The 276,355-nt window shown below is 42.4% G+C and overlaps 3 protein-coding genes, 2 long non-coding RNA genes and 2 other non-coding genes across 28 annotated transcripts; all 7 read left to right on the top strand.

The window, feature by feature from the left end:
• Nucleotides 1-8,113: 8,113 nt before the first annotated feature.
• SMO (smoothened, frizzled class receptor) lies at nt 8,114-36,606 on the top strand. 2 transcript variants are annotated; one of them, XM_085005477.1, is made up of 13 exons: nt 8,634-8,963; nt 25,287-25,401; nt 26,198-26,403; nt 27,116-27,325; nt 27,568-27,740; nt 28,334-28,553; nt 28,650-28,773; nt 30,521-30,613; nt 31,074-31,182; nt 33,518-33,703; nt 34,133-34,281; nt 34,732-34,866; nt 35,078-36,606. In XM_085005477.1, exons 3-13 carry the CDS (start codon nt 26,257-26,259, stop codon nt 35,488-35,490), a joined length of 1,959 nt encoding a protein of 652 aa, XP_084861603.1. In that variant the 5' UTR covers nt 8,634-8,963; nt 25,287-25,401; nt 26,198-26,256; the 3' UTR covers nt 35,491-36,606. The 2 variants fall into 2 exon arrangements, with proteins under 2 accessions (XP_003134728.1, XP_084861603.1); XM_003134680.6 differs by lacking the exon at nt 25,287-25,401 and having other exon boundaries at nt 8,114-8,963.
• LOC146394957 (U6 spliceosomal RNA) lies at nt 10,839-10,945 on the top strand. The gene has a single exon (XR_014834466.1). It is a non-coding gene; the product is annotated as a U6 spliceosomal RNA (small nuclear RNA).
• A 9,770-nt stretch (nt 36,607-46,376) lies between the features above and the next one.
• On the top strand, nt 46,377-218,458 carry AHCYL2 (adenosylhomocysteinase like 2). 15 transcript variants are annotated; one of them, XM_085005480.1, is made up of 18 exons: nt 88,848-88,994; nt 156,705-156,786; nt 167,790-167,898; nt 175,679-175,822; nt 176,229-176,329; nt 183,858-183,960; nt 187,010-187,104; nt 191,072-191,178; nt 193,479-193,595; nt 196,583-196,646; nt 197,126-197,214; nt 200,365-200,435; nt 202,800-202,894; nt 210,474-210,572; nt 212,514-212,582; nt 212,703-212,781; nt 214,948-215,068; nt 215,471-218,458. In XM_085005480.1, exons 2-18 carry the CDS (start codon nt 156,730-156,732, stop codon nt 215,475-215,477), a joined length of 1,527 nt encoding a protein of 508 aa, XP_084861606.1. In that variant the 5' UTR covers nt 88,848-88,994; nt 156,705-156,729; the 3' UTR covers nt 215,478-218,458. The 15 variants fall into 15 exon arrangements, 13 of the variants coding, with proteins under 13 accessions (XP_005657815.2, XP_003134727.3, XP_084861606.1 ...); XM_021078829.2 differs by having other exon boundaries at nt 167,787-167,898; XM_085005479.1 differs by lacking the exon at nt 88,848-88,994 and adding an exon at nt 148,666-148,743.
• On the top strand, nt 109,051-112,923 carry LOC146394956 (uncharacterized). Its single transcript, XR_014833915.1, has 2 exons — nt 109,051-112,394; nt 112,700-112,923. It is a non-coding gene; the product is annotated as an uncharacterized LOC146394956 (long non-coding RNA).
• LOC146394955 (uncharacterized) lies at nt 134,328-137,741 on the top strand. The gene is made up of 2 exons (XR_014833917.1): nt 134,328-135,300; nt 136,012-137,741. It is a non-coding gene; the product is annotated as an uncharacterized LOC146394955 (long non-coding RNA).
• Nucleotides 185,529-185,636, top strand: LOC146394954 (U6 spliceosomal RNA). The gene has a single exon (XR_014834475.1). It is a non-coding gene; the product is annotated as a U6 spliceosomal RNA (small nuclear RNA).
• Nucleotides 218,459-223,036: 4,578 nt separating the features above from the next.
• On the top strand, nt 223,037-269,633 carry STRIP2 (striatin interacting protein 2). Of its 7 annotated transcripts, none has more exons than XR_014833905.1 (21): nt 223,037-223,214; nt 229,691-229,760; nt 233,597-233,671; nt 234,669-234,803; nt 236,332-236,452; nt 237,184-237,252; nt 237,442-237,548; nt 238,532-238,659; nt 242,230-242,433; nt 243,676-243,911; nt 244,441-244,502; nt 245,195-245,258; nt 246,344-246,415; nt 249,619-249,693; nt 250,640-250,737; nt 251,185-251,311; nt 254,144-254,244; nt 258,052-258,118; nt 263,402-263,506; nt 264,337-264,541; nt 267,197-269,633. XR_014833905.1 is itself a non-coding variant. In XM_085005473.1 (21 exons), exons 2-21 carry the CDS (start codon nt 229,725-229,727, stop codon nt 267,445-267,447), a joined length of 2,337 nt encoding a protein of 778 aa, XP_084861599.1. In that variant the 5' UTR covers nt 223,037-223,214; nt 229,691-229,724; the 3' UTR covers nt 267,448-269,633. The 7 variants fall into 7 exon arrangements, 6 of the variants coding, with proteins under 6 accessions (XP_084861599.1, XP_003134742.3, XP_084861600.1 ...); XM_085005473.1 differs by having other exon boundaries at nt 234,674-234,803; nt 244,437-244,502; XM_003134694.7 differs by having other exon boundaries at nt 244,437-244,502.
• The last annotated feature ends 6,722 nt before the right edge of the window (nt 269,634-276,355 follow it).

Raw genomic sequence — 276,355 nt, 5'->3', positions numbered from 1 at the left:
GCTGTCTTCTCATAGCTGCAGGTTTAGCTGTCACAGAAAGACTCTAAATGAGAACATATTCCCAAAGGCTTGGTTGGAGCAGGAAAGGAATGAGTAGAATGGGATCAGATGCTTATTCCCCACTAGAGGATTGCATGTAGTAAAGTGTTATTACTGAAAAAAGGCAATTGAAATTCCTCTGAATGGAGCGTCTGGGTGGATACCTTGATGAAGGTGCTTTCTGGCCGGAGACTGTAGGGGCCAATTTATGTATAGACACAATAAACAAAATGTAAATCTACAGGAAGGCAGGCAAACTCATCATTCATTCAACAAAGATAATGTGCCAGGTGCCATTTTACTTTATTTTACCTTATTTGTCTTTTTAGGGCCACACCTGCAGCATATGGAGGTTTCTAGGCTAGGGGTCTAATCAGAGCTGTGGCCGCTGGCCTACGCCACAGCAACTGGGGATCCAAGCCTTGTCTGCGACCTACAGCATAGTTCACGGCAACGCCGGATCCTTAACCCACTGAGCAAGGTCAGGGATTGAACCCGAAACCTCATGGTTCCTAATTGGATTCATTAACCACTGAGCTACGATGGGAACTTCCAGATTTCACCAGTTATAATGCAGTCATTGGATATGTGGGCATAGTTCCGTGTAATTTTATCATATGTGTAGCCTTGAGTAATCATCATTGCAATCAAAGTACTGAACTGCATATATGAATTATATCTCAATAAAGCTGTTACAAAAAAAGCCCCGAAACCCTCAGTTTTGCCATCATCACAAGACACTGTGTCGGTGTTACCTCTTTATGGCCTTGTCCATCCCTCTCCACCATCACTAACCCCTGGCAACGCTAATCCATTCTCCATCTCTATAATTATGTTATTTCATGAATATTACATATACAGAATCATGCAGTAGGTATCTTTTTGAGATTGGCTTTTTTCATTCAGCATAATTCCCTTGAGATCTAAATTGTTTTGTGTATTAGTAGTGCATTCCTTTTTATTTTTGAGTAGTATTCCATGGTATGGATGTACCACAGTTAAACCATTCACCATTAAAAGACATTTGCTTAGTTTCTGGAGTTCCCTCATGGATCAGCAGAAACGAAACTGACTAGCATCCATGAGGACGCAGGTTCGATCCCTGACCTCTCTCAGTGGGTTAAGGATCTGGCATTGCTGTGAGCTGTGGTGTAGGTCACAGTCGTGGCTTGGATCTGGTGTTGCTAAGGCTGTGGCGTAGGCCAGCAGCTACAGCTCCAATTGGACCTCTAGCCTGGGAATCTCCATATATCGCAGGTGCGGCCCTAAAAGACAAAACAAAACAAAACAACAGATATGTAGATAGTTTCCAATTTTGAGCTATTACAATAAAACTGCTATTAACATTGATGTACAAGTTCCTGCTTAGAAATGTCTTAATTTCTTTTAGCTGAATGTCCAGAAGTGTGATTATTTGGGTTGTATGATAAGTATATTATGCTTTTTTCAGAAACTGACAAACTTCCAGAGGGGCTGTATCATTTTGCATTCCCCAGCAATGTATGAGTAATCCAGTTTCTCTCCAATCTTGCCAACATTTGGTGTTAATCACTGTTTTTTATTTTAGCCATTTTGATAACTATGTTGTTATTATCTCATTGTGCTTTAGTTTTCATTTCTCTAATGACTAGTAATAATGAATATCCTTTCATGTACTATTTGCCACTATATATTCTCTTTGGTGAGATTTTTTTGTTTTGTTTTGTTTTGTTTTTTTTTGTCTTTTTGCCATTTCTTGGGTCGCTCCTGCGGCATATGGAGGTTCCCAGGCTAGGGGTCCAATCGGAGCTGCAGCCGCCAGCCTACACCAGAGCCACAGCAACTCGGGATCCAAGCCGCGACTGCTATCTACACCACAGCTCACGGCAACGCCGGATCCTTAACCCACTGAGCAAGGCCAGGGATTGAAGCTGCAGCCTCATGGTTCCTAGTCGGATTCGTTAACCACTGAGCCACAACGGGAACTCCCACACTATCTGGATTACTGTAACTTTATAGCAAGCTTTAATATCTAGAAAATATTATTCCTCCCACTTTATTCTTCTTTTCCAGAAACTGTTTTGACTACACTAGATCCTTTCACTTTCCATGTAAATTTTAGAATAAACTTGTGTCTGTCTACAGAGCAACTTGCTGAGATTTAGATAGGAATTATGTTAAACTTAGACATTTAGGAAATCAATTTAGGGAAAATTGACATCTTTATTATATTGAATCTTCCAATTCATGAACACAACGTGTCTCCCTGAGGATTTAGTTTGTCTTTCATTCTTTCATCAGCAATGAATAATTTTCACCATACAGATCTTGTACATATTTTTGGTAGATTTATACTTAAGTATTTCATTTTCCCTGGAGCCATTGTAAGGAATGTGTTCTTGAGGAGGGCTATCTGAACAGAGACCCGAGTGAAGTGAGATGTGAGCTTGCTATAAAACTACAAGAGTATAAAGGTCCTGAGACAGGCATTTGCTTGGTGTGTGTTAAGGACCAGCAAAAAGAACACGTCTGAGATGAAGTGAGCTAGAAAAAGAATAGCACCAAATGAGATCCAGGAGGTTGCCAGGGGTCGACAGGGCCTCGGTGATGTCACCATGAGATCTTGGAATTTATCCCCGAGTGTGATGAGATTTCATTAAAGGGCTCTGAGCACAGGAATGATAGGATCTGACTTTTATTTTAGAAGGATCACCCTGGCACCTGGCTGGAGGATGGGCTGTAGGGGGACACAGGGAAACAGAGGACTCAGGTAGGAAGCTCTTGGAGTGGCCCCGGGAGACAGATGATGGGAGCTCCAACCACGCTGGCAGCTGCGGAGGTGATGAGGAGTCGTTGGAATCTAGACATATTTTGAAGGTGTAGCTGACAGGATATGCTGATGGATTGGGTGTGGGATGTTAGAAAAAGAGAGGAGTCAGGATGACTCAAAGGTTCTTGGCCTGGTGCAGCTGGGTAAATGGTGGTGCTGTTTATTAAGAAAAGAAAAACTATGCCCTTTAGTATAAAAAAAGAGAATTGTCACCACCAGTGACAGTGTCACCCATTATTATTTTTTGGCTGTGCCCAAAGCATATGGAAGTTCCCCAGCCAGGGACTGAACCCACACCACAGCAGTGACCTGAGCTGCTGTGGTGACAGCTGGGTAAATGGTGGTGCTATTTATTGAGAAAAGAAAAACAATATCCTTAGACTTAATTTTTGTTTTTTGTATAAGTTAAGGGTACAATTCCTTCTTTTACATATAAATATCCAGTTTTCCCAACACTTCTTGTTGAAAAGACAGTCATTTCCCCATTGAATGGTGTTGGCACCTTTCTAGAAAATCAGTTGGCATATAGGGAGGGTTTATGTTTGAGCGTTGTATTCTATTCTATTGGCCTATATGTCTATCTTTATGTCCATATCACAGTACTTTAATCACTGCAGTTTATAGTAAGTTTTGAAATCGTGATGTGTAAGTCCTCTACTTTTATTCATCTTTATCAAGATTGCTTTGGCTATTCAGAGCCCAGTATTTGAGGACAAACTTTTCCATTTATGTGAAAAATGCTGTTGTCATATTGATAGGGATTGTGTTATATAGCTTTGGGGAGTATTGCTATCTTAACCTTCTTAAGTCTTCTTATCCGTGAACACAGAATATCTTTCCATTTATTTAGGTCTTCTTTAATTTCTTGCAGCAACATTTTGTAGTTTTCAGTGTACATGTCTTTTACCTCCTAGGTTAGATTTATTCTTAAGTATTTAATTCTTTAGATGCTTTGTAAATGGAATTGCTATCTTAATTTCCTTTTCAGAATGTTCACTTTTGGTGTGTTGAAGCACAACTGATAATATCTCATTTTTATAAAGAAAGAAATAGAGACTTAGACAAAGGTGTTCAAAGGTTCTTGGCTAGTAAGTCCCAACTCAGGTCTCTAACTCCAATCTATTGTCCTGCCTCGGAGGAGGTACCTTATTTAGCTCCTTTCCCTCTGACTTGATGTTCTTAATTGTAAAATAAGAAATACTGGAAGAAAGAACGAACAGGATCACTGCCACAATCATGCTCCAAATTCTGGCCAGTGTGACAACTGAAGTCCATAAGGAGACAAACAAGATCTCAAGGATACCCATGGATGGCTCAGAGATACTTTCAGGTTCATTACTCCCTCCCTGCCCCCCACCCCCACCCCCGATCCAGCTATGGTGTGCAGCAGCTTTCTGTGGGATCTTAATTCCCAGACCAGGGAATGACCCCGGGCAGCAGGTGTGGAATCCTAACCACTAGACCACCAGGGAACTCCCTCGTGTTCATTCTTTTCAAGTGGAAGGCCAAGAGGCAAAAAAACAAAAAGTCACCATTGAATTGTGACTTCAAAATGCCAAAATATTTGGTGAGAATGACTCAGAAATCAAGAAGTTACTTGTAGCCAATCGAGCACTGTAACACATTGTCACATAGGATAGCTTCTCTTGGATCTGACAAAAGGACTGTGTTATGACATGTGAATGGAGTTAAGACTCTGGAGGAACTGGGTGGGGGGTGGCTCAGGAGAGGAGCACTTCACGCCCTGCTACCATGAAGTTGGAGCTCAGGAGCGCATCAGATCACTGTGAGGAGTCTCTAAAAGACACTGGCCGTCTTGGTGAGCCTGAAGAAGGGGATGGGTGAGCCCAAAGAAGGGGATGGGGGAGCCTTCTCCCAGACCCTGAATGCCATTCAGGAACCACCAGGAAATTGTGTCTTCCCCAGTGCTCACTGAACACCTTCCTTCCTCTCCCGGACTTCCTGTTTGTCACAATTCCCGAATCTCTACTTCTTAGACGGTGAGTCTGAGAGTTGAGAAATTAACCCATTTCCCTCCTCCTGAAAGGAAGAACATTCTGGATGGAAGACAGCCCTGTAGGATCATCTCAGTTTACCCTCTCCTATATCTAGGATTAAGGTACTATATTACAGTGATGTGATTCGTTTGCTTGCTTCCCAAGAAATCTTGGACAAGGAATGCTAGCGCCTTCGTACCTGAAGAATTGCTAACATTTGTAGGCAGAGAGGTAAGGGGCTGCCTGAGCACATGCATAGGTTTCCGCCTAATGCATGGAATGCTGAGAACTCCCCATAGCCCTTCAAATCTGGCTCCTTCACAACTAGATAGAAAATTGGAGTTTTCTTGTGGCCCAACAGGTTAAGGGTCCAGCACGGTCCCTGCTGCGGCATGGGTTCAACCCCTGGCCCTGGAACATCTGCATCCCACAGGCAGAGCAAAACAACAAAAACAAAAACCAAAACCAAACAAACAAAAACCACCAAAACCCAAAAAGCAAAGGATCACTGTGATATCAGGCGACCATCTCTGTGTCTCAGACTTTAGACGTAAGAGCCATTTCATTTACAGCACAGAAAAAATTACTGAGGCAGGTCATAATATTTTAAATTATTTTTCCATTGGGAATATTATACCCTGATGACATAGATTATCCAACTTCTTCCTTTAATCACCGGTGCCTTCCCCCAATTCCCTTGCCTCCAGCTTCTTGCCCTTCACAGCATCCTCACATTGACTGATTAATGTTCTCTTTAAAAATTTTTTTTTGTTGTTGTTGTTGTTGTTGTTGTTGTTGTTGCTATTTCTTGGGCCGCTCCCGCGGCACTCTTTTAAAATTAAAGGATAGTTGATTTACAATATTGTGCCAATTTCTGTTGTACAGCAAAGTGACTCAGTCATACATATACATATATATGTATGTTTCTTTTTTCTTTTTTTTTTTGTCTTTTTAGGGCCACACCCGCAGCATTTGGAGGTTCCCAGGCTAGGAGTCTAATCAGAGCTGTTGCTGCCAGCCTACACCACAGCCACAGCAACGCCAGATCCTTAACCCACTGAGTGAGGCCAGGGATCAAACCCCCAACCTCATGGTTCCTAGTCGAATTCATTTCCACTGCACCACGACGGGAATTCAGAAAATAACATTTAAAAAAAAAGAAATGGGAGTTCCCATTGTGGTGCAGTGGAAATGAATCCAAAAGATTAATGCATGGATTCATTGTGGGTTAAGGATCTGGCATTGCCATGAGCTGTGTGGTGTAGATCACAGACGAGGCTTGGATCTGATGTGGCTGTGGCTGTGGCATAGGCCGGCAGCTGTAGCTCCGACTGGACCCCTAGCCTGGGAGTTTCCATATGCTGTGGAGCAAAAGAAAAAAAAAATTATTTTCCATCATGGTTTAGTCTAGGAGATTGGATATAGTTCCCTGTGCTATACATTAGGACCTTGTTTATTGATTAATGTTCTTAAACATATCAGTCTTCTGATCAGAAATCTGCACTGTTCCCTGTTGCCAAGAGAATGAAACCTTATTTCCTCTGTTTGTCATTTGAGGCTTCTTACCCATTAGTTTCTCTACTCATCTCCTACTAGGTCCTGGTTGCCAGGCCAGTCACGCTCTGAGCTATAGTCAGTTTCCTCCACTTGTAATGTCAGCTGTGTTCCTCTCTACTTTTCTAACGTCTCCTACTCACACTTTGGGGCTAGATTCGCATTCTACCTCCTCCATTTCTACCCACACTGACCTTTCCCCACTATAAATTCCTATCGTACATTCACTGTACACCTCATTTGGGCAGTTAATTTATCAAGTGATGAATATGCATGTCTGACAGCACTGGATGCTGTGTGGATCCAGAGAATAGAATAAGGTCCTTGCCCTGGAGGAAGGAGATTTTGCTACTTTGTCATAATACATTCCTGTTTCTTGAGGGCAAGAATCTTACTGCCACAGTAAAAATCCAAATTCTCACATTCTTCAGGGATGCTATGCCTATCACAGTGCTACACACATCCCAGAATTTCAGAAAGACTTGCTAAATAGAATTAAATCCTCTCTCTCTGTGCTTTATGTACTGCTTGAGGATGGTAGCTGAAGGGCAACAGCTCATTTGCTCTAAAATGGCCAAGGAGTTCCTGCTGTGGCACAGTGGGATAAGAATCTGGCTGCAAGAGCTTGGGTAGCTGGGGAGGCCTGGGTTCCATCCAGCAGTGAATTAAAGGATCCAGAGTCGCCACAGCTGCAGGGCGGGCAGCTTGGATCAGTCCCTGGCCCAGGAACTTCCATAGGCTGCAGGTGCAGCCATAAAATTAAAATATTAATAAAATAAAATGGCCAAACCGAACAGAACTAGTCACTTGGGCTAGGCTGAAGGGATAGAGGAAAACCACCCTTGTGTGCTGCCCCATCAGCAACATGGAAAATTTGCTCAATGCAAGCTCACTCTCCTGGCTGGACCCCTGCTAATTAAAAGGTGTAAACTCCTACAAAGTGAAATCAGACTCGGTGACTGAAAGCAAAGGAGTGAGAAAAAGTAAAATAAGCAGGGTAGGGAAGGAAAGCAGCATAAATTTCCTCCGCCAGGCCAGCATATGAGCGTCATCAGAGAGGGACTGCCTTCTTTTGGACATAACCAAAGACACTCCAGGGCCAGCTGTGGGCAACCACAGTTCAGAGCATCACACACTTGTAGCAATAAAGACTTGATGCCCCACTTTTGGTTTCCTGACACCTGCTCTCACAGCAGCAGGGGCAGCTGTCCTGAGGGAATCTGAGGTCATCTCTCACACAGGTCCCGAGCTGGAAGGACTTGGACAAGCGGGAACCGCAAACCCTTGGTCTTCTCCATGGGGCCCAGGACAAGTTGAAAGGTCTAACCAAAAGCAGAAAAGATTGGCGGACTGGGGAGCAGGGCGGGACGTAGTAGAGGCTTCAGCTGACTTCAGACACCCCTCTGTCTCCACCACCGTAAACCAGAAGAGTCCACTCCCTGCAGACGACCAAGCTGAACCATCCTCAGGCCAGTCAAGGGGGCTGCTGAGCCTTTGACAGCTACTGGCCGTGATTTCCACCCATCTCTTGCCCCGGGGCGGCGGCGGGGTCACCAGAGCCCCCTGGCCCGGGCCTCTCGGGGCGCCCGGGACGCTGAAGCTCGAGCTCCTCCTCTCTCGCATCCCTCCCCTCCTCTTCCCTCCCTCGGCCAGTCCCTCCCCCAGCCGTGGCGGAGGGGGGGCCGGGCTTGGCTCGGCGAGGGCCGTGCATTCCAGAGAGCCGAGCGAGCTAGAGCAACAAAGGAGCCGGGTAGTTGGCGGGGAGAAGTCGGGGGGCTGCGGCGCGCTCTGGTGAAGGGGGCAGCTGGGCCGCGGGCTGGCGCGGGGGCGCAGCCGAGGACCGAGTCCCGCCTCTCCGGCCCGCGCCTGGCCTCCTTCGCGACGCCAGGAGGTGATTTTAACGGTGGGAGAAGGAATGGGGCTGGAGATTGGGGGCCCGGGGGGCTCCCGGGGCTGAAGATAACTGGGATTACCAGAGGAAGGGGTAGGAAGTTGCGCATCCCGGGCCGGGCCTCCGCCGCCCAACATGGGCCCCGGGTTCCAAAGTTTGCGAAGTTGGGCGCCGAGGGCCCGCAGCGCGCGGCGCGTCGAGGGGGGCCCGGCACCAGACTCGCGGGGCGCCCGGGTCGCCTGAGCTGGCCCCGCGGTCCCACGGGTTGCGCGTGTGGCCGGGGGGCTGCGGGGAGCGGGCGGGGGCGCCGGGGCTTCTGCTGAGTTGGCGGGTTTGGCCATGGCCGCTGCCCGCCTCGCACGGGGGCCGGAGCTCCTGCTCCTGGGGCTGCTGCTGCTGCTGGTGCTGCTGGGGGACCCGGGCTGGGGGGCGGCCTTGAGCGGGAACGCGACCTGGCCTGGGCCGCGGAGCGCGGGCGGGAGCGCGAGACGGAGCGCGGCGGTGACCGGCCCTCCGCCGCCGCTGAGCCACTGCGGCCGGGCCGCCCCCTGCGAGCCGCTGCGCTACAACGTGTGCCTGGGCTCGGCGCTGCCCTACGGGGCCACCTCCACGCTGCTGGCCGGGGACTCGGACTCCCAGGAGGAAGCGCACGGCAAGCTGGTGCTCTGGTCGGGTAAGTGCGCGGGAGCCGGAGCCCGAGGCTGAGGTGGTGGGATGCGGGGGTTCTTGGAAAGAATAGGCTCAGGCCTGAACTTTTGAGAGGGCGGGAGCCGCTCCCTGGAGAGGTGGAGGAACAGAGTCTGAAACTCTGGGAAGAGGCTGTGTACAGACTGGGACCCTCGGTGACGAGGAGGGAGGGCGAGGAAGTTGAGGAAGCGGGTCACAAAGGGCCTGGGCAGGGCGGGTTAGCAAAGGATGCGGGGGAATGAGGGGCCCGCGAGCGGGGAGCTCTGAGACACAGGAAAGGACGTTTTTTAAAAGAGCAGATGCTCCACCTAAGAGCCACTTGGGAAGCAGGGCCCTTGGGATTTCAAGGAGGTGTTTAGCCGTTGAAGAGACCGCTGGGAAATCGAAGTGGAGAGGGAAGAGCGAAAGATGGGGGTAGAAGATTTAGGCTTTGAGGGAGAGGGTGGGGAGAAGAATTGAGTGAAATTTGCGAAGGAGAAGAAACCTCTGGTGATGAGTAATTAAAAGATAACTGGAAAGTGTCAGAAATTTTATTTTGGGAGACAGGAAGTCCAGAGAACTGTCACCTTAACCTTGCTGTCACCAGAGAGTTCACAGTTTCCCCATCTGGAAAATGGGATCTTGGTTCCTTGTCTGAGTTGTGAGGGAATGAGACTCTCCGAACGATTATTCGTGGATTTTTTTGAAATTTGGATCTTCAGACTGGTCAGGGCTGCGGAAGGATACTTAGCTCTGGGATGTGGGAAGCGTGTGGATACTTCCATGGTGATCTGAAGTCCCAGAACCCTCACCTGGCCGGGCCTGAAAAACCAGACTGAACCCAAGCAGATCCTTCCTAGCAGTGTGGAGTGGGTTAGCCCCCCACCTGTCACTCTTCTGGGCTGGGGACCTGAGTAAGGCTTGGGAAGGGAACTGGCCTTGCCATCTCTTGCTCGTAGTGAGTATGATTGCAAAATTGTCCTTGAAGAAGGAAATAAAAGCAAAAGCCATGGCGTCCGGAAGACTCACTCCCTGGTGCCGAAGTGGGGGGCCCAAGTCCTTCTGATCGAGGCCCCCAAAAAAAAGAAAAAAAAAAAAAAAGCAAAATCTGGTGAGAGACCTGACAACTTCCTTTTTTCGATAGGCCCTGGATGCCCCATATCTCAGTTCTGCTCCAAGGGCTAGTAAGGATCCTGATGGGGGAGGCTGCCTGTCATTGTCAGCTTGGCCACTAGAGTTCCCAGAGCCTTTGCCCGATATCGGACAAAGTTATGCCATTCTTGGCTTGTACAGATGCCAGAGGAAGAACTTAGGAGATGGCACTCATGGTGGAGCCACATCCGATGTTGGCATGAATTTCTAAAGTCAGCCTGTAGGGGAGTTCCCGTTGTGGCTCAGCGGAAACAAATCTGACTAGTATCCATGAGAGTGTAGGTTTGATCCCTGGCCTCACTCAGTGGGTTAAGGATCCGGCATTGCCGTGAGCTGTGGTGTAGGTTGCAGACGAGGCTTGGATTTGAACGTTGCTGTGGTGTAGGCCAGTGGCTACAGCTCCAGTTTGACCCCTAGCCTGGGAACCTCCATGTGCCGCCAGTGTGTCCCTAAAAAGACACACACACACACACACACACACACACACAAAGGCTGTAGGCAGAAACCATGTGTAATCAACAGTAGCTGTGAAAAAATCCACATATGACCACAACATAAGATCTATGTGATTTTTGCATACATTTACTCTTTTATGGTAATATATATAAATATGCAACATCTAGTAATATACAGTATATAAGAAGGGGCATACAGAAAATATCATTTTAGACTTTAAAGTTACATAAGTGCAGAAGAGCAGAAGAGTGAATAACAATAATAATAATATAAGATCCTTGCTTCAGCAGAACATATACTAAAATTGGAACGATACAGAAAAGATTAGCATGGCCCCTGCACAAGCATGACATGCAAATTCATGAAGTATTCCACATTTTTAGGACATGATGGAAGATAATACGAGAAAAAGAATGGTGTATGTATGCATGACCGGGTCACTTTGCTGTATGGAAGAAATTGACAGAATATTGTAAATCAATTATACTTTAATTTTAAAAATTAAAAAATAAATAAAAGAACACAGGCATTCCCATGTGGCTAATTGGGTTAAGCATCCAGTGTTGTTACTACGCTGACTCAGGTTGCTGCTATGGCACAGGTTCGATCCCTGGCCTTAGGACTTCTGCATGCTGGGGATGTGGCCAAAAAAGAAAAGAAAAGAGCAGAAAGAAAGGTATCAACAAGGTGCCTTTGAGTTTAGGAGCCAGCTATATGGAAAAATCTAAATGTCTCAGCACGAGGAGTTCCTGTTGTGGTGCATCGGAAATGAATCTGACTGGTAACTGTGAGGTTGCGGGTTCGATCCCTGGCCTCGCTCAGTGGATTAAGGAGCGTTGCTGTAAGCTGTGGTGTAGGTTGCAGACATGGCTCAGATTCTTCATTGCTGTGGCTGTGGTGTGGGCTGGCAGCTGTAGCTCTAATTTGACCCTTAGCCTGGCTACCTCCACGTGCCGAGGGTGTGGCCCTAAATAAAAAAAAAAAAAAAAAAAGAAAGAAAGAAAGGAAGAAAGAAAAAAAGAAAAAAGTCTCAGCACTAGAATCTCACCTAGTTCTCAGTTGCTCACACTATGAGAGGCTATTCTTTCTCTCTCTGTCTCTCTCATTTATTTTCCAGTAGCCCACAGTTAAGTCCTTTCAAGTTAAATGTGTGTGTGATGCTGCCCTTCTGTAGTTACTGTCAAGTCAGGGAGGAGGAAGGGTATGAACCTCTTTCTAGCCCTGAGAGCAGCTGCTGAGCAGGCAGGAGTGGTTTTGGCAGGAAAGTTTAGGAGTTAGAACCATCCTCTAGGTGTGTAGGTTTGAACCTCACTAGCTGTGGCTCTGGTGGGGCAGGGGCCTGCAGGGGTGCCAGCACTGAGCCCCGGTCCTTAGTTCACTCTGAGCTCTCCTCAGCTGTCACCCTTCACCCCTCAGCCCATTCCCATTTGTGCTTGTGTTCTGGCTGTTCTCTTTCTGCATCTGGCCCTTGTGTTGGACTGTATATGAAGTAGGGCCAGAAGCAAGTGTTGATTTGAGCTGGATCATTGGGTAGAGTGAAGCCAAGCCAAGTCTGAGAACCTCAGATAAACCTTCAGCTGGGAGTTCTGGCTGGCGATTCACCCTGTCCTGAGCTGGTGGTCTTGCTTTGGCATCGACATGGTCAGTAGCATCGGGCTGTTGGGGGTGTTTTTGTGGGTGAAGGATGGAGATGTTTCAGGTTGTCTTCATCTGTAAGCTTGTGAAGGTAGAGGCCTGTTTTTTTTTTTTTTTTTCACTTTTTTAAAAGTTTCAGTTCTGGGCATTCCCAATGTGGCTCAGCGGTTAATGAACCCAACTAGCATCCATGAGGACTCGGGTTCAATCCCTGGCCTCGCTCAGTGGGTTAAGGATCCGGTGTTGCTGTGAGCTGTGGTATAGGTCGCAGACACGGCTTGGATCTGGTGCTGCTGTGGCTCTGACATAGGCTGGCGGCTGCAGCTCCAATTCGATCCCTGGCCTGGGAACTTACATATGCCACGTTTGTGGTCCTAAAAAGAAAAAAAAAATCTCAGTTCTGAGGTCACTCATTCATTCAGTTAGGTATTGGGTGCTTGTTACATGTCATCCTGGATCAGGTTCTGGGCAGATAAAGATGAAGTTTTCAGGCAGGATCCCTGCTGTCAAGGGGAAGGCAGACAAGTAAATAGGCTTTAGTGATATCTATGAGAGGTATTGTGATCAGGTATGATGCTGAAGGAACACAAATGACTTTGGGAAGCAACGGAAGACCCCTCCAGAAGAACTGACATTTAACCCACCACTTGAGAAATAAGTAGGAATTACTGGGACCAAGGAAAGTTCGTCGGCGGGGAGGGATAAGAGGATTTAGGATACACAAAAGTGTAAAAGTGGGAGGACTTGGTACTTATTAGGAAATACAAGAATTTCAGGAGTTCCCTGGCGGCTCAGCAGGTTAAGGGTCCAGTGTTACCACTGCTGTGGCTTGGATTCGATCCCTGACCCTGGAATGCTGTGGGCATGCTGTGGGCACTGCCAAAAAAAAAAAAAAAAAAAAAATTAGTAGAGCTGGATCAAAGCATGTGAAGGTTAGAATTATAAGAGATTAGACCCAGAGAATTAGAAAATAAAGGCATTCAGGAGTTCCCGCCGTGGCGCAGTGGTTAACGAATCCGACTGGGAACCATGAGGTTGCGGGTTCGGTCCCTGCCCTTGCTCAGTGGGTTGATGATCCGGCGTTGCCATGAGCTGTGGTGTAGGTTACAGACGCGGCTCGGATCCCGCGTTGCTGTGGCTCTGGCGTAGGCTGGTGGCTACAGCTCCAATTCGACCCCTAGCCTGGGAACCTCCATATGCCGCGGGAGCAGCCCAAGAAATGGCAAAAAGACAAAAAAAAAAAAAAAGAAAGAAAATAAAGGCATTCATACCCCAGGGTAGGAAGTTTGGTTGTTATCCAGAAGGTAAGGAGCCACTGCAGGCTTTTAAGTAAGAGAGAGATGACATCATATTTGCATTTTAGAAGGGTCTCTGAGTTCTGTGTGAAGAAGCGACAGAAGGAGGGAAACCTGGAGGCTTGCTTGTTTGTTTATTTATTTATTTATTTATTTATTTATTTTTTTGTCTTTTGTTGTTGTTGCAATTTCTTGGGCCGCTCCCGCGGCATATGGAGGTTCCCAGGCTAGGGGTTGAATCAGAGCTGTAGCCACCGGCCTACGCCAGAGCCACAGCAACGCGGGATCCGAGCCACGTCTGCAACCTACACCACAGCTCACGGCAACGCCGGATCCTTAACCCACTGAGCAAGGGCAGGGACCGAACCCGCAACCTCATGGTTCCTAGTCGGATTCGTTAACCACTGCGCCACGACGGGAACTCCCGAGGCTTGTTTGTTTAAAGGATGACTGCAGTAAGTGGTCCAAGTGAGAGGTGATGGTGGTCAGGACCCGGGTAACAATCTGGAGGAAGTGGACAGATTCTCAGGTTTCAGAAGTAGAACCAGTGGGACTTGCTGATGAGCGAGGAGGAGGAGGATCCAGGTTTCAGGCTTGGATGGAAGATACCATTCCCTTTCACTAAGCTGGAGATTGCAAGAGGAAGAGGTTTAGGAAGAAAGTATGGGTGAGGAGTTCCCTGGTGACCTGGTGGTTAAGGATCTGGTGTTGTCACTGTTGTGGCTCTAGTCACTGCTGTGGTATGGGTTCGATACCTGGCCTGGGAACTTCTGCATGCTGCAGGTGCAGCCAAAAAAAGAGAGACAAGTATGGGTTTGTTCTGGCCATGTGAATTAGAGGCGCTCATTGCACATCTATGTGGAGGTTCCCGGCAGATCTGGAATAGGAGTTGCTGAAGAAAGGTGGCCAGGAGTTCCTGTTGTGGCTCAGTGGTTAATGAACCCGACTAGTATCCATGAGGACATGGGTTTGATCCCTGGCGTTGCCGTGAGCTGTGGCTGTGGCATAGGCCAGCAGCTACAGCTCCAATTCGACCCCTAGCATGGGAACTTCCATATGCCACGAGTGGTGCAGCCTTAAAAAAAAAGAAAAAGAAAAGAAAGGTGGGAGTTCCCTTCGTGGCTCAGTAGTTAACGAATCCGACTAGGAACCATGAGGTTGAGGCTTCGATCCCTGGGCTTGCTCAGTGGATTAAGGATCCGGCGTTGCTGTGAGCTGTGGTGTAGGCTGGCAGCTGTAGCTCCGATTAGACCCCTAGCCTGGGAACCTCCATATGCCGTGGGTGCAGCCCTAGAAAAGACAAAAGACAAAAAAAAAAAAAAAGAAAGAAAAGAAAGGTGGCCAGTATGTGCTTCCTCAGCTTAGATAGCTGAGCCTTTGGAAGCATGGCCATCAAGTGAGGAAGTCGATAGCTCAGTTTCTAGGTTGATGTAGAACTCAGGTCGGTCCCTCCTCTATCTTTTTTTTGTCTTTTTTTGTCTTTTCAGGGCCTCACCCACAGCATATGGAGGTTCCCAGGCAAGGGGTTGAATTGGAGCTGTAGCCGCCGGCCTACACCACAGCCACAGCAATGCCAGATCCAAGCCACATCTGCAATCTACACCACAGCTCATGGCAACACCGGATCCTTAACCCACTGAGCAAGGTCAGGGATCGAACCCGTGTCCTCTTGGATACTAGTTGGGTTCATTAACCACCGAGCCACAGTGGGAACTCCTGACTTGGAACTCTCTGGACTTGGGCTTCTTCAGGCATTCAGCATCTTTCTTCAGGATAGCTGGAAATGTCTCCTCTCAGGCATTCCAAGCTTACCAGACAAACATACTATCTGGGCCATGGTCCACCTTTGGCCAGATCTGGTTGGTTTGGTAAATGAGGTAAGAAAGCAGAGAGACCTGTGGCTGGCGAGGGAAATATGTCCCTGAGAGCCAGCACGTAGCTTCTTTGACCACTGCTGTGCTCTGTGTGCACACAGGGCTGTGTGGCTGGTCCTCCAGCCAGGGATAGCCCATGGGAAAGAGCAGGAGAAGCGGGAAGGAATTTCTCATGTGCCTTGAGCTCAGACATGCAGTTGAGAGATTAAGAGGGGGGTCTCTTGTTGGTGAACATGGGTTATTTGCAAGGGCAGATCTGGAAGCATTTCCTTAGAGCTGTTCCCAGACCTGGCTGATGATTAGAATCAGTTTAAAAAATATATTTTGGAAAGTATAAAAATACAGAAAAACACCCATGGGCCTAAGTTTTCATTTTTGCTTCAAATTTTTTACTTTTTAAACTTTTTAATTGTGAAAGGTAGCATGTATAAATAAAGTGCGCAAGACCCAGAGGTGCTAAATAAACAACTATAAAGTGACCCCTGAGTTAAGAACAAGCTGATGGTGCCTCCCACCCCCCAGGAGCTCCATTTTTTTCTTTTCCAATCACATCCCCCTTCTTCCTCTTCTAGAATTAACTATTACCCTGATGTTTTTATAATCACTTCCTCTTTCCTCTATGGTTTTCTGTCTAGTTTTAGAATCCCTAAACAGTATATTTCAGTTTTGCATGTTTTTGAACTTGATACAAATGGAGTCATGCTGTGTCTATTCTGTTATGGCTGGTTTCTTTGGCTCTACATATTTTGTAAGATTCATTCATGTCGTTGCAGTTCTTTTTCATTGCTGAATAGTATTCCACTGTAGAATATATCACAATTTATTTATCCATTTTGTTGTTAAACATTTCAGTTGTCTCCAGTTTTTTGCTACTGTGAATAACATTGCTGTGAGCATTCTTTTCTGTACATCCTGGTGCACCCAGGACCGGTTTCTCTAGGTACCTACTGAGAGGAATGGAATTGCTAGGGGATAGGGTATACATACCCAGCTTTGCTAAATAATGCCAGACAGTATTTCAAAGTAGTTGTACCAGCTTCTACCCCTCACTGTTCCTGTAGAAGAGTTACCATTGCTCCATGTGATTCCCAACACTTGGTATTGTCAGCCTTTTACATTTTTAGCGGTCTAGTAAATATATTGCAATGTGTATTTGTGGTTTTAATTTGCATTCCCCTGATTACTAGTGAGGTTAAGCCCCATTTCAAGTGTTTACTGTCCTTTGGGATTTCTTCTTTTGGGAAGCGTCTGGTCAGATCTTTGGTCCATTTTTCTATAGGGCTACTGTCATTTTTGTAAGATTTGTAGTTCTTTATATCTGCTAGATATGAGTCCCTTATTGGTTGATACATATTAAAATGTTTTCTATTCTCTTGCTTGCCTTTTCATTTCTCTTAGCATCTTCTGTTGAAGAGAAGTTCTGAACTTTATGGTAGTAATTTATCAATCTTTTTATGTTTAGTGCTTATTGTGTCTTATTTTGAAAAGTCCTTTCATACATAATTTTTTTTTTTTTTTTTGTCTTTTTGCTATTTCTTTGGGCCGCTCCCGTGGCATATGGAGGTTCCCAGGCTAGGGGTCGAATCGGAGCTGTAGCCACTGGCCTATGCCAGAGCCACAGCAACGCCAGATCCAAGCCGCGTCTGCAACCTACACCACAGCTCATGGCAACGCCTGATCGTTAACCCACTGAGCAAGGTCAGGGACTGAACCCGCAACCTCATGGTTCCTAGTCAGATTCGTTAACCATTGCGCCACGACGGGAACTCCCTTACACAAATTTATGAATTTATTCTCTTGTGTTATATTCCCCCAAATGTAGACTCTTCTTTCACATTAGGTATATAATTCACCTGGACTTTATTTTTTAAAACTCCAGTTTCATATATATTGTCTCAATATCATTTGTTAAAAAGAATATCGTTTCTCCACTGCTCCACCGTAAGTCAAGTGTGCAAATATATTTTTGTTGCTGGGATCTTTATTCTGTAGTATAGGTCTATTTGTCTATGTCTTGCCAAGATTATACCGTCTTAATTATCATATCTTTGTAGTGTGATTCTTTACCTTCTTTGAGTTATGAACCTTTTTGGCAGTCTGGTAAAACCTATGGGCCCCTTCTCTGTATAACAGTTTTTTTTTGGGGGGTGGGGGGGCCACACCTATGGCATATGGAAGTTCCTGGGCCAGAGACCAAACCTGAGCTACAGCAATGAACTGAGCTGCTGCAGTGACCGTGCTAGATCCTTCACCAGCTGAGCCACCCAGGAACTTCCCAGTTTAATATTTTTTAATTGATTAAGTAAAACACATAAGATTGAAAGGAAGCATATAAGATTACAAAGGAAATGAATTATATTGAAATGTGGCTATCAAATATTAAAAAATCAAGTTTTGATCTAATATATATGTGCTTCTTTATCAGTACACTAAATAAGATATAGTCTGGTTTTAATAGCCGCAATAATATCGAGGCTGTAATAATATTTTGGGATATCTAACAAAAATATCTGATTGCCGTCAAAGCCGCAGGCAATGCTAACATTACTGTGGTTTGTTACATTCATAATTGAAGAAAGACTAAATTTCAGTCAGATATTTTTTTCCCATCTGAGTTCATAGACCCCTAAATTCTCTCCAAGAATCCTTTGTGAACTTTAGGCTAACCTCTACCTTATATTATGGCAATATCTAATAGACATTCTGGGCTATTCTTGACCCTTTGTCTTTTTTTTTTTTTTTTTTTTGTCTTTTTGTCTTTGTTGTTGTTGTTGTTGTTGTTGCTATTTCTTGGGCCGCTCCCGCGGCATATGGAGGTTCCCAGGCTAGGGGTTGAATCGGAGCTGTAGCCACCGGCCTACGCCAGAGCCACAGCAACACAGGATCCGAGCCGCATCTGCAACCTACACCACAGCTCACGGCAACGCCAGATCGTTAACCCACTGAGCAAGGGCAGGGACCGAACCCTCAACCTCATGGTTCCTAGTCGGATTCGTTAACCACTGCGCCACGACGGGAACTCCCCTGTCTTTTAATATGAAAATATTTATTGGTGGTTTCAATTGGAATTACATTGAGTATACAGATTGATTTGAAAAAAGACATCTTTACAATATTGAGTCTTCTAATGATTTTATTATTTATTTCTGTCTATTTAGATCTTCAATTTACTCAATATTACAGTTTTCTGCTAACAGTTCTTAAATATTATTTGGTAGATTTATTCCGATACTTGATGTATTTTATGCTGTTATAAAATGGCGCCTTTGCATTTCATTTTCTGTTTGTCGATGGTGTATAGAAATATGATTGGTTCTGAGTCCAGTAAACTAGCTAAATTTATACTGCAGACCTAGTCATCTCATTTGGTAATAAGGATTTTCGTTTCTCCCTTTTCAAGCCATGTATCTTCATCTTTATTGCCTTACTGCCCTGCTTAAGGCCTCCAGTACATTGTTAAATGGAAGTGATAATAGTGGCAGCATCCTTCATCCTTGACTTTTTTTCGCATCCTAAAGAGAAAGCTTTTCACTTGTTGCATAGCACAGGGAACTCTCCCTCATATTATGTGATAATCTGTATGGGAAGAGAATCTGAAAAAGGGTAGGGGTGTGTGTGTGTGTGTGTGTGTGTGTGTGTGTGTATAACTGGACCACTTTGTTGTACAACAGAAATTATCACGACATCCTTTTTTTTTAATTAAAAAAAATTTTTTTTGTCGTTTAGGGCCACACCCATGGCATATGGAGGTTCCCAGGCTAAGGGTTCAATCAGAGCTGTAGCCGCTGGCCTGTGCCAGAGCCACAGCAACACCAGATCCGAGCCACATCTGCGACCTACACCACAGCTCACGGCAATGCTGGATCCTTAACCCACTGAGCGAGGCCAGGGATCAAACCCACGTCCTCATGGATGCTAGTCAGGTTCGCTAACCACTTAGCCATGGTGGGAACTCCTATCACAGCATTCTACATCAAATATACTTCAATAAAATTTTAACAAATGAAAAAAATAGAGAAAGCTTTTCTTGCTTTCGCCATTTAATATGATGTTTAGTGTAGATTTCTTGTAGTTATGTTTTATCAGATTAAGGAAGTTTTCTTCTATTCCTAATTTTCCAATAATTATTATTTTTCCAATTGTTATTATTCTTGGAGGTCCCGTTGTGGCTCAGCAGTAACGAAACCAACTAGCATCCATGAGGACTGGGTTCCATCCTGGGCTCGCTCAGTGGGTTAAGGATCCGGCCTTGCCAGGAGCTGTAGTGTAGGTTGCAGATTTGGCTCAGATCTGGTGCTGCTGTGGCTGTGGTGTAGGCCAGCAACTGCAGTTCCAATTCTACCCCTAGCCTGGGAACCTCCATATGCAGAGGGTCTGGCCCTAAAAAGACACACAAAAATCCCCCCAAACCCAAGTTATTATTATTTCTTTTTAGGGTCACACCTAAAAAGAATTTTAACATATGGAATTTCCCGGGCTAGGGGTTGAATTGGAGCTGCAGCTGCCGGCTTCGCCACAGCCATGGCAACATTGGATCTGAGCCCCATTTGCGACTTTACGATGCAGCTTATGGCAACATCAGAACCTTAACCCACTGAGCAAGGCCAGGGATGGAACCTGCGACACTGAGCCACAATGAGAACTCCCCAGTTATTATTTTTATCATGGATGGATGTTGAAATTTTTCTTGGTGGTGTCCACATTATGTGGAAGTTCAGGCTCAGGGATCAAACCGTACCACAGCAGCCGCTGCAATGACAACGCTAGATACTTAACTTACTGCACCACAGTGGGAACCTCTCCCCAAGTCCTTCTCCCCCACCCCCACCTTTTAAAAAGTTTTATTGGGAGTTCCTGTCTTGGCTCAGTGGAAACAAATCTGACTAGTATCCACGAGGACGCAGGTTCCATCCCTGGCCTCTCTCGGTGGGTTAAGGATCTGGCACTGCTGTGAGCTGTGGTGTAGATCAAAGATACTGCTCAGATCTGGCATTGCTGTGGTGTGGGCCGGCAGCTGCAGTTCCAACTCGACCCTTAACTTGGGAACCTCCATATACTGGCAGGTGCAGCCCTGAAAAGACAAAAAAAATAAAAATAAAAATAAATAAAATAAAAAGTTTTATTGACGTATAGTTGATTTATGTGTTGTGAAATTCCTTTTTAAGTTTAAAATGTCGTGAATTTTTTTTTGTCCTTTGTCTTTTTAGGGCCACACCTGAGGCACACGGAGGTCTCCAGGCTAGAGGTCTAATCAGAGCTACAGCTGCCAACCTATGCCCCAGCCACAGCAACGCCAGATCCTAGCTGCATCTGAGACCTACACCACAGCTTAGGGCAATGCCGGATCTTTAATCCACTGAGCAAGGCCAGTGATCAAACCTACATCCTTATGGATGCTCCTTGGGTTCATAACCTTCCAAGCCACAGCGGAAACTCCCAATGTGTGGTAGTTTATTAAGTAGGTCTCTTATTGATGGGGTATACATTAAGGATGTTTCTACGCTTTCTATTGCAACAATGCTGCAATGAATAATCTTACATACAATCTTTGTGAATGATTAGGTGGAATTGCTAGTATAATATTTGACAGCTAAAGTCAAATGATCTCCAGGAGTGTTTACTGATTTTTATTTCTACTGAAAACATTCAAAAATACAAGTTTCCCCCACACTTGCCGGTATAGTATTCTCAAATGTTTTGGTCTTTATCCCTCTAAAGGTTAAAACATATATGTCGTTATAGTTTTTTTTTTTTTTTTCGGTCTTTTTTTTTTAGGGTGCACCTGCAGCAGCATATGGAGGTTCCCAAGTTAGGGGTTGAATCAGCACTGTAGCTGCTGGCGTACACCACAGCCACAGCATTGTGGGATCCAAATCGAGTCTGTGACCTACACCATAGCTCATGGCAATTCTGAATCCTTAACCCACTGAGCCAGGCCAGGGATTGAACCTGTGTCCTCATGGATGCTAGTCAGATTCGTTTCTCTGAGCCATGATGGGAACTCCTGTCATTGTAGTTTTATTTCACTTTTTTTTTTTTTTTTTTGTCTTTTGTTTTTTTAGAGCCACACCCACGCATGCAGAGGTTCCCAGGCTAAAGGTTGAATCGGAGCTGCCTATACCAGAGCCACAGCAATGCCAGACCTGAGCCGTGTCCGCTACCCACACCACAGCTCAAATAAATCGAATAAATCCTTATTTCGCATTTATTAAGAGTGGGACTGAGTATCTCTTCATGGTTTTACTTTTTTTGGCTGTACCTGTGGCTTGTGGAAGTTCCCGGACCAGGGATTGAACCTATGCCACAGCAGCAACCCAAACCGCTGCAGTGACAATGCTGTATCCTTAACCTACCATACCTCAAGAGAACTCCTCTTTATGTTTTTTTTTTTTTTTTGCCCCCCGCCCTTTATGTTTTTAAAGGTCATTTGTATTTTCTGTGTGTACTCTGTTGTTTGTCATTGCCTAATTTTCTATAGGACTATGGATTTCTTATTGATTTGGGAGAACTTTATGTGTATAAAGAAATTAATTCTTTACCTGTGATATGTATTGGAAATAAATTTTCTCAGGGTAGTGTTTTTCTTACAATCCTGTTTGTTTTTTACCCTACTAAATTTGTCTATTTTTTCTGAAGTCTTTTCTGTAAATCTTCTACTTCATAACTTCTAGGTTTTGTGCCATACTTCAGAAAGCTTTCTCCATTCTAAGGGTTTGTTTTTTTTTTTTTTTTTAATTTTTTAAGAAACATTTTCCACTTTTTCTTCTAGCACTCTAGTTTTAAAAAATAATGTAGGAGTTCCCGTCGTGGCGCAGTGGTTAACGAATCCGACTAGGAACCATGAGGTTGCGGGTTCGGTCCCTGCCCTTGCTCAGTGGGTTAACGATCCGGCGTTGCCGTGAGCTGTGGTGTAGGTTGCAGACGCGGCTCGGATCCCGTGTTGCTGTGGCTCTGGCGTAGGCCGGTGGCTACAGCTCCGATTCAACCCCTAGCCTGGGAACCTCCATATGCCGCGGGAGCGGCCCAAGAAATAGCAACAACAACAACAACAACAACAACAACAAAAATAATGTAGTTATTGTTTGGAGTTCCCTCGTGATGCAGTGGGTTAAGGATCCAGTGTTGTCACTGCAGCAGCTCAGGTCACTGATATGGTGTAGATTCGGTCCCTGGCCCAGGAACTTCCATATGCCATGGATGTGGCCAAAAAAAATAATAATGTAGTTATTTTTGATTCTTCTGGAATTTATTTTTATGTAAGCTATGGGGTAAGGAGCCAACTTAGTTTTTCCTAGATGCCTCCTCAATTGTCTTTTATGATTCATTTATTTATTTATGATTTTTATTTTTTTCCGTTATAGCTGGTTTACAGTGTTCTGTCCATTTTCTACTATACAGCAAGGTGACCCAGTCACATATACACCTATGCATTCCTTTTTCTCACATTTTCGTGCTCTGTCATAAGGGACTAGATATAGTTCCCAGTGCTGTAGACCAGGATCTCATTGCTTATCCATCCCAAAGGCAGTAGTTTGCAGGATTTCTTCAAGAGTCTATCTTTTCCCTGAGGAATTTTTATTTTTATTTTTTTATTGTTATTATTATTTTTTTGTCTTTTCCAGGGCCACACCCATGGCATATGGAGGTTCCCAGGCTAGGGGTCTAATTGGAGCCTACGCCACAGCCACAGCCACACAGCGTGGGATCTGAGTCGCATCTGCAACCTACGCTACAGCTCACAGCAACGCCGGATCCTTAACCCACTGGGTGAGGCCAAGGATCGAACCCGCAACCTCATGGTTCCTAGTCGGATTCGTTAACTACTGAGCCATGAAGGGAACTCCCTTGAGGAGTTTTTAAAGTACAAAACAATATTTAAAATGAGAAAAAAAGAAAAACAATTTACACATTTTAAAAAGCTGGTCATTGCCACAAACATCACAAAATCCAGAAAAATAACACAATATCGTGTGTGTGTTCTAGTTATTATTGTTATATTGCAAACCACTCTGAAATTTGGTGGCTTAAAACAAGAACCATTCTTTTGTTCATGAATCTGCAGTCTGGGTAGCGCTTGGCAGAGATGGCTTGTTTCTGTTCCCTGATATCTGTGGCTTTCACTGGGATAACTGGAAAAACCCAGCATCTCTTTCTCTTTCTTCTTCTGGTCCCAGAGCCTCCCTAGCAGGACAGCCTCTGGATAGTTGGTTTTATTACATGGCCACTGGTGTTCGAAGAACGAGTTTTCCAAGAGACCAGGCAAAAGCCAAACGGCTTCTTCTACTCTCCAGGCTCGAGGGTCTGGGAACATCATTTGTACCACGTGTTAGTGATGGAGCAAGTCTCGAAGGCCAGCCCGTATTCCACGACATCGACCACCTGCCTATTGCCCTTCTAAAATACATTTTACTCTGGGGCGCTCCTTCCCATTTAAAATGTATTTACATCTGGTAAAATCCACCTTTTCGTTGCTGTCACAGTTCTGAGTTCAGACAAACGCATGGAGTTGTGGATCCAGCAAACCGTATGCAAGGTAGCGAGCAGTCCCATCACCCCGAATGTTCCCTTGTGCTGGCCCTTGGTAGGCAAACTCCTCTCCTGCCCCACCCCTGGCAGCCACGGCTGTGTTCTCCGTTCACACCCTGTCAGACTTTTGGGGTTCTCCATCCAGAGTGATAAGGGTCCCCCAGGTGATTCTGATGTGAGTCAGGTCTGGGACTCCTCCCCCGAGGACATTGCTTCTTCAAGTGACAGGAACTTGGTCTGCACTCCGGGATGGGCTTCGTCTGGTGAGAGCTGGCAGTGGCCAGAGGCCTCAGTGAAGCAGAGCAGCAAGGACTATTTCTTCCTCCCCCCTCCTCCCTGCCCCATTCGTTGTTTGTTCGTTCTTTCCTTCTTTCTCTGTCTTTTTAGGGCCGCACCCACAGCATATGGAAGTTCCCCGGCTGGCGTTCAAATCTACCTCTAGCCACCAGCCTACACCACAGCCACCGCAACGTAGGATCCGAGCTGTGTCTGCAACCCACACCACAGCTCATGGCAACACTGGATCCCCAACCCACTGAGTGAGGCCAGGGATCGAACCCGAGTCCTCATGGATAACTAGTTGAGTTCGTTACCACTGAGCCATAATGGGAACTCCAACAACGACTATTTCTTGAGCCCTTACTGTATGACATATGCTGTGCTAAGCACACTTGACCTGTTATCTCACTCTGCACCACAGTTCCACGGGGGTAAATCTGTTATCCTCATTTCACAGATGAGAAAACTGAGGCTAGAGAGAGATAAAGTAATTTTTTTTTTTAGGACCACACCCATGGCACATGGAAGCTTCCAGGCTAGGGGTCAAATCGGAGGTACAGCTGCAGGCCTTCACCACAGCCACAGCAACATGGGATCGGAGCTATGTCTGCGACCTATACCACCGGATCCCCGACCCACTGACTGAGGCCAGGGATCTGACCCGCACCCTCATGGATACTAGTCAGATGCGTCTACGCTTCGCCACAACAGGAGCTCCCCAAAGTAATTTGCCCAAGATCACACAGCCAGGAAAGGGCAGAGCCAAGATCTGGACTCAGGCAGGCTAATGGCAGTGTCCCTGCTCCTAATCCCTCTGCTATATTGCCTCCCTCCCCTAAAGGGCAGGTACCTGCCCGCACCACTCCCAGCCTGGACGGTCACCCATGCTGGCCTCACACGCCCTCAGAAGCTTCTCCTAATACAACTTCTTGTTTGGGAACTAGGTGTTCCGGAAGCAGGGATTCAGGCAGGGCAAAGGGGGCAGAGTGCTGAGTGAGCCCAGCCAGGGGAAGCAGAGTAGAGGCTGGGGGTGGGGGCAGGCAGGGTGCTGGGAGACCTCCATCTGTTTTCATCTTGCTGACAACGCCTTTCCTCCCCCTGCGCTGGACACAGCCTCCTCTGTTTCTCTCCATCTGATTTCCTGCTTCCTCCTCTGGCTTTGGAGGACCTGGCTCCCCCGACTACCTCTTCTTAAGCTCCTACCTGTTCTCTATCTCACCTCGGCTTGGTAAGAGGAACAGGGTCCTGGGGTCTGGGCAGAGGGAGACACCTCCTGGTTCTGATGTGTGGGTCCTGTGGGGGTGGAGCCCCCAGCCCTCCTTCCCGTGGACTGTAAAGATTTTAAGACTCCCCCCAAAAAGCTAAAAGGTCCATCCACCTGGGGTCCTCAGCCACGGGGGCTAACATTCTCTAGCAGGGCATTTGGAAAGGGCAGTTTTTAGAAAACCCTAATGGAACTGTAATAGACATCCAAAAAGTGTATATTTTCACAAGGTAAATACACCCACGTGACCAGTATCAGATCAAGAAATAGATTGTCACTAGCACCCCAGCCGCTCCTCTTCAAGTCTCTTCTAATCCCCACCCCGGAGTCGGAGGGGTAGGGGAGCATTTTTGGGTTGTCACCAGGACTTAGGAGTTCTGTTGGCATTTAATGGGCAGGGACTAGGGATGCTAAATGTCCTGCAGTACATGGGACAGTCCTGCAGCATAAAGAATCTTTTGCTGAAAGTTCTCTTATGGCTCAGCTGGTTAAGGATCTGGTGGCTCTGGTTTACAGCTGTGGCATGGGTTCCATCCCTGGCCTGGAAACCTCTGCATGCTGCAGGCACTGCCAAAAAAAAAAAAAAAAAAATGTCCTGCCCAAATGCCCTGCTGAGAAATTCTGTGCCTCGCAGTTCTGAGCAGTCATGGCCTGCAGCGTGGCAAAAAGAGGCGCCTTAGGCCTGGGGAATAGCTGTGTCTGTGGCCCGGCGTGAGGAAGGGACTTGGCTGTAACGTGTCCCCACTGTTGCTACCCCCAGGCCTCCGGAACGCCCCCCGCTGCTGGGCAGTGATCCAGCCTCTGCTGTGTGCCGTGTACATGCCCAAGTGCGAGAACGACCGGGTGGAGCTGCCCAGCCGCACCCTCTGCCAGGCCACCCGAGGCCCCTGTGCCATCGTGGAGAGGGAGCGGGGCTGGCCCGACTTCCTGCGCTGCACCCCCGACCACTTCCCTGAGGGCTGCCCGGTGAGTGCTCTGTGGGGCAGGACCAGGTACAGGAGAGGGCCCAGCAGGAGGCAGGGCTGGGGCAGGGAGCCCAGAGTCTACAGGGAGATCCTGAGTCTACAGCCACAGCGTCAGCAGGTCACGGACCCCAACTGAAGCTCGCTGACGGCGCCAGTCCATCAGGGATTATTTATCTATTTATAAAAGATTTTCGAGCACCCGCTCTGCTAGATGTTGGGGGGTTCCAGGCGTCATGGATCACAGGACCCCATCCACAGGAAGTTCATCGTGTATTTCGGGAGTCAAGGGGTTCGCTGTAAAACAGCTGGAGAACCCAAGACAGAGATGTGATCTAGTTCTGGGTGGTGAAAGAGAGAGCATTAATGATAACAGCAATGATGCCATAACCCTAATTATTATTATCTGCTACCTTCCAAATGCCATTATAGGCATCTTACACCTTATATTTATTTAACCCTTAGACCACACCATGAGGTAGGTATTGCTAGCTCATACAGCAGGAAACTGAGCTAACAGAGAGGTCAGATAATTTGCCCGGGGCTGCAGAGTCATTGGGAAGACGGAGATTCAGATCCTGGCAGGTCGTCTGCAGCGCCTGTGTTCTCAGCCTCTCAGCCACGCGCCCCCCGCCCCCCATGCCTCTTATTAAACCAAAGGTGGCCCCGAGCCTACTGCCTCCCTTGGCACGCTCCTCTCCCCCTCTCCTTGCCAGAATGAGGTGCAGAACATCAAGTTCAACAGTTCAGGTCAATGCGAGGCCCCCTTGGTTCGGACCGACAACCCCAAGAGCTGGTACGAGGACGTGGAGGGCTGCGGGATCCAGTGCCAGAACCCGCTCTTCACCGAGGCCGAGCACCAGGACATGCACAGCTACATCGCGGCCTTCGGGGCCGTCACGGGCCTCTGCACGCTCTTCACCCTGGTCAGCCGAGGGCAGGCCCGGGGGCGGCAGGGTCGGGGTAGTGGCGGGGCCCAGGACCCTCAGCCAGCCTGTCAAGTAGGAAGGGGGGCGATGGTCAGTGAGCGAGGCTGGGCTCTGGGAGTGGGGCGAGGAGGCCTTGGCAGGGTCTCCGGGGAAGGGTGGGGATAAGATGGGTTGGGGTTCAGATAAGAGCAGCAGAATAACCCTAACCTCACAGAACGGGCCCCACTTCTGTCTTCCAGGCCACCTTTGTGGCTGACTGGCGGAATTCCAATCGCTACCCTGCTGTCATTCTCTTCTACGTCAATGCCTGTTTCTTCGTGGGCAGCATTGGCTGGCTGGCCCAGTTCATGGACGGTGCCCGCCGGGAGATCGTCTGCCGCGCTGATGGCACCATGAGGCTTGGGGAGCCCACGTAGGTGCCTTGGGGACCCCGAGGGGTGAGCGAAGGGAGGAGGCTGACATGTCTTTTCCATAAAAGGGGCAGGTTGGATTTGAAATGGAGATTTCAATGTAGGATTCAGCGCTGCCTCGTTGCACCCAAGGTCTCCAGCGTTAGCTCCTGGATTGTGACCGTTCAAAGGGGCATCTTCCACCTCCTCTTCACTCCTGGCCCGAGTCCAGTCTGCAAGCCCTGACTCCTAGGGGAACTCCAGACCTTAGAAGTCAAGGACGGGGGTGGGAGCTCCCGTCATGGCTCAGAAGTTAACAAACCCGACTAGGATCCATAAGGATGTGGGTTTGATCCCTGGCCTTGCTCAGTGGGTTAAGGATCCAGCGTTGCCGTGAGCTGTGGTATAGGTCGAAGATGTGGCTCGGATCCCGTGTTGCTGTGGCTGTGGTGTAGGCCGATGGCTACAGCTCCGATTTGATCCCTAGCCTGGGAACCTTCATAAGCTGCAAGTGCAGCCCTAAAATAGCAAAAAAGAAAAAAAAAAAAAGAAGTCAAGGGCTGGTGTCAGGCTGGCACAATGACCACCCCAAGTGACACCTCACATGTCTGCGCAGCTCTAACGAGACACTGTCCTGCGTCATCATCTTTGTCATCGTGTACTACGCCCTGATGGCTGGTGTCGTCTGGTTTGTGGTCCTCACTTATGCTTGGCACACCTCCTTCAAAGCCCTGGGGACCACCTACCAGCCTCTCTCGGGCAAGACCTCCTACTTCCACCTGCTCACGTGGTCGCTCCCCTTTGTCCTCACTGTGGCCATCCTTGCTGTGGCCCAGGTATAGTGACTGGTGGAGGGGGACTGAGTGGGGTGGGCTTGGGAGAGGGGAGCAGTGACAGATTCTACCCCCCACCCCCACCCCTTCCTGTCACAGGTGGATGGGGACTCCGTGAGTGGCATCTGTTTTGTGGGCTATAAGAACTACCGATACCGTGCCGGCTTTGTGCTGGCCCCAATCGGCCTGGTGCTGGTTGTGGGCGGTTACTTCCTCATCCGAGGTGAGTCAGGACCAGGACTGGTGGGGCAGCAGGATGTGCTGAGCACCTGCTCTGTGTAAGTAGGAGCCAGGACCTGCCGGCCCTGCTGCCCTTGCCCAGGGCTTTGGGGCAAAGTGGAAGGTAGGCAGACACAGCATCATAGCCCTTGGTGTGGGGCAGCACCTTTGTGTGGGCCAGAAAAATACTCTCCTGACTCTGGACCTTGTGCCAGGGCTCACGGCTTGAGCAGAGCTTGTGCTGGGTTCCAGCCCCTGCCCAGCACTGGCCAGATGCCCTTGTGTGATGAACACTCCGAGGAACCTACCCTGTCCACGTGGGCCAACTGGGGGGCCTTTGCTCACATGTGCACCCCAAATCTATATACCCGCTCAGTCTTTGGAGCTTGGCTTCTCGTCCTTTCTGCCCACAGTGTACGCGTGCAAACACACACACACACACACACACACACACACACACACACAGTTTACACAACATGCACAGATTCTGTTCCCTCATTTCCCTGTCTCAATCTGCCACCTCCACAATAAGCCTCTGTATCTCAGCTCATTTTTGTTGAGTTTTCTTTGTAAACTTCCTCAGCACTGTCAGCCATCTGTTCAGCCCACCTCTTCTCCCTCTTTTTGGCAGTGGCCAAGCCTCTGATTTATGTTTTCTATCCGTGCTGTCCTGTATGGTAGCCACTGGCCTCGTGTGTTGAAACTAGTCCAGACTGAGATGTGTCATGAGTATAAAATACACACCACACTTCAAAGACTCAGCGCTCACAAAAGTAAACTATCTCATTAACAACTTGTACAGATTGCATGTTGAAATGATAGTGTCATAAACAATGATATATATTGTTTAGACATTCCTGCTGTGGCCCAGTGGGATCAGCTGTGTCTCTGCAGTGCTGGGACACAGGTTCGACCCCCAGCACCATGGATTAAGGATCCTGCGCTACCACAGCTTCGGCATGCATAGGTTGCAACTATGGCTCAGCTTGGATCTGATCCCTGGCCTGGGAACTCCATAGGCTGCCAGTGGCCATAAAAAACATACACAGGAGTTCCGGTTGTGGCTCAGCAGAAACAAACCCAACTAGGATTCATGAGGATATGGTTCGATCCCTGGCCTCACTCAGTGGGTTAAGGATCCAGTGTTGCCATGAGCTGCGGCATAGGTGGCAGACATAGCTTGGATCTGGCGTTGCCGTGGCTGTGGCATAGGCCAGCAGCTGTAGCTCCGATTAGATCTCTAGCCTGGGAACTTCCATATGCTGTGAGTGCGGCCCTAAAAAGCAAAAAATAAATAAATAAAATAAAACGCACACACAAAACCAATGATATATTGTTTATAAAATACATTAGTTTCATTTGCGTCTTTTTAAGGTGGCTTCTAGAAAATTTGAGGTTATGCACATGGCTCATATTGTATTTCTCTTGGCCAGCGCTGTCCTGGAGTTTCTTATGCCTCTTCCATCATAAGAGCTTTCACCTGGCTGCCTTACTTGGTCGGGGGGGGAGGGTGTCGCACTAGGACTGAGGCATCTTTTGTCTCAACTGTCCATCTGTGCTGTGCCCCAGGCTTTCCATGGCACGTCTGCCATCGGCTGTGTTCCAGTGTCTCCGGTTCCTAAGCTTTAAATTAGCACAGGAGTCACCAGTCCCGGGATGCCAGGGCCATGGCACCCTCCCCTGCCACACACCCATCCCTCCCAGGAGAGGGGCCTGGCCCTCGCTAATGTCTGCCATCTCCCTCTGTTCAGGGGTCATGACCCTGTTCTCCATCAAGAGCAACCACCCTGGGCTGCTGAGCGAGAAGGCAGCCAGCAAGATCAACGAGACCATGCTGCGCCTGGGTGAGAGGGCCGGCCCCGCACCGCACCCCCGAGGGAGGGTCTTGGGGGCCGCAGTACACTGTGCGGCAAGTTAGCAGCGAGGAAGGCAAGACAGGGCTGTGTGTGTGTGTGTGTGTGTGTGTGTGTGTGTGTGTGTGTGTGTGTGTGTGTGGTGGTGGTGGTGGTAACAACAGCTCAAAAGAGAAGGTAGCATCCTTCTCAAGTGGAAGAATTCAAGTTCATGTCAACAAGGCTTCCTCATACCCGCTTCCCTCCCACTGCCCCCGCCCCGAGTGGCCTCAAGTGCCCCCAAATCTTGCCTTATTTTGGAGAATACAGCTCTTGAACTGAGCCCAGCTTGAGTTCACCCCAGACTCAGCCGTCTTTCAGGCCCTGGGGGGGGTGAGTACCACCCTCTCCACTGCTGCTTCCACACCTGGGATTGGTGACACCCCATCTCCTCCCGCCCGTCCCTCCACAGGCATTTTTGGCTTCCTGGCCTTTGGCTTTGTGCTCATCACTTTCAGCTGCCACTTCTATGACTTCTTCAACCAGGCTGAGTGGGAGCGCAGCTTCCGGGACTACGTGCTGTGAGTGGGGGCCTGGGGGCTTGGGGCCCACAGTGGTGGGAGCTGGAGACGACCCTCCTCTGCTGTCCAGCAGGGGTCTGCCAGGTCCCTGCCTCAGCGGCAGGAGGCACAGCCCAACTGCAGGTTGCTCTGGGTGCTTAAGCTGTTAGTTGCTCTGTAATTTGCAAACAGCCCTCAGTCGCTCCTTAACTCCGCCCTTCCCTCTGCTCCCCAAAGCTGTCTGACTGGCGCATTTGTAACTGTTAGGCCATCATGTTTTGGCTTCTCTGACCGACCCTGTGTTGGCCACAGAAGTTGCTCTCTGCTTCTCATGTAGTCTTTTTTTTTTTTTTAGGGCCGCACCAGAGGCATATGGAGATTCCCAGGCTAGGAGTCCAATTGGAGCTACAGCTGCCAGCCTACGCCACAGCCACAGCCACGCGGGATCTGAACCACATCTGCGACCTACACCACAGCTCACAGCAACAGCAACGCCAGATCCTTAACCCACTGAGTGATACCAGGGATTGAACCCGCAACCTCATGGTTCCTAGTCAGATTCATTTCTGCTGTGCCATGACGGGAACTCCATCATGTACTCTTTTTTAAAAAAAATTTTTTTATTATAGTTGATTTATAGTGTTCTGTCAATTTCTGCTGTACAGCAAAGTGACCCAGTTATACATTTATATACATTCTTTTTTTCACATTATCTTCCATCATGTTCCATTACAAGTGATTGGATATAGTTCCCGGTGCTATGCAGCAGAATCTCATTGCTTATGGACTCCAGATGCAGGAGTTTGCTGCATGTTTACTCATGTACTCTTAGAGAGCTTATTGCAAATCTCTGCACAGAAGTAGTTACCCCTTGGAGTTTCTGCCATGGCTCAGTGGTTAAAGAATCCCACTAGTATCCATGAGCACGCAGGTTTGATCCCTGGCCTTGCTCAGTGGGTCAAGGATCCATCATTGCCCTGAGCTGTGGTGTGGGTCGAAGACGCAGTTTGGATCCCGAGTTGCTGTGGCTGTGGCGTAGGCCAGGAGCTATAGCTCCGATTGGACCCCTAGACTGGGAACCTCCATATGTTGCAAGTGTGGCCCTTAAAAAAAAAAAAAAAAAAAAAAAGGAAGACGTAGTTACCCCTCTGCAATAGGTCAACAACCCACTAATGCTTTCTAGTTTTGCCTGTGCTCTTTTTCTGTCAGAATGAGGATGAATCTGAGAGGGTAAGGTATCTCAGCTGCTTAAAGAAGTGTAGCATCTACCCATACCAGGAATAGTAGTTAAAATGCTCATTAAAATCCTGACTGCTTGGAGTTCCTGTCGTGGCACAGTGGTTAACGAATCCAACTAGGAACCATGCGGTTGCGAGTTCGATCCCTGGCCTTGCTCAGTGGGTTAAGGATCCGGCTTTGCTGTGAGCTGTGGTGTAGGTTGCAGATGCGGCTTGGATCCCGAGTTACTGTGGCTCTGGTGTAGGCCGGTGGCTACAGCTCCAATTCGACCCCTAGTCTGGGAATCTCCATATGCTGCAGGAGCGGCCCTAGAAAAGGCAAAAAGACAAAAAAAAAAAAAAAAAAAAGTCCTGACTGCTTCAGATTCTTTCTTTTTTTTTTTTTCTTTGTTTTTTAGGGCCTCACCCGTGGCATATGGAAGTTCCCAGGCTAGGGGGTGAATCAGAACTACAGCTGCTGGCCTACACCACAGCTCACAGCAGTGCAGGATCCTTAACCCACTGAGCGAGGCCAGGGATCGAACCCTCATCCACATGGATCCTAGTTGTGTTTATTAACTGCTGAGCCATGCAGGGAACTCACCAGATTCTTTCTTTTTTTTTTTTTTTTGTCATTTCTTGGGCCGCTCCTGCGGCATATGGAGGTTCCCAGGTTAGGGGTCGAATCAGAGCTGTAGCTGCCAGCCTACACCAGGGCCACAGCAATGAGGGATCCAAGCCGTGTCTGCGACCTACACCACAGTTCAAGGCAATGCTGGATTCTTAACCCACTGAGCAAGGCCAGGGATCAAACCCGAAGCCTCATGGTTCCTAGTCGGATTCCTTAACCACTGAGCCACAATGGGAACTCCCAGATTCTTTCTTAAAGCCTCCAGCTTTTCTTGCGAGAAGCTTTAAACCACACTGATGCCTGGGTTCCTCCCCCAGAGATTTGACGTACCCGTCTCGGGTGCGGCCCAGACAGGAGTCATTAAAGGCACCCAGGTGACTCTAATGATCACCCAGGATTGCAAGTCTGTGCAGTGGGCTTCGCTCTTTCTAAAGCCTTTGGATTTTCTGTCTGGCACCCACCCAGGAGACCCAAGAAAGCCTCACCTGTCTACTACCCTTCGCCTCAGGTGCCAGGCCAATGTGACCATCGGGCTGCCCACCAAGAAGCCCATCCCTGACTGTGAGATCAAGAATCGCCCTAGCCTCCTGGTGGAGAAGATCAACCTATTTGCCATGTTTGGAACCGGCATTGCCATGAGCACCTGGGTCTGGACCAAGGCCACACTGCTCATCTGGAGACGCACCTGGTGCAGGTGGGGTCAGCATGAACCCATCCTGACCCTGCTTCCTTGCTCTGTCAGCCTAGGCATCCTTTAGGCTGTGTCTGGACTCACCTGTCCAGCACAGCCTTGGCCTGCCCTGAGCCCAGGAAAGCACCTTTTTCTGCGGCTCACCACTGCCCCCTGGTGGCACCTCCTGTCTTTGGGCGGATGGGCCCAGGGCTGAGCCAGTGAGTGGAGTGATTGGAGAATTCGGCTCTGGAGTCTGGCAATCTAGCCCCCGCCCCCGCCCTTTTTTTTTTTTTTTTTTTTTTTTGCAGCGAGGCCTTCTACCCTTCAGGGTCCTTGGGGCCTTGAGGCCCTCTGCAGGCTGCTTCCCTGGATGCAGCGGATTCGCTGGTCTTTTGCAAGATTTGAGGGGAAGCAGCGGCTCCCCCACGCCTCCACCCTTTCTGTCCTCAGGTTGACCGGGCAGAGTGATGACGAGCCCAAACGGATAAAGAAGAGCAAGATGATTGCCAAGGCCTTCTCCAAGCGGCGCGAGCTGCTGCAGAACCCAGGCCAGGAGCTCTCCTTCAGCATGCACACCGTCTCCCACGACGGGCCTGTGGGTGAGCTTCCGGCCTCGCCTTCTCTGGAGCCTCTTCCCTCCCTGGGCTGTTTCGAGGGCTGTGAGGCTTGGCGCTCCCTCCTCTCGCTCATGTCGTCGGTTCTCCTCTCGTGCCCCCTCGTCCCGGCCACTCTCCCCTCTCTGTTCCCGCCCTCCGGTCCGCTTGCTGGTGCTTTGGTTTCAAAGAACTCATCTCCCTCGTCAGCATCCTTCTTCTCCAGCTGTTCTCCTTGGGCTGGAGGAATTCCAGGCTGGATTTCTGGCTTCTGGGAGCCCCTCTCTTTAGGGTGGGGACGGGGAGAGATTGCTGTGATCGGCGGGGCGGTTTTTCTGTGCCAAGTCCAGTGGGAGCCGTGGGCGGGGGGAGGCGAACGGTACAGGACGCGGGAGGAGCGGCCCCAAGAGGCACTAAGCCGTCAGGGTACCTGATCCTTTCCTTCCAACCCCACAGCGGGTTTGGCCTTTGACCTCAACGAGCCCTCGGCCGATGTGTCTTCTGCCTGGGCCCAGCATGTCACCAAGATGGTGGCCCGGAGAGGAGCCATCCTGCCCCAGGATGTGTCTGTCACCCCCGTGGCAACTCCAGGTATGGAGTTCCTGCGCCGGTAGGAAGATGGGGGACACGGAGCCTAGAGGTTTCTGGCACTGGAGCACGAGGGGGTGCCAGCGGGGGAGGGGGAGGCCCTGGAGGACCTAAAGTCTGGGTTCCGGAGCTCAAAGAGTAGGGATCCCAGGAGAAAAGGGGTGCTGTAGACAGAGTGAGGGTCCCAGGCTCATGCTCTCTCTCTCACTGCCAGTGCCCCCGGAGGAAAAAGCCAACCTCTGGCTGGTTGAGGCAGAGATCTCCCCGGAGCTGGAGAAGCGCCTGGGCCGGAGGAAGAAGCGGAGGAAGAGGAAGAAGGAGGTGTGCCCGCTGGTGCCGCCTCCCGAGCCCCACCACCCGGCCCCGGGCCCCGCGCCCACCTCCAGCGCTGTCCCTCGACTGCCGCAGCTGCCCCGGCAGAAGTGCCTGGTGGCCGCAGCGGCCTGGGGAGCTGGGGAATCCTGCCGACAGGGAACCTGGACCCTGGTCTCCCACCCCTTCTGCCCAGAGCCCAGCGCCCCAGCTCCCATGGCCTGGGTGCAGGGCCGCCGGCCGGGGCTGGGGCCCATTCACTCCCGCACCAACCTGATGGAGGCAGAACTCATGGACGCAGACTCGGACTTCTGAGCCTGGAGAGCAGGACCTGGGACAAGAAGGAGGAACAAATACGTTCCGAGGCTCATCTTCCTCCCTGAGGGTGCTTCCCCAGGGTCTGCTCTTCCAGAGAACCCGAGGGCCCAGCGGCGCCCCCAGGAGAGTTCCTCGTGTCTGGCTCTCGCAGCAGGACTGTGGGAAAGAGCCCTGCCGTTGCCACCCATAGGCCTCACCCCTGGCCAGGCCCTGGAGCTCAGGGTCCTTGTTTCTGCCCCAGCAGCTGGAGCCTGGCTGGCAGCATCTATCTCCAACAGGAGTCATGGGGTATGTAGAGCTTCTGGTGGGCCAGAAAAGGTGGAAGCAGTGGTGGCGGTACAGGGATTTGGCGGTGGTGGCCAGGGAGGCAGCCAAGCCCATGTCTGGCAGGTAAGGGCTGGCTGCCCTTTTCTGTGCCGGGGGTGCCCTTCCCTGGCACTCGCAGACCCAAAGTGTTGATTGTGCCATTAGCCCTTTGTCCAAGTGAGGATGGAGCTCCCTCCTCCCTTTCCGGGGTGCTTGTGGGGTGGGTATGCCCATGCCCACGGGGCTGTAACCTCTCAGTGTCCAGCCGGATCCACCCCAGGCCAGTAACCCACCCTGTGTTTTCCTGCACCCCCTTTCCCCATTTCAGTTCAACCAGGCCACCCTCTCCTGTTTCCTGTTTGTTGATGATGACCCAGAATTACAGCATTTTCTGTCTCCCACCCCGCCCCTTTACTGCTGGCCTCCCCTCTCCAGGCGGGAGACAGGTTCAGCTAAAGCTATAGCACCGGGTGTGGTATAGAAGCCGTGAGTCCCGGGGAGCCTCTGGGCCACCAAGAGATACGTGCTCGCTCTTCCTCTTTCTCTGTCCAGTGGGGGGTGGCTCCTCTGACTTGAGGGGCTACCCTGGGAAGCTGCTAACGCTTCAGCCAAGCAGGAGAGCTTCCTTCAACTTCCACAACCAGTGGGTGAAGGGATTCCCACCTCCCATAACCCCCACCCAAGTTCCCAAGGCCCCAGTTTCAAGCACCAGACAGCAAGAAGCCTTAGCAGCTGGCCGGGTTCCAGATCAGTGGGTAGGGATAGGGAGACGAAGCATACACAGTAAATAAAAGGTTTTTGTATAAACTCTGAGTCTGCTGCTTTCCATAGGCCCCCATCTTGACTTCACTATCTGCTTGGTCCTGATCTCATTTTTCTCCCACATCCTCCTCGGGCTGTTCTGGAAGGCCACAAGCTTGGTGCTGATGAGGTCACCACTGACAGATGTTAAGCTGATGTCAGCTTGATGTGCTGGCCGTCCTTCCTGGCCAGTTGGCTCTATTTATGGACAGAAGCTCCGGCCACAGCTGCCTCATTGCACATTGATCATGAATGGGCAAGAACACACAGCTTGTTCCTGAGGTGATGACTGGAAGCGAGTGTCCCCTGCCGGGGAGTGTAGATGGGCAATCCTGGGCCCCTCTCTGGGACCTCTTGCCTCTACAAGAGATGTCTGTGAAACCAGGTGCATTCTTTTTTTTTTTTTTTTTTTTTTTGCTTTTTAGGGCTGCACCCATGGCATATGGAGGTTCCCAGGCTAGGGGTCTAATCAGAGCTACAGCAGCAGCCGTGGCATCCGAGCTGTGTCGTCGACCTACACCACAGCTCACGGCAACGCCGGATCCTTAACCCCCTGAGTGAGGCCAGGGATCGAACCCGCACGTTCATGATTCCTAGTTGGATTCATTTCCGCTGCACCACAACGGGAACTCCGGACCAGGTGCATTCTGATCCTTGGCTTCCTCCCCTGGGCAGTCAAAGGAATTCCGGCTTCACGGAGGGAAGCTTGTCAGCCCCACTTCCTCCAAAAAGATGTCCGTAGAAGACTGGGAACTAGGCTCAGGATGCTGCGGAACAGATCTGTGGAGGGAAGGGGGCAGTTCCTCCAGACAACTCGGAGGGTATCGTGGGGTATTAGCAGTGTTCAGGAGGGGAGCTCAAGTGATCGGGGCACAAGCGATTTGCCCAGAGCCAAGTTCCAGGGAAAGAGGAAGAGGAACTGACTGATCATATTCTAAGTACTTTACATGTGTATAATAATAAATACAATAGCAGCTAATTCTTATTAAATGCTCGCTAGCTCTCTTCTAAGCATTTTATATGTACAAACCTGTTGAATCTCATAACAGACCTATGAGGCATCCTTACCACCCCCAAGACGCTGAGGCACAGAAAGGCTCGACAGTTTGCCTGAAGCCACGGAGTAAGTGACAACACTGGGATTGCCTCAGGGCCCTCTGGCTCCAGAGTCACCTGGCTCTCGGCCACTGCACTCTACTGCCTCTTGTTTCAGTCAGAAGGATCGGAGGAGCTAGTTTGCAAAATGACTTGCCCACAACCTGGTCGCTAGTGACAGCCACTGGGCGCAGGGTCTTCCTGACTATGCCACCCAGACTCCTTCCACTGTCATTTCTGACCTTTGGATTGTCCTCCTCTCCAGGCTTCCCTGGTGCTGTGTTCCCTCTGGCCACCCCCTTTGCCTTGTGCTTGCCTGCCTTGCTTATTCTTGCCATCACCGCCCCACTCAACAGTAGCAGAGCTATTTTTTTAAGTTCAAATATAGTGTTTACAATATTGTGTTAGTTTCAGGTGTACAGCAAAGTGGTTCAGATAGATAGATAATTTTTCAGATTCTTTTCCATTTATAGGTTATTATAAGATGTTGAATATAGTTCCCTGTGCTCTACAAGCAGGTCTTTGTTATTTATCTTTTTTATCTTTTTAATCTATTTTATATACAGTAGTGTGTACCTGTTAGTCCCAGACTCCTAATTTATCCCTCCCTCCCTCCCCCCTTTCCCCTTTGGTAACTCTAAGTTTGTTTTCTTTGTTTGTGGGTCTATTTCAGTTTTGTAAATAAGTTAATTTGTATCATTTTTAAAGATTCTACATATAAGTAATATCATATATTTGTCTTTCTTTGTCTGACTTACCTCACTTAGTATGATAGTCTCTCTGTCCATCCATGTTGCTGCAAATGCCGTTATTTCACTCTTTTTTATGGCTGAGTAATATTTCATTGTATATGTATACCACAACTTTATCCATTCATCTGTTGATGGACATTTAGTTTGCTGCCATGTCTTGGCTATTGTCAATAGTGTTGCTGTGAACTCTGGGGTGCATTTATATTTTTGAGTTAGAATTGTCATCTTTTACAGATATATGCTCAGGAGTAGAATTGCAGGGTCATACGGTAACTCTATTTTTAGTTTTTAAGGAACATCCATACTGTTCTCTGTGGCTGCACCAATTTACACTCCCACCCACAGTGTAGGAGGGTTCCCCTTTCTCCATACCCTCTCTAGCATTTATTTTTTGCAGACTTTTTTTTTTTTTTTTTTTTTTTTTTTTTTTACTGCACCAGAGGCATGTGGAAGTAAGTTCCTGGGAAAGAACCTGTGCCATAGTAGCAACCCGTGTGACTGCAGTGACAACACTGGATCCTTAACCCACTGAGCCGCATGGGAACTCCTATAGATTTTTTTATAATGGCCATTCTGACTGCTGTGAGGTGATACCTCACTGTAGGTTTGATTTTGTATTTCTCTAATTATTAGTCATGTTGAACATATTTCCTTGCGCATATTGGCCATTGTCTATCTTCAGTAGTGGAGCTGTTTTAAAGTCTTTATCAATAGCAATCCAAAACAATAAACAGGATCAGTGTTGGAGCTCCCACTGGGCTGCAGTGGGTTAGGAATCTGATTGCAGCAGATCCAGTTGCAGCAGAGGCAAGGGTTCCATCTCCAGCCCAGTGGATTGGGGATCCAGCATTGCCACAGCTGTGGTGTAGGTCGTAGCTTCAAGTCCTGGCCCTAGGAACTTCAAGTGCTGCTGGTGTGGCCAGAAAAAAAAAAAAAAAAAAAGGTCAGTGCTGTCTAAAGATCTTTTCTGAAATAAGGCGAAATGTTAACGATTTTCTTTCTTATTTGTTTCTTCATGGACATTTCCTCCATCTCTTCTTTCTTTAGTAGTGTTACTTACATAAAGGATGGGGAATGGGGTTGTTTATTTTGGGCTTGAAAAGCTGAGAAAGCCTGTCTGGCTGTGGAGGCTGAGAGGCTCTGTGACCACTAGAGGGCACTGTGAGGCCACCTTTCGTGAATGCAGACAGGCAGCTGTTGGAAACTGGAAACCCTGGAGTTCCCCAAACCAACTGTGGATTGCAGTATTTTTATAGGCGCGCCAGATCTCTGGACTGAGCCACAGTGGCCACTTTCCTACAAGACTCCTGAATTAGATGCCTGAAAGAAACATGTCAGGGTCCAAAAGGAGTTTCGTTTGGGGGACACCTTGTGGCTGTGCAGTTGCGCTGAGGTCTCCGTGCTCTCACCCCTCCAGCTGGCTCTTTTAAGTAGTAAGTTCACTGCCCCTATACTTCCTCTGCCAGCATGAGTCTTTTTTTTCAATCTAAGAAATTTAAAAGACATAGAAAAGCACAAAGAAGAGTTCCCATCTTGGCGCAGCGGAAACAAATCCGTCTAGGAACCATGAGGTTGCGGGTTTGATCCCTGGCCTTGCTCAGTGGGTTAAGGATCCAGTGTTGCCCTGAGCTGTGGTGTAGGTTGCAGATGCAGCTCGGATCCCGCATTACTGTGGCTCCGGCGTAGGCCGGTGGTTACAGCTCTGATTAGACCCCTAGCCTGGGAACCTCCATATGCCACGGGTGCGGCCCTAGAAAGACAAAAGACAAAAAAGAAAAGCACAAAGAACAACTTAATAAACACACCTATTTCCCACTACTCAGAAATAACTTTTTTTTTTGTCTTTTCCAGGGCCGCACCTGAGGTACATGGAGGTTCCCAGGCTAGGGGTCAAATAGGATCTGTAGCCGCTGGCCTACACCAGAGCCACAGCAACGCGGGATCCGAGCTGCGTCTGCGACCTACACCACAGCTCACGGCAACGCCAGATCCTTAACCCACTGAGAGAGGCCAGGGATTGAACCTGAACCTCATGGTTCCTAGGTGGATTCGTTTCCACTGCGCCATGACGGAAAGGCCTCATCCTACTTTTTAAAAAGAAATAATGTGTGACAGATTTAGCTAAAGTTCCTTTTGACCAGCACTGCTGTCCCACTTTTCCTCCCACTTTCCCCTTCCTCAACAGAAAAATAGCTGTCTGAATACAGTGGGTTTCCTTCTAACCCATTTTTATATTTTTGTATGTGCACATGAAAGAGGGTATGAAAGCTATGCATACATAAGGTATTTATATCTTGCTTTTGCCTGCTTTAATTTTTTCTTTATATACATATTTTTTTGCTTTTTAGGGCTGCATCGTGGCATATGGAGGTTCCCAGGCTAGGAGTAGAAGTGGAGCTACAGCTGCTGGCCACAGCCACAGCAATGCAGGATCCAAGCTGTGTCTGCAACCTACACCATAGCTCACTGCAACACCAGATCTTCAACCCACTGAGTGAGCCAGGGATCAAACCCGAAACCTCATGGTTACTAGTTGGATTCATTTCTGCTGTGCCACAATGGGAACTCCTATATGTGTATTTTGTTAATGGCTGTACCTGTGGCATATGTAAGTTCCCGGGCCAGGGACTGAATCTGAGTTGCAGCTGTGACCCACACCATAGCTGCAGCAACATCGGATCCTTAACCTGTTGTGCTGGGCTGCAGATGGAATCCTTGCCTCTGTAGCTACCTGAGCTTCTGTGGTCAAATTTTTTTTTTTTTTTTAATCTTTTCTAGGGCTGCACCCGCGGCATATGGAGGTTCTCAGGCTAGGGGTCTAATCGGAGCTGTAGCTGCTGGCCTACGCCACAGCCACAGCAACGTGGGATCCGAGCCCCGTCTGCCACCTACACCACAGCTCACGGCAATGCCGGATTGTTAACCCACTGAGCAAGGGCGGGGACCGAACCCACAACTTCATGGTTCCTCGTCGGATTCGTTAACCACTGCGCCACGACGGGAACTCCCTTTTTTTGAATTCTTTCCTTGATGAATTTCCCCCTCTTCATTTTCTTTGTTATCTCTCTCCGGCACTCGTGTTATTCAGATGTTGATCTGTCTGGACTGACCCGCTGATTATTTCCTTTTCTATTTTTTTTCAATTAGAGAAAAAAATGTATTGAAGGTCTGAAAAACAATTCCTAAGAAATTGATATTCCAGAAAACTGTAGCTACACAATGCATTGCACCTATCAAGTTAAAAATCTGCATTAGACACAAATATAAAAACCATGACTGACACAACATTGTAAATCAACTTAAAAAAATTAAAATAAAACCCACGAAAGAAGTCACCATTCTTCAACAATTGGTGCAAAGATAAATTATATTTTTCCTATTTTTAATTTCTTACTTCTTAATTTATTGAGTTTAAAAAATTCTGCCAGTATGCTTTCATTTTTAAAGTATCATGTTTTTGGAATGTTCACTTTTTTTTTTTTTTTTTTTTTTTGTCTTTTTAGGGCCACACCTGCAGCATATGGAGGTTCCCAGGCTAGGGGTCTAATCAGAGCTGTAGTCACTGGCCTATACCACAGCCACAGCAATGTGGGATCCAAGCCACGTCTGCGACCTACACCACAGCTCATGACAACGCCAGATCCTTAACCCACTGAGCAAGGCCAGGGATGGAACTTGTGTCCTCAGGGATACTAGTCAGATCCTTTTCTGCTGAGACACGATAGGAACTCCTTGATTTCTTCTTGATGTACAGCCTCTGCTTCCTCCCAGTTGTTCTCTTCTGTTTGCTCATGTTGGTCCCCATCTCCCACATCACAACTTTTCTCATGTAACTGGGGACTTTGTGTCTATCTGCTCATACTTAAGAGTGTGGCGCTAAGTAGCTCTCTGGAAGCTCTGTGAACATGGGTACGATCTTCACCAAAGGCGATCCGGCTGGCCCATTTCCTTGGGGAAACCTCGATGACAGAACTGCAAATTTTTTGCTCTTGGACGGGTCAGATACTTAGAGAAGTTCTTCCAATCTCCTGGAAGATACATTTCTGCCTGCCAGAGTCTGGAAGCTGAATGAGCCAGGAGAAGGAAGAAGCCTTGCAATCTAAATATTTCATAAACTGGAGTTCCCGTCGTGGCGCAGTGGTTAACGAATCCGACTAGGAACCATGAGGTTGCGGGTTCGGTCCCTGCCCTTGCTCAGTGGGTTGGCGATCCGGCGTTGCTGTGAGCTGTGGTGTAGGTTGCAGACGAGGCTCGGATCCCGCATTGCTGTGGCTCTGGCGTAGGCCGGTGGCTACAGCTCCAATTCAACCCCTAGCCTGGGAACCTCCATATGCCACAGGAGTGGCCCAAGAAATAGCAAAAAGACATAAATATTTCATAAACTACGTAATTCACAAACTTGGGCTTAATCATCCTGTTTCTTTTTCTTTTTGTCTTTCTTAGTGCCACAGCTGTGGCATATGGAGGTTCCCAGGCTAGGGGTCAAATTGGAGCTGTAGCCTCTGGCCTACGCCACAGCCACAGCAACGCCAGATCCAAGCCTCATCTGTGACCTACACCACAGCCCACGGCTACGCTGGATCCTTAACCCACTGAGTAAGGACAGGGATCGAACCTGCTTCCTCATAGATGCTAGTCAGATTCGTTTCTGCTGAGCCACGATGGGAACTACATCATCCTGTTTCCATTACAGTGTTTTCATTTTTGGCCGTGCCTGCTGTTCCTCAGTAACAAAGATGGCAGAAGCAGCAGGTGTGTAGGATGGACCTGACAATGGGCAAGAATGTGCCCTGATGTTTGGCCTCAACCAGAGGATGGTGCCTGGATAAATAAAGGATGAATATCAGTTACTTTCCAGCACTTCAACTCCTTATGTTTTGTAACCACATCCCATTGAAGAATGAGTTCACCCCGTTGGTAATCAAGTCTAGCGGCCGTCCAGGTAGGCAGCTGCTGCCTATGAGCTTCGACACATGCCAGGTGGCTGTACCGCAGCTCCCTTGTGCATTAGGGGGAAGAATGAAATCAGTTATAGAGCTGCTAATCTCTTCTCCGACAGCTGGAGGATGAAGCTCTGAGCTGGTTCTTTGTAACAGGAAGGAAATTCTGAAAGCCAGACTGTGAAGAGAAAGCTTAAGAAGTTCTTGCGTCTGGTGGACTTGAGGGCTTTGTGGAAATGGCAGTGTTCAGATGCCTTCCAACTCATAGTGTGAGGCACAAATTTCGAAGGCAAGATAGAAAAGACTCCATTCAGGATAGTATACTCCACGAATGAACAAATTTCCTTTTTCTTTTCTTTCTTTTTTTTTTCTTTTTAGGGCTGCATCCACAGCATGTAGAGGTTCCCAGGCTAGGGGTCACATTGGAGCTACAGCTGCCGGCCTACACCACAGCCACAGCAACACAGGATCCAAGCCACGTCTGCGACCCCCACCACAGCTCATGGTAACACCAGATCTTTAACCCACTGAGCAAGGCCAGTGATCGAACTTGCAACCTCATGGTTCCTAGTCGGATTCGTTTCTGCTGAGCCATGAAGGGAACTCCGAACAAATTTCCAAGACAGCAGTAGCTCAGGGAAGGAGACCAAGGCAGGTGGTTTCTCCCTTTCCTTCTTACCAGGGAAAAAATATTCCAAAGACTAGATGTTCAGTGGCCTTCTGGGCTTGTCAGGGCCATCACTTACTTTATGAACAACCAGAAACTCTAAGGTCCTCTTTGCCTCAGTTTCTCTGAGAATAAAGAAGAAATGACCTAGCCCATAATCTGTCACCCAGAGGCAATTGCATTTTAATGTACTGTTTTTATTCAAGTATTATTTACATAGCTAAAATCTAATAGGAGTTCCCATGGTGGCTCAGTGGGTTACGACCCCGACTAGTATCCATGAAGACAAAGGTTCAATCCCTGGCCCTACTCAGTGGGTTAAGTTGATTGCTGTGAGCTGTGGTATACAGGTCACAGATGTGGCTCAGATCTGGTGTGGCTGTGGCTGTGGTGTAGGCCGGGAGCTGTAGTTCCAATGTGACTCTTACCCTGGGAATTTTCAGATGCTTCAGGCATGCCCTAAAAAAGAAAGAAAACAAAATCAAATAAAATATGCTAATTTATTTAGCTCACTATTTTATCATAAGTATTTATTTCCCTTCATCACTGAAAAAAAGTTCTTAGCAAACTTAATTTTAAAGGCTATATAATCATTCCTCTGTTGTTGGACATTAGTTTCAGATACCTTTTCATTATTCAAAATAAATCTGCCATACAAGTCTTTGGGTTTACATCTTCAAAAAGAAATTAAAATAAATAAGTTTTAAGTTTTAAAATAATACAGAAAAGTACAAGGTAAAAAAAAAACACTTCACATCCCATCGCTTAAAACAATTGCTATTTATATTTTAGTTAATATTCTTCTCTGTTGATATATTTAATCCGAATTTCAATTATCTCCCTGGAACCCAGCAAGACTCTGCAAGGCCCTCCCTGTCTGCTGTTTGTATATATATATAAAAAAAAAAAAAAGGCTTTAGGAGTTCCCTTGTGGCACAATGTTAAGTACCTGATGGTGTCACTGCAGTGGCCAGGGTCACTGCTCTGGCCCACTTTGAACTCTGGCCCAGGAACTAACCACCACATGCCTCAGGCATGGCAAAAAAAAAAAAAAAAAAAAAAAAAAAAACCAAAACAAACTAACAAAAAACCCAAAGGGCTTTAGTTTCCCAGGCCTTCCCCAAGTTCCAAAGAGCAAGCTGAAGATGTCAGCAGGACAATAGCATCACAGGACTCCTTGTTCCTCCTGAAGGGATATAGATAACAATCTGATGTGTGTCTGAGTTCTACTAAAACTAAGACCCCTACCCAGGAGGAAAATGGTGACCACATGTTGACCACAAGCAATAGGCCGGTTGGAACCAGAAGGCTGAGATCCCAGAGATATATCACCTGGTTATGGCACCACCAACCCATTAGAATAAGATCACACACCCTGGAGCCCTCAACCCCAATTCTGCCTTAAAAACTTTTCCCTGAAAACTATGGGGGAGTTAGGGTTTTTTGAACTCCAGCTGCTGTTCTTCCTGGCACGCTGCAATAAACTTTCCTCTGCTCCAAACTCTGATGTTTCGATTTGTTTGGCCTCACCGTGCCACAGGCATACAAACTTGGGTTCTACAATATCCCTAGTAGAATTAATAGGGCAAAAGAATTGGCTTTGTTTAAGGCAATGGTTTTCATTCCTTAGTCTTGAAATTTTGACCTAGTGATACCTAACTTCTTTTTTAGACTGATACTAAACTCCAAGCCCAGAATGTGCCAGAAATTGCCACAACAGGCAATTAAAAACAGGACCATGTTATTCCTTCTAAAAACAAAGCCAGTAAAGGTGTGAGGTCCTAATTTCACGGACGCAGAAAAATTAAGTCACTTGATTAAGCCTGAGGCCAGCTCTCTCCCCACCGCTTTTCCTTTAAATGCCTGCTCACGTGATAGCAGAGGTGCACCCTAGGAAGAAATTTACACTGTCGGGGTAGAGTCAATCTTCCTCCACCTTCCCAAACTTAGGGTTTCTAGAGCTAGCTCCTCGGAAGCCGCAACTCCTCTGGAGACCTTCTCTTCCTCATGTTCTTCTTCATGTCACCTATCCTCACTTCTTTCTTTTAGTCGCCGGCGCTAAAGCTCCATCTCTGCTACAGAATCCCGCTTGCCGGAGGAAGGGCGACCGGGACTACAACCCCCAGGGGGCTTCGCGGGCCCCGCCCCCGGCGGCGCGCAGGGGTGGTCGGGGGCTGAGGTCCCACCGTCTCTTCGCCGCCTTCGGCCCAGAGCAAGCGCACTACAGGTTCCGTGGCACCACACGCGCGGGCAAGCCGGACGGAGCGGTCTGGGGCGGGGCGGGGCGGGGCGGGGCGAGGCGGGGCGGGGCGGGGCAGAGAGGGGAGGGAGAGGCCGGGGCCGGCGGGCGGGTGGGCAGGCGGAGGAAGTGGGTGGGAGCGGAGGCGATGGAGGGGAGGAGTGGGGGAATGGGGGAGGGAAGGGGAAGGGAGGCGGGAGGCGGGGCCGAGCTGGAGCTGGAGTCTGAGCCGGCGGTTGCAGTGGAGGCGGTGATGTCGGTGCAGGTCGTGTCGGCAGCGGCTGCCTCGAAGGTGCCTGAGGTGGAGCTGAAGGACCTGAGCCCTTCCGAGGCGGAGGCGCAGCTGGGACTGAGCACGGCGGCTGTGAGCGCCATGGCCCCTCCAGCAGGCGGTGGGGACCCTGAGGCTCCAGCTCCCGCGGCGGAGCGGCCCCCGGCCCCTGGCCCGGGATCGGGGCCCGCCGCGGCTCTCAGCCCCGCCGCTGGGAAAGTGCCTCAGGCGTCGGCCATGAAGCGGAGCGACCCTCATCACCAGCATCAGAGACACCGCGACGGCGGCGAGGCCCTGGTCAGCCCCGACGGCACCGTCACCGAGGCGCCGCGTACAGTCAAGAAGGTATTGGGGCCGGGCTGCCTCTGTCGGAGAGGGAGGGTAGGAGGGGGAACCGCAGATCCTCGCGGCGCGGCGCCACCCTCCACGCCCTCTCTTGTCATCGTAGAAGCCGAGAGATCCCTTTCGCCCTTAAATCCGCTCTCTCGGAGATGCCCCCTTCCTGGCCCCATGCTGAGGAGTGAAGACTCCAGGGGGTACGGCCGTACTTCGCTGGGAATAACATGGAGGTAGCGCTCTCGCCTACTACTTGGAATAGTAGGCTGGGAGAGGAGAGCCACCTAATCTTAGCCCTCGCTGAACTCCCCGACATGCTCCGTGTGTATGTTCCAGACTGTCGGGGAGAAGACCCCGATGGTGTAGAAAAACCTCACTGCTTATGAGAGTTCACTCAGCAGTAAGGGTTCTCTCTTGGAAGAACGAGTAAGGAGTAGTTACCTCGCTCTGAGATCCTCAGTTGTGTGGTTTCTGTGCAGATGATGACTTTCTGCCGTTCTTGTCCAACCACTTCCATCGAGCAGTACTGATGCTGTGCCCTTCATTCCAGATTCTGCGATCTCCTTACATCCTCTCTGAATGTAGAAGGGTAATGGACTCTCTTCACTCTTTTCTCTTCAGAGGTTTGTTCTCTCTGCCCAGTAGTTGGTCGCCACCAAGATTATTGTACTGTGTATGAAGAGGTGATTGTTTTATTAGGTCTTTCATTATGATCTGAAAGTGTTAGGAAGTGTTAGGAATGCTTCTCTTTTTGGGAAAAGCGATCACAGTGGGGTTTTCTGTCTCAGCTGTCAGTTTCTTCCAGACAGAGTTTTGAAGAAGAGCACCAAGGAGTAGGTGTGCCTAGATGTGTGATTTTAATACCCATCCCAGTATTATTTTTAGGATGGCTCTATCTATGGTGTGTTTCTCCTCTCATAAAGCTAAGTCAGTACAGGAAAAAAAAAGGGGGAAATATTGCAAAAACAGCAATGTGGATCACATCAAAAGGGATGATTGCTCTAATTTCTGAGGCATGATGTGAACATGGTGATTTATGGTTTTTTTGTTTTGTGAATGATTTTTAATTGCTTTATCAGAACATTGAGAAAATGATAACAGTCTGCATTGGTTTCACTGTGTGGGACTCAGCTGAAGTGGAACCTTGGATCCAGCCTAACTTTTCTTATAACTGCCTCATTATTAAGGTATAGAGCAGAGAACCCTTTCATTCGAATTACCCAAATATAGATGATCAGACAGTGTCAGAGGCAAGAGTGAAAGCTGTGTTTAATGATGCTTTAGGACATTGTCTTCACATTTGCATTATGAATCTCCCATGGGAGGAGCTATAGGAGGAAAGAGGGGCAGCACAGGCACCAGTGCTGGTAGTACCTAGATTCGAGTCTGGAAATCTGAAACACGTTTGTAAACCAGTCAAGCTGCTTTATAACTTTGGCCAGATCCTGTGATTAAGGGTCTTTTTGTGTAAACTCTGTATTTTGGTAAGAGTGTTTGACAAATTGCCTTTAGAACATGGGATTTACAGTCAGGCAGACCTGAGTTCGAATCCTAGTACCCCCACTAACTAGGTTTTGGGTAATTTCCAAATTCTCTAAATCTTAGTTTTCTCTTTTATAAAATGAAGTTACTAGTACGAGTGAAGATTAGAAGTATTTGTAGAGGGCTTTGGCATTGAACTTGGCACATACTGTGAGGGCTTCAGAAATAATAGCTATTATGGAGAATTGATTTTGTTTTTTCCCTCCTCTCATCATGTTAAATGCATGCCATCATGGCTTCCTTTGAAAGGTACACACAATTCAATAGATTCTACATAAAGAAGTGAAAAAAATCACAGGCCAGCGTGTCAGTCTGTTTTTCCTAATTCAGGTTGTGTTTCTTAACCATTTTCCTTGTTGCTGAACCACCTTCCTGTTTTTCCAGCATCAAAATGTAGGTTCCATGATTCTAGATTTACTCAGCAGCCCCAAGGCTGTGGAAGACAGGGCTGAGCTTGCCTTACAATGTTAATTGCAACCAAAAAACAGTTTCTCTATTGGAAGTTAAGCAGGCTAAGCTCTGGGGAAGGATGCAGCTGTGTGACACAACTAATAAAAGGCATTACTGAGCTGCTTTTAGGGGGCAGAATCTTTAACTTTCTTGGTATTGAATAAGTTATATTAAAACAAGTGCATGAGACTGACCTTTCTCCAAGTTGAAAGTCACCTCCCCAAGGGACTGCAGTGTGACATTTCGATTTGTTGAAACTTTCCTGGCTTTTAGTTTATTTAAATAATCATTCTGACCTTGACTTCCTTCTCCTTTTATTTTAGTGTAGGGAAGGACTGTAGGTACTTAGACTTGAAATAGCTGCCTTTGGCTATGTAATTGGTGACTGTTGCTTTTATTTTTAACTGTCACATACAAGCTTATTTATCTTAAGTTTATTTCCATTGATGGTGTCTGTAACTCCATTTGTGTATCTGTGATCAGTTTTCTTCGCACTGTTACTCTGCTCAGTCACACAAGGGAAATAAACTTTTTACAAGAGCCAGAATTCCCAAGTGCAACGGTTAATAAGAGTGAACATATGGTATGCAGGTTACTCAGTCCCATCTTATCTTTGGCATCTACCTCCGCCCTGTAACTTGTGGTGCTCTGGGCACCAGATCTTGTCATTGTGACTGTCATATATTTGTATATATATTATTTCTTCATAAGTGAACTCAGCAAACCAAAATCTCTGAGAAGTGATTTGTGAACTAGGAAGGTAAGTTCGACAGTGAATGTAATAGCAATAGTTTGAGGATTTCTTCCTTGTTTTTGAAAATCGGGTACTAGGATTGTCATAGCATAGCAGGGAAAACAAGGCAGGAGAGGGTTTATTTCAGAAAAGTTAAAACTTTCTGATAATAAGGCTTGGAGCCCAGGAACCACAAGGAGTTTGTGCTTACGTCAATATCAGTAATGACCATGTTCAAGCAGATTTTTTTTTTTTTTGGCAGACAAATCCACATTTCGCTGGCTTTGTTATCGTCAGCAGAGAATGAGTTGAGCCAGGCTAGCACTTTCTTGCCCTGAATTCTTTAAGCTCTTGATTTGTTTAATTATGGATTACTAAAATGGAACCTTTTGGATTTGGTCATGGGAATGTGGGAGCAGAGTTACTCCTTTTGCCAGTTAGGAAAGTACAGCCTTGCAAAATATTCAGTAAGGCAGTTGGCAGATTGACCCTAATAACAGTTACCATTAATTGGCCTTTTACATGCCAGGAATTGTTATAGGCATCCTTCTTCCTTTCCTCCTTCCTCCCTCCTTCCCTCCCTCCCTTCCTCTCTTTCTCTCTCTTCCTCTCTCTCTCTTTTTTTTTCCTTCCTTCCTCCCTATACCCATGACATAGGGAAGTTCCTGGGCCAGGGATCAAACCCAAGCCCTAGCAGTGACAATGCCAAGTCTTTAACCACTAGGTCACCAAGGAGCTCTAATGGCCCAGGCCTGGGATCAAACCCGAGCCTCCACAGGGACCTGAGCCACTACAGTCAGATTTTTAACCCACTGCATCACAGTGGGAACTTCAGTAGGCACTTTTCTAATCCTGACAGCTACAAAATGAGATATAGGTGGCGTTATCTCCATTTCACTGATAAGGAAATGAGGTCCAGAGAGGTAAAGTGCTTTGACCAAAGTTTTAGATCTAGAAAGTGGCAGAGGTAGGACTTAAAACTGATTTTTTTAAAAAAGTCTTTTTAGGACCACACCTGTGGTATATGGAAGTTCCCAGGCTAGGGGTCAAATCAGACCTGCAGCTTCTGGCCTACACCATAGCCACAGCAACGCCGCATCTGAGCCGAGTCTGCAACCTACACCACAGCTCAAGGCAGTGCCGGATCCTTAACCTACTGAGCAAGGCCAGGGATCAAACCCGTGTCCTCATGGATACTAATCGGGTTCGTTATGGCTGAGGCACGATGTGAATTCGTGATTTTTTTTTTTAACCTCTGTTTTAAACCTTAGTCTGTTTCCAAAGCCCATGTCCTTTTCATTATGCTGCACTGATTCTGACTTCTTAGTTGCTGGGTTCTGGTTTTCTCCTGGAAGGCTTTCAACATACTCAGTGAACTCTAAGGTGTGTCTGTCTGGTTTAAGACTTAGGTCATCCAAGAAGTTCCTGTTGTGGTGCAGCAGAAATGAATCCAACTAGAAACCATGACGTTTCAGGTTCGATCCCTGGCCTCTCTCAGTGGGTTAAGGATCTCGTGTTGCCATGAGTTGTGGTGTAGGTCGTAGACTCGGCTCGGATCTGATGTTGCTGTGGCTGTTTCTGTGGCCAGCAGCTGTAGCTCGGATTGGACCTCTAGCCTGGGAACCTCCATGTGCCATGGGTGCGGCCCTAAAAAGCAAAAAAAAAAAAAAAAAAACTTAGGTCATCCAAAACCAAACTAAGAAGAGTCTGAGTCAAGACTTTAGGAAGAGGATAGGAAAAAATTGTACAAATGTAGAATCTCAACAAATTGTAAAATTATGAGAGAGGGAGAAGAGGATCTTATGTGTATATAAAAAAGCATTTCAAGATCAATGGTGCGTTTTTACCTTAGTAATTTAGCGATAATCTGAGAAGTGTGTTCTTATATTTTTAAAATTACAAATAAATCTGCAATATCTGAAGACTATGTGCCTCCTTCCTGTCCAGTTAAGAGTTGTCCTTGTTTTTTAAGTCTTGCCTCTAAGAATCAATCTCTAATTAAACATTTTGGAAATAAGAAGGGGAGCATACTGTTAGCCTTTCCGCTGTGTCCCAGGCATTGTATTAAAGCTTTAAATATATTATTTTACTTAAGCTCTCAGAAATAGGTGGTGTTATCCTTGTTTTATTGAGGAAACTGGAGGGTGGAGAGATTAAGGAATTTATCTCAAGGTTACATGGTTAGTAACCGTGATCTGTATGACTCTCATGCCCAAACTCTGTTGCTTTTCCTTTGAGGTATTTCTCTGCTCAAAGCTTAGATTGAACCTTTAATTTATATTGTTTGTGGATGTTTGTTACTTCACTAATATGCAGTTTCTTTTTATTTATTGAGCTTGTTTGATGGCCTTACTGTATTTATGTGAACATTTATGAATTTTCTGAGAAGGCAGCCCTTATTTTGTATTAGTATAATTTCTGAATTCTTTTCTCCTTCCTGGGGAAGATTGACCATTAAGAACTGTTTTAGGAGCTTGCTCAGAGCTGAAGTTGCAGTTGTGTATTTAATGTCTTAGGTACTTAGTGTCTAGTTAATAAGAGAAATGGATAGTTCCTGAAAAGGGAAAGTGAATTTCTTTATAGATCATTCCTTTCAAGTGTTCCCCTCCCCCCTAGTAAAAGGGGTGAAGAGGAAGAGATTTGTTGGAATCTTCATTCAGACTTCATTCTTTCTTGGTAGTTCTTTTTTTTTTTTTTTTTCCTTTTTTGTCTTTTTGCCATTTCTTGGGCTGCTCCCGCAGCACATGGAGGTTCCCAGGCCAGGGGTCTAATCGGAGCTGTAGCCACCGGCCTACGCCAGAGCCACAGCTACTCGGGATCCAAGCCGAGTCTGCGATCTACACCACAGCTCACGGCAACACCGGATCCTTAACCCACTGAGCAAGGACAGGGATGGAACCCGCAACTTCATGGTTCCTGGTCGGATTCATTAACCACTGCGCCACGACAGGAACTCCAGGTAGTTCTTATTTAAATGATTCAGAGGGGTACAGATGAGGTAGGTGGGAGAAGAATGGTAAATCTTGGCAGCTGCTCTGATCCATCCCCCTGCCATCATGTTCAGGTGAAATTCCACTCCCCCGATAAAAGTTTTATTACTTAGATTGATCAGGTTTCTCTGGAATTTGTAGGAGCTTTTTTCCAGTCTGAATGCCCTATAGCCGGTAATTTGGTGAGAGCTGAGAGAGGAGAAAGCAACAGAGTGAACTTTCTTCTGTGATAGTTCTTAAGTGAAACTGCTTTGATTAAATTCAATGATTTAAACCATATGATTTCAGTCCCCTCTTCCCCAGCTGTATTCTGCCACAGTTCTCTTAGCCATTCTCCCTCTTGGACGTTGCCTCGATAGCTGATGGTTTCCCACAAGAGTCCATCAATAGAAATGTATTCGTTTGGGACATTTGGTTGTTCTTAGCTCAGAACTTGTATTAAGGAAGGGTATAGAGGTTCTAGAGCTGCTAGATGAGTTTCCGTGAGTATAAATCAGGCTTTTCCTTAGAGCCTTACTGAATACTGCAGAGCTGTCATTGCTTAAGCAAGCTGAGGAGTTCCCATTGTGGTTCATCGGTAATGAACCCGACTAGTATCCGTGAAGACACGGGTTTGATCCCTGGCCTTGCTCAGTAGGTTAAGGATCTGGTGTCACCGTGAGCTGTGGTGTAGGTCGCAGTTGAGGCTCAGATCCAGAGTTGCTGGGGCTGTGGTATAGGCCAGCAGCTGCAGTTCCCATTTGACCCCTAGCCTGGGAACCTCCATATACAGCAGGTGTGGCCACCAACCCCCCCCCCAAAAAAAAAAAGTTAAGGAAGCTGATAGAGACCCGGACTGGCTTCATCTTCCCTACAGATTTTATCTCCTGCAATGTTCTGATATGAACCCTTCTTCTTCTTCTTCTTTTTTTTTTTTTGTCTTTTGTCTTTTTAGGGCCACTCCCGCTACATATGGAGGTTCCCAGGCTAGGGGTCTAATCGGAGCTGTTGCCGCCAGCCTACACCACAGCCACAGCAATGCCAGATCCCAGCCGTGTCTGAGACCTACACCACAGCTCACAGCAATGCCGGATCCTTAACCTACTGAGTGAGGCCAGGGATCGAACCCGCAACCTCATGATTTCTAGTCAGATTCGTTAACCACTGAGCCACGACGGGAACTCCAAAAACAACTTTTAAAAAAAGGGAAAAATACGTAAATAACCATTTTACTGATATGAACAAAACAAGAAGAACGTATTTTGAGGATTAGAGAAAAGATAAATTCTGTTTGGGACACTAGTTCAACTGCAAGTAGGTGTTGTATATACACACAAGACTGGCATTCAGAAGAGGGGTCTTAGTTAAAGAAATAATTTGGGGAGTTGTTGGCATGCAGATGATATTCAAAGGTACAGGAATGCTGTGGATGACCTCGGGGAAAAAACAATGGAAAGAGCAGAGCACCTAGGATCAAGGAGAAAGAGCCCATAAAGAAGACAGAGAAAGAGCAGCCAGAGAAATAAGAAAACTAGTAAAGAGCAGTGTCATAGAAGCCAAGAGAGGAGGTGTTTTGGTAAGAAGTTGGTGTCAAATGCTGCCAAGGGGTCTGATACGATGAGGGACGAAAAAACAGCCGTATTTTCCAATCTGATCGACATCAGCAACTTTAGCAAGAGCGTCGTGTGGTTAAGGATTTTAGTAGTAGAAGTGCATTAAAGAGTCTGTGGGAAGAAAAAAAGTGTAGATAGCATGCATTGAAAACTTCAAGAAACTTAGCTGTGAGAGGGAATAAAAAAGATAGGATGGTAGCAGAAAGGAGATAATGGGGGTCAGAGGAAATCTGTAGGAAAGGCTCTAACAGAAAGAGGAAATAAGCAAGGGAAGAAGTTGAGAAGGCAGAAGAGCACCCGTGGAGAGGCTGACTTTGACGGAATGAAGGACATGTCTTCCCTTTTGGTGGTTTTCGTTTTTATAACAAGTATAAGGCATTTAATATCACTGGTTTAAAAAGAAGAATGCGTGTGAGATTAGAAGTAAACAGAAACAGTATGAAATAATCATCTGCAGTCAGGGGAAAGTGAACTTACTAGAGAAATTGCTAGGCAACCATGATCACGCATATGAGGTTGACAACTATGAATTTATAGTGACATCAACCTGCCAGGTTTTCTGATTTTCTCTAGCAACTCTCAGCTCCATGGATTCAGGCAACTAAAAAGGAAAATGGTTAGGTTCAAACAGTGCATCACTCAGAGTTCCATAAACAGCAGAAGTCAACTCTGGCTGAATTGGACATATTATAAAAAGGACATGAGGTAGCTTTCAGAGCAGAGAACTTGCTTCATGGCTACACAGCTAAAAAGCAACACCCAAAATCATGCATGTGTGTGCACAGACACACACACAATCATACACAGAATGAGTTTGGGAAAGATGCCACGTTTGCCAGTGCCAGGTAGGAGAGATGCTGCAGCTTGGGTTGCACTATTGTAGTTCCGGATACCAGGTGCCAGGTGCTACTGCTGCCCCTGTAACTTGATCTTCCTGCTGGAGGCTGATGCCACAGGAGAATTTGCTCCTAATGGAGGAGCAGATTGGAGAGAACACAGTGGAAAGGTCTGGGATGACTGGACTGGCTGAGAGGATGAAAAGAGTGGGAAGGGAATGAATGAAAGGAACACAAAGCCTCCCCTTGAAAAAGGATAGATCCTGGGATCCAGAAGGTTGCAGAGTGGACTCAGCAGCCTAGGTTCAATAGCTTAAGCAGATTTCACATGGGAGTTTAGTCAGAAAAGTAAGGGGCTGGCAGTGTGGCAAAGCCTACTCTTACTGCTGTGGGCAGTGTTTCATCTTACTAATCTCCAAAACATCAAAGATTGGCCAAGCCTTGAGCAACTTAATTACTCTCTTTGGGCCCATATTTTCTAATCTGTAAAATAAAGATACTAATACTCATCTGATAAAATTGTTATGAGGATTACATGAGATAAGATAGAAAGATAGATAAATGCCAGAACAGAATAAGTGTTCAGTAAATGGTAGCCATCAGTGAAGAAAAGTTTCCAAGAAAAGGTAGCCAGCAATACCATATCTTTTAGAGTGATCCGAAGGGTTTCAGGGAGTTGCCGTTCTGGCGCAGTGGAAACGAATCCGACTGGGTTGGACCCCTAGCCTGGGAACAAAAAAAAAAAAAAAAAAAAAAAAGTTGTTTTTAATTACATGAGGAATGCTTGAATATATTCTTATACTTCAGTCTAATGAAGCAGACATCTTCCTTGGCCCTCAGCCAGTCTTATTCTCCTCTCCAGAGGTGACTTTTCCTATCAACCTATCTTTTTCAACTTTACACTCATATCGTACACAGAGAAATTGGTAGTTTTATAATCACTTGTACATAAATAAAAGCACATTATATATATATTGTTTTGCAGGTTGTTTTTTCCACCTAATGGCATGTCTTGGAGCTTTTTACGTATCAGTACATTTATATATCTCATTCTTTTTAACTGCTGAATTAATTTCCAAAGTCTATACCACTATTGATTATTATATTAAACCATTCTTTTGTTGATGCACATTTAGGTTAATTTTTATATGCTGTAGTAACTATCTGTTTGCATTTTCTTTGGCTATGTTTAAGTGTTTCTCTAGAATAGATACTTAAAAGTAGAATTTCTAATTTGAAAGATAGTCACTTTTTTTTTTTTGCCACACCTAAGGCATGTGGAAATTTCTGGACCAGAAATCGAACCTGTGCCACAGCAGTGACCCAAACTGCTGTTGTGACAATGCCAGATACTTAAACCTCTTGGGCTGTAGGAGAACTCTGATAGCCATAATTTAAACTTAATACATCTTGTCATGTTGCCTTAAAAAATATAGTACTACTTTACATATCAATTAATTATATACATGACAACGCTTTTACTACACCTTCACCAATACTGGATATTTTTTACACCTTTTATGAGAAAAGTAATTTACTATTTTTTCATTAGTATTTTTTCCTGCTAATGGTGAGGCTGAGAATATTTTCCTGCATATATTGGCAGTTTATATTCTTTTTTTGTAGTTGGCTATTGATATTTATTCATTAACAAATATTTACTGAGGGACTACTAGTATGTGCCAGGTGCTGGGGATGTGGTAAAATAGCGCTCTGCCCTCCTATTGACTTGTCTTTTTCGTCTTGGCTTATAGGAATTCTTTATATTTTCTGGATATTCTTTGTGTATATATTGCAATTTTTTTTCAAAGTTTTTATATAGTCAGATAGGCCAGTTTTTTCTTTTATGACTTAAACGTTTTGTCTCAAAACGGCCTTTCCTACCCGAGGTTTATAAGCCAGTTATTTTATACTTTCTTTAGCGTTTCATGGTCGTATTTATTATCTTTTGGTTTTCAATCCATCTGGAATTTATTTTTGTTTGTAATGTAAGATGGGGACTATTTGGAATATAAGATAGCTCTATTTGTCCCCAAATGAATTTTAATATTTTACTTGCTCGAGTTTGTTCTTTTTTTTGGGGGGGGTGTCTTTTTGCCATTTCTTGGGCTGCTCCTGCGGCATGTGGAGGTTCCCAGGCTAGGGGTCTAATCGGAGCCGAGCTGCCAGCCTACTCCAGAGCCACAGCAACGCGGGATCCGAGCCACGTCTGCAACCCACACCACAGCTCACGGCAACGCCGGATCGTTAACCCACTGAGCAAGGGCAGGGATCGAACCCGCAACCCCATGGTTCCTAGTCGAATTTGTTAACCACTGTGCCACGACGGGAACTCTGAGTTTGTTCTTTTTTCCCCCTCTTTATCTTGTCCTTATTAACAGTTTTTTTCTCTTAACATGTAGCTGGACATGAAGAAGTAATTTTTGAGTGAACACTCTATTTAACTTAAGAATGATTCTAGGAGTTCCCTAGTGGCTCCATGGGTTGAGGACCTGGCATTGTCACTGCTGTGGCTCAGGTCACTGCTGTGGCACAGGTTTGACTCCTGCCACCCCCTTCCCCCCAAAAAAGATTCTAAAAAGGCCATCCTGGTAATACCAACTTTTCCAAAATAACGCCTGATTTTCTTTTTAAGGCATTGCCAAGAATTACATGAGATGTGACTGTAGGAAGAACATTTTTTTACCCCAGGTAGATAGTTGTGTGCATTTGCCTTTCAAGTTGACATTACCTGCTCCAGGTTAAAGAAGGACTTCTTTTCCTGACAGGTAAAGTGTCTTCTTCAACAAAGCTTTTGTTGGGTAAAGCTTGACTGGGTCTAGTTCTTGGGTCACTCTGCTTTGGGAGGCAGAAGTAGAATAGGAATTTTTACTACATTTACTACCTGTCTGTTTCTATAACAGAGAAAAGATGATTGGCCTAATGCTAGTTCCTTTTTAGGGCCTATGCTAGACTGTACTGTAGAAGCAGAGAAGCAGTTTTACTGCTGGTGGATACTTGTACATTCTGAGCTTCTTTTGTGCAAAAACCACTTAAACGATGCTAAGTGGTAGATTTATTAAATCAAAATACTGTTTTTGCACTCAAGGAGAGAGTAGGGAATGTAGATAGGAAAATAAATAAATACAGTCTAGTTAGTATGAGCAATTATTAGAAACAAGGAATTGGTGCAGTTTGAGGAAGTCAGCACTGAAACCAAGTTGCATCACCTTAGGAAAACTAGTTGGTTGTCCACTAGGGTGGCTTCACAGTAGAGCAGAAACTTTATGAGGTTTCCATGTTCCAGTTTTACAAATCCAGAAATTCATGTTTTTAGTACACTTAGGGATTATTTACCTCTTAGGACTGGTCCATTCAAACCAAACTCACAAGAGATTATATTTAAAACAAAGTGATAACTTCTAATTTATACTCAGAAGATAACATTCAAGCTGTTCTGAAATATGTGTCAGTTAGAGGGGCCACTAGAAAGTCTACATGGGAAGTTTAATTATAGTTAAAGACATTTATTTTTTTAAATTTATTTTTATTTTATTTTATTTTTTGTGTTTTTAGGGCCCACCTGCTAACTGGTTAGCTAGTTAAATTATAACTGCTTAAAAATAGTTCCAAAATCTTTTTGTTAACTTGAAACCTTAAAGCTATACTAAGTTAAATGATTAATAATCACTAAATGGTTAGGTCCAGCACCAATGAAGATAAGATGCTGAAATACTGACTGCTAAATACAAGTTTATCTACTTCTGGTTTAATTTTTATGGAAAGATTAAACCCTAATTTGACCCCTATCCTGGGAACCTCCATATGGAAGTTCTCAGGTTATAGTTAAAGGTGGTTTATTTTTTTAAATTTATTTTTATTTTATTTTTTTATTTTTGTCTTTTTAGGGCCCCATCCTCAGTATACAGAAGTTCCCAGGCTAGAGGTTCAATCAGAGCTGTAGCTGCTGGCCTACACAGTGGCTGATGGCAACGCCAGATCCTTAACCCACTGAGTGAGGCCAGGGATTGAACCTGCAACGTCATGGTTCCTAGTCAGATTCGTTTCCACTGCACCACAATGGGAACGCCCTAAATTTTATTTTTTTCTCATTAGAGTACAGTCGATTTACAGCGTTGTGTCAATTTCTGCAGTACAGCATAGTGACCCAGTCATAATATCTATATACATTCTTTTTCTCATATTATCTTCCTAAAGGCAGTTTATTAAGTTTGGAATCTCTTGGGTCTTTGCTACTCAAACTGGTCTATGACCAGAAGCATGGGCATCACCTGAGAGCTTGTTACAAGTGCACAATCTGTCTAAGAAGACCCCCCCCCCAAATTATTTATTTTTTGTCTTTTTTTTAGGGCTGCACCTATGGCATATAGAGGTTCCCAGGCCAGGGGTCGAATCAGGGTTTAATCTTTCTGTAAAGATTATGCCATAAGTAGATAAACTTGTATTTAGCAATTAATTTCAGTATCTTGGAGTTCCCGTCGTGGCTCAGTGGTTAACGAATCCGACTAGGAACCATGAGGTTGCGGGTTTGATCCCTGGCCTTGCTCAGTGGGTTAAGGATCCGGCTTTGCCGTGAGCTGTGGTGTAGGTTGCAGATGTGGCTCGGATCCCGCGTTGCTGTGGCTCTGGCGTAGGCCGGCGGGTACAGCTTTGATTCGACCCCTAGTCTGGGAACTTCCATATGTGGCGGGAGCGGCCCAAGAAATGGCAAAAAAAAAAGACAAAAAAAAAAAAAAATTTCAGTATCTTATCTTAATTGATGCCTGACCTAAATATTCAATGATCATAAATCATTTAACTTAGTATAGTTTTAAGGTTTCAAGTTACCAAAAAAGATTTTGGAACTATTTTTAAGTAGTTATAAATTGACTAGCTAACTAGTTATAACTATTACTAAACATATTTAGGAGTTCCCATCATGGCTTAGCGGGTTAAGACTACAGCTAGTATCCATAGGACTTGGGTTCAATCCCTGGCCTTGCTCAGTAGGTTAAGGATCTGGTGTTGCCGTGAGCTGTGGTGTAGGTCAAAGATGCGGCTCGGATCTGGCATTGCTGTGGCTGTGGCTGTGGTGTAGGCCAGTATCTACAGCTTCGATTTGACCCCCAGCCTGGGAACTGCCATATGCTTCGGGTGGGGCCCTAAAAGACAAACAAAAAAAAAAGTAAACTTTCATTCCTCTTACATCTAATTAATTTACTTGTTTTTAACAATTATGCTTACTTATTTTATTTTTCTTACTATTGAATTATCTTCTATTATTTTGTTCTGTATACTTATTTTAAAAATAATTTTTAAGTTATGAGTTTTTAAAACAAAATTTCATGAGATGTTAAAGCTAGTCATCATTATAAGTTATTTTTTTCTTTTTGACAAATCAGGCAAATATAGGAAATCTCTTGTGGTACAGCAGGTTAAGGATCTGGCATTGCTGCTGTGGTGCAGGTTTGATCCCTGGCCTGGGGACTTCCATATGCCGTAAGTGCGGACAAAAAAGAAAGAAAGCAATTAGGCAAATATTTTTTAAAAACCATAGAAGCAAGGAATCTAAACAGTAAAATGTAGGAGTTCTCTTGTGGTGCAGTGGGTTAAGGATCCCAAGTTTTCACTGCAGCAGCTTGGATCACTGCTTTTGGCACTCACACTGCTGCTGTGACAACTCAGGATCCCTGGCCTAGCAACTTCCATGTGCTGTAGGCATGGCCAAAAACAAAAAAAAAAAAAACAGCAAAATTTTTTTAGTTCTGCTGTGCTTGACATTTATCAAGAAATTCATTTTTATTGTACATTTTGTTCTTAGGTTGGATTTACAGTTCTATAATCCTAAACATCTAGTAGGGATAAAATAAGATTGTTGACTAGTAAATCTAGGTAGAAAAAATTGTACATCTATCTGTGTTTTACTATTGACAACTCTGAAGTTTTACTTTGTTTTTACTAAACCTCAATTTATTTTTAAAAATTTTTTGGCCATGCGCATGGCATGTGGAGGTTCCTGGGCCAAGGATCAAATCCACACCACAGTTCAGAGCCACAGCAGTGACAATGCCAGATCCTTAATCCACTGGGCCACCAGGGAACTCCCAACCCCCGATTTTAAATTAGCCTTTTTTTTTTTTTAAACAAAAAGCATCCCAGATCACATGAATTTGAAAAGAACATTTGGATTAGTTTCTATTTTTTGAGAGTTTTGGAATACTTAACTTATAGAAGCACTCATTTATCTCTAGGCAAATTGGAATAGAACAACTTTAGATTTTATAAATTGATTTGGTAATATCATCTGGAGGCAGAAAAATATGTATGTGTAACACACATGTAAATATACAAAAACAAAGGCAAATGTAAACAAATCTTATAGCTTTTTTTTTTTTTTGGTCTTTTGTCTCTTTTTTTAGGGCTGCACCTGCAGTATATGGAGGTTCCCAGGCTAGGGTTTAAACCAGAGCTGTAGCTGCCGGCCTACGCCACACAGCATCTGAGTGGTATTCTGAGCTGCATCTTCAACCTATACCACAGCTCATGGCAATGCCAGATCCTTAACCCACTGACCAGGGCCAGGGACTGAACCCCAGTCCTTATGGATACCAGTCGGGTTCGTTAACCACCGAGCCGTGACAGGAACTCCATAGCTTTCATTCTGAAGCTTAGCCATGTGTTAAGTATAAATACATAAACACACAATCCACTAATTTAAGAGTTAATTCTCATCTTTACCTTATTATTTTTTCTAATCCAAGTATGTTTTTTCTTTCTTTATTTTTTGCCTGTGGCGTAAAGCAGCTTAATGAGGGTTCTCAGTTCCCAGACAGGGATTGAACCCAGGTCACAGCTGTGAAAGTGCTGAATCTTAACCACTAGATCACCAGGAAACTCCCTAAAGCTTTTTTTTTTTTTTTTTTTTTTAAGAAAATCAGTATTTGTGGAGTAGACTTTTAGGATTTTCCTTTTTCCTCAAAAAGTAATCTTGGAGACTGTGGACCAAATTTTGGGCAAGGGACCCTGTGGAACAAGTCAGGTAGCAGTTTGTTTCCATAAAGGCTTAATTTTTTTTTTTTCCTTTGGGTTGGGAGGTTAAAAATTATTTCCTTGGAAGTTTGCATTTTAAAGAGATGGCTTTCAGGTCCCAGAGAAGATAAAGTAAAAAATTTATATATATATATATATTTTTTTTTTTTTCCTAGGGACACACACCTGTGGCATATGGAAGTTCCCAGGCTAGGGCAGAAACAGCTGCAGCTGCTGGTCTATACCATAGCCACAGCAATCCTAGATCTGAGCCTCGTCTCATAGGTCGTCTGTGACCTATGCTGCATCTTGCAGCAGTGCCAGATCCTTAACCTACTGAGTGAGACCAGGGATCAAACCTGCATCCTCATGGATACTGGTTGGATTCTTAACCTGCTGAGCCAAATGGGAACTCCTGAAAATTTACATCTTGAAGGCACAGAGAAAAGGATATAAATTTCCTCTAATAAGGATTTCGGGGGCATATTTGCATGTTGTCAAAATTCTTGGGTAATTACTACTTGTTTCTTTCTCTTTTAAAAAAGTCCAGGGAGTCCCCATCGTGGCTTAGTGGAAACGAACCCGACTAGTATCCATGAGGGCTAGGGTTCCATCCCTGGCCCCACTCAGTGTTTTAAGAATCTGGCGTTGCTGTGAGCTGCAGTGTAGGTCGCAGACATGGCTTGAATCCTGCTTTGCTGTGGCTGTGGCATAGCTGGGAGCTGCAGCTCCGAATAAACCCCTAGCCTGGGAACTTCTATATGCTACAGGTGTGGCCCTAAAAAGAAAAAAAAGAGAAGAAAAAAAAAGTCGAATGAATTCTTTGCAGTAGGAGTCCAAAATATATTTGTAAGGGGCTTAGCATGGCAAGGCCTGTACATTTTTGGGGCCTTTGCCAAAACTGTTTCCTGGCTATCAGTGTTAACATAAATCTCAAGCCTGGTCTAAGCCTGATCTTGCTGCCTAATCTTAAGGGAATTTTTTCACCTCCAGACAAGCCAAGGCATTCTCTTGTGTGTTTTTTCTTTTTCCCAATCTAATCTTCCCATAGATACTAATAGGACATTTGTTTAAGGTGAATGCTCTCTAAAAGTCCTTTTAGATATAAAAGTCCAAATTGTTATTGGTATAGCTATTTTGTTGTGACTCTAAGCCAAATAAGCCTTTTTATGACTTAAAAGTGGATGCAAGAGCCATCCCCAAAGAAGGTGCTGCAGATGCAGAACGCTTCCTCCCCATCCCCTCCAAAATCCAGAGTTTCTCCCAAAGATAGTCTAAGAAAGGAAAGACCTGTATTTGTAGGTGGTATAAAGAACCTCCTTATAGGGAGTTCTCTTGTGGTCTAGTAGTCAGGACTTGGCACTTTCACCACTGCTGCCTGGGGTCAATCCCTGGTCGGAGGACTGAGATCCTGCGTCAAGCCACTGTACTCCATGGCATAAGAACCTCCTTATGACAAAGGACGCAAAAGACAGAGATACAGGAAAACAGTGACTCTTTCTGGTATCAATAACCAATGTGCAGAACCAAATTCCTAGGAGTCACAATCCATAAAACTAATTCTTAGAAATGTTTTTCTCCTGCTAATCTGACAAAGAGAAATTTACCTTCACTGGACCAGACACTGCAGACCTGGGAGGCTGACTTTGGTAAGGAGTCTTTCCTTTCACTGGCTTGTCAGTTGTCCCTGGATTTTTAGCTATATTTTGCGTGGCGAGTGGGGTGTTCTGGCTGTCTCTTCATGATTGTCAGAGCATGAATTCTGGTTTCTACTACCCTCATTGGCTCTTTGGCTGGGACTTTGTAAAGTGCACTGAAAACAGATTAACAAGAGAAAGGCATACAAAGTTATTTAATGTTTTACGTGAGACAGAGCCTTCATCAGAAATGAAAACCCAGGAGTTCCTGTCATGGCACAGCAGAAACGAATCCAACCAGGAACCATGAGGTTGCGGGTTCAGTTCCTGGCCTCACTTAGTGGGTTAAGGATTCCGTGTCACTGTGAGCTGTGGTATAGGTCGCAGACGCGGCTCAGATCTGGTGTGGCTCTGGCGTAGGCTGGCGACTGCAGCTCCGATTTGACCCCTAGCCTGGGAACCTCCATATTCCATGGGTGTGGCCCTAAAAAGACAAAAGACAACAACAACAACAAAAAAGAAATGAAAACCCAGGAGTTCCCATTGTGGCTCAGCGGTAACCAACCCGACTAGTATTCATGAGGATGTGAGTTCGATCCCTGGCCTCGCTCAGTGGGTTAAGGATCTGGCATTGCCGTGAGTTGTGGTGTAGGTCGCAGTCAGTTCACATCCCATGTTGCTGTGACTGTGGCTTTCGCTGGCAGCTGCAACTCTGATTTGACCCCCTAGCCCGGGAACTTCCATATGCCCTGGTGCGGCCCTAAAAAGAAAAGGGAAAAAAAAAAAAAAGAAAAGAAAGGTTTGAGCTAAGGATAGTAAACTACGGGGAAGTTAGCAAGGCTTCAGATATTCAATATGCCAAGGTGCCATATTTGGGGGTAGCATGTTCTGAACCCCACTAATGATGATATCCAAAAATAATTATTTCCAGTTTGAATATACCCATTAATTTGCTTGGCTAGTCCTAAATTCTTTTTCTGCCACTGTCTTCTGAGTTATCTTAGTGGCTTATAAATTTTTATGGTGTTTAGGATCTTTTGAGTATCCCAGAAATCACTGAGATTTTTTCCCTTTACCTTGGGGAAGTAGTGTCTTTTAATCTCTTCTGTTTGGTTAGCTGATCCACTTTTTGTTCATTGGTATTTGGCTTGCTGTTGGTGGATTTTTCACAATTTAATGCTAACATATAATAGCTGCTTAATAAATGTTTGTGATTTTAGGGCTGAGCCCCGATTGTGAACCGTTGATTTATAACATACTTCTCTCCCCTTACCAGTTCACTACTTGTGTCCCTTGAATGAATTTAATCCCTGATGCAGTCACACACATGAAAACTTAAGTATTAAAACTTAAGTATTAACTTTTCAGCTCTTGTATGGAACCTTCTTGGTTAGATGCTCTCTCAGATGGCACTAATAATTAAGCCTTTGGGAAGAGCCCAAGGGTTTTCAGGCTCTCTGACTAGACAGTAACAACAAGAACAGTGTGTAGTACATATTGGCATGATGAAACTTGATGGCTCTAAAGCACCTCTGGTTTTATTCAAGAGCATCACATTAAACCAGTTGACTTGGAGTTACCACTGTGGCCCAGTGGATTAATGATCCACCTTACCTCTGTGAAGCGGCAAGTTTGGTCCTTGGCCCAGTACAGTGGCTTAAAGATCCAGCATTGATGCAGCTGTGGTGTAGGTTGAAGCTCGGATTCGATCCCAGGCCAAAGAACTTCCATATGCCAAGGGTGTGGCCAGAAAAGAAACAAAAAGCAAAGAACAACAAAAAAAGCAGTTGACTCCTTTGGGTTAAAGCCTACTTTGTAGATCTTACAGTTTTATCTACTCTTTTTCTCCAAAACTGTTCCTTGACTATGTAGCAGAGATCATGGTAGATTTATATTCCACTTGAAGACTGAGAGGCTCGGCAGGAGGGCTGTTGGCTTAAAGGGAGCAAAGGCAATAGGTATTTTGGGACTTAGAGTTGGACTCCTGAAGCCTTTGTCCCAGTCTTGGGAAGAAAAGGAAGGGCACCCTAGGAAGGTTGGGACCCTGCCAAGATGTAGCAGAGTATCAAATAATACTCTCTTTGGAGCACTTATAAATATGAATTAGTTGCTACAATAGCACTGTGGTAAGCAATTACAGCTTACTAATAGGGATGCTGAATAAAATAAAATTAATGTTTGTTAAATGCTATTAAGCACTCTACTTAGTGTTTATCCAAGGCTTCAGAGCAGACAACTGTAAATGCAAAAAACAAATGCTACGTTTTGCCAAGGAAGCAGCTCAGTTTCCATATCTGTAAATATAAATAATTTAAGAGTTACAAGATAGTAAATATTCTTGAGCAGATATTAGAGTGTGTTTCAAAACATTTGTTTAGATTTTTGTTTCATGAATTTTCAGAGGGGTAAAAAGGGGTAAAAACAAACAAACATAGTTGTGTCTTTTGTGCTTAAATATTATGATGTTAGTCAAATACAATGTAAAAAACTGAACTTGAGTTCTTACTATATTCAACCAAATGCTTATTTGGCTAAATCATAATATGAGTACTTAGTTAAGGTACTATAGAATAAGAACTCAAGTTCAGCTTATTACCTTGTGTTTGAAATATTAGTGTAACATCTAAAGGAAAATGTCTTGAACTGGATTCAGAGTGGAAATGGGAGGGAGGGAGTCAAGAAATAGCTTTAAAAGTTATCATACCAGGTCCTTATCATGATAGTAACTATATTTAGAAGGATTATAGGGAGGACAGAGATGGCTAATGGGAGAACCTTGGGTACAGAGCACTATTAAATTGACAGGAAGAAGAATAAATATTGACAAAATTACATTATCCTACAGTAACAATTTTACCATTTATAGCTCTTTATACTTTTTAAATCAGTTAAATCCTTTGCTTTTTTTTTTTTTTTTTTTTTTTTCTGTCTTTTTAGGGCCACACTCACAGCATATGGTTGTTCCCAGGCTAGGGGTTGAATCAGAGCTCTAGATGCTGACCACAGCCACAGCAACACCAGATCTGAGCTGCATCTGGGACTTACACCACACCTCATGGCAACACTGTGTCCTTTAACCTACTGAGTGAGGCCAAGGATCAAACCTGCATCCTCATGGATACTAGTCTGGTTCATTACTGCTGAGCCACAAAGGGAACTTCCATCATGTTTTTTATTTTTTTGATGGAGTTTCAAATAAAGTAAGTCACTCCTTAATATAACATGTTAATTTCAGGGAAGCTATTTTTTTTTCCTAAAAATTAGGATTGAAAAACTAAATTTTTTAGGGAGTTTCCTGGTTGTCTAGTGGTTAAAGTCTCAGCACTGTCACTGCTGTGGCTCAGGTTCAAGCCCTGGCCTGAGAATTTGTATATGCCACAGCGCAGCCGAAAAAAAAAAAAAAAATTTTTATTGAAACTAGAGTCCAGAGTCCAGGTGTCTTAATTTTCCATCTGGGGCTCTTTGTTGCACCACACTATTGTAAAACCATCAGTGTTCCTTAAGCCCTGGATCACTTTTTATTTAACCTGGCCAAAACAATGTTATCTGCAAGCTTTATTTCAAAGAAAATACAATTTTGTAAATAGACCTAAAGGCAGCATTATAGTTTACCCTTCTATTTTCTCTGAGGCTGAAAGGGGAAAAGGAAAAAGTGTTTAGAAATTTAACTAAAATGGTAAAATTTTGAAATAGTTTTTTGTGACATGTGAACAAGTGAATTAATCAGAAATGTACCAGGGTCTCTGAGTTAATCAGAAAGTATAGTAGAAGTAATTTTTAATTATAGGTTACATTTAATCCTGTAAATTTAGAATGTTACAATTTCAACATGTAATCCATATAAAAGTTGAGATAGTTTACCTTTTTTTGTACTAAGTCTGAAATCTGGTGTATATTATATATTGACAGCACGTTTCAATTTGGGCTAGCCACATTTCAAGTGTTCACTAGCCACATGTGGCTAGTGGTTATATATTGAACAGCACAGTTCAAAAGTAATTTTGAGGAGTTCTGTTGTGGCTCACCAGGTTAAGAACATGACATAGTGTCCATAAGGATGTGGGTTCGATCCCTGGCCTCACCCCAGTAGGTTAAGGGTCCGGCATTGCTATGGCTGTGGTATAGGCCACAGCTGCAACTCCAATTCAACCTCTAGCCTGGGAACTTCCATATGCTGCACTTGTAGCCATAAAAAGAGAAAAAAAAAAAGGAATTTTAAGCTTCATGACACTGCCATCTGTTATTTACATGGATATATTATTTCTTTCTAGCTGTTCTTAGGGACAAGGTAATTCATTTGATAGATCTGGCTTGATGAACTCAAGGGAAGTTGATACGAATAAAAAATAAGGTGAGATCCAGGGAGTTTCCTCATAGCACAGTGGGTTAAGAATCCAGTGTTGTCACTGCTATGGCTCTGGCCCAAGAATTTTCAAATGCTGTGTGTGTGGCCAAAAAAAAAAAAAAAAATAGATCCAGTTAGAAGGAAATTCATTCTAAAGGAGGAGGCAGTGCCAGGATTAAATTTAGTACTATCCTGTATAGACACATTCACCTTGCCAAACGAAAGCTGGCTTCTTGTTATCTTTCAACTGCTTTCTTTTTCCGATTATTTGAAAAAAAATACTATTTGATTGGAAGTCAGTATGTTAAAATCAGAATGTGAGGGCTAGAAGTAACTTTAGAAGAGAATACAGGTTATTAGAATGATATATTAAAAACATTATATAGCAAAAAAATGTGAAGTTCCTGTTGTGGCTCAGCAGGTTAAGAACCCGACAGTGTCCCTGAGGATATGGGTTCCGTCCCTGGCCTTGCTCAGTGGGTTAAGGACCTGGCGTTGCCTCAAAGGTCACAGATGCAGCTGGGATCTGGCATTGCTGGGGCCATGATGTAGGCTGGCAGCTGCAGCTCTGATTCGACCTCTAGCCTGGGAACTTCCAGATGCCACAGTTGTGGCCCTAAAAAGGAAAAAAAAAAAAAGAGTATATAGCAAAAATCCTCTTGTCATCTAGCCACTTGATTGCTCTCCTTAGAGGCAACCAGAATGTTTTTTTATATGTCCTTCAGGAATTGTTTTCAATATATTTTGCCTTTATAAACAAAGCTATAATGAATATATTTCTATATATGTGTTGAACATCTGTAGAATAAATTCTTACAAGTGAAATTTTTGGTTCAATGGGTATGTATTTTTTTTAATTTTATGAGTATTGCCTACACAATAGAGGTAATACCAATTAATACTCCCAACTAGTTATGAGTGAATAAACCTTTTCTTTTCCTTCTTTTTTGGCCATGCCCGCAGCATGTGGAAGTTCCCAGGCCAGGGGTCACACCTGTGCTACAGCTTATAGGCAGAGCCATAATAGTGACAGTGCTGTATTCTTAACCCACTAGGCCATCAAGGAACTTCTGAATAAACCTTTATTACTGAACCAGTTCTCCAGACTGAATCTTAGAAGGAAACAAAATTTATAGATTAAGAAAATTTTATTGTGCTGTTCTAATTGAAGAGGCATAAGTAACCCCCTTTTGTCTTGACACGATCCCTTTGAGTCCTCAGATTTTCAGAGTATAGATGGAAACACTGATTGTAATCCAGCTCCTGGATTGAAGAGTTCCAAAGAAACAGAGATATTCCTCCAAGGCCTCCCAAAAAGGACTAAGAAGATGGACTATAGAATCCTCAGAGAAAAATAGGAGTGTCTCTGAAATGTATATATACAAAAGGAATTTCTTAGTCTTCTGTGTAACAAGTAAACTTCAGTTAATGACTTTTTCAGAATTAAACCTTTTTAAAATAACATTTACTGGAGTTTCCGTCGTGGCGCAGTGGTTAACGAATCCGACTAGGAACCATGAGGTTGCCGGTTCGGTCCCTGCCCTTGCTCAGTGGGTTAACGATCCGGCGTTGCCGTGAGCTGTGGTGTAGGTTGCAGACGCGGCTCGGATCCCGTGTTGCTGTGGCTCTGGCGTAGGCCGGTGGCTACAGCTCTGATTGGACCCCTAGCCTGGGAACCTCCATATGCCGCAGGGAGCGGCCCAAGAAATAGCAACAACAACAACAACAACAACAACAACAAGACAAAAGACAAAGAAATAAAATAAAATAACATTTACTTTTTTTTTTTTTCCTCATAAGTTTCGTGGTTAGTGGAGGCCTTGGGAACCTGAAGCATCGTTGAATTAGAATAGGGAACTTAATGATCAGGGGAAAAGCAAGGGTGGAAATCCTTGCCTTCTTAGTTCTGATGTGGTAACACTGATATGAAAAGCAAAAAGGGCAGAGACTAGCAGAAGAGGATGAGATATTATAGGAGAAAAAGGATTTGGAGGGCCAAATCCAGTGCCTGTAAGTAGTGGCTCAGTTACTCTGGCCCCTTGTTGGTGGAGGTGTAGACTGGTCTAGCCATTTTGGAGGGTAGTACTTAATCAGAATATGCATTACCTATTCCCTATGACCCAGCACTTCTTTTCCTAGGTATATATCCGAAAGTTTCTCCCACAGGTCCACAAGTGGTCATTCATTACATTGTTATTTGTGCCTTGGAAAACAATCTTGTTTTCCATACTTTTTTCCCAATGTTGAGTAAACAGTGATAGTACTGTCTGGCAGTTTGAAGCAGTGAACTACATGTGCACATGGCAGCATGAGGGATCTGAAAAACGTAGTGCTGAATGAAAACAAATAAACTGAGATATGTAACACAATAGCATATATATAAATTTTAAAAATATAAGTAAAACACATCACACAGTTTATAAGAAAACATCTAAACACATTAAATACGTTACAATGATTGCCTCAGTTGAAGGGTGATGAGAGTGGGGTTAAAAGAGAATAAACAATAAAAATATGTAAATGTGAAACTTCCGTTCTCCTCTGGGTGAAACTTTGAAGCTTCTGATGGCTAATTAGGATATCTGCAGATACTACCCCTGAGTCTTTCACTGTTACTATCTTTGGGAGTCATATTTCTCATAACAAATTATCATTGAAACATTTTTTGTTAATCTAACTGTACTTAAAGATAATGTTTGGAGTTGTGTTTATGAAAATTTGCTGGTTTTTTTTTGGTTTTTTTTTTTTGGTCTTTACTTCCCCTTTCACTTTTTCTCTTACTATATGTTCTGTTTGGCTGTTGCTTTAATACAAAATATACTGGCTTCATTGTTTATGTCTAGTTTAGGTACTACTTATATAGCCAGGACCATATGTTGTCATTCTTAGAAGATAATAGTGGTGAGCCATATGAGAGACTTTTCACTGTCTTTTCAGATAATGGCCTTGTTTTGATTAAAGAAAAGGGAAAAATACTGGCATTAAAGCAATCACTGCTTTGATCTGTTACTCTTTTTTTGCTATTTCTTTGGGCCGCTCCCACGGCATATGGAGGTTCCCAGGCTAGGGGAGGGGTCTAATCGGAGCTGTAGCCCCTGGCCTACGCCAGAGCCACAGCAACTCGGGATCCCAGCCTCGTCTGCAACCTACACCACAGCTCACGGCAACGCCGGATCCTTAATCCACTGAGCAAGGGCAGGGATCGAACCCGTAACCTCATGGTTCCTAGTCGGATTCGTTAACCACTGCCCATGACGGGAACTCCCGATCTGTTACTCTTTATAAAATTTATGTTATTTGTCTGGATTTTCCTACCAGAATCTTTGGTTAGGGCAGGTGAAAATACTGACTTCTAGAGAGTTCCCTGAGGTAGCAGTAAGAATCATGGGTTGACTAGGCATAGGCGTTTTTGGTTGCTGGAATTCTCCTTTTGTGGGTCATGAACTTTTGAGTAGCCTGAGTTTTGAGTTAGCCTCAATTGTTAATGCGTACCACCCAGGCCAGAGCTCCAGATTAGCCACTGGAGAAAGGAGCTGTGGCGGAATTAAAGTAACCTTGGCAACCATTATGATGTAAATGAGCCTTCTTGGGGAGGAAGCTGAGAGTGTGGGCACTTGTTAGGGCATTCCTTTAGAGATTTTACTACTAGAGCTGACTAGCATTTTGTTGTTTAAAAATCCTGGTGTAACTCCTCCTTGGACACCATCCAGTTCTGTGCCCCTCCAGCCTTCTTTCACGTTTCTGAGTTTCATGTTTTTAATATGTATATAAAACAAAATGAATCTCAGATGTGCTTATCTTCATACACATGACCTCTTTTTCCTCTACTAAAGTTTTTCTCACTGCCTTCTGGCACTAACACTGCTGCAGCTCTGCACCAGATCTCTGGTGTACAAAGGAAGCCACTTAGGTTTCCGGAGAAACTGTGGTGTGTGCCTGGCATACCCTGTTGGCCAAGATTTGCTTATGATAGAACCGATGGTGCCATAGCTATGCCTTAAGCAGCCAAATCTTTGGTTTCAAATCTCAGTTTTTTGTTTTAGCATTTAAGCTTTAAGAAATAAAAATTTCTATATGTTTTACAGTTTTAATCCAGGCTTACTCTGGATTTAGAGATTGGATGACTGCGGGAGTGATAAAAGTGAAACCAAAGTATTACCAAATTGGGGTTGAGTTACTAAATTAAGTACTATACTTGTTTACTGCATCCCTACTGAGTCCAGTGGTTTTAATCAAAGAGGTTATGCGTAAAAAGCTTAAGAGTTCTGATTCAGGGTTAACCACTGTCACACAGCTTGGTGCCAAATAGCTTCTGTTAGCTTCAGTTTGCTCTTTGTAAAGGAAGAGTGAAAAAAAAATGATTAGTGTAGGGAAATATTTACAAAAAGAACTGAGATATAACTGTTGGTATGGTCAAGAATATCATCTAAAACAAGAGAGAAATTCTAACTTTCAGAGTAATGTGCCTCAGATATCCTGTGTAGCTTGCTTGCTTCAGTTAGGGTCTTTACGTGTTTTTGCTTTAGTTTCTAAGTTTCCTTCCTTTAGCCTTATCCCTTTGTTAAGTTGTAGTTCACATCAGATACTTCTGTATTAACAACTGTCTTCGTTGGCTTGGCCATCAACAGGTGAGTTGATTTTGAACTTCAAATATTTGAGCATTTGTTGGAGTTCTTATTGTGGCACCGTGGGTTAAGAACTCAAAACCCGACTAATATCCATGAGGATGCTGGTTGGATCCCTGGCCTCTCTCAGTGGGTTAAGGATCTGGCATTGCTGCAAGCTGCTGTGTAGGTCATGGATGTGGCTCAGATCTGTCCTTGCTGTGGTGTAGGATGGCAGTTGTAGTTCCAATTCGACCCCTAGCCTGGGAACTTCCATATGCCATGGGTGCAGCCCTAAAGAGAAAGAAAAAAATTTTTTTGAGCATTTGTTATATGCAAAGTTTGGAACTGTGTGCATAGGGAATAAGCACAAAATGTATAAAGCATAATTCCTGCCATTCAATCTAACAGCCATCAAAAAATTTGGAAACAGCTCTGATACTACTTTTTCTACCTCAGATCTTCTCTTCTCTGTGGAAATCATTCCTGATTCTCTTAGTTCTTCTTCATGTAATATAATTTGCCAGTCCCATTACCACCTCCTGGTTATCCTCTTTTGAATCTATTATATGTGGTTAGTATCACTTGTAAAAGGTCATATTTTAAATTATAATTCTCAGGAAGTTGCCTGACCTGTAGTGATTTTCTTCTCAGTTCAGGTCACTGTACTGTTATTTTATTCACTGAATTTGTGTAAGCTGTTTTTTTCAAGCTGACACTTCATACTGAAGGTTCATTTTAAGCTTAGAGTCAACTAAACTCTCAATCATCAATTAATATTAAAATTGATTTCTTACTAGTAGCATACTTTTTTTCCCCTTGCTTTTTAGGGCTGCACCTGCAGCACATGGAAGTTCCCAAGCTAGGGGTCGAATTGGTGCTACAGCTGCCAGCCTACATCACAGCCAAAGCCACAGCAACACAAGATCTGAGCCGAGTCTGCCACCTACACTGTAGCTCACGGCAACACCAGATCCTTAACCCATTGAGCCAGGCAGGGATGGAACCTGCATCTTCATGGATCCTAGTTGGGTTCGTTAAACGCTGAACCATGAAGAAACTCCCTTACACTTTTCTTTAGATAAGTGCATTTACCTCCTTGCTAAATTTCATTTTGCATTTTTGGCCCATTTTTTCTATCTGTTTAGATGTTTTTGACTTTCGATTATGTCTTTCGTGGTATTATCTTCCCAGGTTTATATCACTAGGAAAATTTATAAGCTACCACTTAATCTTCAGGGTATTAATAAACATTGACTAAAGTAAGCCCAAATATAGAACCCAGTGACAGCATGAGAGCCCACCGTCCAGACTGATATCAAGTCACTGGCTAATAATCTCAGGAAGGTGCAGCCGGTTCCCAGTCACCTAACGTAATCATTTTTTGTTTCAATGAGATGTATTTGACCTGTTCTTTGTTATTTCTCTGGTCTGGCAGTCTAGTAGTTTTAAAATTAGGTTAGAATGATTTTTTTCTTATTAAACCCATTCTGGCTTCTGGTGCTCTCTTTACCTTCTATGTTCTATGTCAACTGACAGGATATTGCTGGGAATCCTTCTCAAACTCTTCCCCCCGCTCTAGTTTTATTGAGCTATAACTGACATATAGCATTGTTCAAGTTTTAGGTGTAGAGCATAATGATTTGACTTACGTATATCATGAAATGATTTCCACAATAAGTTGAGTGAACATCTATTATCTCATATAGATGCAAAATTAAAGATATAGAAAAAAACCTTTTGCTTGTGATGAGAACTCTTAGGATTTATTCTTTTGACAACTTTTCATACATAACGTTCAGCAGCGTTAATTATATTTACCATGCTGTACTTTGCATCCCTAGTACTTATTTATCTTATAACTGGAAGTTTGTAGCTTTTGACTCCATTTATCCAATTGCCCTGCTCCACTCCCTGCCTCTGGTAAGTACAAACTCAATCTCTTCTTCCATGAATTTGCTTGTTTGCTCATTTTTCTGTTTTTGAAATGTAATTAATCCATTGATTTTTGGTACACAACAAATTTGTTATTTGAAATTTGTATTTGATATTTTTATGTATTTCAAAATGATCGCCATGCTAAGTCCAGTTAATGTCTGTCACTTTACAAAGACTTTACATAATTATTGACTTTATTCCCCACACTGTACATTTCATACCTGTGGCTCATTTATTTTGTTACTGAAAGTTTGTATCTCTTAATCTCCCCCACCTATTTCTCTCCTTCCCCCAACTCTAGCCCCTCTGGCCACCATCTCTCTGTTCTCTGTATCTATGACCATTTCTGTTTAGTTATGTTTGTTTGTTTTGTTTTTTATATTCCATATATAAGTGAAATTATATGGTATTTGTCTTTCTCTGTCTTATTTAACTTAGTGCAATAGCCTCTAGGTGCATCTATGTTGTCACAAATGGCAAGATTTCATCCTTTTTTATGGATGAGAAATATTCTACTGTGTGTGTATGTGTGTGTCTATATATCTATATATCCCACATCTTTTTTATCCTTTCATCTATTGATGGACATTTAGGTTGCTCCCATATTTTGGCTGTTGTAAGAAAAGTTGCACTGAACATAGGAGTATATATATCTTTTCAAAATAATGTTTTGTTTTCTTCGGATAAATACCCAGGAATGGAATTGCTGAATGGTATAGTAGTTTTATTTTTTAATTTTTTTATGTTATTTTATTTTTTGTCTTTTCTAGGGCCATACCCACTGCATATGGAGGTTCCCGGGCTAGGAGTCCAATCAGAGCTGTAGCTGCCGGCCTATGCTAGAGTCACAGCAACGCGGGATCCGAGCTGCGTCTGCAACCTATACCACAGCTCACAGCAAGGTTGGATCCTTAATCCACTGAGCAAGGCCAGGGATTGAACCCGAAACCTCATGGTTCCTAGTCGGATTCATTAACCACTGAGCCATGACAGGAACTCTGAGTAGTGTTATTTTTAGTTTTTATTTTTTGTCTTTTTAGGGCCACACCTGCAGCACATGGAGGTTCCCAGGCTAGGGGTCGAATTGGAGTTGTAGCCGCTGGCCTACGCCAGAGCCACAGCAACACCAGGTCCAAGTCGTGTCTGCGACCTGCACCACAGCTCGGGGCAATGCCGGATCCTTAACCCACTGAGCAAGGCCAGGGATTGAACCTGTGTCCTCATGGATGCTAGTCAGATTCGTTTCCGCTGAGTCATGACAGGAACTCCTGTTTTTAATTTTTTGAGGAATATCCATACTGTTTTCCATAGTGGTTGCACCAATTTACATTCCCACCAACTATACATGAGAGTTCCCTTTTCTCTACCTCCTCACTAACACTTATTATTTCTTGTCTTTTTGATGAGAGCCATTCTGACAGGTGTGAGATGGTATCTCACTGTGGTTTTGATTTGCATTTCCCTGATGATTAGTGATGCTGAACATCTTTTCATGTGCCTGTTAGCTATCTTTATGTCTTTGTAAAAATGTCATTGAGATCCTCTGCCCATTTTTAAATTGGGTTGTTTTGATTTTTTTTTAATTAACTTATATGAGTTCTTTATGTATTTTGGATATTAGCCCCTTATCAAATATATCATTTGCGAATATCTTCTTGTATTCAGTATGTGGTCTTTTTGTTTTGTTGACAGTTTCCTTTGCTCTGCAAAATCTTTTTAGTTTGATGTAGTTCTATTTGTTTATTTTTGCTCGTTTCCCTTGCCTGAGGGGTCATACCAAAAAATACTGCTAAAACCAGTGTCAGAGTGTACTGCCTATGTATTCTAGAAGTTGTATGGTTTCAGGTCTTATATTTAAATCTTTAGTCCATTTTGAGGTTATATTTATATATAGTATAAGAAACCTTGTTAAACTCTTATAGTTTCTAAGATCTAGTCTTTTGTTTATCATTTGAAATTGAGAGAATTGAAATAGAATTTTCTTGTTTCTAGTTTTCTAGCTTCTCTTTTTGTTTTTCATGAGGTATCATGGAGATCTCAATGTCTTAGGCTATAACTTATCTGGTCCTAGAGATTTGAACACTAAAAAAGCTACTATATGCTCTTTTATTATCTTTTCTTCTATCCCAGGCTTTGGTTTCCTCTTAAACAAGTGTGTTCTGCTCTTTCCAATCTGGAAGATTATTCTTTTTTTTGGCCTTGTCCATAGTGTAGTTGGAAAGATAAATATAAATTTTTATAGACTAGCAGGATGAAGGCTGCCAGAGGATATTCAAAATCCTGTGGTGGAACTGAGGAAAGAGCAACCAATTGTGCTTAATTGAGGTAGGTTTATATGAGCCTCTACAGAGGAAGTTCTGTTTAAGTGGATTCTTTTTTTTTTTTTTTTTTTGTCTTTTTGCTATTTCTTGGGCTGCTCCCGCGGCATATGGAGGTTCCCAGGCTAGGGGTCGAATCGGAGCTATAGCCGCCAGCCTACGCCAAAGCCACAGCAACGTGGGATCCCAGCCGCGTCTGCAACCTACACCACAGCTCACGGCAACACCGGATCCTTAATCCACTGAGTGAGGCCAGGGATTGAACCGCAGCCTCATGGTTCCTAGTCAGATTCGTTAACCACTTCGCCATGACGGGAACTCCTTAAGTGGATTCTTAAAGGAATTACAGGCATTTGGGGTTGATTGGGCTGGGATAGGAGGAATAACATTCCTTTAATAAAGAGCAGAATGTACCAAAAAATGGAAGTTAAAAACCACATTATCTGTTGAAAGCTCTCTAAACAGGGCAGTATTGTTAGAATATGAAATATAAATGGGAGTCCCAGGAAATGAGGATGGGAGAGGTAAGCAGGACCAAATCAGAAGGTCTTTATAACTCTGCTGGAATTTGGACTCCTGTAGTAAGCACGTTAAGGTCCTTGAAGGGTTTTAAGCAGAGCATGTCATCAAAACCAGGCCAGATGCCTTCCTTATGATATACTATAGAAATCAGCTTAGGCTAGGTTATGTTGTGGTAACAAACAGTTCCCCAATTTTAGTGGGTTATAGTAACAAGAGTTGGCGTTGTTGTTGTTTTTGCTTTTTAGGGCTGTCCCTGCAGCGTATGGAAGGCTAGGGGTCAAATCAGAGCTATAGCTGCTGGCCTAAGCCACAACAAAGTGGGATCTGAGCTGCATCTGCGACCTACACCACAGCTCACAGCATCACCAGATCCATAACCCACTGAGCGAGGCCACGGATCAAACCCGCATCCTCATGGATGCTAGTCAGATTCATTGCTGCTGAGCCACGATGGAAACTCCCAAGAGTTTATTTTTTGCTCATATGGTGTATCTGTCATGGGCTGTGTTCCAGGGCCCGGGCTAGAGATGCTGCTCTTACCTGAGATATTGCCCTTGTGGTGGAGGGAAATGATGAGACTTGGTAGAACCATACCATTTCTGTGAAAGTTTCTGTTTAAAAGTGGGATGTGTCATTTCTTCACATTTAGTTGACTAAAGCAAGTCACATGCCCAAGCCTGATGTCAGCTGGGCAGGAATGTCTAATCCTCCACCAGGGAGAGGCAGTGAATATGTTGAATAAAAATGGAATATATTTACATATATCAAATTTTATTTTTTTACTTTCTGGGATTACCCTGGAGCCATTGGTGGCCATGTTCCCAGTGACTTAAAGTAACCTGAGGGAGTGAAGTTTAATAGTGTGCAGAGAAATAAGAGACCAGGAAATGTCCTGGCAACTTTAGTCTCTGCACTACCTTGTGCTGCCCTGTTTCCTGAAACTTTCCTTTGTATCTCTAAGCTAGTAGGAGAGTGCCATGATTGAATTTGCATTTTAGATTACTTTGGATGCAGTACAGAGAATGGGGAGAATGCATCAGGGTAGAAGCAGGAAGAACAGTTAGTACCTTATGCAAAAAGAATGGTTAGTAATCTGTTTCAGATATGGAAGCACAAACTAGAAGTCTAGAATTGGGTGTGGAAAGATGAATTTTTTTTTAGAGTTATGCCAGATGTAGAATCAGGTCCTGATTATTGTGGGGAGGAGTAAAAGACGGGGAAGAGCGGTATGGCTAGTTAGGACATTTGGGTGGATGGTGATGCCATTCACAACACGGGAGGTAAAACAGGTGGTAAGAGAAGATATCTTAGTTTTAGACATGTTGGATTTGAAGTCTCTGTGGAACATCTAAATGGAGATGACTAGTAGACAAATTGGCTTTGTGGGTATGGAGCCCAGAAGATGTAAAGAGTGTTATTAAAATGATGATTCATGGAATATAAGGATAAGGAACCATGGTTAAGAAGGAAAGGGAATAAAGGAGATGGCCAAAAGATTGAAAATAGAAGGATCAGTGAGCTAAAGTCAATGTGAGGTCATAATAGGAGAATTAAACAAGTAAGCTAAAAGGAGAGCAGAATATACAAATTAGCTATTTTGGAGATGTAATAATTTCTGGTGTTGATAAGATTTGGAGTGTGACCTTGCTACCGGTTGACTGAGGTAAAAAGAAGGAAAATATCATTAGAGATAAGGTAAGGGAACTTCAAGGCCAAGGTCTTTTTTTTTATCTTTTTGCCTTTTTCTAGGGCCGCTCCCATGGCATACGGAGGTGCCCAGGCTAGGGGTCTAATTGGAGCTGTAGCCACCGGCCTACGCCAGAGCCACAGCAACACGGGATCCGAGCCACGTCTGCAACCTACACCACAGCTCACGGCAAAGCCGGATCCTTAACCCACTGAGCAAGGGCAGGGATCGAACCCACAACCTCATGGTTCCTAGTAGGATTCGTTAACCACTGAGCCATGACGGGAACTCCAAGGCCAAGGTCTTAATGGGCCATCTGTGCAGTATTAAAATCACCCAGTGTTGAAGAACTTCTAAGGTGTCTATCTCAGTGTTCAGTTTCTACTTCCTTTATTAACAGAATCCTGGGTAATGTGCACCAGAAAAATCTGTACTACTTAGATTTAACCTCATGTGACACTAACTGCCAATAACAATGTCTTATATGCACATGGGTTTATTTTCTCATAAAATATGCTAGATTTGGTCATATAAAATCATCGTTTCACATCTTTTACAGCATTTATTATATTCTGAGTAAATTATATAAATGATTTATTCATTCTACTCAGCTGTAACCCTCAGAATGTATGTACTGTATTTAATTTATAAAGAACTACAGAAATAAGGATTACAAGATTGGTGTCGTAGCTTCCCAAAGATTAGGGACCCCAAACTTCTGTCATTGTGTTCCATCATTCTTAGTATGTTGTTTCCAACCCTAGGGTCAATTTTTTTTTTTTTTTTTTTTAGTGGCTGCAGCTGCAGCATAGGAAGTTCTGGGCCAGGGGTAGAATCTGAGGCCCAGCATCGACCTACGCTGGAGCTGTGGCAACACTGAATCCTTTAAACCAATGCGCCAGGCTGGGGATTGAACCTGCATCTCCACAGTGAGCAGAGCTGCTGCAGTCCGATTTGTAACTCACTGTGCCATAGCAGGAACTCCTTCTCAGGGACTCTCCTATGGTTTAAGATGACTGCTGGAGCTCAAAGCATTATTTCTAAATTATAGCCAGCAAGAAGGAGGAAGAGAGCAAGGCAAAAGACAAAAAAAAAAAAAAAAAAAAAAAAGACTTTTTCAGAAGCCACATCCAACAACTTCCACTTATACCTATTATTTATCTAGTAAACCTATGTTAATGGTGGAATTTAGTGTGATTAGAGTAAGAGAGGCAGTAACCAGGAGGGGAAGAGATGGTATAGTTGAATGACATGACCTTAAAGGAGTTGCTTTTTATAAGAGAATGAAGGAGTAATATTCTGGCAGAGTATGGCAAGTGCAGAGCTCCTGACGAGCGGTATACCAGGAGATTTTAAGAAATAGCAAGGAGGCCCGTGTGTCTGGAGTAGAGAAAGGGGGGGCGGGGGGCAGTTGTAGAGATGAAACCAGCAGGTAAGGGAGATAGATCATATGGTCTCAATATGTCATATTAAGGATTTTAGGCTTTGGCGTTGCTCTAAGTGAGGTAGGAAACCTTTGGAAGATTTTGAGCAGAGGGGCATGATCTGACCTAAGTTTTAACAAGATCATTCCGGCTGCAAAGTGGAGAATAGACTGAAGGAGGTCAGGGTGATAGCAAGGGGACCAGTTGGGAGGTCATTGCAGTAACCAGATGAGAGATGATGATAGTTTGGACCAGGTGATACTCCTGAAGATGGGAGAAGAGGTTAAGTTCTGCATATATATTGAAGGTAGAGCAAACAGGAAATATGAATGAATTCAATGAGTGGCTAAAAGAAAGAGAGGCATTAAGGATGACTTCAAAGCCGGTGGCAAGAACAACTGTAAGGATGGGAGCAATCGGGAAAAGTTGTCCAAAATGAGGCTAACTGTTTTGGGTTGGAGACTTACTGTAGGTGTAGTTAGTATGTTCCCGTTTCAGTACATTCCTATATCCTTTTCTTCCTTCTCAGTGCACATTTAATTGGCTTTCATAACATTCATTCACTGTTTTGCTCAACAAACAAATGTCTGTTGAGTGATTACAAAGTGTTCTAGCCTTTAATCAGGTTTCTTTGGTTGCAAAAAAAGAAAGGGGTGGGTGGGGGGAGGTGGATATTATAAGGATAATAGGGGTAACTCACAGAATACAAGGAAATGCAAAGGAACCATACCTTGGAAGAGGGCTGAACTAAAAAGTCATCTCAGAGGGATCTAGATAATAGCATAGCTGACAATAGTTTTAGCAGGGTCACCTTATCTGGAAAATCACCCATATCATTGAGTATTTAATAATGGTACTAAATTAGATGCTGTGGTAGGAAGGGTGGGGGAGGAGGCAACCAAAGCTGAATAAAATATATACATTTAGAGGGTGAAAATAGAGTAGAATTAATAAATCATGTAATACTCAAATTAGAATGTAATAAATACCATTAATGCTATAAAAGATATGAAACTCAGATGATTTTATTTTACATTAACAAAAATAGCTTGGAGTTCCCATAGTGGCTTAGCAGTAACGAACCCGACTAGTATCCATGAGGACATGGGTTTGATCCCTGACCCTGCTTGGTGGGTTAAGGATCTGTCATTGCTGTGAGCTGTGGTGTAGGCCAGCAGCTGCAACTCCAATTCAGCCCCTAGCCTGGAAACTTCCATATGCTGCAGGTGTGGCCCTGAAAAGCAAAAAATGTATATATATCTATATATATATATATACACACATATATAGCTTAATTTTAATTTTAGATATAAATAGATTTTAAAGGAAAGGTAAGCAAGAGACAATGTTGAAGAGAAACTTTTTTGTTTACTATGCAGCATGAATATATTAAGTTGTGAAGACATAGAAAAATATGGTACACCCATACATGTAATAATATTCAGCCATCAGAAATTATGTTGCACGAGTATATTTAATGAGAAAGGGAAACGATCATTATTATTATTATTTTTTTTGGTCTTTTTGCCATTTCTTGGGCCACTCCCTCGGTATATGGAGGTTCCCAGGCTAGGGGTAGAATCAGAGCTGTAGCCACTGGCCTATGCCAGAGCCACAGCAACGCGGGATCCAAGCCGCGTCTGCGACCTACACCACAGCTCATGGCAACACTGGATCCTTAACCCACTGAGCAAGGGCAGGGTTCGAACCCACAACCTCATGGTTCCTAGTTCGTTAACCACTGAGCCACGGGAACTCCAAGAAATGATCATTATGTTTTGAGTGAAAATAAAAAAAAGTAACATGAACAGAAGATATCAGTTTAATTTAAAGTATCAGTTTAGTTTGAAGGGAGGGAAGGAAGGAGGGGGCGTGGGAGAGAGATGCGTGTGTGTGCATGCAGGAAGCAAGCCGTCCGGTTTATTGAGATCATGGTAGCCTTATTAGATTTGAACTATAGTGTGGATAATACATTGGCGATGGGGGTGAAGCTAGTATTGAAGGCAAAGAGAATAATCAGGCTGTTTTGGTGACCTAAGTAAGAGAGGGTGGGGCCTGACCTAAGAAAATAGAGAAGAGGAGCTATAGTAAGAGAAATATTAAGATAGAATTCATGGAATTTGGTGACATTTGTGTGTTTAGGTAGATGCTCTGTGTTATGAGAGGAAGATGAGTTTTTTGTCATTTATGATTGGATGAATGGTAGTACCACCTAGTTATTTCACAGTCCTTATAACGTGGGAAAAAAAGCACTGAAGGCATCACATTATCTATTTTAAGAAAAAATTGATGGGGAACATCTAGAGAGAGTGAAAGTGAGAAATAATTTCTTTTGAAGACTTTTAGACAGACTTGCTATTTCATTCTACTCTCCTTTTACTCTAAGTTCTAATTTAAATTAGTAATTTCCAAGTCCGAATTTTGGCAGTTGTGAGGTGATTTTTAAATCCTTATGCTGTCTTGAGGATAGTGTTTTTATCGGCTAGACCCTAAAGAAATTCACCTTGGTAGAGTATCGTGGTATGACCAGGTGGAAATGATCTATATGTATTAAAAAGCTGTAACTTTCAAAGGAGGCATTAGAGAGTTGGGGCAGGGTTTATGCTTCTTTGGAGACAGCATTAATGATGGACTTCACTGTTTTATTTGTTTAAACAAACAAATAAATAAGATCTTGAACATTGCTTGGTAAGCTAAATTTCTCTTTTGGTAGAATGTTCTAACTTTTTGAAAATACAAAGACCTTTTTTTGGAGTTCCCTTGTGGCTAAGCGGGTTAAGTCACTGCTGTGGCTCTGGTTATAGCTATGGCACAGGTTCGCTCCCTGGCCTAGGAACTTTTGTGTGCTGTGGGCACCGCCAAAAAACAAAATAAAACAAAACCTCTATGAAAATAAATAGACTGGTTTTTTTTTTTTCTTTTTTTGTCTTTTGTCTTTTTGGGGCTGCATCCATAGCATATGGAGGTTCCCAGGCTAGGGGTCTAATTGGAGTTGTTGCTGCTGGCCTACGCCAGATCCAAGCCACGAATGTGACCTACACCACAGCTCATGGCAATGCCAGATCCTTAACCCACTGAGCAAGGCCAGGGATCGAACCTGAGTCCTCATGGATGCTAGTCAGATTTGTTTCCACTGAGCCACAATGGGAACTCCAGACCTCTTTTTTAAAATAGCTTTATTGAGGTAAAATTCCATACTGTAAAGTTCCCTCATTTAAGGTGTATAATTCAGTGGTTTTTGTATGTTTACAGAGTTGTATAGCCATCACCATAATCTAGTTTTAAAACATTTTCTGTTTCCTCCAAAGGAACTTTGCAGTAGTCATTCCCTGCTTATCCCACTCCACCCCCACCCCCATGCCATCTCCAGGCAACCACTTATCTATTTTCTGTCTCTATATATTTACTAGTTCTGGACATTCTTTTTTTTTTTTTTTTTTTGTCTTTTTGCTATTTCTTGGGCTGCTCCCGCTGCATATGGAGGTTCCTAGGCTAGGGGTCGAATCAGAGCCATAGCCACCGGCCTACGCCCGAGCCACAGCAACGCGGGATCTGAGCCGTGTCTGCAACCTACACCACGGCTCATGGCAACGCCGGATCCTTAACCCACTGAGCAAGGCCAGGGATTGAACCCACAACCTCATGGTTACTAGTTGGGTTCGTTAACCACTGAGCCACGAAGGGAACTCCCTAGAGGTAACTTTAAAGTTTACAATGTTTATAGCTCTCTCTTATGTGATGAATTTGCTTGATTCTTAATTTATATTTGTACCCTATCATTAAATACAATGCTTTGTACATAGCATATGTCAAACAAGTAATTTGTGGTATTACATGGATTTTTAGACATTAAAAGATATTCTTTATTGATGTTGTCCTAGTGTCTGGATTTCATTTACTGTTTCTTATTTCCATTTTCTCCCCTAACTACTCACTTACTAGCTGAATAGTGTTTTCACTTACACTACTGATGAAAGTTTTTTACTCAGGCTGTCTTTATTCCTGCGGATGTAATTATATAGTACTTGGTAGGGGAGAAGTCAAAGTTTATTGAAAAGAAGATGAAGCCCATTAGGAGACTTTTAGGTATATCTTAATACTTTATTTTTCAGTTCCCTAAGACCCTTCCTCATTGTATCCAAGTCACCCTGATTGAAGGATTCTGCCTTCTAGATGTGCTGTCAGTTGTGCTTAGGACTCCTTTGGTATAGTGTCCTCTTCCATTAACCACTGGAGCACAAAGAGATGCAGATACGATAGCAAAGTATATGCATTCCTTTAATTAGGCTCTTCTTAGTGCAGGTAACCTTGGATCTGTGAGTGCTCTGTCCTGTCTGTGATAAAAGGCAGAAGTTTTTTCTTTTTTTCCTCTTTTTGAGTTTTGCTTCCTATGGTCTTTGTTTGTTTTCCTGTCATATGCTTTACATTTAACGAGAGGCAAAAGGGCACTAAAAATTCCTAGTCAAATGACAGATAAACTATAATAAATGTTATTTTAAGTCCAATAGCTGAGCTCGTGGGAAAAAAAAAGGAAGGAAAATTCTCAGGTGCAGAAAATGAAGAGGGTATTTAAAACCGAAGTGGTAGGTATGTGAGCTAAAGCTATGGCTGCCCTAGATAACCAAGAGGTTTCCATTTTAACAGCCATACAGTAACAAGAGACTTTCCTGCCTCCCTCCATAAAGCTAGTTCCTCAAAAGTTTGCCATAGCACTGAAAATTTGATGTGGAAAAACATCTCTTTGGTGATGTAGATATCAAGGAAGTTTGTCCATACTGTGAACTTTAGGTAAAAAAGTTTTTTCTTGAGTTTGCGTCATGGCACAGCAGAAATGAATCTGACTAGGAACCATGAGGTTGCGGGTTCGATCCCTGGCCTTGCTCAGTGGGTTAGGGATCTGGCATTGTTCTGGCTGTGGTGTAGGCCGGCGGCTATGGTTCCCATTAAACCCCTGGCCTGGGAGCCTCCATATACCACAAGTGTGGCCCTAAAAAGCCAAAACAAAACAAAACAGAACAAAAAAACCCAGTTCTGAGAATTTGTTTCCATGGACTTGTCCTGCTGTAACTTTGGTTTCTCTGCAGCTCAGGGAAAGCTGAGAAATTAACATATAAATAGTCCTGAATTAGTGATAGCCCCATGGCATCTGGATGAAGCAAATGCAAAACTTCCCTATAGGAATATCCTCATGGGATTCTCACAGCTAAAGGTGTTCTAAAGATTTTTTTATTTGGACAACGGATGTGTGGTGGCCTTGGAAAGTGCTTTCTCGAATAATATCTCGTCACCATTGATATATTGTTAGAGTTTTTGAAGACTGGAACTTTTAAGAACATAGTCATTGAACTTTAAAATTCAAAGGACAATATCAATGGTAGAATGGATAAATTGTGGTGTATTCATGCAATGGAATACTCTAAAGCCATGGAAATGAATAAATTGCTGGTATACCCAAGATCAGGGTCGAGTGATGATAATGCTGGATGAAGGAAGCCAGCAAAAGAGTACATACTACATGGTTTCATACACATGAAGCTTAAAAACTCTAACATATGGTGTTAAAAGTCATGATAGTAATCTTTGAGGAAAAGAGAAGGGATCGTGATTAGGGAGGGGGGATGGGGGACGTTTCCAGGGTGCTGGTAACATTGCATTTCCTGACCTTGGTGGTAGTTACATGGTTGTTGTCACTAAGTGATAATTTATTGAGTTTATGATTTGTATACTTGTTCAATCTCATAGAAAACAGGAATCAAAAATGTGGTAAATATCATAAAAAAGATGGGATAAATAAAAAACAGTAAAAGATGGTAGAAATAAATCCACACGCATCAATAACCATGGTAAAGTAAATGAATTACACTCACCAGTTAAAAGACAGAGTCACTGTTACAGCATGCTTCCAAGATGGCTGACATGTATGCCATCCTCCTACCTACCGGTGGAGTTTATTTTCTCCTTTCATCTTGAATCTGGCCTGGCTTTAGTGACTTGTTTGACATAGAATGTACCCAGAATTAACATTCTAGAACTTTCAGGGCTAGGTCATGAGAAGTTTTGCAGCTTCTGGAATCTCTTGTGGTACAGCAGGTTAGGGATCTGGCATTGGTCACTGCTGTGGAATTGGTTCAACCCCTGGCCCTAGAATTTCTGCATGCTGTGGGCGTGGCCAAGAAAAACAAATAAAGTAAGAATTATTGTTTAAAAGAAGAAGAAGTTTTGCAACTTCCATCTAGCCTTTTTGTACATTCTTTTTTGGAATGTTCTCTCATGGAACACTCAATCTGGGGACCTAGCTGTCATGCTGTAAGAAGCTCATGCCAGATGGAGAGGCCCAGCTGAGCTCCCAGCCAACAGCCAGCATCAACTGCCAGTCATATAAGTGAGTGAAGCAATCATCTTGGACATGCCAGTCACAGTAGACATCACATGGAGAAAAAGCCAGGCATATGGACCCAGTTTAGTCATCTTCAGCCATTAGAGCCACACTACCCAAGGCCCCAGGTGTCATGGAACAGAACCAAACCATTCCTATTATACCCTGTGTGAATTCCTGACCCTCAGGATTATGAACATAATAAAATGGTTGTCATTTTATGCCAGTAAGCTTTGGAGTAGTTTGTAGTAATAGATAATCTGAACAGAATTTGTTTCCTGGAAATGAGGTACTGCTGTAACCCAAAATATGCATTGGCTTTGGGAGTTGGTAGTGGGTAGAAGCTGGAGGGACCCTGGGGAGACTTGTTAGTAAAGGCTTGAAACACAGAAAAGTATTACTGGAGGCTGGATAAAAGGCAGCCTTTATTACCTGGTCATAGTGGTTCAAGGTTTATTAATAACATTGTCATGTGTGGTAACACAGAAGATAGAGTTTTCTGGGCAGGATGTTGAAAAGTATTATCTAGCTTCTTCTAATTGCCTAAGGTGCAAATACAAACATGAATGAGCTAAAAAATGAGCTATTCAGTTTTAAAGCAGAACTTAGAGGGGAAATATTTTTAACCCACGATTTGTTATGTTGGGAAATAAAACTTTTTATCATCCCCAGTTGCTCCAGATAGCCAGTGACTTCTAAAGAAATGGCTTCAGGACAAAGATTAAATTCAACATGCTAGAGTTCCCTTTGTGACTCAGCAGGTTAAGAACCTGACATAATCTCCCTGAGGATGGGGGTTTGATCCCTGGCCTAGCTTAGTGGGTTAAGGATCCAGTGTTGCCGTGGTTGTGGCGAAGGCCTCAGCTGCAGATCCAATTAGATCCTTAGCCTAGGAACTTGCATATGCCGCAGGTGCAGCCTTATCCAAAAAAAAAAAAAAAAAAAAAAAAAAAAAAGTCAACATGCTGCCAATAAAAACATGGCCTCAATGTAAATATCTCAAGGATGCAACTATAAATCCACTGTTAAGACTTTGGAAAGATTGAATGTAGTGCCTCATAGAACCTTTAGCTAGATAACAAGATATCTAAAGATCTTGAGGGAACATCTCCTAGATCTTCTTAGTTAAACAAGAAGGCTTCTAAGGATTTTAAGGGTGTTTTCTTACAGTAGCCTTGCACAGGAATTAAAATAGAGAAGGTGGGTATGGCTCTGTCTACTGGAGTGAACCCCCTGTAAGATTCATAGGAAATCTGCAGGATTTTGAATAAACTATACCAATTCAGCATGGATTCAAAGGAACAGAGACAATAAAGCATAAAAATAGGCTTTTGGGGGTTCTCATGTGTGGCTCAGTGGGTTATGAACCGGACTAGTATCCATAAGGATACAGGTTCAATCCCTGGCCTCACTTAGTGGGTTAAGGATCTGGAATTGCCACAAGCTGCGGCATAAATTGCAGATGTGGCTTGGATCCCATGTTGCTGTGGCTGTGGTACAGGCCAGCAGCTGCAGCTCCAATTTAACCCCTTGCCCAGGAACTTCATATACTACAGGTACCGCCCTAAAAAGGAAAAAAAAGAATAAAAAAATAGGCTTCTGGACTTCTCAACCATCTACAGGTAGGAAGCAGGCTGAGAAGGCTACTTCATTGCAAATATCAACCATTTTTTATGTAAAAGGAAGGGTGACTCAGGGTGGATCCAAGAGTTTGGAAGAATCACTTTCAGAGAGTAGAACTGAGCTGTGACCAAGAAACTGCTGATATGTGTCTGATTAAATCTCAGTATTGCTGTGGAAAAATAACTGCTATGTATCTCCTCTTCCTTGCCCCTTTTCTTTGTATTTTAAATGGAGTGTCTATTGTGGTTATCCTGAGTCAGTCTCACTATTGTACGTTTTTATATTGGGTGTGTGGGAGCAGATAATTTATCTCTTTATTCAGATCAAGAGGAATTATACTCCAGTAGCTGTACCTGAGGAACTGCATCTGAGGAACCTCAATCACACCTGGACCTGAATTAGATATCAAGATTCTGGACATCAAGCTGATGCCATAATGAGATGAGACTTTTGAAGGTCTTAGGAGAGGGTGAGTGTATTTTGCATGTGAAGGGACTTTTTGGGGCCAGAGGGTGGTTTGTGGTAGCTTTGTCTCCAAAGTGGCCATTGTCAATGTCTTCCCTTCTTGCCATTCAGAGATGGAGTCTATTCTTCTCCTCCGCTTGAATCTGTGCTGGCTTTAGTGGCTTGCTTGACCAGTTGAATGAGACTTCTGAGGCTAGGTCGTAAGAAGCCTTGTAGCTTCTGCTTATGTCTCTTGGAATCCTTGCTCTCAGAATCCAGGCATCATACTGTGAGAAACCCAGTCCAAATGGAGAGGACACGTGTAGACGTTGGTTGATAGCCTCAGTGAGCTACTAGCAGAAATCTAGCGTCAACTGTCAGCCATTTGAGTGTGTGAAGGAGCCATGTTGGACAGTCCAGCCTTAGTAAATATTACTGGAGAGAAGAACTGAGGTCTTAAACAGATAGCTCCTCTTGAGACATCTCAGCCACCTTCATCCATGTGTCATCCATCCCATCTGAGGTCCCAGACATTGTGAATCAGAGACATGCTGTCTCTGCTGTGCCCTACTAGAATTTCTAGCCCACAGAATCATGAGAATAATAAATGGTCATTGTTTACCACTGTTTGGGGGTAGTTTTTTATGCAGTAATAGATAACTGAAACATTGTCAGATTGAATAGAAAATAATCCAGCTCTATGCAGTTTGTAAGAGACAAACCTAATGAAACATAAGGAATCAGGGATTGAAAGTAAAGGTATGAAAGATATTCTAAGAGAAAGCTGGCCTACAGGTAATAGTAGGCAAAACTAACTTGAAGGGAAACATTATTATTAGAGTTTAAAATCATCACAAAAAGTTGTAAAAGGAAGCTATAATAATGCCAAATCCTTATGCATTCAATAGTAGGGCCTCAAAATATATAGACAGAATACAGGAAGAAAATACATAAATACAGTTATAAGAAAAAGATAAATCTGTTTGTTTTTGTTTTTATGGTGGCCAAACAGATAAAAAATTTGAGAAGAGTTGAAGAAACAGCCAACAAGCTTGATTTGGTGGGCTTGTACAGAGTCCTGCACTTAATATATGAGAATATACTCTCTTTTTAAGTAGTTTTTAAAAAAATTGAATGCATACCAAATTCATAAAGTAGATCTCAACAAAACTAGTGAATGGTACTATGCAGACTATGTCCTCTTACTTCAGTTAAGATTGAAATTTAACTAAAAAATGATCAAAATTATTTATTTGGAAATTAAAAAGCATGCTCTCAGTAAATCAAAGGTCAAAGAAGAAGTAATAATAGAAATTAGAGAAATGTTAAAATACACCCATCATGGCACAGTGGAAACTAATCCGATTAGGAACCATGAGGTTGCAGGTTCAATCCCTGGCCTCGCTCAGTGGGTTAAGGACCCAGTGTTGCCATGAGCTGTGGTGTAGGTTCCAGATGTGGCTCGGATCTGGCCTTGCTGTGGCTGTGGTGTAGGCTGGCAGCTGTAGCTCCAATTGGACCCCTAGCCTGGGAACCTCCATATGCCACAAGTGTGGCCCTAAAAAGCAAAAAAAAAAAAGAAGGAAAAAAGAAAAAAAGAAAAGAAATTAGAAATAAAAGTAACTTAGCAAAACTGACTCAAGAAGAGCTGGAAACCTGAGTAGACCTTTGATCATTAAAGTTATTGAATTATAAATAAAAATCTACCCCATAGAAAAGAGGCACAGAAGTTCCCCTGGTGGTGCAGCAAGTTAAGGATTCAGCATTGTTATTGCTGGGGCTTGGTTTGCTGCTCTGGTGCAGGTTTGATCCCTGGTCCAGGAACTTCCACATACTGCAGGCAAGGCAAAAAGTTTGACACAGGCATTCAACTGTGAAACTGTCATCACAATTAAGATAAGGAATATATCTATCACCTCTGAAGTCTTTTGTCCCTTCCCCCCACCTAACCTCACCCCTAGGCAATCACTGATCTACTTTATATAACAATAGATGAGTTTGCATTTTCTAGAATTTTATGTAAGTATAATCATTCAGTATGTACTCTTTTTTTAAGAGGGAAGGGATATTATGTTTCACTCACTTAGCGTCATCATTTTGAGATTCATTCAAATTGTTATCAGTCAACAACTCATTCCTTTTCATTGCTTAGTAGTATTCCATTGTATGGCTAGTCCGCATTTTGTTTTTCATCTGTTGACAGACATTTGGGTTAGTTCCAGCTTGGGGCTATTATAAATATTGCTGTTCTTAACATTTGTGTGGAAGTGTTTGTAGACATATGCTTTCATTCCTCTTCTTTAAAAATCTAGGAATATAATAGTTTCATCATCTAAGTTTATGTTTAAGAAACTACCAAACTGTTTTCCCAAGTGGTTTGCCATTTTACATTCTCACCAGTGATATAGGAAATTTTGAGTACCTCTACATCTTTATCAATTTTTGGTATCAGAAGTCTTTATTTTTAGCCATTCTAACAATTGTATTTGGCATGTAATTGAGGAGTTCCCATCATGGCGCAGCAGAAATGAATCTGTCTAGGAACCATGAGATTGTGGGTTCAATCTCTGGCTTTGCTTAGTGAGTTAAGGGTCCGGCGTTTCTGTGAGCTGTGGTGTAGGTCTCAGACATGGCTCGGATCTAGCATTTCTCTGGCTGTGGTATAGGCTGGTGGCTACAGCTCCGATGAGACCCCTAGCCTGGGAACCTCCATATGCTGAGGGTATGGCCCTAAAAAGCAAAAAAAAAACAAAACCAAAAAACATATAGTTGAGATTTGCTTTATTAATGCATTTGATAATCTCTTTTTTACTCAATTTGTTTGAACCTCTTATATTTAAAGTGATTTTTGTTATGGTTAAGGTTTAACTCTACCATCTTGCTGTTTGTTTTCTATTTGTCTCATCTGTTCTAGTTCCATTTTTTTCTTTCTGTCTTATTTAGGTTTAATTGGTTAATTTTTATCATTTTATTCTTTTGTTGGCAGCTTTTGGTTTAGTTTTGTTTTTATGATTGCTTTAAATCTGGTTTGTAGTATACATCTTCAGCATATCACAGTTTGCCTTTAAACAGTGTTATACCACTTCACCTACAGCATAAAAAGTTTACAGTAAGCTTAAAAAAAGTTTACTATAGTATTAGACAATAGAAGAATTACTCTTTCTTCCCTCTCAGCCTTTATGCTATTTTTGTCATTTATTTTCTCCTTTTATTACTAACCCGGCCATCTTGTTTTTACTTTTGTATCAACAATAAACTATCTTAGAAAAAGATTTAAATAATAAGAAAAAAATCTTATAAGTACCCATATAGTTACTCTTTCTGATACTCTTCATTTCTTTGTGCAGATTCAGATTTTCATCTGGTACAATCCTACTTAAAGGTGTATTTTAACATTTCTTCTGATGTTGGCATAATGGTAATGAATTCTTTTGCGTAACAGAAAATGTTTTTATTTCACCTTTTTTTTTGTTTTTTGTTTTTTGTGTGTGGTTTTTTTCTTTTTTTTTTTGCCGTTTCTAGGGCTGCTCCCCTGGCATATGGAGGTTCCCAGGCTAGGGGTCTAATCGGAGCTGTAGCCGCCGGCCTACACCACAGCCACAGCAACATGGGATCCGAGCTGTGTCTGCGACCTACACCACAGCTCACGGCAACGCCGGACCCTCCACCCACTGAGCAAGGCCAGGGATCGAACCTGCAGCCTCATGGTTCCTAGTCGGATTCATTAACCACTGAGCCACAACAGGAACTCCTCACCTTTATTTTTGAAAGAAATTTTTTGCTGTGTATAGAATTCTAGGTTGACAGGTTTTTTTTTTTTTTTTTTTTTAATTCCTTTAAAGCTGTTGCTTCACTGTTGGTTTTTATTATTTCTGATGAGAATCTGCTCCTATCCTTATATTTGTTCCTCTCTATATAATCTACATATAATGTCTTTTTTTTTCTGCCTGCTTTTTTTAAAAAAATATAATGATTTTTATTTTTTTTCATTGTAGCTGGTTTACAGTGTTCTGTCAGTTTTCTACTCTACCACATGGTGACCCAGTTACACATACTGGCTGCTTAAGACTGGCTTTTTACCAGTGATTTATATGATTTGATTATTATGTTATTGATGTAGTTTTCCCAGTGTTCTTGTTCTTGAGGTTTATTGAGCATCTTGGACCTATGAGTATATTGTTTTTATCAAATTTGGAAAAATTGGTGATTATTTTTCAAATATTTTTTTTTGTCCTTCTTCCCTCTCCTTCAAGAAATTAAAATTACATATATATTAGGCTGCTTAAAGGACTCCCACACTCACTGATGGTATTTTTTCCCCTTTTTTCTTCTCTAGTACATTTTGGAGAGTTTCTTTTGTTGTATCTTTAGTTCATTAATTTCTTATTATTTTTTTTAATCTGCTGTTAATCCTATCCATTGAGTTTTTCATCTCAGAGACTGTATATATTATCTACAGAAGTTCGACTTAGCCCTTTTAAAAAAAAAAATATATATATATATATATATATATATATATATATCTCCCCCATATTTATACATAGTTTTTTGAATATAGAATGCAGGTATAATAACTGTTTTAATGCTTCTGTTTGCTGATTCTAACATTTGTGTCAATTCTCTCTTGGTTTCAGCTGATCATTTTTTTCTCCTTTTATGGCTCGTATCTTCCTGATTCTTTACATGCTGGTAAACTTGCTTGGATTCCAGATGTTGTGAATTTTACCTTGTTGGGTACTGAATCTTGTTGTTTGTTACATGTCAGTTAATTTATTGATGTAGTTGGACTCTTTCTGGTCTTGCTCTTAAGATTTGTTAGGTGGAGCCAGAGCAGTTTTCCGTCTTTGGTAATTATTCTTCAACACTCTTCTGAATACTCTACCCAGGGCCCTTAAATTATGAGGTTTTCCATTATGATTGGTAGGAACAGGCATTATTCCTTTTGTGTTTAAGAGCCAGTTAGTGTTCTCTCTAATCCTTTGAATGGTTCCTTACATGTGGTCACTTACTGATCAGTACTCTGTGAAGTACTTGAAGGTATACTGAACATGTATCTCTCCAGAGTGTTGTCACTGTACAGCCCTCTTTTCTCCAGCACTCTGTGTTGCTGCAGTTTCAGCTTCATCTCAATTAAGTGAGTCTGGATTCTTCTTCCCTGACCTATGCCCTGGAAATAGTCTCAAGGTAGTAAGCCGAGGGATTCATAGAACTCACTTTGCTTCTTCCTCGAGGATCACTGTCCTTCATTCATTGTCTCAGCAACAGTATCTTCAAACCTGTTGTGTCATATATTTTGTCTGTTCTTTTGTTTGTTTGAGGCAGGTAGGTAAATCCTTTACCTGTTTCCATATTGACTGGAAATAGAAGGCCTCTATTTTCTGTACTTTTTAATGTACTTAAAGTGTTTTGTGATAAATATATAAATCAAACAAGTTTATTTGTCATAGGTAAAGTAGTGATTAGAATTTTCCAGACGAGTTAAACTTCACCTTCTTTTCAAAAGTTTTAAGATCCTAAAGTTTTATATTTAAGATGTTTTTAGATAATTCCTTTAGCTTTGATTCTAGTAGAGTTCAGTGCTTATCTTTAAAACAAAGAGATTTATTGTGTTCTATGATCGAGTGAATAGAGCAATACTTCTTGTAATACAGGCCCTGAGACCTGAACTCATATCACTGTCTTGTTCCATATTAGCTTCCAAATAGCATCAGGTGGTCATTTTTTACTTTAAAATCAATCTTCTAATCTGGTCTAGTTTGGTCCTCAGGGAAGAAGCCTCCCAAGAATAGACACATCCTGAGGCTTTAACAAACAAGCAGAGATCCAAGTATTAAAATCATTTAAATATTTTTAAACCCTTTTACAATGGAGCCATTTTTAAAAAGGGTTGGGGGGGGGTAGAATTCCCTGGTGGCTCAGCAGGTTAAGGACCCAGCATTGTCACTGCTGTGGCTTGGGTTGCTGATGTGGCACAAGTTTGATCCCTAGCCCAGGAACTTCTGCATGCTGTCGGTGTGGCCAAACAAAAAATAAAAATTAATTTTTTTATTAGCACTGTCCTCTAGCCTAGTTAGTATATTATTCGATTTGAATACTTTTATTTATTTATTTTGCCTTTTTGTCTTTTTTAGGGCTGCACCCACGGCATATGGAGGTTCCCAGGCTAGGGGTCTAATCGGAGCTGTTGCTGCTGGCCTACGCCAGAGCCACAGCAATGCCAGATCTGAGCTGTGTCTGCGACCTACACCACAGCTCACGGCAACACCAGATCCTTAACCCACTGAGCAAGGCGAGGGACCAAACCCACAACCTTATGGTTCCCGGTCGGATTAGTTTCTGCTGTGCCATGACAGCAACTCCAGTTTGAATACTTTTACTATAAATAATTTATTTTCAAGATTTCTCTGGGTTAGGAAGACTGTATTCTAGCTAAATAGTTTAAGGGAATTAATAAGGACATGAATTCTCTTGGTTAGGAGTTTGGGATCAGCAGATACAAACTACTGTATATAGTATAGATTAAAAAAAAAAAAAAGACCAGCTATGATGGAAAAAATAAAAATCATTTTAAAAAATGAAAAAAACAAACAAACAAGGTCCTACTAATAGCACAGGGAACTATGTTCAATATCCTATAATAAACCATAATGGAAATGAATATTTAAAAAGCACATATATATAACTGAATATATGTTGTACACCAGAAACTAACACAACATTGTAAATCAACTATACTTTTATTTTAAAAAATGCCTTGGAGAAGTTCTCTTGTGGCTGAACAGGTTAAGGATCTGGTGGTGTCATTGCAGCTGCTCGGTTCACTGCTGTGGCATGGGTTCGATCCCTGGGCTGGGAACTTCTGCATGCCAGTGTGGCCAAAAAAAAAAGAAAGCCTTAGAGTGTAAAAGATTAGAAGAATGACTTAGAAGGGTGCACTGCTGTTCAAGGGTTAGTGAGGATGGAACAGCCGACTCTAAGTGTTTTCATTTATATGTATATTTGTAAGTGTGTATTTATAGCCAGCATCAGCTTTTTAGGACTACATTCTTTTCTCTCTCTCCTATCTGTGGTTTCCTTGAGTCATTTCTTCAAGAGCTCATGCAAGTTTGGTGAACTGAATTAAACTTTTAAGTTTTTGTTGGAAGATTTGGGCAGAGGTCAGTGCATAGATTCCTAATGGAGAATCCATAAGGCAAGGAAATGAACAGCTCTCTGTGTCCTCAGATGACTAGCTTTCCTACTCTGACCAGGAAGGATTGTTTTGTCATATCTTCCCATGGTATCAGGGAACTGGCATTGAAGACTCTAGCTTTGGCAAGTCTTAATGAAAAGGAAAAAATATTATAAAATAAAGAACTTGGGTTCTTGGACTAAGTGCCAGTCTCCCTCCAAAGGGAAATGTTCTTCTTGACCTTGTAGAATCTGTGGGATTAAATTCTTCATATCTTTTTATAATGATGAGGAGTAATCCTCTGTCTCTTTAAACCAGTGTCCTTTGTAGGTGCAAATGAAAGAATTGCAGCAATACAGCAGAAAATGTAAATGAAAGATAATAAAGTAACAGACATAATCAGAGTTGTGTGTGTTCAGTAGTTCTCAAACGTTTTGGTCTCAGGACCCCTTCACACTCTTAAAATTTGAAAATCCCAAAAAGCTTTTGTGTGAGAGGGTTATATCCACCAATATTTATTGATTAGGAATTAAAGCTGACAATTTTGGTTTGTTTAAGACAAAAATAGTAAATATGTTACTACTTATTTAGAACTGAGAAATTTTAAAAAATATTTACATAGTTTATTTGAAAAATAATCAGCCCACTACATATTAACATGAGGAACATTTTCATGAAGAATAAGTATATTTTCCAAAACAAGAAAACATTTAATTGGAAAAAAGGCATTGTTTTATATTTTCACAAATTTCTTTGATATCTGGCTTCATTAAAAACAGCTTGAATTTCATATCTGCTTTTGCATTCGATCTGTTGCATTTCTACAGATCATTTATCCTCTGGGAAACTTTACTGGATAGTTATGATGAGAATAAAGAAAGGAAAATATCATATTAGTATTATTACAAAAATACTTTTGATCTCAGGGCCTTCCTGAAAGTGTCTTTCTATATCCAGGACCTTCTGGACCACTGTTCTCAAACTGTCTATGTGTAGGAAAAAGAAGCACAAGAGTTAACACCAGTGAATAAAGCAAAATTTTCCATGTGTTTAGTCAGTACTGGCTGTTTAACCTAGTAATTAAGCAATATAACATCCAGACTCCAGAATTGAAGTGGGTGGTATAGCTAAAACCTCCAAGCATTGAACTGGGAGTCAATCCCAGTTCATGTGCTTTTTAAAAGTAGTTGTTGTTCAGTGTTTTTGTGTGCTATTATTAACCAGTGGGAGAAGAAAATTGAGCCAGATCCCTGTGGAAGAACCAAAGAGTTTTAGAGATTAAAATGACCTTTTTAAAGATAATCTGGGAGTTCCCGTTGTGGCGCATTGGTTAACGAATCCGACTAGGAACCATGAGGTTGCGGGTTCAATCCCTGGCCTTGCTCAGTGAGTTAAGGATCTGGCATTGCCGTGAGCTGTGGTGTAGGTTGCAGACGCGGCTCAGATCTCGAGTTGCTGTGGCTCTGGTGTAGGCCAGTGGCTACAGCTCCGATTCAACCCCTAGCCTGGGAATCTCCATATGCCGCGGAAGCGGCCCAAGACCAAGAAATAGCAAAAAGACCAAAAAAAAAATAATAATAATAATAAATAAAATAAAATAAAATAAATAAATAAAGATAATCTGGTCATAGAGTTTTAGACTTTCAGAGTTGAAAAGTACCTGAGAAGTCATCTAATACAATCATTAAACTTTATAAGTACTTGTGATGTACAGACTAAGTGCTTTATGCATAGTTTCTCTCATTATTTCGACCTTTACTGTTTCTTCTTAATGTTTTGGTTTTTTTTATGCTAGACAATGTCAAACATGTACTCCATCACCCACCTTGTGCTCCCCCTACCCACTCCCCCCCAGATTATTGGGTGCAAATTCTAAACATTCAAAATTTCACCTATAAATGTATTCATATACACCTCTAAAAGATAAGGGCTTGAATAAATCTGTAATTCCATTATCATGCTTTAAAAATTAATAATAATTCTTTAATAGCAGCAAAACCCAGTGAGTGTTTGCATTTCCCTGATTGTGTCATACATACATTTTTTTTTTCAGTATGTTTGAAATTTTTAGAGTACAGTTGGTTGATTTGTCTTTTGACTTTCCATCTCTTTCTCTTTTTCTTTTTCTCGTGTGATTTTTTTCTTGAAGAAATTGAGTCATTTATCTTGTAGAGTTTCCTTGAGTCTGAATTTTGCTGATTGCTTCTCTGTGGTGCCTTTTAGCTTGTTCCTTTCTCTTCTGCATTTCCTGTAAATTGGTACTTAAATTTGCAAGTTTGCTTAGACTTCTTCATGAGTGGTAAATACTTCCATTAGGAGGTACTGTTTGTCTCTTTGTGATATCAGTAGCTATTGATGATCTTTGCTTAGATCCATTAAATCATTAAGAGCTGCAAAATGGTGACATTCTAATCTATTATTCTTTATTTATTAGCTGGGGAACTTCTGTGAAGAGAAACTTACCCTTTTCTAGTATTTGATTACCCAGTATAATAGTTCATATCAGAAAGTCAGGGTGAATGCTTGATTCTTTCCTTTTATTTATCAATTTTCAAAATAATGAATTGGTTTACTAGCATTCTCCAGTGGTGATTGATTAGGATTTTTTGTTTTGTTTTGTTTTTGAATTAATTATGAATGCTTAGATTTAAACTTTTATTTATAACTATGTTTTAGTCCATTGCTATTATTATACGTTATTCCTTTTCTAGTAATTTTATACATTTGTTTCTTCTAATAGACTAAGTTTGAAGATGATGACATATCTTAGTCATCTTTGTGCCATTGGTGCCTAGCTTTCAGTAAATGTTTGTTGAATGAATGAATGAATGTTCTGAGTAGCATTTTCAAATATGAGTTCATTTTAGAGACGTGACAGAGGAACAGTGTCAAATATGGCTTTCTGGCTTGATCTGAAAAAAAAGGTAATACAACAGTGAAAAATATTCTGGGCAAATGTGAAAGAAAAGGTGTTTTTAAAAAAGTAATGTTTTTTGGAGTTCCCCTTCGTGGTGCAGCAGAAGCGAATCCGACTAGGAACCATGAGGTTTCGGGTTCGATCCCTAGCCTTGCTCGGTGGGTTAAGGATCCAGCATTGCCGTGAGCTGTGGTGTAGGTCACAGACACGGCTCGGATCCTGTGTTGCTGTGGCTGTGGTATAGGCCAGTGTCTGCAGCTCTGATTCGACCCCTAGCCTGGGAACCTCCATATGCCGCAGGTGCGGTCCTAAAATGGACAAAAGACCAAAAAAAAAAGTAATGTTATTTAATTGCTGTTTTTTAGGAGACATGGAATTGTTTACTCCATTATTTCCTCATAATGAGTCTTTTCATTGTATTTTTGTTCGAGGGAATAAATCAGAATCTTTGTTTTTACTTCACTTGCTATAAGATAAATAATGTTTAAAAGCACCCCCCATACTCCCTGCACATTCTTTTAATAAAATCCTTAATATTAATGTCAAAGAACATTTGCATTGTCATCAAGCACATTCCTCATGAATTTATCCATTTGTTTTACAAAACCCTATAAAAATTTGCAGGAAAGTAATGCAAAACTAACTTTTTTCTGAGTTTCTGCTGTGGTGCAGTGGGTTAGTTAATGATCCGGCATTGCCGCCCGCAGCTGTAGCTTGAATTCGATCCCTGGTTGGGGAAGTCCCACATGCTATGGGTGTGACTGGAAACAAAACAAAACAAAACAAAACAAAACAACACAACAAAAAAACTAACTTTAGGTACCTACCATATGCTAGGCACTGTTTTGAGCACTTTTCTATGGAACATACATAATTATTCTTACCACAACCTTATTAAGTAGGTAGGATTATTATCTTCCTCCTATTTTATAGATGAAGTAATTGAAGCACAGAGATTAGGTAACTTGCTGAAGGTTTACACAGCTAGTGAAAGTCAGAGCTGGGATTCAAATCATATATTCTTTCTCTAGAACCTGTGTTATTAAATTACTTTTAGTAAGTTAACCACAGACTCTTGCAGGATGGGATGGTGTTCACAAAAGAATTTTATGATAATATGATAAAATTAATCATTTAGTGTCACAAAATCTGTCATTTTATAATGATAAATAATTATGGCTAAGCCAGTTTTTTTTTGAATGAAACTTTATTCCTAGAAAAGCAAATCTTTTTTTTTCTCTTAAATATGTATTTCTAAGTCCCTTTGGTTTATTTATTTATTTTTTATTACTCAATGAATTTATTACATTTGTAGTTGTACAGTGATCATCACAATCCAGTTTTAAGGATTTCCATCCCACAACCCCTAATTTTTTTCTCTAGGTCTTCATTTCTTAGGTGGTATTAAAGCAAATCGGGTATGAACAGTAGCAAGTTCTTATTCTCTACCTTTTTTTTCTTTTTCTCTTGTTCAGGCTGCACCCATTACATATGGAGGTTCCTAGGCTAGAGGTCGAATTAAAACTACAGCTGCTGGCCTGCACTACAGCCACAGCAATGTAGGATCCGAGCCTTGTCTGAGACCTACACCACAGCTCACAGCAACGCCAGATCCTTAACCCACTGAGCAAGGCCAGGGATCGAACTTGGGTCCTCATGGATGCCAGTCAGATTCGTTAACTGCTGAGCCACAACGGGAACTCTACTTTTAACATATTATTGAATTTAGTTTGCTAATATTTTGTTGAAAATTTTTGCAACTATATTTGTCAGTGATATTGGCCTGTAATTTTCTTTTTTGTGTCCTGTCTTTGGTTTTAATATCAGGGTGATGCTGGTCTCATAGAATTGAGTTCAGAAGTGTTCCTTCCTCTACAGTTTTGGGGAATAATTTGAGAATAGTGTTAACTCTTCTCTAAATGTTTGGTAGAATTTACTTGTGAAGCTATCTGGTCCTGGATTCTTATTTGTCAGGAGTTTTTTTTAATCATTGATACATATGGTTTTTGGTAATTAGTCTGTTCATATTTTCTGTTTCTTCCTTGTCTTAGTCTTGGGAGATTGTATATTTTTAGAAATTTGTCCATTTCTTCTAGGTTGTCCAAAAATAGATGTTTTTTGGCATATAATTGTAGTAATCTCTTATGATCTTTTTGTTTCTGTGGTGTTGGTTGTAACCTCTCCTTTTTCATTTCTGATTTTAATTTATTTGGGCCCACTCTTTTTTTTTCATTGATGAGTTTGACTAAAGGTTTCTCATTTTATCTTTTCAAGGAACCAGCACTTAGCTTCACTGATCTTTTCTATTTTTTTTTAGTCTCTATTTCATTTATTTCTGTTCTGATCTTTTTGATTTCTTTCCTTCTATTAACTTTGGGTTTTGTTATTTTTCTTCTTCTAATTCTTTTAGACAGAAGGTTAGATTGTGTATTTGAGATTGTTCTTGTTTCCTGACATAGGCTTCTATCACTATAGGATTCCCTCTTAAAACTTATTTTACTTTGTCATACAGATTTTGGATCATTTTCTTTTCTTTTTTTCATTTGTTCTTTTTAAAGCCAAACCTGCAGCTTATGGAAGTTCCTGGGATAGAGGTTGAATTGGAGCTGTAGTCGCAGGCCCAGGGCCATAGCAACACCAGATCTAAGGTGCATCTGCAGACTGCACTGCAGCTTGTAGCAACACCAGGTCCTTAACCCACTGAACGAGGCCAGGGATTCATCTGTCTCCAGGGTTTTTTTTTTTTTTTTTAATTTCTGATTTGATTTCTTTGATGACTCATTGGTTGTTTAGTAGCTTTTTCTTTCTTTCTTTTTTTTTTTTTTCTTTTTAGGGCTGAAGCCTCGGCATATGGAAGTTCCCAGGCTAGGGGTCAAATTGGAGCTATAGCTGCCAGCCTACGCCACAGCAACACGGCATCCGAGCTGCATCTGTGACCTACACCACAGCTCCTGGCAAGGCCATTTACTTAACCCTCTGATCGAGGCCAGGGATCAAACCTGCATCCTCATGGATCCTAATCGGGTTCATTAATTGCTGAGCCACTAAGGGAACTCCATTTAGTAGCTTATTGTTTAGTCTTCACATATCTGTATTTTTTGCAGTTCTTTTTTTCCCTCTAGTTAATTTCTAGTCTCAGAGCGTTGTCAGAAAAGATGTTTGATATGATTTCAGTCTTCTTAAATGTACTCAGACTTGCTTTGTGGCTTAGTATGTGATCTGTCCTGGAGAATATTCCATGTGCACTTGAAAAGAATGTGTATTCTGCTACTTTTGGATGGAACGTTCTATGTATATCTGCTAAGTCTATCTGATCTAATATGTTGGAGAATCATTACTCTTAAAAGCATGTTGCTTAACCACCTCTCTTCAAATTGATATAGCAAAGACATCTAGTAGCATTCCCTTCTTTCTATCTTTGAAACTTTAGTTTTGGGAAGCTCTGTTTTAATGGTTGAGGAAAAAAGTTTTAGAAAAGGAAACCAAGAAATAACAAAGCTAAATTAATTTTAATGAGAAATATGTTTGTTGCTGATTTTCCATGACTGAGAGATAAAAAAATACTCTTGTACTACATAACAGTTATGTGCAAATATATGTATGCCCCTTCAACTAGTATCAGTATCTAAATATGGCCTTGAAAATGTCCTAAGAGAAGCCACAAATCGATTATGGCCACAGAATAAAATTTATCTGAGGGAACCCAACACACATCCAACTTTTTTCAAATAAAAACAGTAACAACAAATTCTTATAGGTCAGGGTTAACATGTTGAAGTCATTGAATTATTTATAGCAGTTATCTTTTAATGAAATACAATAAATCCCAGGAAAGAGATGGCTTAGTATGACTTTATAAATGATATTGAGAATAAGACTCAGGCGTGATTTGTTTTAAACTCAAGAAATTCATTTGAAGAGACTGTTAATTCACTCTTAGGAACTTATTTCATAGTCAGTGTGATCCTTTATTGGTTGTGGAAAGTGCTTTATCCCATTTGGCTTATTCAGTAGTAGTGGAGAAGGATTATTAAAATTAATGTTCGTATTATTCTTTTTGTGTGGCTCTAACTAGTTATTTTGCAGGAAAAGTAACATTGATTCATTTCTACCTCACTGAGAGGCTGAATGGTGTATTCTAGCTGCTGTTCAAGTATATGTTTAGTTTGTAGAACAATTACTTTGTGTACCCATGATAAATGTTATTTATTTGGACACATTTGCCTTTTCCTATTTTTTTCTTAATTGGTTTGACTGCATCTCTAAAAGCTGCTCATTAGAGTGACAGCCAAAAAAACCCCACATGTCTGAGGGAAGTGCCAGGAAAACATTAATGTTAATGTTCCAGTTTCCCTAATCCTCATCCCATAATTTTTAGGGGTTGCTGAAATCAGATGAGTTAGCCTCTTTCAAGGGCTTGTGATCTGTTTAGGACTGTTCCAAGGGAGGGCATTAACATTTGAGTGCCTTTTATGTATCAGGCACTTAACATGTGTTAAATCATTTAATTCTATGAGTTCTGTGAGGTAGATGGTATACTGATTTTACAGATAAAGAAATTAGAGCTAGTTATCAATTTACCCTACGTCATACACCCTAAGTGGCAAGACTTTGAACCCATCTCACTCTCCAAATGGCACTCTTCCTACTATACTGCCGGAATCTATATCTTCTACACTAACCTGATGGAACACGCTGTTCTCTGTTAGTAAAGTTTCAATACGTTGGAGCTGATAACAGGATTAGTAGACATATTAAAGAGACTGTAAAGATATGTAATGTGTAGGAAATTGCAGGACAATAGGAGAACAGCATATTAGACCCAATATTTAGATCCACTACCTAATACTGGACAAGTGATATATTGCCTTTGTTGCAGGTTCACAGTGTTTAAAATGAGGATAATGTCTTCTCTGCCTTCCCAGTGCCTTTTCCTATTTTTTTCTTAATTGTTTTGACTGCATCTCTAAAACCAATGGGGTGTTGAGAGACAGAGAGAGAAAGCTTTAAATAGTATAAAACTTTACAGATGTGAAGTATTATGTATTATGATTATGGAGAGTCATGTAGCTTGGTGGATTGGTATCATTCTTTTAACTATGGAACAATTAGTTGATCTGGCAGTAGGCCACTGGAACTCAAAGAAATAGTGCCTGTCAATCACAGTCATTTCTTGGATGGAAGAATTGAAAAATAGCACAGCAGTTGTTCTCCTTGACCTCTTTCTCTGAAAGGGAATTTGATTAGGCAAGCTGGTTTCATAATAGAGTAGAGCCTCTCCCTTCTCTCCAGGGAATTGAAGCTGAGCAGCCAGCCTTGTTCTGTGAAGCTAGAGCAATCTGGCTTTAAAGGATTTAACTAAATTTATTGTGATTAAGGTTTTATGAGGGATGTCCACTGCAGAGCAGCAGCTTTAAAAATGTTACATGTGAGTCAGTCTGTGTCCCTAGGTTGAGAACAGTAAACTGCAACTAGGTTAAGCTCAGGGAATAGGACTCAATAGCATCTTGAAAAGAAGCCTAGATTCTGACAGCAGAAAAAGAGGCAGCAGGGGGACCAATTGTATGGATTGTAGAATTGAGCCCCCATCTAGGCATGTGGTATTTCTCCAGACCTTTGTTAGTGAGCTGACTCATGGACTTTCCCATTATATAGGGAAGAAAATTTAAACACAACACTCAACACGGATAGGCACATAATAAGTAAGTATATGAATGTTCCATAAAAACAATTACAGAATTATGCCTAATTATTGTTTTAAGGTGCAAGCACTGAATGGCCAGAGAAAAGGATTAACCACAGGCATCCCTGGAAGGTTACTGCATGCCCTGGTGGACTCACATTGTCTCTAACTAGGAAGATCTTGCTCAATCCTTATATTCTCTCAGCAGTTGCTGGCATTGCTGGGGGTTTGTACGAATATATGTGGAGATAAAGCCATTGGTTTAAGTAATTTGGCCAAAGTCAGGATAAAAATAGATTATTAGTCAGTTTTTCTTAAAGGTTCTCTACATGCATACTGTTGCCTTTTATTTGCTAAATATATTTTGGATAAATAATATAGCTAATTTTAGACCCTGGAATCTTGTACCTTATGCCAGCCTCTTGGCTCTGCTGTTTCCATATTTACCTCTAGTTACTTATAGAAACTCATTGGAGATTTAAAAATGGTTACAAGGTTCTTATTTGGGGGAAATCACTTAGGGTTACTCAAAATGGGTATTTGTTGAAAGTAATCAAGAAACTAATAGGAGTAGAGGAGAGGCTACATAGAGGAGCCAGTGAAGAACCACTGATCCCCATAATACACTGTCAACCACAGACTTTCCTTCCAGTTAGCTAGTTGATCAAAAAATCAGAAACATCCAGGGAAGAAAGATAAAGTATTTTCTGGTGTCATGTTGGCTTTTATTGGATTTAAATATTTTGGCTTTTATCCGTGAAATTGATAGAGAGAGTATATGCCCGGGATTTATTAAAATGGAAAGGTTAAAGTGCTAAAGACTGTATTTCACATGACCTGAAAGGTGAAATAAAAATGTCTGAACCTTCTGATACTGAGTGGTTTAGAGCAGTACTCAAAGTAAATGACTTCTGAAAGGAGCCTTTTAAGAGATGAATGTGGGAGTCCCCGTCGTGGCGCAGCGGTTATCGAGTCCGACTAGGAACCATGAGGTTGCAGGTTCGGTCCCTGGCCTTGCTCAGTGGGTTAAGGATCCGGCTTTGCTGTGAGCTATGGTGTAGGTCGCAGACACGACTCGGATCCTGCATTGCTGTGGCTGTGGCGTAGGCCAGCGGCTACGGCTCCAATTCGACCCCTAGCCTGGGAATCTCCATATGCCGCGCGCGGAAGCGGCCCAAGAAATGGCAAAAAGACAAAAAAAAAAAAAAAAAAAGAGAGCGAGAGAGAGAGAGAGAGAGATGAATGTGTTTCTTCATTTTAAATTAAACTTGCTAAGTTATAGTCTGTGTAACCTTGTTTGGTGAATTAGAGTTTTTAGAGGCTTTCATTTATGTTCTTTTTTTCTAAGATTTAGTATAAGATGTCAACCTTTCTTGAAGTAGGAAGCCAACTTGTTAAGGCTCTGTGTTTGTGTGTGTGTGTGATTATATATTGTGCAATGTGTAACTATAAGAGAGGTGGTTGGGGGCGTGACAGGAAAAGATTATAGAGAGGTGGCTTCTCCAAAGAGAGGGAGCTTCTGTTACTTATTCCAATTAGAAATTATTGTACTGCATATGTCCCCTGGGTCGTGATGATGGCAGGGGTTGCCTATGAGTCCTTTGCACTTAGCATGCTTTACTCGGAAATAAGCTTCTCTTAAAACCTGCCTGAGTTGTGCATACTGAAATTAGAGGGAGAGAAGCTCCTGTTGGGAGCTTTGGGGAAGGTAGTGAATGGCTCCAAGGTACTGAGTACTTGGATGCTTTTGCCTGAGGCCTAATAAAATCAGCTTCCTTCCTCCTACCTACTGCTAGAGAAATTGCCTTATAGCTCTGGACTAGTGGCCCAGTAATTAGAACCATGATTCTGTTCCTATCATTTGCAGTATATAAAAGAAAATTTTTTTCTTGTTTATAAAATGAGAACAAATCTTTGAGAAGGATTTTTTTGTTAATGAAGGTAAATAATGTTTGAAGCTCTTATCAAAATTATTACTTGCTGAATAGCTGAATAGTATTCCCAGTTTATGTAAACAAGTAGTTTGAGAGTATACAAAAGAAAGCCTGAGGTTTGAGTTGAGAGGAAAGATACTTACCTCACTGAGAGTAAATGATTAGAAAATATGTTTTTATTGGCGAGAGAAGAAAACCTTTAATCTAGCCGATAAAGTAGGTTCGTATTCTGTTGGGAATGAAGTGATCAGCATCAGCCTTTCTATTTTGATCCCTTAGTTAAATCCAACTTAAGAAACGTAAGGTAGCCTGGTTTTACTGCTGAAGTAGGGGAAACAAATCACGTCGTCCTATCTAGTTAACTAAATATTTCAAGGTAAGGATCTAAAAAGATAGTTTAATTTTCCACTACAACTTGAACTCAAATTTTGCTACTCTAGTTTGGTTAGAAACTGTCTCCACCTGCTGGCCACAATTCAGTTGACATTTCATGAGGATACTTGCTGTTTTGTTTTATTTTATTTTCCTGAAACATATGGAAATATATCAGCTGTGGAAGGTGCCTAGGTAGGGTTGCAGTGACAAAATACTATATACCTTTATGTAGCTTTCCCTAAAATTCCTAGAGGAGACTTGGAGAGTTCTTACAAAAGGTTACTTGGGGAATAAATGGAAGAAAAGCAGGGTAAGGGCTTATAAGAACTAAACGAAATAGAGGAACTCTTTGGAGTTCCCGTCGTGGCGCAGCGGAAACAATTCCAACTAGGAACCATGAGGTTGTGGGTTCGATCCCTGGCCTCACTCAGTGGGTTAAGGATCCAGCAGTGCCATGAGCTGTGGTGAGACACAGCTCGGATCTGGCATTGCTGTGGCTCTGGCATAAGCTGGCAGCTACAGCTCCAATTAGACCCCTTGCCTGGGAACCTCCATATGCTGTGGGTGCAGCCCTAAAAAGACAAAAGACCAAAAAAAAAAAAAAAGATGAACTCTTGTTAAGTGGCACATTTGCAAGAGTATGTTTGATACTTGTCATTCTACCAGTTGAATTAAGACTAATTTACTTATTAAACTAAGCTTTGTTAATTCTAATTGACTAAGGTCATCATTTTCCAAATTGTTGGTTCAAGCTCTTGTGCTCATTTGGAAATAATTGTCACTGTCACCATCGAATTATACAATAAAATAAAACTTTTTTTTTTTTTTTTTTTTTTTTTTTTTTTGGTTAGTGGTTAGATAACTTTTTTTGGAATTTGTCGGATAGTAAGGATTTTAGGCTTCCCAGGCCACGTGTCCTTGTTGCAACAACTCGGCTCTACTGTTGTAGCACAAAGTAACAACCATAGACAACATGTAAATCAAAATGAGTGTGGCTGTGGTTCCAATAAAACTTTATTTAAGAAAACTGAAGTTTGAATGTCATGTAATTTCCGTGTACCATGATATATTGTTGTAAAGTTTTAAAATATCATTTTAACATACAGAAACCATCCTTAGTTCATGAGCTATTACAAAAATAGGCAGTGTGCCAAAATGGTCTTTGGGCCATAGCTTGCTGACCCCTGCTTTATATTCAGACATATTTAAAATAATTCACTGAGTTCTTATATCCCATGGAAGTGATAGTTTAGATGAGAATGTCTCAACCTTCAGGAGTATTTTCGTGCTCTTATGACTTGTCAGGAGGGTGTTGTACCTGTTCACTGTTATCACCAGGCATACAGTGTAGAAGTACACACCTTTGTTTATATAGAAGATGACTCTGTATCCACACACATGGGATCTGATCTGTTCTGATTTATTGTATTTCTAGTTTAGATAATTTAAATCCAAAACACCAAAATGTTTTTTTCTAAGAGTGTCTTAGCACATAATTATATGTATTGAAGATTCTTTATGTGAATTTAAAAGCCAGAAACATTCAGATAATGGAATTAGTCTAAAGAGATCTCAAAAAATAAACATTTTTATAATGAAGAATAATTTGCTGGAGTTCCCGTTGAGGCGCAGTGGAAACGAATCTGACTAGTAACCATGAGGACGCAGGTTCGATCCCTGGCCTCACTCAGTAGATTAAGGATCTGACGTTGCCATGAGCTGCTGTGTAGGTCACAAATGGGGCTTGGATCTGGCATTGCTGTAGCTGTGGCATAGACCAGAGGCTACAGCTCTGATTCAGCCCCTAGCCGGGAACCTCCATATGCTGCAGGTGGGGGCCTAAAACAAAAACAAACAAACAAACAAAAAAAAAAGAAAGAAAGAAAAGAAAAAAAAAAGACTAATTTGCTGTGGTAAAGGGCATGTGATTTTGGTGCTGAGACATATGAGCGACATGATATAGACAGGCTAGTGTGGATCATTACAGACAGCTTCACTGATGGTTCATGGTCATGTGGTAGTTTTAAGTCTGTTATATTTTGAGATATAAGTATTTTAAAGCATTGACTTATAAATACTGATAGTCACAAATGATTGGTCATTTCAGTTACCTGTAAGTGCCTTCAGCCCCTTTGGTTCTTATCCTCCACTAGTCCCCAGGTTCCTGGATTATTCCTATAGCCTGCCTCCTCTGCTTCTGTCTGTGCCTATGCAGCTGGTGCTGTAAATTATAGAATTGCTGCCTAAATTCATGTCTCTAAATTTCAGTCTCATTTTTTGCTATCAAGCAAGAGCTAACAGATTGGGATAGCATAAAAGGGTCAAGTTACCAGAGCTTAGTTGAGGTGGAAGAGGTAAAGTGGAATATAGAGTGAGAGACTGATAAAAGTATTAGCAGCTGCTATCAGAGTTAAGATACCATAGTTGAATTTAGGAGGGTTTTTTTTTTTCTTTGTTATCTCTGAAGTTGAGATATCAGTTTAATTGGTAGCACTTTTTCTTTTCTTTTCTTTTCTTTTCTTTTTTTTTTTTTTTTTGTCTTTTTGCTATTTCTTGGGCCGCTTCCGCGGCATATGGAGGTTCCCAGGCTAGGGGTCAAATCGGAGCTGCAGCCACCAGCCCACGCCAGAGCCACAGCAACGCAGGATCCGAGCCGCGTCTGCAACCTACACCACAGCTCACGGCAACGCCAGATCCTTAACCCACTGAGCAAGGGCGGGGACCGAACCTGCAACCTCATGGTTCCTAGTCGGACTCATCAACCACTGCGCCGCGACGGGAACTCCCACTTTTTTTTTATTGGTATGTGAAATAATGGTGAGTCTTCCAATGGATGACATCTTAGATCTGATGAAATACAGTATTTAAATTTTAGATTCTGTGAGCTGGAGATTGGCACTTGCCGTCTGCCTCTGCAAGGGTTGAATCATGAGCCATTGCAGCTGCTGACCCTTAGCACCCCCTGAAAGGAGCTCAGGGTGGAGATCAGGAGTGAGATGCTCTGTGCTCTGGGAAAGCTGGAAGAACAGGTCCTCAGACAGTTAAATATTTTCAGGAGAAGATTTTATAACCCCAATTCTTACATCTCCTCAGATCTATAAAAGCACTAAAATTCCTCATGGTGATGCCTGCTTCTCATGACTAGCGCTCACATTCAGCAGACCAGCAGCAACCTTCTGCAAGATGTATGCTTGATTGCAGGTACCTTCCCCCTTCACTAAAATCACATGTATACTGATATTCCCCCTACCTCTTTGGAGCATTTTCCCAGAGCCATCTGTAATGCTGCCTCCTGGGCTATAATCCTCATTTTGCCCCAAGCAATACTTAACTCTCAACTTTTAGATTGTACATTTTTTTGTAAGTCAATAGTTTGAAGAGTGTAGAATTTGTAGGTACTGACAAGTTTACTGGTGTAAACTTGGAAAGGTAAAAAGGAATTGTGGTCAAGCCTCTGTACCACGAACATTGAAGATACGTTATACCATGAATTTTGAACACTCAGAGCCATGAGCTAGTTGTAAGAGTTTTCAGCAATGAGATGAAGTGACTAGAAGTAACAGCCCAGAGAGGCAGAGAAGCACATTTTCACCATCAGCTCATCCTTCCCAGTCACTCTTCCGTCTCACGTGTTACTTTCCCAAGAGCCTTCCCTGATTTCTCCTCCTCTCGAGCCTAAATGAAGTTCTCCTCTTCTCTTGTCTCATAATACCCAACACATTTTCTTTTATGATTCTTTATTAGCTTCTAATTATATTTTATTGTGTGATTTTATGTCTTTCTTCCACCAGATTGTAAACTCACTGACAGTAGTATTATGTAATGCTAGCACATTCTAATTACTAGTTTGTATTTGCTGACTAAATGAATTAAAGTAGAGAAAATGAGGCTGTCTGTGACTAGACTAAGGGTGCACTCTACTCTGAAGTCACAGTAACTATACAGATGACATCTTACTGAAACTGACTCTTTTTGGTGGTTCGTTGGTTGTATTTTTGAGTTTTATTTGTTTTTTCTGAGTCTCAGGTTCCTCTATATTAGGTTAAGATGCTGGTAACTATCTGACAGGGCTAGAGTAACCATTAAATGGGAAAATATATGGAAAGCATATAATACAGCACCTTTCACATAGTTGATACTCAGTAAGCACTAGGCTGCAAATAGCATTCTGACTGTTTTTCTCCTGAAAAAATTAAAATTTAAAGCCCTTACATCTCACCTGGACTATTGTGGCTGACACGGGACTAATTTTCTTGACCTCTTCCCCCGCCTTCCATTTTCTTCTCTATACTTGAGTTGAGTGATTATTCTAAAACACTGGTCATTTAGCTTCCTTTTTTTTTTTTTGCCATTTCTTGGGCCACTTCCCGTGGCATATGGAGGTTCCCAGGCTAGGAGTCTAATTGGAGCTATAGCCACCAGCCTACGCCAGAGCCACAGCAACTCGGGATCCGAGCCGAGTCTGTGACCTATACCACAGCTCACGGCAACGCCGGATCCTTAACCCCTGAGCAAGGCCAGGGATCAAACCTGCAACCTCATGGTTCCTAGTCAGATTCGTTAACCACTGCGCCACCACGGGAATTCCGTAGCTTCCTTTGTTATATTTCTTTAACCTCTGCTCATTGCTCACATGGTTAAGTCTAAACTCCTTGCCTTGAGCTTCAAGGCACTTCAGGGTCTACTACTTTGGTTTCTTTTCTTTTTTTTCTTTTTCTTTTTTTTTTGCTTTTTAGGGCCACACTCAGGGCACATAGAGGTTCCCAGGCTAGGGATCGAATCGGAGCTGTAGCTGATGGCCACAGCTATAGCAATGAAGGATCCTTAACCCACTAAGCAAGGCCATGGATGCTAGTCAGATTTGTTAACCACTGAGCCATGGTGGGAACTCTATGGTTCTCTTCTCATTCCCTCCTCCCATTTTCCCCTTGCCTGCCCTTTACACTGTAGTAAACCACGCTACTTGTTTTCCAAACATCCCACACTTTTCAACATTCTTTGCCTTTGTTTTGGAATTTCTCTCAGACTGGAATGTCCTCTCCTTGTTCTGGGTCTAATGGGTTCCTATTCATTCTTAAAGTTACCACCTTTCCTGACCTTTGTAGTTTATGTAATCTTCCACTATTGTGTTATTACACTGTCATGTATACTGTAAATATGACATATATTTACATGTCTTTCTTTCAAACAAGATTATGAACTGTTTGAAGGCAAAATGATATATTCATCATTATTCACAACACTTGCATCTAGTGGGTGCTTAGTAATAATTTGTTGAATTAAATGAACTATGGAACATATAAACCTATTTTGTTTTAACTTAAAATAGTTACTAGAAGATATAGGTTTTTTTTTTTTTTTTTTTTTTTTTTTTTTTTTTTGGTTGTTGTTGTTGTTGCTATTTCTTGGGCCGCTCCCACGGCATATGGAGGTTCCCAGGCTAGGGGCTGAATCAGAGCTGTAGCCACCGGCCTACGCCAGAGCCACAGCAATGCGGGATCCGAGCCGCGTCTGCAACCTACACCACAGCTCACGGCAACGCCGGATCGTCAACCCACTGAGCAAGGGCAGGGACCGAACCCGCAACCTCATGGTTCCTAGTCGGATTCGTTAACCACTGCGCCACGACGGGAACTCCGAGAAGATATAGGTTTGAGTGAAGATTTAACGAAAAATCTGAAGTAGGGCTCCAACAGAGGGGGAATAACTTAGTTATGAAAATTATCAGTAAGCAATTTCTGGTACTAATCCAGCTGGTATATGAACAATATTCATTTGTCTGGGAAATTAGCATTAGGGCACAAGTCTACTCTTGTTTCAGAGGCTGAAGAGGAGATACAAGAGATCTGACAGGGGATTGAAAAAAAAAAGAAAGAATGAAAGAAACCCCATAGGGCAAGAGAGACTTGACAGTAATGGCAGTAACTTGGTTTGGGCTTGAAATGTGATCTGGCAGTCAAAGGAAAGCTAGTGCTATTCTAAGCAGCGAACAAAGAAGAATTGTGCCACAGCAGAGGGAGTTGGCAAGAGCCCACTGGGAGTATTACATTTAGCACAGTGTCAGCATGATAGAAACAGAAGGTGGTGAGTTCTGAGAACAACTGTAGTGCTGAAAGGGATAAATAGATGAATTTATGAAGATCATTTAAAGATGTTAAGCGTGCAAGGTTGACTGAAATCTGCCAACTATGAGATCCAGGAGAGAGAGACACTCCCAAATATCTGAAGGTTTATTAACATTGGAGCAAGAGAGGAATTATTTAGCCTGGACTAGGAGACTTGGTAAGAAGGTGAAACTGAGGGCAGGCAAATTTATAGTTCTCTAAAAGGAATGTCCTGATGTAGTTTTTGGGTAATGGTGTTACCTTCATCCCTCAGAACTTTTTATAGTATGAAGCTGTAAGGCCAAAAGGTAAGACTTGAGAAGCTCTTTCCCTTGAAAAACTGCTGTGGAATATTTTGGTCTTATGAATAAAGAGAATTGTTGTCCTAGAGGGCAGGTTATGGAGAATTGGTTTAGCTTGTGTTAGCCACACCCAGCAGGTTGCACACTATGCACAACAAGGCAGCTTGATTCTTGAGGTTCTAAAATAAAACCACTGATCATTATAGGCTTCATGCTTCTTAATCTGTTTCAGTCATTTAGAAACTTTGGCAGATTTCCTAAGACCATCCCTTTGGAAGAGAACGATGGAGCAGTAAGCCAAATGTAAACTTAAAAAAACAAAAACAAACAAACAAAAAAACAACACAGAGGGAATCCTATTGAAATGAATGTTGTCTGTTACAAGATGGCATAACATCCATCCTCGGGTTGAGATTTGAGATTGTCCTTGGGGATGGGGATGAAGAAGCCTTGGGCTGGTACTCACTTGTTGTTCGGGACATTTTAAATGCCAGAGAATGGTGCCGTTGCCTTCAGTGCTGCCCAGATCTCTACGTTATTTCTCAGTTCAGATAGGACAAGGAAAAACATGGTGATTCACTTAGAGAGATTTTGTTTCCTGAGGCAAACGTATTTGAGCGTTCAAGTGAAATAACTAAAAGAGCTCACAGTGTACTAAGATTTTAAAAACTTGTGTCTCTTTCCTCATGTCTGGCGCCATGACTTCTAACTGCTTATCAATAAAAGCCAACCACATAGGAGGAGTTCCCGTCGTGGCTCAGCAGTTAACAAACCTGACTGGTATCCATGAGGACTCGGGTTCAATCCCTGGTCTTGCTCAGTGAGTTAAGAATCCAGCATTGTCATGAGCTGTGGTGTAGAGCAGCTCGGATCCTGCTTTGCTGTGGCTCTGGTATAGGCCGGCAGCTGCACCTCCAATTCCACTCGTCGGTGGGGAACCTCCATGTGCCACGGATGCGGCCCTAAAAAGACAAAAAACAAACAAACAAACAAAAACACAGAGAAGCCAACCATATTGCAGCTTGAAACAATGTTGGCTGTGAAGAATGTGGAGTCAGGACCAATTTAAACAGCTGATTCTTTCCTCAGTTAAATTATGTTCCGTGTGTCAGTGTGGATCTTCCAAGAGGCAGATGTCAAGTCAGGCTTGACACAAGAGGCATAAGATTTATTGGAGGAAGGAAGGAAGCACCTGTAAACTATAGAGGAAAGGGAGCCAGGAATAGGCAGGAGAGCTTTCAGAATGTGATAGAGGACTAACAGCTGGGAAGGAAGCCTGGGAAGGAAGACAGGTCAAGTGGGGAGAACTTCAGACCACAGTACAAGATCTCAGCCAGGTGGATGTGGAGGCCCTAAGCACAAGTTGCCATGGCGTCCCCTGGTGGTACAGTAGGTTTAGGACCCAGCACTGTCACTGCTGTGGCATGGGTCACTGCTGTGGCGTGGATTCAGTCCATAGCCCTGGAACTTCTGAATGCTGTGGGTGTGGCCAAAAAAAAAATGTCACCTGTTTGGGTAATTCTGTACGGGGCAGAATTACACTCCAGCTATTATACTCTCAGAAAACCACCCAAGAAAAATGGAAGTATATGTATGTATAAAGACTTGTATGTAATGCTTTTCTGCACCTGTGGAGATGATCATATAGTTTTAACCTTTTTGTTTATTAATATGGTAAATTACATCAATTGATTTTCAAATGCCAAAGCAACCTCCCATTGTAGGATAGCTCCACTTGATTGTGACATATTATTCTTTTTATATATTGCTAGAATTGATTTTCTAAAAATATGCTAAGAGTATTTGACTCTCTATTAGTGAGAAACATTAGTCTCTAGTTATCTTTTCTTACTATGTCTTTGTAGAGTTTGTGTAAAATTTGTATTATTTCTTCTTTAAATATTCAGTGAAATTTACCAGTTAAGCCATCCGAGCCCATTTTTTGTGTATATGAGGAAGAAGGTTTTTAACCACAAATTCACTTTCTCTAATAGGGCTGTTCAGATTTATTTGTTTCTTCCCGGAGTTCTCATTGTGGCTCAGCAGAAGCAATCTGACTAGGAACCATGAGGTTTCGGGGTTCCATCCCTGGCCTCGCTCAGTGGGTTAAGGATCTGGCGTTGCCATGAGCTGTGGTGTATATCGCAGACTCATCTCCGATCCTGCGTTGCTGTGGCTGTGGCATAGGCCAGCAGTTGTAGCTCAGATTTGACCCCTACCTTGGGAACCTCCATATGCTGTGGGTATGGCCCTAAAAAGCAAAAAAAAAAAAGAAAAAAAGAAAGATTTGTTTCTTCTTGAATGAGTTTTGTGTCTTTCAAGGAATTTGTTGAATTCATTAGAAAAAGTTACTCATAATATTTTCTAATTTTCCTTTTTATATCTGTAGAATTATAACGATGTTACCTCTCTCATTCCTGATATTTTTTTTTTTGTTTTTTTGTTTGTTTTGGTTTTTAGGGCCACACTCTTGGTATATGGAGGTTCCCAGGCTAGGAGTCAAATCTGGAGCTACAGCTGCCGGCCTACAGTACAGCCACAGCAATGCAGGATCCTTAACCCAATGAGCAAGGAGGCCAGGGATCAAACCCACAACCCCTGGTTCCTAGTTGGATTCATTTTCACTGTGCCACGATGGGAACTCCTCATTCCTGATACTGTTAATTTGGATCTTCTTTCTCTTTTTTTCCCTCATCAATTTGACTAATGTTTTATCTGTTTCATTCATCTCAAAGTACTAACTTTTGGTTTCAATGATCTCTATTATTTAGTTTCTAGTTTGTATTTTATTAGTTTCTATTCTGATTTTATTATTCCTTTTTTATGTTTACATTGTGGTTTTTTTTGCCTAATTGAATTTTTTTAATTACTCAATGAATTTATTACATTTGTAGTTGTGCAATGATCATCATAATCCAGTTTTATAGGATTTCCATCCCACAACTCCAGCGTATCCCCTGAACTGTCTCATTTGGAAACCATAAGTTTTTCATAGTCTGTGAGTCAGTGTCTATTCTACAAAGAAGTTCATTCTGTTCTTCTTTCAGATTCCACATGTCAGTGAAAGCATTTGATGTTGGTGTCTCATTGTATGACTGACTTCACTTAGCATGATAATTTCTAAGTCCATCCATGTTGCTAAAAATGCCGGTATTTCGTTCCTTTTAATGGCTGAGTAATATTCCATTGTGTATATGTTACCACATCTTCTTGATCCACTCCTCTGTAGATGGACATTGAGGTTGCTTCCATGTCTTGGCTATTGAAAATAGTGCTGCAACGTTGGGTTTTATTAGCTCTTCTTTTTCTAGTTTCTTAAGGCAGATCTGAGGTTTTTGACTTGACTTTTTTTTGTAATAAAAGTGTTTAGCGTAATACATTTCTAAGTGCTGCTTAGCTATATCCTACAAATTTTGATATACTATGTTTTCTTTCTTTTGCAGGGGGTGGGGGTCAGGGAGCATGTCCATGGCATGTGGAAGTTCTGGGCCAGGGATCAAATCCAAACCACAGCAGCGACCTGAGCTGCTACAGTGACAACATGGATCCTTAACCCGCTGTGCCACTGGAGAGCTCCATGATAGACTATGTTTTCAGTTAGCTTAAAATAAGTTCTAATTTCCTTTTTTTCTTTTAATTTCCAGATGTTTAGTGGACTTTCAAGGTATCTTTCTGTTACTGTTTTCAATTTCATTGTCAGCAGAGAATGTACATTGTTTGAATTGAATTCTCTTAAATTCATTTAGACTTGTTTTATGGCCCAGAATACATTTTATCCTGTTAAATGTTCTACAGGCACTTGAAAGAATGTATTTTTTGCTGCTCTCAGGTCGAGTGTTTGATAAACATCATCGAGGGCAAGTGGGTTGACAGTGTTGTTTAAGTCTTCTATAATCCTTTCTGGTCGTCCATTCCATCAGTTAAGAGAGGGCTATTGAAATCTCTGTCTGGAACTGTGGATTTGTCTATTCCTCTTGGCAGTTTTGTTTCATATGTTTTGGAGCTTGGTTAGATATAGAACCACTTTGGATTATGTTCTTAATGAACTGACCCCTTATGATTAAGAAATGACATCTTTTATTCCTGGTAATAGTCTTTGCTCTGAAATATACTTTACTTGATATTAGTAAAGCCATATCAGGTTTTAAAAAAGAAATCATATTGTAATTTTTAAAAAGCTACAAATGGAGAGTATTTTGAAACAATTATTTGGTTAAATTCACTGAGGGAGGGGTGTTAAAGTTTCTGTATTTTCTTTTTCTCAAGAATAATTGCCTGAAGGGTGGGGACATAGTGCATGGATGCCTTTATTACTTAATTTTGCTATTTTTAGGAATTATGCACCACTAGTGTGTGAGGCTGAGAAGCATCCAGTTATATATTAGATTTAAATGTTAGTAAATCGTAAACAAAAGACAATTTATGTAGAGGAAAACGCATTCAAAATTTTCCCCTCAGTAAAGTATACAGAAAATCTGCTTGAATGAGACATATAATTTTTAATGACTCAAGCCTTTAATCCTCAGAAAGAAGTAGGTATGATTAATAAGCTGAAGCTAGTGTATATTGAGTGCCTCATCATCATATAATTAGATTCAGATCACCTGAAAATGTATATAAAATGTAGTCACTTCAGCTTTCTTTTGATTAGTATTAGCATAGTATATTTTTTCCATTCTTTTTCTTTTCTTTTTTTTTTTTTTTTGGCTACACCTGTGGCATGTGGAAGTTCCTGGGCCAGGGATTGCACCTGTACCACAGCAACGACCCAAGCAACTGCAGTGACAGCTCCAGATCCTTAACCCACTGTACCACAAGGGAACTCTCATTCTTTTTCTTTTAGTGTGTTTGTATCTGTCTATTTCTTTTAGGCAGCACATAGGTGGATCTTGCTTTTATCCAATCTGATAACCTCTGCTTTTAAGTGGGGTTGTTTAGACCATTGATATTTGATGTGATTGTTAATATGGTTGAGTGTATATCTGCCATCTTACTGTATGTTTCTCTTTTCCCCAGTCTATCCTTTGTTCCCCCTTTCCTGTTTCTTTCATATTAATTAAGTGTATTTTAATTATTTGCTTTTATCTTCCAACTACTTACTGTTATAACTCTTTCTTTTCTCTTTTTTAATAGTTGTTTTAGAGTTTATGGTACACATCTTTATCAGAGACTACATTCATATAATATTATAGCACTTCAGAAATAGTATGTTAATCTTATAATAGTATACTTCCACTTCTCCCCACTCATCCTTTGTATTATTGCTATGATACATTTTATTTCTGCATATAACTCAACAAATCTTTTAATTTAATTTATTTATTTGCTATAAACATTTATTTTAGAAATATCTTAATTACATATATTTGTGCTTTAATGAAATGTATTTGATATATAACATTATTTAAGTTTAAGGTGTATGGCATGTTGATTTGATATTTATATGTTGCAGTATGATTGCCATTCTAATGTTAGCTAGGACCTCTGTCACATCACATATATATTTTTTGTGGTGGAAATAATTAAGATATAGTCTCAGCCCGTGTGATGTTATCACTGTGCTGTATAGTAGATCTCCAGGTCTTATGTATCTACTATTACAAGCTTATACCCTTAAACAACCTCTCTCATATTCTCCCCACTCCCTAACCCCTTAGTAATCACCATTTACTGTCTGATTTTATGAGTCTGGCTCTTTTAGATTTCACATATTAAGTTAAATGATACAGTATTTGTCTTTGTCTCGTTTATCTCAGCATAATGTCTCAAGTTCTATTCATGTTGTTGCAAACGGCAGAATTTCCTTCTTTCTCATGGTTGAACAATATTTTATTGTATATACATATATACCTTATTGTAATTATCTATTTATTTATTGATGGGCACTTAGGTTGTTTCTGTATCTTAGCTATTGTGAATAATGCTACAATAAACATGGGATTGCATGAATCTCTTTGATATCCCATTTTCATTACCTTTGAGTATATATTCAGAATTAGAATAACCAGATCATTGCTCTATTTTTTTTTTTTTTTTTTGTCTTTTTTAGGGCCACACCTGTGGCACATGGAAGTTCCCAGGCTAGATGTCAAATCAGAGCTGTAGCTGCCCGTCTATACCATAGCCATGGCAACGTGAGATCTGAGCCATGACTGGGACCTACACCACAGCTCGTGGAACGCCAGATCCTTAACCCACTGAGTGAGGCCAGGGATCGAGCCCACATCCTCATGGATACTAGTCAAGTTCATTACACTGAGCCACAATGGGAACTTGTCATAGCTCTATTTTTAATTTTTTGAGGAAACTCTCTCTTGTTTTCCATAGTGGCTAGACCAATTTACGTTCCCACCAAGAGTGTACAAGACTTTGTTGGAAGAAATTGAGGAGGACTCAAACAAATGGAAAGACATCCCATATTTATGGGTCAGAAAGTATTAATATTGTTAAAATGTCCATACTACTTTAAGCCATTTATAGATTCAACACAATCTCTAAGAAAATTCCAATGGCGTTTTTCACAGAAATTTAAAAAATGATCCTAGTATTTATGTAGACCCACAAAATACCCTTCATAGCCAAAGCAGTCATAAGAAAGAACAGAGTCAGAGGCATCATGCTTCCTGATTTCAAACTATAGTACAAAGCTACTATAATCAAAACTATATGATATTGCCATAAAAATAGGCACATAGACCAATTGGCTAGATAGATAGCCCCAAGTTAAACCCCTTCATATGTGGTCAGTATATTTGGCTGCATAAAAATTGACCTCCAAATAGGAAAAAAACTTGGAGCAAGGGAAACTTTCATTTCCAGTTCTGAAATGATGGAATTTTCTATCAGAATCTTGTATTTTATAAATCTCTATGTATATAAAGGAGTGAGATGAACATTTTTATATCTGCAGATAGGATTATAAAATGGTACACCTCTTCTCAAAGTTCCCGTCATGGCTCAGTGGTTAACAAATCCGACTAGGAATCATGAGGTTGCGGGTTCGATCCCTGGCCTTGCTCAGTGGGTTAAGGGTCTGGCGTTGCCGTGAGCTGTGGTGTAGGTCACAGACTCGGCTCGGATCCCGCATTGCTGTGGCTCTGGCGTAGGCTGGCAGCTACAGCTCTGATTGGACCCCTAGCCTGGAACCTCCATATGCTGCAGGAGAGGCCCCAGAAATGGCAAAAAGACAAAAAAAAAAAAGGTTCACCTCTTCTGGAGAGAACATGTTATTCTGGCAGTAGAGAACATGTTATTCCTTTTGACTTAATAATTTTTTTTCCTTTTTTGGCTGCCTCATGGCATATGGGTTTCCCAGGCCAGGGATCAGATCCAAGCTGCAGTTGCGACTTACACCACAGCTGCAGCAATGCAGGATCCTTTAACTAACTGTGTAGGGCCTGGGATCCAGTGTCCTGGTGTCCTGGCACTGCAGAGACACCACCAATCCCATTGCACCACAGTGGGAATTCCTGACTTACAATTCTACTTCTAGAAATTTAAAGGAAAAAAAAAATCACAGACATGGAAAGATTTAGATTTAGTGTTTGTTGGATTGTTATTTATAATACTATGAATTCAGAAACAACTTTATTTGGACAATAAGGGATTTTAAATAAACTAGGATATATTATTCAGTGGAATACTAGCCACTTTATAAAACATTGTAGAGATACACAATTTATGCAGCATATGTTGTTGAGTGTTTACTATAAATAACCTATCTAAAATTGCACAGTAACAGAGTTCTGGTTGTGGCACAGCAGAAACGAATCCAACTAGGAACCATGAGGTTGCAGGTTTGATCCCTGGCCTCGCTTAGTGGGTTAAGGATCTGGCGTTGCTGTGAGCTGTAGTGTAGGTTGCTGGACCCCGTATTGCTGTGGCTCTGGCGTAGGCCGGCAGCAACAGCTCCAATTAGACTCCTAGCCTGGGAACCTCCATATGCCGCAGGTGTGGCCCTTAAAGGACAAAAGACTAATAAATAAATAAATAAATAAGTAAGTAAAATAAAATTGCACAGTAAGGAGTTCCCATTGTGGCTCAGTGGTAATGAATCCAGTTAGGATGCGGTTTCCATCCCTGGCCTCACTCAGTGGGTTAAGGATCCCGTGTTGCCATGAGCAATGGTGTAGGTTGCAGACACCTACAGATCTGTTGTTGCTGTGCCTGTGGCGTAGCCCAGCAGCTACTGCTCTGACTTCTGTATGCCCTGAGTGCAGCCCTAAAAAAATAAATAAATAAATAAAATGAAATTGCACAGTAAGTAGGAGATCTGGGACCCAGTTATGTTTGTCTGACTTCAAAATCCATTCTCTCAATTACAGTACTTAATGACTTTATAGACATGAAATATGTAATGATATATTTATTTACATGGAAAAAAGTTATGACATCATCTCATTTTTTTTGCCCATAAAAATTTATCAGAAGGACATATTCTAAAAGGTCAGCAATGATAATAGTTGAGTGTTGGGACTGTGATTGATTTTTGTCTCTTGTTTGTTTTCCACAGTGAACATGGATGAGTTTTATAATTGAAGTTTTTAAAAAGTATTCATTTCCAGGGTTTTCGTTGAGGCACAGTGGAAATGAATCCGATCCCTGGCCTTGCTTGGTGGCTTAAAGATCTAGTGTGGCCATGAGATGTGGTGTAGGTCGTAGATGCGGCTCGGATCCTGCATTGCTGTGGCTGTGGCGTAGGCTGGCAGCTCCAGCTCTGATTTGACACCTAGCATGGGTACCTCCATGGGTGCGGCTGTTAAAAAAAAGCAAAAAAAAAAAAAAAAAAGACATTCATTTCATTTCATAGCACAGGGGTGGGGTAGATTAAAAAAATAATCATTCCCTTTTCCCTTCTGTTTCTGAAAAGAGATATATTGCTGAGTTTGGGTGTATCCACTCTTGATGTTGCCTGTAATTTCCTCTTGGCTCTAGTTTATAAAAACTGGAAAGTTGAAACTGCAGTGTTATTCCAGGATCCAAAGATGTGAATGGTTGAAAGCTTTTTAAATAATAACGTTGTAGCCATTATTCAGTTTGTTCCCTAGATCTGGAACCATGGCCACTAGTAACAGGATTCAGAAATCAGAAGCCCAGTATCTAGAAATTTATGTAGTTAGCAGGTTCCCAGGCCCATTTCCTTTAGCTTTTCACTAGAAAATCCTCCTTCGCTTCTCCTTTCTCTCAATTCTTTTTTGTTAGTTTAAGGGTCTTTTTACCTGGATGAAAAGAATTTGATCCAGTCATAAACAAATAGTTCTCTTTGGGGCCTGACTTCTTGTGCATTTCTGTTGCCCTGTAAATCAAACAAAGCTCGCTGTGAGTAAACCAGCTGCTGCTTGGGCCTCCCTCCCTAGAAGAAGGGAAGAGGCGGTAAAGGAACTGGGAAGGACTACAAGAAAGGGTAGAAGCTGAGAGGGGAGAGTATTGTGTTTACATTCTCTGTCTTTTAAAGTACAAGATTAGAATCTGTTACCTATAGCTATTTGTGTTGGTTCTTAGTCATTTTTCCCAGCGGCTGAGAAGTATAGCTAACTAATAACTTTTTCTCTTTTTGCATGTTGGAAACTCTCACTCTTTGAGTTAATAGATTCTAAGCTTTCAGGACTGGAAAACCAAGGAAAATAAAAGGTTTATGGCATGATGTAAGGCTTAGGATTTGGGGATTGACATAAAAAAATAATTCCACGGTGTATAGTTAAATGTGCCCTGGAGGCACTGTGCAAAGGTACCCGTTGCTAGCTGATCAGTAACTTGCAAACATCTACAGTTAAAACCTGGGGGGAACGATAACAGCTGAAGCCAAAAACACATGGCGCAGAAACTAGGTGAGTACTTAGAATCAGATAGTAAGGTATTAATTTAAATTATAAATATCGATTAGGGGTTACTGGAGGTAAAACATCGGGTGATACATTAATGGAGGAGGAGAAAGAATGTGTGGCAATTACTCATCTAATCCAGATAGGGAGAAAAAGTCATGTCTTATCTGAATCTGAGAAGACTTTAGAAATCAGTCAGCATCAGGGAGTTCCCTTCGTGGCTCAGTGGTTAACGAACCTGACTAGGAACATGAGGATATGGGTTCCATCCCTGGCCTGGGTCATTGGATTGAGGATCCAGTGTTGCCGTGAACTGTGGTGTAGGCCTCAGATGCAGCTCAGATCTGGCTTTGCTGTGGCTGTGGCGTAGGCCTGCAACTGTAGCTCCGATATGACTCCTAGCCTGGGAATTTCCACATGCCATGGGTGAGGCCCTTAAAAAAAAAAAGAAAGAAAAAAGAAATCAGTCAGCATCAGACCCTATTGTGCCAACCAGTGCTAAATTAAACATTCTTTTTCAGATGGTCCAGTTCATCCTTAAGCTTCAGGAAAGAGCAAAAGTTGTCATTCTAACAATCCTAAGTCTCTCCCTAGGCAGTGCCATTGGTAATGAACTTGCATGTAAATAGCCAAAAACTTTTTTCATGGCCTAGTCATCATTTCTGTTTCTTTATGCAAGTATAAGTAATTCACATATTTATTCTTATCCTTCCTTTCTTACACCAAAAGGTCATATATATGAACCTTCTATATGAGTACAAAAAGCTTCATCTTTTTAGGAGTTCCAACTGTGGCTCAGCAGGCTAGGAATCCGACTAGAATCCCTGAGTATATGGGTTCTATCCCTGACCTCAGTGGTTTAAAGCATCTGGCATTGCTGTGAGCTGCAGTGTAGATCAGAGACACAGGTCCAATCTGGTGTTGCTGTGGCTGAGGCATAGGCTGGCAGCTGCAGCTCCGATTGGACCCCTAGCCTCGGAACTTCCATATGCTGAAGGTGTGGCCCTAAAAAAAAAAAAGCTTCATCTTTTGATATATAATACTCCATTGTTTGAAGGCATCTCGGTTTGTAGAATTAAAACCTTGTTGATGGACATTTGACTAATATCAAGTTTTAAGTTGGAACTTTAATAACTTTAAGCCCCTTTTATTGGCACTCTTACTTTGGGGACAGGCTACAGAAGTTAATATATAGAAACTGGTTGAATATAAATGAAAAACTGCAAATCCAGCTATAGTTCTAATCTGGGCTATGGAAGATGTTGTATAACTTCACAGTCGTGCTACCTCCATGCCCCTTCCCTCTGTTTCACTTTCTTTATTACCATGTGTTTTTCTGGTGCTGTTTGGTTTATTTTTGATTTTCAAATTTTCTTCACTTGGTTCCTTCTGACCCTAATACACCAGCCTCCCTAACTGCTAGTTAGACCTTCATTAGGAAATTGTTAGATTCTGCAGGTGACATTTAAATTTTACAGTTGCCAAAGGATGATAGGTTTCAATCCAGGTGAGAATGGGTTTCTTGCTGGAAGTTCTATAAATTTTCTTGTTACCAAAGTATACCTAGCAGCAAATTTGCATTCTCTTGGTGATAATTCATACCACTTATTGGCTGGCCCAGGAGGCCCACACCACACATTGCTAGAGGTTCAGCAGGAACAGAGACAGCAGGACTGGGAAATGCTTTTTAAATCCTTGAATTGGAATTAGGTCTGGGCTCTTTGGAGGGAAGTATAAAAAGGTGGTTGTTTGATATTATTTTGGCTGCCTTTCTGCCACAAGAAAAGGCAGTGAATAAAGAAAGGAAGGAGAAAATACAAAGAAGGTTTGGTTACAGACAAAAAACACTACATTGAGAATCAAGAAGCATGGATTTTGATCTGTATTCTACTACTAATTTGGTCTGTAATTTGTCCTATGATTTCACTTCTCTGGGCATAAGTTTCCACACCTATGAAATAAGTAGTTTGGAATTATAACAGAAATATCTCTGAAATTCTAAGCCAAGAAAAAAAGAGTAGGAAAAAAAAAAGTGAAATAGAATGTCTTCAAGATTTCATATTGGGAGTTCCCGTCGTGGCTCAGTAGTTAACGAATCCGACTAAGAACCATGAGGTTGCAGGTTCGATCCCTGGCCTTGCTCAGTGGGTTAAGGATCCGGCATCTGCCATCAGCTTGGATCCCGCATTGCTGTGGCTCTGTCGTAGGCCGGTGGCTATGGCTCCAATTTGACCCCTAGCCTGGGAACCTCCATATGCCGAGACAGCGGCCCAAGAAATGGCAAAAAGCCAAAAAAAAAACAAAAAAAAATTCCATATTGACTTCAAATAGTATAAAGTGAAGAGCTTGTCTACTACTGTGTAACACCTATTATAGTTAGTACTGTTGCATAACAAATTACTGCCAGAATTTAGAGGTTTAAAATAAACATTTTACTTTGATCACAATTTTGTGGGTTGCAGATGCAGCTCAGATCCCATGTTGCTGTAGTGTAGGCCAGCAGCTGCAGCTCCGATTAGACCCCTAGCCTGGGAACTTCCACATGCTTCAGGTGTGGCCCTTAAAAAGACAAAAAAAAAAAAAAAAAAAAAAGGTGGAAGGAGGAGAAGGTAAGTGAATATACCAAGAAATTTCAGTTGATTAGAAGGCTCAGGCTAAGTGAGGCTGGGACTCCTCAGAGGTGGAGGTATATGTAGAATTAGCAAAAGGCTTTGAAGCTCAGGTTGAAATTCTTCAGGACCTACTGGAAAACTTGTGAAATGCCATTTGGAAAAATGACATTAGAGTTAATACACTGCAAGAACCTGTTCAAGGATGAGTTAGGCAGAGAGCAGGCATTTTGGATTTCCACCTTCAGATTCTGGAGGCTTTGTGTGGAAATGGAAATATTTAAAGGAATAAATTATTGAGCAGAATTGATATAGAAAAATATATTAAAAACAACCCAGTCAAAAAATTGGCAGGGAGTTCCCTTGTGGTACAGCAGGTTAAGGATCTGGTGTTGCTGCAGCTGTGTTTCAGGCTGTAACTGCAGTGTGGGTTCGTTCCCTGGCCCAGGAAATTCCATGCCGCAGGCACAACCAAAAAACTAAACAAAAATTGGGCAGAAGACCTAAACAGACATTTTTCCAAAGAGGACATACAGATGGCCAACAAGCATATGAAAAGATGCTCAACATGTCTAATTATTAGAGAAATGCAAATCAAAATTACAATGAGGTATCACCTCACAGCAGTCAGAGTGGCCATCATCAAAACATTTACAAATAGGAGTTCCCATTGTGGCTCAGTGGAAATGAATCTGACTAGCATCCATGAGGATGCAGGTTTGATCCCTGGCTCAGTGGGTTAAGGATCCAGGTTTACCATGAGCTGTGGTGTAGGTCTCAGATGAGGCTCAGATCTGGCATTGCTGTGGCTGTGGCATAGGCTGGCAGCTACAGTTTCAATTCAACCCCTAGCCTGGGAACCTCCACATGCCTCAAGTATGGCCCTAAAAAGACAGAAAAAAAAATTACAAACTATAAATGCAGGAGAGGGCGTGGAGAAAGGCAACCCTTCTACACTGTGGGTGGAAATATAAATTGGTACAGCCACTATGGAAAACAGTGTGGATGTTCCTTAAAAAATGAAAAATAGAGTTACTGTGTGATCAGCAATTTCATTCCTGGGCATGTGTCCAGAAAACATGAAAGCTCTAATTCAAAAAGATACATGCACTCCAGTGTTCATAGCAGCACTGTTTACAATAACCAAGACATGGAAGCAACCTAGGTATCTATCCCCAGATGAATGGATAAAGAAGGTGTTGTAAATAAATACAGTGGAAAATAAAAAAGAAATGAAACAATACCATTTGAAACAACATGAATGAACCTAGAGATTATCATGGTAAGTGAAGTCAGAAAGAGAAAAACAAATACCATATGATATCACTTATATGTGGAATATAAAATATGGCACAAATGAACTTATCTGTGAAACAGAAACAGATTCACAGGCATAGAAGACACACTTGTGTTTGTGGGGTGGGCACTTAGATTGGGAGTTTGGAACTAGCAGGTGCAAACTGTATATAGGATGGATAAGCAACAGAATTCTATTGTATAGCACAGGGAAATATATTCAATACTCTATATAATGGAAAAATTTTTAAAAGAATTTTTGGTTTGTTTTTTAGGGCTGCACTTATGACATATGGAAGTTCTCAGGCTAGGGGTCTAATCAGAGCCGCAGCTGCCAGCCTACACCACAGCCAGGGCAACATGGGATCCGAGCCACATCTGCGACCTACACCACAGCTTACGGCAATGCCAGATCCTTAACCCAATGACCAAGGCCAGAGATTGAACCCGCATCCTCATGGCTACTAATCAGATTCGTAACCCTCTGAGCCACAATGGGAACTCTTAGAAAGCACTTTTGATGTATTGTTTCTCTCCTTCTGCATATTTGAGAATGTTGAAAGTTAATCTAACTCTGTAATTAACAAGAGTTAGTTAATTATAACCACCAGTTGAAACTATTCTCAACAAAGTCTTATTCTCTTGCCACCTATTTTGGGAGTTCATGTGTTAGTATGTAAAATTCCATTTCACTGTTTCAAAGTGATTGACCTATATTTTAAGAGTGCTTATTATACATATTTAAAATATATAGGAGTTCCCATTGTGGTTCAGTGGTTAATGAACCTGACTAGTATCCATGAGGACGTGGGTTCAATCCCTGGCCTTGCTCAGTGGGTTAAGAATCCGGCGTTGCTGTGAGCTGTGGTGTAGGTCACAGACACTGCTCGGATCCTGCATTGCTGTGGCTGTGGTGTAGGTTGGTAGCTGTAGCTACAATTTGACCCCTAGCCTGGGAACCTCCATATGCTGTGGGTGTAGCCCTAAAAAGTCTAAATAAATAAATAAGATATATAGATGTATAAATCCCCCTTTTCTCTCTGCTCCCCTCTGGTTTCCACAGGTAATTATTGTTTTTGACAATATTTTGTGCTTCATTCCAGGGCACATATTGTGTACGTGTCTAATACTATCCATTATTATGTATTGCCTTTTATACAAATGTATGCTAACATGTATCTTGAATGTGTATTTAAACTATGTATTTTGAAACCATTTCTACATCCTTGCTCAGTTATGTAAAATCCTTTCTCTTTTCTTTTGCTCTCTGGTCTCCATTTCCTTTGTATAGTAAATATACTGTGGAAATGCAAATTTAAAACTCCTGTTTTTTTTTTTTAAACCAGTTTTCTTTTTTTTTTTTTTTTGGTCTTTTTTGCATTTTTAGGGCCGCACCTGCGGCATATGGAGGTTTCCAAGCTAGGGGTGCAATCAGAGCTACAGCTGTCAGCCTACACCAGAGCCACAGCAACACCAGATCCAAGCCGCATCTGGACCTACACCACAGTTCACGGCAACGACGGATCCTTAACCCACTGAGTGAGGCCAGGGATCGAATCTGCAACCTTATGGTTCCTAGTTGGATTCATTTCCGCTCTGCTATATGGTAACTCCCAAAACATATTCCTTTTTACTTAAAAAAACTTGTTTTGTAAAATAGTGAGGAGGAGTTCCCTGGTGACGCAGAGGGTTAAGGATCTAGCGTTGTCACTGTTATTCCTGGTGTCACTGCCATGGCTGGGGTTCGATCCCTGACCCAGAACTTTTGCAGCCACAAAAAAAGAAAAGAAAAGAAAACATGAGAAGAAATGAAAATATTAGTCACATTTGTCAGTATTCAGTATTCTTCTGCATAGTGTTTTTTTAGCCCTTTTCTCTGTGTGTGGCTTATCCCTGCAGCTTCTGGCCACTAGAGGGCACTAGGATATTATTTGTTTTTTGTGGACTGTTTATAGTGAATTTAGAATTTAAACTTTCATATTTTTCCTTATTTGTCCTACATTTAATATGAATAAAATCTTCATCCTGAGATCAATCTATGTTTGGCGTGTATGAACAATTATAGTATCTTCTGTGCTAGCAATTTTGACTTTGAAGACTATTTTGTGGAGTTTCCATCGTGGCTCAGTGGGTCACAAACCTGACTAGTATCCATAAGGACACAGGTTTGATCCCTGGCCTCACTCAGTGTGTTAAGAACTTGGCGTTGCGGAGTTCTCATCGTGGCTCAGTGGTTAATGAATTTAATGAACCCAACTAGTATCCATGAGGACGCAGGTTCAATCCCTGTCCTTGCTCAGTGAGTTAAAGATCCAGCTTTGCTGTGAGCTGTGGTGTAGGCCAGCAGCAGTACCACCGATTCGACCCCTAGCCTGGGAACCTCCATATGCCGTGGGTACAGCCCTAAATAGACAAAAGACAAGAAAGGAAGAAAGAAAGAAAGGAAGGAAGGAAGGAAGGAAGGAAGGAAGGGGGGAAGGCAGGGGGGAAGGAAGGAAAGACGGAAGAAAGAAATTGGCGTTGCTATGAGCTGTGGTGTAGGTCACAGACGTGGCTTGGATCCCGCATTGCTGTGGTTGTGGTGTAGAGTGGCAGCTGCAGCTCCAATTTGACACCTAGCCTGGGGTCATTTGCGGCCCTAAAAAAATAAATAAATAAAATTAAAATAGAGTAAAAAAGGCAAACCACAGAATGGGAAAAACTATTCCAATATATATAGCAGGAAAAGGACTGGCAACTAGAATGTATAAATAACTTACAACTCAATAAGATACATAATCCAATTTTTTATTTTGTTTTATTATTTTTTTTTTTTTTTGTCTTTTTGCCATTTCTGGGGCCGCTCCCACGGCATATGGAGGTTCCCAGGCTAGGGGTCAAATCGGAGGTGTAGCCGCCAGCCTACACCAGAGCCACAGCAACGCAGGATCCAAGCCTCATCTGCAACCTACACCACAGCTCACGGCAATGCTGGATCCTTAACCCACTGAGCAAGGCCAGTGGGTTAAGGAAGCAGGAACTTCCTTAACACTGATCTGCTTCCTGAACAGGAAGCAGATCAGTGGTTGCCTAGGGCCATTGTGCTGGTGATGGTGAGTCAACTGCATGGGAGCAATAGACAAACAACTGAGTTAATAAAAAATTGCAAATTATGAAGGAAAGAAGGCAGCATGTGCAAAGGCCCTAAATTGGAGAAGAAGGTTGGTTTTTAGTGAAGTATTTTTAGGCAGAATGCAAATGGTGAGAGATAAACTTTTTTGGAGAGATAAGTGCCAGATCATGTGGAGAGAGGCAAGACCTCAAGAACTTGAGAGGGAATAGACTGTAGAGCACAAAGTGAGACCCTTATTTCAGTAAAAGGGGGAACGAAGGCCAAGCTGGGGCAAATGAGGTAGGCCTGGTGATGAGAAGGTAAATTTTTTTTTTGTCTTTCTAGGCCGCACTGCAGCATATAGAGGTTCCCGGGCTAGGGGTCCAATCAGAGCTACGGCTGCCAGCCTACACCACAGCCACAGCAACAGCAACTCGGGATCTGAGCTGCATCCGCAATCTACACTACAGCTCACAGCAACGCTGGATCCTTAACCCACTGAGTGAGGCCAGGGATCGAACCTGCATCCTCATGGATACTAGTCGGGTTCCTTAACCGCTGAGCCACAACAGGAACTCCTGAGAATGTAAATTTATATCAAGTATTTTCTTTTTCTGTTTCTTCTCTTTTATCTATGTAAAGTAAGAATGTCACTTGAAAGTGAGGATAGAAATTTGAGGGGACAGGGGGAGTATGTACCTCTAAAGAAACTTCATAAGATGACTGAGGTGCTATTGATACTCATTTGGGTTTTGGGAAGTGAAATTAAAGTGAAATCAGTCAGCTTGGTCACATGGTATTTTTCTTGCAAAATTTAGCCCTTTAGGCCCAAACATGATATAAATAGATGGGTAGGGGCATCAAGATTGAGGTTTTGCCTGACATAAGTAATGTAGAGAGAGAGGGTATGGAGCTATTTATGAGTCATTTTCAGGGAGTCCTCTTTGGGCATATCAGGTTAAAAATTTGTTGTTGTCACTGCAGTGGCTTGGATCACTGCTATGGTACAGCTTCAGTCCTTGGCCCAGGAACTTGCACATGCTGCAGGTATGGCCCCCAAAAAAGAGAGAGAGAGTCATTTGTAAGATGGACCAGGAAATCTAGACTAGATAAGGAGAGAAGTAAAATTAGAAAGGGATTGGTGAATTGTGTGAAAGTGATGTTGTTGGACAGGAGACAGAATTTTATGAATTGGGGCTACTTCTGGAAATGAAACGGCAGATTAGGAGAAAGTGGTGCTAGGGCGACTTTGAGGTTTCTGAAATGGAGGTCCATTTATTGAGATAGAGAGTTTGGGAGGAAGAGCAACAGGTCCAATGAAATCATGAGTTGAGTTTTGGAAAGGCTGTGTTTGAGGAACCCATGGTATATATGTAAGTGAAGATGTCCAAAAGGCACTTGGACATGTATATCAGAAAGACTGGGCTTTAAGTAGAAATTTAGGAGTTATTAGCACATGCATGGTAACTGAAATGTGGTGATGGAAGAGATGATCCGAGGGAATTTATGAGATAAGAGAAGGAGAGGGTGTGTGGTTTCCTTTTTCCTTTTTTTCTTTTGCCTTTTAGGGTCGAACCTGCGCCATATGGAAGTTCCCAGGCTAAGGGTCAAATTGGCGCTACAGCTGCAGGCCTAAGCCACAGCCATAGCAACACCAGATCCGAGCCGTGTCTGTGACCTACATTGCAGCTCATGGAAATGCCAGATCCTTAACCCACTGAGTGAGACCAGGGATCAAACCTGCCTCCTCATGGTTACTAGTCGGGTTCTTAACCCACTGAGCCACAATGGGAAATCCCTGGTTTTCTTTTTTCAGAACCAGAATGGTTGTAGTGGTTGCTAGTGCTTTGTTTTGCTTTGCTTTTTCCTTCAGGATTCTACTTTTCCAAGTCCTAGCAAATCTAACATGGAATGATAGTAAGAGCAGAGTTTAGGTCCTGGTTTTGCCATTTCCTACTGTGTGCCTTGAGTAGGTAAGTTTTTGAACCTCAATTTTCTGGTCGTTTAAAAATGGCTGCATCAAGAGAATGAGAAGGCAGCCACAGACTGGAGAAAATATTTGCAAAAGACCTGTCTAGTAAAGGACTGTTAATCACAATACACAAAGAACTCTTAAAACTCAACAATAAGAAAACAACCAAGTTAAAAAAATAGACAAAAGACCTTAACAAAATCTCACGAAAGAATATATACAGATGGCAAATAAGTATATAAACAGATGTTCCACATCATATATTAGCAAGGAAATGTAAGTTAAGACAGTGAGTTGCCACTACACACCTATTAGAATGGCCAGCTCAAGAACACAAAGCACAGAAGATGCTGGTAAGGACGCAGAGCAGCAGAAACTCTTATTCATTGCTGGTGGGGATGCAGGATGGGCCAGCCAATTTGGAAGACAGTTTGGCAATTTATTACAAAGCTAAATATGCTTTTACCGTACAATTCAGCACTCGTGCTTCTTGGTATTCATCCAAATAAGTTGAAAACTTATGTCCATGCACTGATGTTTATAGCAACTTTACTCATAATTGCCAAAACTTGGAAGCAACCAGGATGTCCTTCAGTAAGTGAATGGACAAATTATGATACATCTAAATAATGGAATATCATTCAGCACTAAGAAAAAATGAGCCATCAAGCCATGAAAAGACACAGAAGAACCTTGAGTTCATATTACCAAGTGAAAGAAGCCAGGCTGAAAAGGCTACATACTGTGCAATTCCAGCTGTATGATGTTCTGTAAAAGGCAGCACTATGGAGACAATAAAAAGGTCGGTGGCTGCCAGGAGTGGAGGGTGGAAGAGATGAGTAGGCAGAGATAGAAGATTTTAGGGCAGTGAAACTATTCTGTATGATAGTGTAATGGTGGTGGATATGTGTCATTATACATTTGTTAAATCCATAGAATACACAACCACAAGAATGGGCCCTAATGTAAAGTTTGGACTTTGGGTGTTAGTGATGCGTCAGCATAGGTTCATCCATTGTAAGAGACATACCACTCTGGGGCTGTTTGTTGATGGGGGGAAGCTGTGTGTGATGGAGGGGAGAGAATACCTGAGAACTATCTGTACATTCAGTTTTGCTATGAACCTGAAATTGCTTTAAAAAGTAAAGTCTATTTTTTAAAAAACTAGCCGTAATAAGAAACTGCCTGAAGGCAGGTTAAATAACTCAGAACTACTGGTCTAAACTTGAAATCACTTAGTAAGTATCGTAAGATTCATTGATCTTTATTTTTAGTTGTTTGCTGCTGCTTAATGGGAAGGTTTTGCTTCCCTTCCTCAACTCTGCCACCTCCATCAAGTTTTTTTATACTGATAGTGAACAATTACATTCCTTGGAAAGATATAATTATAGCCTAATGAATGGATGGATGTAAGTGTCTGGATTTTTATATTGCCGGGGAAGAAATGATGGAAGACACCCAATACCAATAATTAAAATAAATTCATTTCACTAAGTAGCGATATTTAAATCTTCTTTCAGGTATATTTTTTACCCTGTTTACTTTTATTTTATTTTATTTTTTGCTTTTTAAGGCCATACCCATGGCATACGGAAATTCCCAGGCTAGGGGTCGAATCGGAGCTACGGCTGCTGACCTACACCACAGCCACAGCAAAAGGGGATCCGAGCCGCATCTGCAACCTATACCACAGCTCATGGCAATGCTGGATCTTTAACGTATTATGTGAGGCCAGGGATTGAACCTGCACCCTCATGGATCCTAGTCAGGTTTGTTAGCCACTCAGCCGTGAAGGGAACTCCTGTTTACTTTTATATCCAAGTACTTTTTCATACTTGAAAGCTTTTACCTTTTTTTTTTTTTCTTTTTTGGCCACCTTGCAGCATATGGAGTTCCCAGGCCTAGGATCAGATCCAAGCCACAGTTGCAACCTATGCCACAGCTGCAGTAAGGCCAGCTCCTTTAACCACCTGTGTCAGGTGGGGGATCGAACTTATGTCCTGGTACAGAGATACTACCAATCCCGTTGCGCCACGAAGGGAACTCCTAGATATTACACATTAATCTACTTTGAGTACCAGGGCCTCTCTCCCCTGTGGGTTCCAAAGCAATTTCTGAAAAGATGAAAAAGGGATATTGGGTTATATCTATGTATACAAATAAGCCTGTAAAACTAAGGTGAAGTAATTGGTAGATACACTGACTGGTGGACACATTCCTCTCATTTCTTATTGTATCCAAATTTAGGGGGTAGAGGGAATGGCAAAAGTCACTTAAAAAAAAGAATAATAACTAATACTTCCAGACATTTATCCTATAGATATTCTCACACATGTATGAAATATCATATATAGAAGAATATTCATTATGTACTATCATGGTGGTATGCAAGTAAATAGCAAAAGATAGGAAATGATCTAAATGTCTATTGGTGAGGAACTAGTTAAATAAATATTGTACATCTATAGACTAGAATAATGTGCAAGAGGTAAAGTGAGGCAGCTCTAAATGCTGATATGAAATGATCTCCAAGGTAATGTGTGTCTCTTGAACTTTGTGCCACGACCTTTGTTACCTAGCTAAAAACAAATGAACAAATAAAAAAATAAAATCCAGATCTTAAAAACCTATCTTTAGCATTGTCCTGAGGATTAAATGAGTCATGTATATAACCTCATGCAGTGCTGCCTGGCATGTGGTGAATATACAATAAATGACAACCTTTGTTCTTGTTTTTTTCCCCTCCGATTCCTTGATTATTATTTGGAGGGTTCCCAGGATGTATCTTCTTCCTTTGGGCCTAAGTAAATCTAGATTGTCAATCTGAATGGATCTGTGAACTCCTTGAAATTGTATAACAAGTTTTGTGTAAGCAAGACCAAATGCTTAGATTCTAGAGAGAGGGTCTGGCTCTGAAAAAAGTTAAGACACATTGATCTAAGCCATTTTGCTGTTTTATGTTTCCTTCCACCAGAAAATACTCTGCTGTCAGTTTTCCCTTTATAACTAGTCTCATATTCCTTATCGTTGCTATTAAAAACATGAAGTTGTAGGAAGTTCCCATCATGTTCCCCATACAAACCCGACTAGTATCCACGAGGATGTAGGTTCAATCCCTGGCCTCACTCAGTGGGTTAAGAATTTGGCGTTGCCATGAGCTGCGGTGTAGGTCTCAGACATGGCTCAGGTCTGGCGTTGCTGCAGTGTAGGTTGGCAGCTGCAGCTCTGGTTTGACCTCTAGCCTGGGAACCTCCATATGCCACAAATGTGGCCCTAAGAAGCAAAACAAAAACAAAAACATGAAGTTGTAAAGCACCATGACATTTTGGAAACTTACAGAGTTAGATGTAACTTATTATTTCTTCAAGACCCATATCTGATTTTTCCCTGGTGAAGCCTTCCCAGATCTCACAGGTGTTGAGCTGTGTCCCTGGAGCTCTTTGGTTGTTGTTATAATCTCTCTTGCTATTGTAGGCCTTGCAAGGGAGAGGCTGTGTGTTTTCAATACATATATACTGAGTGTCTGTATGTGTCAGACATTATGCTAGGTAAATAGTACAGATAAGATCCCTGCTCTCTTGAAGCTTAAATTCCAGAATGGGAAAACAAAAAAATAAGTAATTTCAGATTGTGGTAATTGAAGAAAATAAGATAATTGAAGAAAATAAGTGATGGGGGCCTGGCCAAATAGGGTGATTGGGGAAGGCCTCGAAGAGGTGACATTTGTTCTTTTTTTTTTTTAGGGCCACACTTGTGGCATATGGAAGTTTCCAGGCTAGAGGTTGAATCAGAGCTGCAGCTACTGGCCTACACCACAGCCACAGCAACACCAGATCCGAGCCATGTCTGCGATGTACACCACAGCTCACGGCAACACTGGATCCTTAACTTGCTGGGCGAGGCCAGGGATCAAACCTGTGTCCTCATAGATACTGATCACATTTATTTCCGCTGAGCCACAACAGGAACTCCCGAAGAGGTGACATTTGAGCTGAGGCCTGAAGGATGAACTCCCTGGGTTGTATGTAAAACGTTTTATACAATTCCAGCCTCTTACAATCTTGATTGTGTTCTTGGTCATTTTCTTCAGGTTACCTTAGAATGGTGATTGTTGAATTTAATTTGCATATATATTCTGTATATATTTGTGTTCAGCAGTAGCTCTTCTGCTTTCCTTCACTTTCTCAAGAGTGAGCTCTTGAAATGACTTTTTTGAATCTAGTGAGACCTTTATTCTTTCTTTGTTCTTTTGATTCTCAGGATTTTATAAACAGTGTTATCATCCCTACATATTCCTCTTGGGTGTGTGTGCTGTGTATTTCTTCATTACATTCTCTTAGTAGTAATTTTGAAGCAAGCCTCATTGTAAGTACTAGAAATATATTACTCACCATAATAGATGATCTGGGAGTTCTTAAGCAGTAGTCAATTCAGAGATTTCCCAACTATTTTTACAAAAGTAAAAACTTTTACCATAGAGAATCTAGTCCTCCCAAAGTTGGGTTGCACCTGGAAAATGTCATGCTCTCTTTCTGCCATGTGCTCAGTGGCACAAGGATGAGCTTCAAATCACTCTTCTTTTGAGAGCTAATATAGTCTTGTTAGCCCACATTCAGAATATCCTTGATAGTTTTGATGACCACTTGAAGGAAATGGCCTTTGTTGCACTGGTTAGAGAGGTAGGATTCAGTTTCTTGAATTAAAGGGCCTCACTGGAAGGGTGGGTCAGAGTACGTTTTTCTATGAAGATACTAGGTTCCCTGGATTCCACATTATCAGAATTAAGCACCTCTCCTAATATTACTTTGTTACTCAAATCCCTTAGCAGTGATCTCTTTCTGAATGCCCTAGCCTCTATTGTTTTCTTGACAGTAAAGACAAAAAAACAGAGCAGCTCAGAATCAGGTCTCAATCATTGGATCTCTTGGCTTTCAGATTGCAGTGGCTGCACCGTTTCCTCATAGGGTCTGGATTTCCACATAGACACAAGGAAATCTCTGGGATTTGAAAATAACAATGTATTGAATGATAATGAAATGACAGAGATTGTAATTGTAGCAGGTATAACTGAAGATAGACAGTAGGAACATAGAAGTAATGAGCTGAACATGTTTTTATCTGTACCTGAAATCAGACTTGATAAATTAAGAAAACACAAAAATACAGAAGCACACATTTTATTAGCACAGTGATGACATCATCACACGTCTTATAGCCTCTGGAAAACTCTACTCTATACCACTGAGAAAATGAAAAGTGAAAAAGACCAAATACCATTTAGCAGTATTATCAAAATACTTTTGGGAGTTCCCACTGTGGCTCAGCAGGTTATGAATGTGATTAGTGTCCATGAGGATACAGGTTCAATCCCTGGCCTCTCTCAATGAGTTAAGGATCCAGCATTGCCGTAAGTTGCGGTGTAGGTCAAAGACATGGTTCAGATCCCATGTTGCTGTGGCTGTGGTGTAGGTCAGCAGCTGTGAAAGAAAGAAAGAAAGAGAGAAAGAGAGAAAGAAAGAGAGAAAGAGAGAAAGAGAAAGGAAGGAAGGAAGGAAAGAAGGAAAGAAGGAAAAGAAAATGCTTTTGACTTTGAAGGGCCCTTGAATAAAAGGGGACTGTAGAAAAGAAGAAAATTCCCACCATTAATGGTAGAGGTTATAGAATTTGTAAGAATGAAAACTTTTCTGAGACACTGATTTGCAGGTGAAAAAATTCATGTCTCCTTGCACAAAGCCTTTGTTAATCCCCAGTGGTCTCCTCTTATGTAGTGGTTCTCAAAGTGTGGTCTGTGGATTTCTGGGAGTCCGTGATACCCTTTTATGGGGTCCATGAGATCAAAACTATTTTTTATTAATATTAGCATGCTATTTGCCTTTTCCATTGCATTGACATTTGTACTAACGGTGCATTAGCGATGGTGGATAAAACTACTAGCACCTTTTCATGAATTACGGCAGTAGCATCAAACTATTGATTGTCATTGTACTCTTCATTGCCAGGCACTTGTGACTAAAAATTTTTTCCAGTTTTACTTAAGAATTTTCTTGATGAAGCAACTGAAGTTTTTTTTTTTTTATTAAATATCAACATTAGAGTATAGTTTTCTCTCATTTTTTTTAGTGAAGTGGAAAGTATACATAAAGCAGTTCTGCTGCATGTTGAGTTATGATGGTTGTCTTAGGGGAAAGCAGGTTTTTGAGTTGCTTTGAAACTGAACTAGCCTCTTTTTCTTTTTCTTTTTTTTAAATAGCACAACACTTTTATTTGAAAAAACAACTGACAGGTAAATCTTAATTATTCAGATTTAGGCATTGGCAGACATTTTTTGGAAAATGAACAAAGTGAACCTGTTACTTCGAGGAAAATAGACAGCGTTTGTTGTCAATGATAAAATTCAAGCTTTCAAAGGAAAATTAGAATTTTGGAAAACTCAAATCTGTCCCCATGAGCTTGACAGCTTCCAGTGTAGCTACCTCTAGTGTCTCTTACTTGAGCTCCAGACACTCAGATATACTGACCTGCTTTCTGTGTCCATGTAAGTGTTTCACGGATGTTCCACATTTAACATGTTCAAAGTGAACATTGGTTTCTTCCATAAAACTTTATCTCTTTCACCCCACCCAAGTTTCTCTCACCCTCATAAATCACCCTCAACCAGTTTTCAAACCAGAACTGGAAATTATTCTCTATTTCTTTTTTCCACCTCCTGCTTATAATTCATTAACAAGTCTTACAAGTTCTGCTTTCAAAATTACCTCAAGTCTATTCTTTTTTTTAATGATTTATATTTTTTCCATCATAGTTGGTTTATCAAATCTATTCTGTCTGCTTTTCTTCATTTGTATCACTGTCACCTACTGTAGGTTACCATCGTTTCTCACTTCATCGTTTACATCAGCTTTCTGATGCAGGGGGGCTACATTTTTATAATCCAAGAAAAGTGGGCAGGGGGAAAAGACCGCCTTCTCCCTCCTCCTTTGAGGCTTACATCATTAGCTACTCCTTAGTACTGAGTAAAAGTGTATTTGACCCTATGAGGTCAAACTAGGACTGTTTTGGTGCTTATTCACATCAGCAGAAGGGTGGTAACATGTGCTAAAATATGTTGAATCACCTCAGATTTCTGTATAATGAGGGTGTCCTACTTTGGAATGTCATCTTTCCCTTAAATTCCTGTCCTTGGTCCTAAGGATCATTATCTTGCTGAATTGAATGCAGGCCTCATTTTATCTTTCACGTAATGACCTGAGACATATCTCAGGTTTTTATTTATGATTTTATAGTTAAGCAAGCCTGCTTCATTCCAAGATGTTCTAATGGCTTTCTTGAGCCATTATTAACTTACAGTGGTTTCCCTGTCCATTCATGGCCTGATACTAGGACTTCTTCAACTACTCGTATAACTATCCTACTCTATCCCTATCAGATGTGGACTCCTCTTAACACTATGATGGCAGCATTGCTTAAAGAAATTTGAATTCTCTTCCACTTTCTGTCACTGTCAGACTTGGAAGATTTTGGCTTTAAAACATCTTTATCTTGTAGAGAACTGTACTTAGAAGCAAAATCAAGGTTTTTATGGACCTCAGGAGGTATTTACAACATCTGAGACAATAATTAACTGTAAGCTTTAAAATCAAAGCAAATTTGCCTTGAGATCATTCTGAGCAAGTGAATACAACAGCACGGTCAATCCCCATTATTCCAGGATTCTGTGTTTGCAAATTTGGCTACTTGCTAAATTTATTTGTAACCCCCAAATCACTACTCATGGTCCATTCAGGGGTCATTTGAGGACATGCACAGAGCAGCAAAAAATTTGAGTCATTTGACACACATGTCCCCAGTGGAGGTCAAACAAGGCAGTGCTCTTGCCTTCTTATAAGCTCTCGGAGTTCCTGTTGTGGCTCAGTGGGTTAAGAACCTGACTAGTAGCTATGAGGATGTGGGTTGATCCCTGGCTTTGATCAGTGGGTTAAGGATCCAGTGCTGCTGAAAGCTGTGGCATATGTCTGGCAGATGCATCTTGGGTCTGGCATTGCTGTGGCTATAGTGTAGGCTGGCAGCTACAGCTCTGATTCAACCCCTAGTCTGGAACTTCCATATGCCACAGGTGTGGCCACAAAAATAAAATAAATAAAATAAAAAATAAACTCTCATAGGAATTCCCTGGTTGCTCAGTGGGTGAAGGATCCAGCATCGTTGCTGCTGTGGCTTGGGTTTGGGTTTGATCCCTGGCCTGGGAACTTCTACATGCTGCAGGCATGACCCCCCCCCAAAAAAAATTTGTGTTAGATGAGTTTCATTCAACAACATTGGCTGTGAGTTCAATGTTAATGAATCAACAGTATATGTTAAATAAAATAAGGTGGGGGTTTTTTGGTTTGTTTGTTTTCTTGGCATGCGGTAGGCATGTGGAAGTTCCTTGGCCAGGGATTGAACCCGAGCCACAGCAGTGACAATGCTGGATCCTTGATCGCTAGGCCACTGGGCAACTCCAAGTAAGGTGCTTTTAAATAGAAACATACAACATACATAAAACAAGTTATCCATTGCTAATTTGACAAAAATGTGATCAGAGGAGTTTGTGCTATGGTGCAGTAGGTTAAGGATCTGGTATTGTCTCTGAGGCAGCACAGGTTGGATCCCTGGCCTAGCAACTTTCATACGCCAACGGTGCGACCAAAAGCAAAAGAACAACAACAAAAATGAAATCAGAGACTCCTAGGAGCCTAACCTTTTATTTCAGAGGAGTAAACCTCTGCACCCTTTATTTCAGTGTTTGTCAAACTTTATTAGAATATAACTATGTAAACTATAATATAAAATAAAAATTAAATAAAAAATATAACAGTGAATAGTGAGAATCTACTGTATTTTATATATTCTTTCCTTCAAAGACTTTATCTTACAGACATTAGTCATCAACTCAACTTCTAAAAATTGGCTGCTAGGCAGTGCTTTATTTGTTATGTGGAGGATGGTGGCAGGCAGTCTCCTTAGTAAGTTTTCTTTAATGTTCAGATTCTAGGCAAATATTTGCTTCTTAACTATATTATATCCTAGTCTTGGATGTAAAAAGATCTGCTTCCTAATCACAGTTATGCCTGATTGATTTGCTTTGAAACTCATCAGAATATTCTCTATTTGACTTTCATGGGGAAGGGTAAAAGAAAAAGAATTTTGGAAAGTGATTAGCACTTTTGGGGGAAAAAAAGGGGGGAGTTCCCTGGTGGCCTAATGGTTAAGGATTTGGTGTTGCAACTGCTGTAACAATGCTGCCGTGACCACGCAGGTGTGGAAAAAAAAAAAAAAAAAAACTTTCCTGGCAGAAAATCGAGTCAGGTAAGGGAAAATAATCATAGTAGTTATTTCCACAAACGTAAAAGCAGCAATGATGTAAGTTGCTGAATGCATGGAATTTGAATGTACTATGTTGAAAATGGCTTCTCATATATATATTATAGGAACATTTCTTTCCTTCAACTCTGCATCCAGATCTTTATCTAGATCTTGCTAGTTCTTCCTTTATGTAATTTCTCAAATTTGTTTCTTTTTCATTCATATAGTAGTAATATGGAAATCCAGACTTTAAGCATCTTTAAGGTTGACCTTAAAGTTGCTCTCATTTTTCAGCCCCATTGTCATTTGAATGCATCTTCCTTTATATTTTTATCATAGCATTCTGCAGAGATATTACTACCCTACTTAGAAACTTTCAGTTGCTGCTAGTTGTGTGTTTTTAAATTACTCTAAACCAGTTGTCTCTTAATGCGTCTCAGTTTTCCTACATCCCTTCCTCCCCACCTACTTTAATTGATATTATGTCATAACTCGTTGGTGAGGGAGGAGGGAACCTCTTGGATGTGGGTTCCCTCATCTTATTACCATCATCCGTAAACTGCTGTATCTGTTCCTTCTTTTTTCTTTCTATAACAAAGAAAAAAGTATTCCTAATCCTAACCAACAATAGCTTCTCCACTTGTGCCCTGGATCCCATTCTTTCTTCTCAGGAGACTTTTCTTCTTGATTTACCCCTAAAGTTGTTAAACTTGACAGAAACAGTAATACAATGTACAGTTAAATTTGAAATTCGGATAACAACACATAGTCCCATGCAACATTTGGGACACACTTAGGCTGAAAAAGTATCTGTTGTTTATCTGAAATTCAAATATAACCAAATGTCTTAAATTTTATCTAGCAGCCCTACTTACCTCTCTTATTTACACTTCTAAATGCACTCACATTTACACACACACAACTTCCTTTGACTTGTAATCCCTCTTTAGTTATTTCCATATTTCTCTGCTCTGCTTCACAGCCCAGGTTTTCAAAAGATATGTCTATTCAAACTGTCTCTCCTGCTTAACCTCCCTGTCATTCTTTAGTTTTCCTGAATCCTGCTTTCACTCCCATTACTCTCTCAAGTCACCAAAACCTCCATGCTGCCAAGTCCTGTGAACTATTTTCAGCTGTCATCTTACTAAACTTCTCAGCAGTGTTCGAAATAGCCGACCACTCTTTCCTTCTTGAAATAATCTCCTTTCCTGATATCACCATTCTCTTTGGATTTTCCTCTTACTTTTCTGGTGGCAGCTTCTTAAACTTCAGTTGCTGGCCTTTTTTTTTTTTTTTTTTTTTTGCATTTTAGGGCCACACCAGCAGCATATGGAGGTTCCCAGACTAGAGGTCCAATCAGAGCTGTAGCTGCTGGCCTACACCACAGCTCACAGCAACGCAGGATCCTTAACCCACTGAGTAAGGCCAGGGATTGAACCGCAACCTCATGGTTCCTAGTTGGATTCATTAACCACTGAGCCACAACGGGAACTCCCAGGAGCTGGAAATATAGACATTTAGTTCATGTTAAGAAGAGAGGGCCTCTGAACACTTAAGGTACTTAACCCCCTAAATTTATTAAAAGTCATAAACAAAAGAAAGTATCACGTTCCAAATAAAATCGGTGAGGAAAAGGAGTACTGTAAGACTTTGGGTTAGTAATGTCTCTAAGGGAGTTCCTGTTGTGGCTCAGAGGTAACAAACCTGACTAGTATCCATGAGGATGTGGGTTCCATCACTGACCTTGTTCAGTGGGTTAAGGATCTGATGTTGCTGTGAGTTGTGGTGTAGGTGGCAGATGTGGCTCAGACCTGGCGTTGCTATGGCTGTGTCGTAGGCCGGTGGCTACAGCTCCAGTTTGACCCCCTAGTCTGGGAGCTTCCATATGCTGCAAGTGCAGCCCTAAAAAAAAAAAAAAAAAAAGATGAACAGATAATATAAAGGTGTTTTGTTTTGGTTTTGATTTAAATCTGATCAGTACTTAGCTTTATTTCAGGATTCAGTCAACTACCATGAAAGACTGAGGAACTATAACAGATTGGATGAGACTAAGGAGACGTGACAACTAAATGCAGTGTGGGGTCCTGGATTGGGTCTCAGACCAAAAAAAAGGGCATTAGTGGAGAAATGTTTGAAATCCAAATAAAGTCTGTAATTTAGTTCATAGTATTATACCAGTGTTAATTTATTAATTTTGATAATTGGCTTTATAGGATGTTAACATTAGAGGGACTTGGGTAAAGTGTATATGGGAATGCTACACTATTTTACACATTTTTTTTCTGTCTATAATTATTTAAAGATTAAAAGTTTTAAAAATGACAACACTGAGTGTAAAAACAAGCCATAGAGTGGAAGATGTTTGCAGAGTACTCATAACCAGAATATATAAAGAACTTATACAGACTAATAAGAGAAAGACTAACAACCCAATGGAAAAATAGGCAAAATACTTGAAAGGCCACTTCACATAAGAGGATATCCAAATGGCCAATAAGCATAAAAATGTGCTTGGCCGTGTACAAAGGTTCCAGTTTCTCCAAGTGGAACTCTTGTGCCTTACTGATGGGTATGTAAAATGGTGCAGCTTCTGTAGAAACAGTAGGTAGTTACTCAGAAAATTAAACAGAAATTACCATATGATCCAGCAATTCCACTTCTGGGTATATACTCAGAAGAATTGAAAGTAGAGCCTTGAACAGATATTTGTACACCCATGTTCATAGCAGCACTATTCCCAATAGCCAAAAGGTAGAAATAACCCAAATGTCCATCAATGGATGAATAATATGTAAACAAAATGTGTTTATACATACTGTGGAATATTATTGAGCCCTGAAAAGGGAATGGAATTCTGATACATGCTACAATATTAGTGGACTTTAAAAACATCACACTGAATGAAATAAGTCAGACACAAAAGGGCAAATATTATATGATTCCACTTATATGAGGTACCTAGTCAAATTTAAAGAAACAGAAAGTAGAATAGTGGTTACCAGGGGCTGGGGGAGAAGGGGAACAAGGAATTATTGTTTAATGGGTATAGAGTTTCTGTTTGGGATAATGAAAAAGTCCTAGGGATGAATAGTGGTGGTGGTTGCATAACAATGCGGTTGTACTTATTGCCACTAAACTGTACACTTTAAAATGGTTAAAATGGCAAGCCTTATGTATATTTTAGTACACAAAACAATGTTATAGGCCTGTAATCCTGATCAACATAGATGCAAAAATCCTGAACAAAATATTACCAAACCAAATTTGACAGTACATTAGAAGAATCATACATCATGATCAAGTGGGATTTATTCCAGAGATGCAAGAATGGTTCAGTATTTTCAAATCAATCTATTAGATACACCACATTAACAAAATGAAGGATAAATATCATGCAATCATCTCCATAGATGCAGAAAAGGCATTTGGCAAGATTCACCATCCATTCATGTTAAAAACGCTCAGTGAAGTGGGTATAGAGTAAATGTACATCAATAAAATATAGGCCATTAAAAATGTGCTCAGTTGCAATGGCAGTGGTAGTGGTGGTAGTGAGATGCAGATTGAAATCATATGACAGAGTTCCCATGTGATGTATTGGGTTAAGAAGCCACTGTTGTCACTGTAGTGGCTTGGGTCACTGCTGTGGGCATGGGTTCAGTCCCTGACCCAGGAACTTCTACTTACCACAGCTGTGGCCAAAAACAAACAAAACAAACAAAAATCACAATGTGACGCTATTACCTAGAATACCTAAAATGTAAAAAGACCCATAATACTAAGCATTAGCAAGAATACGAAGCAGCTGAAACACTGATATCCTGCTGGTAGGAGTGTAAAGTTGTACAAGTATTTTGGAAAATTGCTTGACATTTTCCAGCTGAACACATGCATATCCTATAATCCAACAATTCCACTCCTACATACATATCAAATATGTCATAAACAAGAACATTCACAACGACATTATTTTGTTGTGTGGGTTTTTTTTTGTTTGTTTGGTTTTTTTTTTTTTTTTTTGTCTTTTTAGGGCTGTACCCTTGCCATGTGCAGGTTCTCAGGCTAGGAGTTGAATTGGAGCTGAAGCCACTGGCCTACACCACAGCCACAGCAACGCCAGATCCAAGCCACATCTGTGACCTACACCACAGCTCACAGGAACACTGCATCCTCAACCCACTGAGTGAGGCCAGGATCAAACCTGCGTCCTCATGGATGCTAGTCAAATTTGTTTCTGCTGAGCCACTACAGGAACTCCATGCAACATTATATTTTAAGACCCCCAGGAGTTCCCATCATGGCTCAGTGGTTAACAAACCCAACTAGCACCCACGAGGATGCAGGTTCGATCCCTGCCCTCGCTCAGTGGGTTAAATATCCGGCGTTGCCTTGAGCTGTGATATAGGTCACAGACTTGGCTTGGATCCTGCATTGCTGTGGTTGTGGTATAGGCCGGCGGCGGCTACAGTTCCAATTAGACCCTTAGCCTGGAAACCTCCATATGCAGCAGGTGCAGCTCGAAAAAGACAAAAAGAAAAGACCCCCCCCCCAATTTTTTTTTTATTATAGTTGATTTACATTGTTGTGTCAATTTCGGTTGTACAGCAAAGTGCCCCCGTCAGACATATATATATATACATTCTTTTTTTAATATTATGTTCCATCACAAATGATTGGACATATAGTTCCTTGTGTTATAAAGCAAGACTCCATTGCCGATCCATTTTTATTTTTATTTTTATTTTTTGCTTCTTAGGGCTGCACCTGCAGCACATGGACGTTCCCAAGCTAGGGGTCAAATCAGAGCTGCAACTGCCAGCCACAGCAACACAGGATCCTTAACACACTGAGTGAGGCCAGAATCAAACCCACATCCTCATGGATACTAGTCGGGTTTGTTACTGCTGAGCCACAAGGGGAATTCCACCTATCCATTCTTAATGTAACAGTTTGCATCTGTTATCCCCAAACTCACAGTCCATCCTTCTTCTCCCGTTTCCCCCTTGGCACCCACAAGCCTGCTGTCCATGTCTGCGAGTCTGTTTCTGATCTGTAGATAGATTCATCTGTGCCATATTTTAGATTCCACATATTAGTGTTATCATACGGTATTTGTCTTTCTGACTTACTTCACTTAGTATGAGAATCTCTAGTTCCATCTATGTTGCTGCAAATGGCATTATTTTGTTCTTTTTATGGTGGAGTAGTATTCCATTGTGTATATGTACCACATCTTCTTAATCCATTCATTCATTGATGGACATTTAGGTTGTTTTCATGACTTGCAATTGTGAATAGTGCTGCAATGAACATAGAGGTGGATGTATCTTTTTCAATGCAAGTTTTGTCCAGATAGATGCCCAGGAGTGGGATTGCTGGATCATATGGTAGTTCTATATATCGTTTTCTCAGGAACCTCCATACTGTTTTCCATGGTGGTTATACCAATTTACATTCTCACCAACAGTGTAGGAGGGTTCCCTTTTCTCCACATCCTCTCCATTATTTCTTATTGGTAGTCTTATTATTGATGGACATTCTGACCAGTGTGAAGTGGTACCTCATTGTAGTTTTGATCTGCATTTCTCTAATAATTAGTGATGTTGAGCCATCTTTTCATGTGCCTGTTGAAGGCCCCCAAACTTTAAGCAGGAGAATGGATTCAATAATTTATGAATATGCATACATAAAGAATATGAATATGCAGTCAGATACTTTCAGGCAATAAATAATGAACTCCTCAATGCGACATACTAGGATAACTCCTAGAAGCATATTGAGCAGAAAAAATCAGCCTCTTAAGAATAGATCTTTTATGGTATTTATATCAGGTTCAAAATTTGATAAGTAGTGATAGGAATCAGAGATTCCCTTTAGGGAAGAGTGAAGGTAATAACTGGGGGGGGAGGGGCAGGGGCAAGACTCTAGAGTGCTGGTAGTGTTCTGTTTCCTTATCTGGATAGTGGTTCCATAGGTGTGCTGACTTTTGAAATTTTATCGAAATGTAACTCTTTGACTTGTATACTTTTTCCATAGGTAAGTCATATGTCAATTTAATTTTAAAGAAAAGAAATGTGAAAAATCCACATTCCGCATTTACTTAATGGCATTATGTTTCATTATCTTATCCTACACCCTTCTCCCACTTCCTACTATGTGATAAAAATGAGGGCCCTGAATATAGATCCCTCCCCACTCTTATTCTGGTTGTTTTCAAGTCTAAGGAGAAGTTTTCAAGTCTAAATGTGACCTCTTTTTGAGAACAGTTTTAGCTAGAGGTGCTAACTATGCAGCAAACTGAACTCTGACCTAAGTGGAACTCTATTAGCTGTGTCAGGAGATTGAGGATTTAAGTCCACACTCCACTCCCAGATTCCAGAGGACTTAGCAGGGAGTGGGGAAAGGTGGCTTGGTGCCTGCTTTAGTGTTCTCTCGTCTGTATTCCTTAATTGTAAAAGTGGCTGGATCAGTCAGTGGCAAGGAGGTACATTTAGCTGTACTAGGCATAGTTTTTGTTAGGATGTTTCTTTTTATGATTTTGTCAGTTCTTACTCATACCTGTGTCCCTTTTCCTTCCCTGTTTTCTTTCATATTTTAAAAATTGAAGTATAGTTGATTTACAGTGTGCCAATTTCTGCTGTACAACAAAGTGACCCAGTCGTGTGTATATACATATATATACGTGTGTGTATATGTGTGTGTGTATATATATTCTTTTTATCATATTATCTTGCATCATGTTCTATCCCAGGAGATTGGGTACAGTTCCCTGTGCTATACATTAAGACCTCATTGCTTATCCATTCTAAATGTAACCTTTTCCTTCCTTTTACCCTTCAGGTGGGGTTTAACTGAGTTAGCTGTTCCTAGATTAAGTCTTTTTTTTTTCTTTTCATTCACACATTCATTGGTTGTTTGCTATGTGCTTGGAATACAGGAATGAGACATATCATATCTGCCCTCGAATTTATTGCAGTCCTAGTGTGGAAACAAATGTTCAGTTATAGTATTAGTACTGATATGTGCTGTAATAGAGATCAGTCTGGGCGATTACTCAGTAACTTAGAGAGTTGATTCTTAACCTAGACCAGGAGCTGGAAATATGTACTGAAGGAAGTTAGAGCTAAGCTACATTTCGGAAGATGTATGTGTGTAAGGTATGTGTGTGTGTGTGTGTGTGTGTGTGTGTGTGTGTGTGTGTGTTTAAGTGGGAATGTGGGGGAATTCAGAGAGCTGAGGGCTGAGGCTCAGAAAGTATGCAGAGGTTAAGTCATAAAGGGTCTTGTGTGTCGTGCTAAGGAGTATGAATTTGAAGACAGTGGAGAGCTTTTGAGGCATTATGAACCAGGAGTGATGTAATCATATTTTTAAATAACTGTGCTGATGATAACCACTTATAAATATGTTAATTTAATGAATCGATACAGACTATCACAGGGATGGAGTTATCTAGGCCCCGTTAAAGTGTAGTCTCAGCAGTATTGGCATCATCTGAGAGCTGTTAAAGATAAAGAATCTTCAGAAGTTCCCTTGTGCCTCAGTGGGTTAAGGATCTGGCATTGTCACTGCAGTGGCATGGGTTACTGCTGTGGTGTGGGGTTGATCCCTGGCCGGGGAGTTTTGCATGCTTGCGGCGTGGCCAAGAAAAAAAAAAAGGTAGACTCTTGGGATGTATTCCAGACTTGCTAAATTAGAATCAGCATTTTAACAAGATCTCCAGATAATTTGTAGGCATATTCAAGTTTAAGAAGCACTGATGGCTAGGATGACGGTCAAGCTTTAAGCAGTAGGTATGAAGATGCTAGGACAGATTGCAAGAGATGATGTGGAGAACATGTTCTTTCTATCTGGAGCACTCTTCTCATTCCCCTCCCCACCCAATGCACACCAGGTACCCCCGGCTCATCCGTTACCTTTCTTGGATGTGACACTCCCAGTACACATGATTGGTACTCTTGCCATGTACTCCCGTAGCAGCTTGTGTTTACCTTATCATTTTGCACACTTTTTGGGTAATTACTTATCTAATTGCCTCTCTCTCTCTCCTGCACCACCAGGGCAGGGACTGTCTTTCTTTGCTGCCTGGCACATGATAGGCACTCAATAAATATTTGTGGTTCGGGAGTTCCCATTGTGGTGCAGCGGAAACGAATTTGACTAGTATTGATGAGAATGCAGGTTCGATCCCTGGCCTCACTCAGAGAGTTGGGGATCTGATGTTGCCATGAGCTGTGGTGTAGGTCACAGCCACAGCTTGGATATTGCATTGCTGTGGCTGTGGTGTAGGCCGGCAGCTGTAACTCCAATTCGACCCCTAGCCTGGGAACTTCCATATGCCATGGGTGTGGTCCTAAAAAGCCAAAAAAAAAAGGAAAAGAATTGTGGTTCCATTGAATGTATTCACCATATCTAAGAAGAGAAGATGAATTTAAATGTGTTGTGATTAATAAGAATAGTAAATTATAAATATCATTATAAATATCATGACAAATTCCAGGCACCATTCTAAGTACTTTATATATGTTAATTTATTTGATCCTCTCAGCAATTCTATAAGGTAGATATTCTTTTTTTTTTTTTTTTGTCTTTTTGTCTTTTCTAGGGCTGCTCCCGCGGCATACAGAGGTTCCCAGGCTAGGGGTCTAATCAGAGCTGTAGCTTCCAGCCTGCACCAGAGCCACAGCAATGCCAGATCCGAGGCGCATCTGCGACCTACACCACAGCTCACGGCAATGCCAGATCCTTAACCTGCTGAGCGAGACCAGGGATCGAACCCGCAACCTCATGGTTTCTAGTCGGATTCGTTAACCACTGAGCCGTGACGGGAACTCCATATAAGGTAGATATTCTTAATGTGCCATTTTCCAGATAAGAAAACTAAGGAGGATAAGTAATTTGCCTGAAGTTACACAGTTGGTAAGTGATGACTGAAGATTCAAATCCATCTGGTACTACTCTTCTATGTCTAGTGTTGAACAAAATAGTTGGCACAATGCTAAGTGCTCTTATGTATTTCTATGTATTCTTTACTCTTTATAACTTCAGTATGAGGAGGGTTTTATTCTCTTTTACGGATGAGAAAGCAAAGGCTCAAAAAGTTATATAGCTTACCTAAAGATACACAGCTAGTAAGTAATGGAGCCAGTCTTTAAACCTAGGAGTTCCTGTTGTGCGTGGCTCAGCAGAAACAAATCCGACTAGGAACCATGAGGTTTCAGGTTTGATCCCTGGCCTTGCTCAGTGGGTTAAGGATCCGGCATTGCCGTGAGCTGTGATGTAGGTGGCAGACTTAGCTCGGATTTGGCGTTGCTGTGGCTCTGGCATAGGCAGGCAGCTATAGCTCGATTAGATCCCTAGCCTGGGAACCTCCATATGCCACAGGTGCGGCCCTAAAAGGACAAACAAACAAACAAACAAAAATACCCAAGCTTATATAACTCTAAAGCCTGTGGTCTTTCCCAGTACTGATATGTCTCCATGTGGAGCCTAAAATACCTGTGGGATATGAGTCTTAAGATTACTGAGGAACCAAGAAGTAGGAAGCCTAATATTTAAGTTGTGGGGTCAGAGGATTGAACAACTCCAGTTGCTCTGGTAATGTGGGCATTTCAAGTTTGAAGGGGCGAGGGAGATTTAAAGCCTAGCAGATTTCAGCCAGCCTTATAATTGACCAGCTGGAACTTTGAACTCGGTGGTAAGAACCTTAGCCTCTGCAATAAGCTAAGTCACTTAGATGACTAAGGAGTAGTTACTGCTTTTTCTTATGGCCTCAGAGAAACCGGGTGGATGAGAAATACTGAAATATCAGAACTGGAAGGAACCAGCTCTAACCTTCCACAGTGCCCTCTTACCCACTTCCCACTTATTTTGTAATAAGGAAACTGAAGAGGAGAGTAATTAGGTGACTTGCCAAAATCTAATAAAACCATTAGTGACAAGTCAGGAATAGAGGACCAGTCACAATCTTGTCTTCCTTGCCCTGTGCCTTATGACTTGCTAGGCTCCAGACTTATCACCTCCTATTTAAAACTCTTCTGCCATTGTAGTTACTTCTTTACCACTGCCTGGTTCGTTCTTTCTTTCTTTCTTTCTTTCTTTCTTTCTTTCTTTCTTTCTTTCTTTCTTTCTTTCTTTCTTTCTTTCTTTTTTTCCTCCGTTATTTGCCTGGTTCTTTTTAACTTTGGCCCTGGAGATATTAACTTCCTGTCCTTTACCCTCCAGCCCCAAGCAGGTGGTCACTCTGGCTTGCCCTCACTTACTTAATGATGGTGCTTGTATCAAATCATTACTGGTAGGGGGGAGTTTCCTGGTGGTCTAGTGGTTAGGATTCAGTGCTTTCACCACTGCAGCCTAGGTTCAATCCCTGGTCTGGGAACTGAGATCCCACAGTAAGCTGCTGCATGTCAAGCCCCGCCCTACCCCCCAAAAAAGTCACCATTGGAAGGAACACTATTGGCACATAGAGCTTCAAGTTGATGTTCTTGCAATGAAATGAGATTCTTTGGAGCTGTTCACACACTGGGTCAATTTTTGTAAAGCTTGAAGGCTGCAGGAGCAGGTGCAGTTTCTGTAACCTTTTCAAATTGCAAGATCCTAAATGCTAAGTGTAGTTATTATAGATAATGGTGCGCAGGGGCCTCACTCTTGCCCTTGCTATAGGTATATCTTCTAAGGCACAGTAGGGTAAAATTAAATCAGATTGAAAACAACTTTATAACTAGTATTTACACCAATACCCTGTGCCTTATGCAGTCCCACTCAGTTAATAGACCTTCAGTTCTTGAATGTAATAGCTACTGTTTTATTTTTGTTTCAGAGTCATTACAGATATAGTTTTCAAAGGAAGTCTATTTTAGTTAAAACATACACTGACAACAAAAACAAAAAAAGTTACAGCTAAAATGACATTTAATTTAGCCTGCTAAAGTTATATCTTTTACTTATGCTTATTCTTTTATTCCCAACCAAAAGTCTATGTTTTAGCACTACCATGAGGCCAGTCATCTTCCATTTATTTATTTTTTATTGAAAAAGTATAGTTGATTTACAGTGTTGTGTTAATTTCTGATGTACAGCAGAAAACGTCTTTTGGCCTTGATTTGTTCTGAAAAGCTTCCTTATGATACAGATCATAATGGATTATAATTGATGCAGATCAAGCAGTGGAAAGCAGATTGTATATTCTTGCAGTGATAATATTATAATTAAAGACTAAAAACCTATTAAGGACTCACCACAAATAAGTCGTTGCTTTGGTCGGTAGTATAACGAAGCCTTGGTAGATATCATAATGTTCCAAATCCTATAAAATGGACATAAATATGTAGAACACATTGGCTCTGCAAGTTGCCCCAGAGTATTATAAGGTATATGTACAGCATACAAGATTGGACAGTGTCTTAAGCCCACACCGAATGCCAGACACTCGAGGCAAATCAAAGCTAAGCCCTGAAGAGCCTGGGATCTAATGAGGGATAACACACACACACACACACACACACACACACACACACACACACAACTGAAATATGAGGAAAGGTGAAAATAGTGTTGTGACAAAGTAACAGTATTAGAGAAAAGAGATAACTTTTTTTTAGGTTAGATTCTGTGGCAGAATGAATGCGTTTCAGTTTGAGAAAATGCATGAGCAAAGGCATCAAGGTGGCAAAGGAGACAGCATAACAATGACATGAGTAAGAGCGACCATTTATTAAGTATCTACACTTTATTGCTATTATTTTTATTGCCACACACATGGTGTATGGAACTTCCTGCACCTTGGATTGAATCCAAGCCACAGCTGCAACCTACACCACAGCTATAGCAATGCCAGATCCTGTAACACACTGCACGGAGCTGGGGATCAAAGCTATGCCTCCGCAGCGACCTGAGCACCTGCAGTTAGATTCTTAACCCACTGCATCACAGCAGGAACTCCCATGTGCACTTCAAAAAATCCTTGCATCAATCCTGTGAGAGGACTATTATTATTTCCATTGTATGGATTAGAAAACTGGAGTTTGGGGAGTTCCCTGGTGGCATGCTGTCACGTGGGTCTGATCTCTGGCCAGGGAACTTCTACATGCCATGGGTGCAGCCGAAAAGAAAAGAAAACTGGAGGTTTAGAAAGGTTAGTTACATGTCAGCCAGCATTTGAACCGAGGTCTGTTTAACTCCAAGACCAGTGCTCTTAGCTTCTCTCTTGTACAGTCTACCTTTAGGAGATGGCAGGTAATACAGCTTACCTGGGGATACAGGGTATATAGGGATAATAAGCAGTGGGAGATCCTCCTGGAAGTGATTTACAGAGGGTTTTTAGGAGGCAATAAAAATGGACAGGGAGGAAGAGATGAGAGGCTTGGTAGGAGGGCTCAAAAACCATTAGTAACCAATTGTTCTGGGCACTGGGGAAAAGGGAGAAATCGAACATGACTGAGGTTTTATATCTGGGTGACTGAAGGAACAGTGAACAGTGATAGAAGAGTGAGAAGAAACTTGTTTGAAGGGTGGGCGGAAAGGAAAGATGGGGCAATCATTTTTAAATATGTTGCATTTAAAACCCAGGTGAGGCGTTCCCATCGTGGTGCAGTGGTTAACGAGTCCGACTAGGAAACATGAGGTTGCAAGTTCGATCCCTGCCCTTGCTCAGTGGGTTAAGGATCCAACATTGCCATGAGCTGTGGTGTAGGTCGCAGACAAGGCTCAGATCCCTTGGCCCTAGAAAAGGCAAAAAGACAATAAATAAATCAATAATAAATAAATAAATAAAATAAAAGGGAGAGCAGACAGAGGACAGTAAACGGAGGTTGCTTTGTCCAAATTAACCTGCTCTCAGAGGGCCTTATCAAAATTGACACCCTGACCTCAAATCGCTCCTGCATTTCATCGACCTTCTATATCTTGCCATCACTCAAATTGCTTTATTCCATAGCTCTTCTATGACTACAGCTTCCTATACTTCCTCCGCTGCTGTTCTCTCTTGGTATTCTGTCTCCACCTGCCCTGTGATCTCTGATCCTTTGACACCTCTGCATTCACCTGGCCCAGCAAGTCCCCATCTGTTTTCAGTTGTCTTTCTCTCTAAGCATGGACCCCCAGGTCAGTCATCTGAATTCTGCCCTTTCCAGCATCTTAGAGTAATACCTCTTCCCCTAGAAGTTACCTTCCTGTCTTCTGTTCCATATCCAAAGAACCATTCTTTTAACCAGTGAAAGCCCTCAAGGGCCATGAACCTATAATCCTAATTGTAATATTATGACTCTCAGCTCCAGAGAAATCATCCTCTGCAATGGGAATTAACACTGTAAAGAGTCCCTGGTCCTTGAAGGAGACCAAAGCAGGCATATCTTGTTGGGCTTCCTTTGTGCCTGAAATCTGTGGTACTCTTATTGGATAATATGGTACTCTAGTTTTGTCTTATTTCCAAACTTCCAAAGTGTGTACAGAGTGGGAGCAGGTATGGGGACATAAGGAGGAAGCAGCCCTGAGGTCCCTTAAGGTGGTAGTGTATGTGACGGCTCTGTTGACATGCTGTTTCTCTCTGAAACCAATCCTGTGAGTAAAAGCTAGCATTAGATAGGGACTTTGAGGCAGCCCTAGTCTTTAAAAAATTTTTTTTCTTTTCATGGCTGCACCTGTGGCATACAGAAATTCCTGGGCCGAGGTCAAATCAGAGCTGTAGCTGTGGCCTATACCACAGCCACACCAGATCCTTAACCCACTGAGAGAGGCCGGGAATCAAATCCACACCCTCACAGAGACAATGTTGGGTCCTTAACCTGCTGAGCCACAGTGGGTACTCCCTTTTTTTAAAATTGAAGTATAGTTGTTTGGGAAATTATGTTAGTCTCAGGTATACAGCAATATTTTTATAGATTATACTCCATTTAAAGTTATTTAGAAGGGGATTCCCATTGTGGCTCAGCAGGTTGGGAACCCACATAGTGTTCGTGAGAATGTGGGTTTGATCCCTGAAAGCTGTGGCGTAGCTCGCAGATGCAGCTTGGATCCCATGTTGCTGTGGTTGTGGTGTAGGCCGGCAGCTGCAGTTCCAATTCAGCGCCTAGCCTGGGAACTTCCATTTGCTGCAGCTGTGGCTCTAAAAAAAAAAACAAAAAAAAAACTTATGTTGGCTATATTCCCTGTGCTGTACCTTCTATCCTTGTAGACTACAAAAGTAGAGAAAACACGAGTGGTTACCAGAGGGGAGGGGGAACGTGGGGAGGGGCAAAATAGGGGTAGGACACTAAGAGGCACAAACGGGTATGTGTAAAATAAAGGGGCAGCACTGGTCTTGACTCGAAACCCTGGCTCCCCCTAAACCTGCCCACACCGTGGTAGCTCTTGACTAGCCTCAGGGAAGCAGCTCATCCACCCAGGGCATCTGTCTTCTGGCAGCACAGGGAGCCAGCAGAGGGAGTTGTGGTCCCAGAACTTTCTTCAGAGCTAAGTTCTGGTTTTGCTAGAGATCATCCCTGGCGCCATCTGAATCTCCTGTGCAATAAGAATTTAACTTGAGTTATGCCTGAGTGTGGTGCCAGATCCCCGGTGTGAGTAGATGGGGAGCTTCTGCATAACTGTTTAAACTTGAAAGCCATAAGGAACTCTTGATTTCAAGGAAACGCCTGTTTACTCTACAGATCCAAATCGAGCAACTCTGGAGACATGGGTGTGCCTTCTTGACCTCGATCCTTATTGATCTTGGTATCAGCACCTCCGATGACGTGTTCCAAGGGGCGGGAGAAAATTAACAAATGCCTTACACACTGGCAAGGAAAGGGCGCCTGACTATTGTTGCTGCAGAAAATCCCCTTGGGGGAGGTGGGGAGAGAGTGTTCGGGTAGCCGTAAACAGTGAGTGCCCAGTAGGAAGTTGAGTGCCCAGATGCAGAACCTTGCATCGGCTCTGGTTTGAATCAAAAGCAGAAGATTTGAAGTAAGGGCCAGTGAGGGACTTGTCAGGCAGTTGACTAATGATCTTGACTTTAATAGGAAGCCTCTGTGAAAGGAGAGGCCGCTTCTGCTAGATATTGTGAACTTCTGAATCACTAGGTTTGGTTCTGCTTTGGGGCACTCAGAAAACCCTGGCCTTTCCAAACCAGCTTTCCCTTTTGCTTCAGGACATATATTACCCAAGGCTGCACTATGGAGAATTGGGACGGTAAAGAGGGCACCTCAGCTTTTCACGTGCCTGAGTGGATGGTGAGTTTTTTGGTCACTTTGCTTTTCCTTGCGTTTCTTGATAATGAGGCAGCCATTTCTGACAGGTGACAGGGATCACTTGTGAGAAGTCCCTACCAAAACCTGAGCTTGGGAAAACAGTTATTACTCTAATTTTTGATCGGTTCCTATTTCCTGGGTCACCTTTGCTGCTTTCTCTTCTTTTTTTTTCAACCCCTGTTTTTTAATTATGAGCGCGCTGGGAAGGTCTGAGAGCTGCCTGGTCCGTCAGCATATTGCCCGGTTGTCTGCTCTGGGCTGGAGCTTCCCCTCTGCTGCTGGTGCTGTGCATGGATTGTGTTATCCTGTGATTGCTTTGCATTCTGTTTGGAAGCTGATGCTTAGTTTATTCCTCGTGGGGTAAAGAAAAATAATAGTGGGGGGGGGGAACAAAAACAAAAATAGAACTTATAAACATGATGCTCTAACTTTGAAAAGACTTAAGACATTTCTCTCCTATCCGCCCATTTTTCTCCTGCCAGTCAAAACATTTCCCCAAATTTCCTTTGTACGTGTCTTTCTAAAATGCAGGAACTATGTAGCTTTCTTGGTAATATTCTTCAAAATACTTTATTTGCCTGGTAAATATTTTGCTTGTTTGTTTTGGGATTTTTTTGTTTGCTTTGGTTTTGGGGTTTTTTTAAAATATAATTATAATAAGGACTTATTTGTTGATAAGAACTAGCACATAAAACTTTATATTTTATTTTTTTATTTTTTGTCTTTTGTCTTTTTGTCTTTTGTTGTTGTTGTTGTTGTTGTTGTTGCTATTTCTTGGGCCGCTCCCGCGGCATATGGAGGTTCCCAGGCTAGGGGTTGAATTGGAGCTGCAGCCACCGGCCTACACCAGAGCCACAGCAACGCAGGATCCGAGCCGCGTCTGCAACCTACACCACAGCTCACGGCAACGCCGGATCGTTAACCCACTGAGCAAGGGCAGGGACCGAACCCGCAACCTCATGGTTCCTAGTCGGATTCGTTAACCACTGCGCCACGACGGGAACTCCTTTTTTTATTTTATTATTATTTTTTTTTGTCTTTTGTCTTTTTGTCTTTTGTTGTTGTTGTTGTTGTAAAACCTTATATTTTAGATCTAACTTTAAATTTTTATTTGAAAACAGCAACTGTCCTCGTGTTCTTAACTGTCTGCTTTCTTCCAGGTTTAGACTGATTTCTCTTGTTTTGTTGAAATTTTTATTTATTATTATTCAATGAATTTTATTACATTTATGGTGGTACAGCGATCATCACAACCAAATTTTATAGCATTTCCATCCCAAACCCTCAGTGTATCCCCCACCCCCCAACCTGTCTCATTTGGAAACCATAAGTGTTTCAAAGTCTGTGAGTCTAGACTGATTTCTTACATTCTGTATACCAGTTTGTGTGATATATATATATATTTCCTTATTGAAAATTGGTTAGACTAATAACATATTGCAAGTTCTTTTCAGTGTTTATGGAATTATGGACTTAGAGAAATAACCATCGATAATAAGACTGAATATACAGTAGACCTAACAGAAGCCCAACTGATGAGACCACGTTTCAACTCCTGTAACAACTATTGTTTATTATTTTTGTTGGGTTTATTACTTTTGTTCTTGTCCTTAATGTTATTCCAGAACCTTGTGCTCAGTTTTAAAACATTGGATCAAAAGAAATCCTCCCCACCCACAAGTTTATTTTAAATAATGTAATGTTTTAGAATTAATGGAAAGGTTTCAAGTAATAATTCTAGTCGGGTTTTAAGTTTGTTTTTGAATCTCCAGCCACTCACTAATAATAAAGGGGAGTAGGAATTCTGGTTTTCTTAGGTGAGGGTCCACATTAAGATATTAACCTTTGGCAATTCTATAAAGGAATGTTACAGAAGAATTCCACAGAACACTAGTGTGCCAGTTTAGAATGAACGCAGGTTTTATGGTGACCCTTATTCTCATAAAGAATACACGGAAGCACATCCTCTCAAGAGGAGCTTCTACTGGACTTTTACCTACTTACCTTACTTACCTTCCTTTTACTTTCGTGAACAAGGTAACTGTCCTAAAGGACTTAGTGTGACTGTTACTCAAAAGATATTACCTAAGGCTTCCCAGTTTTTAGAAATCGTTCTTTAATAAAGCACAACTCTGCTTTTTTTTTTTTTTTTTTTTTTTTTCAGTGTAGCACCTTTCTTATTTAGTGACTTCCTGGCCCCCCTCACTCAAAAACCAGGAAAATATCTTTCTTTTTTTTTAAGGGCCACACCTGCAGCATATGGAGGCTCTCAGGCTAGGGGTCTGATCGGTCTATACCACAGCTCACAGCAACGCCAGATCCTTAACCCACTGAGTGAGGCCAGGGATTGAACCCAAGTCCTCATGGATACTAGTTGGGTTTGTTACCACTGAGCCACAGCAGGAACTCCAGGAAGATATCTTTAATCAGTAAATTTTTTAAAACAGCAATGAGAAAAAGTAGAGAGGAGCTTGTCTTCAGTAACTCGGTTTCTCATCTGCTCTCCTTCCCCTGCCAAAGATTGAGGCTTTCTTTCAGATACTATGTTAAGTTGTTCATTTCTGACCTGGCCTGGAAGTGCTTCATTAGGCTGCCACCCATATCCACTAAGCCACCAAAGTGAGCCTCGGAGCACCCTCTGGTGTATTTGCCTCTAGATTGCCAGACCTTACCTGTGAGGTCCTTTTCTTCCCCCAAGAGAAAACGCTGGAGCCAGTTACCACATTAGGTGAAATTTTCAATTTAAGAAAGCTTTAACAAACGTCTGACACAGGTTCCAGTTTACATATTAATGTAATGAAATTCCCACTGAGACTATCCCTGCCCCAAAGGAAATATGACGAGGCTCTCAAACCTTCTTTCAGGGGGCAGATTTAGCAGAGAAAGTACATTATAATACCTTCCTCTTTTGGTGAAAAGGAACTCGCATACCCCTCAGAGAATAGTGCTCAAAACCACAGACAGCAGCTGACAGTACTCACATATCTGATTCCCAGCAGAGAAATAAGCCAGAACGACGTTTGAAGAACCCCAGTCTTGAGAATTGACAAGGCAGGGCTTCGAGTTAACATTCCATCAGTCACTGGAAAACTGCTAGAACCTCTGCTCCTCAGCTATTTTCATGTGCTGGGTTTTCTTAGCCCTGTTCATGCAGTTTTACTTCCACAAGGTTGGGAAGCTCATCCATTTAAAGATTGTCCTTATTAATGTTTTTCTTCCCCTGAGAAATCTTTAGTCCCTAGTGGTAGGTGAGAAATACCTCCTCTTATGTGCATGGAGATCAGCAGTAACCTTTTTTTTGGTTTCTACATCTTATTATTTCCTCCTCCCACTCAGCCTTTCTTGGTACTTTTCCGTAGGAAATCTGATTGACTTTCTTGAGTATCCAGCCAGCTGGTTACCCGATTTTCTTTTGGCTAGAAGTAATCCCTTTTATAGGTGAAGAATTTGTTCCAGCAGCTCATTTGGCTTGGAAGGGAGAAATGTCTCTAAGAATGCTTGAGCCATACCTACTTGGAAATGAGACATAAACCTCTAATAGTAGTAGAGGTAGCTTGACTATAACTCTGGGTCAGGATTGACACTTAAAGCTGAGAACCATTTGAGAAACTGATGAAAACTGCGGACCCTCTCTCCAGGAAAACATACCCATGCACAAAAATTTACATTCTATTTTACAGTGTCTAGAAATCCATGGGCTCTCGATGAAGAACTTCTGACCTAAAAAAAAAAAAAAAGTTAATATTTTATACTTGTGTATCATTATGTCATCTCCAAAACCCTCTCACATAATTCTTTTCTTTTTTTGCTTTTTAGGGCTGCACCCGAGGCATATGAAGGTTCCCAGGCTAGGGGTCAAATCTGAGTTACAGCTGCTGGCCTATACAGCAATGCAGGATCTGAGTCATGTCTGCGACCTACACCACAGCTCACGGCAACATCAGATCCCCAACTCACTGATTGAGGGCAGGGATGGAACCCACATCCTCGTGGATACTAGTCCAATTCGTTTCTTCTGAGCCACAATGGGAACTCCTCATTATTTTGTTTTCTTAGCACACATTTGAGATAGACACAGTAGGTATTATTGTTCCTATTTTGCAAATGAGGATTACAGATGTTAAGTACTGGAAATGTTAAGAAATGGAGATACAGAGAGAGAACTCTGATCACCACCCTTTATAATACTGCTTTATGTACTTGAAAAGGAATGAATTTGTTTCTCCCAGCATGCTCCTCTATAGGGCAAACAGATCGTCTATTCTCTCGCTGAGTCCTATTTCTCTTTATGTGTTGACCAGCTGTTCTTAACAGCCTTAAAGTTTGGAAATCACAATTAGACCCAGTTCCCTTCTCCCCTATGTTGGGTATAAAGAAAGGATCACCCCATTCCATTCTCTGATCTTTGAAATAACCTTTTCTTTTCTGCCTGTGAATGTGCCTCCATGGTTGTAACCACAGATAGGATAACATGGTTGGTTAAGGAGAGAGTCTAGAGAGGGCGGTTTTCTTCATACTTGGAGAAGTGTTAGCGCAGTGGTTCTCAAAGTTGTCCTCAGACCTGGAGCATTAGCATCAACGGGAAGCATGTTAGAAATACAAAATCGGAGTTCCTGTCATGGCTCAGCGGAAACCAATCCGACTGGGAACCGGATGAGTTTTTAGGTTCGGTCCCTGGCCTCGCTCAGTGGGTTAAGGATCCGAGGTTGCTGTGAGCTGTGGTGTAGGTCGCAGATACAGCATGGATCTGGCATTGCTGTGGCTGTGGTGTAGACCAGCAGCTGTAGCTCCAATTAGACCCCTTGCCTGGGAACCTCCATATGCTGTGGGTGCAGCCCTAAAAAGCAAAAAAAAAAAAAAAAAAAAAAAAAAAAGGCAAAATCTGGGGCCCCACCCAGTTTACTAAATCAGAAACCCTGGATAGGGGTCCAGCAGTTCATTTTACTGAGCCTACGGGGTGATTTTGATGCAGCTAAAATTTGAGAACTGCCTTGTTAGGTAAACTTGTTAAGTGGGAAGGCTTTTCCAAGAGTATCCTAAAATGTCTTCTGATTGTGTTTTGTATAGATCTGTAGCCCCTCTGCTCAAGCCTAGTGACTTAAGCCATTAGACCAAGGAGTTCCTTTACACCTGAGTGAGGAAAATGAGGAACCAGCTGAAAATGTACTAGGGTAAAGAGACTTGGTTAGGAAGAGCAGAAATTTAGAGACTCATCAAGCAAGCAGAAAAATAATTTTGTGAAATTGTGAATAAGAAATCAAGATTGTCATGGGTGATAGTGAACATCAATATTTGAGTTCAGTTAATTTTCATTTCAATTTTTGATAGTGATATTGAGCAACATTGCCAATTAAAGGGCTGTTAGATTTCAAATTCTTAGATGATTTAGCCATTTTTTAGAATTGTGGGTTTCGGGGGGGGGGGTTGTTTGTTTTTGTCTTTTGAGGGCCGCACTTGAGGCATATGGAAGTTCCCAGACTAGGGGTCTAATTGGAGTTACAGCTGCCAGTCTACACCACAGCCACAGCAATGCAGGATCCGAGCCTCCTCTATGACCTACACCACAGCTCACAACAACACCGGATCCTTAACCCACTGAGTGAGGCCAGGGATTGAACCCATGTCCTCATGAATGCTTGTCAGGTTCATTAACCACTGAGCCACGAAGGGAACTCCTGGAATTGTGGTTTGGTCAGAGCCCCAGGATCATCTGGGATGATGTGATTTCTGAAACCCATTCTGATAATAAAGTAAATTTAAGGAGTAATTTTAAATTAAATAGATTCAAGATAAACTAAGAGCAGTGAGGTAGGCTAGCAGAACCTGGGTTAGGACCAGGGGAGTTTCTGGTCTTCTGTTCCAGAAGGTGTGGTATAGTGGAGAGAGCTTCACCTCTGACCTTTGGCCCACATTCCAGTCCCACTTCCTTGCTGGGAGCCCTCGGGCAAATCATTTGTTCTCTCACAGCTGCACTTTCCTCATTTATCAAATGGGGATAATGATGCCTATTTTTAAAAATTCTTGCACTGATTAACAGAAGTAACATATCCATAGGGCTCTTCATAATAGGCACTTAATAAAGATTAGTTCTCTTCCTCTTATTCTGTTCTTCTAGGGAACTTTTCTCTCAAAATAAAGATTATCCTTAAAAAAGAATCTAGCATTTTATGTTCTTTCTTGTGCTCAATTCAATTTTTGCTACTGTTTTTTTGTTTTTTGGCCACACCTGCCACATGCAGAAGTTCCTGGGCCAGGGATGGAACTCAAGCCACAGTGGTGACAATGCCAGATCTCTAACCATTAGGCCACCAGGGAACTCTTAAGCACTCATTTTTTAAGGAGGAATTCAAATCCCATTTCCACCTCTATTTCTGTAACATACAGTTGAATATAACTTTCCTTTTCACTGGGTCCCATTCAGAAATCAACAAATAAATAATGTGATTCCTTCCCCTTTTTTCTTTCTTTCTTTCTTTTTTTTGCTTTTTTAAGGCCGAATCCATAGCATATGGAAGTTCCCAGGGTAGGGGTTGAACTGGAGCTGCAGCTGCCAGCCTACACCACAGCAATAGCAATGTGGGATCCAAGCCGTGTCTTCTACCTACACCACAGCTCATGGCAATGCCAGATCCTTAACCCAAGGAGCAATGCCAGGGATCAAACTGCATCTTCATGGATGCTGGTCAGGCTCATTTCTGCTGAGCCACAGTGGGAACAACTCCTGCCCTTTCATTTGACTATTTGATATGTAACAAGGTCTTCGTGATTCTAGAGGTTCTGAAAGAATATGAAATTTAAAACCATAGTCACATCTTCCATGAAAAAGATTTTCAAAAAAAGTTTTTTTAAAAAAAGCAAGCAGATCACTCAGCACTAATCTGCAGCAGTCTTAAAATGGGACTAGAAACCAAATGTCAAAACCTATACATAAGATGCACAATTAAGAGTAAAGCAATTACTTTACTGAGAGAATTGATTTCCTTTGTGACAGAGCTGAAACCAGTGTCCCCAGTCTGACTAACCCAAGGACATAGTGTAGGGTAGGAGCTGACTGAGCACTTGGCACCAATTTTTTTTCTTACCATCTTAATAAATTCCCTCATTGTTTTAGTGCCTCTATAGTTAATTTTTTTCTAATGAGACTAGGTTAACTAAAGTCATCTGACATGGAAAAGGCGGAGGTAAGGTTAAAAAGGAACCTAATTAGCAAGTTAATTATAGCAGGCAAAAAAGTGCACCAGTTATATAAATAAGCTATTGTTATGCGCATGCAAGTTGGGCCTTGTCAAGGGACTTGTTAAGGTTTAGAGGTCAAAGGATCCGTGTAATTAGGTGTTTAGAAAAAAAATAATAAAAGCAAAACAGCCACTAGAATTTGGAAAGGCCAAAGAGCCACTAACAGAAGTGCCTTATTAAACTGGGCTCTGCTGCTGGAGGGGTTGTTGGAGCTGCTTCAGGGTTTCCCCCCTCCATCACCACCACCAAAAAAAAAAAAAAAAAAAAGAGAGAGAGAGAGAGAAAGGAAAGCTAGCTCGAACCAGAGCCAACAGAATTGCTGATGAGGAAAGTTTAAAGGCCTAGGCACAAGGGTCCCTGGACTGGAGAGGTGGCAGTAGGGCTGGTAATGTCACTATGCTGAGCAACAAGAAGAAATACATTGTCAGTGGCAACTCTGGGATTAAAGCCCAGGTGAGGCTAAGCTCTTACTTACCAGTCTTGCTCCTGCTATAGCCATTACTGTAAAAGGCCAGCTGCTTTTTCCCTCCTTTCCTGCTTTTGTCCCTTCTTCTGGCGTAAGGTGAGCTGCCGTTCTCCTGAGAGTGTCTTCCCTTCTTTGCCTTGATGCCTGTTGGAATTAGGCAGATCCCTTTGAAACGGATAAGGAAGGTTACCTTAAAGGACTGATTTTCAGATAGGGAGGAAAGTTAGGCCTCGAATCAGTACGACAAGTGGGGTGGGAAGATTACTGTGTTACAAGTAAGAGTGAAGAATGTAACGGCACTTAGCTATTGGAGGGAGGTGGGCATCAGGGATGGGTTGTCAGTAAAAGATAAATATTTATTCCTTGGGAAAATTGTATAACTTATTGTATGTAAGTGGTCAGTCTCTTTCTAATATTCTTCCATCTTGAAAAAAAAAAATTGAGCTCAGTGCCTACCAAGTAAACAAGATTTACCTGGTAAATCCCACAGTAGAAAAAGCCTACATAGCCTAGTCTTTAGTGCCAAAAGATAGCCTAAACTTGACCTGGGCAGGAGGGATTGCTATAAATGGAGACTTTATAGAGAGGAAAGCTCAGTTTAAGAAAACTGGTTTGAGATGATGTTGCAGCTAGATGGCTACAAGGTTTAGTCTTGTTGGGGTAAATGGATGTGTGCCCACCCACCCCAACCCTACAAATCTAGAGAAGTAGAGTGACTGGCCCCCTCTAGTGGTGTGTCGGGGGTGGGGGCGTAGTACCTACCCAAGGTAGTGTTTATCTGTTGTTCTTTAAAAGTAGGCACTGTTACAATTAGTGACTCATTGTGCTCTTTGGAAAGTCAATAACTACTCCTTTTCACAGATAAGCCGATAAAAAAGAATAAAGACGTATCATTGTCTTGAACAAGCCTGTTGGAATGGAAGCCAGAGTTTTGAGCTTGATGGCTGTTCCCCTCCCCATCATCTTGCCCACCTTCTACCCCTTGCCAACTTTTTTTTTTGGCCCTTAAAAATTCTTTTAACTTTAAACTTGGCTTATGGCTACCATATTTACTTAATATTTAATCAAGTACAGAAGGCGAAGCCAGAGTTAAGATTCATTGTTTCAGTGCATGGTTGTATCAGGCGTTTGTGCCAGCAGATATAAGGGTGAATACATAGCTCCTGCCTAGTTTGTACAGGCTGCTGGTAGGTTTGTACAGGATTCAGTGTGATAAGTGCTATGATAGAAGTCCATAGGAGTTCTTGTACATCCCATGTGAGTGCATAGAAAGAACACTTTATCTTTTTGTCTTTTTTTTTTTTTTGCTATTTCTTGGGCCGCTCCCGCGGCATATGGAGGTTCCCAGGCTAGGGGTCCAATCGGAGCTGTAGTCTCTGGCCTACGCCAGAGCCACAGCAACGCGGGATCCGAGCCGCGTCTGCGACCTACACCACAGCTCACAGCAACGCTGGATCCTTAACCCACTGAGCAAGGCCAGGGATCGAACCCGCAACCTCATGGTTCCTAGTCGGATTCGTTAACCACTGCGCCACGACGGGAACTCCCACTTTATCTTTTTGGAATAGATCGCTACTTTAGCAAAATAATTTTGCCATCTTTCACTTTGGGAAAAGCTTCTGATCCAATGATTCTTCCTATTGCTGACAACAAACCCTAAAGTACTACATGGGCTTTATTGTTATAGCTGTGAAATGCTGTGAATTCCCCTCAAAGGCATGCAGAACTAATGTGATTTGGCCCTTGGTTGGTCCCCTTGACTGCACATTCAAATGACTCAGCAGTCACCTCTCACTGAAGGAAATGGACCAGCACTTGCTGCTTTCCCTGTGGTCTGCTGTCTCTGTGTTCTGCCCCTCAGGGAACCATTGTTTTATCATGAAAGGCAGAGTCAGTTGTCAGATCTTTGATCCTTCCTGCCTCCGTGCCAGTAGGATCCAGAATAATCTAAGCAATTATGCAAGCATTCAATTAGGGGAAAAGAAAAAAAAAGCTATTTGTTGAATAATGATATGAATTGTAAAGTATTCTAAAGTATCACTGGAACTTCCAACAATAGGAAAAAGATAAAATTCTAAGAAAGTCGTCATCAGGTATTGTCCAAAATGCAACCTCCAGAATATTGACGTTTACACATATCCTGTCCAGTTATCCATTCCTACATCTGCGATAGTTAATAAATGATCAGTCCCATGGCTTTTAGTATTTTGTGAACTGAACATTAAAAATAATAAATTAATCTTTATTGATTAGTACTGACAAGCTAATTAACACATTTTAGAAAGTATTTAAAAAGCTAGAGTGAGTACCTGCAGGAGTTATAAGAACAGTGAACTTGGAGTTCCCGTCATGACTCAGCAGAAACTAATCTGACCAGCATCCATGAGGATGCAGGTTCAATCCCTGGCCTTGCTCAGTGGGTTAAGGATCCGGTGTTGCTGTGAGCTGTGGTGTGGGTCGCAGATGCAGCTCAGATCCCAAGTTGCTGTGGCTGTGGCGTAGGCCGGCAGCTATAGCTCCGATTCGACCCCTAGCCTGGGAACCTCCGTATGCCGCAGATGTGGCTGTGAAAAAAAATAAAATAAAATAAAGAACAGTGAACTTGTAGGAGTGGGAACTAGGAAAGAGGGTATTGAATCTTCTACTGTGTTTCACAGTCTACACACATCGTTTCATGCAACCCTCTCTAAAACTTTTGAAGTATTTTTATCTTTGTTGTATTTTTGAGAAATGAGAATCAAAAAGCATCTTGATGAATGTCACATAGCTAATGCGTGGCACAGCCAGAATTTGAATGCAGCTCCAGGAAGCTCTGTACGAAGAGAAAGCCTTTTTTCTTTTTTCTTTTTTTCTCCATTACACCATACCATTTACTGAGCATCTTAAAACACCTGAAGGCAGGTCACTTTACCTTACAGTTTCTCATCTTAGACATACGAAGATTGGAATAGATCATCTCAAAGATTCTTTCCAGCTTTAATTTTCAGTGAAACTCTAGAAGGGATTTCGGAATATGACTCAATTTTCTAAACATGTATTTTAACCAGACTATCCCATTCTCTTTTTTATTGCAGAAGATATATAGTTAGAGAGTAGATCAAGGATTTAAATTTGATAGAAACAGAGTAGGTAAAGAATGAAAAATCATTCTCTCCAGAGTCTTAACATTCCCGGTGAGGGTGGGTACAATCAGATCCCCTGTTAGGGAAGGTAAAGCCTTGAACTGCTGTTTCCAAGGGGAGGGTCTCTTCCTTTATGTGACTAGAGTTCTTTTCCTCAGCAGATCCAGTTCGCTGACCAGAAGCAAGAATTCAATAAACGTCCCACCAAAATTGGACGTCGCTCTCTGTCTCGCTCCATTTCTCAGTCATCTACTGACAGCTACAGCTCAGGTGAGTACCAAACTGCTGTGGGCCTCCCTGTGGAGGCCAGTTAGGTGATCACCAGACCCTCCTGTCTATCCAAGGCTGAGTAAGCTCGATCAAGCCTGTGCTTTGGTGTAAACACTTTGATTCTCAGTTGAAATTCAGACCAAAATTCTAGATGGACTTGTTGGATTCCTGTCGGGGATTCAGAGTGGAGCTTAATAGAGCCTCCTCTTCCAATAAAAGCAGAAGGGAGTGATTAAGAAAACTGAGCTCTGATTCTTCAGAGGGTGAGATTATGTTGCTCACTGAGGACCTTCACTGAACAGAATGTGTGAAAACTTGCGTTTTTTTCCATTCTTTGAAAGTAGAAGAGGGGTTCCCCATGCCTCCATCTGATGCCTGGAGAAACAGTGAAACCTTTGTAGCTAGTCAAGTGAGCCCTTAGCCTTCTCTTCTAAGCTAGGACACTCATTGTATTGTTTGTTACCCCCTCCTTTCTTGCAGTGCCATTAATTCCAATATATGAGCCATGGGCCTGCATCATCATTTAATGCCAGATGAATATTGACATGTGGGACCCCTTGTCAGCACTGGCCATTTGTGCAGCAGTGCCCAGCATGTGTCTAATCTAATACGGAGCTATTTTATTTAGCTCTTACATAGGAATATGGTAGGAAGCTGAGTGTTTTTCCTAGTTACCTCTGCACATTATAAAGAGTAATATTCATTAGAAAATTTTTATTGTGACCTGAAATTTTGTTTTTCACACGAATAGGAGAGTAGTGTTAGGTAAATTGAAGAAAACTTACTTGGGAAGCTTTTAGGTGAGGTATATTGTCATTTACACTTTTTATACTTCCCCTGCAATAACTGAATGATATAAAGCAAATAATGTAAAGCCCTGGTGCTTTTCATCTAAAGATACTGAGTTTTGGATCTATCTTATTCTGTGGAAATAACCAGCAGAAAAATAATTTTCAGTAACTGTTGAAAATTCATGAACCAGTTAGTATAACTCTGGAAACTATCATTGTGAAAATATGAATTGTAAAACACTGTGTAACATTTTTGACTCTTGAGTTTGTGCGTGTTATCTAAAGATTGGTACTAAATTCAGGAGTTCCCATCTTGGCTCAGTGGAAATGAATCTGACTGGGAACCATGAGGTTGCGGGTTCGATCCCTGGCCTCGATCAGTGGGTTAAGGATCTGGCTTTGCCATGAGCTGTGGTGTAGCTCACAGATGCGGCTCAGATCTGGCGTTGCTGTGGCTGTGGTGTAGGTTGGCAGCTGTAGCTCCGATTGGACCCCTAGCCTGGGAACCTCCATATGCTATGGGTGTGGCCCTAAAACAAACAAACTAACTAACAAAAAAGAAAAAAAAAAAAGAAAGAAAGAAAAGAAATTGGTACTAAATAATAATAGTACTAAATTTTAACTCCAGCTCGAACTTTTCCCTACGCACTGGATCTATGTTTCCAACTGTGTTCCTGCAGAGAAGACCAATGCCTGCCTTCCCACGAATCCCCATATGCAGGGAGGGTACTTTAAAAATGCCTATTGAACTAGAAGAGTGAGTTAGGTGCCCTTGGTTTCACATAGTACCTGGTATAGCTCATTGATGAGTGATATTGACTGATGTCACCTTGGTAAAGTTGGACCTTTTGGGTTGAACTATGTGTAATTGCCATGTCTATAGTTAAAAAAATATATATATCAACTTTATATATCCATTTAAGGATACCAAGTTCAGGCACATGGAATCAAAACATGCTGGGACATGGAATTGATGAGTTCCAGCCTTACCGCTCTTCAGTCTGTTCTCAGTGCTACAGCTAGCTTCATTCTTTTAAAATAAGTCAGGTCGGGGTTCCCATTGTGGTTTAGCAGTACAAACCCAACTAGTATCCATGAGGATTTGAATTCAATCCCTGGCCTCTCTCAGTGGGTTAAGGATTGATCTGGCATTGCCATGAACTGTGGTGTAGGTTGCAGATGTGGCTCAACAGATGTGGCGTTGCTGTGCCTGTGGTGTAGGCTGGTGGCTACAGCTCCCATTTGACCCCTAGTCTGGGAACCTTCGTATGCTGTGGGTGCAGCCCTTAAAAAAATAATAATAATAAATAAAGTAAGTCAAGTCATATCACTTAGCTCAAAACCCTCCAACGGCTTCCCAGTTTCACTCTAAGGGCTACAGTTCTGACAATGGCCTCCAAGGCCCTAAACCATCCACTCTCACATTCTACTTTGAATCACATTGCTACTTTCCCAAACTTCTCTCCTCCCCAGCTGTTTTTTTCCCTCCAGTGTCCTGTCCTTCTGACTGTTATTTTGAACGTGCCAGGCACTGTCCTGCCTTAAAGCCTGTGCACTTGGTATTTCCTCTGCCTGGAATGCTCAAGGATACCCTCGCTGGCTATCTTACCTCCTTTAGTTCTTAACCGAAGATCACCTCCTCATTGAGGCCATTCCTGGCTACTTTTTTAAAATTGCACAGCAGTCCCCATTGTGGTTCAACAGGTTAAGAACCTGGTGTAGCCTATGTGAAGGTGCAGGTTTGATCCCTGACCTCACTCACTGGGTTAAGGATCTGGCATTGCTACAAGCTGTGTAGGTCACAGATGCTGCAAAGATCCCATGTTGCTGTGGCTGTGGCGTAGGCCAGGAGCTGCAGCTCCACTTCATCCCCTAGCCTAGGAACTTCCATATGCCACAGGTGTGGCCATAAAAAGAAAAAAAAAAAATTGTACAGATATCTTACCCAATTCTCCCTATCAAATATTCCTGCTTTATTTTTCTCTGTAGCACTTATTATCATATAATTTATTGTTTTCTTTCTTCCCTTAATTGAGTATGAGATCCACGAGAGCAAAAATTGTTATCTCTTTTGTGTTGCTCTATTCCCACCACTTGAAACTGGGTTTCACATAAGAGGTGCTCAATAAATAAATATTGGGGAAAGATGTCCAGAGACATTCTTTTTTTTTTTTTTGCTTTTTAGGCATCTGGAAGTTTCCAGGTTAGGGGTCAAATCAGAGCTGTAGCCGCCGGCCTACACCACAGCCGTGCTGGATCTGAGCCACATCTTCGACCTACACCATAGCTCACAGCAATGCCAGACCCCAAACCCACTGGGTGAGGCCAGGGATTGAATCTGAATCCTCATCGATCCTAGTCAGGTTTGTTAACTACTGAGCCACGAAGGGAACTCCCCAGAGACATTCTTACTATACTACTTTACATCCCGTGAAGGAGTATACATCTCTGGTACATTCTCTGTATGTGAACAGCTAGACAAAGGTTTATGACACTTCAAAAAAGGATGCCTTCCTGTAGTTCCCGTCATTGCACTGTGGTTAACGAATCTGACTAGGAACCATAAGATTACAGTTTCGATCCCTGGCCTTGCTCAGTGGGTTAAGGATCCAGTATTTCCGTGAGCTGTGGTGTAGGTCCCAGACATGGCTCAGATCTGGCGTTGCTGTGGCTGTGGTAAAGGCCGGCGGCTACAGCTCCGATTCGACCCCTAGCCTGGGAACCTCCATGTGCCGTGGGAGCAGCCCTAGAAAAGGCAAAAAAAGACAAAAAAAATAAAAATAAAAAAAAAAAAAAGAAAGATACCTTCCTGTCCAAAGTGTTTGTTTTGCTGAAGATACTTAGAGTCTTACTTAGACTGTGGCCAACACTCCCTACTCCTCATACTGAGTTTTGCTAGGCATTTGTTTAGGAACCTCTTGCAGCCTTTTCAGCTGGGTTCCTCGTGTGAATCACAGAACACAGAAAAGGATGGTTCTTCAAAGGACGGCTCATAACTAATACCTTTTAGATTCATAGGAGATGAGTTAATTCACATATTCAATAGAAACTGAAAGGCATTAGGGCTACATTAATCCTTGAAATTATTTTATAAAAAAGTTCTTAAAACTCTTTCTGTAAGCACAAAACCTCATAAAAACAAATGAACAAAGGAGATTTTTCTACAAAGTCAGATCATTCTCAGTGATATATTTCTGAAAAAGCTGTCTTTGCAGTGTGTTCATTGATTAAGGATAAAGAATTAAGGCTAAAGTCCTTTAGTCCATAATTGATTCTTCTAAAACTTGAAGTATTTTCAGATTTTTCCAAGTACCAAAGTTTTGTTTGTTTGTATTTCGGTTGCTCACATAGCTTTTAACATACTTCTAGAGTGTTCCTCATCAATGAAACCTCCTGTACATTGACACACACACAGGTCATTTCTGTTGTTCTGTTTCCAAATGAAAAGATTGGGCCCAAGAGGAATTGCCTGACTTAAAATAGTCTAATAGGACTAATTCAGGCAGGAGTCATCTACTGGCAAGAACCCAGAGTATCACAGCTGCTGGGAGGGAAGGCTTTATCAGGCTTGAGCCATAGAACATACGTACGCATGTTCCATGGGGTAGATTGTAGATTAGTGATTCACCAAGTTATGTTTTGGTTCTGAGATACCTTGAAACAGGGGAACATCCCATAGTAAAGTTATTTTGTACTTTGTATTACTTTTCTACCTAGAATTTGAACCCTTTTTTGTGATTATCTCATTTGTTCATATGATTTTTCTGGTGGGAGTTAGGGGAAAGGGAGAGCATGGGAAAGAGAGGATCTATTATACTCCCTATTTTACAGTTGGATAAATTGAAACTTGGTCACTTAATCAATTACGGGTGAAGCTACAGCTAAGGTCTCAGACCTGTGCTTTAGTAGGTTATTGTCTTGATTATCAGTTATTCAGTTTTAATTAAATTATGAGTTTGGGCTTCAGAGTATGCTGACAATAGCAAACAATTAAGAAACTGTTCAAGCATGTGTATACATGTGTTGAATTTCTCTAGGGAGAATTTTTAATGCTATCTCAACTATGTTCATTAATAAGCTACTTTAAATATATTGGCAGGAATGAGTTGTGAGTTCAAAAAAATAAATGTCAGACTAGTTCAGGAATAATCTTTCCACTGTGTTTGCAAAAATAACATTCTTGGTCTAGGTCTGTTGGCCATTTTGCACATATTAGTACAGGCTAAACAACTGATACTTTTGGTTCTCACCTGATAACAAGTCTGTATAAAGGGCTCTTTGTTAACAAATCTATTTTGGCTCAAAGAAAAACATTGGTTGAACTAACCTTAACCAGTTGAATGAATACTGTTAAGAAAATACTGTTCTTTCCTTTAAGAACAGGGTAGTGGTATAAATGATTTTTTTTTCTTTGAGTTAGAAGAACATGACTCAAGTCAAAAATTTGAGTACCTCTCTTAAGGGGAATTTAGGGGGTTTTTGTTGTTGTTGTGTGGTTGGCTTTTTTCCTGACTCATCCTTAGCAGCTGAAAAGGCGTAGGAAAGGAGAGCTGTTCTGGGAAGGGTTAGGACTCCATTCTCAACCTTTTAAATCATTGCCAGCCATCCACCTGCTGCGCGGGTAGATTAGTGGATGAAGGGGGTAGAAAAAAAACCCTGAAATAATATTGTATGTATGTATGTCATTCCTTTCCCATTTGGAATCCTAAAGCTAAGTGAGGACCATTAAAGTTGTTATATTTGGAGTTGAATTAAAAATACGTACAGGAGTTTCAGGTTAAGGATCCAGCACTGTCACTGCTATGGTGAGAGTTTGATCCCTGGGCTGGGAACTTCTACATGCCATGGGTACAACCAGAAAAAAAAAGTGTGCAAAAGCCAGTAATAATATAAGGTATTATTTATCAAGTACTTAGTTACTTTATGCCAAGCATTGCACTAAGCACTGTACTTATACATTATCTTAATCTTCTCAACAACTTGATTCTGACAAGTCATGTCTGCCTATTATATCAGTCTGCATCATAGCACATATTACAACCATATGGAAAGAAAAACTATAAATAATTTTATAGTTATTTGCCACGAAAGCAAAGAGAATCCACATCTGCCCTGTATCCCCAATACTTAGACTGTGCCTGGTACATAGCAAATATGCAATAAAAAATTGACTGAATGAACAACTGAATTGTGAATGCCTGAATGCATAAATGAATTAACAATCCTATATGAAACAGGTTCTGGTATCACCTCTGCTTTACACACCCAGAAGCAAAGACTGAGACTTCAACCAAAGTCTGATTCCAGAACACATAACCACTATATATAAACAGCCATTGGGAAGCATCAAAATCATCATAGCTCTGGCATAGTGTTTGAAATTTCAGGATATTCTGAATATGAACACTTTCTTCAAAAGCAATTTTCCTGTAAATTTGGGTCAGGATAAGGGAGGACTGTTATCTTTCCTCTCTCAGCTGGTAGAAGCATGGTTCCCCTGAGCCTCCGACTCATAATCTTTTTCTGAGTATTGATTAGTGAAACAGATGACTGCCCAGGAAACTGTTTCTGAGCTCTGTTGCCAAAGGTACTTTGAGCTCTCACTCACCCTGGGAGGGAGAACCGTAGACTTTTTGTACAGATTAGCTCCTTTTTGTACAGAACAAAAGTCCATCTGGGATTTATTAATTCCCTCACCTCCTCTGGTGCCCATGTTCATTCTTGTTGCCTCGTGGTAGGACTTTGCACCAGGGCAGTTTTCCAGCTCTAAGAGAGACACTTGGGCCCCTGCTGCCCAAATGCTTTGTAGTGCCATGCCTGATTAACCGGGCAAGGTCAGACTTGCCTTTTACAGCCCTCCCAGAGATAGACCCTTCACGGAGAAATCCCAGAAATGCCTTAATTCTCTGGATATAAGTAGATCAGGTGACTCTAGAAGCTCTGAGCTTTTTCAGCTTTCTCCCCTTAAAAAAATGGTGGAAGTACTTCTTATCTCATTGAGAAAAACATATAATGCTTTATAGACAGTGCTTTATGTCCCCCAAACTTCCTTTCCCCCCGCTGCCGTGCCGCAAACCTTGAGAACTATTTGGGAAGAAACTATCCTCAGAAACTTAAACATAAAGAAAGAAATTACTTCAAATCATCCAGCAAATGGTTAGCAACTCCAGAATTATACGAAGACTAAAAAGACCTCAGTCAAACATGGGAATAGCAGCAGCAGCAGCAGCTGCTGCCTGTTAGCCACGGTCAAAAGTCTTAAGACTGTCCACCCTCTAGTGTATATTGCCAAAAGGACTAGTCATCAGAGCATTTAATTATACCAAAAGAGGATTTATCTGCTTCTTTGGGAGTCAAAAATGCTTAATGCAGAACTCACCGAGGCCAGCAAGAAGGGAGAGCACACTGAATACTTCATTGTCAATGTCTAATTGGGTCTGCGGGCATAGCTCAGCCTCATCAGAGCCAGTCTAAAAAAAGAAAGCTCTGTTTTGTGAGACAAACACTTTTTGTGTGGTTCTTAATTAGTTTCCCATGGGTTCCTTATTTTCTAGGTCTTATCTGTTCAGTTATTGTCCTAAAACACAAATTACATCAGGTGCTTAAGCAGCAAACTGAAGGGTAGCTGAGATCCCAGAAACTCATAGGTTCATGACCATGATCTTGCTTTAAGAACTTGAACCTACTGGTGTAACCTCTCTTTTTTTTTTTTCATTTTCAAGGACCTCTGCATGTTCTGAAGGTAAAGTTAGCCCTAGTTTCCAGGGGGAATGTCTTTGGAAACCTCTCTCAGTGTCTCCTTTGTGGCCTGTGGATGGCACTTTCCGTAGGTGGTGATTGAGGCAGCTCTTCAGCGCCAATTAGATGCTTGCCAAATGTATACATTTACATGGTGCTGGATTACTAGCAAGGCCTCTGTTCACTCCATGGTTTGGAGTTTTAGAGGAACCTATTTTTTCTTCTGAAGGTTTTCTATTCTGTCATTCCAGCGGCTTCATATACAGATAGCTCGGATGATGAGACCTCCCCCAGGGACAAGCAGCAAAAGAATTCCAAGGGAAGCAGTGACTTCTGTGTCAAGAACATCAAACAGGCGGAGTTTGGACGAAGAGAAATTGAAATTGCTGAACAAGGTAAAGAAAACAAATGCATTTTCTTTCTCAAGCTGCCAGTGTCTTTTCATCCATATTCATCCCTTTTTATATTCTGGGGTCTAGTAGTTTGTGAAATTTCACTGTGATTTTGAAGAATAGTTGTAACAAAAGAAATATGAGCTCAGGAAACAGTGTGGGGAGGGATTACCCTCTAGCAGGTCATGGAAGAGGGGGGAGAGAGACCAGATACAGAAGACTGGGATACAGAAATCAAACACGGGAGCGTTTGCCTCTGAAAGTCCCTCAGGTTTAAATGTCTTGATCCCTTGAGAAACCTAATCTGAGAACCTGATCAGGGAAGGATCTTAGTACATTAGTACTATTTATTCTGTACCTCTCATACCCTCCTCTCTAATACTGCTGTGTATGTATTGGGCCTTTGCAGAAATGCCGGCGCTGATGGCTTTGAGGAAGAGAGCTCAAGGAGAAAAACCCTTGGCCGGAGCCAAAATTGTGGGTTGTACACACATCACTGCTCAGACTGCTGTGAGTCCTTTTCTTCCCTCCACATAACAGTAGTTAATAATAGCCATCAGCTATTGAGGGCTTGCACCATGCCAAGAACTAGGTTAAGAGCTTAATAAGTGTTAGTTCATTAACCCTCGTAATGGCCACATAAAGCACATATTCCTGTTTCCATTTTATAAACGAGGAAGCTGAGGCTCAGGGAGTTTAAGTAATTTGCCCAAGGGTGTACAGCTAGTAAATCATGAAATCTAGAATTAAACTTCAGTCTATCTGATTCCCAAGCTTTTGCTTTCTCCACTGTTCTACGCTACTTCCCTTATCTTTGCTTCCAGTGTCACTGCTACAGGGCAGCTCTGTGTTAGGTAGCTTTCAGCTGCAAATAAGAGAAAACCTGATTCAACCCAGACCACACAGAAAAGAATTTATTGTATTACATGGCTACAAGTCCAAGGGTAAGGCGGACTTCAGCTGAAGGATCTCAGGTCTCCTCCATAGAATCATCTGTCTTTGATTCTCTGGGAGCTGCCTCCCCACTGGGCTTACTTCATCCTCAGGCTCAGCAGGATGGCTGCAGCTCTTCCTGCCATCACAAACTGACATGAAAAGGAAGAAGAACCATTTCTTCGTCTCTCCCTAGAGCAAGGAAACCTTTCCCAGAATTCCTCCAGGATACTCTGTCATGTCATTGAGCAGAACTAGATCACATGCCCATGCCCCACTGTCCTGGCAAAAGCACTGGGGTTACCATGATTGGTTTATTTTTTATTTTTTTTAATTTTTTGTCTTTTTAAGGCCACACCCAAGGCATATGGAGGTTCCCAGGCTAGGGGTCAAATCAGAGCTGTAGCTGCCAGCCTGCACCACAGCAACAGCAATGTGGGATCCAAGCCGTGTCTGTGACCTACACCAGAGCTCACGGAAACGCCGGATCTTTAACCCACTGACTGAGGCTAGGGATCGTACCCTAGCCTCATGGATTCTAGCTGGGTTTGTTAACCACTGAGCCACGATGGAACTCCCCATGATTGGTTTAGACCAGTAATTTTCACCCTTATCAGATTCAGTGATCCCTTTTTATTAAAAAATATTCTGCAATGCTCCTATATTTTCTTGAAATTCAAATATAACATAGCTAGGGTACATATAATGTTGTAAAAATAAATCTTATTGAAATATGAAGGAAGAACAAAAGGAAAGCAATTTATAATAATAAAATAATGTATATTTCAATATGTAAGTGCTTGAGTACAAGTTTAGTAGAATAGTCAGATATTTCTACTTGCCTATATGCGTTGTTTGAATGAGAGTGCTACAAATGTATATATATAGAAATGTATTACTGGTTCCAGAGCATCAGCAGTATTGCCAAATTATATAATTTTCTGAAATTATAAGCTTCTTGTAAATTTATGAATAACAACGAAAAAGTTTTAATTTACATACTTGTTGCAGTCTTAATTATTTTTGTGTTAAAACTAAAACAGTACTTTTGTTGCTCTGTAAAGTGGAATAAAGTTCTAAACTCAGATAATTATAGATTTCTCACTCATGTGAGCTTTTCATTGGAACTTTTAAAATTGTGCCAGATATGGTATGATTTTTTGTTGTAGGAGACTGTCCTGCACTTTTTTTTTTTTTTTTTTTTTTGCTTTTTAGGGCTGCATCCACTGCATATGGAAGGTTCCCAGGTTAGGGGTCCAGTGGAAGCTACAGCTGCCAGCCTACACCAGAGCCACAGCAATGTGGAATCCGAGCCGCATCTTCGACCTACACCACAGCTCACGACAATGCCAGATCCTTCACCCACTGAGCGAGCCCAGGGATCAAACCCGCGACCTCGTGGTTTCTAGTCAGATTCGTTAACCACTGAGCCACGACAGGAACTCCAATAATAAATATCTTTAGCATATGGAAAAAAAAAAAAAAAGATTGTCTGCTGGTGCACAACACATATGTGGCCATATCCTTTATTAAGAACAGCAGAGATTCCTCGAGACACAGATAGCTACTGTAGCATCTTCCCTGTGACACTTTTCTGGGTTACGTATTTCTGAGGAAAAGAGTACTTTTGCGGCCCAAAATTAGTGTAATAAATTGAAAGGCTGTCTCTTTTTGAAGCTATAGACTAATGAATCAAGGCAGAAACACTCGTGGAAACTTTTTTGGGCTTCCCTGGTCAGGGACATGAGACTTGAGTGTGGTGGCTTAAAATAGTAAGAGCCTCTGTACTGTCTCATGTTGCTAAATTACATCTAGTTTCTTTTTTACCCCCTGGCTCACTGAACATTACCACTCTTCAAGGTTACTTTCTTTTTACTGTTCCCATCCCACATTTTTTTCTTTTTCCTTTAAAAAAAAAAGTTGTTACAAAGACATTTTGCTTTGTTTTATTTTGTTTATTTATTTATTTATTGGCCATACCCACGGGATACAGAAGTTCCCAGGGCCCAAGATCAAACTCATGCCACAGCAGCAACCCAAGCCACCGCAGTAACACCATACCCTTAACCCGTTAAGCCAGAAGAGAACTCCTGCTTTGTTTTATTCTAAATCTTTATTTTATTCTTCTAATTACAAAAGTAGTTCATGTACATTTTATAATATTTAAGCATTACCACTATCTATAATATAGAAAGACAAAGTCTCCATGCTCCAGAGATAACAGAGGTAACAGTTTCCTGTCTGTGTTTCTACTAGACTTGAATCTATTTATGTTTTTCAGGTGTGTTTCCATAGCTCCTTCTAACCAGATTCCTGAGCTACTCTTTCTAAACAGCAATGATTTAAAGTCTAGTTAAACCAGCTTCCAAGCTCTGCCCTTCTCCCACTCATACCTGCCTTCTCTCCTGCTTGAGGCCAGCAGTCTTGACTCATAGCTCTTTAAATAGACCTTATATTCTTGGTCCCAGCCACTCTTCTAGTTGATAGATATTGCTTTGTAGGTAAGTCTCAAAGCATTCTTTTGTTGGACAAATTCAGGAATCTTAGTTGTAAGAGAGAAATTCTTTAAGGTGAAAAAATGAGAGGGAAAAAATGGGATCAGATATTGAAAGGTAAAGAAATTAAGCCGTTAAGAGTAGTTCTGCTGTTAACTTACTATATGGCCTTGGGCAAATTATATGAAGAGGTTAGCCTAAATTAGTGGAGTTGTTTACAAATCCTTTTTTTATTAGACTTGTTACTTAGGTGTTCCCCTCGTAGCTCAGCAGGTTAAGGACCCGACATTGTCTCTGTGAGGATGCGGGTTTGATCCCTGACCTCACTCAGTAGGTAAGGATCTGGCATTGCCTTAAGCTGCAGTGCAGGTCGCAGATGCGGCTCGGATCTGGTGTTCCTGTGGCTTCAGCATAGGCCTCAGCTGCAGCTCCAATTAAACTCGTAGCCTGGGAACTTCCATGTGCCACAGGTGTGGCTATAAAAAATAAAAAATAAAAATAAAAAAGAATTTTTATTTAGTATACAAATATTAGAACATACAGATTCTTTAAAATAAAAATTATCAGTACACAAAGTTAACCACTGTCAGGAAATTTTAAAACAAACTTTTTTACCAACGCTTTATCCTTATTAAAATGGCTCTTAATCATAGCAGTAGGATGGTACACAGCCTTCTTAAAAAGAAGGCTCAGCAGTAGTGAACCTGACACAATAGGACATAATTCCACCCCTGTCCTTGCTCAGAGAGTTAAGGATCCGGCGTTGCCATCAGCTGTGGTTTAGGTCAAAGACACGGCTCTGATTTGACCCCTAGCCTGGGAACTTCCATATGCCTCAAGTGCGGCCCTAAATAAAAAGCCTATCTCCATCTTACATATTGAAGTAAAAAGAAATCAGGACCAAGTCAGTGAATTAAATTTATCTTAATAATTTTTTAAAATGTGAAATAAACACAGATGTTTAGAAAATTTGCAAATATAGTACAGATAACTTTTTCTGAACATTTGAGAGTAAGTTGCCAACCCGATGATGCTCCTACAAATACTTCAGTGTGTGTTTTCCACAAACAAGGATATTGCCCTGTGCAGCTAGTACAGCCATTCAAAATTAGGAAACTAACATTGATTCATTATCGCCATCTAAGCCTCAGATCCCATTTGAGCTTCACTAATTGCCCCAATATTTTTTTATAACCAAACGATTCAGTCCATAGTTATATGTCCCATTTAGTTGTCATCTGTCTTTAGTCTCCTTCAGTCCTGGACAGTTCACCAGTCTTTCTTTGACTTTCATGAACTTGGAACTTTGAAAGTTATAGACAAATTATTCTGTAGAATGTCCTTAATTCAGACTTTTAAGATCCTTCCTTATTATTAGATTCAGATATGTACCTTTGGTAGGAAATGATGCTGATTGTTGGTGGTTTTTTTTTTTTTTTTTTTTTTTTTTTTTCACTTAATCCTATCAGATGGCCCTTGATCTCAATTTGTCCTATAACTGATGTTCATTTTGAGGTGGTATCTGACAAACTTTTCTATTGTAAAAGTTATTTTTCTCCCTTTCTTGTTAATAAGTAATACAAAACTGTTAAATATCCCATTCTTCATCAAACTTCTATTTATTCACTCATTTATCTTTATGTGTATAGAGTCTTTGTTTCCTATTTTATTTAATAGGCTATAGTTGGTTACTGTTATTTATTATGATAAGAATTGTTCTAATTTTGGCAGGAGGAACCCCTTTAGGCTGGCTTCTGTGCTTTGTCTTTTGACATATCCTTTTCAGCCTTTGAGCACTTCCTTGGTTCTGTTACAAGATGATCTTGTACATTCTCTGTTCTCTCCCTGGAATCAGCCATTTCTCCAAGGAGCCTTGGTTCCTTTTTCTTTTCATGGATCTGTACTGTAGTGTTAACTTTGCTCTTGGGATCGCATTCTTCCTTGATTCTCTTTCATTAATTTTGGAAGATAATTGTCCATTAGCTCTTCACCTTCTGTACTGTTCTCTTCTTCTCCCTCTACGACTCCAATTACATGTAAATTAGACCATTCATAGTATACCATAGATCTTAGATGCTCTCTTCTGATTCCCCCCTCTACTCTTGTTTCTTTCTGTATTTCAGTTTGCTAATTTCTTTTGATCTGTCTTCAAGTTCACTGATTCTATCCTCAGATATACCCAGTCTGATGATAAACCTAATGAAAGAATTCTTTTTTTTTTAGAGTCACACCTGTGGCATATGGAAGTTCCCAAGCTATGTGTCCAATTTGAGCTGTAGCTGCTGGTCAACACCACAGCTGTAGCAGTGAGGGATCCACCTCACATCTTCGACCTACACCACAGCTCATAGCAACACCAGATCCTTAACCCACTGAGTGAGGCCAGGGATTGAACCCACATCCTCATGGATACTAGTCAGGTTCATTTCCTCTGAGCCACAACGGGAACTCTGTAATGAAAGAATTCTTAACCTCTGATCCCTTTTCAAAAAAATTTATAATGTTTCTGTTTGACTTAGTTTTATACTTATCTCTCTCCTGAGAGTTCCTATCTTTTCATGAATGTTGTCCATCTTTTTACTAGATCCCTTAATATAAATGTATTAATCATAGTTAAAGTCCCTGTCTGATCAAACATCTAGTTCATCTCAGAGTCTGGTTCTCTTGAGTACTTTCTTTCTTGACCATGTGTTAATTTTTTTGTTTGTTTTGTTTTTTTTACTTTATTGTGTGCCTTGAAATTTTATATTGAATGGTAGTATGTTAGTTTCTATTATTGCCATGAATTGGGCTGGATTTCAATTCTGTTGTTCTATACAAAAGAATTCAAATTCCTCCAAGCCAGAAGGCTCTCCTCAGTGTTTCAGCCTCGCGCTCAGGCTTTCAGCCACTTCTTCACTTGCCTGCCACAGGGGGGTGCTCTCTCCCAGTACATGTCCCACTTGCTCCTTGTTTGCTGGAGCTAGGCCTGGGTCTGGTCTAGCCTCAGCCTCAGGCAGGCCTCTGTGAAGGTAGGACTTTTTCAGTGTTCCCACCTCTCTTCTCTATAATAGCCAAACTTTGCCTTCTATCTGTGCTAGGTCTTGAGCAGAGATAATTTCCTCCTGCAGAGATAGGAGATCTTTACTTAGTATCAATGTAGGATGCTGGGCCCAAGAGAGTTTCCACTATTCTCCCAGGAGCAGAGTTTTTGCTTCTACCCTTCCCCAGAAGCAGTGGATCTTTACCTGGTCCCTGGTGGCAGGTATAATTTTCCTGTTTCTCTTGCTGCAGTTTAAAAGTTGCATCTTGTGAGAGAAGATTGAGGGCAAGTCCCCAGGTTGCATGCTTATCGTTTTGTCTTGTTTTGTTTGTTTTTTTGTCTTTTTGCCATTTCTTGGGCCGCTCCCACGGCATATGGAGGTTCCCAGGCTAGGGGTCTCATCAGAGATGTAGCCACCAGCCTATGCCAGAGCCACAGCAACTCAGGATCTGAGCTGTGTCTGCGACCTGCACCACAGCTCACGCCAACGCCGGACCCTCAACGCACTGAGCAAGGCCAGGGATCGAACCCGCAACCTCGTGGTTCCTAGTTGGATTCGTTAACCACTGTGCCACAATGGGAACTCCTATGCTTATCTTTGAGGACAGCCAATCAGCTTCTTGCCCCGAATCTTTCATGTCAGCCCTTGAGTAGAAGTCCCTGGAAAAGAGCTTCATGTGAATATGAAACCTCATGCCTGCGGCTACCAGAATTTTCATACTGACACTTTCCCACACTCAGCCTTTACTAATAATTCATTAAAACTTTAGCTATTTTTTTCTTACCCTAATGTATGGCAGCTACTCCCTTCCAACAGTGAAGCACTGTTCCCTCTCTCCTTAAAGGAATTTGTTGCTCTTTGGACTTCAGTTCCTCAGTTGCATTATGATGTCAGCTCTTCAATGGGCTCAAGAAAAATTGTGGTTTTGTAGATTATCCAGCTTTTTATTGTTGTTAGGGTGGAACTTTTCTTGCAGCTTTCTATATTCTAAGAAGAAACAGAACTATAAATTGGTCATTTTTAAAAAAGATGTTTTGACTCTAAAATCCTTGGTTTAATTAAAACTTACAGAGAGGCCCAATATGTTAAATGAGTAAAAGCATGGAGCTCAACTGGACTTTCCCCATACCTACCCCCAACCCTGGCCCTCTCCTCAAAAAATATTGGAAGTTTCTGTAAAGCACAGTTTGAAAATCATTGGCCTCAGTTATTCCTAATATGCTTTCTCAAATTGTCAAAAATGTAAACCTAAACTTACTCTCCTTGACCAGTTGTTTTGGCCCATGCTTGCTCATCTTCTTCTTTTTCTTCTTTTTTTGTCTTTTCTAGGGCCGTACCTGTGGCATATGGGGGTTCCCATGCTAGGAGTCTAATCAGAGTCACAGCTGCCGGCCTACACCAGAGCCACAGCAATGTCAGATTCGAGCCGTGTCTGTGACCTACACCATAGTTCATGGCAACACCAGATCCTTAACCCACTGAGCGTGGCCAGGGATCGAACCTGTAACCTCATGGTTCCTAGTTGGATTTGTTAACCACTGAGCCACGATGGGAACTCCCTCATCTTCTGCTTTCTCTTTAATATAGGTGCTTATGGAAACTCTGGGTGCCCTGGGGGCACAGTGTCGATGGGCTGCCTGCAACATCTATTCCACTCTCAATGAAGTGGCTGCTGCTCTAGCAGAAAGTGGTAAGATCTTTTGTATGTTCTTTTCATCTTTGGGTAAAGTAAGTTGCAGTAAAGTTTCATCATTTCATTATATATCTATAAGGAAAGTTGACATTTAAAAGTTGTCTTGGAAGAAATATTCTTTTTTTTTTTTTTGTCTTTTGTCTTTTGTCTTTTTGTTGTTGTTGTTGTTGTTGTTATTGTTGCTATTTCTTGGGCCGCTGCCGCGGCATATGGAGGTTCCCAGGCTAGGGGTCCAATCGGAGCTGTAGCCACCGGCCTACGCCAGAGCCACAGCAACGCGGGATCCGAGCCGCGTCTGCAACCTACACCACAGCTCACGGCAACGCCGGATTGTTAACCCACTGAGCAAGGGCAGGGACCGAACCCGCAACCTCATGGTTCTTAGTCGGATTCGTTAACCACTGCGCCACGACGGGAACTCCTATTCTTTTTTTTTTTAATTGGAGTATAGTTGATTTACAATATTGTGTTAATTCCAGGTGTGCAATGATTCAGCTATATGTGATGTAGGCCAGCAGCTGCAGCTCTGATTCGACCCATACCCTGGGAACCTCCATATGCCATGGGTGCGGCACTAAAAAAAAAAAAAAATTCAGCTATATGTGTATTCTTTTTTTCAATCCATTGTAGGTTATTATAAAATGTTGAATGTAGTTCCCTATACTACTCAGTAAATCCTTGTTGTTTATTTCATATACGGTATTGTGTATCTGTTAATCCTGTACTCCTAATTTATCCCTCCCCACCTCCTCCTTTGGTAACCATAAGTTTGTTTTCTACATCTGTGAGTCTATTTATGTTTTAGAAATAAGTTCATTTGTACTATTTTAGATTCCACATATAAGTAATATGATATTTTTCTTTCTCTGACTTCCTTCACTTAGTATGATAATCTCTAAATCTATCCATGGCATTATTTCATTCTTTGTCATGGCTGAGTAATAATCCATTGTGTATATATGTGTGTATATATTTACATGTGTATATATATTTATATGTGTGTGTGTGTATGCGTGTGTGTGTATGTATACACACACATATATCACATCTTTACCTAGTCATCTGTTGATGGACACTTAGGCTGCTTCCATGTCTTGGTGGATCCCTATTCTTGATGAGTTTGCTCTCTTTCTGGGCTTCTCTTGTTAAATAAGATTGGGGTAACTGTGCTGCTTTATAGTCACGAGTATCTTCTTATGTCTAATATTCCATTATTAGTTAATGCTTTGCCTTGACTTGCTAATATTAGAGCACCAGTGAACACTATTCACTGTGTGAGATCATATGGATTAGAAAAGAAAACGCTTCAGGCATGGATGTGTGGTCCCATTGGTTCTTCAGCAGTATGCTCTGATTTAATGCTTCTGCTTCTGCTTGAGCAGTAAACAGGTGCTTCTGCTTGACCTGGTAGATTAATATTTGATCACAACAGTCACTGACACTTGAAGGACAAAAGAAATAAGAGAAATTTGGACTCTGCCAATTTCTTGCCTTTACTCTTTGGCAGCACAACCCAGATCAGGATACCAAACACATGGCTTTAGAGCTCTTAAGAAATCCTGGGAGTGCTCGCTTCAGCGGCACATATTCTAAAATTGGAACGATACAGAGAAGATTAGCACGGGCCGCTGTGCAAGGATGACATGCAAATTCGTGAAGCTTTACATATTTTTATCTGGAATCTAATATACGGCACAAATGAACCTTTCCACAGAAAAGAAAATCATGGATTTGGAGAATAGCCTTTGTTGTTACCAAGGGGGAGGGGAAGAGAGTGGGATGGATTGGGAGCTTGGGGTTAATAGATGCAGACTATTGCCTTTGGAATGGATAAGCAATGAGATCCAGCTGTGTAGCCCTGGGAACTATGTCTAGTCGCTTATGATGGAGCATAATAATATAAGAAAAAAAAATCTATACATGTATGTGTAACTGGGTTACCATGCCATATAGTAGAAAATTGACAACACTGTAAACCAGCTATAATGAAAAAATTAAAATCATTACATTAAAAAAAAAGAAATCCTGGGGAATCTCTTTAGTGCATGACTATCTCTCTTCATAAGTACTTTGAGCATTTTATTTGTTCTTTCATTTGCATTCATTCATTCGTAAAGTCTTTATTAATGTATTATGTGTATGAAGTACTTATATATAAATATATAGGCCAATTAGTTGTACATATGTATTCATTTCTCTTTTTCCTCAACAAATGCTTATTGACCTACTCTAGGAGATATTAGGACAAATGAGATGATGTCTTTGCATTCAGTTATACTGTGGTTAGGGGGAGAAGACATATAAATAATGATAATACAAGGACATATGATAATACCACAGGAGATCACAACCCACAAAGTATACTAGCAAAGAGCTTATAAAAGTTCAGATTCCCTGAGAGCTCACTTCCAGCTGAGTTAATAAAGCTTCATTAGGAACATGACACATAACTGGGCAATGAATTGTAACAACATTTTAACAGAGAGAGGAGAGGGTAAGAGTTTTCCTGATGAAGGGGATGGGATGACTATATGAAGCAAGAAGGATCAAAAAGGAGTTACTACTGTGGTGCAGTGGGTTAAAATCCAACTGCCGCTGCTCAGGTCACTGCAGAGTCGCAGGTTTGATCCCCAGCCTGGTGCAGTGGGTTAAAGGAACTGGCATAGGTGTAGTCACAGCGGCAGCTCAGATTCAATCTCTGGCCCAGGAGGTTCCATATTGCCACAGGTGTGGCAGGAAGGAAAGAAGGAAAGAAAGATGTATATATTTCTGGTTTCTTCATTTTGCCATTAGTCATATTTTTAGCATCTAATATACTCCTGGCCCTTTTGTTTGTCCTTTTTGGTCTGAGAAGAATAAAATGACCACCAAAGACAAAGGAGTAGGTGAAAGGGCTGTGAAGGCAATACTGATCAATGAAGAAAGTCAAGGCAAAAAGTACAGCAGAACGAGAGAGTTTGGAATTAGGAAAAACCAGCATCTTCTTGCCAAAGGGTCAGTCCTTTTTTCATCCCTTAATGGTCTCTTTTTGTTCCTTTTTTCTTAGGATTTCCTGTGTTTGCCTGGAAAGGAGAGTCAGAAGATGACTTTTGGTGGTGCATTGATAGATGTGTGAATGTGGAGGGCTGGCAGCCAAACATGGTGGGTTAGGTTTCTTTCTTTCTTTTTGTTTTTAATCATTTGTCTTTTTAGGACTGCACCTGCGGCACATGGAGGTTCCCAGGCTAGGGGTGGAATCAGAGCTGTAGCTGCTGGCTTATGCCACAGCCACAGCAACGCAGGATCCAAGCCAAGTCTGCAACCTATACCACAGGTCACGGCAACGTCAGGTCTTTAACCTACTGATCGAGCCACTGAGTAAGGCCAGAAGTAGAACCCATGTCCTTATGGATATTAGTCAGGTTCGTGAACCACCATGGGAATTCCCAGTGGGTTAGAGTTCTGCTAACACAATTCTGTTGGGACCTGGGGTATAGAGAGGAGGGAGGGGATGGTGTGGGGGAGGTTTCCCAACAGGAAGGAAGGAAAATGCTTCCTTTACTGACTAATGTACCTGGGCTTCCAGCAGAACCAGATGTTTATACTTACGGCATCCCAAGAATATCAAATCTCTTTATAGCCTCAAAGTGCTTATAGTTGTCAGTGCTGGTCTACAAAGCACTCATACTCATCAGCAACATTAAAATGCTGCTCAGGGTTCACCATGACTGGTTAATGTAAGATTAATGAGTCACCGTCCCCTACCACTGCTCGCCACCATTCACCACCAGCACCCCAACAACAACAGTGATTGAAACACACATGCACACACATAGCTCCTGTGGTAATTAGCATTCTCTGTAGAATCACATGCTAAATTTGTAGTAAACCTGACAGGATTCCAAGTTCAAATTTCTTCTCTTTATTAATTTCTCACCTTAAGTAAGATGAATGGCAGTTTGAGGGGGATGGTGGTTTTGCTTAGTTTTTATTTTTGTTTCTTTTATTTCTTTTAACGGCCGCACCTGCAGCATTTGGGGATTCCCAGGCTAGGGGTCAAATTGGAGTTGCGGCTGCCTGCCTACGCCACAGCCACGACAAGGCGGGATCCAAGCTGCATCTGCAACCTACACTGCAGCCAGGCCAGGGGTTGAACCTGCATCCTCATGGAGACTCCATTGAGTCTTTAACCTGCTGAGCCACAGTGGGAGCTCCTGTTTCATTTTTTAAAAGATCAAGTTCTTGGAATTCCCACTGTGGTGCAGCGGGTTAAAGATCTGGCATAGTCTCTGCAGCAACTTGGGTCACTACTTAGGCATGAGTTCAGTCCTCAGCCTGGTGCAGTGGGTTAAGGATCCTGTATTGCAGCAGCTGTAGTGTAGGTCACAGCTGTGGCTCACGTTTGATCCCTGGCCTATGAACGTCCATATGCCACAGGTACAGCTAAAAAGAAAAATCAAGTTTTGTGGTTTTTTGTTTTTTGTTTGCCCTAGCCTGTAACTCCTGCAAGCAGAAGTTCTTGGACCAGGGATCAAACCCTCACCATAGCAGTTACCCCAGCTGCCACAGTGACAACACCTGATCTTTAACCTGCTGCACCACAAGGGAACTCCTAAAAGACCAAGTTCTTTTTTTATTTATTAAAGGATAGTTGATTTTTGGATTCACAGTTCAACAGATCTTGGAAGACAATGAAAATAAACTTAGCATTTTTGGGTCGTTGGAAAAAAAACAAAGGATAGTTGATTTATAATATTGTGCCAATTTCTGCTGTATAGCAAAGTGACCCAATCATGCATATATATACACACATTCCTTTTCTTATATTATCTTCCATCATGGTCTGTCCCAAGAGATTGGGTATAGTTCCCTGTGCTCTACAGTACGACCTCATTGCTTATCCATTCTAAATGTAAGTTTGCATCTACTAACCCCAAACTCCCGGTCCATCCCTCTCTCCCTTTGGCAACCATACATTGGTTTCCTATGTCTGTGAGTCCATTTCTGTTTTGTAAATAGGTTCATCTGTGCTATATTGTAGATTCCATGTATAAGTGATATCATATGATAATTTGTCTTTCTCTGACTTACTTCACTTAGTATGATAATCTCTAGTTCCATCCATGTTGCTGCAGATGGCGTTATTTCATTTTAAAAGATCAAGTTCTTAAAGGCTGATAGAATATTAGATTTACAAGGGGAAGCAAAAAGTTGCACCAAGTATGATGCATTCCTACTTTACAAACCATTCTGCATATGAGTGAGAAAAGAAATTGGGGAACCTTCTGAAACAAGAATCCTTGAAGCTGTAGCCCAACTGTTGCTTGCTGCTAAAAACTACAGAGTAGGCTTCGCCTGGTACACAACAGTGAGAAACAACCTATCTTTCTGGATTCTGTGATCCAGGTCACACTGCACTAAATGTTGGTTTGAGGAAGCTGGATTTAAAGCCTTGGTATCCTGAAAGGGAAAGAGGAGTTGGCTGTAAGATGAGTCAACTCATTCCAGCAGAGTTTAACAGTGACAGCAGGAAGTGTGACTGACAGACACTAAAGGAGATATGCCATTGGGTTTTACTAGAAATGAAACATTAATTTTATAGTCATGAACATAGAGAAAACAAGGGATTGTACACAGTAAGTTTTTATACACTGTAGAGCCAACACAAACTGCTGGAAATGTTGGCAGAGAGTAAGACAAAGAATAAAAGCAACTGGACCCCAGAAAACAGGACCCATACCTTTTTGGATCCTGTCAAGAGCTAGTACTTTTACTTGCTTTCCAACCTCAGGAAGATTCCCAGGTGCCAAGAATTTTCTGCACTAGAATGACAGGGTGAGAATTATGGGCTACAATCATTAAATTAATAGTAGCGATAGCAATTCCCTGAGTGTATTCGATACCTTTATTAAAAGGGAAAAGTGGACAAGGATAGTGAGACTCAAGACAGTCTTTCTTTGTCTCTGATCTTTTGTGTGATTAGGGACCAGAGGCTGCAAGGGAAAACTCCATGAGGGATTTCACACATGTAAACAGAGAGAAACTCAGAGGAGCCTTTTCATTTCTTAGGGCATCTGTTCTGAGGGTTTCTACTGGGAGAAGATGGAGCACTGACTTGCAGTATGGAGCAGTGTAAGAGTTTTATTAAGAGTCCCACCTTGGATCTCTGCTCTTAAAATAAGGTTTAGTAGCATCAGAGAAAATAGATCCATCGTAAGAGCAGAAGCAAAAAAGAAATCAGGTGGTAGATGTGAGGTTGGAAATTTCGTGTACCCAGCCATCCAGGGTGGCAACTTTGGCACTTGTAGTAGAGTTGACAACTGATGGCACTGCCAAATGGGTGCACGTCAGCAGAGGGCAGCTCAGTCCTATGGGTCTTTCCTGGAGAGTAGGTGTATCAGTTTGGCAAGTCCTGCCAAGCATTTCTAACAGCTAGAGGAAGGGCTGAAATGCCACAGCCTACTGCCTAATAGTATTCTAAGCTGGTCTTTCATTAGCTTATTTATTATTCAGAAACTTTCCTCTGCTGATGAAGCTCCAGTGGGCACAGCATCCGAACCTGAAATAGTGATGAGCTGTTCAGAGGCATGTTTGCACACCTACATGCTGTGCAGTTCCCTGGTTATTTTTAATTTGGTTTATAGAGAGTGTGAGGTTGTGCTAGGCAAAACCCTACAGTGCTGCCTGATCATTTTGGGTAGGGGAATGCCTGTACTTAGAGAAAAAAGTAAAGGATTAACAAATACAGTTTTGTAAGCCATTGTTCTGGGAGGGAGACTAATTATTTAAGCTTTAATTATATTTTAAATCCCAAATTTAACCCATATAAATGTGCTAATATCAAATTTAGGCTTTCTGACTGTCTGCAGTACCATCAAGAGCTAGAGATCTAGATAATCAGTCAAGCTATTGGACCATAAGAAAACCCTCACTGCATTGCTGTATATTTTGATCTAGCAGGTGTGTCCTGTGGGAACGTCACTTGGCTGTGAGAATTACAACTGGCCTTTCACCCTCATCGTCTTTTTCTTCAGTGTAGTGACTGTTTGGTCATTATACTGGCTTTAAGTTATTGTGCATGACCGTTTGGCAAATATGAAATATGACATTATCAAGCTTATTATTGCAGATCTTGGATGATGGAGGAGATCTTACTCACTGGATTTATAAGAAGTATCCCAACATGTTCAAGAAAATCAAGGGCATAGTAGAGGAGAGTGTTACTGGAGTCCATAGGTAAGATTTGACGCGGACACACAGGATTTATGCAGCCTGGATATGTATTCTTGTAATCACGAATATAGAGAATACGTGATGTTAAAAATTGGAACCTGCCTAAAATGATGAGACCTGAGTCTGCACACTTGTTTTTTTAATTAGCAACACAAATAACAAACTTAAAATGGTAATGGGGGAATGGGTGGGAAACAATTGCCATCCTCGTATTTTCTAGTCATTGCAATGCAATGACTGCTTATCTTTTTTGGATGAATTCATTTACTGAACAAGTACTTTTTAAATTTTTCTCATTAAAGTATAGTTAATTTATAATGCTGTGCCAATTTCTGCTCATCAAAGTGACTCAGTTATACACACACACACACACACACACACACATATATATATGTATATATATATACACACACATTCTTTTAATGGGTATTTATTGAACTTCTATAGTGAACCAGGAACTACTTTAGAGACCATGCTCGGGATCTAGCAGTGGGGGAAACAGACCAAAACCTGGGCCCTTATAGGCTTATATTCTCACATGAAGAACCAGGATTTAGGGTTCTGTTTCTCAAATGAGCATAATGCCGTGAGTAAGATTGTTATCACTTCTGTTTCCTGTTATTCACCCAGAAAAGAACCTACAGTTCTAGGGAAGTAAATTCTGAATAAGCCACCATCAGTGTTTCAATATATTGTAATATTATCTTAAAATTGTGATCTTTTTGAATGTATAAAACTATGGGTTATACCATGTTTTCAAACCCTTAGAGAGGGATGAATTTTGTTTGTTTGTTTTTTGCTTTTTAGGGCCGCACCCATGGCACATGGAGGTTCCCAGGCTAGGGATCACATCGGAGCTCTGGCTGCTGGCCTGCATCACAGCAACGCAGGAAGGGATGAATTTTGAATAAAACACCTGGTTCTAATTTTTAGTTGACTTAAATAAAACCCTATATAGAGATATACATATTTATATATATACTGAAATGATAAAATTGAGACTTTTTTTTTTGCTTTTATTGCTTTTTTTTGCTTCCACACCTGTGGCATATGGAAGTTCCCAGGGTAGGGGTCCAATCAGAGCTACACCACAGCCACAGCCAAAGCCACTTGGGATCTGAGCTATGCCTGCGACTTAAACCGCAGCTCACAGCAGTGCCATATCCTTAACTCACTGAGAGAAACCAGGGATCAAACCCGCATCCTCATGGATACTAGTCGGGTTCATAACCTGCTAAGCCACAACAGGAACTCCTAAAATTGAGACTATTTGAAAGTTAAAATTGTTGCATTAGAGTAGTGGAATTAAAATAGTACTTAAGGAGTTCCCATTGTGGCTCAGCGATAATGAACCCAACTAGAATCCATGAGGATGCAGGTTCAATCCCTAGCCCACTCAGTGGGTTAAGGGTCTGGCATTGCAGTGAGCTGCAGTGTAGGTCGAGGATGTGGTTCAGATCTGGTGTTGCTGTGGCTGTGGTGTGGGCTGGCAGCTTCAGCTCCAATTTGACCCCTGGCCTGAGAACTTCCATATACTGCAGGTATGGCACTAAAAAGGGGGAGAAAAAGTACTTTTAAAAGGAATTCTCTGGTAACACCAGTGGATTAATGATCTGGTGTTGAAGCTGCTGTAGCTTTGGTCACTGCTGTGGCTCAGTTTTGATCCCTGGCCCAGGAACTTCTGCATGCCATGGGCGTGGCCAAAAAAAGAAGAAGAAAATAGTACTTTAAGTTACTCTTTTTTATAATTAAAAAGAAATAAAATTAGTAAGCAATCCAAAATTTTACTTTTTTTTTTTTTTTTGTCTTTAGTTTCTTTTTCTAGGGCTGCACCTGCAGCATGTGGAGGTTCCCAGGCTAGGGGTCCAATCGCAGCTGTAGCCGCCGGCCTACACCACAGCCACAGCAACGCCAGATCTGAGCCGAGTCTGTGACCTACACCACAGCTCACAGCAACGCCAGATCCTTAACCCAGTGAGCGAGGAACCTTATGGTTCCTAGTCAAGATTCATTAACCACTGAGTCATGACGAGAACTCCTAAAATTTTACATTTTAATCCTTAAACTTTAAAGGTAGATCAAAGATTTTCCTCTGCCTTTTGACTAAGGTCTTTACTTCTAAGCTGTATACAAGGCTCTAGAAAGATATTCTTTATTTCTCCATATACACCTAACAGGATGAAACTAGTTATGTCTCAGGCTCTCATGCCTACTCAGTTAACATATTTGTGAAATTTGATATGAAACTGATGGTGGATTGCAGTATCTCATTGTTTTATGTTCTTGATTTCTTTCATCCTCAGGCTGTACCAGCTATCCAAAGCTGGGAAGCTGTGTGTCCCAGCCATGAATGTCAATGACTCAGTTACCAAACAGAAATTTGACAACCTCTACTGTTGCCGTGAATCAATTCTTGATGGGTAATGTATCATTATCTTTGGGATGAACTTGAGTTGCTGAATTGAGGTTCTAAATTTTTTTTATTTTAGTTTTTTCTGGAAATGATTGTGTTGCACCTCTGAATCTGTCATCACATCATACTCAATATTTTATAACCCAGAGCTACCATTGCTATCACTATTACAAGCAAATCTATTTTTTTTAAGAAGTCAGACCAGCCCCTATCTATTGGTGGCAGAGTTTTTGCTTTGGACCCTGAAAGTCAGTAACGAAGGTCATTATAAACAAATAAGTATCTTTGATGATTTAGGAAAAGGTTCCTATGTTTCTCTTCTAGGTCAGGTTGTCAGTTCTTAAGCTCCAACTATCATGTAATTCTCTGGCTATCTGGGAAGTTGTGGTGAGCAAAGGGTCATTTCCCAGACGCATTTCTAGTTTTTCAAATCTGTAAAAACTGCAATTCTGGGAGTTCCCATCGTGGCGCAGTGGTTAACGAATCTGACTAGCATCCCTAAGGATGCAGGTTCGATCCCAGGCCTTGCTCAGCGGGTTAAGGATCCAGTGTTGCTATGAGCTGTGATGTAGGTCGAAGAAACAGCTTGGATCCTGTGTTGCTGTGGCTGTGGTGTAGGCCAGCAGCTACAGCTCCGATTCGACCCCTAGCCTGGGAAGCTCCATATGCCATGAGTGCAGCCCTAAAAAGCAAAAAAAAAAAAAAAAAAAAAAAAAAAAAAAAAAAAAGAACTGCAAGTCTGACAGAAATCTACCTAAATATACAATATCAAACACCATGCTTCTGCAGTGCCCACATTCTGTTTCCACCTTTGTGTCCTGACATTCCTTCATTCTTGCTAGGAAGACTCAGTAATTGCCTATGTGAAACTAGTCAGTTTAGAATATTGCCAAGCCAAATGGTTTCCATCCTGTATAGGTTACGGGAGAAGCAAAGAAAGGGCCTTTAGGCCTACTAGCCTGGACCCCTGGCAGTTTGTGACACCACAGGCACTGGAGCACGAAGGACCTTGATTTGACAACTGACTCATTTATTACCTATGAGGCCTCAGACTAGTTATTTAACCTCTATGTCTATTTCCTCATCTGTAAAATGGTGGCAGTTAAGACCTACCTCACTGAATTGTTGTGAGGATTAAATGAGATAAGGTGTGAATCCTGGTGTTCAGTGTTAGTTCTGTTGCTGCTTCATTCTGGAACCGTACAATAACGTCTAGAATTGAGTTAGATCTTAAGGGAAGACTTTTGCTTTGAAATCTTTTTATTTTTGTATAGTAGGGAGTGATATCAAATGCAAATTCAAACTATTGTTAATTATTACTCTTTATTTTTTTGTCTTTTTTTTTTTTTTTTTTTCTTTTTCTTTAGGGCTATACCTGTAGCATATGTAGGTTCCCAGGCTAGGGGTCTAATCAGAGCTGTAGCCGCTGGCTTACGCCACAGCCATAGCAACGCCAGATCTGAGCCGCATCTGCGACCTGTACCACAGCTCATGGCAATGCTAGATCCTTAACCCACTGAGCAAGGGCAGGGATCAAACCCACAACCTCACGTTTCCTAGTCGGATTCGTTTCCGCTGTGCCATGATGGGAATTCTCTAATTATTACTTCTTGGAGTCAACAGTATTAGCATATAGATTGGACATCTGAGTAAATTCTCAACCTGTCAGTCTGTTAATAGACTGTCCCTAGTTCTGTCCACATATGTATGTTATACAGTGTTGGCTTTGTACCCAATAAAATCAATAATGATCTGGATATATACTCATAAAAATATTTACTCATACACAACAAAGTTTCCTTTAATTTTTAAAAATTTGTTTGGCCACACCCACAGCATGTGGAAGTTACCAGGCCAGGGATCAAACTTGCTGTGGCATCACTAGATCCTTAACCTGCTGTGCCACATGGGAACTTCCCTAAGTTTCTTTTATATTTTTCAAGTCCCAAGTCTTGCCTATAAGTTTAATAAAAGATGCATAAAGATACCTCTACTGGGTCATGGACAGAGTCCCTCCTAAGCAGTGTCTTACAGATAAGAAAGATACTTTAATGTCAGAAATGAATGAAAGTGAGAGTAAGATGGAAGCAGTGGAGCAGGAATTAAAGTTAATTAACAAATAGGGGAGTTCCCGCTGTGACCAAGTGGGTTAATGATCCAGCTTGTCTCTGCAGAGATGCTGGTTCAATCCCCAGCCTGGCGCAGTAGGTTAAGGATCCAGCGTTGCTGCAGCTGTGGTATAGATCGCAGGTACAGCTCAGATTTGATCCCTGGCCCGGGAACTTCCATATGCTGTGGGTGCATGCGAAAAAGAAAAACAAAGAAAGGAGGAAAACTTCATCCATGTTCTAGAAACCTGCAGAGTAGTAAGAGCTCATGGGCACCTTCAGATAGTGATAAACTTTCCAACTGGGGAGTTCCTGTTGTGGCTCAGTGGTTAACAAATCTGACTAGGAACCATGAGGTTGTGGGTTCAATCCCTGGCCTTGCTCAGTGCGTTGAGGATCTGGCGTTGTGGTGAGCTGTGGTGTAGGTTGCAGACGCGGCTCAGATCTAGTGTTGCTGTGGCTGTGGCATAGGCCGGCGGGTACAGCCCCCAACTCCTTGCCCAGGAGCCTCCATATGCCACGGGTACGGCCCTAAAAAAGACAAGGAAAAAAAACAGTTACCTTGTGGTCTATAGCTTCTTTCCTTCTGCACCACTCCCAAGACAAGGGGGGAAAAGGAAAAAAAAAAAAAAGGCCTCACATGTAGATGGAATTGATTGGATAGCATGGAGTAAGAAAAAATGTATTTTATTGAACCTTTCTTTCTGGTCATTAAATAGCTTCTCTAAGAAAGAAACCAGGCTTGCTTTCAACATGAAAAAACAACCCAAACCAAAAAAAAAAAAAAGAAAAACATGACAATAAAAAGGCTCAAATCTAATGTCAAGGGAGAAATGAGATTTTTCTGATTTAATGGGGTTTTTTGGGTTTTTTGTTTTTTCTATAGACTTAAAAGGACAACAGACATGATGTTCGGTGGAAAGCAGGTGGTGGTCTGTGGCTACGGAGAGGTAAGATATAACTTTTCAGTTATTAGATGTTTAAAATATATTTTGCTGAAATACACTAGACTTTTTCACTTGTATGGACATAAAAGTACACTCATGTACCACTTTAGATGGGAAAAAAGTAACTTCAAGGGCTCTCTGGTTAAAGTACAATCTTTCTTTTTCCCTTTGCATTTTTGCTATTTTTTAAGTTGATTTTCTGACTGTTCCAGCACTCGTGTTTATGATGTTCTTTTAGCTTGTGTTTTGATTATAAATCGTGAGTGTGGGTGTTCTTATGCACATGCATGTGCTAAGCAGGGTTTAGGAGTTTGTTTATGAACTGCATTCACTTATTTGTGTTTCTTGTTCTTCCCCAAGCATGAATCTATTCAGTGAAATTCCTTTTGGGGGCGGGAAAGGAGGGTACACTTCACCGGAAGCTTTGAGAAACTGTTTTCTTCGTGACTTGCCTTATGATGCATATTTTCTCCCCTCTTCAGGTGGGGAAGGGGTGCTGCGCTGCCTTAAAAGCTATGGGGTCCATTGTGTATGTTACTGAGATTGACCCCATCTGTGCTCTTCAAGCCTGGTAAGCATGCAAAGGGAGACTGGCTCTTTCCTCTGCACCACCGTCTAACGTGTGATCTTACAGCTGCCTCCAAAGACTGACCTGGTTAATGCCACATTTTATCTTAGAAGGGCCCAGATCCGGAGAGGCTCCTATTAACTGTAAGCACCCATCTTCCAAAGATCAAGGAACTCTACTCTGAGAGCTCAGAGACTATCAGAGAAGCTACAGTTTAGAACTCCTGTGGAAATAGTAACAGGCGATGCCTTGAGCCAAGAGAACAAGTTGCCCCTTACCGTCTCCACAGGCAATCCTTCTCTCTTTGAAAACAATGGACGGAAAAGGCATAGGCTGGAATCAGGTCCTTTCTGAAGTGATGCACTGAAAAGAGCACCTGCGTCACTTTCCTCCCCAAAATGCATTCCTAATGTATGCAGGAAGAAACATCAGACAAATCCAAATTAGGGGTGCAGTCTTATAACTCTTACAGAAGGGTAGTCTTATAATTATAATTGAAGGGTACTCTCCATATAATTCTTAAGTATGAAATGATTCCAAAATTAAAAGTTAAAAAAAATAGTTCCTTTCTCATGTAAAATGTGGGTAATCTTATCTACCTCAAATGTGAAAGTTCATAATATAATTATATAATCATTACATATGATTATACATTATATAATAAGTATATAATTATATCAAGTGTAGAGGTGCTGCCACGTAATATTCACTAAGTGGTAGCTAGTATTGAAATTGTCTCTTGCCACGCTCAGCAGGATGGAACTACCGCTGTCCCTGAAAACTACTGCAAAGTCCCTGGGGTCTGTAGCCTGAATAACCACCCAGTCTTTACCATTAACCCTCAAGAGGAAGGTACCCAGGATAGAGGGGGCAGGACATAAAGATGTTACCATAAGCATTTTCCCCTCTCCTTCTACTCTTCACACACCCTAGCCATCAACACACAGATTTCTCCATTGGAGCTGTGAGCTTTATCTGAGTCGGAGCTCTAGCACACAAAGGAACCATCACCATTCTAGCACTTTCAGGGTTCATTAGAGAAATGGGAACATGCTTTAATACTGATGGAGATACTGATTCAAACTATCTTATAGACGTGAACTGATTGCTTATTCTATGTCAGGTCCTGTGCTCTGTGCCAAGGAAGAATAAGATGAATAGATGAATGAGACAAGGTCCCTGCTTTGAGAAGCATACAGACAAACCGCTGTGCAGTGTACCAAGTGCTGTGCTGTGGAGAAGCACGTGCTTCTGTAGGAGCACAAAGGAGAAACATCTAAAGAGCAAGGGGGCAGAAAGAGCTGTCATTGGAGCCGAGTCTTGAAACTTGTATAAGTGACTTGTTAGTTTGGAAATAAGTTCTAGGTGCAGGGACCATGTGTAAGGTCACCTAGGACGGAGACACGTGGCATGTTTATGTTTAAGAAGCTGGAAGTGTTTTGATGAAGCTGGCCGATAGGATAAGTTTGGGGGAATGGTAATACCGGAGGTAGGAATCATATGTCAGTATAATCTTATATCATATATCAACAGAAGTATTTGGGTCTTATCCTGAGAACAGGCGACTGAAGTATTTTAAGCAAGGCAGTGATATGATCCAAATTACATGAAGGGAAATCACCCTGCAAAATGAATTAGAGACATAAACCCAGAGGTGATGAGACTGGGCCAGGGGCTGCTGTAGCAATCTAGGCAAGAATTAGTAAGACCTGAACATAATGCCAGTTTGTATGGAGAAGGGATAGATTAGAGATTTTAAGGAATTAAGGAAAAAGGATCAACCAGATTTGGTGACAGTTTTAATTAGGGAGAAGCAATAGGCTAGGACATTCTAGTTTATTTGGCTCGTACAGTTGAATGAACAGCAATGCTATTAAGATAGAAAATATGGAAGAAGAGATAGATAGGGTTGGTGGCATGGAGAAGACAATGAGTCTCTTCATGCACAGTAAGTTAGAGGTCCTTGTGGGGCCTGTGGAGGGGCTGTCTAGTGGAGAATTTCATCCATGGCTCTGAAGCTTTGCAGAGATCTAAGCTAAAGATATCAATGTGCAGATCAGCCGTCTGTGAGGCATCTTTTATAGCCAAGGAAAGGGATTGGATAAATGCTGAAAGAATAAAGAGTGCCCTACAGAATACCAACATTTAAAGATTGCCTGAAATTGAGAAGGAACAATCAGAAAAGTAAGAAAGGAGTTTCCGTTGTGGTGCTCTGGAAACAAATCCAACTGGTAACCATGAGGTCTCGGGTTCGATCCCTGGCCTTGCTCAGTGGGTTAAGGATCCAGCATTGCCGTGAGCGGTGGTGTAGATCGAAGATGCAGCTTGGATCCTGCGTTGCTGTGGCTGTGGTGTAGGCCGGCAGCTATAGCTCTGATTAGACCCCTAGCCTGGGAACCTCAGTATGCCGCAGGTGAGGCCCTAAAAAGACAAAAAAAAAAAAAAAAGTAAGAAAACCAAGAGAAACAGTATCACGAACTCTGAAGAGTATAGAGTTTTAAGGAAGGGAAATAGTTTAATGTAGCGGAGGAAATCAAGCAATCTTGGGGTCTGAGAAAAAAACTTTTTGGCCTTCAGGAGCTCATTGATAATCTCGGGGAGGAGAGCAGTTTCCGTGAGGTAGTAGGTTCAGGTAAAATTGCACTTTCTAGGAGTCCCCATTGGGGTGCAGTGGAAACAAACCTGACTGGTATCCATGAGGAGGCAGGTTCAATCCCTGGCCTCACTCAGTGGGTTAAAGGATCTGATGTTACCACAAGCTGTGGTGTAGGTCACAGATGCGGGATCCTGCGTTGCTCTGGCTGTGGTGTAGGCCAGCAGCCGTAGCCCTAGCCTGGGAACCTCCGTATGCTGCACCTGCAGCCCTAAAAGGAAAAAAAATTGCACTTTCTAGAAATTTGATTGGGGAATCTCATGGTTAACCCTGCCTCCCTATTATCAGGAAGAATTAGGTCCCAGTGATACAAAAGAACCTTTTATTTCTGTCCTATATGAACTAAGGAAAAGATTTGAATTTTTCACTGCTAAGAATAGTCCAACTATATTGAGAAGTGACGTAGGTACCAAAGAAGCTTAGATAATAGCTTTTGAGATTGTGGCAAAAGGCTCCCCAGCTGTCTGTTCAGGTTAATTGATCATGCTTTATTTTTACAGCATGGATGGATTTCGACTGGTGAAATTAAATGAGGTCATCCGACAAGTGGACATTGTTATTACCTGTACAGGTATGATTAGGACATAAAATGTGGTGGCCCTTGAGAATGCTTTCATGGAACAAGTGAAACATAACTGGAGATGTTCTGAACAAAACCAGACTCTAAAAAACAAAGATTCTAGTTCACAAAAGCAGTCCGTCTTTCACATTCTTTCTCCCTCTTTAGAGCTCCAACCAAAAGTATGTCATTAAGTCATCCCTAGAAGAAAGTTTCTCACCAGCCCTTTAAACTCTTCTGTTATCTCCATCCATCCTTAGTTATGCAGGCAATGGCTACCGATGAGTTTTATTTGGGAAGCTAGATCTTAAATTTGTACATTGGATGTTTTATTTTACCTCCAAAAGTGTGTGTATTTCTCTCTAGTCCTTGTAATTAAAGCAAGGCTAGAGCAAAAAATCCTCATAGTTAGAGAAAGTGAGAATGGTAGTTCTGTTAATTCCCAGAGAGGTAGATTTTGAGTCGTAGAGGGGAATATGCAGATATGGCTACTTTCCTTGGACTGAGATACTATTTTGTCTTTGTTAGAACCATAAACCATGGGAATATATTGTGTTTCTTTTATAATTGTATCTTAAAGGAGGAGAATCAAAATATTTAAGAATAAAAATATTATTTGTAGCGTCAAGGAAAGCTGGGGGCAAAAAGAGACCACAAGCAACTGTTATTGCTTCACATCAATCACTCGATCTCTTTTTTAAAAAATAGCTTTATCAAGGAGTTCTTCTGTGGCTCAGTAGTTAAGGATCTGCCGTTGTCACTGCAGCACTTGGGTTGCTGCTGTGGCACAGGTTCAATCCCCAAATAGGAAATTTCTACATGCCATAGGCATGGCCAAAAAAAATAAGAAGAAGAAAATAGCTTTATTGAGATGTAATTCACTTACCATACATTTCACCCATTTTAAGAGTACAGTTCAGTATTCTCTAGCAAATTCACAGGGTCATACAACCATCACCACAGTCTAATTTTTTTTTATTGAGATATAATTTACTTACCATAAAAGTCAGCTTTCTAAAATATGAATTCAGTAATTTTTAGCAACATTGTGCAACACCCCACTATCTAATTCCAGAACATTTTCTTCATCCCCCAAAGAAATTCCATACAATTAGCAATGGCTCCTCATTTTATCTTCCACCTCTCCCCAGCCCTAAGCTACCATTAAATTCTATCTCTCTAGATTTGCCTATGTAAACAGCATCATACAATATGCGGTCTTTTGTGACTGGCTTATTTTTTTACCTAACATAATATTTTCAGGGTTTATGCACGTTGCAGCATCTATCAGTATTTCACTCTTTTTTATTGCTGAATAATATTCCATTTTAAATTTATGTCACATTTCAATGATGTCCATTCATCAGTTGATGGACACTGGACTGTTCTACTTTTTGGCTATTGTGAATAATGCTGCTGTGAACATTGTGCGCAAGTCTTTCTGTGAACATGTCTTCATTTCTCTTGGGTATATACCTACAAGTAGAAATGCTGAATCATATGGTAACTCTGCTTTTAGCATTTTGAGGAAATGCCAAACTTTTTCAAAGTCAATTGCATCAGTTTATTATGGCTGAGAGTTAAAATTTCTTCACGCTTTGCAAACACATCTTATTTTCGGGTTTTTGTTTTGTTTTGTCTTTAATTACAGCATTCCTAGTATATGTGAAATAGTGTCACCTTGTGGTTTTGATTTGTATTTCCCTAATGACTAGTGAAGTTGATCGTCTTTTGTGTGGTCCGCACCTGCAGCATATCGAAGTTCCCGGGCCAGGGACTGAATCTGAGCCACAGCTGAGACCTTTACTACAGCTGCAGCAATGTGGGATCCTTTAGCCTATTGCTCCAGGCCAGGAATCAAACCTGCATCTCTGCAGCAACCCAAGCAGCTGCTGCAGTTGAATTCTTAACCCACTGCACTGCAGTGGGAACCCATAATGATGCTGATCATGTTTTGTACATCTTCTTTTAAGACTGTCTATTCAGATATCCTGTACTCGTTTTTAAAATGAGTTATCTTTTTATCATTGAGTTGTAAGAGTTCTTATCAGACGTATGATTTGCAGATATTTTTGTCCTATTCTGTAGGTTGTCTTTTCACTTTCTTAGCATATTGTTTGTAGCACAAGAGTTTTTAATTTCAATGTAATCCAGTTCTATTTTTTTTCCCTTTGGTTGTCTGTGCTTTAAGTGATGTATCTAAGAAACCATTGGCTAATCCAGATCACAAAGATTTATTCCTATGTTTGCTAAGAGTGCTATAGTTTTAGCCCTTACATTTGGGGCTCTGATCCGTTTTAAGTTAAATTTACATATGGCATGATGCAGGGGTCCAATTTCATTCCTTTTCACGTGGACATCTCTTCTGTTTTTAAGGTAACAAGAATGTGGTAACCAGAGAGCATTTGGACCGTATGAAAAATAGCTGCATCGTTTGCAACATGGGACATTCGAACACGGAGATTGACGTGGTAAGATCAAGTGACTCATCACTGGGGCCTTTTTTCCTTCTGCTTCCCAAGAAACATAAACTAGAAGAAGAAAGAGCAGGGTCACAAGCCCTTCTCAAATGACTGTCCTGGCAGAGCTGCTTACAGTCTGTTCACTTACTAGGCTTATGGCCTATGCATATGGATTCTACAAAGCTTCTTCATCTCAATCATTTCAAATGATTTATTTATTTTTTTCTACTAAGCTTGATACCTACTTATAGTCTAAGCCATTTTATCTTTGTGTTTAGGACTAAGCTAGGTAAAGTCAAAAATACAAAAAAGAGGAGTTCCCGTCATGGCTCAGTGGTTAACGAATCCGACTAGGAACCATGAGGTTGCAGGTTCAATCCCTGGCCCTGCTCAGTGGGTTAAGGATCTGGCGTTGCTGTGAGCTGTGGTGTTGGTTGAGGACGCGGCTCGGATCCCACGTTGCTGTGGTTGTGGCGTAGGCCCATGGCTACAGCTCCGATTAAACCCCTAGCCTGGGAACCTCCATATGCCAAGGGTGCAGCCCTAGAAAATACAAAAAAAAAAAAAAAAAAAAAAAAAAGATGTAGTAAATATGAGTCAGTATGCTGGTCAGTATTTTGGGGATACTTGATTGCTACCCCTAAGGTGAGATAAATAGGTTGGTTCAAGGAAACAAGTCAAGGCAGGGAAATCTATGGGCTGGGATGAGAACACTGCTTAAGACTGACTGTGTCCGTCAGACGTGGTGGTTTTCCTTTTCTCTCCCTCTTTCGTGGGGCTAGGTCTCCCCTTAACATATTTTCCAAACTATAGTAATTGGATGTGTAATTGTCACAATCAATTCAGCAGCATGTGTTCCTCAAACCTGGAAAAATCTACCATTTTGGTTCTCTAATTTTATTATATTCACCCTAAAATTTTCCAATCCACCATAACAGTTGGCCCTACTTGATTGCCCAAGTAATAGTTAATAGAAGTGTTATTTATTTCTTTACAGACTTACCAAAGTATCTCTCAGTGTGACTTTCACTCTGGTTTTAAATTTTTGTGGCATTTTTCTGGCACAACTGTATTTCTCTCTGGGTAAATGGCTCAAGCAAAGCATGCTTTCATCTCCACTGAGGGCTGCTCTGATTGAGCTTCAGCATTGCCAGGTAAGGATCAGTTAATATACTGAGAGCCTGTTGGATATCTATTTTAAATGGTTTCTCTTTTCAACTCTGTTCTCTATTCTTCTGTTATTAAAAATAGCTGGACAACCAACCTACCAAAGCCTATTTCTACCCTTGAGGGTTTTGAGTGGCATGGCTCCATTACTCTGTCTTACCATGATATATCTAATCACTTGTGAGGGACCATGATGGAGGATAATGTCAGAAAAAGAATGCATATATATATATGTATGTATAACTGGGTCACTTTGCTGTACAGCAGAAATTGACAGAACATTGTAAATCAGCTATAACTAAAAAAAAATATTTTTTTAAAAAATAGCTGAACAACCAGCCTGCTAAAGCCTATTTCTACCCTTGAAGGTTTTGAGTGGCATGGCTCCATTTCTCTGTCTTACCGTGATATTTTGCTTATAATGAATAATTTATTTAGTTTTTGGTTGAGTTTTACTTATGTGCCATACTGCCCTTTTACTGAAGGGACAAAGATAGTAGTATTTCTAAAACTGTCTAGCCCATGATTGTCCTTTTCTGGATTAATCTGCTTATAGAGCTCCCAAAAGGAAAAAGCTTAGAGAGAAGTAGTCATGCTCTGAAGCCTAGAGAGAAATCTTCTGAGTTAGGGAAGCAGGAAAGAATTTTCCTTTTAAACCCTCAAGAAGTCTAAGATAAAAATAATTCCAAATGCGATCATATGATTTTTATATTTTTGCTTTATCTCATTTCATCCTCTTGACCACCCTACAAGGCATTATCCTTATTCCTGATTTTCACTTGGGAAACGAAAAGCTGAAGTGCATTGTTCAGTCATAGCCATCGATTCGAAAACGAAATCGGAGCACAAAGTCCAGGGTTTTTGACTTTCAATCCAATTTTTTTTTGTTTTTCTGTACTTTATACTAGTATCTCCTCATGCTTTTCAGATTAACTTCAAATTGTGACAGTAATCTCTCTTCCAGCGGCAACCCAGATGTAAGTAATCTCTCAGGATAAAGGCCAGGAGACTCTTTACTTTCAATCACAAATATTTATTGTGTGATTGTTATATGCAAGGTGCTGTTGTAGATGCCTGGGATCAGTGCACAAAACAGGCAAAGATTCCTGCCCTCATGGAGCTTATATTTCAGTGAGAAGAAGGACCATAAACATAAGTAAAATTTAGAGGATGTTAGAAGGTGAAAGCACCATGGGAAAAAAAAGTAGAGCATGGTAAGGAGAATCAGGAGTGCTATTTGTAATTTTAAATGTAGGGATCAAGGAATGAGCCTCATTAAGAAGGTAAAGATTGAGCACATCTGAAGGAATTAGCCATGCTGACTTTTAGTTGACAGTTTCAAGCCAAGGGAACAGCCAAAGCAAATGCCCTGAGGCACGACTGGGCCTAATCTGAGGATTAAAAATGAGGCCAGTGTGGCTGGTGCAGAAGAGCATGGAGCAGGGAAAAGGAGCTAAGTTCAGAGAGGTAATGCGCCAGATCTCATAGGGCCTCAGAGGCCATCGTAAGAACTCCTGATTGTGTTCTGAGAGGACTAGGGAGCCATTGTGTGATTTATGACTTTTGATTTAAAAGGATGATTTTTTTTTTTTAAAGGATCACCCTGGCTGCTGCCTTGAGACCAGACCCACTTTTGCAGGTGTTGCTAGGTAGCCCCAGTTTCTGCCAGTGACGCTAGCCTAGCCAAGAGCCGTCTTTCAACTCTCTTTGTGCTCTTCTTAGCAGAAGGTATAGGACTAAACTAAATGGCCCAGAAAAGAAGATGTTTAGGATGGCTTTGGAAAAATTAAATTACTCAACCTTAAATGGTAGTGAAATTTAAGAAAATAGCAAACTCTTGGAGTTTCCATCGTGGCTCAGTGGTTATCGAATCCAACTAAGAACCATGAGGTTGCAGGTTAGATCCCTGGCCTTGCTCAGTGGGTTAAGTATCTGGCATTGCCATGAGCTGTGGTGTAGGTCACAGATGCGGCTTGGATCCCGCATTGCTGTGGCTGTGGTATAGACCAGCAGCTACAGCTCCAATTCAACCCCTAGCCTGGGAACCTCCATATGCTTCGGGAGCAGCCCAAGAAATGGCAGAAAGACAAAAAAAAAAAAAAAAAGAAAAAAGAAAGAAAGAAAGAAAGAAAGAAAATAGCAAACTCAACTAGTCATTGATTCCAGAATGTTCATTCACTACATAGCAAATTTGTATTGAATATTTGCTGTGCTCTGTGCTAAGTAACTATTTGGCAGAAAAAGTGGCAGTGAACAATATGCCTGCTCTCCTGGAGCTTGTGTTTATTCTAGGGTGGGAAACAGACCCTGTTTAAAAACAATAAATAGTAAGTAGACAGTTATTGTCAGTTAGTGCCTAATATTGAAGTAAAACAGAAAGGTGAGGATGTTGAGGATGCTTTGTTAGTTAGGGGGTCAGAGGAGGTATCTTTGAGGAGATAGAATTTGATCCAAAACCCGAATGAGCATTCTGTTCAGAGAGAATGCTGAGTAAAGATCATGAGATAGAAACGTGCTTGATGTATTTGAGAAACAGAAAAGATGTCACTGGCAGGAACAGAATGGGCAAGAGGAGGAGAATAAGAGGCAGCAAGGAGGTGGCGAGTTATGTAGAGCTTTGTAGGCCTTTAGAATTTACTCTGTAGATTGTATTCTGGATACAAGTGGAGCCATTGGAAGGTTTTGAGTGGCTAAGTTTGCTCAGCAAAACCGTGAATGAGAATGATTTGGGTATGTTTTTGCCTAGATTTTTAGTAATCAAAAATTTGAGGGTCTTTTTTTGTGTAGGAATTTATAGTTGACCTCTCCCTGAGATGCTGACTACTGCATTTTTAGGAGGGAATAGCTCATGGTCATTTAGGCATTCCCTGGTGGCTCAGTGGGTTAAGGATCCAGCATTGTCACTGCTGTGGCTCTGGTTACTGCTGTGGCTCAGATTCCATCCCTGGCCCAGGAATTTCCACATGCTGCAGACGTGACTGAAAAAAGAAGATGAAGAAGAGTTGGTTATTTAGAAGGCTGTATTTTTTTCTGAAAAAAAGAATACCGTGAGTACTTTGGGAATCTGTGATAGGGACTGTGCTCTTAGCTGCCTTTTGGCCAAGTCTTTCTTTCACCTACTTCCTTTCTCTTGAAAAAAGACCTACTTATCTTTATGTATCACACAGACAGCCTATATATTGTAAGCTTCATAGTTCAAGTAGTTAAAATCATTATGTGCACGTGCTTTAACAGTTTTTGCCAGGAGTTCCCATCCTGGTGAAGTGGAAATGAATCTGACTAGGAACCAGGAGGTTACAGGTTCGATCCCTGGCCTCACTCAGTGGGTTAAGGATCCGGCATTGCCATGAGCTGTGGTGTAGGTCGCAGACGCGGCTCGTATCTGGCATTGCTATGGCTGTGGTGTAGGCCAGCAGCTGTGGCTTTGATTAGACCCCTAGCCTGGGAACCTCCATATGCCATGGGTGCAGCCCTAAAAAGCGGGGGAAAAAAAAGAAAAAAAGAAAAAGTTTTTGCCAGCCAAAGAATTATAACCTGAGACTTGCTACTGCCTCCATGTGTTGCAGGACTATAACCACTGACTGTTGTTCTTGGCTTTAGAGTGGGATGTACACCTAGTCTGGGAAGTGGGTAGGTATAGGGAACTTTTTTCCTGGTAGATTGCTTAGTGATTGTAAATCACAGAAAAGACAATTGGATGTCTTTAAGAGAAATCCTTGTAAAACTGTGCTAGCCCTGGGAAACCCTGCCCTCAAGGAGTATAACTGCCAAATAGACTTTAATAGGTTTTTGGAGCTGCCTGGGCAATGCTAGAGATAACCAAGTTTTTCTTCAAACCCCATTTTAAACCCTCATATCTTTTGTTTGCATCATAGCCATCCCATTGCTCTAGTAAACCACCTCTCCCAAGGATTGATCATTTTATGATGGTCATAAGAAGTGCTCTTTTTTTTTTAAATTTTATTTTTATGATTTTAAGGGCTGCACCTGCAGCACGTTGGACCCCAGGCTAGGGGTCCAATTGGAGCTGCAGCTGCCAGTCTATGCCAGAGCCACAGCAACGCCAGATCTGAGCCGCTTCCGAGACCTACACCACAGCTCATGACAATGCCAGATCCTTAACCCACTGAGCGAGGCCAGGGATCGAACCCACATCCTCATGGATTCTAGTCAGGTTCATTTCTGCTGAGCCATGATGGGAACTCCAAAGTGCTCTTTCTTTGATTCCACCGTTATGTTTTTTCCCAGGGAATACTTCCTAAGACAGGAGACTCGTTAATTGTGTCAGCTCTTTACTCCCAGTCACCAAGATTGCTTGTCCAATGGAAGATTAAGAGTATGAAACACTAAGAACTTGAAATACTTTAAAGTCTCATCATCTCAATAAAAAATTCCCAGTGTCACCAAGGAGTATCTCTTGGCTCTACGTGGTTATCGTATTGGTGATATTTCTAAGGATTGAGGGATTTACTTTGTATGTCCTTAACTTACCAAAATGGTCTATTTGCTTAAATTCTTTTTAACTCTGTTTATAGCGTGTTTATTTATGAAATTTCTTTTTAAAATTCTAATTTTAAAGTCATACTTAATTTAAAATGCAAGCAATATAAGTGTGTTTAGGAAGTAAAAATTGGAGTTCTTATCATAGCACAGCGGAAACAACTCCGACTAGGAACCATGAGGTTGTGGGTTCAATCCCTGGCCTCACTCAGTGAGTTAAGGATCCTGTGTTGCCATGAGCTGTGGGGTAGGTCGCAGATGCGGCTCGGATCTGGCGTTGCTATGGCTGTGGTGTAGGCTGACAGCTACAGCTCCGATTGGACCCCTAGCCTGTGAACCTCCATATGCCATGGGTGGGGCCCTAATAAGACAAAAGACCAAAAAAAAAAAGAAGTAAAAAATTTACAAAATTGGGTTTATAGTGTATTATTTCTGCAATTTGATTTTTCTCACTTAACATTAATATATGGCATTCATGATAACAGATATGGACCTAATTTCTTTTTTAAGGATTGCATAATGTTCCATTGTATGAAATTATCCTGATTTACTTAGCCATTCCTTTGTTGATTTACATTTTTTGCTATTACAACTAACACTGGGGTAAACATCCTTGGGCACTTTTATTTCTGAACTCGAACAAGTATTTCTATAGGCTAGAGCCCTAAAAGTGAATTTTCTTAGTCAAAGATTAGGTACACGTAAAGTTTTGTTTGCCCTTTAGTTGGGTTGAACTAATTTATGAAACTTGACATCTCAAGAGAGATTATGTTTCCCATCTACCTAATAAAGAAATTATCCAGACCATTAATAAAGTCCTGAATATACCGAAATGTTCTTACATGTCTCTCTTTCCCACTAGATTAGTAAAGAAAAGAAGATACAGTTCCTGTCAGTAAATAGCTCACAGTCTAGTCTAGGAGTTCATGGTCTTTTCTAAAATAGTGATCTTTGCTATAGTGCCTAGAATATAGTATGTACTCAATAAATGGTTATTGAATAACTAAAGTTTTTCTCTTTATTTGTCTGAAAACTACTATTTGGCAGAGCTTCTCAATTTTACCAGTTTGAGCCAATGGGTACTCTTAGAGTACAGAGTCCTTTTCTATTTTAGGTATTGCCTCTTGGAAGAAGGAAGTTGTTGTCTTAAGTTTAAACCTTGTGACTGTTATTTGATTGCTGCTGTTAATAAACTTAACACTTCTTCTCTTGTTCTCGGAATATACAATATACAGAAATGGAAGGAGGGTGAGCCATTGGGAGCTTTACCATTTAAGCATTTCTCTAAAGGCTACGTCACACTTGCACTTAGGACACAAAGCTTCTGTAACTTTAGGGTGAACCACCATCATTGAGAAGGTGGAACCTGGGACATTGGGACACGAGGGCAGAACCTGGGACCCCAGCATGCTACCTACGTATAGGACATTCAGCCTCCTCTAATCTCACTCAGCTCTGACCCTCCTTTTTTCTGTATCTCTTCAGCACTCATGTATTCAGTTTGCACTGTATTAGTTTGCACTTGTTTGCATGTTGCTTTGTAAGTATTGAAGGCTTTTATCCCCTCACATATGTATTGTTTTGTGTCCCCAACTAAGGTATGAGCTTTTTGAAGGCAGAAACCATGTTTTTGGTTTCTTTTGTATTTCCCATAGCACCTAGCACCTTTTACTGTGCTCAGCAGAGAGTGGGCGTACAGTGTATGTGGTGGAATGACATCCTGAGTGATCCCTCCCTGGCTGGGCCTAAGATTAAATTCCCTGAAATGGACCAGTCCTAACCAACCCGGGACAGGTATTCTCCATCTGGCATGTTGGTTGCTCCTTTCAACTTGCTATTTGAAACGGCTCCCTTCAACATCTTTCCATCCAGATAGCAGGGCTTGGCATGGCTGATGACGTGCTTGCCGTATGTGTTCCAGGCGAGTCTGCGGACACCAGAACTGACCTGGGAGCGAGTGAGATCCCAAGTTGACCATGTAATATGGCCCGATGGCAAGAGGATAGTATTGCTGGCAGAGGTAAGACCCGAGGCTGGTGGGGAGACTCATCCCTGATAGGAGAGCCTGCCTAAGCCAGGTCCCCTCCTCCTCATGTTCTCTTAGACTTTCAACTCCTCTTAAGCAGAAGCTTAACTACTTTACCAGTGGATTTTACATCTGATTGTGAAAGGTCTTTTCATTCAGCAATTAAGAAACTATTTTGGTTCCCCACTTTTCACCAATTATCCTGTCTCTCTATGTCACTCTGCAGGTTGAGTCAGATGATGACTATTACTGTGGAAGGAATTAACGGATAGAACCATTGGCACTTTGAGTGATGCTTATAAAAAGATAATGTCATTTGTGGGCTGGTTTAATCAGTAAGCACAAAGTAGATATTCCTGGCTGTAGCTAAAACAATCTTAAGCAAACTCTGGGAAGGTCATGTCTTTGCTAATAGATTCCCTGTTTCTGAGTGTCTATTCCCCTAAATTGAGCCAGATGTTTAGTAGATACCCAGCTACACATTGGCTGTATGATTGATATTTTCCTCTCCTGGCTTCTTCTAGCTCAGCCTTACTCTTGACTTTCATTCCACTTCGTCTTCCATGTCACTGTTTGGCCACTTTTCCTTTCTTGGCAGCCTCTCTTCTCTATCCTAGATTTCTGACGGCTGTAACAAGGCCCCCTGTTTTACCTTGACACTTTCTCTTCTTCAGGGAAAGATACCAGGATTACAAGGAGGATAGTAATACTTTCCTTGAGTTTTGATTTTCAGTCTTTTCTTTTTAATTAAAGAAACTGAGTATGGAAGTGTTAAAATATATATTGTCTTCCTCTAGGGGCCTTTAAATTTATGCTTACATATTCTTCCTGTTCTTTTCATCTTTTTTCACCTATCTCATCTTCTCAAATGCTTTCAGGGCATCTATAAAGGAGAGTGTACAGGGAGGGGAGGGGCAGGTTGTTAAATACACATTAATTGCTTTAATGTCAGCTCCATTGTCTGGTAACTTATTTCTAGTCACCCAAAGAGGTCCATCTAGTAGTTTTGGTGACAAAAGCAAATACCACAGTTGTTTTTGGCTGTTATGGCTCAACCAAAAAAAGCTGGTAAAGCTTCCTGGGAAATAAAGTAGGGAAGAATGGCATTGGGAGAAGTCTCTAGTCCTTATAACTCTATGAATTACCCACTAGAAATAATGGCTGCCCTCAAATTCAGGAGAACCAAATTAAGGATGAAGCAGGAGTTCCCATCATGGCACAGCAGAAACGAATCCGACTAGGAACCATGAGGTTGGGGGTTCAATCCCTGGCCTTGCTCAGTGGGTTAAAGATCCAGCATTGCCTTGAGCTCTGGTACAGGTCTCAGATGTGGCTTGGATCTGGCGTTGCTATGGTTCTGGCGTAGGATGGTAGCAACAGCTCCAATTGGATCCCCAGCCTGGGACCCTCCATATGCTGCGGGCATGGCCCTAAAAAGACCAAAAAAAAAAAAAAAAAAAAAAAAAAAGGAAAAGCACAGAAAACATCACATCCAAAAAACCAAACTAAAAAATATGTCCTATCACAACCTGGAGAGATTGCCCTTGGATTTGACCAGATCATTGTTTAAGACAGTTTTTCAAAGGAATTATATATGCCTCAGAAGGAAGATATTCTGTTGTAATAAGTAGAAAATTCAAGGGACCCTTGAATACCTTAGCATAAGCCTCAGTATCATATGACCATCTCTATTCCTTTTTACATAATCTCAGAGATGCTTTTAATCTTATTACTACAGTTCATCAGATTTTCCAGAATTTTTTAACATTTCACTTAAATGTCAATCAATTCATTTCCATTGATGTAACACCTGCTTTTTTGTCCAGATGTTAGTTGGGAAGTGTTTGGAAAATGGCAGTCCTATTCTTCCCTCACTCTTCAAAGCTAGAGAGTTCTTCTAACCAACGCATTTATGTGTTAACCCTTGCTCTCTAGGGCCGTCTGCTGAACCTAAGCTGCTCCACAGTGCCTACATTTGTGCTCTCCATCACCGCTACTACTCAGGTAAGGCCTCCGGAGGGGGGAGCAGCAGGCTGGAGAGGTCATGACCCCATCAGCATTTCACGTGATTTGGAGTAGATGGCTGTGAATGGCATGTCAGCATCCATCTCTCTGCTTTTCTAGGCTCTTGCCTTGATAGAGCTCTACAATGCTCCTGAGGGTCGCTATAAGCAGGATGTCTACCTGCTGCCCAAGAAAATGGGTAAGCATAAGCTCTTCTATCCTCATCCTTACCAAGGAGTTCACAGTCAGAGGCTAAGCGAAGCTTGGGGGCAGTATATTCCTTAGGGCTGGAAAAAAAGATATCTTCATCTTAGAAAGTAGGAGCTAGGATTCCTAAATTGCATCCCCAGTTGATTTATGACATTTTCCAAATAGGTTGCCTTAACGAAGTCCTGACACTTTGCTGTGATTTAGTTTACCTGCCTGTGAATTTTAAGGGATTTTCCCAAAGTATCTATTATGCCAGAAAAGAATCTCGGCCATTGTGGCCCAGTGGAAACGAATCCAACTAGTAGCCGTGAGGACATGTGTTCAATCCCTGGCCTCGCTCAGTGGGTTAAGGATCCGGTGCTGCCATGAGCTATGGGGTAGATCACAGACGTGGCTCAGATCCCAGGTTGCTGTGGCTGTGGTGTAGGCCAGCAGCTGTAGCTCCAATTCGACCCCTAACCTGGGCACCTCCATATGTTGCAGGTGCGGCCCTAAAAAGGCAAAAGATCAAAAAAAAAAAAAAACAACTTTCTCCTAAGACAGAGAATCATCTCCTACCTTGTGACATCAGACTTATTCCACTTCTAGGCTGCTAAGGAACCCCTACCAAACTTTTCCCAGACCGAGAAGACTTTCTTACTGTAGCTTCTAACTCTGACCCCATTGTTTCAGGCCAAAGGAAGGACTCTGAATAGCCTCTGATAAGAGGTTAGTTATGTGGCTGTTCTGTACAAGGGAAACATTAAACTGTCTTAAATTTTTAAAGAACCTGCCTCAAGCACCTGGACTGATACAGTGTGTTTATAAACTCCCGAGTCAAAGATCAGGGAATAAATCTGGTCTGGTTTTATTTTGCTTTAGCATTAGATGCACAGCACCTGTTAGAAGTTGCAATATTCTTCCTTCAGTAGACATTTTGGAAGGACATAAAAAAAGTAGAACAATCTATGTTACAGAGACCTAACAAATACATAGGAAATGATATAAAACTCTAAATAACTAATATGAGAATGTAAATAAAAACCTGGAATATCTAAGACTACTGAAAGCAAAGCAAACAGTGTGAGGTCCTCCTTTAGTCACTCCTTTCTGATTTCCTCAGGTGTTAGTTTTTCTGCATGACCCAAAGTATAGCGTTCAACAAAAGCTGGTGGAGAGTTCCCATCACGGCTCAGCAGTTAACGAACCCGACTAGCATCCATGAGGATGCCAGTTCAATCCCTGGCCTTGCTCAGTGGGTTAAGGATCCTGCATTGCCGTGTGCTGTGGTATAGGTCGAAGACTCGGCTTGGATCCTGCATTGGTGTGGCTATGGTGTAGGCTGGCAGCTACAGCTCCGATTTGACCCCTAGTCTGGGAACCTCCATATACCAAGCATGTGGCCCTTAAAAAAAAAAAAAAAAAAAAAAAAAAAAGTTAGTGGAAGCAAACTTCCACTTGGAATGGATGGGCAGTGGGGTCCTCCTGTATAGCACAGGGAACTGTGTGTGACTATGTCACTTGGCTGTGCAGAAGAAATTGAAGAAACATTGTGAATCAACTATACCTTAATTTAAAACAATAATAATAATTTTAAAAAGTTGAGAGCTTCCCATTTTTTTAGTCCCCCCATTATCCCATCCTTTCTTTTAGATGCTAGAGCCTATTCTTTCATTTTCCCTCACTTTTCTGGGGAGAAGGCAAAGTTCAAGACTGAAACATCTTGTGAAGAGGAAATATTATTCCTTTGAAAAGCAGTAGGTTTAAGTTAAAGCAACCGTTCCTTAGAATTGAGGTCCAGTAAGCAAAAGTTGAGCATTTTTCATTCAGCTTCAAGAATTAGAAGGTAGGAGTTCCCGTTGTGGCACAACAGAAATGAATCCAACTAGGAACCATGATGTGGCAGGTTCGATCCCTGGCGTCTCTCAGTGGGTTAAGGATGTGGCGTTGCTGTGAGCTGTGGTGTGGGTCACAGACGTGGCTTAGATCCAGCATTGCTGTGGCTGTGGTGTAGGCCGGCAGCTGCAGCTCCGATTCGACCCCTAGCCTGAGAACTTCCATAGGCTGAGGGCGCAGCCCTAAAAAAATTACAAAGAAAAAAAAATTTTTACAGCTAGAGAGAGCCCCAGACAAGCAGCATGAATGCTTATACCAGGTCTGTTGTGATCTGTTTCAGATGAGTACGTGGCCAGCCTACACCTGCCCACCTTTGATGCTCACCTGACCGAGCTGACAGATGAGCAGGCCAAATATCTGGGACTCAACAAGAATGGGCCCTTCAAGCCCAATTACTACAGGTACCTTGGACTCCCCAGAAAAACAGCAAAGCCTGGGTAGCGAAGAGCTTCCTGCACTGAATTTGGTCTTTGCATCCATCGCCATATTTATATGAGCTCAAAAAATAAACCCACTCCTCCTCACTGCCACACCCAGAGGACCCTTTGAGGCCTTCTCCAGACAGTAAATAGTACTCCCTTTCCTGAATTCGCCACGTCATCTTCCTGATAGTGATGTGCACCCCTGTGGGGAGGAAAAGTGGCCTTTTCATTGATGTGAAAAAGCACCATATTTATCTCCCCTCACCACACACTCCAGAGAAGTCCCTGCCTGCTCATTTCCCCTTTGTGTACAGGCTCTTCATGTCCCAGCATCCCCACAAGCTGATAACATCAGAGTCTCATCTTTCTTTTTCCCTTCAGGTATTAAGTTCCTGTAACTCAAGCCAGAAGAAATTTTAAGGAATAAAACTCCTAGTCTTTTCTCCACTCCTATATGGGAAAGAACCCAGCAAGCTGCTTCTCCAATCAGCTGCCCGCCGTGCTCACCCTATATGTTAGGTTATTTATTTATTAAAATCTAGACTCCTGTGCCTGTCGCCTTGGCCCAGAGTGTGGTTGCTGCCCCGTGGGCTGGGAGAGCTGCAGAGGACCGGCTGAGGAGGAGAAGACATGGGGTTCCCAGTGCATCTTTCGCCTCATTCCCCATTGGCTGGATCCTCGGCACTGGTCATTGTTCTCTTATCCAGGCTCAGGAGTTAGCCCAGGGATTCCAGACTCCTTGGTCTTTGGGTTTTCTGGAATCAGTTTTTAGCAGCTGCCTTTCTCAGCTTTGGCCCTTCCCCAGGTGAGGCCTCTTGGAAGCCGCTGAATTAACAGGGCCTGGGTTCCCGGCCTCGACCATCACTGTCACTGCCTTTTTTATGAAATGGCTGGGCAGGAGGGAGTGCTGTGGCCTTGGCGAGCTGTGCCAAGGACCCAGCTGTGCCTGTGCTTCCCAGGAGTCTCCTTCCTTGCCCAGGACTCCTTTCTTCTCCTTAAAGATTTATGTCCATTTTTACACTTTCATGTTCCAAGAGGAGTGTGCCTCTGTTACTTTCCTCAGCTGCTCTGATGTTTGTCAGACATTTGTTTTGCCATCTTTCTAACCCAACTAGCCTCTGCTCAGGAAGTCAGGGCCGGCCCCGTGGGGCCCATACTTTGACTTCCTTGTCATTTAAGCAGATAGTTTGCCAGGAAGCTCCCTCCAGATCAGCACTGTCTCAGAAAAGGGAGGCTTATTGTGAAATGCAGCTTCCTCCTGTTACCTAAAATGCCTTCTGAAACTGAGCAGGAAAAGGCTTGCTTTCCAAGGGATGCGGGAGACCAGGGCTTCGGAAATGCAGCAGGCCTTTCAGGCCCACAGCTCAGCACCCTAAGGAAGCAAAATATATCTGTCTCCTGGGAAGGGGTTTGCAGCTTAACTGGCTAAGCTATGCAGGGATGACACTGTAAACTGAATCCAGATGATCAGAGCTAGTTTGAACCCCATCAGACATTCTTCCCTTTGGCCATTGCCACTGATGAAACTGAGATCTAATGTCTCTGCAATTTGGTCTGTGGTCTTTCTTCTTTGCTAGGATGTCTTTTTATGTTCTGGCCTTGTCCATCTTAGGATTCTGTACTGCAGAGGTGGTTTCTTGAGTGATTCCAATATTATAAAACATTTGCAATATGAGCAGCCTGAAATTTTGTGTCCCACATAAGAGTTGGGTTCCTTTTGGAGACTGCCCTATTTGGTCTTAAGGGTTCCACTGGGACCAGATTGGTTTTAAGAAAGTCTGGAATGGCCCTAGGAATCTTGAATGCAATGAGTCCATTCTGCCCCCTGCTAAACTTATTTAACACTCTCGCTCTTGTCTATTTGTTTTTCCCTTTTTTCTCTTAAAGTCTTAAGACCAAGGTGACTCAAGGAAACACAAGACCACCCAGGGTCATTACAACCTAATTCTGCTCCCTATTTTCTACCTTCTCCAACTTCCCCTGGTCTTCACATATGCCCTAAGAGCTAATCTGGAAGTGACTTTCCTTTTGGAGAAAGGGAGGTGAACCTTAGGGTAAATAGCTATTTGCCTCATTTAAATAGTATGCGAGCTCAGGCCATAGAGGCTGCTTCCTCAGAGACCATATATCTCAGCACATATGTGGCTATATTCTTTTATGAAGATCCATAAATGCTGAAAATTCCACTAGTTCTTCCTTTTGCCTACCCAGTTCTGATTTTTTATTATTATTAATTAATTGGATCCCTTTAGCAGAAGATTCAGCAGATGAGATCTGTGTCTCATCTTATATCCAGAGCATATTCCATTAGACAAGTATCTGGACTCTAGCCTATTATATTCTTAAGCCAGAAGTCATAACCTGTTTCTCAGCAAAGACTGGCTGCCTGTGGAGCTTACTATGTGCTGGTCCTGATTGCATACTCCGTCTGCCTTGTGACTGCAAAGAGACCCACTCCAAATGAAAAAGGAGCCCCACTGGGCTTCGAGGTTAGGTTGCCAGTGTTGCTCCCCATGGTGAGGTATTTGTCTCTTAAGTTTCAGTTGACCACTCTTCCTTCCTTTCTGGGACCCTGTGCCATGACCATTAAGGAAAAGGAGGACTAGGCCTCCTGAGTATTCGGGTTCTGCCTTGGTGTTGGAATATGGTCAGTATTCTTTCTGCCTTGTAATCAGAACAAATGTATCTTCTTCCCTCAAGCCCTCACCTTAGATGCATCCTAGGAATCTCCAAGCATGAGAAAGAAGACTAATTATCTCTTTATATGTGGCCCTGGCTTGTGGGGATACTTACCATTTTCTTTGCAATGAATTTGTGTTAGTTTTCACGGTCTTTTTTGCCTTCTGATGAAATGTTCAGTTTTCTTTTTCTCGTTTAAGGAAAAAAAAAAATGGTATCTGGTCAACCTTCCCTCGGCCCTCCTACCTCCTCATCCTCCCCTCCCGAATGAGCACGGCTCCCTATGGCCACATACTCCTGCAAAGCTTTTCTGCTGCTTGGCTTTTCTCTGAACAGATCTGAAATTGCTGCTCCTGTGGTTTTCTCAAAATTAACTTTGTCATGGTTTTAAAAGAGAAATCAAAATGCATTGTCGCATTAAGCTTTTTAATAAAGGAAAAGTACCGAAAGAAAATAGGCAACACCAGCAAATTATATGTGGACAAGTTCTAAACTATATATACATACGTAATACATATATATATAAATAATCATCTAGTTCTCATTGTCATCTTACTGAAAGGAAATAAAACCTCCAAGGACCACCATTTCTGAGAGGCTCTTGGAAATCTTTATGTCTAAGTGATTGTATTAGATCAGCAATAATGAATATGTAATCTCAAAAGATAAATAAAATATTCTTAAAATGGATTCCTGTCCTGAGCGTATTCCTTGCTTCAGTGAACTAGGAATTCAGAGATGAGGGAGGTTTATGGGCAAAAGGCCAGAGAGCCTGTTATAGGGCAAGGATGTAAAAAACTGAAGCATTTACCAATAGGCATATCTGAGTGGCCTCGGCCTTGAAGCCCTTATTCCATGGTGGGTTACTCCACTCATAAACATCCCCCATCGCCCATTCAGTTATGTGTATAAAGAACCTGCGCTTTCGGAGCCATCACCCTTAGCGGTTGAGAAGTATAGGCTTAAGGCAGAGAAATTAAAGCCTGGTTTTTGGTCCCCCAAACCCTCTGTGTGCCCCCCTTAGCTGGAGAGCACAGAAAGCTGGCATATTAAGTTTGGGGCCAAAAGACATTGACACCCAGGACCTGCCTACATCCAATCAAAGAGAAGAAAGAAATGGATCTAGCAGAGAATTGTCTCTTAAGTCAGGTTTTGTCTGACCAGATCATAGTCGGAGGATGGGTCCAACCCCCTGTTCTTTCTCAGCTACCAGTAGAGTAGCTCTTTTTTGAGAAATAGCAGTTAAAGGCAGCCACTTTCTTTCATTGACAATCTAATCAGTTCTGCATCCTCTATGCATGATGTTTTCTTCCCTATCAGAATCTCATGACGTTTTGACTTCTGTTTATCTAAACTAAGGGCCCCAGGACTAGAAGAGCTTGGGCAATTGATAATGGCTCAAAGCTGGCCCACTCTAGTTGAGGAGGAGAATGCAGCCATTAGCAGGGGGAGCCTTTGAGCCAGCTGACAGGATTTGCTCCCCTATAGCAAGGTTCGACTCCTCTTTTGTGAAAGATGGAAACTTGGGTGCCTGGGTCTTAGTTTCAAGTTCACAGGATAAGCCCAGGCTATCCACTGCTGTGCAATTTCTCCGTCTTGTGATATTGTGGAAAAAGCTTAGAGTCAGGCTGACCTGACCAGCTCTACCATTTACAACTTGAGCCAAATTTTATAACCACTTAGAGCCTCCGTTTTCTTACCTGTGAAATGGATAATGCTTATCTCCTAGAGAAAGGATTTAATGACCTGATTGCTTGATTGATTGATTTTGGCTACACCGGTGGCATGCAAAGTTCACAGGCTAGGGATCAATCCCATACCAGAGCAGTGACTCAAGCCACTGCACTGAAAATACCAAATCCTTAATGCACTGAGCCACCAGGGAACTCCGACCTGATTTAATTTTTAAAATATTGCTTAAAGATCCAGAAAACACTAGGTACTGCATAAATATCAATTCCGTGTCTCAGTCTAGAACCCTACAACTTGCATTGCCTCATTACATCCACATGTGCTGATGATGGAGCAAAAAAAGAATATTCTATCCTTTTTCTGCTATTTTATCCTGGTTGCCCGATATCCTCAAAAACTAGATATTTTAAGACTTCCTGCAATCTTACTTTTAAGGTTTTTCAATGCTAGGTGTTAGCTATTTAATCACATATCTGACCTCTGTGGATTAAAGTGGAATGCTTATATGGGGAAAGGGGTATGTTTGGTTATTGTAACTATACCTATTTATACCTCCAGCCCTGTGCCAGCAGCCTCAGAATACCTGAGCTGGAAGACAAGGGAAAGTGGTAGTGAGTGGGGTTTAAAAATAACTCAGCACTGGAGCCATCTCTACAAGAAGGAGACCAGCCCCTAATTGGCTCCAAGGTATATTTATGGGTACCTCTGTGGTCAGTAGTATTTATGCTGTCACTTCTTTGTTGACAAATAAGATAGAAGAAATTGAGTGTGTGCCAACTCCATTGCCTACAGTTTCAAAGTCTTCCATTAATTCTTCCAGTAGTTGTTTCTAGATATCTTCCTCCTTAGGATAAGCTCTAAAAGTCTGGGCCTATCATGATCAGACAGCTGTCAGATCTTTACTGTCTCCCATTTCACTGCAGTGTGGAAAAGATAGTGGGTTGAGGTGGCTCATGTTAATTCTTTCCAATGTCCATAGCACCATTTTTAAAAAAACCCCTTCTCCAAAGGGAAGCCAGATGGAGCTCTAGGCTTAGAAGATGGCTTTGCACGGAGGCCAGAGGGGGCCTGAGAGCTATCCTCAAACCTAGGATAGGTCAGAAAAGGAACAAAGCTTCAAAGGTGGCCATTCCTGTCTGCCACCACTGTTGGGGATTCTGCTGATTGACTAGGTTCACAAAAGAGAGTATGGAGTTCTGGGCTTGTCAATCCTAGAGCTCTGACTGCTTAAGGAGCAGAAGTAAGGAGCTTAAGGAAGAGGGAAGATAAAAAAATTAATTCTTTTATTAAGAAGTCCCAATGGGCTGTGCTGTGACAGGTTTACCACACTGAAGCAGTGATGAGCTAGGCGTGGGTTGTGAATTTTAAAGCAGAGTATGAATCTTTAAGAGTTTAACAAAATTATACCCTGAAAAAAATTCCAAAATCAAATGGTTTAGGCCTTGAGCCAGGGACTTTCTTGGAAATTCATATCAATTCAATTCTGTTTAAGCCAGTGGGTCTCCACCACAGAAGATTTTTTTCCCCCAGGGGACATTTTTGCAATATCTGGAGACATTTTTGGTATCACATTTAGGGGGAGGGTACTGCTGGCATCTAGTGAAGGAAGACCAGGGATGCTGATAAACATCCTACAGTGTACAGGACAACCCCCTACAACAAGACATTTTTCAGTCAGTAATATAGAAGAAATCCTGTGTTAAACACACATAAATGAGGAATACACAAATGAATAAAAGCTACTCTCAAAGAGTTTATATCCAGGTAGGTGGGTGGTTGGAATGAGAGAGGAATGGGAAAATGTGGGTGGGTAAAATAAGATGTTAGAGACCAGGCAGAGAAGGAAACTCAGAAACCTCTAAGGAGTGCTCCCCTCTGCATTGATCTGTCACCTCTAAATTAGAGAGGAAAGTGTGAGGGAGAGATATAATACAAGAAGGGCTTTGGGGGCCCTTTACTTTCAGGATGTAGCAGAAAATATAAAGATTGTGGATCCAGGCAGACTTGGCTGACACCAGCACAGCCTGAGTGGGTTGAGGTGGGACAAAAGAAAAGCTTTCTGGGGAGTTTCCGATGTGGTCCAGTAGAAATGAACACAGCTAGTATACATGAGGATGCAGTTTTGATCCCTGGCCTTGTTCAGTTCAGTGGGTTAAGGATCAGGCATTCTGTGCCTGTGGCGTAGGCTGGCAGCTGCAGTTCCAATTCGACACCTAGCCTGGTGCCGCCTTAAAAAGAAAAAAGAAAGAAAGAAAGTCTTTCTGGAGGAGGAGATGATGACTAAATGGACTAAATAGAATCTTTAGGGAAGAATAGAAGTTAACTCAGAGCAGAGTTTCCTCCACTAAAAAATACACTGACACCAGATAGTATCCTTGGGAACTGCGAGGAGTAATTAATCTCTGAGAGTCCTGGTTTCCTTATCAGTAATATTGGATCAGTGAAGACAACCTATCAGATATGATATATCTGGAAAGTGTCCAGTGCACAGTGTGGCAGTTCAACAGTCTCCCCAATTCCACCCATTCCCATCTGGCTGCTTGTTTGGAGCTTTTATTACGATCACAGACTGCCTACATATTTACCATGTTTACTATAAGTTGCTTTTTTTTTTTTTTTTTGGCTGTGCCAGCGGCATGTGGAAGTTCCCCCGCCAGGGATCGGACCTGGCCACAAGAGTGTCAATGTTGGATCTTTAACCGCTAGGCCACCAGGGAATTCCTGTAAACTGCTTTTCATGTAAATATCAGAGTTGGCAAACCACACAGCCTCATTTGCCACAGGAAATACTGAGCCCCTAGCAGGGATCTTAGAATGAAGGAAAGGACTGAGGAGAAAGGGGCGGGGGGGCTTGCTCTCCAATCAACATTTACTCCCTAGCTCACTCCATGAGAAAGGTATCCTCGTTCAGAGCAGAGAAAGCAGTTTGGCCAGGAGTAGCCCAGATGGGAACCAGCAATTTCAGTGAAATAAAAACGTCCCACTGCATCCCTCAACTCCAAGTCTTCCAGCCATGCCCTCTCTTCTAACTGGAGAGTGGGATGAGTTCTCCTCAGATATCTCAGCTTCCTAAGAGGGAGAGTCCCTAGTTTCTTGCAGTGTTTGGCCACCCGGAGGTGCCATCCCTTCCCTTCGATTGAAGCGGGATTTGGGACGTATTCCGGAGCCGGGATTTCGGGGCAGAGGTCTGCGGCTGGGGAAACCGAGACTGCAGTGAAGCTGGAGGCGGAGACTAGAGCTCCTCGAAAAGGTCGCTATTTAGGAGCGGGTGAGTGCTGAGGAACACCGAGTGAGAACGGAGTTAACCAGCTAAGGCTCAAGGCCCGGAAGGTGGAGGTGGAGCCGAGAGCCGACCCAGGAGTGTCAAACTCCCACACCAGCAATGCTGCAGGACTGGGCAAAAAGGGGGGGAACAAATCCCTTGAATGAGCCCCCACCTCCTCCAAGTCGCGCACGGAGCGGTGTAACAGCCAATCAAACTGAGGGGCGGGGCTGCGAAGAGGGGCCTCAACCAATAGCTGTGGAGGGGGCGGGACCTGGCTCCCGGCGCGCGGCGGCTGCGGGGTCGCCCCGGGCAGAGAGCGGCCAGCGGCTGAGGGGAGCCGCTGACAAGAGCTGCATGGAGGACCCTGCGGCGCCCGGGGCCGGGAGCCCGCCGGCCAACGGCAACGGCGTTGGCAACGGCAGCGGCAAAGGGAAGCCGGTGGCGCCTAAGGGCCGGGAGGCGTTCAGAAGCCAGCGGCGGGAGTCAGAGGTGAGAGCCCGGAGAGCTTCGGTTGGGGCCGGGAGACTGCCGGTGCGGGAAGCGGCGGCTGAGGTGCTTCGGCCCCGGCCTCCTCCCCTGCGCGCCCCCCCGCTGCCCCTCCCAGGGGGCCCCTGCCGGGTCCTCCGCCGCCTGGACTCCGGTCTCTGCAGTCCTGACCCCTCTCCGCCCGCCTCCTACGCGGGTCTGGGGCTTTCTAGCCCTCTGGCCTCCCCTCTGGGGGCCCGAAGACATAGCGCGATCTCCAGCGTCCCAGATACTTTCAAATATTTACCTACTTAATCGCTGCAGCCCCCTGAAGCGGCAATTCGTATCGCGATTTTCGGAGGAGGGAACGGGCGCGGAAAGGTGAAGTGACTGGCCGGAGCGGTGCGAGGCCCGAGCTCTCCGCAGCAGTGAAGAGGGACCAGCGTGCGGGCAGCCGCCCTCCCACCCCTAGGTTCCCCGAGCTGATCCTTCCCCTTCCCTCCACCCCCCACCTTGGACTGGCTTTTCACCAACTTCAGGACCCCTCCCCATAGGGGTTCAGGATACACGAGTCAGGTGGGGAGTGCTGGAGCGAGTGGAGGACCAGCCAGGATACAAACCCACAGATAAGAATGTGAATAGTCCCTCTTCTTAAAAGAAATCCTAATTAGGAGGATTTAGCATCACTCCCTCCACCCCCTCATCCAGCCAGTTTCCATCAACTAGGCAAGAGTAGAATTAGATCTGAGCATGGGATCAGGAGAATAGACCACAAAAAGATCTGTAGACATCATCTGGGTTAGCCCTTTCTTTTCCAGAAGTGAGAGACAGAAGTAACTTGTCGAAGATCATACATCTGGCATAGTGGCCAGGATTATCAGGCTTTGGGTTCAGTCAGACCAGGTTTTGAGGTTTTGAATCCCAGCCCTGTCATTTATTGTCTGTGTGACTTTTGGCCAAGTTACAAACCTCTCTGTGCTCCAGTTTCTTCATCTCTGCAATGAGGTTAACGTTATCTACCTCAGAAAGTTATGATAAACTCAAAAAGAGATAATTAAATGTGAAATATTTTAGTCAGTGCGGGCACAGTGTATGTAGTTGGTTAGTACATAGTAGCTCTTGGTTCTGTAGTTTCATCATCAAGGGACAGAGCTGGGACTAGAAGCCAGGTCTTAGGCATCCCAGTCTGTGGTTTACCATTTGAAAGGTATTTCAGTTCCAAAGGGATTTCATGTATGCTCTCCATTTTGATACAGACAAGTAGAAATCATCCCATTAAAAAAAAAAAAAAAAAAAAAAAAGAGAGAGAGAGAGAGAAATGAAGGATGCGAAAAGACTGGCCCAAAGTCATACCACCTTTCAGAGGTAGAGCTCAGCCCTCTTGTCATGCTAGATCACATCACCTCCCCATGCTTTACTTCCAATCTGGCTTTTTAGGATACCCTGTGCCTCCTTCCCCATAGAGACATTGATCTTGCTCAAATTATTTCTTTTTTGAGGGGGGAGTGAGTCTTTTATTAATTCAACAATTATCGAGTCCTTTCTATAGGCCCAGCACTGTTTTAGGTGCTAGGGATACAGCAGTAAACCAGAAAAGGTCTTTGCCCCATGGCACTAACATCTAGTGGGGTTGGAGAGACAATGTGGGAGTGAATGAAATAATTTTGGAATGATATGTTCTATTGGGGGAGAGGGATTCGAACTCCTCTTGAACCAAGGGGCCTTTTTCCTACCTATCAAGTCTTCCTTTGGGAAAGGCTCTGAGAGTACTTTACTCTTGCCATCGAGTTCAGTAGCCAGGACTCAGAGCTTTCCACCTGCACCGCAGTTTACTTCCTGGCTGTCTGCAGCTGCACTTTGCATGCTTGGAAAGGGACAACTGCAGTGCTCTCCATCTGAGCTCATTGCCTGCCCAAAGGCTGGCTGGAAACACTAGCTTTCCACCTTCCACTGCAGCAGAAGAGCTGCTCTTAGCTGTCAGTACATCCCCTATCTCCACAACACCCAGGTGCCAGACTCTTGGCTCGACCCTCTCAGATAGAGGACGATTCGCTTTTCCTTCCCTCCTCCCTTTTGCATTCCTATGGAAGACAATCCTGAGGGAGATGATTTTCTTTCCCCTCTGGGGCGTCTAAAGAATTACTGCAAGAGAATTACTGTTGGCAATTACAAGTCAAGAGAGCCTCCTTGTACATCACCGTGTTTATAGGAACACTGTTGACCTACTCTCTCCCAGCAACCTACTGTATGGACATCTTTACTTTAGAGGAAGCTAGAGAATAATTGTTTGCTTAATTAAAAGATTCTTAACCTAATCAAAGGGTTTCACCTCAGGTCTCTTGGTTCCCAAAGTCCTCGACAAAACTGATTTGTGGCAAAATGAGGAAAATTCAGGGCATTAAGGCAAGTTTTTTCATAAAATGTAGTTCTATACATTAAATTTAAAGGGTGTATATAATTTAAAATGAGGTTTTTCAAACTGTAGAGGATAACCAGTGAATTGAGACCAACATTTTAAATTTTTTATTTTTTACTTTTTTTAGGGCCGCACTTGGACCATATGGAAGTTCTCAGGCTAGAGGTCAAATCAGAGCTGCAGCTGCCAGTTTACACCACAGGCACAGCAACGCCAGATCTGAACTGTGTCTGCGACCTACACCACAGCTCTTGGCCACACGGGATCCTTAACCCTCTGAGAAAGGCTAAGGATCAAACCTGCATCCTCATGGATCCTAGTTGGGTTTGTTTCCACTGAGCCACAATGGGAACTCTGAGACCAACATTTTTTAGAATAATAAATACTAGTGTGTCACATACAGTAATGGTAAATATTATTTTGTTAAACTTTTGTTCCAGTTTTTTTGTTTTGTTTTGTTTTGTTGAGTTGTTGCTGTTTCTTTTTTTTGGCCATGGCAGCAGCTTGATGCAGGATCTCAGATCCCAGACCAGGGATTGAACCTGAGCTGTGGTGGTGAAAGCACTGAGTTCTAACCACATCTCACCAGAGAACTCCCATTGTTGCAGTTTTCTGTGTGTGTTGGGACATGATGTAACATTGACTTATATTTTGACTTATGGTTCAAAAGTTCTGAAAAACACTGATTTTAATTTTATCTTTTATTCTAATATTATATCCTTTCCATTTGGAGGATATTAAACTTTTTTCTAATATAATACATTTTGTTTTTGTTTTCTTTTTTGGCTGCCCTGCTCAGCATATGGAGTTCCCAGGGCAGGGACTGAATCTGAGCTGGAGTTGTTATCTATGCCATAACTGCAGCACCACCTTAACCCTTAACCCACTATGCTGGGCCAAGGATCATATTCATGTCGCTGCGACTGCGGAGACACCATCGAACCCATTTTGCCACAGCGAGAACTCTCATATTTTTAAAAAGGTTTTTAAAGTCTCTATTTAGCAGAATAAAATGTCAACAACCTCATGTCATTCCCAATGCTACTCCTTTTTTTTCTTGCTGGTCTCTGTAATCCAGAAGTTTGGAACTCTTTGCTATAGTGGATTTAAACATGATTCACTTTGCTGGCACTGTGGGTTTGGGGAACAATTTGTCATGTACAAAGAGCCATACAAATAGTCATAAGGTGTGATGCATTAATTCCCTTCATAAGAATCTGTTCTTAAGAAAGATCCTAATTGTGAAAAAAAAAAAAAAACCTTGTAAGTGTATTACTGCTTCATGTATATAGTAAAAAAAAATTAAAAATAAATATCCAACAATAGAGAATTGGTTAAGTAAACCAACAGGTATCCAGCTGTCCACTTAGCTATTTAAAGTGAGTCATAGTAATATGAGAAATGCTTTCGTAATATAATATTAAAATTATAAGTAAGTAAAATTCTGAATAACCACCTACAATGGTGCTTTTCCTTTGTTTTTTCTGGGGCTTTTTGGGTTTTTTGGGGGCATACCCACAGTACGCAGAAGTTCCTGGGCCAAGGATCAAATCTGTGCTGTAGCAGTGACAGTGAGGATCCTTAACCCGCTGTGCCACATGGGAACTCCTAAGTGCTTTTCCTATATTAATTCGTTTAGTCCTTACAATGACCCTATTAATTGTCCTCATTTTACAGATGAGAAACATAAGTATGTCATTTTCCAACAACTCCCTGATACCAGTTCAGTTCTGACACTACCTGTAGTTAGCATAGACCCCACAAGCGAAGGGCTCAGTCCTATAAGACTGCCCCCACTTTAGATGCCAGCCATCTGGGGTCCCCAGGCTACCTGCCTGGCCAACTACAGATTCAAGGGTTACCATGACTATCCCCCTCAGGTTCAATAAGTTGCTAGAGCAACTCAACTCAAAAAAGTGCTATGCTTATTATGATTTTATTTGTAGAGGATACAACTCAGGAACTGCCAATGAAGAGAGGCATAAGACAAGGAATTGCAGTGGGGTGGTGCAGAATTTCCATGCCCTCTCTGGGGCATTACCCTTCTAGTACATTGATGTGCCCAAATGCTTTAGGATTTTTATTTGTAGTTTCATGACCTGGTGGGCATGGTTGGTTAAACCATTGGCCACTTGATTGAACTCAGTATCTAGCCTCCTCCCTTCCCTGGAAGCCCTCCTTTGAAACTCTCACTGTGAGTAACCTCGTTAGCATAAACTCAGATTTGTTTGACAGGAGCTCCTTGTGAACAACAGACGTTCCTATGGCTCAGGAAATTCCAAAAGTTTTAGGAGCTCTATGCCAGAAAGGGAGGTAAGGAGGCAAGGACCAAATATAATTTTTATAATACACTGAGGTGCAAAGAGGTTAAGTAATTTGTTCAAGATATGTGTCAGAACATGTGACAAAAGTTGAGATTCAAAAAAAAATTTTTTTTTTTTTTTTTTTTTTTGCTTTTTAGGGCCACACTCACGGCATATGGAGGTTCCCAGGTTAGGGGTCAAATTGGAGCTACAGCTGCCAACCTACGCCACAGCCACAGCAATGCAGGATCTGAGCCACAACTTCGAGCTACACCACAGTTCATAGCAACACTGGATCCTTAACCCATGAGCGAGGCCAGGGATTGAACCCACACCCTCATGATTCCTAGTGGATTCGTTTCCACTGCGCCACAACAGAAACTCCGAGATTCAAAAATTTTTTAATTCATATGTATTATTACATACTGGTAGGAAATACCCCACAATATTTACAGAGGTTGGTGGTAGGATTATATTAAAAATACTTTTAAGGACTTCTCTGATGGCCTAGTGTTTTTAAGGTCCTTGTGTTTTTACTGCTGTGGCTCTGGTCACTGCTGTGGTGCAGGGTCAATTCCTGGCCTGGAACTTCTACATGCTGAGGATGTGGTAAAAAAGAAAAAGAGAGAATATCTATTTCAGATATTTAAGAAAAAAACCTTTTGGAGTTCCCATCGTGGCGCAGTGGTTAACGAATCAGACTAGGAACCATGAGGTTGCAGGTTCAATCCCTGGCCTTGCTCAGTGAGTCGATGATCCGGTGTTGCCGTAAGCTGCAGTGTGGGTTGCAGACGCGGCTCGGATCCTGTGTTGCTATGGCTGTGGCGTAGGCCGGCGGCTACAGCTTCGATTAGACCCCTAGCCTGGGAACCTCCATATGCGAGGGAGTGGCCCTAGAAAAGGCAAAAAGACAAACAAACAAACAAACAAAAAAACCTTTTAAAATGGATTATAGGAGTTCCCGTTGTGGCGCAGTGAAAATGAACACGACTAGGAACCAAGAGGTTGCAGGTTCAATCCCTGGCCTCTCTCAGTGGATTGAGGATCCAGCATTACCACGATCTGTGGTATCGGTCTCAGATGCAGCTCGGATCTAGTGTTGCTGTGGCTGTGGCTTAGGCTGGCAGCTGTAGCTCCAATTAGACCCCTAGCCTGAGAACCTCCATGTGCCATGGGTTCGGCCCTGAAAAGCAAAACAAATAAAAAAATAATAAATAAATAAATAAAAATTAAATGGATTATAAATTTATACATACAACATTATAGGAATCTAGCATTTAATACAACTTGAAGTTGAAATGCTACTTTATTTGACAGTCCTAAAGTTGTGGAATATTGGAGCTGAAGGACCTCTTTTTATATATGGGAACTATGATCCACAGAATGAGATCATACAAAATCATATAATGGGTTCGTGACAGAGCTCAAGGCAGAATCCAGTTTGTCATCTTGTTTTTCTGGAGGTCAGATAAATGTTCTTCTGGTATGGGTTTATGTAGATCAGCTATGGGCACAGATTGTAGCTTTCATATCTGTTCATGATTCTGACCCTTTACCCAGAGTTTCTGATTCTGTGTAGGACTCTTCAGGCCAGCTCTACACTGAGCCTCTAATTTTGGCTTGGAGGAGAGTACTTCTTGGATGAAAGGCCCAGGTGGGACTCTCCTAGTTGTCTCCTTGATCTAACTTTGGCCTTCAAGAGAGGAAGACGATGAAATGAGGGTATAGTCTCCTTTTGTCAACCCTTTTCCCAAGTTACCACAATGATTTCTTCATTACAGGGCTCTGTGGACTGCCCCACCCTGGAATTTGAATATGGAGATGCAGATGGGCATGCAGCAGAGTTGTCAGGTATGAGAGAGATGGGTCTGTGGAGTGGAAGGATGGCCAGGAGGAGAGGGAAGGTGCCTGTCATCTCCCCTGGCAGCTCGTCTGTTCTCAGTAAATGGCTGTAGAACAGAGACCCTTCTGCACATTCCCTCTTCTCTCCACCTTCCACTGGTAAATCTCTCTCTGTGCTTTCACATTTCTCTCCGTGGCTATTGTTCCCTTGGCTATGATATTCTCCATTCTTTCATTCTCTTATTCTTTTCTACTCACCCATCTTCTCTTTCGATGTACTCTCAAATCCGCTCTCTCTCCACCTTCTCCTTTCTTTCTCTTCCCATATTTACCCATATCTTTGTGTGCCCCCTTCTTTCTGCCACCCTCTCCATCTCTTTGCCAGTCCATCTCTTCTCCCTTTCTCTTCTTCCATCTTGCCCTCTTCTCCCAATACCTGTCCCTATTGAAATGTCAGCAATGTCAGGAGAAAAACTCCATAGACAACGGGCCAGCTGAACAAGGCTGGACATGTCATCTATATCTATCACAGTGGAGCTCTGCTTGGATGTTTCTGAGCTGGGGCTAAGTGATTCCACTCTTCTTTCAGTGCTGGGCTGCAACTCTCTGTCTGGATTTGTAGCTTAGACTAAATGGCATCTCCTCACATTAAGGGCCTCCATGTTACACGTGCCATGAATGCCAGGTATTAATAAATGAGCTTTGGGTGGAAGTCGTGTGAAGGGTAAATACCATGTTCCATGGAATTGACACTTCAGACATGCTTTTTCAGAGAAAAGAGACAAACACTTTAAAAGACGTTCTTGTGGATAAGCATAGGGAATAAATTCTGTGATGAATGACAGAAATAGAGAACTAAGTTTAATAACCAACAAAGGATTAGAATCCAGAATATGAATACACAGAGAAATGAACAACCCAATAGCTACAATAGAGAAATGGTCAAAGAATATGAATAGGAATTCACAGAATAGCAAACCATATAGTCAATAAATATATGAAAAGATGTTCAATTACATTAGTAAATGGGGAAGAGCAAATTAAAATGATGAAATATTGGATTTCTCTGGTGGCTCAGCAGGTTAAGGATCCAGCATTGTCACTGCTGTGATACAGGTTCGACCCCTAGCCCAGGAACTTTGGCATCCCTCAGGTGTAGCCAAAAAAAAAAGATGAGATATTATTCAACAATCATCAGACGCAAAATTTATAAGCCTGGGATTGGTGAGGGCACAAATAAATGAGTATTTTTTATACAGTGCTTGGCATGAGGGAACAAAGTGTAAAATTAGAAAGTAGTTTGATCATATCTAGCACAGTTGAATTCACACTATTATGAGCCGACAACTCTAGATGTATACTTTAAAGAAATGCTTGGGCCCAAGAAAACACAAAGATGTGAACAATTGAAATAGATTACTGGGGGGAATGGGTAAACTGTGTATATCAACATATTAAGCTACTATATAGTCATTAAAGTAACTGATCTATATCAATAGCTTCAATATCAATATTAAAAACGTAATGTTGGGGGGAAAGAAACAGTGACAAAATAATTTATACATGCATCAAAAAACTGCATAGGAGTTCCCATCATGGCTCAGCGGAAACAAATCTGACTAGCATCCATGAGGACGAAGGTTCGATCCCTGGCCTTGCTCAGTTGGTTAAGGATCCACCGTTGCCTTGAGCTGTGGTATAGGTTGCAGACATGGCTTGGATCTGGTGTTGCTGTGGCTGTGGTGTGGCCAGTGCGTATAGCTCCGATTTGACCCCTAGCCTGGAAACCTCCATATGCCGCAGGTGCAGCCAAAAAAAAAAAAAAAAAAAAAAACACCTGCATAAACACACAAATCTAAAAGATGTTTTTAGGAGTCCTCTTATGGGGCAGCAGGTTAAGGACCTGGTGTTGTCTCTGCAGTGGCATCGGTTTGAACCCCAGCCTGGTGGTGTGAGTTAAGGATCCGTGTTGCTGCAGCTATGGTATAGATCACAGCTAAGGTTCAGATTCCATCCCTACTTGAGAACTGCCATATGCCACCAATGCAGCCAAAAAATAAATAAATGAATCAATAAAAATAAAAGCTATTTAGTGTCAGTTAAGTGAGTGGATGTGTTTATCACACTGTTTTTCATGTAAAACTGGAAAAAAAACAATGTTTGAACTTACCTGGTGGCTCAGAGGGTTAAGGATCTGGCATTGTCACTGCTGTGGCTCAGGTCGCTGCTGTGGCACAAGTTTGATCCCTGGCCCCAAAATTTCCAGATGCTGTAGACATGTCCAAAAAAGAAAAAAGAAACTTTTTTTTTTGGTCTTTTATGGCCGCATCTGTGGCATTTGGAGGTTCCCAGGCTAGGGGTTGGAGCTGTAGCCGCTGGCCTACACACAGTCACAGCAACGCCAGATCTGAGCCACGTCTGCAACCTACACCACAGCCTCGGCAACGCTGGATCCTTAACCCACTGAGCGAGGCCTGGGATTGCACTCACGTCCTCATGGATCCTAGTCGGGTTTGTTAACTGCTGAGCCACGACAGGAACTCCCCAGAAAAAGAAACTATTGAAAGACATAATAAAAATTCTTCTAAGAAAAAATAATTTATACAATATGGTACTGCTTGGATAAACACTTTTAAAACAGAACAGGAGTTCCTGTCGTGGCGCAGTGGTTAACGAATCTGACTAGGAACCATGAGGTTGCGGGTTCGGTCCCTGCCCTTGCTCAGTGGGTTAACGATCCGGCGTTGCCGTGAGCTGTGGTGTAGGTCGCAGACGCGGCTCGGATCCCGCGTTGCTGTGGCTCTGGCGTAGGCCGGTGGCTACAGCTCCGATTAGACCCCTAGCCAGGGAACCTCCATATGCCGCGGGAGCGGCCCAAAGAAATAGCAAAAAGCCAAAAAGCCAAAAAAAAAAAAAAAAAAAAAAAAGTCCTGGGCTCTCAGACAAGCTGTTTCTTAACTGTTAGGCACCTGGCTGGAATGTAAGTGAATTTCTGTTGCTTTTTAAATTATCTGTGACCGTTAAATTTCCAGCAAGAGTCTTAGCTGAGGAACAGAGTTTTGAGGAAGTCTTTCTCTCACCTATTGACTTGATGACTTCACTTTTCCATCTCCTTAAGATGACAGTACTGGTATAATGCTGCGGAGTGTGTGTGCGTAAGAAAGGGCATTTTTATTTCTCATAAGCTCTCTACATTTTGTGTTGAGAGTGCTGTCAGTGAGGGTAGATTTTCCTGGGCACAGGCAGCCTGTCAGCAGTCAAAGCTGCTTCTGCACGGTTTGATGCTGCCCCTGCCTGTGTGGCCGTGAGCAGGAACCTAAACTTCTATAACCTTCAAGGAAACTTATCAGGGAGAAAATGAACTGGCTCCAGCCCCAAAGAGCCATCTAATACATGCTCTCCAGCCCTCACCCTGGCTCCTTGAATGGCGCAAGGAGCTTGTCTCTAAATTTCACGAGTTGTGTTGCCCTCCTTTTTCCCTAGAGACAGGATAGTGCCAGTCTGAGCTGACAAGCAGAAAGGGCTGCAGCCCTCAGAAACAGGAGTGATGACATTAAGCCCTCTCTATTCCAACCCTCCTCCTGGCCCTCACCAAATATCGAAGCCTGCCTTCTCTGCCAGAGCGGCCAGCTGGCAGGAGGAGGACAGGTTTGATGGTTTAATCACCCAGGGACACAAAGGCCTATTTTTAACTGCTCCAAAAAGGAGGAAGCTGGCTCTGGATTGAATTGGACACAGGAATGTGTTGGAAGCTTTAGTTCTTTCATGCCTCTTTCTCTCCCCCAGGCCCCTTCTATAAGGATCTGCTAAATGTTTGTGACTCTGTCCTATCTCTCCTGCCGCAGAACTGTATAGCTACACTGAAAACCCGGAATTCACCACTAACAGGAGGTGCTTTGAAGAAGATTTCAAGACCCAAGGTGATTGCAGATCTGTATTCATAGAGCTCTGCTCTTCCCCTCCATGATATCCCAGCTTAATCCAGAAAAAGCTTAAAATAAAGTGTGATCCTTCTTCATCCTCTCATTAACCATATAACTTTATCCCTTCTTGCATGCGGAACACAAAATTCCCTGTATCTCAAGTGGAGAGGTCACAGCATGGAAGCAAGAGAAGCCTGAGCTGGGTCCCTTTCCCTGACATCAAGGATCTAAGAGAGCAGAGGGATGGGGGGCTGGGGGCTGGACTGGTGCCCTGCTGCCTATCACCCTGTGCCCAGCCTAGTCCTTGAACCTCAGTGTTCAACCCCTCTCTTCAACTCTGCCCCATTCCAAATAGCATCTAGTAATAATTTCATATGCCCTCACTGCGATCCACTCAGGCTTCCATTTCCTTACTCAGCGGCAATTCAATTTTCAACTCAAAAAATGCATGGTGAGTACCTCTTTTGTGCCAGAGATGCAGGAGGCAAGGATGAAGATGAATTTACAGAGATCATAGTCAGATAGTTTAGGGGAGATGTGTAGGTCACAAAACTAGCTGAGGCCAGGGGGCAAATGGGAAGTGTTGTTAGAGGGAAAAAAGTACAAAATATCTTGGGAGACAGAGCTTCTGGCTAGAGCATTAGTAGGAAAGAGGTAATTTTGTCTTGAAACTGTAATGATGAATAGGAATTGGATAAATAGGGAAACAGAGGGAACTCCTTGAGGAAAGGCAGAGAGATAGAACAGCATAGGCTGGGCTGGAGATTAGGGAGATGGAGGGGTTGTGGAGGAAGATGAAGCTATAGAGTGGGTTCGGGCCAGAACATTTGGGTTTTTTCCTTTTTTACCCCTTATTTGTTCTCAGCTAAATAAGGAAGGATTTTAAGAAAAGAATTTGTTGGGAGCTAAGGTCAAAGGTGGATGTGCTATCAGGAGCCTTTCCAGGAAGGGAGGCAACAGCTGATACTAGATCTGTATGGCCTTCTGTCCCCAGTGCAGGGTAAAGAGTGGCTGGAGTTGGAGGAAGATGCCCAGAAGGCCTATGTGATGGGGCTCCTGGACCGCCTGGAGGTGGTCAGTAGGGAGCGGCGACTAAAGGTGGCCCGGGCTGTTCTCTACCTGGCCCAAGGTGAGTAGCCACCTTTGCCAAGTTGAGAAGGGTGGAGACTAGGGAGAGAAATGGTGTTATCAGGACTAGGATGAGGCAAGCCATGCTGGGAAAACAAGGTCCCTGCCTTTCAAAGACAGATCTTGTCATGTGCTAGGAGTTAGCTTGTGCTTGTGTGGAAGATGAGGAGATGGTGGTAGGCACTGTTCTGCATCCTTTCAGATTGGCATTTATCTTTCCAGGCATGCCAGGATTTATTATAGTGTTCATTTTCTGCCTTGACCTGGGCTATAATCGTGTGTGGAAACTAGCAAGAGGGTCAGTGTAGCCAGAGCTGACAGTTTGCTACCAGCTGAGCGTGGAGGCTTCTTTCATCAGCTGTGGCCTGGCTCTGACACTGAGGGGAGGCAGGGTGGGCGTCACAAATTTACACATGGACTCTCTGCATTGTTTTTCATTGGCATTTAGAAGATTCAAGCCAGCATAGCAGCAGGAATGGATGCTGTAATTTGGAGATGCTCAGAACTCAGTGAGATTAACTGAGGAAAGTTTCCCAGAAGAGACCTGTTAGCCAGATGTTGGAAGAGAAACGAGGTAGCCTAGCTGGAGTAGTAAGCCCTGAGATCATAAATAAGAGGACTATTGGCAGAACCAGCTAGCTGGGAGCTAAAAGACTAAAAGAGGAGTTCCCGAAGTGGCTCAGCAGTTGAAAAACCCGACCAGCATCCATGAAGACGAGGGTTTGATTCCTGGCCTCTCTCAGTGGGTTAAGGATCTGGAATTGTGAGCTGTGGTGTAGGTCACAGATGTGGCTAGGATCCCATGTTGCTATGGCTGTGGTGTAGGCGGGCAACCATAGCTCCGATTGGACCCCTAGCCTGGGAACCTCCATATGCTGTGGGTGCAGCCCTTAAAAAAGAAAAAAAATGTAAAAGAAACTCATAAATGGAGAGGAAGGAAGGTGAACATCTGGTAAAGGGAAGACTGTAGCAAACAAGGAAGTGCCCAACCAGGTTTCCAGGTCTGGTGCTCTGGCCAACTTCTAGCTGCCAGCACCTGTAGCTTTTTGCCTGAGGGCTTTCTGTGCCCCCCAATCCAGCAGCACTCATCAATGGCTGCCAGCAGTTCATGGAGGAATAGCCCAACTACCTCACCCCTCTTTGTGGGATGATTCTGAGTCATGTGTTTTACACTGTTTTCCAGAGCTTTCCCCCACTTGGGATGGAGCTCCTGGCTGCCTTCTCTTCCCTAGCTCATTTCCCCACTTCTCTGCTGATGGCTCCTGGGATCAGCTCCCAAATAAACTACTTGCACTTGAATCCTTATCTCTGGATCTGCTTCTCAGGGAACCTGAACTTAAGACAGGCTTGTGATGACCACATTGGACCTAACCCTGGAGACTGCTGCTCCTCTCCCCTGCCTCATTCCAGGAAGTTCTGGGGGCCCTTGTCCTCCCTTTGGCAGCCTAGTATTAAGATCATGGGGCAGGGGGGAAAGAACTGGGATAACCCCTCCTCCTCAACCCCTGTGGCACTGTCTGGTCCTTTAGGCACTTTTGGGGAATGTGATTCAGAGGTCGATGTGCTACACTGGTCCAGGTACAACTGCTTCCTGCTCTATCAGATGGGGACCTTCTCGACCTTCCTGGAGCTGCTCCACATGGAAATAGAGTGAGAGCCTGAGGGGAGGGCTGGCAGCCCCCTTCCCTGAAGGGTGCCTCATCTCCCATACTGGTTCCCTCCCTATAGAGACCTCTGTGGAAGCTCACTGACAGTTCCCCTCCATCCAGCCATGCTCAAAGGATATTCTGTCCTCTTCCCTGAGCTTCAGCCCTGCTTACAGCTTCAATTCTGGGCTTCACGGGCCTATCCTGGATTGCATTTTTATCCAAACGTCTTCTCACCTCAGCCTAACTCTGGAATCCAGGAAGGCATCATCCATATAAGAACATGACCCAAGAGGGACAGGAGCAACTCCTGTTACCGCGCCCAATTCTTTCCCTCGTGGGCTGTAGCTGTGGAGGTGGCCTTATCTGCTGCTGCCACCATAGTGACCCTTCATTTTGCGCATGTCTATTACCTAGGAGTTTGAGGTGGGTGAAATCTGTTTATTTTTCACCAAGTGTTGCTTAGCATCTATTTTGCATCCAGCACTACTAGACAGGGCAGGGATTGTGAGAGGACTGAATATCAGAGACCCTGCCCTCGCTGGTCTTCACCACATGGAAGGGTTCACTGAGGTAGCAGAAGTATTCCATGGACTCCTTTACTTTAGACCACTTTCTTTATAGCTGCATAGCCAGGGAATGACAGGTACTCATGTTTGTGTATACGATAAATGTGGAACACAGGGAGTAAAGAGGCCTTGTGGGTTCCCGTTTTCTCCCTCGTCCCTGTGGCAGCAACAGCCAGGCCTGCAGCAGTGCTCTTCGGAAACCAGCCATCTCCATTGCCGACAGCACAGAGCTCCGGTGAGTGGGGCCGGCCGTGGGCCTGGAACAGGGAGGGCATGGTTAGCAAGGGTTACCTTTGCCCAAATTTCACACCCACTCAGACCACTAGAAGTTGCTAATTCCACTGGGTTGGGCCCCCACAGAGACCACCCCGAGGCAGGTTGGGAACTGCCTTGGGAACCTGTTGTGACTCTTCTGTAACCCTAGGGTGCTGCTGAGTGTCATGTACCTAATGGTGGAAAATATCCGCCTGGAGCGCGAGACAGACTCCTGCGGGTGGAGGACCGCCCGGGAGACCTTCCGCACGGAATTGAGTAAGAAGTGGCACGTGAGGTGCTTGTGGTGGAGAGGAAGCATAGCATCTGCCTAGGAGAGACACAGCTTTTTTTCTTCTTCTTCTTCTTCTTCCTTTTTTTTTTTTTTTTTTTTTTAAAGAATTTAAATCCCAAAATTCCCGCTGTGGTGCAATGGGTTAAGGATCTGGCTTTGCCACAGCTGTGGCATAGGTTGCAGCTCTGATTTAGATTTAGTCCCTGGCCCAGGAACTCCCAAAAAAAAAGAATAAAAAAAGAGAATTAACATCCCTTCTTTTAGGACAGGGATACTTTGTGGCTAGCATGAGGGCCTGACTTGATTGCCCTGTGTCTATGAGCTAGGACCAGTCATATGTCTTCCCTGTGCCTTGGTTTTCTGGGTTATAAATGGGAATAGTCATCCCTCTCCCATTCCATCATCAGTCCCACATGAAAAAAATGAGTTGATGGAGTTCCCTGGTGGCTCAGCTGGTTAAGGAAGTAGCATTTTCACTGCTGTGGCACGGATTTGATCCCTGGCCTGAGAATTTCCACATGCCATAGGCATGGCCAAAAAAAAAAAAAAAAGAGTTGACTTACCTTGAAAATATAAGTTGGTGTTATCATCAGACAGGGATAAGATATGAAGACCTGCAGGATTTTTAAAAATAAATTCATCGATGTGGGAAACTGAGTTGTGATCTACAAAATGCACTGAGCCCTTCAGCCAGAAAGCAGCAACTTTATTATTGATACTTCTAGTTTGACATGCACCCTCAAGCTTTGGGAACTATGCCATTTTAGCGCCATGGCCTCCCCTAGCCTGCCCGTTAGGGGACTCTTTCTGGGGGCTCTCTAAGCCTCCTTCTAAGGATCAGGTACTCATATTCTTTGGGGGAGGTGAGTGCCTTCCTCCGTGTGTCCAGAAACAGTATTACAGGGACGGGGTTTCAGCTGCCTCATCCTCACTTTCTCTCTTGCCTCTCTCCACACCCCCACCCCAGGCTTCTCCATGCATAATGAGGAGCCTTTTGCCCTTCTGCTTTTCTCCATGGTTACCAAGTTCTGCAGTGGCCTGGCTCCCCACTTCCCCATAAAGAAGGTCCTGCTTCTGCTCTGGAAAGTAGTTATGGTGAGTGGATGACTCTCCCTCTCGCCTCTCATCAGATCAGCAGTGCCCTCTGTCACCTCAGTTTCTTCTCTGATTCCAGGAGGCTGGAGCTAGGCAGAACAGGGCAGCTGTTAGCTAGTGGAGGGGCAATAATGCTGTCCTAGAGAAATCAGGTGTTACCTGTTTCTGCTGGACTTATGGGAGGTGCCACTTTTTTTTTAATTTAATGATTTTTTTCCATTATAGCTGATTTACAGTGTTCTGTCAATTTTTTACTGTACAACGAGGCGACCCAGTCACACATATGTATATACATTCTTTTTTCTCACAGTATCATGCTCCATCATAAGTGACTAGATATATTCCCAGCAGGATCTCATTGCTTAACCATTCCAAAGGCAATAGTTTGCATCTATTAACCCCAAGCTCCCAGTCCATCCCACTCCCTCCCCCTCCCCCTTGGCAACCACAAGTCTGATCTCCATGTCCATGATTTTCTTTTCTGTAGAAAGGTTCATTTGTGCCATGTATTGGGTTCCAGATATAAGTGATATTATATAGTATTTGTCTTTCTCTTTATGACTTACTTCACTTAGTATGAAAGTATCTAGTTCTATCCATGTTGCTGCAAATGGCATTATTTTGTTCTTTTTTATGGCTGAGTTGTATTCCATTGTGTATATATACAACAGTCTTCTTAATCCATTCATCTGTCGATGGACATCTAGGTTGTTTCCGTGTCTTGGCTATTGCAAATAGTGCTGCAGTGAACACATGGGTGCATGTGTCTTTTTCAAGGAAAGTTTTGTCCAGGTATATGCCCAAGAGTAGGATTGCTGGGTCATATGGTAGTTCTATATATAGTGTTTCTAAGGTACCTCCATAGTGGTTGTACCAGTTTACATTCCCACCAACAGTGCAAGAGGGTTCCCTTTTCTCCACACCCCCTCCAGCATTTGTTATCTGTGGACTTATTAATGATGGCCATTCTGACTGGTGTGAGCTGGTATCTCATAGTAGTTTTGATTTGCATTGCTCTAATGATCAGTGATGTTGAGCATTTTTTCATGTGCTTGGTGGTCATTTGTATATCTTCTTTGGAGAAATGTCTATTCAGGTCTTTTGCCCATTTTTCCATTGGATTGTTGGCTTTTTTTTTTTTTTTTTTTTTTTTTTTTTTGCTATTGAGTTGTATAAGTTGTTTGTATATTTTAGAGATTAAGCCCTTGTCAGTTGTATCATTTGAAAGTATTTTCCCCCATTCTGTAGGTTGTCTTTTTGTTTTCTTTTTGGTTTCCTTTGCTGTGCAAAAGCTTGTCAGTTTGATTAGGTCCCATTGGTTTATTTCTGCTTTTATTTCTGTTGCCTTTGGAGACTGACCTGAGAAAACATTTGTAAGATTGATGTCAGAGAATGTTTTGCCTATGTTCTCTTTTAGGAGTTTGATAGTGTCTTGTCTTACATTGAGTCTTTAAGCCAGAGTTCCCGTCATGGCTCAGCAGTTAATGAACTCGACTAGCATGCATGAGGACACGGGTTCCATCCCTGGCCTCGCTCAGTGGGTTAAGGATCTGGTGAGCTATGGTGAAGGTCGCATACACAGCTCTGATCCTGTGTTGCTGTGGCTCTGGTATAGGCTGGTGGCTATAGCTCTGATTGGACCCTTAGGCTGGGAACTTCCATATGCCATGGGTGTGGCCCTAAAAAGACAAGAAAAGACAACAACAAAAAGCCTTTAAGCCATTTTGAGTTTATTTTTGTGCATGGTATAAGGATGTGTTCCAGTTTCATTGAGTTACATGTGGCTGTACAGTTTTCCCAGCACCGCTTGCTGAAAAGACTGTCTTTTTCCCATTTTATATTCTTGCCTCCTTTATCAAAGATTGACTGTAGGTGTCTGGGTTTATTTCTGGGTTCTGTATTCTATTCCTTTGGTCTGTATGTCTGTCTTGATTACTATGGCTTTGTAATATTGCCTGAAGTCTGGGAGAGGTATGCCTCCTGCTTGGTATTTGTTCCTCAGGATTGCTTTGGCAATTCTGGGTCTTTTGTGGTTCCATATAAATTTTTGTATTGTTTGTTCTAGTTCTGTGAAAAATGTCATGGGTAATTTGATAGGGATTGCATTGAATCTGTAGATTGCTTTGGGTAGTATGGACATTTTTACAATAATTTTTCCAACCCAGGAGCATGGAATATCTTTCCATTTCACTGAATCCTCTTTATTTCTTGGATTACTGTTTTATAGTTCTCAGCATGTGTCTTTCACCTCCTTGGTCAGGTTTATCCCCAGGTATTTGATTTTTTTGGGTGCAATTTTAATAGGTATTGTATTTTTGTATTCCTTTTCTACTATTTCATTGTTAGTATACAGAAATGCAATTGATTTCTGAATGTTAATCTTATATCCTGCTACTTTGTTGAGTTTGTTGATCAGTTCTAGTAGTTTTGGGGTTGAGTCCACAGGATTTTCCATATATAGTGTCATGTCATCTGCATACAGTGACAATTTCACCTCTTTCAATTTGGATACCTTTTATTTCTTTTGTTTGTCTGATTGCTGTGGCTAGTTCTTCCAGTACTATGTTGAATAAAAGTGGTGAGAATGGGCATCCTTGTCTTGTTCCAGATTTTAGCAGGAAGGCTTTCAGGAAGTGCCACTTTTTAAGTTGAGGTGTCACTGCACTTTCCCCTGATAGAGCTGATGTGTCGCAGAAAGAAAACTGGACAAGAGTTGGGAGGTCTGGCCTCCCACTGATACTGAGGAACCTCGGGCAACTCTCTGTGCCTCAGTTTCTCTAGCTATAAAATGTAGGATTTAGGGAGTTCCCACTGTGGCTCGGCAGTAATGCACCCTCTGAGGATGTGGGTTCAATCCCTGGCCTCACTCAGTGGGTTAAGGATCCGGCATTGCCATGAGCTGTGGTGTAGGTTGCAGATGAGATTTGGATCTGAAGTTGCTGTGGCTGTGGCGTAGGATTGCAGCTGCAGCTCTGATTGACCCTTAGCCTGGGAACCTCCATATGCCACAGGCGTGGCCTAAAAAGCAAACAAAAAGTAGGATTTAGTGCCTGCCCTCCCTCCAGTTAAATAGAGAATTTGCTTTAAAAAGTCCTCATTAGTGTGTGGTGGCAGTTTTGTTACTAATTATTCAACCCGATCCTTCATCTCTGGCCTCCACCCCACAGGACTGGCTTAACAACACATAGAGGCACTGCCTGTTAACTATATGACTACAGAGGAAATTGAGTGACTCTGGGGGTTATATATGTGTCTGCATGTGCTCCTTAAAAAGGGTTGCAGTTTCCTGGAGTCCCCCAGTCGTCCCGCTCCTAGTTTCTGGTTATGTTTCCAGTGTAGGTCAGTAAATAATGCTTTATTCTGACCTCTGAGCTCTGAGGGATAGTAACCACCTCTGAGACAGGATAATACCCATTTTTTGCCTCTTCCTATCTTATCTCTTCCTAATTAAGGAGAAGGAGTGAGGGGACTGAAGGTTGTGGCTCCTCTTCTCCATCCATGCTTCCTTGACCTTGCTTTCTCTGACTTCCCTTCCTTCTCTTCTCTGCCCCTTTCCTGTTTACCCCTTAGTTTACTCTTGGTGGATTTGAGCATCTGCAAGCTCTCAAAGTACAGAAGCGGGCAGAACTGGGCCTGCCTCCACTGGCTGAGGACAGTATCCAGGTGGTGAAGAGCATGCGTGCTGCATCCCCGCCCTCTTACACTCTCGACCTGGGGGAGTCTCAGCTGGCACCACCACCCTCCAAACTGCGAGGTCGCCGTGGTTCTCGAAGGGTATGAATTAAAGTAGACAGTAGGGTTGTGACACTGGCTGGCCAAAAATCAAGATTCTAAGCAAGCAGTGCTGGATGTAGTAGAAAAGAACAGTAAATGACACATAACCTGCCCCTATTTGCTCTGAGACCAACCTGAAACCTTACTCTGGTCTCTATCCCCCAGCCCTGACAGGTTCCTGGGCTATCAAGATGTAATACTGTGATAGCACACCATAGATTCACGTCTTGCTACAGGGTCATTGGCCTGGACCTCAGGGCCTGGAGTTCCCTAGCATCCTGAACAGCAGTTAGGGTATAATCCTGGGCATAGGTACCTGAGTGTGGGTGAGGCGCTTTATCATTTTCTCAGTAGCAAGAAGATTTACTCTGAGCCAGACATGCTCTTTACTGGCCTTGAAACCAGAGGCTTACATTTTCAAGATGACTGATTAGGGTTCTAGATATAATGTGCATCTCTGGAAAAGTCACAATGACAAGTTGCTCTGAGACCTGATTGTGCTCTGATGAATTCACTTGCCTGATCTACCTGAGTTCAGCAGCTACCAGTGACAGGCCCAGACAGTCAGACTCAGTAATCTAGTCTATATTATCTGCAATGTGATTTTTTTTAACCTTTATTTTTTGTTTTATAAAGTAGAGCTTACTCATTGTAAAAAATTTAGAACAAATATAAAAATGTGAAGAAGGGAGAAAAAAAAAGTCACCCACAATCTTAACAACCAGAGGCAGTCACTGTTCACTTTTTGGCCTATTTCTGTCCAATCTTTTTTTTCTCTGTGACAAGATTTAAAATTCCAAACTCGCTTCCCTCTGCCTAGCAGCAAGCTTCTGTCCTCCTCTTCCTCAGTCAGCCAGCTGGTGTGTGCTTACAGAAGGCAAACTAATTGAATGTTCACCTAAGTAGAGCATAATTAGGACGGAAAGTACTGGCAAAAAAAAAAAAAAAGATATCAGTGCTTTCTGAAAGCTAAGTAACTGTGACTTTGAGATTATCCATGCTCTGTTTCCCAGCCATTGGTGTGGTTGCCTGAGAGCTGCTTGTCCTGGAATTGGGCCTGGTGGGGACAGTAGGGTTGCAATGAGAAGGGAATGTTGTCACTAGAGGTGGGTTCTTACTCCATGTTCCCTGAAGTCTAGCAGCCTGCGGAGGGGGTGGTCTCAGACAAGGATGTCCAGGTGAGATCTCTGTACACCTTCCCTCTCTCCTTCTGCCCTTCCTTGCCCTCCTGCCCCACCCCAGCAACTCCTTACTAAGCAGGACAGCTTGGACATCTACAACGAAAGAGATCTCTTTAAGACTGAGGAACCAGCCGCAGAAGAGGAAGAGGAGTCCGCCGGTGATGGAGAACGAACCTTGGATGGAGAGTTAGACTTGCTAGAGCAGGACCCTCTAGTACCACCTCCACCTTCACAGGCACCCCTCTCTGCTGAGCGAGTGACCTTTCCCAAGGGTCTACCCTGGGCCCCAAAGGTCAGGTAAGTTTGATATCACCAGGGACCCTGAGCTTTGGGGTGTCAGTAACTGAAGGCCCAGGGTGGAGTCAAGGCTCAATAACCTGGCTGGGGAGTTCCCGTTGTGGCTCAGTGGTTAATGAATCCGACTAGGAACCATGAGGTTGCAGGATCGATCCCTGGCCTCGCTCAGTGGGTTAAGGATCTGGCGTTGCCGTGAGCTGTGGTATAGATTGCAGACGTGGCTCGGTTCCCACATTGCTGTGGCTCTGGCGAAGGCCAGCGGCTACAGCTCTGATTAGACCCTAGCCTGGGAACTTCCATGTGCCACAGGAGCGGCCCTAGAAAAGGCAAAAAGGCAAAAAAAAAAAAAAAAAAAAAAAAAGCTGGCTGGGAATCAGAACTCCTGGGTTTCAAGTTCCCTCTGTTGGTTGCTGCCTTCCCCTACTGTTCCAGTTCTCCAACTGGAAGGGTGGAAGCCCAGTAAGATTATCTCAAGGTTTGCTTTTCTTCCCTTCTCTGGGATTTGGCTCTCCACTGTCCTCTCAGACAGAAAGACATTGAGCACTTCTTGGAGATGAGCAGGAACAAGTTCATCGGATTCACTCTGGGGCAGTAAGTGACTGGATAGTCAGAACTGGCTTGCAGTGTGGTTCTTAGGGGACCAGAGGAGTGGGTGGCTTGGAATGAGAGATGTTGCCTGGCTGTGGTGATTACGACCCAGAGCCATGGGCCACTTCCAGTGACTGCTTTGAGTTTTTGCCATGGAATTTTTTCCTTCCAGTTTCCTAGAACTTTTATGTTCTGAGCTAGATGTAGAACCTTGAACAATAAGTCATTTCCCTCTTATGCCTCAGTTCCCTCATCAGAATGTTGTTAGGTGGTCCCCATAAGCCCTTCTTGATGGGCCAGAGTTCTGTGAAGCAGTGATGGTCAGAACAGATTCAGTGTCTCCCCATTTCCCCAGCCTCACGAGTCCTTTCACTGGCTGCTACAAAACTGAGAAGCCGCCATTACTGCTGTTTCACTGTCCAAAGTGTTGTTGGGCAACATGCCCTTTTAAATAGGATCCTGCTCCTAGAGGTGGGTCCCCAAAAGACTACACAAAAATCCTAATTTTCAGGGACACATCTCTGTACCATTGTTCTTTTTTGTGTCCTCAAGCAGTGATGGGTGACCAGGAAGCTTGCAGAGAAAGCTCCAGAGTACCAGATGTTGAAAGTGATGTAGTCCATGTGACTCCAGGGGGTATCGGGAGTTCTCTGTACTTTTGACCCTTATGGTCTGGCATGTCTTACATTTCACAGGGACACAGATACCTTGGTTGGATTACCCAGGCCCATCCATGAGAGTGTGAAGACCCTCAAACAGGTGACCAGGGTGGGCTCTCAGTCTTCAGAGATAGGGAGCGACCAAGGCAAGTGGGATGACTCGGCTCCTGGGCCCTGGGTGGGGCTCCTCCACCAGACATGTTCTGAACCTATTCTTCTGTATTTCCTCTGTAGGCATTTTGGCTGAAGAGGTTAAAATCAAGTGTCTCCCTACTTATGCAGTGTCCTGCATTCAAATAGATGAAAAAGTTCTCCTTTCTTCCTCTTTCCTTTGCCCTCCTCCCACTCCTCATTTCCTCTCCTCTCACTTTGTTCCTTAGAGACTCACTAACTTCCACAGGCCCAAGACTGAGTAGCAGTTTACTCCAAAGTGTGTGAAAGCACAAGTAAGAGTAAACATTCCTTCCACAGACCTTGAGCCCTACCCCCTCCCATTATCACTCTGTGCACACATGCACTCATACACCTGCACACACATACACGCACATGCAGCAAAACTCTCAGGGCAGTGGTCCAGTGGTAAGGGCCTTCATGTCCGCTTGCACTTTGGTTGAAGTTAAAATGCTAAGGTATGGATTTCCCGTTGTGGTGCAGCAGAAACGAATCCGACTAGGAACCATGAGGTTGCCGGTTTGATCCCTGGCCTCGCTCAGTGGGTTAAGGATCTGGCGTTGCTGTGAGCTGTGGTGTAGGTCGCAGACGCGGCTCAGATCTGGCGTTGCTGTGGCTGTGGTGTAGGCCGGTGGCTACAGCTCCGATTAGATCCCTAGCCTGGGAACCTCTACATGCCATGGGTGCGGCCCTAAAAGGACAAAAGACAAAAGTCAAGAGACAAAAAAAAAAAAAAAATGCTAAGGTATTTGCTGCTCTTCAACCAATGTGGAAACGTGGAATAAACAAATACTGAATACAAAGCACTTTACTGGTGTTCATGCTGCAAAGGTGAGTAAGACTCCTGCCTTCAAAGAGTCCATGGTCTATGGGGGGTGACAGACCCATAAACAGGACATTTCCTATTTGAGGTGACAGACCCATAAGCAGGACATTTCCTTGTCATTGAGGAAGTTAAGCGAGAGGCTGGTACACATGTGATCGAGGCCCTTATTGATGTCTTCTCTTCCGCAGCACAAGTATATCTCCATCGCAGATGTTCAGATCAAGAATGAGGAGGAGCTGGAGAAGTGCCCCATGTCTTTGGTGAGTCAGGGGGCGCTGCACAGGAGGAAATCTGTCTGCGGTGCTGTCATGGACTAAGTGTATGCTGTTGGACTCTTAACTCAGGCTGGGCAAAGCAAAGTCTCTACTTTCACAATATGTTAAACTTGGGAAAAGGGGTAATAAATAATTAAGGAGACAGGAAGACTTTCAGAGAAGGATAGATATGGCAAAGAAAATTTAAGTAAGATGACATATAACGTAGTAGACTACTTTAGATTGGCGGTGGGGGTGTGTAGACTTCTGAGAGGGTGACGGCTAACCAAGATCCGAGTTATAGGAGGAGCTAGCCGTGAGAACATGAGAGGAAAGAACACTCCAGGCAGAAGGGACAGCCTCAGTAACAAGGTGACAGCAAGCTCAGAGTCTTAGATGGTGAATGAAGGCTGGTGTGGCTGAAGTGCAGGGAGAAGGAGGAGGGTTTGGGGCCTGGGATTCAGAGAGATGGCCTGGGGCCACTTTACACAGGATGTGTAAGAAAAGATAGAGAGCTCAAGGTCAAGTACAAAGGTGAGCCTTTGGAGATTTTAAACAGGGAGTGACATGATCTGATTTATTTTTAAAAATATGATTGGGAGTTCCCATCATGGTGCAGCGGAAACATATCTGACTAGGAACCATGAGGTTTCGGGTTCCATCCCTGGCCTTGCTCAGTGGGTTGAGGATCCGGCATTGTCGTGAGCTATGGTGTAGGTCACAAACGCAGCTCAGATCTGGCATTGCTGTGGCTGCGGCGTAGGCCAGCAGCTGTAGCTCTGATTTGACTCAGCCTGGAAACCTCCATATGCCATGCGTGCAGCCCTAAAAAGACAAAAAGACCAAAAAAAAAAAAAAAGAAAAAGAAAAAGAAAAGAAAAGAAAAAAAGATTGGCTGTTTGTAAAAGCTGGGCTAGGAAACAGTGGAAGCAAGGAAGTTAGGAAGCTCTTACAATAGTCAAGGTGAGAGATGACAGTGTTTTAGACCACGTAGTAATTGTGGGGGCAGGGGAAAGTGGATGAATTTGGGTTATATTTTGGAGGTATAGCTGACAAGAGCTGCAGTTCAACTGGATGTGGATAGAGAGACAAAAGGGCAATCAGGAATAAGTACCATTTGTCAAAATGAGTTCTGTTCTATCAATGGTTCTGTTTTGGTTGTAGTAACTTTTAGATACCCATTAGATACCCATGCCAAGCAATTAGATGTAAGGATCTAGAGTTCTAGAGAGGACTGGCTTAGAGAAATAAATTTGGGAACTGGTGACTCATAGACAATGTTAAAAGCCGTAAAGGTGGCTGAGGAGGGAATAGAGATAGAGAAGAGAATGGACCCCAGGACAAAGCCCTGGGGCACACCACTATGTTGAGGGTGGGAGGAGTCAGGAAAGGAGCCAGAAAAGAAAAAGAAAAATAAGGAAATTCAGGAGACTGTGATACCATAAAAATAAGAAAGTCTTTCAGAAGAGTGTGATCAGCTGTGTCAAATGGTGCTGATAAATGGAGCAGGATAAGACCTGAGGTGCCCACTGACTTGGCGACCTGGCGATAACCTTGATAAGAACCACCTCAAGTGGAAGTTCTCTTGCAGCTCAGCAAGTTAAGATCTGGCATTGTCACTGCTGTGGCTCAGGTCACTGCTTTGGTGCGGGTTCGATCCCTGGCTGGGGAACTTGGCACATGCTATGGGCACAGCCAAAAAAAAAAAAAAAAAGAACCTCAAGTGAAGTGGTGGAGCTAGAAGCCTCGTTGGAGTATGGCGAGAATGGAATGTAAAAACAGGAGGGAGACGTGGTCCCCATAGACAAACCACATAGAAGTCTTGTTATGAAAGGGAAGATAGAAATGGGATGGACCTGTAGGAGTGTGGGGTCAAGGGAACATTTTATAGCTAGGCGATACTGGAATATGTTTATGTCCTAAAAAAGGATGATCCAGAAGAAAGGAGATAATTGTAGAACTGAAAAAGCAAGGGTGTGAGATCCAGTGGAGCGTTGGCCTTTGATAGGAGCACAGGCAGTTGATTCTTCATGTCAAGAAGGAAGGTAGAGGAGTTCCCGCTCTGACATAGCGGGTTAAGGATCTGGAGTTGCTTCAACTGTAGCATAGCTTGACGCTGCAGCTTGGACTCAGCCCTTGACCCGGGAACCTCTATATGCTGTGGGCGTGGCCAAAAAAAAGGAAGGTAGATTTGATGTTGAAAAGATGAGGCTGAGCCTGTCTGATTGCTTCTGTTTTGTCCATATAGTGAGAGGCAGGGTCAGTAACTGTTGAGGGGCTGTGGGATGAAGGGATTGTTTGAAGAGAGGGCAGAAGGTATGAAATGGGTCTTTTAGAGAGCAGGATTGCTGGCGTTATTAAGATTTATGTCCATTTAAGCAGGAGTTGAGTTGTGTGGGATAGAAGGGTCTGGTTACTGCTCCCTGCTTCAGCGTCTCATGGCAGTGATCCTTGCTGAGTAATAGCAGGATCTGGGGGGAGGAAAGACTGCCTTGGCCAAAGATGACAGTGGCCTGGGTAGCTTCTGGAGCACCAGAGGCCCTGTCTCCCCTCTGATAAGGGTGAGATGGGGTCATTAAAGGACAGAGTTGCATATGAGGGGGCTGGTCAGAAAGGAGGAAGGGATGTTGTAGGGGGTAATGGAGAAGGAAAGAAAAATCGTTTCCAGCTAAAATCTTCCCTGCTAATACGCCTTCCTCCCTCACCACGCCGTGGGTTACCCAATGCCCCTCTGACCCTCTCTATTGAGTCACATACTTCTCCTTCCTGGCTTCGGAGCATCCCAGAGCTCTCAGAGGGCCTCACATTGACACTGTAGAAGGTGCCTCTGTGTGGTGTTGGTTCCAGTGTGGCCTGAGTCGAGCCCCTCTATGTCTAGCAAAGCAGTGGTCCGAGCCGACTCCTCAGTGGATGTTCTGACTCCTGATCTAGCAAGTGACATAGAAAGAATTCTGGATTGGTTCCATATAGTGGAAAAACCAAAATCATAAATTCTCAGGGCTGGAAGAGCCCTCGGAGGTCATCTAGGCCAGCCCACTGATCCTCTGAAGAGGAAATTAAGTCTTAGAGAGGGAAAGCAGCATACCCAAGGTCAATGAATCATTAACACAGCTAGGATGGGAACCCAGATCTGACTCCCAGCTCCCAGAAACATTAAGTTTTGGTCAAGTGGGAAATGGCCTGCACAAACTGTGTGTTTCTTACCATAGGGGGAAGAGGTGGTACCAGAGACGCCGTGTGAAATCCTCTACCAGGGCATGCTGTATAGCCTCCCCCAGTACATGGTAAGGAGATGACCAGGCCAGAGCTGCCTTAACTGCCCTAACAGAGAGCCATTTCAAGCTGAGCCATCTGTCATTGGAGCTTGTTTCCTGAACCTTCACCCTTTAGGCAAGGCATTCTCTAACACATTAGAATTTTGAGCTTTCCTCAGGGCTTCTCTCAGAGGTAGGAGGACTCGGCTATACTCCCAAGTCCTTTCGGAGGGGTGGAGGATGAGGTGGGATCAGTGCTGGATGCATCGGGGGGGGGGGGGGCTTCTCCTAAATAAGTGCCCTTAGTCCTCTCAGGGCGACTGTGGTCTCTCATGTGCTAGGTGGCTTCAGACTGTGATGGTAAGGATGCCGGTGGTCTGAAGCAGAAGAAGGAAAAGGGAGGAGGAGTGAGATCTTGCTGATACTTCCCACCTCTTTTCTAGGCACTGCCCCTCTTGCTCTGCTCCTTCTATCCTCTTTGGGTTTTGGGTGGAGTGGGGGGTTCCTTGTTAGGGCCGCACCCACAGCCTATGGAAGTTCCCAGGCTCGGGGTTGAATCAGAGCTGCAGCTGAGGCCTACACCACAGCCACAGCAACACAGGATCCGAGCCACATCTGCAATTCGTACCACAGCTTGTGGAAACGCCAGATCCTTAACCAACTGAGCGAGGCCAGGGATTGAACCCACATCCTCACAGACAACATCAGGTCCTTAACCTACTGAGCCACAATGGGAACTCCTCTTTCCATCCTCTTTGGAAAGAAAAGACTCGAAGCAGAACAATCCACAAGCTCTCTTCTGGCTCCTCAGCCTCACAAGCAGGCCTATCAGGACTGGGTACCTATTTGTCCTCTGGAGGCTGGGGTCATTGAGGGAAGAACTTAGAAGAAGGCCTCTCCCCTAGGAGAGTTGCAAAAGAATAGCTTTGTTAAATGGGATGCACAGGGATGGATTTCCTCATTTTCTTCTTCCCAGATTGCTCTACTTAAGATTCTGCTGGCGGCAGCCCCCACCTCCAAGGCTAAGACTGACTCTATCAATATCCTGGCAGATGTCCTGCCTGAGGAGATGCCGTGAGTGCTTCAACCGGGGCAGCTGCTAAATCCTAGCTGTCTTGTCTGCAGGGTCTCACCTTGTTTACACTTACAGGGATTATCTCCAAAAAGACCTCTTCTCTGCCACTAGTAGCCTCTTTCCACTGCAGCGCTCTCTGCTGTGCTCTTTTTAACTCACAATTTAGAGTCTGGAGGGTAACATCAGTGCCATTGACTGACTACACAGGTATGTGGGTGGACATTGCCAAGCAATGAGCTTGCCAAAGAATGGAGAGAAACAGAGAGATCAGAGCACCTTTTCCAGACAGACTCCTAAGTGGGAACTCCGGAGGTTTCCCCAGCACAGTTCAGGTTTCTCAGCTTCTGGCTCCCTTGCGTATATTGTATCTGACCCAAATACCTGGGTCCTCGTAGGCCTCTCTGTGAGGCCACCCTCTGCACTGACCCTTCCTCCCTCCATTGTAGCATCACTGTTCTCCAGAGCATGAAGTTGGGCATTGATGTGAACAGGCACAAGGAGATCATCGTAAAGAGTATCTCTGCCCTGCTCCTGCTCCTCCTCAAACACTTCAAACTGAACCATATCTACCAGGTGAGCAGCTAGGAGCGCTTCTCCTCTGGTCTCAGGTGTCCTCAGGTCCTGCCTCCCAAAGGAAGAACAAGAGGGCCTTTGTAGTCCAGCTGAGCATCTTTAAGACTTTTCTTTGTCTCAGGGAATCCAGATACTTGTTGCACAGGCTTGAAGTGGGATGTGGGGAATTGTCCTAGAAAGGTGTAAATCTCTGTGTCCTTGGAACATTATCTAAGGGTTGTAAGTAGGAATCCCTAGCCTCTTGGGAATATACCCAGCCAGCTTTGATGCCATGGAAGAGTCAAGCATGCACCAAAGGCGGGGGTGGGGGGTATGTCGAGTATATTTTCCCGTTAGTGAAGCACTTTTGTAACTCTGAGATGTAATTCTGTAAAATGCACAGTTCTGGCTCTTAAGGGTTTTGAAGTTTTGTGAAGGATATGGATATATAAATAGCCAGTTATGGAGTGATAAGTGCAGTGATTCAGGTAATCATTGGCTGCTATGGAAACACCTAATCCAGCCTGAGATGGAGAAGAGGTGACTTCTAACCCAAGCCCTAAAGAAACAGACATTAGCCAGGATACCAAAGTCACCAGGGAAGGAGGACAGCAAGCATTTCAAGCAGAAAAGCTAATTTGTGAAAGTCCAGAAGGGAGAGAGTAAACTCCCTTTAGAAACTGATTAAATGTTGCTGGAGTTCTGCCTGGGCTGGAGAGAGATAGGGAGGTCTGGTGATTCCCGAAGCTGGAGAAGACAGCAGGGAGCAGAGCATAATACATGTGCTAGGGAGCTCCTGTCATGGCTTGGCGGTTGTTGAACCTGACTGGCATCCATGAGGACATGGGTTAGATCCCTGGCCTCTCTCTGTGGGTTAAGGATCCTGTGTTGCTGTGAGCTGTGGTGTAGGTCGCAGATGCAGCTCGGATCCCACATTGCTGTGGCTGTGGTGTAGGATGGCAGCTGTAGCTCTGATTAGACCCCTAGCCTGGGAACCTCCATATGCCACAAGTGTGGCCCTGAAAGACAAAAACAAAAACAAACAAAAAAAAAACAACAAAAAAGAACATGTGCTAGCACATAATTATTGCACACTTACAATGTGCTCAGCCCTCTGTTAAGTTCATGAGGATCTCAAGTAATTCTCCACTCCCTATGAGGTGGGTCTTATTTGATCCACTAAGGCTAAAAAAGTTAAGAACCTGCTTCCCCATGAAGGCATTGTTTGCCATGCTGAGTTTGGACTTGGTGCTATGGGTGTTGCCAAGATATGGGAGAACATGGGGGCAGTGAATGGATGTTCTCTGTGGTGAGACGTGGAGAGGAGAAGGAGGCTTCTCATTCCTGCACAGAGGCTTTGCCCCATTTTCCTCCCAAGAAGTCAGGACCAGGCTTGTTGGTAGAAGAGCAGGTCCTCAGAGTGCAGGGAAGGCCCTGCAGGGTCTGCGTCCATGGAGGGTTTGACTGTACGACCAGGGCATTTCTCCACTTCAGTATGTTCAGAGACATCTTTGGGTGCGTTAGGGAACCCTGAATACTCACAATTCTCCTGCCAGTGTTCGCTGAGCAGCATCAGGGCTGGAAAGAATAGGGATGGAGGAGATAGATTTCCTAGTAGAAAGAACAGGGAACTGTGGATATGGATTTCTGTCTGCTTCTCTTGGTGGGCAGTGTGTGGATGACCAGATGGACAGATGGATGGCTTGATGGGCCTTGCCAGTATGTGTCAGTGACTCCTGACAAGGCTACAGACATGTCTCAAACTGAAAAATGTTTCCCATCACTTGTTAGTAGGTATGTATTGGCTCCTCCATCTGAGGCTTTGGAAAATACCCTGGACCACTTGCCAGGGAAAATATTTGAGCAGAAGAGAGAAATGGGCAAGATAAAATGACTCCCCACCTCTAACCACACATCTAGGCAGGGGGCAGTTTAGCTTGCTACCATGCCTATTTCTTAATGATCAGGAAGAGCTAAGGGATTTAAATTTACACCACTGTAACTTTCTGCTTTTTCAATCCAGTTTCTGTACTGTCCCAGGAGTCTAGGTTCTGGATCTGAAGACAAACTGTTACCTGATGCTCCTCAGTGTATCATGGGTAAATCATGGTGACACAACTCCCTGACACTGCCCCAGCAGGTCTTCCTGGGTGCAAACCTGATCCAGATTCAAGAGAGCAAAATGGAGCCCTATGTTCTGCTGTTTAGCCCATCAAAGAGATCTTGGCCTTATTCTCAGTGCAGTATCTGTTGACTGAAGGACTCTTGTTGATTGATTCATTCAAATACTGATAGTCTTAAGTATGGAGCTAATACAGTGAACTAGACTTTTGCTGGAACCTGCATACCAGTGGTTCATTTGGTTACTGTGTGATGTATCCATCCTGAGTGAGTGATGCTAGCAGTTGCCAGGACTAGGTTGCCAGGACTAGGCTGCACCTGTTCCTTCTTTATCAATCACTGTTGAAACACTATGAGCCAGAGCTTTGGTATGGAAGACAACTCCCTCGGGGAGCCTTCCTTTCCTGTAGAGCTTAGGAACAAATCTCACAGTAATTCTTCTTATTTATCTGGAGTGGGATTTTCTTTCTGGCTTGTTTATGTTTTATGCTTTAGGTCAGGCCCTTGCAATGTACACACTGTAGGATGTACACACGTCCCTTTCTGTGTAGGATGAGCTGGCTGAAGACGGTTCTCCCCATTTCCCAGACAGGAAGGCTGATAACACAAGATGACAGTGAATATTCTCAGGAATGGATAATAGAATTGTACTTGCATCTTTTTTTTTTTTTCATACAGACCCTCTATTCTCCCCCAAATAAGCATCCTTTCTGCTTTGATCTTTTAATTCAGTTTGAATATGTATCACAACATTTGGTATTTGCTAACTGCATTCCATTGATCCTGAAATTCTTCAATCAAAATATCTTGTCCTACATCACTGCCAAAAACAGGTAAGGACTCTGGACAGGTTTATTTCAAAAGGCTATTTGGGATGGTTGAGAAATTACATTGCATCTGAGCCACCTTTCAGTTCTCCTGGTGTCCCGGGAGAACTTAAAGCTGTCACTGTCAAATTTAACTTCCTTGAAGTATTAGCTGGTGGGGTGTATGGTTTGGCCTCTTCACAAAGACATTTGTATTTTAATAGTTCTGAAATCCTAAAATGCCACAACTCAAAGAAATGAAACTGCAGCAATGAATTTCAGCCCTGTGGCAGAAGGATCCAGAAAACTGTTTTTTATGAAGGAGGCTACCTGTCCGGCCAACCGTGATTTCTAGTATAAATCATAAGTTGGGTCAATTATACTTCTTTTTAAAGTGTTATACAGAATTTGTAACCAAAGGTAGATAATAGACTATAGATAGATCAATTTCTAGTTTAAAAAAATACAGTATTTTCACATCCATTATTTCATTTAATCTCCTCAGTGCTAAGAGGTATCAAAAGTTTTATTCCCATTTCACTAATTAGGAAAATTCAGGGAGGTTAATTGACTGACTTTAGGATAACATGCTGGTGAGATCCCTAAAGTAAGCAGCAGAGTTCTGGGTCAAAACACAAATTGTTTTTTTGTTTTTGTTTTTTGTGTTTTTTTTGGCTATTTCAGGGCCACACCTGTGGCAAATGGAGGTTCCCAGCCTACAGAGGTCAAACTGGAGCTGTACCCACCAGCCTGCACCACAGCCACAGCAACTTGGGATCTGAGCTCTGTCTGTGATCTACACCACAGCACGGCAACACCAGATCCTTAACCCACAGAGCAAGGCCACGACTCGAACCTGCATCCCCATGGATGCTAGTCAGGTTCGGTAACTGCTGAGCCACGAAGGGCACTCCAAAAATTGCTTTCTGATCACAATTGCTGTGGATTGCTCCAGCCAAGTGGGGACTTGGGAGGTTAAGAGTAGATGCTTCGTCCTCGGTTTGCTACTTCCTTAAGAACTAGAAGCATGTTAATCAGTAGAGTTGACCAGAAGTGCTTTATCGGAGGCAAAGTTCCTAAAATAGAAGAAGGCTGACCTGATACTGGAGGTGACTGCAGAGGGGCTAGGAGATGTTGCCACACCAGTCTGTCAGCACTGCCTGAAACCCCATCCTGGAGAGGCAGCCTACTTGTATGTAGTTTAAAACACACAGAATCTGAAGTCACAAGTCCTAGATCTGCTACTTGCTAGATGTGTAATCTCGAGTGTAAGACACTTTGCTTCTCTGAGCCACAGTATTTTTGTCTTTAAAATGAGAATTTAAAAAATTTTTTAAATAAAATAATATTCTGGCTATATCATAGACTTTTATAAGCATTAGTTAAGATAAACATATTTGAGAGTGCTTTACTTTTTCTGTTTAGGGGAAGCATTGGAGAATGGGTATTTTTCTAACTACAGAGGCTTGTACACTCACTTAAAAATGGCACTTGATAAGTGCTCATGGGGTTACCCGGGAAAATGAAAGTGGAGGTCCGGCTGGGTAAGGGCTGCAGCTTCATGAAGGCACCTGTGTGTATCAGTCAACCCTCTTAAGTAGCCAAAACCAACTGGATGTGGCTCACACGGATTGGGAATTTGTCAAGAGAAAATGGGCAGTACGTTATCCTGAGGAACCTAGGACAAAGATGCTGCTCTGGGCCTCAGGGTTGGTCTGTAGCATAGGGAGCCCAGGAAGCCCTCCACCTCCATCCAGGGCCACTAAGCCTCTGTACCTGCACTCCAGTTTTTCCTTTCTCACTGATAAACAGTTTTATCTGCCTCTCAGGCCACTTGGCAAAACATGCCCACATGAGCTAAACATATTCCTGTGCCACTTCAGAACTTGAATTTGCTCTCAATCCCCCTTCCACATTCCCAGGGATAGAGGTCCATCTTTGGATCCGTCAGCTGTGGCTGGGGAGTGGGGTTCAGGAGCTAAATGCCTCCCTGCACCATGGGCCTCGAAGCAGGGGTCAGACAATCCAGTAGGCATCCATCAGGTTCAGGTTGGAGTTGAAAGAGCAGTAGTGCCAGACTACACCATTTGCCAAGATTGATCTGGATGCAGTGGTCCTCTGTGTATCATCTGCAAGCTTTACTGTTGCATGATCCCAAGAAACTTGAGCACCCACAGGTCGTTGTTGCACAGTTTCCTCATGGCTCCTAAAATCTAGATATGCCAGAAACTTGTAACTTTATGCCCCCTAAGGCTAGAATTCAGTACACTGAGATTGGAACAATTCATTTTTTTTTTTTTTTTTTTTTTGTCTTTTGTTGTTGTTGTTGTTGCTATTTCTTGGGCCGCTCCCTCGGCATTATTGTTGTTGTTGTTGCTATTTCTTGGGCCGCTCCCGCGGCATATGGAGGTTCCCAGGCTAGGGGTCGAATCGGAGCTGTAGCCACCGGCCTACGCCAAAGCCACAGCAACGCGGGATCCGAGCCGCGTCTGCAACCTACACCACAGCTCACGGCAACGCCGGATCGTCAACCCGCTGAGCAAGGGCAGGGACCGAACCCGCAACCTCATGGTTCCTAGTCGGATTCGTTAACCACTGCGCCACGACGGGAACTCCCGAAACAATTCATTTTTGATTTCCCACCCTCATTTCCTGATCACCAGTACCTACTTTGCCATGGGGCTTTGTCAGTGGGAGGTGGGTGGATGAGTAAATAAGCCAGCCAAGAATGTTTGTCCTAATGGAGCAGAACTGAACTGGCAACCTTGGGAGAATCCAACAGAGTGAAATAAGATGATGAGCAACATTATAGGTAGATCCACTGCCCTCTCCTCTCCTGCCTTTGTGGGTTTCTTGGCTTATTTCTAGCCAAATAAATTGTTGCCTTCTGCTTGGATAGAAGTTTTGACTTTCAAAATGTAGAGACAGGTTCATATTCCTCTTTATAAAAATCTCCACTTTGCTAACATCATTTATCCATTTCCAACTACTCTAGTTCAGATGGATTGCTGTTTAAAACTTCATGGAATGTCGGAACCAGAAGGCTCACTAGAGATTAGCTAGTCTAAATTCTGCATTGTGCCAGTGAGTAAGGGAGAAGAGGAAAGAGAGAGAGAGAGCTGTCATTTTGAGTGACTGTGTCCCTGTCATCATGCAGTACTTATTTCCCCTTCTGACTCATGCCTGCACCCCTGGGTTTACCACAGAGTCTCCAGCCCTCTTTTAGTCCCTCACTGCCTATTTTGGGGGGCAGATGCTATTACCATTCTTGAGCTACTAGACTGGCCTTGCTGCAGGAAGCTGCCTCTGTCTCAAGTTTCCTCTAGGAGTGGCTTCGCCGAACATTTCCCAGACCTGCTGGCTTTCAGAAACATCTGGTAAGAGCCACAGGAGAGGTCTTTGTTTCATCCTCATAGCCATAGGTTATTTGTTGTGAAGTGGGATAAGTTTGGGCAGCATCTCTGGGAAAGCAGTTATATTCACACATACACATAAGCATACTCTTAAATACAGAAACACAAATGCACACAAGCTTATGTATTTCATTGAAGAAGGGAGGAGAAAGGTGGCCATACAGAGGTCTTTCGGCTTTCTCTTGCCTCTGCCATATGGGGGCCAGCCTGAAAGAACTCTGTTGGTTTCTCTCATGGCCATGAGGAGGAGATTGGATCTGGCGTTGCTGGCATCAGAACCCTCAGTTTGAGCTAAAGTCACTAAGCAATCTGGGAAATAGATGGGGCCTGCCGAGGAGAAATAACTCCTGCCCTTTCTCATATAGCCATTTCCTGCCATTGCCATTTACCTAAAAGCTGTCCTTATCTCTGCATCTTGCAGCATCTCGGTCCTGGATTACCCTTGCTGTACCATCCAGGATTTGCCAGAGCTTACTACAGAGAGTCTGGTAAGCAGATGGGGATTTGGTAGCCTTTGAAATTGCCAGGTGGCAGAGGTTGGCATTTGTTCTTCCTTTTCTTCTCTAGCCCCCTAATGCCCTGGTTTGGGAGTCTCAGATCAATAAAGGCACCTTGGCAAGAGCACAGAGGTAGGAGGGGTTTAGAGCTGCCGACCCAGTTGAGAAAGATTTGGAAAAGCTGAGCACAGCGTTTTGTAGGGAAAAGCGTCAGTGCAAAACACTGAGGAGAGAGAATTTAGAAAGATAATGGGAGTGAAGTTGAATGTGAACATCCGTGCTGAATGGCCGGAGACTCTTTTCTGTTCTAGCCTAAAACAATTATCTGTCTTCTTTTTGCTGTGCTTCAGCCTATTCTCATTTCCATATAGGTTATACAACCCAGGAGTGTGTACTTCAGAAAATATTTGTCTTTGTCTCTCTGAGGCAAAAGTCGATTTGGCCCCAGAAGGATGACCCAGAAAGCTCCTCATGCTGGAAAGAGCTTTAGGCAAATCAGAAAAGTCCCTCAGAGTTATTCTGAATCCTGTGAAACTGGCTGATCAACAGCATGTTGAAGATCAACTTAGCTATTACCTCAGCCCATAGCCTCACCCCATTGCACTGTGATTGTCTATCTGTATTTGTTTCCCCATTTGACAGAAAACTCCTTGAAGGAAGAGACAGTACCATCTTCATCTTTATATCCCCAGAGTCTAGCACCATGTTCAGTACATGGAAGGAGTTCAATAAATGATCGGATGGCAGTGCCTGTGTGTTCCCCAACCCCTTGTCCCCCAGTTTAATACCTGCAAAGTGTCACATCAGAAAAGTATATTGCGCAAAAGTAGAATGGTGGTAACTTCTGGGGCACAAGTTTTACAGAACTGTAGGATTCTTGGCTGGAGGGGACCTGAGTGCCATTTGGCCTACCCCCCTATTTCAAAGATGAGAAACCTAGGGGCCCAGTGGATGAAGTGACTTGTCAGATCCACTCCTCATAGATATCAACCCTGAATTAGAGAAAAACCTGAGTCCTGAGACACCAAGTCTAGCACTTCTTTTAGCACCTGGGCAGAGACTTCCTGTCTGAATTAGATGTGGTCTCAGTAGTCAAGGAAGTTGAGAGCTTCTTAACACTGCAGAGAGAGGTAATAAGTTGTCTAACCTTATTTATGATAGTCAATTTTTAAAGCAACTGTATGAGGTTGGTATTAATGTTTTGTAGATGGAGAAGTTAGGTAGCTGCCAGAACCTTACAGTTGAAAGCAACAGAGCCAAAGTGGAGACCCTCTGCCAATGCGTCCCTGCCATTCAGAGTTGGAATGAGGAATGCACTTTCTCACAGAAACAGTAGTACACAGATAGCATTAAAACTTTTCAGGAATTCCCGTCGTGGCACGGCGGTTAACAAATCCAACTAGGAACCATGAGGTTGTGGGTTCAATCCCTGGCCTCACTCAGTGGATTAAGGATCCCGCATTGCCATGAGCTGTGGTGTAGGTCGTAGATGCAGCTCAGATCTGGCGTGGCTGTGGCTGGCAGCTGTAGCTCCTATTCGACCCCTAGCCTGGGAACCTCCATTTGCTATGGGTCCAGCCCTAAAAAAGCAAAAAAAAAAAGAAGAAGAAACAAAGAAACCCACCCTTTTCAATTAGTAGGGTATTTCAAAACATAAAGTCAGCTTTTATGACCTGAATCTATTTCTTGATACAATGTGTTCTCTTTTCTCAGTCACATAAGTAGAAATTAGCATAAAAAACACTCATGCTAGGTATTCTTGTCCTTTCTGTGAAGCAACAGTGGCACCTGCTGGTTTCATTTGGTAATCAGTTTTTTGTTTTTTTACTTGAACTTTAAAAGAATTCCCTGAGCCCAGTAATGGACTTAACTAGCAAGTTCGCTCCACACAGGCCTTCAACACAGTGGTTTGTTTATCTAATCTGATGGCTTCTGCACTCAGAAAGGACTAGTGTTGGAGTTCCCTGGTGGCTCAGCAGGTTAATAATCCAGTGTTGTCACTGCTGTGTCACAGGTTCCATTCCTGGCCCAGGAACTTCCATGTGCCATGGGCATGAGAAAAAAGAAAAAAATATATTTTGCTGCAGTTAACCATGTATATATTGGTTCATTCAATATATTCATTTGTATATATCATTCATATATATATGTATATATATATACATACACATATACATATTATTTAAAAAAATAAGAACTTTACATGTTTCAATTTACATGGTAAAATTTAAATGTTCACAATATCATTTTATTAAACATTCCTGAGAACATAATTTTTAATAGCTACACATAATATTCCACTACTTTTTTTTTGCCACACCCAAGGCATGTAGACATTCCCAGGCCAGGGATCACCCCTGAACCACAACAGCAATCCAGGTCATTGCAGTGACAATGCCAGATCCTTAACCTGATGTGCCACAAGGAAACCCCCCCCCACTACTTAATTTCTTTTTAAAGATTGTTTTCTACTATTATTGGGCATTTATTTCAGTGTTCTTCGTATCCAAAATGAATATACTCGTACCTCATTTCTGATTATTTCCTTAAGATAAATTCCTTGAAGTGGAATTATTTGGCTAAGGTAATCTCGATTCATATTTTTTCAGTTTTCTGAATTTGAACTGAGTTCAACTTCATTTGGCACTCCAACTACACATATAATGGACATGAAATAAAGGCAGAGTTAATGGCATGTTAATTTCTAAAGTGTTCTCATTTTGTCAAAATATTTCTCTCTCCAGTAGGCCATCTTTACTCATGTGCTGAATAGTTTCCTCACCTACCTGACATAGGAAGTCTCACAATTTTCCAAAAGTCTATATTCCAAATTCAACCCACTAAAAAGACATTAAATTTAAATTCCAAACATAAGAGAAGGATGATGAGTATATGATTGTATGGAAGTTAGGTATGGCCTTTGGAAGGAGGTTGCTAAAGAGGCAGTGGGTGTGGCCTTAGCAAGTACTGTAGGAAGCTCAGCCTCCTCTGGGTGGTTGTTTAGAGCAGTGGTATGAGAAGTAGGATGTGCAACACGATGCTTTAGGGGTGGAATATATTAGATCTTCTATGTGTATTAATATCCTTTTTTCTATATTTCTGTGCACTTTATAATATACATCATGTTGCTACAACAATCCGTTTATAATTTATAAATAAACACACATTGTATTTAGGAGTCACTGAGTATCAGAGCTAGAAGTTTCTTAGTGTCTTGCCCAATCTCATCCTCTAGTGGTAAGGCAATAGATGGAGTGGTGAAGTGTTGTCCAAAGCATTGGGTCAGAATTTGCATGACCCAGCCATTTGCAAAGAAATGTTTGGAATATCCTCTTATATCTAGGCAAGTGAAATTATTAAGTTAGTTTTTAAAAGGCAGTTCATTATAAAATTTCTTAAATTTGGATTTGATTTATATCTAGAAAGACCTATAAAAATATGTTCATATCACTTAAATTTATATAACTGATCCTTTCATCTCTTATTAAATTTAATTTTTATAACTTCCTAAATCAGGTAATACAGATAATCCCAGAAGTTTTTTGGGTTTTTTTTTTTTGCCTTTTAGGGCTGCACCTGTGGCATATGGAAGTTCCCAGGCTAGGGGTGGAATTGGAACTGTAGCCACTGACCTACACCACAGCCACCTCGACGCCAGATCCAAGCAGTGTCTGCAACCTACACCACAGCTCATGGCAACTCTGGATCCTTAACCCACTGAGTGAGGCCAGAGATTGAACCCACAACCTCATGGATCCTAGTTGGGTTCGTTAACCCCTGAGCCACGATAGGAATTCCAATCCCAGAAGATTTTTGTTATTTATTTATTTATTTATTTATTTGCTCTTTTTGCCTCTTCTAGTGCCGCACCTGAGGCATATGGAGGTTTCCAGGCTGGGGTCCAATCGGAGCTGTAGCTGCTGGCCTACGCCAGAGCCAAGGCAACGCCAGATCCGAGCTGTTTATGTGACCTACACCACAGCTCATGGCAATGCTGGATCCTTAACCCACTGAGCAAGGCCAGGGATCGAACCTACAACCTCATGGTTCCTAGTTGGATTCGTGAACCGCTGAGTCATGACGGGAACTCCGATTTTTGTTATGTTTTGATTTTGCTTTTCTTTTTTTCTTTTTCTTTCTTTCTTTCTTTTTTTTTTTTTTTTTTTTTTTTTTTTGTTTAAGGCTGCACCTGCAGCATGTGGAAGTTCACAGGCTAGGGGTCAAACTGGAGCTGCAGCTGCCAGCCTATACCACAGGCAGAGCAACATGGGATCTGAACCGCATCTGCGACCTATACCACAGCTCACAGCAACGCCACATCCTTAACCCACTGAGCCAGGCCAGGGATGGAACCCGCATCTTCATGAATACTCGTCGGGTTTGTAACCCACTAAGTCACAACAGGAACTCCTGTTCATTCCATAATTGATGTGTGTTTGTCTTGGTTACTTCAAATTAACTTGGGAGAGGAGGGAGTAATCTTCCATTTACTAGATAGCAGCTCACTTCTGCACGTCTCCCACACCTTCATTCTCCATTCACATGGTAGACACGAGGAATTTTCAAGAAGTTAGTTTGACCACCATGTGCGCTCATTGATTTGTATAGCTTCTGACACCAGTGTATAGTTACAGTCCCCAAAACCCATAAAGACTCTTATTTTCGTTCCTGAAAGATGTTCCTATGAGCAGATACCTGTTTCTGATCTGACATCCATCTGTTATCACTGGTTGGGAGCTCACAAACTATCAAGAAACATTCAAGAGAACCACCTGGTTTGAATTAACCATGTGCCATTTTTCCTTCCATGCCAGAGAATTAAGCTAAATTGCTTAATGTGCAATTGCTTAAACTGCAACGTGGTTTGATAAAGGAGGGTGGAGACTGATTTTAAAAAAATAAACTGTAATGAATATCAGATCCATCCAATATAGTTTGAAATCTACCAGAATAACTCCTAGCAGTTACAGACATAAGCTTTCCTAAAGCAAAAAGCTATACAAGAAAGCTTGCTTAAATGAAGTTCCTGTGTTCATATATCATCTTTCTCTAGTACTTACTCTAGGTACAGAGTCTTCCAGAATTGGCAGCTGTGTGTTTTCAGATGAAGGATATTACATGCTTTGAAGCCTCGGTGTGTGAGAAACAGGATGGAAAGGAGGTAGCATTTCATATGGAAGGTCTCACCTAAACTGACCAACAGTGACCTCCAGATTTCTGTGGGAATGAAAGCCTTGTAGGTGTTGAGATAATGATGAACATGCCTTATTACAGGAAGCTGGAGACAACAACCAGTTCTGCTGGAGGAATCTCTTTTCCTGCATCAACCTTCTGAGGCTGCTCAATAAACTGACCAAATGGAAGCATTCCAGAACCATGGTGAGTGGAACTTCAGATCACGGTGTCCACCTGACTGAATTTTCTTTATCTTTAGTAAATATGGACTTCCTGCTTTGTCTATAGATAGACACTGAATGCTCTGTAAGATTTAGCACCTCCTAATTCTGGGCACTTATTCTACATGAGATAATTATTAAATGGTCCATTTCTTTTCAGGGAACTTAATATGATCTCTCCTTCAGAGCAGCTCTGGTGGGGAAGTTGGGATTATCTTTTAGATTATAGTACATATCCCAAATGATACAAGCCTAAGATTATTCATTACAGCATTATTTATAATCATGAAAGATTGGAAACAACCTAAATGTTCATTAATATGTGACCAACTGGTTAAATATGGTACATCCTTGTAATGGAATATTAATACAACCATTAAAAAGAATGAAGCAGTTCTATACTGCTATGGAATAGTTTTCAAGAAATATTGTTAAATAAAAATCAAGATACGGAACAATGTGGAAGGATATGTAGTTGCTATCATTTTTGTTAATAAAATAATATATGCGTACACAAAATTATCTCCAGAAGATACGTAGGAAACTGGTAACAATGGAAATGGGATGTGTGGCTGACTAACTTCTTCGGCACTTTGAATATTAGAAATTTTGAATTATGGAATATAAATAGAGTGGATCCTCTCTGTTCTTATGACCAAGCGTAAGTGGAGCTTGGACCACAGATTTCCCAAAACTTACCAGGGTAGTCTGAGGTTAACAAGGTTTGGCTTAATTTGTCTGTGAGGTGGAAATTCCAAGAAACTTTAGACACTTATCTATCTTTCTTCACTCCCACCCTCTTTAAATGGGCAGATGCTGGTAGTGTTTAAATCTGCTCCAATCTTAAAGCGGGCTCTCAAGGTCAAACAGGCCATGCTGCAACTTTATGTCCTGAAGCTGCTCAAAATACAGACCAAGTACCTGGGGCGCCAGTGGAGGAAAAGCAACATGAAAACCATGTCAGCCATTTACCAGAAAGTACGCCACCGCATGAATGATGACTGGGCTTATGGGAATGGTGAGTTTTCTCAGGGCTTTTGCCCAGGGTTTAAACAGAACTAAATAAACATTTGCTACTCTTTTGGTATGAATTGTTACATGTTTTAGATGAGAAAATATGTGATTATATTCAGGTACTGATAAAAAAAAAAACCTTAAAGCACTGCCCCAGATTCTAGCACTTACCTTGTCCTATGTATACTATGAAAATCCACTTTATGGAGTTCCTGCTGTGGCTCAGCCGGTTAAGACGACATAGCATCTGTGAGGATGTAGGTTCTATCCCTGGCCTTGCTCAGGGGGTTAGGATTCTGGCATGTCCACAAGCTGTAGCGTAGGTTGCAGATGCGTCTTGGTTCTGGTATTGCTGTGGCTGTGGTATAGACCACAGCTGCAACTCCAGTTTGACGCCTAGCCTGGGAACTTTCATATGCCACAGTTACAGCCTTAAAAAGAAAAAAATTCATTTTATAAAACAAGTAAATTGAGGGATAATTATCCTTTTCCAAAACATTCCTCTAAGTGACAGGTCTCTTCAAGAGATTTTTAAAACTAAAATAATCTTTTATTATTACAAAGCAATTAGAAAATACAAGTAAGCAAACATTTTAAAATACTATTACATTTATGCCATATTTGTACCACCTAAAGATTGCCACTAAAATCTTATATGTTCTTCCAGATCTTTTCTCTATGTATATGCATACGTTTTATTTAAATGAAAGCAAATTGTGTATGCTATTTTATTTTCTTCTCTTTTTAGTTAACATTATCTTCACCTTTCTACATTAGTACACTTTCATTTTATCTAATAATCAAATCCATGTTCAGAATTCCCTAGCTGCCCCAAAAGTGTTCTTTAAAGCTATTTTTCCCAAGTTATAATCCAACCCAAGACCATAAATTCTATCTGGTTGTTATAGTCTTTGATTTGAATCTCACAGAGTTGTTTTGTTTTGTTTTGTTTCCATAACACTGACATAATTGAAGAACTAGGCCAGTTGTCCTGCATATCATCCACCTTCTAGACCTTCCTGCTTGCTTCTTTGCGGTTTCATTTACCTAATTTCTTTATCTTTGGTATTACTTGTAAGCTGAAAGGTAGATCTGAGGGTTTGATGAATTCAAGGTAAACCTTTTTGGCTATAGTACATTCTAGGTAATGTACTATAATGAACTGCATATTGCTTCACATCAAGAGGCGTTATTGGAGTTCCCGTAGTGGCACAGTGGTTAACGAATCCGACTAGGAACCATGAGGTTGCGGGTTCGGTCCCTGCCCTTGCTCAGTGGGTTAATGATCCGGCGTTGCCGTGAGCTGTGGTGTAGGTTACAGACGTGGCTCGGATCCCGCATTGCTGTGGCTCTGGCGTAGGCCAGTGGCTACAGCTCCGATTAGACCCCTAGCCTGGGAACCTCCATATGCCGCGGGAGCGGCCCAAGAAATAGCAACAATAACAACAACAACAACAACAACAAAAAGACAAAAGACAAAAAAAAAAAAAAAAAAAAAGAGGCGTTATTTACCTGGCTGGCCTACCAAGATATTATAGGCTGGCGAGAGTTGAAAAAATTTATTTTGGAGAGCTTTTTCATTGTATTGACATTTGCTATGATGGGATTTGACCATTATTTGCATATTTGGGTTTAAGAGTTATTGGTTCGGTGAATAATGGATTGTCTTTGCTGGGATCTGTCATGTGCCTGAACTTAGAGGATGCTGCAGTAAAGAGTTTGGAGAGGGGCACAGTCTTTAAGGCATTAGCCTACTGTGGCCCCCCTTTGCCTGGCAAAGCAATAAAGCTATCTTTTTCTTCTTCACCAAAAAAAAAAAAAAAAAAAAAAAGAGTTTGGAGAACTGAGGAAGTATATGATTGATGACTAGTAAGCCAGTATGCATCTTCAACTATAAGACATATAAGTGCAATTAATTTAAATTCTTATAGATTCTTAAAAATATAGAAATGTTTTATCCTGCAAATGGCATGTCTGTTGCTTCTGCCATCACGAGCACAAACCCAAACTGCGTTTGTAGAGTGGGGGACACAAGGAAGATAAATAGAAGCAAAGCAGATTGTTTTCTGTTTTTACTTCCATGGTAGCCTTCACCTCATAGTCTTAGTATCAGCTGACATATAGATTTACCATGTGCTGGGGGAGGTTCCAGGGAATCAGGAAAGTGTTCAGACCTTGGTCCATTTTGATTCTCCTCGTTGTGCCTCTTCCTGCCTCTTACCATTCCTTAAAAACTGATGGTTTTTTTTTCAAATAGGAAATTCCCATCCCCAAGGAACGTTCAATAACAGGAACTGAGTTACCATTTTGGAAAATAATACGTATTCCTAACTAGTAAGAAAGTGAAATAATGAAAAGGAAATACCATAAAAACAACTCTACCTCCCTCAGGGCCCTCATTTCCTTCTCAGTGGTCATCACTGTTAACCAGTTTCTAGACTCTTCCAAAGACAGTCTCTGCATATATAAGCATATGTATATGGGCATATGCACATTTTTTAAACCTGAGCAACAGCATATTCTATACTTTGTACATTGCTCTTTACAGAAGAGGAAATTCTGTGCAGTTCCAATATTGGTATCCCATAGACCATGCTCTGTGCTAAGAGAGCAGTGTCCTGAGTTGTATACATCTTTTCTTCCTATCTTCCCAACACAGACATTGATGCCAGACCGTGGGACTTCCAAGCAGAAGAATGCACCTTGAGGGCCAACATTGAGGCTTTTAACAGCCGCCGGTATGACAGACCCCAGGACTCTGAGTTTTCACCTGTGGATAACTGCTTGCAGAGTGTGCTGGGGCAGCGGTTGGATCTTCCTGAGGATTTCCACTATTCATATGAGCTCTGGCTGGAGAGAGAGGTGTTTTCACAGCCCATCTGTTGGGAGGAGCTGCTCCAGAACCACTGACTGAGCTCTTGTCAACAAGTATCTGATAGGGAGTGGTTGGCTCCAATAAATGGTGCTCTGCCTACCCTGCCCATTTAGCCTTTGTTTCAAGCTCTAGGAGCGCTTGTCCAGGGTGGAGCTGGCCCAGCCCAGGACATCTAGTGTAGTTCAGGACTATTCTGGGGGCTTTTAGGCCTGGAGATAGTATAAGGCTGGGATCCTGAGTCATAAAAATTGATCTACTTGCCCTGGAGTCAGTTGGGTGCCCAGTTGCCCATAAAATCTCTTTGCTGGAAAGTCCTGTACAGTTTTTTTTGTGAGACTTCTCCCTGCTTTAGTCTTGCCTAGAACCAGGCTAGGCTTTGCTGGCCCCAGGAGTGTGAATAAGTTTATTATGGCACTTGACCCATGGCCTTCCTTATAGGTAATGGGAAGTGTGGCTCATAAAATTTCTTCTTGCTCACCTGGACTACCAGATGTTTGGCAAACCCAACTTTGAAATTAAGTCTGTATTTAAAATTTTAAATTTTGACACTCACCTCTTTCTGAAATTTTTAGCTCGAAGATGATTTTTAGAGCACCTGCACCTTCTTTGTGAAGGATGATGATTTACTATTACCTAAATACTGCATGTTATAGAAAGGTATATTGTGTAAAGTCTTTTTTCTTTATTCCTTAAGAGATCTGTGTTCGGTGTGAAAATTATTTCCTTGTGTACTCTGTATAGGGCATGGAGTGCTCTGCCACCATCAATATAAAACAGTCAGGCCTCTTCTAAGAACATTTCATGTTTTTCTGAAACTGCTTCAGTCTTAAAATGACTGAGTACATTGCAGAAAATTATCCTTTTCATCCAGCTCATTTTTAAATGACAAGTTAACTACAGGAAGTTTTATTTATTGAGATGGTGTATCCATTTGTGTTCATGATCAATTTATTTTTTAATTGAATAGAACAGCAAGAGCATCACAGCTTATCATTTTTCTTTTTCTTCTATGTTGATTAATGATTTTTTCCCCTTTTTACTGCTAGCAGTTTCAAAGTGTCATGTGGAGATTTAGCAATACTGTTTCTACCTGCAAGTATTACACGTTTCTTTGAAAATATAAGGGTTGATGTACTGACCTCTTTAAACACCTCTCTTTTACAGCGGAATCACATATTTCCTCACTGAAACAAGGTTTTTAGAAAAGTTTCTGATTTGTCAGGATCATTTTGTTTCTCAGCTGTCCTCACAGTTATGCCATCTATATTTTCAAGTGTTTTTACTTTAAATGCCCCTGCCCTGCAACATAGACACTACTGAATCCTTTTTATGATAACACCAGGCCACTGTAATTGGGCCAGGAGGTCTAGTCAAAATCAGCATATTTACTTCATCCGTGGTCAACCAGTGTTTCTTTTGGAAGTCATGATAGAGTTGCTAATGATTTCCGAAGGAACTTTGCCAAAACTCTGATTATAGCTTGGATTTCACCTTTTTGTGCTTTAGGGTAGTAGGATTTCTGCTTTTTTTTTTTTTTTTTGAGAGGTCAGAAAGAATGTAAGTATGTAATGGATAAAACTGAAAATCTGTAAATTTTGCTTGAATAGGACAGCAGTCCTCATTGCAATTAAAATAATTTACTGAGTATATCATTACTGAACCCTATTAATTTGTGATTTTAATGTGATTTAAGTGAAAAGACAACCTTTACCTAAAGGAAAGAATAATTATCAATCTATTTATTTTGAGTTAAGTAGTATGGAGTATCTGTGTCCAGAACAGATGTTAAAAATATGCACATGAATGCTTTCTGAATCAGAGATGTATGCTAAGCTTTAACATTTCTTACTTTTTTAATAAATATTTTCTAAGGGAAGATTAATTCTCAGTGTACATGGAAAAACTGATGCACCAAGGATAAGTGTTTAGTTTCAAATTATATCATTTTACCACTGATTTGCTGGGACTAGCATTCAGGTACTGATAGCCAGCCCCATAGATTTCAGTAACTGGCTTGATGTTCCCAATTTGAGAATGTATGTGTGTGGTTAGGAGTAAATTTAGCCTCCAATAGTGATTACTGTTACAACATAGAAGAACATTATTTGAGTGATTTATAATGAAGATTTTTATTTGTGAATATTTCAGTAAAGTTTGTGTTGATTGTTGATAATACTGTTTATCTACTGAAGCACTTTAATAAAAAGAGAATTGAACTGAAGTTAGAAGTTTGGTATTTAACTTCTTCAACATAGGAGAATCTTAAAGACATTAGATCTAGAAAGGAAGGATATAATTAAAGGGATGACTATATAAAATCTTATATTAGTATTCCCAGGGGGTAGACTGATATAACAACTGCAAGATCTCAGTGACTTACAACAAATCTTTTTTTCTTGTTCTTGGTTCTGGGGATCAGCTACAGCTCTGCATGACTCAGGTTGACTTGCTAGATTAGCTCTGCTCCATATGTTGTCTTATTCTGGTACTAGGCTGATGGAATAACCCCTACCTGGGACAGACCATTCTCATAATGAAGGAGAAGATCAAAAGGCCAAAACACCCACATGCATTTATGTAGCTTTAGCTCCTACCTGGATGTGGCACTAGTCAAATTGTTCATATTCCACTGGCAAAAAAGCAGTTCACATGGGTGAGCCTGACACTGGACCAGGGAAGCATACATCCTATAGGGAGGCAGTTGCAACCAGATGTATGGGTAGACAGTGAGTCGCAACAGCTTCCCAGTGTGCTCTTCAGATTGGTGGTGGGACTTTTCGAGAGATTCTAGAGAAAACAGCTTTCCAGTGAACATTTGAAACCACCCATTTCAGTGCTTTCTGCTGATATTTCCAGTGTGGTTTTCTTAACCTTCTTGTCTGTAGATCCCCAGCTCTTCCATTTAACAATTGTTAATCATTGTTATATAAAGACAAGTGTTTTGATGGTTTCTATTTCTCCCCAATTAGTGGTGATGAGTTGGAATTCTTCCCTCTAGTCCTCTTGAGATGACCCATATTTACAGTAAAGCTAGCTGAGATTAAGAATGCACCTGTGAGGAGTCCCCTGGTGAGTTAAGAATCTGGTGTTGTCACTGCTGTGGCTCTGGTTACAGCTGTGGTAAGGGCTCAACCCCTGGCCCAGGAACTCTTGCATGCAGTGAGCATGGCCAAAAAGAAAAAGAAAAAAAAGAATGCACCTGTGATTTTGGACCAAAATGGCCCTGGTTCATACAACAATCAGACTCACAGCTTTGATCTCATTGGATGCCATAATTGATGAGCTAAGTAATCTTAATTACATCTTTTGCTATCTTCACAGGTTCTAAGGATGAGGACGTGGATGTACCTTTTGGAGGGCCACAATTCAACCCCTAAAACTCATCAGGCACTAGCAAATAGCAATATTGATTCATTTACTCTCAGTATTAGAGGTGTAAGGCAAGGCTCAGGGGAAGTTATTTTTAATTTCAAACACTTGCAGCATTTGATGTCATCAAAGGTGATTCAAGTAAAGAAAGAATTTTAGGCTTGAGTAGAGGATATGACATGAGGGACCATGTGTAAAACTGAAGAATACGTTTATGTAGTGGTATTTTTGTTAAGAAGACACATATAAAAAAAACAAATAATTTTCTAAGTACACAATGATAAATGTAATCTCCCAACCCAGATCCCCATCTTGTTCCCCAAAAGTAATGACTATCAATATTTTTTCTATTTTTTTAATTATTTCAGAAAATTCCCATGATAACACCCATCTCCTCCTTACCAACATTTTTTTTAATACAAATGGTAGCACAATGTACTGTTCTATTCTTGCTCTTATCATTTATCCTGAACATCTCTTTTTCCATATCCTCTTATATGTGTATAAATTTAGTATATCAAATAATTAAATCAAATCATTCTTCCCTAACACTGCTTTCAAACATTTTCCAGTGAAGAAGAAATTTTAGAAGACAGGGTACGGATGGGAAGAAGAATGGTGTGTGTGTGTGTGAGAGAGAGAGAGAGAGAGAGAGAGTGCAAGCGAGCATGTGTGTCTGCTGCGGTGGGAATGAGGTTGAGGGAGAATCACTATAGGCCAAAGCAATATGATAGATACCCTCCCAGCAGTTCCGGCCAATCAGACTCCCAGATCCCTTACATGGAATGAGACTGTACCTGAGTGGGCTATGAGGAGAGGTTCAGCTTGTTTGCTCCTTTAGTAATTAGATAGATTTAAATTTCAAAAAGTGAAGATTTAAAATTTTTCCTTTTATTTTATAGAAAAGAAAATAACCAAAGTCTTTCTAAGGAACTGCAAGAGTACAAAAGTCGTCCCACCTCTGCTCAAACACCTTTGGTGACAGTGACTTTCTCACTAAATAAGATAATGCCGTCTGTCCCTTTGCCTCCAAATGGAAGCATTACTTTGAACATTCTGTAACTTTTTGTCCAAATGCTTAACGGAGCTGGCGGGACAAAGATCCTCCATGTGGACGCCCATGAAAATATGGCTTTGCCGCAAGACGTGAGATATTTTACCCAGAAAGGCCATACAGCATAAGGGCTCAGGCTGAGGGTGCTGGACCCAACTTGGTGAGTTATTATATCCAGACTCTGCCTCTGTTAGCTGTGTCATTAGTGACACAGCTAATTTCTATGCCTCAGATTCCCCACCTGTAAATGGGAATGATGATACTACCTAATTTCTGGAGCTGTAAGAGTAAATGTGTCAATATATTATTACTTAGAGTAATGTTTGCTAAACATGAGTGTTCAATAATTGCTGGTTATTCCCACTTCATTTCCCTCCCTATTAAAGAAACCCTCAGCAAGAATAAATAAATAGCATTTAAATTCTCTAGCTCAGGGATCAGCAAACTATACATAGCCCATGGGCCAAATCTGGCCCACCTATAGTTTTATACAACCTATGAGCTAAGAATGTTTTTTATGCTCTTAAATGGCTGGGGGGAATCCACAGAAGAAAAATATTTTATGACACATTAAAATTCAATGAAATTCAAATTTTAGTTTTCCGTGATAGTTTTATTGGAATATAGCCACGTACATTCATTTATGTGTTATCTATAAAAGTTTTCATTCTACATCAGCAGAATGGAGTAGTTGCAAAAAGAGGACATGAGGCCTGAAAAGCCTAATATTTACTATCTGAGTTTGCCAACCCCTGCTCTAGATAATTTCCTCTCCTAAGTCTGCCCCACACGGTCTTACTCCACCTCATGGCTCTCACTGCTGGGACCCTGGTAGCTGACCAGAGATTATATGCAAAGACCATTTTATTTCCTCTATAATCTCTTCTTCAATATTTGAGCTACCGTGGGTGAAGTAAATGCATTGCTATATGGTTGAACTTAATAGATAAAAAGAGAAGGAAAGAAGGAAGAGAAGGAGGAAGGCAGAGAGAGACCACCAGAGTAGAAAGGAAGAAATAGGAATTTTTAACTATAACTTCTATAGAAAGATAGTGATAGAATATTCTAAGTTTGGATAGTCTAAGAATCCATGCTTCAATTCTAGTAATGGTATTTATTTTTAAAGAACAACAGTTAGCGTTACTATTTATAAAGAAGACATAATGTGTGTACTCTTAGATAAAATTAACTAGTGCTTTTCCAATGTGAGTTTGAATAGTTACCTAATTTAACATCATCTTCCAAATTATACAGAAAGACTTTCTATTCTTATAGAATAAATGGATCTTAAGTCCTAAGCATTAAGTGATTCTTAAGTGGACTACTATTTAAGAAAAATGCTCAGGAGTTCCTTGGTGGCTCAGTGAATTAAGCATTGTCATCGCCATATCTCGGGTCACTGTTGTGGCTCGTGTTCAGTCCCTGGCCTGGGAACTTCCACATGCTGCCAGCGAGGCAAAAAAGAAAAGACTGGCTTATGTTGTCAATGACATTTTCCTTTGATTCTAGCAGTAACCTGTGGGACTTCCCATTGCGGCTCAGTGGGTTAGGAACCCAACTAGTATTCATGAGGATTTGGGTTCGATCTCTGGCCTCGCTCAATGGGTTAAGGGTCTGGCATTGCCATGAGCTGTGGTGTAGGTAGCAGATGTGGCTCAGATCCCCCCTTGCTGTGGCTGTGGTGGTATAGGCTGGCAGCTGCAGCTTCGATTAGACTCCTAGGCTGGGAACTTCCATATGTCACAGATGTGGCCCTTAATAAAAATAAAAAATAAAAAAAAAGCAAAAAACCAAAAACAAAACAGTAACCTGTGTTCTTTGTTATAAGGAAGTTGCCTTTTAGCCCCACTCCTCAGCTCCCTGCAGGTCAGTGCTAAGGCTTTCTCCAGTGCAAAGGCTGATGACCCATTTGGTCAATGTGAAACAGTGCTGCCATTGAAGTTGTACCAATTGTTGTTAGACCATGCATTTTATGCCCACCTACCCACTGACAAATCAGGCTCTCTTATGCTTTATATCTTTTTTCTGCTTGATTGCAGTATAACTGACAAAACTATAATATATTTAAAGTGTACAGCATGATGATTGATAAATGTATACATCATGAAAGAATCCCCACAATCGAATTAACACATCCATCACTTCACATAGTTACCTGTGTGTGTGAGAGAGAGAGAACACGAGTTCTACTCGCTCAGCAAATTTCAATTATATAATATAGTGTTATCAAGTATAGTCACCATCATCTACATGAGATCCTCAGACCATAACTGAACCTGTGTACCCTTTTATCCACCTTTCCCCCTTCCACTTTCCCCCCCCCCCACACCTCTATATCTTTTAAAGTCAGGTTTACTGGAAACACTTTGATTATAAAGCACCTGCACATACATTCTGTCACATCACCTTCACCGCAGCCTGGGAAGAAAGTGAAGCTCAGAGAATTGCCCCAGTTGCCTACTAATAAATATCAAGGCCAAGGCTTGCACCCACATCTGGCCTCAAGTCCAGGGTACCTTCCTGAAAATTTCAGTGTTTACCATCATAAACTGGACAGACAGAGCTGCTTGAGTGAACTGGGGCAAGGTATTCTCTCTAACCACACTTGCTTGACAGCGCTCCATCAACGTTAACTATTATTTGCAGCACGAAATTATGAAGATCTAGTCTGAAGTGATGAGAGCGTCCAGGGAAGGAGCAACACAAGAGAATTTCCAAAGGCTGCTCAGGCCTCGGTGATGGGCTCATCAGTCAAGAGATAAATCAGAGATGACAAAGGGTGGGAAACTGGGAGAGCGGGGTTGCTACGGACCGTGGAAATAGAGAGACTGATGTGGGGGTGAGATGCCCTAAGTCCAGGAAATAATGGGGCCTGAGGAGTGGAGCTCAGATGGAGGCCATTCTCTCACAATTTTGTGTCATCCCAAGAGAGTCACTGGCATTAGATGAGACATCATGTGAGAGGAGACATCATCAGAGTCTGAGGACTGGACTTGGAGATCAGCCACGGCTTGGAGTACAGCAGGAGCAGACAGGCATGAGATGGCTGATGGAGGTGAACACGCAGCATAATGAGCATCTCAGAAAAAATTAGGAGACTTCACAGAAAGGAGGGGAGCGGAGCAACATTCACTTAGGCTCACCGTTCAAGGAGAATGAAGAAGTAGCCGGGCTTGGCAGAATGAAAGGAATAATACTTCCCACAGATTCATACAAAGCATTCCATTGACATCTCCCACTACTGCTGTGCCATACGAAGACGAGCCTCCAAGAAGCTGCCCACCGGTGGAGACAAGTAGACACATTGCTACGGTTTAAGTAAGTGCAGTGCCAGAGGCCTTAGCCCACTTTAACAGGCACGAGGTGCATTGGTAGTGACTCATGAGCTCACGGAGATGCTCTATTTTGTGCTGGGCTTGAAGGTGGAATAAGCTTTCGGCAGGTAAGCGGGAGCAGGCATTCCAGGTTAGGGGGACTGTGTGAGCGAAGGCTGGGAGGTGTGAGTGCAACAAACCCCGGAGACAGAGGGATGTGCCAAAAATAAGGTATAGAGAGAATAAATAAAGCTAGAAAAGAAGACTGAGGCAAGATTTTGAAAGGCCATACATACCAAACTGAGGAGTTCCTTTTTTTTTTTTTTTTTTTTGGCCACCTTAGATCCACAGCTGCAGTAACCCAAGATCCTTTAACCCCACTGCACCTCTGCAGAGACCCAAGCTGCTGCAGTTGGATTCTTAACCCACTGTGCCACGGCAGGAACTCCAAGGATTTCTTGACTTTGTAGGAAATAATCATTGAAAGTTTTTGGAAATGAGTGAGAGATGATTAAATCTATGCTTTAAAAAGAATATCAGAATAGGAGTTCCCATCATGGCACAGTGGAAATGAATCCGACTAGGAACCATGAGGTTGTGGGTTTGATCCCTGGCCTTGCTCATTGGGTTGCTGTGAGCTGTGGTGTAGGTCGCAGATGCAGCTCAGATCCCGCATTGCTGTGGCTGTGGTGTAGGCCAGCAGCTACAGCTCTCATTAGACCCCTAACCTGGAAACCTCCATATGCCACAAGTGCAGCCCTAAAAAAAAAAGTGGAAGTTTGAGCCTGGGTGACTGGGCACAGCTAGCACTACCCACAGACATAAAGTCAGGAGGCAGCTAAAGTAGGTGTATGTGAGAGTTCTGGATATGAGGAGGGAGATAGCAAAGACAACTAGCTTATACTTGGGTGCCTAGGCAGCTGCTGATGCCATTATCCAAAATAAAAAGAAATGCACACATAGTATGCAATGGTTTGAATTTAGATAAGGTAAGGTTGAGGTTCCTAAAAGCTGAAGTTTTAAAACCAACTTTATTGAGATATAATTTATTTATAATAAATGGTATTCATTTGAAGTATGTAATAAATTTTGACAAATGTGTGTATATATATATGCAGGGCCAGCCTTTTGAGCATGTGACCAGTGGTCACAAAGGGTACTACTCAGAAGGGCTCTGAGATTCAATGCTCGGAGTTCAGTCTTGAA

The sequence above is a fragment of the Sus scrofa genome, chromosome 18 (genome assembly GCF_054392235.1).
Source record: "Sus scrofa isolate SSC_HxYL_T2T_F1_AM1 chromosome 18, Sscrofa_HxYL_maternal_Yorkshire_Landrace_v2.0, whole genome shotgun sequence".
Taxonomy (NCBI): Eukaryota; Metazoa; Chordata; class Mammalia; order Artiodactyla; family Suidae; genus Sus; species Sus scrofa.
This window is presented reverse-complemented; position numbering and strand designations above follow the sequence as displayed.

What these genes read in the sequence shown, in the direction of transcription:
- SMO (XM_003134680.6), top strand. Translation starts at nt 8,630, where the DNA reads ATGGCCGCTGCCCGCCTCGCACGGGGGCCGGAGCTCCTGCTCCTGGGG. An exon ending in CGAGACCATGCTGCGCCTGG is followed by an intron (nt 30,614 to 31,073) that starts GTGAGAGGGCCG and finishes GTCCCTCCACAG; the next exon opens with GCATTTTTGGCTTCCTGGCC. An exon ending in TGGAGACGCACCTGGTGCAG is followed by an intron (nt 33,704 to 34,132) that starts GTGGGGTCAGCA and finishes TTCTGTCCTCAG; the next exon opens with GTTGACCGGGCAGAGTGATG.
- AHCYL2 (XM_003134679.5), top strand. Translation starts at nt 46,442, where the DNA reads ATGGAGGGGAGGAGTGGGGGAATGGGGGAGGGAAGGGGAAGGGAGGCG. An exon ending in TGGTCTGTGGCTACGGAGAG is followed by an intron (nt 196,647 to 197,125) that starts GTAAGATATAAC and finishes TCCCCTCTTCAG; the next exon opens with GTGGGGAAGGGGTGCTGCGC. An exon ending in ATCTGTGCTCTTCAAGCCTG is followed by an intron (nt 197,215 to 200,364) that starts GTAAGCATGCAA and finishes TTATTTTTACAG; the next exon opens with CATGGATGGATTTCGACTGG.
- STRIP2 (XM_003134694.7), top strand. Translation starts at nt 223,080, where the DNA reads ATGGAGGACCCTGCGGCGCCCGGGGCCGGGAGCCCGCCGGCCAACGGC. An exon ending in GTGTGAAGACCCTCAAACAG is followed by an intron (nt 245,259 to 246,343) that starts GTGACCAGGGTG and finishes TCTCTTCCGCAG; the next exon opens with CACAAGTATATCTCCATCGC. An exon ending in AGAAGTGCCCCATGTCTTTG is followed by an intron (nt 246,416 to 249,618) that starts GTGAGTCAGGGG and finishes TTCTTACCATAG; the next exon opens with GGGGAAGAGGTGGTACCAGA.